The sequence below is a fragment of the Thermobia domestica genome, chromosome 7 (genome assembly GCF_964235325.1).
Source record: "Thermobia domestica chromosome 7, izTheDome1.hap1.1, whole genome shotgun sequence".
Taxonomy (NCBI): Eukaryota; Metazoa; Arthropoda; class Insecta; order Zygentoma; family Lepismatidae; genus Thermobia; species Thermobia domestica.
Window position 1 is genome coordinate 113,222,622 of NC_137460.1, and position 288,358 is coordinate 113,510,979.

At 36.0% G+C, this 288,358-nt stretch overlaps 2 protein-coding genes across 2 annotated transcripts in view; both read left to right on the plus strand.

Moving 5' to 3' along the window:
- Positions 1-30,440: 30,440 nt before the first annotated feature.
- LOC145688923 (venom carboxylesterase-6-like) lies at positions 30,441-148,122 on the plus strand. The gene is made up of 6 exons (XM_081763091.1): positions 30,441-30,728; positions 46,211-46,376; positions 126,067-126,251; positions 136,824-136,977; positions 138,610-138,742; positions 147,681-148,122. The coding sequence occupies exons 1-6, from the start codon at positions 30,504-30,506 to the stop codon at positions 147,835-147,837; spliced, it is 1,020 nt and encodes a 339-aa protein (XP_081619217.1). The 5' UTR covers positions 30,441-30,503; the 3' UTR covers positions 147,838-148,122.
- A 135,273-nt stretch (positions 148,123-283,395) lies between these two features.
- fusl (transmembrane protein fuseless) overlaps positions 283,396-288,358 on the plus strand; it is a 152,566-nt gene continuing 147,603 nt past the window's right edge. Inside the window, exon 1 of the mRNA XM_081765178.1 lies at positions 283,396-283,989. Coding sequence (XP_081621304.1) covers positions 283,489-283,989 — 501 coding nt within the window. The 5' untranslated portion in view covers positions 283,396-283,488. The remainder of the gene's footprint in view (positions 283,990-288,358) is intronic.

Sequence of the window (288,358 nt, forward strand, 5' to 3'; positions counted from 1 at the left end):
TCTGAAAAAAAAAAGGTATAATGTATTTTTCATCCTAGTTTTAATCATTAAAATTGTTATACACAGAGACAATCCAACAATACTTTGATTATTAACAGAAATCACTCCCGTGCCTAGCTTTCTTCGTCGCCGAGGAGCTGGAGCACGTATCACCATCGGACTAAATAAAGTCTTCGCTCCCATCGCTGACATTGGAAATGCAGCATTTTTTAAAGCTGCGGACGACAAGATCCTCTGGAATTGAATTCCATGCTTCTATAATCCATTCGCACAAAAGGCGAAGTGCAGGTTTCTTAATTCGGCCAGTTGGCGTAGTTTCGTGCACTGCAGTTGCCATCCATTCAGTGTACAGTCGCCGCAAGTAGTTCTTGAAAGGCTGGTTGATACAAAGAGGAAATATGAGCTGTAATTTTATATTAAAACTTTTCTACTCTTGTAAAATTACTCACAATATTCCAGTATTAGGTTAATAAAAACTCCCCGTGATTTTAAATGCTTGGTGGCTCAGTCAATTCTATATTTCCTCGTGTATGCCGCGCACTCTGTTTTTTGACTTCGTTTTTGTGCAGAAAAGGTGCACGGCATACACGGATAAATACGGTATCTTTCCATCTCTCTCTCTCTCCCTCTCTCATATATATATATATATATATATATATATATATATATATATATATATATATATATATATACAGACACTATAAAGCAAGTGGGTTGATAGTATACGGTAGTGTCGGGGATGGTGACACCTTTACATCGAACTTTGCTTGTCGTGTAAACATTATTTGACATTAGTGTCTTCATCTTCGACGTACCTATGAGCATTTTACTGTATATTCGTGTATTGAAACTGGTGAAACAAATTTCAGTTTCAGAATGTAAAAAAAAAAAAAAAAAAAAAAGCCAGGGTCGAGAAGCCTCACACAACTAACAGCAGAGATATATTATCTTGTAAACTATTTGTCATTGCCTCATGAGCTTATTTGAATTTACTTTTAAGACCTTTAGGCAACTTTGGCCGAATGGATGATGATGGGGAAATTAGTGGAATGAAGAAAGTAGTAGGATACTAGACAACTTCGAGAAAACACACACATTCGAAAAATGAAATGAAATGAAATGAAATCTTTGAGTTTTACGCCCCACGGCTATGCCGGTTAGGCTAAAGGAGACAGTGATAATGAGTAATGAATGAAATGGTGGAATGAAGAAAGTGGGAGGAAACGGGAAAACCCCGAGAAAACCCACGCACACGGTGTTTGTCCACCACAAAGTTCACTTGGCGGGGCTGGGATCGAACCCGAGACCCCAAGCACAAGAGGTGAACGCTCTACCACTGAGCCACCGCGGTCCCCACACAAATTCAATGTTTGTCCACCACAAAGCTCACATGGCACTAACCGAAATCGAACCGACTACCACATACACCAGAGGTGAAGCCTTCACGGTGTAGCTACCGTGACATTTCTTGTCTTGTGTGTTGTGGGTAATTCTTGTAACTTAGTTGTATCTTGATTAGTATTGTGCAGCCTGCTACATTTTACTTTCGTTCCCATGGTATGTTGCTATATTTTTACGAGACAAGACGAGAGAAAACGAGACAAACGAGACGAGACGGGACGGGATGGGACAGAACCTCTCGAGACGAGACACGAGACGGGACGAGCACATTTTTTCGAGACGATACACGAGCCGAGACATGCTTTGCACGAGACGAGACGAGACAGCCTGATGTCTCGTCTCGTGGCAACACTAAACATAACAGGGCTTATAGTATTGAAGTTTACCTTTGTAGCTGGTCCGTATATTTGTTTATAAGATTATTAATATTCAGAGAACACATTGGGCACAGAGCCTTGTTTCAGCTTTCGAATTTTACATTTAAAAAAATCTCCTTTTACAGAGTGTTGACAACAAATAGCGGATCTGTCTGGAGAAATTCAGTTACCTTCCTTCCTATCACCATGTTTTGATATTTTACTTAACCATTTTTCTGTAGTTGAATAGTCGATAGTATTTCGTGAAACAATACTTCAACGTGTTCTCAAATGCCTATTCATGCCTTAAAAAAGGGCTTACAACAATAATGCATTTTAATTTGCGAAAACACTGAACCGCACAATGTATTTTCCGCTATGAGATTTATGCAAAATAGACTCGCTTAGTGCTGCACCCATGCGGTGGAATTCGGAAAAAATATTAGTACGGTGATCTCTTTGTTATTTTTGGTGATTCGACAGGCAGTATAGAGGATGAAGCGGGCGATGACTGTGACTCATATGTTGGTGACTACTGCCTTAGGGTATTATTTTCTGTTGTGCGACCGAACAAAAACAGTCGCCCACGTGCATATGTTTCGCACAGTCTGTCACACATACAAATGGTAATTTGTCCCAACAATGCCATTAGCAAAGAAGTTATCCAAATGAAAACAACACTTCAAGCCACTTGAAAATAAAAAAACGTCTGTATTTCAAGTGTTCCTCTGCTGGCGCTGCTGTTGGATGTGTGTTTTATCCCTCGAAAGAGGAGGGACAAGTTGCTGTGGTCGAGATCTTGCAATTGTTGGATACGGAATCGTTACCACAATTAATTATTTCACGGACTTCGCTGTGCTCTGTCTTGTCAGCCACTCTAAGTAACATACGATCTTCACTCGTCGAGACCAAACGACTGAATGACAAATTGGCGCTACAGCTGAGGTCATTTACTTTTTTTTTTTTTTTTTTTTTTTTTTACCTAAGCAAAGGTAGAGTTTCCTCCTTCAGTGGAGCAGAGTGGGGCCGAAGTAAATTTCGTATATTTTTCGAGGTCACCTGAGATAGACAGGCTCTAACACAACAATTTGCCATGTGAGAAGAGAAAGAATATATGAGGAAGAGCAGGGGTAAAAGTGGATTTGAAAAGGTAGGGGGACGCTTGACGTCACGCCGTAGCTCGTATCTATCTTTGCCTATTGTCATTTTTTAAAAAATTGGGACTCCATAGATATTTTTGGAAGTGGGGTAACGACGTCCGCCTGCGTTCCCCCTCATTTTTACCCCCTGAGGAAGAGTATCAGCAAAAGCTACAAGGAAGAAAAAGAGAAAGAAAAAATGAAAAATCAAAGAAAAAAGGTGGAAAATCATCCTCCCCTCTTTTAATGTTTGAGTTAGCTGGACCTAAGTATTTGAGCCTCAGCTCTTTTTCGTTCTTCACGGTGATATCAGAAGCCATTCGATCTCTCTGCGAGTGATCTACAACAGGATTGCCTGTTGTACAAAGGTTATTGGGGCCGTACTTCGAAAACGAAATATCCGTATTTAGATCAAAGATGGCTATATTCCGCTAACGAATATTCATGATTTTAAGCGTAATCAAGCTTTTAGTATGACGCTAATCATACATCAAAATGACTCTACATAAAACCCTTAATGTTTCAGATGGTGGCGCAATCAAAATTTTATTTCGGAAGGGGCCAAGACTACCTAGTACAGTAGTCAGCTAACGACATACTGCACCATCTAATATCGATAAAATTGAAAGTTTGAATTCTCCGCCACTACAAGAAATTTAGTTATCCCTATTATTAGCATGCTAAAAGCCCTTAAAATGAAAATTCAAAATCAGAAATTCTCTATTATTGATTGTTACAATTTATAAACTTGCACTGTACTTATTATTTTGGGCATCTTTATTTCCAACGAACTTAAAAAATTCGTTACTGAATTCTCTATGCCTGTGTGTCTGTCCGTCTGTCTGTTATTTGCGATTTTTTCAATTTTGAACCCTGTATTCGATAGAGCATCAAAAATTATCAGAGAAAGTGATTAAATATTTCGCGTCACTCTTACCATTCCCGAGATATTGGCCAAAAAATGGCTGACTTCCAGAGATTTAAGGAGCCATATCTCGGGAACCGTAAGTCATAGAGAGATGATATTGGTGTTGATCAATATCTGAAAGGATGGTAAATAGTTTGGCACCAACTAGTAATTGGTGGCCACTGTCCAACTGGCCACTGGTTTGGCCAATGGCTAATTGGCCAGTGGCCACCAATTAATATCGCTCCAAAATGTTTACCATCCTCTTAGGTATTGATTAACACCAATATCATCTCTCTATGACTTACCGTTTCCGTGATATTGGCCAAAAATGGCCAATTTCTAGATATTTAAGGAGCCATATCTCGGAAACCATAAGTTGTAGAGAGATGACACTGATGTTGACCAAGACCTAAGAGAATGGTAAATAATTTGGTACCAAATAGTAACCGGTAGATACTGTCCAACTGGCCACTGGTTTGGCCAGTGACCACCAATTATTATCGTTACCAAAATGTTTATCATATTCTTAGGGATTGATCAACACCAATATCATCTCTCTATGATCAACACCAATACCATCTATGACACCAATATCATTACGGGAACTCCCGTGATATTGGCCAAAAAATGGCCAATTTCTAGATATTTAAGGAGCCGTATCGCGCGAGAACCATAAGTTGTAGAGAGTTGATGTTGATCAATACCTAAGAGGAGGGTAAATATTTTGGTACCAAATATTAACTGGTGACCATTGTCTAACTGGCCATTGGTTTTGCCAGTGGCCTGTTGGATAGTGGTATTCAATTATTATCGTTACCAAAATGTTTACCATACTCTTAGGGATGGATTAACACCAATATTATCTCTCTATTACTTACCGTTACCGTGATATTGGCCAAAAATGGCCAATTTCTAGATATTTAAGGAACCTAGCTCGGGAACCATAAGTTGTAGAGAGATGATATTGATGTTGATCAATATCTAAGAGGATGGTAAATATTTTGGTTCCAAATATTAACTGGTGGCCATTGGTTTGACCAGTGGCTAGTTGGATAGTGGCCATCAGTTAATATCGGTACGAAAATGTTTAACATACTGTTAGGGATTGATTGACACCAATATCATCTCTGTATGACTTACAGTTCCCGTGATATCATCTCTCTATGATTGGCCAAAAGATAGTTCCGATTTCAGGAGATTTAAGGAACCAAATCTGGGGAACCGTAAGTCACACAGAGATCATATTGCAATTGATCAATATCTAAGAGAATGGTGAACATTTTGATACCAAATAGTAACCGGTGGCCACTGATTTGCAACCTGATCAACTGGTCTATTATCCAACTGGTCACCGTTCCCCAGATATTGGCGAAACTTTTCGAATTTCTAGATATTTAAGCAACAATATCTCGAGAACTGTAAGTCATAGAGAGATGATATTTTGTTAATTTTTTCGGGAAAGAGAAGGTGCGGATAAAAAAATTACTTCTACATCTAGGAACAATGACAGTTATCCTTCCAGCTTCATCTCTCCATTCTTTTTAAGTTCGTTCTGACAATGCTCTTGGAGCATTCTCAACTGGTTGTACATGATTACTCACTCTTTACTAACATTTATTACTCTAAGAAATTAATTTAGTTGTTTTACGGGGTTTTTCCTTTTGTACAGTGCTTTTACTTAATTCAATATTCATTTATACATTGATCTATTTTAGGTTTATTGATACATTATATTCTTTGCAATACTACTGAATAAAATTACAAAAAATATTTATAACGACGGACTTTTAAATGTAGTCGTGAACTAATTTGAAATTTTGAAATCCTATGATACAGGTGCAGGTGCTTTCCAAGAGCAAACACTTTAATAGCTATGAAAATACAGTTAAATGCTACAATATTATGAACAACATATAAGCTGTCAATTTCAATTATTGTTCAAGTACATAACTTCAGAAAATTATGTAACAAATGTGTTATCATTTGGCACATAAACTTCGATAGATTAACAATTTCATACATAGCACATTCCTGTTAATCAATGAAATATACCCTATTACGAGGGTCACTACGAAAGTTTTGAGATGTGAAATAACTTACATACGTAAAATCAATTTAACATTTACATTTTCTCAAAATATTCACCATTACACTGTACCAAGGATCTATTTTATAGACGATCTGCCCTTACAACAAAATCTTGAAACCATATGTAACAGTTTCGCCACCCCTACTATGCCCACTCAGCCCAATAGGATTGCAATGTTTTGAGCCAACAATCATGGCGGAAACGAAAGTAGCCAATCAGACGATGGCAGAAACGAGAGTAGCCAATCAGACGTGACGATGCACGGTTGATTTTTGGCTTCATCGATTTAATAGGATGAAGATACATATGGGCAGATCCTCTATTTATAACATCCTTGCACTGTACACACTTTTGTATCCTCGAAAACCACTTTTGGAAGCAGTGTTGCCAGTCTTTTTCTTCAAGTGTTGAAAGCTCATTCTTGTAAGCCACTACAGCTTCTTCAGAGCTGCAAAATCTCTTCCCACGCATGTGATCTTTGATCCTGGGGAACAGAAAAAATCACGCGGGGCCAGGTCAGGGCTATACTGCGGATGAGTCATAAGTTTGACCTCCGTTGATTCTAAAAACTGAATTGTGATGTTGGCCGTGTGCGCGGACGCGTTGTCATGATGAAGCAGGATAGCACGCAACCCAGTTCTTGGACGCCGTTCCCGAAGCTTCTGGAACACTTTTGTTAGGAAAACAGTGGTATACCACTTAGCTGTAACAGTCCTTTGTTCTTCAAGTGGAACAGTTGCAACATGGCCAGATTTGGAGAAGAAAGTTGCGACCATCTTCTTCCCCACACTTCGCGGTCGCTTCACTTTCGTGGGTGGATTTTCGTGTGGAAAGATCCAAACTGTAGACTGGCGTTTATTTTCAGGGTCAGGGGATCCAAGTCTCATCACCAGTAACAATGTCAGAGACGCGTCGAGAATTGCCTCCATCAAATCTTGCAAGCATTTCTTCACACCATTACACACGCATGCGCTTCTGCTTTTCAGTCAAAGTGTGAGGCACCCAACGAGATGAAGCCTTCCTGAGCCGAAGATGATTATGAAGAATTTTTGTTACTGCTGGCGATCCAATGTTCACTGTAGATTCAATGTTCTTGAAAGTTGTTCGAGGATTTTCTAGAATCATTTGTTCCACAGTGGCAATGTTTTCATCTGACACAGCTGTTGCCGGACGTCCAGCTCTCTCTTCATCTTTAAGCGATGTCCGACCTCTTCTGAATTCACCAAACCACCGAAAAATTGTAGCACGGGAAGGAGCAAGATTCCCAAATGCCCCCTGCAAACGGTCAAGGCTTTGTGTCTCGTTCAAACCACTTTTGAAATCATAAAGCATCATTGTCCGAAAATGTTCCCTTCCGAGCTCCATTCCAGACAACCGAATACTGCTCACATTAACAAACAAGTGAAAGTGATACGGCCACGCTGATAAGCGAGGCGAGTTGAAACTTGCTTCGCTTCTTCGCTCTGGATACCAGTACCGAACGCAATTGTTGGAATTCAAATACTGTGCCACAACAATGCGTATCTCAAAACTTTCGTAGTGATCCTCGTAAATGATCACTTAAGCTATTCAGTACAATAATTTACAATTAATTCACAATTTGAGAAATTACCCATATTTACAGTTTGATGGCCGTTGTAAATCTATCTAAAATATCATCATGGCTCAATGAAATGTCTTTGTTTATTGTAAGTTGAGCAAGTACATTTCACTTGTCCTGACCCATTTTAGTTCGAAAATAAGACTTCAACCTCTTTAAACAGCTAAAGCATCAGCACCGTTCAGGAGTACATGAACTCACAAAAAGTGCAGCAAAAATCTGTATCAGCACATAGTTATTCGGAAAATTTTCTTTTGGACATTCAGGAAGGCTTGAAAGGACACGACATGGGAAGCATTTGTTTTAGCGTGTCGGCCCAATGACATTTCCAGCGGTCAAACATATCTTGAAAACACTCTCGCTTAGATCAACATCGCTTTCATAAAATTTCAACACTGGTTTTACATTGGTACATGACTTTTCTGCACAGTCTTGAAGTGTTCAGGTGCATTTGTGGGTCTAGATTTCAGTATATTTATTACACTATTAATACATAACAGCTCCTTTTGCAAATCCAATTCTGCAAACTGAAACTGACAAGACAAGGGAAGCAAAAGAGATGCCACATATTCTAAGATAACCACAGACACAAAAACTCACAGTTCAGAATGGCAAAGAGTAAGGAATTTGCTATTACATAAGAGGTGTTTTTGGCATTTTCCGAAATATGTTCCAGTGACTTCACTATAGGGGATAGAAGCTCTGCAAGGATACAAATTCCTTCATGATTTTCATTAAAATGTGTTGCACAGTATGGCTCTAGTCTGTCGGGTTTCTCTCTGAATTCTGACATATAATGTGTCAAAATTCGTTGTCTTACAGGAGAAATTGTCTAAAAGTCAGAAATACAATTGTACCAATAGCATTTTTAACAATGGGATTATCACAAGCATGAACAATGGCAAGATTTGTAGCATGACTAGAACAAGGCATAAAAGCAGCTGTTGAAGAAGTTTACTTAATAATTGTTTGTACAGCCTTAACTGATCCACTCATTGTATTGCAGTTGTCATATTCCTGATCTCTCATAAACTTTACATCATTCCCCAAATCTGTTAAAGTTTTCAAACTTATATTTACAAGACCCTTTCCAGTACGGCCTGTAACACTTACAAAACTTAAAAATCTATCAAAAACATAACAATCCCTTACATATCGAACAACAATAACAAACTGATGTTGTTTAGTTAAATCTGAAGTCTCGTTTGTTAAACTGTGAAGTACTTTGCATCGTTCACCTCATGAGAAATTATTTTCTCTATTTGTTTCCCAAATTTTTGTGTAATTTCATTTTGAATTTTCTAACTAAGTTACGTGGCATGGGCGGGAGCACTTTGCAAATGTTCAGTGAACGCAACATCATCTGCATCCATGCGAAATCGCAGAAGAGCGCGAAATTTCCCATCACTCTTTCTTGGTTTATCGATTGTCAGTTTTCCATACTCTTAATGTTCACAAAGTAGTATTTCTTCCTGACCACAAAATTCCACTGTTTTGATCATTGACAGCAGCTGTTGTTCATTCTTTATTTTCTGCATCTTGACAGATGAATTCAAGAGTTCCTGAGTGTCCTCTTCTCTTCCGCTAAACCTTCTGACAAAAGAAATTGCTTTCTCGGGTGCAGCTTTATAATAGGCCTAGTCAGTGTTTCCATATTCGTGAAAATCTTTAAAAACATGGCAATACTTTGGAGTGATTCAGTCACAAGCTTGACAGGCTTCTGATGGCTCCCTTTCCCTACAACAACAGAGCCAAATGTTACGCAGTACTTGAAAAATGGCCCACCTGGTTTAGATCTGTAAGCCAAGCAAGGATGGGAACCTAACCACTGGAGCTGAAACGATCTTTTCTTTCCTTCTTGTACGAGAGGAAATTTAGTTATGTGGAGCCACCCAGCAATTGGACAGACAATTATATTTATCAATATCAGAAAGAGTACTTACAGTAATGAAGTTCCCAGTATCATGCTTCGAACTTACGTAGTATATGTTCATGCAACACTTGCGCTGGAGGTGTCAGGCAGTCTACGGTCGTCCCATTTGCAGGGTTAACTTGTTTATGGTGAATAACGCTATCTTCAGCTCGAAGACCCCGGACCCTTGCTGTTCTGGTCCAGTATCTATTCGATATTTTTTTTTTCAGAAAATAATTCGTTAAAGTCCCTTGCTTTTTAAATTTTTCTCTCAAGCACTATGAACTTCAGCAGAAGTTTTGTCTGTTTTTTTTTTTTTTTTTTTATCGAGTAAACAACAGGGCTCAATACTTCCACAAATCACACTGACACACACTCACATACCAAACGTACAAAATTCTCGCTGCCAGTTGCTGATACTTCCCCACACGAACAATGTATAGAAATCTGAATATATAAGTTTATGTGTAATGAGTAGGAACCGGATTTTAAGGTGCAAAAATGTGGTAGGAAAAAGGGAATAAAAGGTGCTGAAAAATCATTTTAAAAAGTGCTAGTAGGATATCTTTATTAAGTGCTATGGTATACAGTTACGTGAACATTCTTTATTCATTACACCAGCAAATATTGTTAAAAATTTCGCTTTAAACATTTGACATAAATTGCAAAATTGTTTTATTTATTCTGATAAACTTGTACAACATTCAACATTCTTGTAATAAAATTGTGGTTAAAACCAACTCGGTATTTTAAAAAAGAAAACACTGATTTAGCAATATTGTGGCTTGAGAAACCTTTCCATACTACTGGGTTTTCAGAAACTGGTTATACTTGATTATGCACAACATTTCTATGGTTTCGAATGTTAATTTCTGTCGTCTGGAGTTAAGGTGATCCTTAAACATTGCTCGACACCAATGGAAACCAGTGGTGCATACCTTGTAAGCACATGGACAGGAAATTCAGTTGGCATTGCAAAGGTTTCTACGTCCGGATTGCTTCGCAAATTCTGTTCAAATTTGTCCCTAGCAAATCCGCCAAGATTGTGTTTAAATTTGTGGAATATTATTGCAAACCAGATTGAAAATAAAATATATTGTTCTGTCCAAATTTAAAAAGAAATAGAAAAAGGGGACAATAAAGGTGCTGAAGGCTAAAAGAAGTTTAAAAAAGGGGAAATTTTATTAATTTAGCAAAAAAAAAAAAAAAAAAGTACAACATTCACGAAAAGGTTGCAACTTCAGTTCGGTTCATTTTATGCCCGGAAATACATATCTTGAACTTTGGTTGTTTAACAACTACATTTTTAGAAAAGGTGCTGCACCTTAAAATCCGTTCTCTAGTAATGAGAAAAATTAAGTCTCCTATTTCTGTCCGACTCACAACAATAGTAGACCACTGAGACGTTCCTGATCTGCTTTTTAAATACCATGCCCTACCCTCCTGTATAACCAAGAGTTGCGAAAATCAATGGCGAAGCGGAAAAGAATGATTATTTGAAACTCACATTCTTACAACTGCTTGTAAACAATTTTTTATCCTACGCTGGATCACAATAATTTTCATCTACCAAGAGATGACAGAAACAAGGTCAAGTTCAGAAATACAAGTAATAGGCTAACCAAGAATAAAGGGAATTTCCGTTCTGACTACAAAGAAAAGTCTCGTTGGTGCACAGATTGATTGTTGCACCGAAGTGGCACAGATGTGGCGGTGTGTATTGTTACTGATTGATAGCTGCAAAGCTGCACACTCGCTATGCCAGCTCACGAGAAACTTTGCTCGCAAACGGTTAACTTGTAATACAACATTAAAATTTTCGCAGTGTTATAAGGATGCCAATGCGACAAAGCGGATACAGTCAGTCGTTTGATGAAATTAGTTTCAGAATGGAAGGAAGGACAATTTGAATACAGATTTCAGTAAATTAAAAAAAAAAAATGTAATTTTCTGTACGTTCCAGGCATACCACCTATATTACTTTTTTTTTTTTTTTTTTTTTTTTACCAAACGAAAATAACTTTTGTCGCTGACTGCTTAGCTACTACTTGCCTGACCGAATTCAGAGTGGAGGGACGGACTATAGCACAAAACCAGTGGCAACTCAGAAAAAATTCAGAAAGCGAGAAACATAACATTGCCTTTTGTCTGTGGAGGGTTGTTGGCTAAAGAGGTAAGGCAGTTGTTCGAATAGGACAGCAGTAAACTATCGCACGCAAGACGATATTTCCCACGTGATGTCTCATGCATCAATGCAGATTAAAGCACTCTTCGTAAGTTTGCATATTTTTAAAGATACCGAAAAAATGACAAGCAATAATGATTTGGGGGGGGGGGGGATTTTACCAAACTTTGTCTGCAGCGCTGCTGTATAAGATAGGCCAGGTTAGTTTCAGAGGGGACCCGGGCCCCCGAGCTCATAGCTGGTTGCGCCACTCTTCGGGTATAAAATAATAAAAAAATATCCTGCTGATATATATCTAAAGTATTTGTAATGATAGAACATTATAGATGATTTCTAGTGTATTTTATACTGGTAGAATAGGACTTATTAACATGTTACTTTTGTATACAGTAAGTATTTTACTTCTTTGTCACTTTCCTTTCACTTTTCAAAAAAATGTGTTTGTAGTTTACGAGTAAGAAACTGCAATATAAAAGCATACCCTGAAGTTTCCAATACGGCTCAGAGAGGGGACCCGATACATGAAGTTACGCCAAACAGCCTGTTTCTGTCGCCGTGACATAAGCAGTGCATTTTTGTGTTGTTTTAAGCGTTGTATCTCCGTAACTAAGAAACATTTTTTTTTCTGAGATTTTTGGTATGTGCTACATTGAAGACTAGTTCTATTCGATGGAATCATCACATTAAAACTTTTGGTCAGAAAGGAAATGCCTATTCTCTGTACAGCTACCAAATGAGCATTCAATGACATTTTTTAAGTAAAACAAAAAATCAATAATGTTAACAGTAATTATTTTGAGAGATTTCGTGAAAAAATATAATGTAAAATTTATGAATAAACCAAACTTTCATTATAACTAGCAGACGTAACATTTATTATAGTCATTAAAATTCGAAAGCAGAAAATTATAAAATGCTATCAACAACTTCTTGATTTCACACACTTTGGTACAATAGTAAACAAAGAAGGACTTCCACGAATAATGAAATTTTACTATTGTTCTCAAAGATAGGTATTTATGACTAATTTTGTAAACTCACAATGTGCCATGACCAGAGACCGAAATATAAGCGAAATTTTATACCAAAACAAACAACAACAACAACAAAAGTTTTGTATTTGGTTCTTGGTTTATGGTACCTTTTTTATATGACATTTTAAAATTTAGCCAGTCAGTAAAACACATAATTATGTATATCAAGGTGCATACCTTGCAAGTTCTTGCCAAGATGGTTACGATACTAACATGACACCTATAACGTCGTGGGTTGCATAACATAGAGTCGCTGGCAGCGATTGCAATACCAGTTGGAAAGCCAATTAAAACAGCTAATGCTGGACGGAACATATGGATCACCAGTACTCAATATTATAAACGCAATATCTTAATTGTAGAATCCGCTACAAGGAAAGTCATAAAAAGAAGAAAGCGGGAACTTCTGACTTTTCTTAGAAAATCCGGCTTTTTACATTAAAATATCCAATTAAAAAAAAAATGTCGCCTTCTTTGCACCTCTAAATGATTGTGTAAAATTGATAAAGGAAATGGAGAAAACAGAAGAACTCCGAAGAAAAACTTACAATTACGATGCTGTTCACCAGAAACTCACATGGTCTGAGATCGAACCAGGAATCCCTTCCACCAGAGGTGAACGCTGAACCACTATTTTCTCTGTCTGAATCTTTTGGTCACTACTAGACTCGACAAATTAGCCTACACAAACATAGAAACATCGAGGACAGGTTAAAAACGTGTATGCTTTTCTGAAGAACTTAAATCGTGAGGCTTCGTCTCACGATTATCATTAGCGTAATGCCTCAGACCACTCGACTACATAACGACGTTACTGAGTCTATGCTTCCCAATCATGGGTAGAAGTTAAAAACTCCCATTCTTTTCAGAGGGATTCGAATTTGCAGTAAGCTTCACCTTGCGATTATCATTAGCGTAATGCCTCAGACCACTCGACTGCACGCCGAGGTTACTCAATCTCTGTGGCCCCTCCTCTCCCACAACAGGGGCGGATCTAGAGAGGGGGTGCGATCAGGGCAATCGCCCCCCCTCTAGAAGAGGAAACTTTCTTATTATATATATGTAAATAAAACCCATCCCAGACTTTGAAGTTCTTAAAAGTAGCTCTAAGTAGCAGTATTACAACCCACCGCTCCCGCCAGAAGTCCGTTGTGGATACGCCCCTGCCCCACATACGAGTAGAGTTAAATAGGTATACTCATGATAGTACTTCCACTATCGGACTGATGATTTTAATTGTTTGGTAATTAATGTCTTAAAGCTGATGATTAAATTTTTTTACCTAGTAACAATTGAAAAACGACTATTAGGAAGACGTAGGCGCAGATGAGAGGACAATATTAAGATGGACCTCGCAGAAATAGGAATACAAAGTAGAAACTGGTTCTAATTGGCTAAGGATAGAAGTCAATGGAGAGCTTTTGTGAACGCGGTATTGAACCTTCGGGTTCCATAGGAAATAGAGTTAGTTAGTTAATGACTATTAGGATAATTTTGACAAATTAAAGATGATATTTCGTGATTGTATTTTACCATCCGTTTTTATTGGGGACATTTCCACCACCAGTGAAATAATTTGAATCTTATTATTCAAACATACTCATTCTGTATTTCAGTTAGTTCAACCGCTCTATCAACCCAATCTTGATGTAATTGTGTTTATCCATGGAGGATCTTACATGATGGGATCTGGTAAAGAAAACGGACCACATTATTTGATGGACAGAAATGTTGTCTTCGTTACATTGAATTATCGTTTGGGGCCATTAGGTAATTACATCACATTTATTTTATTTGTAGTAATAACAAAATTATTAATCTAATATCATTACTACTACAATTTGTAAATCTTTATCTCATTGTTAAGAAATTTATCTGTAAATGAATCATTACATTGGAAAGATAAACACCGAAGTTCTGGACACCTCTGTAAAAATATGAATCTCTTAAAATCAATGCAAAATTAGTAAGTACCCTGCAATTACGAGGGTGAATCAAAAAGTAATGCACCCTTTGACATAAAAATGTATTAATGAACATGTATTACAGATCAGAGCCTGAATTGTCATCTGCAGAAAACTGTCGTTTAACATAGTCTCCATGATTTTGAACATTTTATTTGTGCCATCGTCGAACCCGAGCATCGAAACCATTTTGGAAAAATTCAGATCCATGTTTGTTTCTTGACCCATGATTTTAAAGCTGCCTTAACTTCATCTCAGTCATTGAATCTGTTACTTTGTGATACCCCAAGTCAGCAATTATTCCCTGGTCAGAGCCATACGAGACATTTAATGCATCAACAATATTCTGAACTGGCCCGGGTTCGATTCCTGGCGGGAGCTCATGTGGTTCAGATTCCACGTTAATCAGTAGGTCCACGTCTCATATAGCCTTGCTGCTAAAAGAATAAAATCAAATCAATTTTCTGAACTGTAATGTTCCTCTCTCCTCGAATCAATTCATCAGCACGTTCTTGATTTGTCTGTGGCTGATGTCGGTTTCGCGCTTCTCGATTTATCTGTGATTTCTGTTCCTTCGTTTCTAAACTTCTTTGGCAAACGTCACATATTGTTGATGTCCATTACGGCATCACCAAAAACAGTTTTAAAGATATTATGGATTTCCTTAGGTGGACAACCTTCTTTCTTCAGAAATTCAATCACAACCCTTTCTTTTAGCTTCAGATCCATGGTTCTAATCAGTCAATCTGAAAAAGAAAAGACTACATTAGTAGAGTAAGGTTGCCTCTATAATATCATGCATAGATAGTTTAGTAGCTGTAATAGAAACAAAATTATTGTGAGGCAGGAATTACTTTTTGATCCATTCTCGTATTTTAGGTTGCAAGTAGTATGTGCATAAACAGTACATACGTCAGCTTTAGAAGAAAAAGCAACCATCTGCTGGTTAACAGCTATTGCTAGCCAGTTACTACATATACAGTACATAAATAAGCAACGACTTCCAGCAAAATCAAAATTGTTAATTATTATTACTGACAACAAACGAGCACCACAGAGGTTCGTTTTTTCCATTTTCTCGAAAACTACGTATGAGTTTTTACACTTATGCATATCATTTTGTTCACCTCTGTAAGTTATCGATTAGTATATGTCTCATATGAGGATAGATATTATCTTTTCCGTTAAATGCTAATAATATTGCAGAAATTTAAAGCATGCTAGAAACAGGAGTGGCAGTAATTAATACAGTGAATATCATAATGGAGCTATACTAAAAGCTTAGGGCAGAACCAGGAATTAATAAATAGGTCTAACCAATGACGCTTGATAAGTTCCAGAAGGGGCTCAGAAGTTGTTCCATTAATTGCAGAGAAGGGAAGAAAAAGCTACTTCGTAATTAGCAAGGGCAATCGACTGCATTGTCAACCTTCAATAATGTGTAATAGGCAAATAGTGTAAATGCTATGGGCACTAGAGTTTCCCTTTGTCTCCTTATGTGGACTTCGACAAGTTATCGTTTAGAGAATTGATTTTAGCACATGTTTTTAGATCATCCGCATACAAGTCTAAAGAATATATTGCATCGTCATGAGTTCCTCAGGGTTCAAACTTAGGACCATTGTTATTTCTCTTGTTTATTAATGACTTGCCAGACTGCATTCCTGACCATGAAAAATTACTATTTGCGGATGATCTAAAACTATATGCTAGAATCAATTCTCTAAACGAGCACATAAAACTGCAGCAAGGTCCAGATCATATTAGTAACTGGTGCTCTTCTAATCAACTTGGAGTCAATGCAAGCAAGTGCAAAGTGTAATCGTTTACTAGGAGCAAATCACCTTGTCACTTCGATTACGTAATTAATAAATATGTAGTAAATAGACATGATTTTGTTAAGGATCTTGGTGTTACGTTTGATGCTAAGTTAACGTTTGACAGTCACATTGCAAATATAACAAGTGAAGCATTCAAACTATTAGGATTCGTGATTAGAACAGGAAAAGAATTTAAGAACTCTTCAACATTACAAAAGTTGTACGATGCATATGTTCATTCAAAGTTAGAGTATGCGTCTACTATTTGGAATCCATCTCAATTTAAAAAATCGTAAGCAATTAGACTACATAATACAGGATTTTTTTAAAATTTCTAACTTACAAAGAAACACACATCTATCCCACTTACGACAGCTATAACACCATCCTTGAGAACTTTCGTCTTCCAAAGCTAGAACAAAGACGTCATATGATTGATTTATTATTTAATCAGAAAGTAACTCAAAATATTTTGGACTGCCCCGACTTAGTTTCTTCATTGAACTTTCATGTCCCTTCATTAAAAACAAATAAAAATACGGGCCTCTATCACTGTAAAAAATCAACTACCAATATATTGATGAAATCATCAATCTGGAGAACAAAAGCTTCGTATAATAGAATGAGTACAAATAGTAATTAATTGCTATATGTAATATGTCGCCTAAGAGATTTAGGAGTGCCGTTATGAATATGTAATTTTGTAATTCTCAACACTGTAATTGGGCTATAGCCTGTTATGTTGACAATAAATAAATAAATAGATTTAGCAGTTCGAGGGCACAGATGCAGGGTATATTTATAGTCTCTGCTTTTTTTCTAGGTTTCTTAAGTACGGAAGATGAGGTAATACCAGGTAATAATGGTCTTAAAGATCAATTGGCAGCTCTAAAATGGATAAAATCGAACATTGCTTCATTCGGAGGAAATCCAAACAGCATCACTATCACTGGACAGTCAGCTGGAGGAGACAGCGTACAGTTTCTTATGCTTTCACCGATGACTAAAGGTAAAAGCAAGTTACTTGCCTTTATACTTCTGAATTCAATGTTAATGTCAGAAAAAGGTAAGTCTACAATAAAAGTACTCCTATAAACGTGTGGAATCATTCCTTCTTCTAGAATGCATATAAGTGTAAGACATTAACTTGAATATACCTAAATAATAGAGTAAAAGTTGAAATGGAATGGATACAATCAGAGCCAGACTTAGATTTGATAAGGCCCCAAGCTAATGAAAGTAATGAGATCCTCTATATGTCCAGTTGTCCGTTGTCAATGGGAAATTGTCTACACTGCAGTATGTAGCTGCTTGCTACATATTGCCATGCGACCATTTTATGAAAAACATAGGCACTCTGTGTTCAGAAGTGAACAAGATAGTGATATATATGGGAGCAGGCTAGCAGGAAATGTCTATAAAAATATTGTAGGAATATAATTTGATAACGAATTCGCACGGTATTTCTTATAATGTTAGTATGTGTATAATCAGCAAAGACACGTATGTGACAAATTTCATGTCAAAGGAGCAGTAAATAAGAACAATCAAACGAAAATAAAACTGCCTTGTCCATTTAGCAACATTTTGTTTTACTCATTCTAATCTTAGTATTCATAACTCTTTTTCTATGAAATTTATCACAAATATACATTCCCGATTATACACATACTATCACTATTAAAAGTACCTTGCAAAATTATTATCAAATTATATTCTTACAAGAAGACAGTTATAGATAAACGACAATCATTTTGCACATGAATGTACATCCACTTTTTTCTGTATTTTTGAGAGGGGTTCTAAGCTGTAGTTTGTTTAGCTTATAGGTAAATCCGGCACTGGATACAATGGTACATTCTGGAAGGTGGTTTTCCTAAACTGGGAATAAGATAATAACTTTTCGATTATTATAACTCGCTGGATTTATCTTGCATTACTTAAAGCAGTTGTCCCATCTACTAAGTAGCTTCTTCTAGACATGTTTAGATACAGTACATACCAACCCAATAGCCTTTGTCCTATAGATGTTGTCAGTTGACAAATAACCAATCAAATTAGGCCACTTGCGTTTAATGAAATGTCACAATATTCAGTTGCCATTCATGTGTAGCTGGTTCAAAGTGATTTTCCAGTAGGATCAGGTGTTATGTTGCAATTTGTTAAATTTCTGGTAATTCTGAACTTTCTCTACATTAATAACATAGCAACAGAAAATGATATTAATATTATTCAAACTGTGTGGAAGCTGAAAGAGAAATGTGATAATTGAAGCATTCTGACGGGAGCCTATCAGCTCATGGGGCCCTTTTTCCGGGGATCTGTTTAAATGAAGCACCATACTCAATTGTATAACTTCTGAAAATTTTGTTTTGATATGACAATACTGAACAAAGTTATACATTTGTTTCTTACACCAAACAGTCAGTGTTTTGGGTTGTGACGCAAGTGGAGGGTAGAACAAAATATTCGGATGGTCAAGTTTGGCATATGATTCACTAAAACGTCTAATGCGGATATTTACATTTTCACAGTCAGAGTACATTAATTCATCAAATGCGATCAGAATTTTGGATTGTAAAATCTGTTCTAAAGAAAATGACAATATTTGGTTCTGCCATACCTTTGGTGGTGGTATTGTCTTACTAACTCATAACCTTTCAATGTTTTAATTCATCGGGATATTATAAGAATTGGAGGAAAGTGATAATGACACATTCCAGGTCCAGAAGTTTGTCCCAAAAAAAAGTAGTCAAAGGTTGGTACATTTATGTGATTTTTAATGAATTTACACACCATTCCAAATATGTTCAAGGAAATCCAAATGTAAATTTATCTTTGAATCCGGTCGCACATAATGCCATTAATCCAGAAAAATTGTATGAAATTCAAGACCATCTTGTTTTCATGTCATCGACTGACATGAACTGGACTGAATGCATTATGGAGGAAATTCTAGTAAATTTAAAGTAAATGTGCGTTGCACTCACAGATTTATTTTATTTACATTTATTTCGTTTGTACACACTATATATTGCTTATACACTGAGTGCTGACTAAATTGCGACCACCTATCTAATACTTTGTTTCTCCACCTTTTGCTCAAAGGATGGCCTGGACACGGCGTGGCGTGGATTCTGGTAGGTGCTGATACATTTCCACGAGAATCTGATACCATATATCCCCAATGGTATTCCACAATGAGCCCACAGATGTCGGTGCAGGACTCATGGTGCAAAGACCTCGTTCCACAACTTCCCAAAGATGTTCTATAGGAGTAAGACCCAGTGAGAAAGGGGGCCAATTAATATGCTACAGTTCCATGGAATGTTCCTTAACCCAAGCAAGTACAGTCCTGGCTTGGTGGCAACATGTATATTGTCGTCCTGAAAAATGCCGTCTTCATCTGGGTAGAAATGTTGCATTGTATGGTGTACGTGATCCTCTTATGTATGTAGGTATACAACGAATGTCTCGCTGTGGTCCATACACACCAACGGTCCCAGTCCATACCAACAGAAGCATCACCAAACCATACAGCCGCTTCCACCTGTGTCTACAGTACGCACCATGCACAAGGGGTCATAGCTTCGTGCTGTTGGCGCCACACATGCTCACGCCTGTCCGAGAGGAGTAGTACAAACCGTGATTTATCGGACGGACCAACACACCCTTTTCCAATCATCTACTGTTTCTGTGGCCAAGCGCGATAAAGTCGGCGGTTACGAGTCGTGAGGAGTGGGTGACTAGGGGTTCGTCTGCTGTCGAACTTCATGCATGCCAGTACACGCTTTATAACTGCATGGGATATTGGTGTTGTGCATCCACCATTGTATTGATCACGTAATTCCCGGACACTGATTGTTCGTTTGGCTTTTACGAGCTGTTTGACGCTACGCTCACTCCACGTTTTGAACTTCCGTACGGCCCTGCAGTTCCGTCTCTTGGAGACCGTTGCCTCATTTTCTTCCCATTCCTTGTACACCTTCACTAAACAAGAACGGGCACATCCGACAAGTTTTGCTGTCTGGGTTACTGACGCACTTATTCCTCGGGTACCACAATCATCTCCTATTGGAATGCGGATAAATCCTGCCCATCTCCCATTATAACAGTGTGCTGTCTGTCAACATGTAGCCTCGAGTGTGTTCTTTCTCTGCTATATTACCAGTCGGGAAGGTCATCTAATCAGTTCGGCTGTTGGTGATACTTCCTTGTGTGGAGGAGTTGTAGCAATTCAATGAGCACTCTGTGTACTATTGTTTTTCAGTTTATTTTATGTTTCTTGGAAAAGAGGCACTTTGAACACTATTTCAAAACATGTTGTAATGAGTTGAAATAATACACGTATCTCAATAATTACTAAATAGGTACTTTGTCAAAGTGTTCGTTATATCAGTACCTACTCTGAATGGATGTGGGTCCAAAATTATGTTAAATAAAAGTGCTACCAATTTATGTTAATTCTTCTATACAGTAGTAACAAATTTAGTATTTTACTATCTATTATGTAATACCAAATTCGAATTATTCCAGATTACTCTCAATCTTCAAATATCAGATATTTCACTGAGAGAAACAATAAGTTCGCTACACCAAAACTTCATTTTTCTACCCATCGTCCATAACTAGAAAGATAGCATTCTGCTATCACGACGTCTTCGATATCCAGAAACTTGACACATGCAGTGGGTTGAAATTTCTCATCCCAGTTCTTATGTCATTGAATAGGAATCCAGCAAATGATTTGATAAATCCACGATAACTATTCTCCAAGATACCCAGAGTTCAATGCAGTAATCCAGATACTGACAGAGAGATACAGAAGATTGTGGCTATTTGTAAACTCAAGTCTAATCGAATAACAAGCTTAACCCCAGCCTATTTGTCGATTTCGTGTATTTTCAAGAGCATTAACGGAGTATAGTGAAAGTAGTATGCGGAGGAATATACGAAAGTGCCCTCTGGATCAGGACCCATTGTCCTTGGCACGAGGCCGTAATCCACTGGTACACAGGAACAATCGTCTAAATTTTGGCAGGAGTACGTTGATCCAATATACCATTTTCGGGAGGGGTTCATAGGACAATCCTTTCTTATTTTGGAATTGCACAATAAAAAGGTGGTATGATAGTATATGATCGGGATATGTATTTCTGAAAGTCGAGGCGTCCATCTTGTCCTCTTTCATGGCTAACAAATTGCCAAGAATACAAAATTGGGAGAATCCTGACATAATTTATCTTCTTTGACGAGGTTTATATGGTTAAATATATAAGTATATCTCTTCCATTTTCTTTCATACGAGATACATATGCTGTATGCAACCCTCTTAAATTTCGAGAGTACATGAGACCACTCATTAAATTTGAGAAGTTCCAAATTTAAAGTTAGTAAATGTTATCAACCGCTGTTATTTGTATATATACCTGTATAAGTTTGAGTAGTTCTTCTCCCCGTGTAAATTAATCATCACCAAAAAATATATGTGAATGTATTTCCTAAGTATATCTGTTTGATTGTATCCTAATTCATTCTCTACGATGAGGCATTATAGCATTCAGTGATCCTATGGATGGATACATGGGTCTATTCTCTTTAACAAAACAGTGGTATCATAGTGTACCCCTTCTTTAATTTCGGGACGGGATACATTGGCCTACTTTCTTAAATTTGGGAATTCTAAAACGAATAAAATTTGACAAATGTTTTTTAGATCTAAGATATATATATATATATATATATATATATATATATATATATATATATATATATATATATATATATATATATATATATATTGTCAATCCCCCTGTGTGTGCCTTTAATCTAGGGATATAGTAGCTCAGTTACGCAGGAAGATTGTCCTCTGGACATTATCTGAAATGCCCAGGAAATCTTAAACTCAACATACAAATTAGAATGGGGAAACGCTAATAACAACACTCAACTTAATGTCGCACCGGGATTCGAACCTACAGCTGTTTCCACCATCTCAATCTACTGTAAGTATTCCAGGGAATTATAGAATTAGATTTGTTAGATGAATGATAACAGAAAAACATACTATTAAAATCATGTATTTTCATAAACGGTTTATTCTGTGTAATGTAGTGAATGCGTGAAATTAGTTTGTGAATCACTATCAGATCACACTAATAGACTTTTCCGGCAATTTCCTCAATTGAGAGCAACAGAGATGAAACACCACATACCTGCTGACCTTTATCTGAGAACTGACGATATTGGATTGTCTTCCATTAGGGATGCTGGTTCGACTCTGGACTCTGTGACTTCGCTGATCTAACAGTGGAAAGGACTTCCACTGTTTGTGAACTTCTAGGAACTTCTCATGGACTCCGAACAACTGCTCTTACTCCAACTGATTGGATCCTCCCAACTGATCCTCTCCGACTGATCTAAGTTCTTTCCAACATAACCTTTTTATTTCGTCGTCCAGACAACAATGTTGCGTTCTCATCTCTTTCTTCATTTTCGTGGTGTTTCATCTCTTTGCTGAAACCATTGGTTTCTCCATTGTCTCTCAATGAATTAAATTTCCAAATAGTCTACGTCTGCGATTTCAATAGTTTTGACAAACTCCTAAAATGTGTTCGTGTTAACAAAATTTTACAAGAATTTTACAATTAAGATTTTCTCAATGTTTGTTGTTACAATGACGATACGTGCAGATTCGTGTCTGTATCATTACTTCACATATGTAAACAAAAGCAAAACAAACATAATGAAATCCTCTTTAGAAATTATTCTGTCTGCAGCATTTCTTACTTTTGATACACAACGCCAATTCAAAAGATAGTTTGTTTTTAATATTAACTTCTGATATTTTTAATAAAAATGAATTTGAAAATAGGAAAATAATCTTTAAAATCTACGTTCATTGACAATATAAATATATATAAATTTGGATGGTCAATCATGTACAATTCCATGGATAAAACATTCCCAAAAATATATTCTTTAGCAATTCGTTTTACCACGTGTTCTGCTTTTGTCCAAATTTATGCTCTAAGGTGAGGGGCTCTTACAACATATAATCATATGGTGAATACATGATTTCATTCTCTTTCTAGTACCTTTATGCACTTCCTTAAAATTTGGCAGGAGTACAGTGACTCATCCTTAAATTTGATAATATTCTACAAAATTTAGATATGTTTCTTTGTACATTTGGGAGATGACTCAATATCTTAATATTAACTAACGTACCAAATTGAAAACATAACTTCATATTGTTGTCAACTTAATTACTTTATACCTTTAGATTGAAACCGAATTAAAAACGCATACAAAGCAAAATTTTCAAGACAAAAAATGCCCAAAAGATAATGTTTCAAACAAAAAAATGTGAAATGAAGAGTTATTAAACGCAAAAAAAAGTGAAACAGAGAATTTTGAAACGAAAAAAGTATGTGGGGAAATTGTGAAAGAAATATTTTGAAATCAAAAAGAGTGCAAAAATTAAACGGAAAGAACAATTTTCAAACGAAAAATTGAGCAAAAAATTTTAATGAAAGATCCTGTGCAGAGAAAAAATTTTAAACAAGAAATTTCTGGTTCATCAAACTCATTATGATTTGAGTAATGGGGTATGGTAACTTTCCGAAAATTTAGGAACTGCTGCTGCTGCTGCTTAAATGCTGTTTTATAACTTAATCTATGAGAGTGATAAGAAGATTATTAAGGTTTATCTTTCATAAACATCTGGTCCAGATACGTCTTCCAAAATTTAGGAACCGTAAATGATACATACAAATTTTGAGAGGCACTTTTCTTTATTGCAAATAAGATGATGTTTCATGGCTTAAGTTACAGTTGGTACATGATTTGGGTCCCTCATAGATACCTGGTATATGGTATCCCTTTCAAAATTTAGGAACGAAATTTCAAGACCCTCAAAGTTTGGGAACTTCATATATACTGTCCAGATACTCTTCTCCAGATTTTAGGGACCATATTTGATAAATATGAATTTAAGAGGTATGTTTCTTGATAGAAATCTTCTTAGACTTTGTTTTATGACTTATCTTATGATAGGTACATGATTTTTGTTCTTCATAGACACCTTGTCCGTGGTAACCATTTCAGAATTTAAAAACCAACCTTAATAGATTTTTTTTCGTAGTCGAACCCATCTTAGGTCGTGTTTTGTGGGGTGCACATGGGAGTCTAGAAAGAGCTATTTAAAGAGATGTTGAAATATGTCCTTCCAAGAAGTTGCTCTGATGTCACATTCACATATTTCTTGATTTGTGTAATCTTATACATGTGTAAGCATCATTCACTTATTCATATTTCAAACCTCAACCATGATGAGCAATTCGTAAAACCTACTGATATTTGGCAATGAATGGGCATAAGCGTATATTTTCACTTTTTTCGCTGATGCCTGAAAGTAAAAACAAATTTGAAGTGGAATTCTTCGTCAAAGTTGAGTTTGTTTTAAGGGGTATTCCAGATGCGTCTAGCCAAACAGCCAAATTCACATCGAAGGCCGCATTTTAGAATTTTCAGGATCGAAGCCAGAACGCGAACAATAGAAATGACGGTTTCTTTATAGCCAGGAAAACTATATAATAGTTCGCCCCTAAAGAGAAATTCCCAGTCAGTGGTGCAGCTGAGTAATAGAAGGAAAACGTGCTACATGAAAAGACAAGTTTTTAGAACGCCGGGTAGAAAAGAGTTATAGTTTCTAAAGAGTTGTAGTTTCTAAAGAGTTGTAGTTTCTAAAGAGTTGTAGTTTCAATTAAACAGACATGCATTTTGCAATCAGGTGAGTTCAGCATTATTCATAGTAGAAATAGATGAAATGGTTTTGTGAATTGATGAAAACCTTAATTTGAAGAGGTATAAAATGTGAATCATGCTGACACGAGAAATAACAGGTGGAATTGTTTTACTTTGCCCGCTTCCAATACGCAAACAAACAATGCAAATAGTATTCGAAAGGTGTTTGGTCGTGTAAATAAACGTGCTCCATTGAGGCATATTTTGCTCTTAAAAAATTTATAACAGAAAAAAAGCAAAGAAAGGACACTAATACTTAATATTAATTGATTATATTTTACATTTTTATATTCGATACTGATTTCTTTGTTACACAGGTCTTGCCATTTTAGAGTGTATTATTATTATGTAATTCCATACCGCCAAATTACCATGCAATATTTACATCAAGCGTGGTTTCAATGTATGATTTGTTTTAAGTCGGCTCATGATAATTGTTCGGACAGTCAAGATTCTTGAGTACTAAACTGCCACTTTTATGACTACGTGAATATAATGAGCTGTATTCTGAGTAGATTTTCATATCGTTTGAATAGACATACATGCAAAAATTGCTTGTAGGGTTGTCAACTCTAGAAAATGAAATAACCGGCACCCCCTCAAAATTCCTATGATATAGGTCTAAGTCTGAAGTATCTCTGTTCGGACCCATCCATGGGAAGGAAATGTACTATCGTGAACAAAAGTGTACTATAGTACTCGCGCTGAGTCGTGAAGCTTGACCTAGATCTACCGATTTCATCACCCAATAGAATGCGAGTGTGTGTTCCTGTCGTCAACTTCCACCCATCAAGTTTTGTCACTGTATTCTCTCGCGCTACACGGAAAACATCTCCCGAGAGTACAGTGTTGTCGAATTGGAGTCAAGTTTCGTTTTGTTAATTCTTTTTTGTTGCGTTATGTTTTCGTTGTTACTATTTCTGCTATTGTTACCATTTTAGACTAGTTGTTACAGTAGTTATTGTTGTGCAGTGTTATTATTGGTAATTTTTAAATGCTTTTTTTATATACTCGTTTATTATGTCTTCAAAGTTTGGCAACATAGTTGGTAAATTTCAGCTGTTTGACGTTTCCGCAAGTGTGCGCTCGGGAAGCGGCTCCACGAATTGTACCGAAGTTTTCCGATATGTTGGGGCTCAAGCAAAATATTTCTATGATTGGTTTAGAGCCCAAGCTTCACGACTCGGCGCGAGTACTATAGCACCTGTATTCTACATATCTTTAGTACATTCACTAATAAGTTTAATAGATACATTGTGCTATAAATGAGAAACTGAAATCGACAGTGATCATTTTGTTGTATTTAGTATTAACTGCCACTTGTTAAAATTACCGAAACAGATGAACAAAAGTATATTAATCTTTAAGTGACAATTTTCGATTTGGAATATGAAATTTATTCTTCAACTTCAACAACAGCAAATTGCTTTAAGAATTTCTTTTTCACTCTCAATAAATACAGAATGAAAGTCATTTTTTAAATCTATACTTCGAATTAGATGAAATTGCTTCGAACTAGATGCAAATTTGAAAAAAAAAAAAAAAAACGTCATAAAGGGGTTGGTAAGAAATATGTACCGGTCACCGGATTTAATCAAATTAACAATATTTCCGGCCAGGCCGGTGACAAACCGGCCAGTTGGCAACCTTAGCTGCTTTCATTTTTTTTAACTTTCTATTTCATTTGTTACAAATGTATTGTAAACACAGAATATTACAAATCCCTAACTTCTTAATTTGTTCTCCAAAGGTAATAGTTGCGCAAGTAATTTCTTAACTAAATTCGCATCATTATCTCAACAAACAACAATTTTTACCCTACATATATGTACGTTCCAGTTTGCCCTGCTTATAGGCGGGCAAAGTGGACTTTCGCATATCGACATTAAATCTCATCTATCATCAACATGTCTAATTGCTTTATTTCGTTTTGTTGTATAATATGACAGAAAGTCCAAGCCTTCCATATGAGTATAAAACATTCCCTTCCTGTGTTTTCTTCCGACGATATTACGCCATTTTTAACTTGTGTGCCATTTTGCTCGTCCTTCCCTTACTTTCGGAACACAGTAACAACCTCAATCTGGGATTTTATGATATCTCTTTGATTAAAGGGTGCATTCTAGAGGGTAGGGTGTTCTAAAATTTGTACTGAATGCAGAGTAGTATATATTATGTACTTTTATCATTACGTTTTCATTGATATGCATATCTTAAGAGGGATGGAGGTTCAAATATTTTTGCATAAACCTCTCCTTCCTGTGCAAAGAGCGGGATATATCAGCTAGTGTGATATAAAAGTATCATTTTCTTTACGGGATACTAATAAGGAAAGGACATGAACCTGTCAATGGGATTTCCTAATCAAACCTAGTCCATTCGATAAACATAACAAAGATATGTTCATGCACAAAAAATTAGGTGCCATGAACAACGAAGTACCGTAAGTCCCTGAGTTCCATTGACCCTGTTAGTATAAAGAAAATCGTAGACTCGCAGTGAAATAGTTATTGCACCAACACTGTCCATTAGAAAGTCATGTTTTATAGTTCATTCTCTTCAGCATAAAACAAGATTTCCAGAGGTGCTATTTATTGGGGCCCCTAACGTACTTGAACAGGGGAAACTGGGAGAATGTCGCGAAAATTCCCTCCAGAAATCCCTCCCATCGACTTTGGAACCCTCTGGATTGGTTCCGGGTAAAACACACAATCCAAATGTATCTCAAAAAATAGTATAGGGGATAAGAAATGTGTATACCAAGTTTTGTATTGATAGAAGGAATAGATATGAGGGAAAAGCTTGTATACCCATACACAATTTCCCCTGATACCTATTCTGTCTATCAATAAAAAACTTGGTATACACATTTCTTATCTTCTATATTATTTTTTGAGATACATTTGGATTGTGTGCTTTTATCCGGGCCCACTCCAGACGGATCCAAAGTTGAAGGGAGGGATTTCGGGAGATAATTTTCGCGACAATCTCCCAGTTTTCCCTGTTCAAGTGCGTTAGGGGCCCCAATACATAGCACCTCTGGAAAATTTGTTTTATGCTGAAGAGAATGAACTATAAAACATGACTTTCCAATGAACAGTGTTGATGTAATAGCTATTTCACTGCGAGTCTACGATTTTCTTTATACTAACAGGGTCAATGGAACTCAGGGACTTACTCCGTTGTTCATGGCACCTAATTTTTTGTGCATGAACATATTTTTGTTATGTTTATCGAATGGACTAGGTTTGATTAGGAAGTCCCGTTGACAGGTTCATGTCCTTTCCTTGTAAAATGAAAAAAAGTTGAATATGTTTCTTTTCAGCGTCTCCTATTTCCTTGTGGAACTATGGATGATGGGTCCATATACACTATCATAAAGTATAGCATTTTTGGGTAACGCAACTGGAAGTATGCATATATATACAAATATATATCCATGTATTTACATATATGAAGCATTCACTTTGAGTGTAACGCAAAATGAAGATGAGGAGAAAAATCATCATTATAACACTAGAGATCAAAACAGAAAATATTACTTTACTAGATTATCACTAGTACAACAGAGCCCCATACATATGACAAATACAATATTCAATGCTTTGCCAAGTGACATAAAAAAGAAGAAAAACTCAAATTTAAACAAAACTTTAAAACTTATCTAATAGAGAAAGAATTTTATAGTGTTAAAGAATACCTAGAAATATGTGTAACAATGGAAAATATTTTCCTACATTTGTTATCACTTTTGTAAATCATATTATGCTATCTATATAATCTTTCACAAATACTATGTACATGTGAACTGAATCCTTCAAATACTATATAGTGGTTAGATCAGTGGCGTAACTACAAAGGATCGAGTGGAGCAGTTGCTCCAGGGCGTACAGTAAAAGGGCGCAAGGGAGAATACGGAAAACAGTTTCTTATGCAAAGAACGTTTGAAAACATTTCAAAATGTACGCTATGACTATTAGCAGTTAATTGGCAACAGCCGACACCAAGGGCGGATCTAGGAATTTTTGAGGGGGGAGCAGGTCTGAAAGATAAACTTGAGACATTTTTCGATATTTGGTTCGCTAACTAAAAGTGTGGACTTCATAATATGTATTTATCTCCACCCTTCTGGAGGCGGCATTGAGGAAAGCTATATTGTTCAACACGAGAGAATCCAGGATTACCATGAACTGGAAACGCATACATTATCTGCAACGAGTGGAGAACGCACTCACTGTCAGAATCTTCCTTTTGAGAGAAATTTTAAAACTTCTCTCAAAGAAAATATATATAACGCAGCACCTGAAATGAGTGGAGCAGGAGGCAGGTATGAGTAAATATGTGAGCGATCGTTCCAGGGCACAGTAAAACTAGTTACAACACTAGGTTAGATGAGTAAATAGTGAAATGAAATGGAGAAGAGAACGGAATGAAAGGGGATAAGAATGGAATAGATGTTGACGAAAAAAAAGAGAGAGATTCTCCGTAATACTGATACCTTTCTGTTTGTGGGAAATTGAGTGAAACAACGTAACGAATATACTCTTGCACAGTCTGTCCTAGGTGAATGCAGCATGAGCTGAAGATTTTCTGATTGCTTCTCTGCACAATTTGTCTGGTAGCGTTTGACCCGTTGTACACTGAACACCTCAATTTTTTTTCACACCCCACGGTTATGCACCGCGGCTAAGATGATATGGATGAGAATGATGAAATGCTGAAAGTGGGAGAATCTTGAGAAAACCCACGCACACAGTACTTGTCCCCCACAAAGCCTACTTAGCCAGGGTTGGGATCGAACCAGGAAACCCACGCGTCAGAGATGAGTGTTCTACCCAAGGATGTTATAAATAGAGGATCTGCCCATATGTATCTTCATCCTATTAAATCGATGAAGCCAAAAAACAACCGAGCATCGACATGTCTGATTGGCTACTCTCGTTTCTGCCATCGTCTGATTGGCTACTTTCGTTTCCGCGATGATTATTGGCTCAAAACATTGCAATCCTATTGGGCGGAGTGGGCATAGTAGGGGTGGCGAAACTGTGACGTATGGCTTCAAGATTTTGTTGTAAGGGCAGATTCTCTATTTTATAAGATCCTTGGTTCTACCACTGAGACAAACCACGGCTCCGAACGCCTCAATCGTTTCATTTTTCCTGTATGCTGCAATTTTACAGAATTAAGAATGTTTTGCCTTAAATTTGAAATGGTCCGTACAGAGTGATGTTAGTACTTACAAATAACCCACTAACGGAACCATTACATTACTAACAAAATTCAAAATGAAGTATCTACGGTGTGGTTATCTTTCCTCAGGTCTGTTCCATCGAGCTGTATCCATGAGTGGCAGTGTATATAATCCTGGGCATATTATGAAAGGAGGGAAACAAAAGGCACACAAAATTGCTTCAAGTGTTGGATGCCCAACGGACAATTCACTTAAACTTCTTGAATGTTTAGTTGAACGTCCAGGAACACTTATTATTGAAGCAGTCAAACATTTATATGTAAGTTTAAATTGAATTTGTACAGTAATTATTCCACATTTGAACCATTATAATCATTATTTATTATTAGTGTTAGTTCGTTATAATTAGCACGTATAACCATTGTATAGGATGGTACATTTACCAGCTAGTTCAGTCATTTCTTTGGATGAAACAGCACTTATTAATGTAGACGTCTGTAGCTGAATGATGAGTGGAATGGATCTTTTCGTTAGTTAGGACAGGTAGCGTCAAATAATTTTCTATACAGAGATAATGTGCAGTAATTGTGTATAATGTGAAACGAAAAGTTAGTTCATTTTATTTTAGTCCCTATTATTAGACAAAAAAGTCATGTTATTGTACTTCAAAATCCTAAAATAATTTAATCTTAATTCAAATTTAATCTAACCTACACTCAAACCAAAACTAACATACACGAAAACTTAATATACACTCAATTTAAACCTACCCTAACTTCACTTAATCCAAACTTACCCTAACCTCACTTAATCCAAACCTAACCGAATCTGTACTCAATCTAAGTCTAACACATGCTCAATCCAAAACAAACTAACACTCAAACCTAACTAAAGGTACATATAATCCAATCCTAACCTAACCTACACGCAATCCAAATCTAACATACAATCAAACTTATCCTAACTTAAGTTACTTGAGCTATTAGGAAAATATTTCTGCAGAAAATTGTAGTTGGTTGATTTGGGATATTATCAACGTCAACTTAAACAACATAACTTAGTTTTCCTGTTTAGAAAAGCATTAGTAGATTCGGGGACAATAGTAAAGTAAGTTCCTAATTATATATTCATGACACGTAGCAAGCTGGTTTACTTGTTTGCATGTTAAAATCAAATTTGACATTGATGAATAGCTTTGAATTACATATTCCGTGATGATTTTTTTACATTTAACAGTTTTTAATGCTTTGTTGTAGTTACATTCACGGGCGGTCTTTTTGTACGTAGTATGACAGTTTGACTAATTGATACACCTTTTCCGTATATTAATGATCTTGTAAATCACACAGAAGAAATACGATAATATATGCAGCTGTGTACGGATATTGTATATGGAAAAGAGAACATGACGTATAATAAATGTTTTCAGCTTGAAAAAATGCTAATTGGACAAGCAGAATATAGAAAAGACCTTTAGGAAATAAAATATGCAGAGCACACACGTATAATAAGCTCATATATTGTTTGATTCATTTATATGCATGACATATAACGCGGCAGCGGATGTTGGTCGTCGGAATGGGTGAAATAACAGGCTAGAAGGTTCCAGATTTTTCTCAAACTTATTATCGTTGGAATAGGGGAAAGAATACTTTCGAGGCTTCCAGACGGCTCTTAAGGTTATTAGACCTATATAAATAAAGATTCATTTGCATGATTCGTACAACGTACAAGAGATAAGAAGCGCAAGCATACTGTTCGAAGAAGAAAATTTACACGTAGAAGGCACTGGAAGAGAAAATTATTGGTAGGTATTAACTTTGTAGTATTTTTGTTTTATACTTGTTCATTTTTATATGGAAAGTGACATTGGAAAAATGAAATACATGTAAAACATATTGTAATCGTCGGGAGTATAAGGGGACGGAAGTGTTTTCCTTTTATCGGGAATTGATTGTGGATTTTCCGGCATTGAATACCATATGACTCGGTGTACCTTTACGAAATTATAACTTAACTAAGATATAGTATAATCTAATATGTACGGTACAGGGAATCAACATTATTCATTGCACCGGGACTCGAACTTGGATTCTCCCTGCTGGAGAACCATACGCTAAACCTTTTGCTTGCAGTGCGAACTTGTTACTTATATACAGCTATGAATTGTGTAAGACATAACAGGCATATATAAATTATATTAAACAGGAAGCTAGCGGAATCCGCGCCGGGAATCGAACCAGGGCTCTCCCATGTGGAAAACCGTACGATAAACCTTTTGCTTAGCAGGTGTTGTTACTTGTATGTAGCTATGAATTGTGTAAGACGTGTAACTGGTATTTATAAAGTATATGTTAAGAAGGAAGTTATACTGGATAGGGAGCCATGACACTGCCGGGACTTGAACTAGGTTTGTCCCATGTGGAGAACCGTACGCTAAACCTTTTGCTTGCACTGTAAACTTTTTCAGTTATAAATGGTATATATTTTACTGTGTAAGAACAAACTTATATTGGATAGGTAGTTAGCAGAATTAGCACCGGGAATCGAACCATGGCTCTCTTACATGCAAAGATAATATGATTGGGAACATTAGTGCTACGTTGAATATCATTTTTGAAATTTGAAAAGTCGTAATACAATAAGTAACTATTTGCATTTTTTCTTTTCTAGGTCATGAAGCAAATACCTTTAATAGTACAAATAATTATAGATGTTGTAATTAATAGAAACACTGGAGAATAAAACCTGTTGTCGTAGATTGTTCGTTGTTCAAATATATCCGAGGTTTTTTTAACGTAAATGACTTATAGATTGGTTTTAAAATATGAATTTACTGAAACCTTCGAATCTTATATACTAAAGTATAAAATATGAAATATCAAAATATTGGATAATGTTTGATATGAATATTGAATACTGAAATATCGACATAAAACTTATTATAAGTTTTACATGCAACGAATATAGTGGCTATGCTAAAGGAGTCGGTTAAATAAGGTACGCATTTATAAATTACTGAAATGAAGAAAGTAGGGAAAACGAAAGAACTCCGAGAAAACCCACGCACACCGTGTTTGTGCACCACAAAGCTTACCTGGCGCGCGCTGGGATCGAATCAAGGACCTTATGCACCAGAGGTGAACGCTGTATCGCGTACCCAGCATAGCTCTTCTATGTATTTTAGTTTGGATAAAGGAGAGTGATGAATAAAGTAAACATTGATAATTTGGTGGAACGAGATTGTAGGCGGAAACGGGAGAACTTCACACACAATGCTTAAACTAGAAATATACTTTGAATGAGCGAAAGCATTTCGTTTCAGAAGTGACTTCTTTTTATGATCAGCGCTATTTAATGTTTATGAACGAGGAAAGAAACTTATTGTAGCAGTTAATGGAGAATTATACTTTTTGAAACTCTTTATACAATACTGGATTTTTATTTAACTTCATACATACTAGCAACGAAGATATATCTAATGACAGGTAAAGTACGTTAGGGACAGTTTTGACATTATTTTAACAGTGTAGGTAACGGCACTTTTAAGGCAATACAAGAGACGGGCAATTATCTGACAGCACACATCGTGATAGTAATGGTGTGCTTGGTTTATTAGGATTAGTCCTATAACAGATGGAAACAATTCCTTTAAATAAGAGATACCACTTTGACTTATATTTCGGTTAAATTGATTTACTCTAGAAATCTCTTAATATTAAGTACAAGGTAACCAACAACATTGGCGATAACTATTAGCATGACTGTGAACTGGAGGGGTTACCGTGTCGGGAAGACATAAATTTTACGTATATAATAATGAGTATCAATATCTGACATTGGCACCTGGAAGATTATGCAACCGACAAGTTAAAAATGTTTTGAGGATTACATTATATTCACAGACAGTCTGATACGATTTTGTATTTTACTTGAAGTACAATAAATGTTTGTTTGAACTAAAAGGATATTTTATTTATAGATGTTGTTTGTAAGTTAGAAAAACAATAAAATATTCTTTTAATGGTGTTATGATCGCTAGAAACGCAATAATTTAATAGCTTTTATTACAGTTAATAGCTAACATGTCCTTTTTACACTTGAAATAGATGTCTGTCAATTTTAAACTTTAATAAAAATATTCTGAATTTCGACAATTTTAAACTTTATTATAATTGTTATAAACGCCTAAGAAAATAATATTTTAATGTTGTAGTTGTCTGCATACACAGTGTAGATATATTTGTGAGTGAATACATGACATACAGCTATAACAGATCAGAAGTGTCGTGCTTACGAAATTAGATCTCCCTAAACCTTAAATAGATTATATTGTGCAGTTTGCACTTATTGAATTAAATTTGGTAATTTAAGACGAACTGTCGTTTCGCTCTTTTACCCACTGCTATTGTATTGGATCGAAATACTGAACTTACTACTTTCTGGAAATTTTTTAGTTACTGATTCGGTGGTTCTTTGAGTTATTTGGGAGGGCTGTTGTTTAAAGTGGAATTTGAACTATTACTAATGGTTGTAACGAGAAACTGGATGTTTATTGGGAAGTGTGGACTTCCTTTTACGCAGAGAAGTAGCCTGTGTTCAAGATGAAAACGAACGTTTGCACAACGAATTGAATCACTATTGCTCACACCAAGATTTATTTTGACTGTACCTGGGACTTTTGATTGATAAGTAAATTAGTAAATTATATTTTAAAGCGGTGTTGAGATTTATTTCATATTAGGTTATCGACTACTGTTTATGGTTTATATAACAACAAGGTTATAAAGAACGGTATATTAACAGTAATATGGGTTCCGAACTCCAATTCAATAGGAACAACTCCAATGCAGTTGCTGTGTATATGAATTGTTATGGAACATTAATTCTCATAGTATAGAAAGTATTTCTTTTATATTATCGTAACTGCAAGAGAACTGTATAAGACCACCTAACAGATGTAAATAATAGTAAGAGCTAAAATACTGAAGTACTGGCAACTGAATTGTCAGTGAGAGTAATATATTGTTTATTTTAAAGATATAAATTGATATTAGAAAATATATTCTTAGTTGTTTGTATGCTATATGAAGGAACGGGTGTTTAAGAAGCAGTGCATTAGAAGTAAGATAATTGTTTTCGAAGAATATGTTAGGAAACTGAATGTATTTAATACTTTATTTTAGAATTCTACAGACATTACCAACGTAAGTGAATGATGACCTGTTGTTCATTGAACGGGAGTCACTCAGGTTGATACATTGTGTTTAGTTTATGATATGTAGACTTTAAAACTTCTTTAAAATGATCTACTTTAAATGGAAAACAACATATAACCTCATATGCAAAATGCACTGATTCAAGGGCGCACCCACGCGAAGGATTCTTTGAACCACATTTAAAACTATAATCTAACAAACATTTCAACATTTTCTTAAGATAATTATGGTTTCAGTAGGAGAGAAATGCATAATATACTGTAGAAAACTTGATGTTATACTACACTTGTATTTTTTCTTTTCTTATAAAAAAAGAAGTTAGTGTACTATTTTACTGAGAATATAGGTGACAATATTGTAAAATTACGCATCACTTTATTGAAAGTAGAATAATGCTACTTCAATAATGCTTAAACACAGTGACTGTTAGTGCTGGATCCACCCTTCAAAAATTTTAGGATGTGCAGACCCTTACTTGGTATATGCTTTTTAAAAGGAGTAGTTCTTAGAGCTCAATAATTTTAGGTAAAAGGATAAAATGTCTATGAAATGCATACGAGTATACAGTAAAACACTTTTTCTTATTAAGATGATAACGTAAAATACTTATTCCATTTTATATAGTACAAGGACAAGATTGTACTGTTGTGATTAATTATCTTGGACTTGAAAATCAAACAAAACCCTTTTGTTGGGCAACCAGTAGAAAACCTACGTATAACGAATTGACACACACACTGCAGACGCTTTACTTTTATTGATCCTCACAATAAACGTATGGTAAGCTCTTGAAAACTTGTAGACCCACAGTGAGGCATAGTCGGCTATGGGAAAAAAGATTCATTCTTATAGCAGATTGATGTAGTGTGTGGAAAAAGCAGGAGCGCACGGTGTCTAAGTGGTAGAACGACATTTTTTATGTTAAAACCAACCAAGTGAACTTTGTGGTGGACAACATATTTTTCTCCTGGTACTTCCATTTCGTACAACATTCATTCATTGTCTTAATTAAACTTTCCCTTAACCTAAAAGACATCCTTCAGAGTAAAGAAGCTACCATGTTTCATAATATATAGTATCACAGGTACGATTGTCGTTGTATATATTAAAACCTCAACTTCCTCGATAGAATTTTACAACGACAAAAGATTTTGAATTGGATAATAATACGATTTCTACGCTTTTAGTAAACATTAATTTCTTCCTTAATTTCGGTAGATTTTCTCGAAAGTATGATTTGATATTAATCGTATTTACTTTATCGAAAGTATTATTTGATATTTTAAAGCATTTTATAATTGTAGCATTACGATTTGAAGAACTCTCATGTACTTATTAGTAAACGTGTCCCTGAAACAGATATATTTATTTTTTCAAAAGATTGAATTAGTTTTAGTTGTATATAAAGCATTTTAATTTGATCTTTCTTTCTCTCTTGCAATAGAATCATTACTAGGCTATGACCATACCTTATAATTATTATTAAATAATGTTATTGAAGGTTCAATTTACTTCGCGATTTCTTTGGAAACAAAAATAATTTGCTTGAGATGGATTAATTTTTCAGGGAGGAAATGTCAGAGTCCCGAGAAAAACTTGGTTACATCCTATGTGCCAACCATAATAACCGCTTAGCGTGTTAAGATCCAACCATGGACCCATCACGCGCCAGAGGGGAACGATTTTGAAAGCGATGAGGAATATTTTATAATCCCACAGTAATATCAATAATTGTTTGAGATTCTTAGTATAGTATGTGATACACAGGTTACATGAATTTTATTTTGTTCTTTTAGAACTAATGTTTAAGAGGACCAGAAGGATAGATTTCAAGAACTACCTTTGGTTCACGGACTACAGTTTTAATTTTATAGCTTTGTACACTTACATTCAAAATTATAGGGCCATTATATGGATGTATAAGAACCTTGTTGGAATAAATGTTTTTCGCTGGAACCTTTTTAAAATTTAATGTAAAACTTTAAACATAATGAAGAAAATAAGAACATGCTGAGGTGAAATAAACTTGAAAACTCCTACCGTGCAAAAGAATTAAGGAAAACAGCCTCTGTTTTCAAGCTGAGCTTATCCATGGTTGAGATTGACCACCAAATATAACGACTATTTTTCTCAGAAGATGAGTTCGTATACTTATGCCAGTAGCTAAAACTGGAAAAGTGAACCAGGTTGTGTTTGTAAAATGGTATTACATGGTTCAATCTCAGAACATGTGCAATTGTGATGAACAAAAATTCCATTGGTAGTGGTGGTGGACAACATTTTCACGAAACATAAGATCACATAACTAACTTTGCTGCCTACAACTATCTGTTGGTATCAAAATTAGCGATACATGAACTTTCAAAAGACGAAATGTTTCTTAATCTGGACTGTTAATACGTATTTGAAATTTCATCGGAGCAAGCATTCAATTTAAACTATAATAAACGAACGAAATATCTAGTTGCATTATAGGAGGGTAATACAGGTGTCGATGAAACTTTTATGTGTTGATTCTTTGAACACGATTTGTGTGCGAGTGATTCAATTTTATTTAACTTATTAAATTAGAGATTATCTTATACGACCAATCAATATTTATTATTTCTTATACATAATCACTTTCATCAATTGACCATTGTAATGTTAGTAGAAAAAATGCTTTATTTAACTACATGAGCACGGAAACCTACGAGAAATATGTTAGACAACATTGTTAATTATCACTGTACGGAATATTTATTTGAACGGAAACAGTTTAGTCCATTGGTAGAGTGCACCCATCGTGCATGAGGATCCCTACTTCAATCCCAGACCATGACAATTTGTGATGGACAACACCCTGTGGATTTTCTCGGGTTTTTCCATTTCCTCCCATTTTCTTCATATTAAATATTTTACAATCATTTACCATTCAACGTTGCCTACATGTAAAATGTCTCGAGTAGATGACTATATGACTCATGCCAGAATAAGTGTTCTCGCTTTGCTCTCAAGCCAGAAAAAGAAGAAACTCGTATCCACGAAGTGAAATTTCTCGAGTCGCTACTAGCCAAATTTCACGAGTTTCGCATTTTTTCTACTAACATTACAATGGTCAATTGATGAAAGTGATTATGTATAAGAAATAATAAATATTGAATGGTCGTATAAGATAATCTCTAATATTAATAAGTTAAATAAAATTAAATTACTCGCACACAAATCGTGTTCAAAGAATCAATACATAAACGTTTCATCCACACCTGTATCGCCTCCTATAATGCAACTAGATAGTTCCTTCGTTTATTATAGTTTAAGTTGAATGCTTGTTCCGATGAAATTTCAAATACGTATTAACAGTCCAGATTAAGAAACATTTCGTCTTTTGAAAGTTCATGTATCGCTAACTTTGATACCAACAGATAGTTGTAGGCAGCAAAGTTAGTTATGCGATCTTATGTTTCGTGAAAATGTTGTCCACCACCACTACCAATGAAATTTTTGTTCATCACAATTGCACATGTTCTCAGATTGAACCATGTAATACCATTTTACAAACACAACCTGGTTCTCTTTTCCAGTTTTAGCTACTGGCATAAGTATACGAACTCATCTTCTGAGAAAAAATCGTTATATTTGGTGGTCATCTCAACCACGGGTAATCTCAGCTTGAAAACAGAGGCTGTTTTCCTTAATTCTTTTGCACGGTAGGAGTTTTCAAGTTTATTTCACCACAGTATGTTCTTATTTTCTTCGTTATGTTTAAAGTTTTACATTAAATATTAAAAAGGATCCAGCGAAAAACATTTATTCCAACAAGATTCTTATACACTCATATAATGGCCCTATAATTTTGAATGTAAGTGTATAAAGCTGTAAAATTAAAACTGTAGTCCGTGGACCAAAGGTAGCTCTTGAAATCGATTCTTCTGGTCCTTTTAAACGTTAGTCCTACAAGAACAAAATAAAATTCATGTAACCTGTGTATCACATACTATACTAAGAATCTCAAACAATTATTGATATTACTGTGGGATTATAAAAAATTCTTCATCGACTTCAAAATCGTTCACCTCTGGCGCGCGATGGGTCCATCGTTGGATCGTAAGCCGCCAAGCGGTTATTATGGTTGGCACACAGCATGTAAGCAAGTTTTTCTCGGGATTCTGACATTTCCTCCCTGAAAAATCAATCCATCTCAAGCAAATTTTTTATTGTTTCCAAAGAAATCGCGAAGTAAATTAAACCTTCAATAAACATTATTTAATAATAATTATGAGGTATGTTCAACGATTCTATTGAAAGAGAGAAAGAAAGATAAAATTAAAATGCTTTATATACAACTAAAACTAATTCAATCTTTTGAAAGAATAAATATATCTGTTTCAAAGATAGAATTTTATTTCGACAGTCACATCTTACTAAAACGCTTGCAGACACATGCGTTTACTAATAAGTACATGAGAGTTCTTCAAATTGTAATGCTACAATTATAAAATGCTTTAAAATATCAAATAATACTTTCGATAAAGTAAATACGTTTAATTCAAATAATACTTTCGAGAAAATCTACCGAAATTAAGGAAGAAACTAAATGTTAACTAAAAGCGTAGAAATCGTATTATTATTCAATTGAAAATCTTTTGTCGCTGTAAAATTCTATCGAGGAAGTTGAGGTTTTAACATACACAACGATAATCGTGCCTGTGATACTATATATATTATGAAACATGGTAGCTTTCTTACTCTGAAGAATGTCCTTTAGGTTAAGGGAAAGGCTAATTAAGCCAATGAATGAATGTTGTAGGAAATGGAAGTACCAGGAGAAAAATATGTTGTCCACCACAAAGTTCACTTGGTTGGTTTTAAATCACGAACATAAAAAATGTCGTTCTACCACTTAGTCACCCTGCACACCTGCTTTTTCCACATACATCAATCTGCTATAAGAATGAATCTTTTTTCCCATAGCCGACTATACCTCACTGTGGGTCTACAAGTTTTCTAGAGTTTACTATACGTTCATTGTGAGGATCAATAAAAGTAAGGCGTCTGCAGTGTGTGTGTCAATTCGTTATACGTAGGTTTTCTACTGGTTGCCTAACAAAAGGGTTTTGTTTAATTTTTAAGTCCAAGGTAATTATTCACAACAGTACAATCTTGTCCTTTTACTATATAAAATGGAATAAGTATTTCACGTTATCATCTTAATAAGAAAAAGTGTTTTACTGTATACTCGTATGCATTTCATAGACATTTTATCCTTTTACCTAAAAGTATTGAGCTCTAAGAACTACTCCTTTTAAAAAGCATATACCAAGTAAGGGTCTGCACATCCTAAAATTTTTGAAGGGTGGATCCAGCAAAATAGTACACTAACTTCTTTTTTATAAGAAAAGGAAATGTACAAGTGTAGTATAACATCAACTTTTCTACAGTATATTACGCATTTCTCTCCTACTGAAACCATAATTTTCTTAAGAAAGTGTTGAAATGTTTGTTAGATTATAGTTTTAAATGTGGCCCAAAGGATACCTCGCGTGGGTGCGCCCTTGAATCAGTGCATTTTACATATGAGGTTATATGTTGTTTTCCATTTAAAGTAGATGATTAAAAAATTTTTAAAGCCTACATATCATAAACTAAACACAATGTATCAACCTCAGTGACTCACGTTCAATGGACAACAGGCCATCATTCACTTACGTTGGTAATGTCTGTAGAAATCTAAAATAAAGTATTAAATACTTTCAGTTTCCTACCATATTCTTCGAAAACAAATATTTTACTTCTAATGCACTGCTTCTTAAGCACCAGTTCCTTCATATAGCATACAAACAACTAAGATTATATTTCCTAATATAAATTTATTTCTTTAAAAGAAAACAATATATTACTCTCACTGATAATTCAGTTGCCAGTACTTCAGTATTTTAGCTCTTACTATTATTTACATCTGTTAGGTGGTCATATAATACAGTTCTCTTGCAGTTACGATAACATAAAAGAAATGCTTTCTAAACTATGAGAATTAATCTTCCATAACAGTTCATATACACAGCAACTGCATTGGAGTTGTCCCTATTGCATTGGAGTTCGGAACTCATATTACTGTTAATATACCGTTATTTATAACCTTGTTGTTATCTAAACCATAAAATTAAAAAAGTAATCCAAACAGTAGTCGATAACCTAATATGAAATAAATCTCAACACCGCTTTAAAATATAATTTACTAATTTACTTATCAATCAAAAGTCCCAGGTACAGTCAAAATAAATCTTGGTGTGAGCAATAGTGATTCAATTCGTTGTGCAAACATTCGTTTTCGTCTTGAACACAGGCTACGTCTCTGCGTAAAAGGAAGTCCACACTTCCCAATAAACATGTTTTCTCGTTACAACCATTAGTAATAGTTCAAATTCCACTTTAAACAACAGCCCTCCCAAATAACTCAAAGAACCACCGAATCAGTAACTAAAAAATTTCCAGAAAGTAGTAAGTTCAGTATTTCGATCCAATACAATAGCAGTGGGTAAAAGAGCGAAACGACAGTTCGTCTTAAATTACCAAATTTAATTCAATAAGTGCAAACTGCACAATATAATCTATTTAAGGTTTAGGGAGATCTAATTTCGTAAGCACGACACTTCTGATCTGTTATAACTGTATGTCATGTATTCACTCACAAATATATCTACACTGTGTATGCAGACAACTAAAACATTAAAATATTATTTTCTTAGGCATTTATAACAATTACAATAAAGTTTAAAATTTTCGAAATTCAGAATATTTTTATTAAAGTTTAAAATTGACAGACATCTATTTCAAGTGTAAAAAGGACATGTTAGCTATTAACTGTAATAAACGCTATTAAATTATTGCGTTTCTAGCGATCATAACACCATTAAAAGAATATTTTATTGTTTTTCTAACTTACAAATAACATCTATAAATAAAATATCCTTTTAGTTCAAACAAACATTTATTGCACTTCAAGTAAAATACAAAATCGTATCAGACTGTCTGTGAATATAATGTAATCCTCAAAACATTTTTAACTTGTCGGTTGCATAATCTTCTAGGTGCCAATGTCAAATACTCATACTCATTATTATATACGTAAAATGTATGTCTTCCCGACACGGTAATTGCCCCAGTTCACAGTCATTCTAACAGTTATCGCCAATGGTGTTGGTTACCTTGTACTTAATATTAAGAGAGTTCTAGAGTAAACCAATTTAACCGAAATATATGTTCAAAGTGGTATCTCTTATTTAAAGCAATTGTTTCCATCTGCATATAAAACTAATCCTAATAAACCAAGCACACCATCTATCACGATGTGTGCTGTCAGATAATTGCCCGTCTCTTGTATTGCCTTAAAAGTGCCGTTACCTACACTGTTAAAATAATATCAAAATTGTCCCTAACGTACTTTACCTGTCATTAGATATATCTTCGTTGCTAGTATGTATGAAGTTAAATAAAAATCTAGTTTTGTATAAAGAGTTTCAAAAAGTATAATTCTCCATTAACTGCTACAGTAAGTTTCTTTCCTCGTTCATAAACATTAAATAGCGCTGATCATAAAAAGAAGTCACTTCTGAAACGAAATGCTTTCGCTCATTCAAAGTATATTTCTAGTTTAAGCATTGTGTGTGAAGTTCTCCCGTTTCCGCCTACAATCTCGTTCCACCAAATTATCAATGTTTACTTTATTCATCACTCTCCTTTATCCAAACTAAAATACATAGAAGAGCTATGCTGGGTACGCGATACAGCGCTCACCTCTGGTGCATAAGGTCCTTGATTCGATCCCAGCGCGCGCCAGGTAAGCTTTGTGGTGCACAAACACGGTGTGCGTGGGTTTTCTCGGAGTTCTTTCGTTTTCCCTACTTTCTTCATTTCAGTAATTTATAAATGCGTACCTTATTTAACCGACTCCTTTAGCATAGCCATTATATTCGTTGCATGTAAAACTTATAATAAGTTTAAGTCGATATTTCAGTATTCAATATTCATATCAAACATTATCCAATATTTTGATATTTCATATTTCATACTTTAGTATATAAGATTCGAAGGTTTCAGTAAATTCATATTTTAAAACCAATCTATAAGTCATTTACGTTAAAAAAACCTCGGATATATTTGAACAACGAACAATTCACGACAATAGGTTTTATTCTCCAGTGTTTCTATTAATTACAACATCTATAATTATTTGTACTATTAAAGGTATTTGCTTCATGACCTAGAAAAGAAAAAATGCAAATAGTTACTTATCGTATTACGACATTTCAAATTTCAAAAATGATATTCAACATAGCACTAACGTTCCCAATCATATTGGCTTTGTATGTAAGAGAGCCATGGTTCGATTCCCGGTGCTAATTCTGCTAACTACCTATCCAATATAAGTTTGTTCTTACGCAGTAAAAATATACCATTCATAACTGAAAAAGTTTACAGTGCAAGCAAAAGGCTTAGCGTACGGTTCTCCACATGGGACAAACCTAGTTCAAGTCCCGGCAGTGTCATGGCTCCCTATCCAGTATAACTTCCTTCTTAACATATACTTTATAAATACCAGTTACACGTCTTACACAATTCATAGTTACATACAAGTAACAACACTTGCTAAGCAAAAGGTTTGTCGTACGGTTTTCCACATGGGAGAGCCCTGGTTCGATTCCCGGCGCGGATTCCGCTAGCTTCCTGTTTAATATAATTTATATATGCCTGTTATGTCTTACACAATTCATAGCTGTATATAAGTAACAAGTTCGCACTGCAAGCAAAAGGTTTAGCGTATGGTTCTCCAGCAGGGAGAATCCAAGTTCGAGTCCCGGTGCAATGAATAATGTTGATTCCCTGTACCGTACATATTAGATTATACTATATCTTAGTCAAGTTATAATTTCGTAAAGGTACACCGAGTCATATGGTATTCAATGCCGGAAAATCCACAATCAATTCCCGATAAAAGGAAAACACTTCCGTCCCCTTATACTCCCGACGATTACAATATGTTTTACATGTATTTCATTTTTCCAATGTCACTTTCCATATAAAAATGAACAAGTATAAAACAAAAATACTACAAAGTTAATACCTACCAATAATTTTCTCTTCCAGTGCCTTCTACGTGTAAATTTTCTTCTTCGAACAGTATGCTTGCGCTTCTTATCTCTTGTACGTTGTACGAATCATGCAAATGAATCTTTATTTATATAGGTCTAATAACCTTAAGAGCCGTCTGGAAGCTTCGAAAGTTCTTTCTCCTATTCCAACGATAATAAGTTTGAGAAAAATCTGAAACCTTCTAGCCTGTTATTTCACCCATTCCGACGACCAACATCCGCTGCCGTGTTACATGTCATGCATATAAATGAATCAAATAATATATGAGCTTATTATACGTGTGTGCTCTGCATATTTTATTTCCTAAAGGTCTTTTCTATATTCTGCTTGTCCAATTAGCATTTTTTCAAGCTGAAAACATTTATTATACGTCATGTTCTCTTTTCCATATACAATATCCGTACACAGCTGCATATATTATCGTATTTCTTCTGTGTGATTTACAAGATCATTAATATACGGAAAAGGTGTATCAATTAGTCAAACTGTCATACTACGTACAAAAAGACCGCCCGTGAATGTAACTACAACAAAGCATTAAAAACTGTTAAATGTAAAAAAATCATCACGGAATATGTAATTCAAAGCTATTCATCAATGTCTAGTTTGATTTTAACATGCAAACAAGTAAACCAGCTTGCTACGTGTCATGAATATATAATTAGGAACTTACTTTACTATTGTCTCCGAATCTACTAGCATATTCCTTCAACGAAAAAAATTTAGTGCATGCGTCTTTGGTATACATGGTCCTGCATTCAATTACCAGTAGGAACATATAAAATCCGAGAATGGCACAAAACCGTGATGCAATTTATAAGCTACTTGAATAAAGATGTATGGAATTGTAGTTAAGAGTGACATATGTACAGTCAGAAACAATATTAAGTATGTATAGGTTGGAGATGTCATTTCTTATACCTCCAGCCTATACTTCATATTATTCCTAAGTATACAACATTGTCATAACGCATCATTTTATTACAGGTGTGACTCTGTCCACTCATAGTATTTTGAAACTGTAGAGACTAGAAGTTCTGTTTTTAGTAGACGTTGGTGAACAAATGGCTCTGTTGTACTACTAACACAAGAATCAGGTTAATTTGATTTGATTTTGAGTTTAGAGTCCCTGTCACCAGCGGGGCTATATGAGACGTGGACCTATTGAATAACGTGGAATCCGAAACGCATGAACTCCCGCCGAGAATCGAACTCGGGTCTCGCACGTCAAAGGCGCACTAGGTTAATAATAGCAGCACTTCATACATAAAATTTCATTAGAAAATATTCATTAAAGATACGCACAAATATTATGGAAAACTACAACCGTGTTAGTCGAAACCTAGTATACATTTCGTTAAAGATATCTTTTATTCTGCCAAAAAATAATGGCTCTTGTTAACCTTCTGCTTGGTAGCGTGTCTCTCATTATCAATGAATTATTTTCTAGGTTTGGCAAATTTTTCCCGATGAACAGTTTGCTCCAACCGTTGAGGTAGGTGGAGAGCAACCATTTATCACCAAACATCCTTACGAAATTATTAATAATGGAGAAATACACAATATAAATTGGATTGTTGGTTCTGTTTCTGCAGAGGGACTTTGGCAAACTGCAGGTTTGTATGTGTAATATGGTAGCTATCTTACGGCTCTTACAAAGAAATCAATAAGTACGTGGTTCTAATTGAAGTGTGATAATTATTAATATGCAGAATATATAGAAAGTTATGGTAAAATTAAACTGATGGAAGTGCAATGTTTCATGTTGAATATGTGCAAACCTCTTTACAACTTAATAATTCATAACCCTTTCAGGTTTCTACAACTTTTTCAGGTTGTAGGAATCAATTCCTCAAAATTTTGCTGTGATTTGGAATATATCTTGGGTAATGATTTTTACCATTCCAACACTAGGCTCTGTCAACATTATCTCTTTTGTTGCTTATGTATCTGTTCATTTGGTTTATTATGAATTCCAGAAGCAAAATATCACGTCAGGAATCATGTGACACAGAATTGAAATTGGAAATGACCGGTCTAATTGAATAAATTTGTATCGGAAAATTGGGTTAATGTGTTTTAACTTTTACACCAAAACTTCAAAACCTTTGAATACATCTATCTATATATTAAAATGCTAGGTTTATGTTTGTCTCCAAAGAAAAGTCTATATCTTTGTCTCCAATCTTTCGACAATGAGATCTTCAAAACCAAAAGTGCTAGAAACGTACCGTTTTGGCTGGTTGATTCCAAATTTTGTATAGATTGTCCAGTTCTAATTTAATATTTAAGAAACATGGTTGTTATTTCTTTATTACATTTTCTAGGGGTACCCTGGAAGTGCTGAAATGTAAAAAAAAAAAAAAAAAAAAAAAAAGTAAAGCATCGTATCATACAAGTTATACATTCCAACACTATATATTTGTATACAGAGGTTGCATATCCCTGAGGCGTTTGCTTCACGGCCAAATGATAATAAAAAACGAAGGATGATCAGTCTAAGATGAATCTTTGTTGTTTGGAGTGTTTTGCCCAGTGAACAACATATATCACTGACATTATAATTATACATACTGCATTCAAGAAAGAAGAAAACACTGATCATACATGAATTAGAAACTCCAACCGGAAATAGGCTAAAATCTTGCAAACGGAACGAAATATATATATAAAAAAAATTCTTCCCTTTATGATATCCTTGCCGATTTTTATCAAGATATCCTTCACTTGTGTCTATAAAGGGACATGTACAGATGTTGTGAGGAATGACAAGGAGATTCATGCTCATATGTGAATGATACGCTGTGTAGAGAGCGCAGGTTCAGCTACTAGAAATTGAAAATTTTATAAAAATATTTCCCTTTCACGGTATATCACCGACAAGTGGGAGTTTTTTAATATAAGTTTTTCAAAGTGGGAAGAAAATGGATAATTTTCTATATAGAGGAAAGGGGGGCAAGAGTACGCAAATTTCAATTAAACTTATATATTTCGGTAAAAAGTAGTTACATCGGAAAACTTTTACATGCAACACAAAACTTGAACTCTGCTTTACGAAATATGAATTCAACTTCTATATACCCCTGACCTTGGAGGAACTGGAATTCGTAAAATGAAAATGTTCAAATTCGTACTCTTGCCCCTATATGTGGGGCAAGAGTAGGAAATCAAAAGGGCAAGAAATGAGGTAAAAGGAAATCTTTAAGTTTTACGTCCCACGGTTATGCCGGTTAGGCTAAGGAGACGGTGATGATGAGAGATGAGTGAAATGGTGGAATGAAGAAAGTGGGAGGAAACGGGAGAACCCCGAGAAAACCCACGAGCACGGTTTTTGTCCACCACAAAGTCCACACGGCGCGAGCTGGGATCGAACCAGGGACCCCAAGCACCGGAGGTGAATTCTCTACCACTGAGCCACTTCGTCCCCCATCAAAGGGGCAAGAGTACGCACCCAAAGGAGCATTAACACTTATCACAGATGAAGGTGTCCACTTCTTCATATGATGTGCATTGTTCATGCCACCATTCATTGCATCTTGTGCACTGGATACAGTCTTCTGTTGGGGGATCGCTGTAGATGATGTTGCATAATGGACACTCGTACACTACTTTCTCACTGACCTGAGGAGTTATCTTCGGTTGTAGTATTCTTGGTGCAAGTTGATGTTTGCTTTTGCTCTTTGGAGGAGGCCTTTCAGAAGTAAGTTCTGTTTGAAAGGAAAGGATGTCAGAATCTCTGATTGACCTCGAGAAGATCAAGATTTACGGGTTGAGGGCTTGGTGGCAGATGGAGGAAGACTGACTACCACCAGAGGAGTGTATGATGTGGACGGTCCGCATGGGCTCTTGCTTACCTCTAGTGAAGATCCAGTGTTACTGGTTGAAGGTTTGGTAACAGATGAACGAGAACCGGCATAGGAGTGTTTAAAATGGAGGAGTCCGCATGAGCTCCTGTTTACTTTCAGTGAATCCTCCGGTTAAAGATTTTAAGCTCTATTCAGGTCTTCTGCTTGAGTCGTTGCTTTAGGAATGCTTTCATCTTCAGAGCTGACTTTACATTTAAGTTTACGACGTCCACAGTATAAGGAAGAAAATCTTCAGTGAACACATCTAGATTCAGTGGGACAATTCTACATTCTTAAAAGCTGGATACTGCAATACCAATGGTTGTAGCTTTGAGTAAGCCTCAGTGAACAAATCCGCAACTTGGAGTTGTGTAATTGGGCGGGATGAATGATTCCCATCCATTTATCACACGCTGTTGAATACCATGACTTCAGCTTGCGAAAAAAGGAGCGATCTAATAGTTGCAAATTATGGCTGGTATAGGGTAGTAAACTTAACATCAGAATCCCATTTTGCCTGCAGAAATCAATCGCCTCGATTGAAATATGAGAGGGCTGATTGTCGACAAGTAACAATACCTTTTGCGTGGCCTGATTTGATCGCACATGTTGGTAGTAAATAATGCAGCCATTCTATGAAAAGCTGTGAGTTGATTAAACCAGAATCAGATATCATTCCCGCAGAACCCGGCGGCGATCCATCGAGTAACTCTTGTTTCATTCGTTTTCTGGGAAATATCAACGCAGATGGAGTAAAGGAACAAGATGCACTCACGCAGGAAACAGCTGTGATTTTTAACTCCACAATCACTAGATACAAGTTTATACACAAAACTTTATGAAGAACCGTATTATGTTTATAGGATCCCATACCAAACATTGAACTAGTAGAATTTTATTACTGAAGACTACTGTCATTTAAGATAAAAGAGGACAAAATGTATCATATCTGAAATAGGGATGGCCACATTTTTTCGAAAAATACTTTTTCGAAAAATGGCTTTTTCGAAAACGGAAAACGAAAAACGAAAAACAAAAAACAAAAAACGAAATTTTTTTCGAAAAACAAAAAACGAAAAACGAAAAATTTTTCGAAAAGCGAAAAACGAAAATTTTTTCGTAAAACGAAAAACGAAAAAAATTTTCGGAAAACGAAAAACGAAAAACAATCGAAACAGAAGGACAAAGTTTGGAGATGGAACACGAAGGGACAAAACGAAACTGAAGAGAAATTTGTAGTTGCGAAAGAGCAACATTTCTTTCCCTGCCTGGTTTGATTGCAGTTGTAAACAAAGGAAAATAAACGCATCATTACATACAGATAAGCTTTACTCCTGAACTGAAATTGAATAGTATCTTATTTCGCTGATGAGGCGTGTTCTAATCGTAATAGCTATTTGAGACTGCTTTTATCTCCTACTCGCCTATGCTGATACGGTACGTGGTTTCATATTCGCTGTGACTGCATATTTTGGTAACAATAAAAGATTGTTGTTTGGAGAAAGGACACGTGTCCTACGATATCAACACTTCTGATATGTTTATTGGCCTAGTGGGAGAAGCATTAGTTCGTTATGAGGAATACCCAACCGACGTTCATTATATCAGTTACCAACGCAGAGCTTGTTTCGAACTATATAAGAGAACTGCAAGAAGAGATATTTTCGGGAAGTATTTACAATGGGAAAGTCGAATATATGGGAACATTTCACTCGTGAAAAGGGTGGTGTTTTTTCAAAATGCAATTACTGTCGAAGTATTATCCACAATCGAAATTCAACAACTGGCTTGTGGTACCATTTAAGATCACGACACGTTGGTGTTATACAGGAAACATCAAGACAGCAGTCACTGGAAGAGATTATTGAGGCCGAGGGTGATCCAGAGATGAAGCCACAAAAGAAACAGAGGTAAGTGATTGTATATAGGGTCTACATATCTATTGGTGTCATTTGAAGCTTCTATCTTCCTCCCCGAGTGGGGTAGATAAGATTTATTTAGGGGACACTCGTGTTTAACACTCTTAGGGTAAAAATGAAAAATAACGTGACACGAACACACTTAGTGGACTATTTATCTTTACACTCTTTTAACTTTTAGAATAATATAAAAAAAAGGCTGAAATTTTGTTACAAACTAAGGATGCTACAGTATCACGAACATCCACAAAGATCCAAATGTTTTAGGCTGCTATAACAGTAATTAATAACATGGACGGGGCATGCACATCCACAGTACATTAGTGTTACATACTATGATCATGATATGATTTATTTCAAATAAATAGGTACAAAAAGTTGTCATCATAGGTATTCTGCCATTATTGGCAAGTCACTTACCGCAACTGACAAGGGAACCTTCCGAAAATGATAGTTGCAGTGAAAGATGTGGCCTATGCCAATTGAAAGAACTGTAACAGAGATGAGCATTCCCAAAAAATTAGCTGCCCATAGCAATAGGTTCAGGAAATATAAGGGGTGGAAGTTCGGGAAACAGCAAGATTGGACAAGGGGGAAAAGTGCAAATTCCGCAAAAAAGGGGGGCACGGCAAAATACAGTGGTGACAAGTGATGTATAGAAAGAGACTTGCCACAATAGGGAACAAATGAAGGCCACCAGTGGGGTTAACAGTTTTGCCAACTGCAATGAAAAGTACATATTTTGCAAAGAGCACTATATGAAGTGAGTGCAATATTCAGTGTCAACCTGTCATGTAGAACATAAGATATGGCGTGTATAATCAGTAGGACAATCTAACAAAAGAAAATAGAAAAAACAGACGTACGAAAAATACGGAAAAGACGAAGTTGGCCATAATGCGCCACATTTGATCACGAGCTGTGCGCTGAACAAAACAAGAAGCACCGAATATGCAGGAAACCGACGTACCTAGAGTCGAAAAGAAAAACGAGTTCCGAAGTTGGCAGCACTGGCCATGAACATCCAGACAAGTCTAATATAGTTAGGCCACTCGCTTCACAAAGAGAAAATCCCGGCAACAGGCATCACTCGGAATGCATCAATACTAGAGTGATTGAGGCAATGTCAAGTCGGGGAACATGAAATGGTTGGATTGAGCCAACAACCGATAATAGAAGTAGTGAAAATTATGGCATGGTTGGGTCGTATGTGGGAATATACAAGGTGTCCCACTAAACTTTGAGACCTGAAAGATTTACGAAACGAACAAAAATGTGACGGATCCAGTTGTGCAGGAATGTATCAATGTCAGGGGGTGATAAAAGTCTGTGAGAAGCAAGTGTCCCAGGAGCCAACTTCAAATTTTCAAATGGCAACAGGGATCTCTCTCGATAGATCATGGAATGTGAAACAACATCTATAGGAAACATTTGCTATATGAAGCATGTTTTTGAAAATGGCCGCCACAAATATATGTTGTGTCTTAACATGGCGTCGAGCATTGTGATCTCAAATTGCTGCGAAGCGAAAAGAGATGTTGCAAATCCAATTGCACAGGAATGTACTCATGTCGAGGGCCAAGAAAACTTTGTGAGAAGCAAGTCCCCCAGGGCCCCCAACATAAGGCTCGAGGGGTCAACCGCAACATTTCAAATGGGAACAGGGGGCGGATGATATTTCTCTGGATAGATACAACACCGCCTATAAGAAACATTTGCTATATGAAGCATAGGTTTCAAAATGGTCGCCAAAAATGGACGTTGTTCTTGTCACCGAGCAGATATTTTTGGCGGCCATTTTGAAATCCCATATAGTAAATATTTCTGATATGCATTGTTGCATATTCCAAGATTTATCGAAAGAAATATAACTCGACCGATGGTGCTATTTGAAATTTTGAAGTTGGCCCCTGGGACCCTATGATGGGGGACTTGGGGCACTTGTGTCTCACAGAAGTTTGTCGCCCGCTGACGTGGGTACATTCCTGCACAACTGGATGTGTCACTTTTTTTTTCGCTTTGAAACTATTTCAGTCGCAGAGTTAGGTGGGGTACTCTGGATATATCATATAGGCGGTGATAGTACTGCAGACAGCAACATACAGCAGATCAAGCCTTTGATTATGTTTGCTTTCTACAGGTGTGGATATGTGATAGAAAGACCACCAAAGGTTCCGAAACCTCTAGAGTACTGTTTCGAGACATTCGTAGGAGATCATTGATGAGGGATTGGCAATATTCCGCTGTGCTCACTGCAAATGTATCTTCTGTTTGGACCATTGTCTCATCGAACAATTGCACATACAATGTGGACGAGCATGTACAAATGATGCCAAGGCTAATGCCTGTTGCCAGAATTTTCTTTTTGTGAAGCGAGTGGCCTAACTATATTAGAATTGTCTGGATTTTCATGGCCAGTGCTGCCAACTTCGGAACTCGTTTTTCTTTTCGACTCTAGGTACGTCGGTTTCCTGCATATTCGGTGCTTCTTGTTTTGTTCAGCGCACAGCTCGTGATCAAATGTGGCGCATTATTGCCAACTTCGTCTTTTCCGTATTTTTCGTACGTCTGTTTTTTCTATTTTCTTTTGTTAGATTGTACTACTGATTATACACGCCATATCTTATGTTCTACATGACAGGTTGACACTGAATATTGCACTCACTTCATATAGTACTCTTTGCAAAATATGTACTTTTCATTGCAGTTGGCAAAACTGTTAACCCCACTGGTGGCCTTCATTTGTTCCCTATTGTGGCAAGTCTCTTTCTATACATCACTTGTCACCACTGTATTTTGCCGTGCCCCCCTTTTTTGCGGAATTTGCACTTTTCCCCCTTGTCCAATCTTGCTGTTTCCCGAACTTCCACCCCTTATATTTCCTGAACCTATTGCTATGGGCAGCTAATTTTTTGGGAATGCTCATCTCTGTTACAGTTCTTTCAATTGGCATAGGCCACATCTTTCACTGCAACTATCATTTTCGGAAGGTTCCCTTGTGAGAAGCTTCCATGCTCCTTAGTCTTCACGTAAGGGGTTGCAATTTGACTTTTTTCCTGAAAGATTTTATTTCGATAACTGCTTGGATGAGTATAATATCCAACAACATAGAAGGTTTTCAACAGACGTAAAGATAATAATGCAGTTTACAGCAATTTGATATCTCAAACTGATCTGGAGATATGATACACATTGGTAAAGTTTGCAACACTGGTTAAAATTATGTAATTGCAAGAATTTATTGTAATTACAAGTACCAAAATCTGTTTCTGTAATGTTATAAAAGCAAAGAGGATCAAGATAATTACAAACAATCCCCAAATACGTCATTTTTAGGAGTATCGCTATCAGTATTCACGTTTTTCATACCCCCTGAACGATTTGAGATATCAAATTGCTGTAAAGGCTCTGAGAAGTTTACGTCTTTTGAGAATCACCTACGTGATTAGACGTTCTATTTATGTAAGAAATTTTTCGAAAAAGTCTAATTTTCAATTTCTTGTATTCATTCGAAATAAGCCATGGTCATAGTATTCGACACTAAGGTACTTCGGGTTTGCATTTCACCGTCTGTCTCACTTCTATTCATAGACCGATCAAGGGGGGAAGGTCATTCACCTCCCTGACTTTCACAATCACCAGTGCTGCAAAAGTCGGTGAGAGAGAAAGTAGAATCTTTTACTACCTTCTTTCCTCACCGTTGAGTTCATCCTGAATCCGCCTATGCTTTTATTAATACTATTATCAGGTTTCTGAAGTTTAGATGCTTGTCATATTGCAGCGTCCTTAATATGAAACACTGGATAACAAATTTGTGTTGTAAGTTTTCGTTTAAAATTTAGATTTGAGATATGTAATAACATGGCATAGTGCCGTTAAAAATATAACTTTATATTATGTTGGCAACACTATTAATTTGTTGGTACTGCAGAGTTTATTAGACAGAGTTCCCTTGTCGTTATTTGCATCTTACAAAATTCCAGCCATTTTTATCAATTAGTTTTAAAATTACGCGTAGTGGCGTATTTAGGGGAGTGGCTTCCGGGCTTAAGCCCCCCCGAAATCTTACTTAGTATAGTAAAGTAAATGAAATATCTTGCAGAATTTTCACATTTCCAGGCAAAGCCCCCCCGAAAGTTAGCAAAGCCCTCCCGAAACAAAATCGTAAATACGCCACTGCATGGGCGTATCAAGATCAATGGTCCATCTCAAATTTTTATACTATAAAGTGAAGAAGTTCCATTATATAAGCCTAAGTAATCATTTTTTTCTTTCTTTAAATGTAAAATCTCAAATGATTGTTGCGTTTCCTTCGTTTAAAGAGACCCAAGATATTTTTCAAGTGAAAAGAAAACATATAAATAGAAGAATCGCAATCTAGTTTTTATTTTAAGCTTAACACCTTGCAAATGTGTTCCGATGATGATGAGGATATTGATTCTGGTTTAGCGTCCTACTCAACTATAGAGACGTGAACTCAGCGTAACATGAGATACAAACCACTTGAGCTCCAGCCTGGAATCGAATCCGGTCTCCCGAGCCGAAGACGCATACGCTAAACATATAACCACGAGGGACCTCGAATGGGGTTGCGTAACTAAGGGAGGTGCTAATGAGCAAAAATAATGGAATTAAGAAATTTAAAGGAAAGGGAAGAACCCGGGAAAGCCTACATGCACTGTGTTTATCCAGCAAAAATCTATACAATTAGCGACGACGCCAAAGAGGGGAAGAGGGTAGTTCTTTGATGCAACGCTACGCCCTGACTGCCGCCTACAGACCTATTGTAATGTAGGCTAAACAATATCAGGATTATTTGATAGTCCCAAATTAAATCTTTGCCTGAGTGGTTGATGGAAGATGAAAGACTCCAAAACACAGTTTCAACATAAATAGAAATTGAAAGCTAATTATGAATATTTATTAACGTTTTTTTGTGAATGAGTAAACGTTTAAAACATAACTTTGAACACTTCTGGTGTAAGTTAAAAGCACTTTTTTAATTTTCTACTTTATTTTACAAAGGTAAACAAATATTTTTTCCTAATTCTGTACCGAAGCGCCACTTCTCCCTCAAAACCTGTGCTCCTCAGTCAGTAGAGTAGCCAGGATGTGTGTTTTGGGGGGGGGGGCAAGTGCTGTTATAGGTACATATAGAAACATTACAAACAAAGAAATATATAAACATAAAAATATATAAAAAAAAATTACAAACGTCAAAGTACATTGTCGGACCTCTTTGGGGGGCGGCCCCTCTGGGCCTCCCTTCCCTACGCTACTGCCCTCAGTTGTATAGAACTATCATTTTCGCTGTACAAAACATAGATCCCTCACCATCATCAAAATTTTCTCTGTCCCTCTCTTTGCCCCTTGAAGAAATTAAGCTGACGTCGTCACTGACCTTATACTTAAAATTCATTATAATACACGATTTTTTTTTCTAATAGTCAACTCAAAGGTTGGTACAGAGATTGCCGTAGTTGCGAACAGTAGTTTTGAATATTTGATAGCATGAAGTAATTATCGACTAGTACTACAGGTTTCAATGTTTTAGTTAGTGGCAACATGGCCACATTGAGTAGGGACCACTGGTTGGTCCAAGTTTATGAGCAATGATCCTAGCCCCCAGTCTTCCTGTAACTTACAACTGATATATGACTCGTCAAATTTTCTTCTGATTTAGGCGCTAGTTGTAAAAATGAGGCGCCAACTCAGAAACTGCAAACTGCTGGCAGGTAAAAATTGGGAATACTAATTTTTAAAAAATAGCTTGGCGCCCGGGACTTTTCGTAAAACTACACAGTGGTTTTACGAAACACTGTGGTGGATCCAAGGGGGGCTATAGCCCCCCTTGACGCTCAGGTATACACTGGATAAAATGTGGTTCACTCCTGCTTTACACTGGATAAAAGGGCAAAGTATGGTTATATAGCCCCTCCATTGGATCCTGGATCCGCTACGATGTATATATATATAAATGAAACTACTTGTTTCGGAGAGTCTCGTCTCCTATCTTTCAAAGTAAAATTTAAAATGATGCTACTGGACAAATTTAATAATGGAATTACGTGCATAGTCCATTGGTTATATTTTAAAATTTTGGGGTACTTGTTTCTAAAAGGTTAATTTGTTTTGGTTGATTTATTTTGGTATGAACGTAAAATGTAAGGCAAAGTTTCTGACTATCTATGGGGAATTAAGGTGAAACAAAAGCACAAAATCAGAGTATTATTCCCATACTCAGAAATAAAAACTCATTTACTTATGACGTTCTGTAATAAGAAAAAAAATCTTTGCTGCAATTTTAGTTTATTACTTTGGGTGTCGCGGGATGACTAACTGAAGTAAAAAAAATCTGTGATAAAACAGAACTATAATATGTGAATTATTCTACCACACTTTTTTTTAATTTCTTAATGTCTGAAATTACGTGTTATAGCTATACTAGTTCTTGCGGTGGCCCGTTGTTTGCCACGATTCTATTTTGTTGTTGTGTGGCATGATTTGCCACAGTATTTTAAATGCGGTTTATTAGATCTCGTTATCGAGAAGATTCACATACTTAACGTAAAAAGGTAAGGTTTGGCAAGCACCTCTATTTTTGATCCTCTGTAAATAAGTGGTAAGAGTTCTTGCCTTTGGGACAAGCATTAGCTTTTTCCTGCAAAAGAACATTAAGCTCTAAACAAACAAACGCAAAACATCATTCGGGGCCACGGTGCCTCAGTGGTAGTGCTCACCTCTGGTGCATGGAGTCTTTGGTTAGATTCCAGCTCGCTCCAAGTGAGCTTTGTGGTTGACAAACACCGTGTGCATGGGTTTCCTCGGGGTTCTCCCGTTTCCTCCCACTTTCTTCATTCCACCATTGAATTTATTTCTAATCATCATTGTCTCCTTTAGCTTAGCCGGCACAATCGTGGGACGTGAAACTTAAAGATTTCATTTTTTTCATTTTCTTTTCTTTTTCTTTTTTCTTTTTTCTTTTTTTCTTTTTCTTTTTTTTTACAAAACATCATTAATATCGCAATAGCTTCATAAACTGATGTAATTGCAGTACTGCATTTTCCCATTTAACATAGATCTTAATAATGCTTCTTCTTATATAATGTTCCATTTTTCCGTTATGATATGCGGCTATTGTCAGAAAAATGAAATATTTCAGTTTTGCGCCCCACGATTATGCCATGTCGGCCAAATCAGAGGGTGATGATAAGAATGCATGAAAGATGGTGAAATGAAGGAAGTGGAAGAAAATGAGAGAACCTCGAGAAAACTGACGCACACGGTTTGTCCACCACGAAGTCCACTTGGCATGAGTTGAAATTTAATCAGAACCCATGCACCAGAGGTGAATACTTGGCCAGTGAGGCAAAGTTATGCCCCTATATACATAAGAAATGCATATATAGTACGTTTGGGTGGTCACAAGAGTAGAAAAAAGTTCCAAAATGCCAATTGTAAGAAAAGCACACATATTAACTTACGAAGCTCAAAGCTGATCTCATATATCCCTTCTGATAATTCTAACCCGTTTTTAATATACCGCAGCAACCATTCTACAAAGATAAAATAAAGAAGTAAAATTTATGCGCCCAGAAGCATGAAATACAAGTAGTGACTATAATATCACTTCACATTTAGTTCATAGTTCTAGGTGCCTATTAGAACCCCGTCCTTTATATTCTGTATAAACTGCACGTCGTTCATTGACAAAAATGTAAGTCTGAAATAAAATTCAGCTATCAACTACTGAAATTTATGTATATACAAAGCTCAAGCGACAGACATTTTCTCAGGTCAACATGTTCTTTCAAATTATGAAGTATTGACTGTATCCTATTGTCAATTTTCATATACATGGCTTTTCTGTTCTTTTGAGTAATGCTCAGCATTTCCATTCTTCTGAAAACATGATTACATATAGAATCTTCCCTCAATATCTTCACAAGTCTGGAAATGTGCAGGGGTTCTGGATAATATTTTGTTTAAGCGTTTGTGTCAGTCTTCTACTGCTTTATTTGTTCGATTCCTGTGACTTCTACAATTCGAACTTTCCGGAGAAAAATTTGGATTTTCCAGCCATTGCTCCGTAAAGTAATCATTAAAGACTTCGACTCTTCGTCTAATCGGGCAGCCTCCATGTTGATCATCAAACCCTCAGAAATATACTCTACGGGTACTAGTGCCAGTGTTGCACACATCCGGACGTGACTGCGAATCTCTTTAATCTTGAGATAGTCATCGACTAACCCTAGACTTTTTAGTTTCCGCCAGATGTTCTGGTTGAAATGGTAGTTGTAGCCTGAAATCACTGCATTTGGAAACGTAAAGTGTAATGCACTATTTGCTGCAGTTTAAAAATCCATCTTCACAACTCCAAGTTTTCACAAGTGAAAATAGATGTCTGTAACTGTTCAAAGTTGGAGAAATGTCATGTGTCTTTACAGGCACGCAACCAGAAATTTTTGTTGGGAGGGGTTCAAAGTTTGGGGGGTCCAATATTACAAGACAACGTTTGGGGGTCTATGTAGTATTGAACTGGTGTTGTTCTACACCCGAGAAGAGTATATACGATTGTTAAGTATTACCACCTATATTCTCAGAAAAAAACATACGAAGTAGATTCTCTTATAAGCAAAGAAGGAGTATAGATGAAATGTAAGATCAAATGTTTACCCTACATCTATCATTTCTCTGTCTGAAAATTATAGTTTTATTATATAAAAGCGTACAAATGTATGTTGAGTTACGAAGTTTGGGAGAGTCCGGACCCGGTGGATCCTCCACATGGGTACGCCCCTGTACCGTATCTTTACTTCTGATAGCCAATGCAAACCTGCATTGCCTATTTAGCTTTATATATTTTGCAGTTTTAGTTACTTCTGATGGGTTGTCTGGCTTCATGGGATGGCTATAGGCTTCATTGTCTCAATGTATAATCCACCTTATTTCAGAAAGGCTATGGAAAGATGAAATTCCCCATCAGTGTATTCTATTTTAATAATATTTGTAATAACTATATAAAATAGCCAAATAATAATACAAGTCACTAAATTATTGTATTGTCAACGGACTAACCTTCATTCTTATCACCAAAGGTTTTTAAAAGATTGTTAAAATCATATATTTAGTTTCGTTTAATTTAACCTCTAGGAAAGTAATGAAAAATTAAAAGGAAATAGAATTTTTAAGGAGATAGAATTTTTATCATGTCCCCTCCCGAAGGTCTGAGTCCCTGACATTTACCGGAATTGCCACTCTCTCTCTCTTTTACAGATTGCCCTAGTGATATGCTTAGATTTAATGTTGGGTGCAGGGGTAAAGCGCTTACCTCTGGCGGGGTCCCTAGTTCGATCTACGACGTTTATGGTGGACAACATAGTGTCCGTGGATTTTCTCGAGGTACTCCTGTTTCCTCCCACTTTCTCATTCCACCAATTGTTTCATCATCATTCACTTGCTTTAATCATCGTATTCCTTAGCCTAAGGGACATAATCATGGACGTTAAACTGAAAGATTTCATTACATTTTTCAACATTAAATGCACATTCAAAAGCACACAAGTTGAACGTCATATCAAATTTGAAACGCTTTTGGCAGATTTCTAAGAACAGTAATGATTATCTCAAGAGCTTCAATTTAATTGGCATTAATAGGCGATAGCTCAATAATCTAATAACGTACTTGATACCATTTGCATGCATTCTGTTTATAAACATAATGGGGTTTTCATTGTTATATCTTCACCCTGGCAAGCCTAAACTTACGAGTGGATTTATGTAAATCTTTACGATTGTAATATAAGATAAATCAGCAAAAACAATACTGTGAGAAACGACACCGAAATGGGGTCGTGGAAAACCGCACGTAAGCGTTATTGTGGGGAAGCATTCGGCTAAAATTGAGCTTCATAAAAGTTTCAAATACTGCATATAATAAATTTAGTTCTTATTTGGTTATCTCTTGAGTTTGCCTACCAACCAACATGCGGTTATTCAAATATTAATGCTCAAATCTACGCAAATATGGTTACAGCCAGTGATGAAAATTTTCCGGAAAATTTTGAAACGGAACATTTTCCTGAAAATTTTCCGGAAAATTTTCCGATTCATAAAAACATACTCCACTTATTCCTACATCGTTGTATAGCCGTGATGTGAGATGGAAAATTTTCTTCTATACTTTTCCGGAAACTTTTCCATTCTTAACAAATATCAGTGATCAAGTAACAATTCCTCAGTATTTCATAAATTGATTAAATTCATGTATAGAAATGTTAAAAATTGAAAGATTGTTTAAAGAATCTGAAAATTTTCCTGGCTCAGACAATTTTCAGTACTATGTAGGAACAAGTGAAACAATTTTTCATGAACCGAAGAATTGTCTGTCCTGTACAGTAATGAAAATTTTCCGGAAAATTTTGAAACGGAAAATTTTCCGATTCATAAAAACATACTCCACTTATTCCTACATCGTTGTTTAGCGGTGATGTGAGGTGAAGAATTTTCTTCTATATTTTTTCAGAAAATTTTCCGTTCTTAAATATCAGTGATCAAGTAACAATTCCTCAGTATTCATAAAATTGATTGAATTTATGTGTAGAAATGTTAAAATTTGAAAGATTGTTTAAAGAATCTGAAAATGTTCATAACTCAGACAATTTTCAGTACTATGTAGGAACAAGTGAAACAATTTTTCATGAATCGAAGAATTGTCTGTCCTGTACAGTGATGAAAATTTTTCGGAAAATTTTGAAACGAAAAATTTTTCGATTCATCAAAACATACTCCATTTATTCCTACATCGTTGTTTAGGCTTAATGTGAGGTGGAAAATTTTCTTCTATATTTTTCCGGAAAATTTTCCGTTCTTAAATATCAGTGATCAAGTAACAATTCCTCAGTATTCATAAAATTGATTGAATTTATGTGTAGAAATGTTAAAATTTGAAAGATTGTTTAAAGAATCTGAAAATGTTCATAACTCAGACAATTTTCAGTACTATGTAGGAACAAGTGAAACAATTTTTCATGAATCGAAGAATTGTCTGTCCTGTACAGTGATGAAAATTTTCCGGAAAATTTTGAAACGGAAAATTTTCCGATTCATAAAAGCATACTTTACGTATTCCTATATCGTTGTTTAGCCGTGATGTGAGGTGGAAAATTTTCTTCTATATTTTCCGGAAAACTTTCCGTTCTTAACAAATATTAGTGATCAAGTAACAGTTCTTCAGTATTCATAAAATTGATTGAAATCATATATAAAAATGTTAAAAAGTGAAAGATCGTTTAAAGAATCTGAAAATTTTCATGGCTCTCACAATTTTCAGTACTATGTAGGAACAAGTGAAACAATCTTTCATAAATCGAAATATTTTGTGTCTTGGATGGAAAACTTGAAAAACTTTTTATGAGTCGGAAAATGTTCACCATTTTGAAGCAAAAAGTAAAACAACTTTTTGTGAATCGGGAAGTTTTATTGCTCTGTAGAAACAAATGTAAGGAATTTTCAAGAATCGGAAAATTTTCATCACGATGTAGAAACAAGTGAAAACACTTTTCATAATCCGGACAGTTTTCGATATTATGTATAGTGATGTTAGGTGGAAAATTTTCCACTATATTTAACTGCATATTGAGATATACAATTCATGTAGAGGAAAACTATACAGGAACAAATTATAATTTTCCAATTAGCTTTCGGGAGTCCGATTGTTTTTTAATATTCAAGTTGGGAAGTAAAAATTTACATAGTGTTTCTCTCTCTCTATTATATCTACTTATTTATAAATGTTGCAGAATGTAAATCTATAAAAGTAGTAAAGCTATGAGAAAACCGTCTCATGCGTATTAAACTGACGAAATCTAATATTGTAAGATCAAAGATGGATTCTGAGGGAAGAACAAATTAAAGTTTTTGAAATATTCTTGAAATGAAGAATCGTTAGATTTTCATTTCATGAAACTTTTTAAGACAATATTTATTACCAATAAATTTTACGGCGAAACAACGACGTAGGAATAAGTGTAGTATGTTTTTATGAATAGGAAAACAATAATGACTTTTAATAAGTTGAAATTTCAAATGATAGAATGGGATATTTGTACTCTACGAACTCATGTTCTCTGCACTTTGTATACACACACAGAGAGAGAGAGAGAGAGAGAGAGAGAGAGAGAGAGAGAGAGACAAAGAGAGAGAGGAGTTGCATTGAGTTGATTTTGAGTTTAACGTCTCTTTCAGCAGCGAGACTATATAAGACGGGACGAACTGATTAACGTGAAATCCGAAATACATGAGCTCTCCCGCTGGGAATCGAAGCCAGGTCTTCCATGCCAATGGCGCGTATGCTAACCGCTTAGCAACAGAAGAGGTCGCAGATGAAAAGAGAGATAGAAACACTGTGTAAAAGTTTACTTCCCAACTTGAAATATTAGAAAATTTTCCGGTTCCCGAAAGCTAATTGGAAAATTATAATTTGTTGCTGACTAACTTTCCTCTACAGAAATTCAATTTTGTAGCTGAATGTGCAGTTAAATATAGCGAAAAATTTTCTACCTAACATTACTATACATAATATCCAAAATTGTCCGGCTTATGAAAAGTTTTTTCCACTTGTTTCTACATCGTGATGAAAATTTTCCTATCTATGAAAATTCCTTTCACTTGTTTCTACAGAGCAATAAAACTTTCCGATTCACAAAAAGTTGTTTTACTTTTTGCTTCAAAATGGTGAAAATTTTCTGACTCATAAAAAGTTCTTCAATTTTTCCATATAAGACAGAAAATATTTCGATTCATGACAAATTGTTTCACTTGTTCCCACATACTACTGAAAAATGTCTGAGACATGAAAATTTTCAGGTTCTTTAAATGATCTTTCACTTTTTTACATTTCTGTAGATGAATTCAACCAATTTTATGATTGCTGAGGAATTGTTGCTTGATTACTGATATTTTTTTCAGAACGGAAAATTTTCCGGAAAAATATAGCGGAAAATTTTCCGGAAAATGGAAAATTTTCCACCTCACATCACTAGTTACAGCTCTTGTCTAAAAGTAAATAGCAAAGTACGTTCATGTTCAGTATCATTACTATCTATTTTGAAATATTCAAATACATTAAATACAGCTTAAGTTATAATTAAATCATCACAATATATCACTGTAGAAATACACAGTTGTTAATGCATAAGTGTAAATATGATTACAGTACTGGCAGTCGCCTTATTTTGAAATTAAATTGAAACATTACAGTTCTTGGTTGCAGTTAAATCGTCACAAAAGTTCTAAATCGGCAAACTGCCTCACGCTACCGACATCTGTTAACAAGAAACGATAATGGAAATAAATAGTTATTAGCGTGATTGTTTACTATAGGAATTCGTGTGATGCACTGAGATATTTACTGTTTATGAATAAGATTAAATTGAAAAGAATGACCTCGAATTCTACCTGGGGTACGTACAGCTAAATCATCTGTAAAATATTAAAACTTACAGACCTCTTTCATTATTGATAACTTTACTCTTTCAAAATCACGCGTGCTTTGAAGACATTGTAGACTTCAATTACTTGCAGTGAATCGCATTCAATATTTAGGGAGAAAAAAAATCCACCAACTTCGTAGGTCTCTTAGCCCGGGAAAGCCCGGTGTCCCCTACAGGGGACAGCAGTTTAAATGCCTCCTATTTTCTACCTGAAGGAAATATTTCGGTTATGTTTGGAGTTTTGGAAAGTATCTAGTGTGAAGATCACCTAGCACTACTGTGCGATTTTAGATCCACCTAGCAGCGGAGATATGAAGTACAGAATTACACATTCTGCGACCTGAGTGGCTGTTCGGACACTTCACTGCATGAAAATGACTGCCAAGAAAGGAAACAGGTGACTATATTTTTTAAAACTCTTGATTTATTAGCTTGAAACATTCATGTTCACATATAAAATGTAAGGTTTGGTCACAAATGAATAAAAGTACTTATAATTTTGCAGAAAGAAGAAGGTGTCCCCTGTAGGGGACACTGGGCACTGTACGTACATAATGTGTTTCTTTGCATAACTTCCGATTTTGAGAACATAGTTTGAATATATTATGTCGTAGATTTCTGACACTGTATGCAAAATAGATACGCGACACTTTTCTTATTATACACTAAGTTTGATTTACGTCCAGTTTTCCTCAAAGGCGAAAAAGGCCTTCGAGAACGGTTCTTGTCTACAGAAAGGTTTTCAAGATGAATTTATCTAACTACTACATAACAATGATAATGATTGCTGTAAATAAAAAATTAAAAAAACAACTATAAAAATTGCATTGTATTGTTGAAGTTTACATAACCAAACCAAACCTAATCCAATCTCCCTAGCCCAATCTGTTTGATTACGTTTTCTATGTGTAAGTAGGTTGTGCTTTGTGTGATATTTTTCGTGCAGCTAATTTTTTTTCAGCCTCAAGCCCCATGAAATTGTAGAAATCCACTAAGATTTGACTATAAACTTTGGTCGCTGCCACCCGAACAGGTTATTTGATTGCTTTTGAACCCTATCAGGAAGCATAGCAAGCTACCGTATCAAGAGATCTTGGTCTTGGTCCAGGTGTTGATTTGGATATGGAGTCTAGGTTACCGCAAGGCCTTGGACCTTACAATTTTTATTTTGATAACTTTTTTACAACATTGTCATTTATTGAAACTTTGTCAGCGCATGGAAATTGAGGCACTGGTACAGTACGAGAGAACCGTATCCAGAAATAACCGTTGCAAGAGACAGAGACACTGAGAATAAGAAGAGAAGTTAGATCTCTTTCGCAGCAAAAAGTGATATGGCACGATAATAGTATTGTGAGTAACAAAACTCTTTGTGGACAGCCCATCTCTTATTTAAAAATACAATAAATATATATAGGGGGGTCGACAGATTCGATTAAAATGTACACTCAATGCGAATTGCTTTCCAAGGGAAAAAATGGTGGTTCCCTCTCTTCGCGTTTGGTATGGATGCCATTCTCATAATGCATGGTTAATGCTAAAAGAATGCGGCCAAGATTAAAAACTAACTTATGGTCAATTTCGTAGAATGATTGTTCAAATTTACTGCGGTATTTATGGGAAACCACATGTGAAGGGTGTCACTTGTAGTGCACCATTAGATCAACGAGTTCCGATGGCGTTCGCCTCAACTCTGACCCTAAGAACCATGTACAGTAAGAGACACTTCTGGATGGTACAGCCATATGGAGGTTTACGGCTAAAGTGGTCCACCAGTTGAGTCCGAAGCATTTGCCGGGAAGTATTGCAACCGAATTAACTTTAAAAGAAGGCGGGTGGCATAAACGCCAGGCACTGAAAATTCCCGTACACTTGGGCGAAAATTCCCACTATCGTCTACAGCATCATTTCTCCAAATGAAATGAATCTATTTCTTATGGCAAACATATTACTTGATATTTGTTCTATTTGTGGAGATAAGTTCAAACAAAAAATTGAAGTCCAATCCTGTTGCTGTTGGAATGAACACTCTTTCTGTCGTTTGATCTGAAATGACTTTCCAGAGTCTGAATAAATATCCTGTCACTTCAGGAGGGTAGGAAGAGCGGATACCCCCCCTCCATCAGTGTGAAAACACATACATTTAATCAAATGCTTAGTGAGAGTGAGCCCATTGGTATAGCACTTTTATGATTTCAATATTTGCTCCCAAGCCATCTTATGTCATAGCTGATGACCTTGGAAAACGAGAGATGCAAATATGATGAAAGAGAGATACAGTCACATGCGCAAATTTAGAATTTGAGACAAAATGATCGGATAGCATCCATATTTTGTCGAAAATTTTGATTTTGTAAGTAGACATGTAAAAGCTCACCCGAACCTGAGAGCATCCCACTACCAATTGTTGAATTCAAGTGGAGAACTCAGTTGAGAGTATCAGATGATTACATAGGGGGAGAAACATCATCAGATATGGGAAACAAACAATGAAAAAATTGGACTGGCCTGAGCAGGACTTGCACCACCAAACTCATTATTACGAAGCAACGACTCTACTCACTCATCCACGGAGCCACACAGAAAGGTAGGCAGTCATAAGTCAGACATAGAACGTTTGTTACTTACGAAACGTTTATTTCTAAGGGGGAAAGCTAAGCAAATTCCCCGTGTCTAAAGCGTTTTTCACAGTCCTTTGCACCCTTTAAAAACAAACCGCGTAACTTGACGTTATATCACTGCGGGCAAGACTATGTGCTGATTGGTGAAGAGGAAATTGTTTACTCTGTTTCCCGCAATATTTCTGCTGCAGCACGTGCATGCATATATTTCTGCCACTGTGATGTGCATTACTCGTCTCACTCTCACACAATTGCAGCGATATGGGGCAAAATACTCAATACTATATAATCCTCCCTACTTTAAGAACAACTGAACATTGTTATTTTTGTCCAAATTGTGATTACAGATAAAACTCCAATGAATTGTGTCAAATTATCAACGATAAAGAGATGGCTCTGGTATGTAACAGCAAGCATATTTATCATCATGGGAGATTATTTCTTTTTCATCTATTATCTAAATCATATTTTTAAAAACCTAATAGAATTTTTTAAAATTCTCCTTTATGTGAGGTGGGGGGGCACTTTCTATATATGGAAAATTGTTAGTGAGTTGGTTTGTAAAAATGATCGCAAACGATCGATGTTATTTAAGTAAAAAAAAACAGAAACAAAAAATACAGTGCTTGGCTTCATATATCCGTTGCTTTCTACTATAATAATTGCTGAAGTTTATGTTTATTATATGGAGCGCTTACAGCACAGGGCAATCAACCAAAAAACTTGTGACTAAAATAGACATAAAATTTGTACTGTAAGCTTAATTACACGGAAATTTTAAGTTTGGATTGTACGCATAATTACGAGGGCTAGTCAAGAAAGACTTGGACTGATTTTTTTCTAGGCAATTTATTATTACTCAGCAACAGGCACATGATCCTTTTCAAAGTAGTCCCCGCCCATTTGAATGCACTTTTTCATTCGAATCTTCCAGTCCTCAAACACGTGTCGCAGGCCATTCTTTGAGAGGTCCTTCAAAACCGCCTCTGGTGCCTTCAGAACCTCGGAATTATCGGAGAAGCGGCGTCCACGCAGTCTGGATTTTAGGGCAGGGAATAGAAAAACGTCGCACGGTGCGGTAGGCGTCTCTACCATCTTCAAACCTTTGCAACAGCTCCCTGCAAGTCTCCACTCGAACGGCCTTCTGCTCTGGTGTCAGGAGTCGCGGAATCCATAGCGCACACACTCGGCTCATGTGGAGGTGGTCATGCAAAATTTTGAAGGCACTGCCATGAGATATGTGTAGTGCGGCTGCCAGATCGTCGATACTGATGCGGCGATCTTTTCTAACAATGACTGCTGCCGTGTTAATGTTCACCTCAGTAACAGCTGACGCTGATACACCTGGTCCACCAGCTTTCGTGATTGTCATTCGGCCCTCTTTAAACTCTTTGAACCACCAGAACACGGTACTTCGTGGCAGAGCGTCATCTTTGTAGGCTGCTCTCAACATTCCTAGAGTTTCTGTTGCACTTTTCCCCAGGCGATAGCAGAACCGTATAGCTGCAAATTGTTCATCTCGTAATGACTCCATTTCTTCTACAGGCGACTTCTAGAGGCGGCGCAGAACATCACCTGCAATAAAAAGTCGTGGTTACCAAACATGCAATGATTCCTTAACAATATTTTATATATATGCACAGCAAGACCCACCCTACTTGTATGCCAAACTATGAAGCTCCAGCGTTAACAGAACTGCCGGGAAAAAATCAGTCCAAGTCTTTCTTGACTTGCCCTCGTATATGGAAAATTTTATACTTTTTTCCCTTTACGTTGGTCTACTTACCTTGATTTCGAACTTTCAAATCTCATCCTTTTTTCCACTGAAAAGTATTGATAATTCAACAAGGAAATAATTATACTATGGTAATTTAATTTAAATTCATCGTAATTTGGCACATGGCAAACAACAGTGTAGTAATTGAAGGGGAAGAAAGAGGGAAATTCCCATTCACCTCTGAACACTGCAGGAACCTCGTTCCCTTTCGCTTTCTAGACGGGGGAGGGAACTTGGTAATGGCATCAAACCTTCATGTGTAATTGCAAAAATTAAATTTATAAACAAGTAAGAAATCATCAATTTATCAGGCTTTAATTGATAATTTATTCACAAGATTCCCTATCGAAGGCGTGGTAGATGAAGTTTCTGTTCTCCATGAGTCAACATAGCCAACTGACATGGTCGATATGGAAAAGATGTTGTATGGTGATAGAGAGATTATACTTCTTGCTGAATATTTAAAAACTGACCAAGAAAAATCGTTATCAGACTTAAGTCTAAGAAGCAGATTGTCGATGAGGAGTTGCAGAAATCTGGTAGAAGTATTATCAATTTCCACGACAGAGTGCGAACGGAGATTTCCCCTTATGAATTTACAGTTGACTGATATTAGAAATAGACTAATTGCTCAAACATTGTCTAACTTGTTGTTCATCAATGTTAATGGCCCACCGCTAGACAAGCTCAAAGTACACGGGTAGTTATTTCTTGGCTGAAGGATGGACATCATTCCGCTGCGGATGATTTACCACGAAAAAGTTACCAACAGGAAATAAACCCGATTTCAGGTTTGTTTTAAGGTGGAAAATTACGGTTTATGGAAAATGTATGTTACTAATGGCTTATTTGTGTTATTCAACTTTGTACCTATTTTTTAGGAAGTCTCTTCTATGCTTTAGGTAAACTACTTTGAATAAATATTCATAAAAATTGCAATTATGCATATTTGTAACTTAAATTTAACGTGGTGATTCTATTATCAATATTATAACACAATCTCTTGTAAGTTGTGTCTGTGGTCAAGCGGGTTTAGTACTGCTCAGTGGCGTATTTAGGGGGTGGCTTCCGGGCTTAAGCCCTCCGAAATCTTACTTAGTACAGTAAAGTAAATGAAATATCTTGCAGAATTTTCACATTTCCAGGCAAAGCCCCCCCGAAAGTTAGCAAAGCCCCTCCCGAAGCAAAATCGTAAATACGCCACTGGTACTGCTAGTAACATTTCTGAAACGAAGGGCGACGGTTCGAGCCTCCGTGAGGAAAGTTAAAGTTTCTCTTCCTATTTTTTAAATATATGAGAACTTTTTTATAAATATAAATTTCTACTGTGAAGTGACTGGAAACACATTATCCGACAAACTGTCACTTTTCAAATCCCTGTCCCATTTACTAGTCCGCCATGTCCATAATTAATATACGAAAACGCTAAAAATGAGAATATGAACACAGTTGAATACCTAATACCACACGTCCAAAATGAAAATTATTCATATATATATTTCGGGGGGCTTTGCTAACTTCATTCTTGGAAATGTGAACATTCTACAAGATACTTCATTCACTTTACAATATTTTATTTGAATAAACATAAAAATTCCGTGGGGGGATCAAGCCCGGAAGTCCCCTAAGATACACCTATATATATATATATATATATATATATATATATATATATATATATATATATATATATATATATATATATATAAGCTTGTATTTTTTTGCATTACAAAAACTTAGGGTACCTCATAATCTGGATTCTTATAAAGCAATTTGAACAATTATTTAGAAAATATGTACTGCTTAAAATCGGATTAAATCGCAATGCCAGTAATCTGTAATATCTCACATTTTTATTTATTTACATTGAATGTGTACTTGTTTTATACTGTATAGCATGAATATTAGCTGCTACATAAGAAAATTATCTATAATTGAATTTAAGTAGGAAATCGATATAGTTATTATAAGAAGAAGCTTGTGAAAATGAAGTGTATAATAATGGTTGTATCTGAAATAGATGTTGCGTAATGGTGTAGTTGGTTACCCCGCCAGCTCTGGAATACTGGGCTCTTCAAACTGTCCATCCTTAGGGATGCACAGAGTCGGGTCGAGACAGAATTTTCCTGACAGAATTCGAGTCGAGACACAGCTCTTCCAATAGAAAAATATACATTTTTCGAGTCGAGACTAGGGATGTAAAATACCTGGGTATTTATTTCAGCGGGTAAATACCCTGGGTAAATACCCGGGTATTTACCCAAAATGGGTATTTTAGTGGGTATTTTATGTTTCAATTACCAATAAATGAATTTTATCGTTGTCAATGAAAAATATAATGGTCATTTGTATCACCTGCAACAGGAGCACTAAATAACCACTAAATTAATCATTTTTTCTGTCAATTAAAGAATGAATTTGATATTTATTAAGTAACGCAGTACTGATTTCCTAGCTACTCCCCATTATTTTTCTTTCTACTTACACTAAATTTCCTACTATTATCCTTGGCGGAAAATAATTCTCCATTCTACCCCGTAAATTCTTACCTTAGTGTGCCCCTGAGGCGTCCAATCAGTTGCACGGTATAGAATTCGATAGTGGAACAAATCAACACGAAAATGTAAAATTTATGATAGAACATGACGATGACCAAAGAAAGTGAAGTCAGTTGTCACCAAACTAACCATACACTATTATTAAGTATTCTGTCTGCCAGCAGCTCCTGGTATTAATAACACGAAATTTAAGTTATTCCTTATGTTCGCGTTTGATGAAACTGTTTTCTTCATTTCTCTCGATCTGGCACATCTTTTATTTCCAATACCTTCTCCAGTTTTTCAAATCACCGATGAGCACACTAACTAAACTATTTAAGTAACAATGGGATCTTTATAACTAAAATGAACAACCACTTTTTCTTTAGGTTTACCAAATTCATTAATTGCAGAAAATGAATTATTAATAATTACTTTCCTATTATAAGGGTCTAAAGTTTACATTACCTTAAAAATGTGAATAGTACTGATGAAAAACAACTTCTTTAATAATTAAAAAAAAAACTGAACTGATATTCCAAATACAGCTGCTTACTTTTTTCACACAAAATAATGTTATTTTTGGTATTTTATCTATTAGGCAATGAGATGTACTGAATTGTCAATTATGCAAAAAAAAAAAAAAGGCCCAATAAGTTTCTTATATTTTACTCCTGGTTTACTGAATTAACAAATTAAATCTGATTGAGAACCTATACTGTAACATCTAAGTTGTGGATATAGTTATAAGTACAGAAACTCGACTTTAGTAAGTAATAACCTAGAAAATATTCAGAAACTAAACAAATTACAAATTTACTAAATTGACATTCTGTAGAAGTAGTTATATAATTACGAAAGTTGCAGAATATTCAAAGTAACTGAATTTAGTAAATTGTTCGATCAAATTATTTATTAAATATGGCGTTGAAAGAAAATGATCTATAAAATAAGAAATAACACTTCGTAAAACACTTAAGTAACTCATTCCTGATTTTTAGAAGTGTTCACTAAGTGAAGTTTAACACTAATAATAATGTTTTGTGTAAGTATTTATTGGAATAGCATATTTAAAATACTAATGTGATAAAAAAAAAACGTTAAGTTGGATAGTAACTAAGTGAAGATAATATTGATACCTTAAGTTACTCAATATAGAACAGCAATTAACCCCCATCATATTTAGAGCATTATAAATAAAACGATCACAAGTTTTACTGTTCTACTCAGTATCAAACGTAAGTTCAGAGTCGGAATCATCACACATTTCTTCAGTATCAATTGTTTCTTTATTTTCTTCTATGTCACTCATTTCTTCTGTATCCTTTTCCAATGTCTCTGGTATTTTTTTCTGTTCCATGCCAACAGCTGGTGACTTCTTCCTTCTAGACCATGGTTCCGAGAGTTGCATCCGTGAAACTTTAGGTAATTTCTTATTTAAAAGCTTCCAGTTATATGAAAGATATTTCAGTTCCCCTGCCCTCTCCGATGATAAACAATTTATTGTTTTACTATGGTCCAACTAAATGTAGAGAAAGTTCTTTTTGTGGCAGCAGATGTAACCGGAGCACTAAGGATTCGAATTGTGACATCAGCTAATTCAATGATGCCTCGAAACCCTCTCCACCAAAGTAATGAGTTCATTTGTTCCAGTCCGTCCCACAAAAACTTCCTTGCCCATATTTCTTCCTTGTCCCTGTAGTCAGTCAAATGTGCTCTCAGTAAAACAGAATTCAATCCCATTTGTTTTCCAACTTTACAAATGAAGTTTACTTCATCAAACAATTCTTCAGCGGTCAATTTGCAACCCTGAAAAAGTAGGATTGAGGAGATCTGCAGCCAGATGAATTGGACCCAAGCCGAATTCACTTCATTCTTTATTTTTTTTTCTATTATTGATTGTTTGTCTGTTTTGAAAGGATTGACGATGGTAACTGTTCTGTCCGAGTTTGATGAATTCTCTGGAATTTTGAATACACAATGTCTATATGAGGCTCATTTTACTCGAAGCAATTAATCAAATCCACTATAGGTTTCTAGATGGCTGCAAGTTTTTCAATACAGACCCAGAATACATTAGCAAGAGGTCTTTTCTTGATTTCTAAAGGTAATGACAATTCCTCACTCACAGCGAGCGTATGAAGCCTAGTTTTATTGACAAGAAACTTTGGAGGCTTTTTCCAAGCAACTTTAACGAAATTGTAACTCTTCTTTCCTTTAAGATTTGTGTAAATAGTGCTTGGAAGTGATGTCTATGTTTGTATTAACAACATCAGTTACACTTCCCAGTAACGTCTTTACTGGGACATCCGAGGATATCATCCGATGGACATCCGAGGATGTCAGAACAAAACAAATGGAGATGAGCAAGACAACCCAAAGATACTATATTAGAATACTTCTGTTTTACTAATATAAAAGCTGCTCTCACGCGTTGTCTCCTATGATTACTAATTTTTTTTCAGGATTATATTGTTTACAGAACATTCATGATCTCTTCAGACAAGTACTGTGCATCTTTTGACAACGTGAAATCAACAAAAAACAGGTTCAGACTTTGAAATGACGAAATAACTGATAAATTCATTTCTCAAGTTACTCCACCCGTCACACTGCAAATCTAGATTTGGAGAATTCCTCTAACTTCATTTTAACTTCCCCTTGCATTTCACTGTATTGAGCATCCAAGAAACTCATAACCAGGCGATACGAAGGACGAATTTTCTTTAAAAAATTCAATCCACAAAGGGTGACCAACAAGTGACAGGGGACACTCACTAACGAGATCGCGTTGACAAGGCTTTCGTTCAACACTTCCTGTAATATACTTCCCGTAAGACTTCATTAACGTTCCATACGTCGTTATTAGTTTTAAAAAACGTCTATATTAAGATTCTATCAAAAATCCTAAATAGTAACGTTGAACCTAAGAAGCCATAAAAGTTAAGGAAAACCTGTACATTTGATGGAAATTGATGTAATGGTTTTTATTTCAGCATATTTTCATATAATAAATGCGACTACATCAAATATATCGAACTCATTTTCTCCTTTCATGATAAAATTACTCTAAAATGTCCTTTTAAGTTCGAAACTAGTAGACATAGGGCACACTTTTTTCATGATTAACTTGAAGTCCATAATGTTCTACTCGGAAAGATTTTGATAATTTTGGTTGTCTTTATTCAACTAGTTATATAACCTCTGATGTGTAATGCTTTAGATACATAATCCAGCTTTCGTTTATCTTTTATTTATGTGTCGGGTGTCTGAGTTGTTTCCTGTGAAACATTTCTGAGAATTTTAAAATTTCAAAATTGCACTTTTCAGGAAAAACTGTTGGATTGAAGTACTCTCAAAACATCTGCTCTCAAATGAAAATACACAATAACTTTAAAGGGTTCTTGAAAATTGATGGCGTATTGCAGACTTTACATTTAAAACTGGGCCTGTCCCCCAAAGATTCAACAAAGAGGGCTTATGTACGATTTCTATGTTTGGAGAACCTAAGGCTTGAAGTCATACTAAGATTTTTTTTTTTTTTTTTTTTTAAGTCTTGGTGTAAAACTAATCCAAGTTTAAAAGCCGTTCACACCTTGGTGAGGAAAGGGCATAGACGCATAAGTATAGTAAAATAGCCCCAGATAAATCTTGAGACGGCAAGTGGGTGGTACTGTAGGTACCCCGAGGAGACATTAATCCCTCAAGTTTCAACTCTGATTCTGATTCTCAATCTGATTTCTTCGTGAGCGATGACGTAAAATCGAAAATGTGGTGTTAATTATTTCTCAAGATTGGCTTGATCGACGTTGATCAAACTTTGATGTACGTATAGGTGTACACGAGGGCTTCGTCTGAAAAATGTAACAACTCACCCCCACCATCTCCCCCTTTCAAAACATTCGATTCAATATTGTGATCTCTTTACCTATGAAGTTCTTCGAGAAAAAATATTTTTAAAAAATAGGTTTTAGATATCGCTTTAACCTAGAATAACCTATAATGTCCAAAATTGTACCGCTGGTGCGCCATGGTTAAAATTGCCTTCACCACGCACCGAACCTGAACGGGGTGAATTGGATATTATTTTGCATATTTTATAGTGAATGAATGAGACATCACGCTCGAGAGACCACAAAATACAGAAAAACGTCACCGGTACGGTTAACAATTCTTAAAACTTCATAATAATTGAACTTTCGTAAAATACCCATTTTTTGGGTAGGTAAATACAAAAGGGGTAAATACCCGGGTAAATACCCATTTTTTATTTACCTACCCACTGGGTATTTACCCGACCCACATCTCTAGTCGAGACATCACTTTTACAGCATATTGTCGAGACGAGACGGCCTCAAATCTTGTCTCGTGCGCATCCCTATCCATCCTACCTAGATAAAATCAATTTTGGATACGAATATTCAATTTCTTTTAACGATAATTGTAATCTACGATAGAGATCGAAGTAATATATTGGCTTGAACTGCTTTATTACCCACTTAACCTTCGTATACTGCAATTATATCTAAGTTTGGCATAAATATTTGTTATTATTAGAATGTAAACACTGAAGAATATATATTAACACACAATGAGGAAGAACTCAATGCTCGTAGTAATTAACAAATTGGTTGCATGTTTATTTAAAATTAACTTTCTTGAAATCTAAATTATCACTATTAGAAAGAAAGTAAGAGAACCGTTTTGTTAATTTGGACATATTATAAGGGATTGAGGTATGTGTATGTAATCGAACAGAATATAGCCTATGAAACTAAATGGAATGGTATGTAGAACTGAACTTGAAAGAGGATAGGATGTGTAAATGAAAAATTAAAGAAAGCAATTGTTAACAGCAGTAGTTACTATTTACAGCAGATGAGTGAAATCTACCCCCCCCCCCAAAAAAAACGTACAACAATTCTGAAACATAAAGGCGTCACATTTTCTTTGTTTCCTGACAAAATTGAAAAATGGATTTTGCATATTTTTCGTCTATACCCCTTCAATATAGTTAGCTAACAAACCAAGTACGATCAACTGACTAGACGTCACGTGAGTGAAATTTATATAGGAAGTTTCGATTCGATACAGCTTTCACCGAAGTGACGCAGACGTGGTGTTGAAGCTTCTGGTAGGTCCTATTTCGTAAGGATTTTAGGTCAGTGAGATTTCTTTATACGTATCAGAAAGCTCTTTAACTCCATACTAAAGGCGTGTCGTATGATTTATTCAAATAGTCAGGTATTCGGACAACCGTGAGCCCAATTCGTTTTGGTTCACTGCTCACAAGTTTAACTTGAAGTAAATTCTTACTTTTCCACGGAAACATAAACTGTTTGAATGCTCATTGTATTATGGGTGAAGTGTATAATTGTGCAAGTAATAAAAATTTCATGGCCTTCTTCGAGATTCGATCCCTCGTCCTTTGGTTCAGCAGTTCAACCCGTAGACCACTAGACTAATTTTCGTTTTGTAACAGGTCGCAGGAAAATCGGTTTCAACTGCACGAAGGAAATTGAGGGCATTGGTTATAAAGTTCGTAGTGCCACTTGCTGTATTTGGAAGATGAGGAGAGCCTTAGGGAAATCACGTGTACTGATTGCAAGCACCTGGAAGATTTTGTCGTAGATTTTGACAACTCCAAATCAATACATTCAGTGAGTGAATTAGGAGTGCAATGATACTGGTAGTCTATTTTACTTTGATTGGTGTTGTTTTTATAAAGATGGAGAACGAAAATATTTTACCGTTCGAACATTTGAAAGAATACTTTTTTCTTAAGAGCTGAGGATGATGATGGACAGAATTTAAAAGTAAACAGTCTGAACTGCCCCGGCGGAAAATATTTATCAATTTAGTAACTAGGGTGCCATAATTAACGATTTATAGTAAGGGGTTAATATGAAAAAACTGTGTTCTGATGAGCAGGCCTACTTTATTACTAGAAAATAGTTTGCTGATGGAATGTAATATTGGAGTTCTTTCAGATCAGTTTGCTTATCCTAGAGTTCCGTTGATTATAGAGTTTGAAATTAGCTTTAAAAAGCATGTATCGATTTTAGAGTTACTGGCAAGTTTTGATTCCTTCCCAGTTCATGTGTTCTCATTTTATTAGTTGTAGTGTAATGTTTCTCTATATTCTGTATTTTTAATTTTGCATAACAACATTGTTATTATTATATAATTAGTTTAGCAGAATAATAATAAGCAACCATTTTTTCTAACGCATAGGGATGAGCACGAGTCAAGTTAAAACTCTACTCGACTCGAATTCAAATTGAGTTTCGAGTCAAGTCAAAGGTAATAACCTCGAGTCGAGTTCCGAGCCGATTCAGTTTTTCGCGTCGAGTTTCGGGTTCAGTCGAGTTTGATAAATGGTTCGTTCGTTTTAACTCGTCTTGAAATCATGGCCTGATTACACTGGAAAACGAAAGCCATGAGAAATGAAAGCTAAACACTAATATGGAATACTTTTAGTGTAGCTCACGAGAGGGGACACTGCTCGCATCTCGTCTCGTCTCGATAGCGAAACCACAAGAAATTTTTCATAACAAGCTCAGCGCGACTCGGCTCAACTGAGAAGATGGCTCGAGCCGACTCACTTGGGGTGAACCATCAGCTCGAGCTGGCTTGGTAGGGATGAGCCATCTGCTCGGTTCGGCTCAACTGAGCCGAGGGCTCTAGCCGAGTCGTTGGGTGAGCTGTTGACTCGGCTCACTTCTCGGTTCGGGTAGATAGTGAATGAGCTGTGAGCCGAGCTGGTCGAATCGTTGACAATTCTAAACCCGGACCGAGCAGTTTTGAAGACATTTGACCAGTGCCCTATAACAGGGTTGAATTCAGGGGGTAGCCCGGGGGGAATCTCCCCCCGAAGAAAATTCATTCCGCCCCGGAGATACTCAAAGAATTTCAGTCATAAAATGTACAAATTACTTCACATAATTATTTGCTTTCTTTCCGTGCACGTGCAGACGAAATCCAATCTCTCAATATACACATAAATGACGCAGACCCATTCTATATAAATATTAAACATGTAACATCTAAGATAGAATACCAAATAGCCAATAAAACTTGTATTTCTTAACGCTATGACCGAGTTTGGCAGAACATGAAATTGTGAACTGTTGAAGAAAGGTTTGTATCTTAGTAGGTACTATACTCTCGCCCTATATTGTATATTTGTAGGTAGCACTAGCACAGGTTGAGATAGGAAAGGAAAGATAGGAAGATCTTTCGATCATTCCATATGATCTCTGATGTCAACAGATTTCAGTTCTTGAAAATGTACAGTTCTTGCATTATTTGAAATAGGGCACCTAAATCCCATTTCTTGCATAGGAAGTAACAGACGTAAATGTATTTTACGATTGTTAAAGTAAACACACCTTTCTTTAATTAAAAATAATTAAGTTAAAGGGAGAGATTCAGAGGACGTCATTTAGAGGGATCAGGGAGGAACAGTTATCCCTCCTGGATTAGAGACTTATATAGAATTTATCAATATGATAGTAGTATATAAGTGAAAGATCGCTATTGAAGGTGTTGAAGATCCTGCTCAGAGCCGTGCCATGGGGGAGGGGCAAGCGGGGCGACGGCCCCGGAGGCCGAAGTAAGGATTGCAAAATTCGGGAGGGAAAAAGAAAAGAAAAGAGGGAAAGAAAAACAGAGGAATAAAACACATGTGCACATATTATATAAAATAAAAGAAAAAAGTAATGAAAAGTGCTCAAAATCAAGGAAAAGCACGGTTTACTTTTTAAAATTTTCTCACCTTTGCGGCTGGTCTGTCGACCTCACTCATATATACGGGGGTGCCGTCGTATACTCTCGCGCCAAGCGCTGATTTTCCACGACACGGCACTAATCCTACTGAAGATTTCGTAAACTAAACTATTGATGTGTATGCAGTGAAGAAACCAAGGCTAATATGCTTGATTTAGAATCAGAAGTGTGAGAAAGAATGATAACTTTTTGTTAAGATATTTCTGTGTGTGTTTGTTTTAGGACAAAAGATATTTGAGTTAATTTAAATCTTTTTAAAAACTTCTACATTAGTAACAAACAATAACTACTGAATATAGGAAATAATAACAAAAATAGCTACTGTAAATAGCAGTTAAAGTTTAGTCTAAAATATTTTTGCCAGTCTTTATTTAATGCTTTAGATGAAATCAAACAATTGTTTTTTTTTAAATTATAATTTCACATTGAATATTTATCAGCAATTAGTCTCAATATTAGGTAAGATGTGTATGTGAATGGAATTGTTAAATATGCTGCTGCTTTCTTGCAAAAATACAGAAAAACAACCGTCCCCCCGAGGAGTTGACATTCCCCCCGGGTGAAAATGTCTGAATTCAACACTGCCCTATAACTTTTAACAGTGTTTGGCTCGAGGCCGAATACTCAACTTAGACCTTCAACCCAAATTCAGAAGCTAGTGAACAATGTCCTTGACTCCTAGACTTCACGACTACCGAGGTTCTCATTTAACTAGTTTCTTAGTTTTCAAATACAAACCGCCTATCTTTCATGTTTACATACAGAGTTGTTATAATTAATAATAATAATAGTAATAATAATAATAATAATAATAATAATAATAATAATAATAATAATAATAATAAGTTGTAGTAGTAGTGTCATTGATAATAATTATACTGTGTATGTAATATACTTCAAGAATGTACTCGAAAATACACACCGGATTTGGTTCGACTCGACTCGAAACTCGACTCCAATTCGAATCGAATTGGAGGAAATTTTTCGAGCCTAGTTCTCGGTTCGAGCTCAAAGATGTCTCGAGTCGAGTTTCAAAGAAAATTCGCTCGAACTCACTTGTGTCCATCCCTACGAGTAACAACACAGTATGGCATTTTAACATTGTTACATTATATGAAAATGTTCATATATCGGTAAAATGTTACCGAAGAGACCTCGTGATCGAAGTCGAGGTATAGGTCGTGGTCGCACCCTCGATAGTGGCACAAACACAGTAGATACTGGCACTGTTCACTGGAACAAACACCCATGTGAATTTGAAACACATAGATTCAAATGAGTATGCTCATGCCGAAGATGTACGCTACATCGCGATCTAGAGGTCGACCGCGAAGGTGAATTAGTGGTCACGATGATAAACAACCGAGTATGTTTTTACATCGATGTTCAGGGGAAGCATCGCTGTGCATCATGTTCTCTTTGGTTCTCCCTGAAGCGCTGCACGGAATAAAATCTTCATTTGTTGAAAATTTCGTCTGCAGAGGATTCTGTATGTCTATACTCGAGAGGTCTTGCTGCACTGTTAAATTTGATTATGAAAGACATATGAATAGAACATGTGAGGAATCCAGCAATATTGTATAAGAAACACAAACATCATAATAGACACGTTTTAAATAGAGAATGAAAGAAAATAGCAACTGAAATGTGACTGTGAGATAAGTTATTCATATTTATTTGAGAATTATACTGTAGGTTGTTATTATATATAGCAGTGGCGGTTACAGGAAGGGGGTTTCTGGGCTGAAGTCCGTAAAGTGTGGAATTTTTACCGAAAAAAAATACTGTTAATTATATCTATGTTTAAAAACTCCACTCCTCTCCCCTAATTCCGAGATTATTAAAATAGGGTTTCTTCTAAATTCGTTACTGATATAAGGTAAAGAAATACCAGTAAAGACAGGCACATATTCATAGGGAGAAAATGTCGGATAATGGAATTGCAGTGACGAAACTTCATTTGCTGCAGTTAATACCGCCTCCAAACCGAAACCTGAAGATATACGGTACCTGTTTTTTTTTTGTTTTTTTTTATTATTTTATTTTACTGGGAAATGAATTCCCGCCTGAGTGCTGAATGAGGGCATTTCTTCACAGAAAATTGAAAAATGTAAAAGTCTTTGATTTATTGATGGAGATGGACAAGAGATGAGACTCAAATATTTTTGCGAAACAAGAGAGGAGACTTTAGCATTTCACATGTCTCGTCTCGCGTCCATCCCTATCTATAAACTGCTTCGTCCTTTCAATTTCAAAATGTTGTTTTGAAGTGATTTTTATGCAATAATTTCAGACGTGTTACAGTAATGTTTCTCCTCAAACTGAGGACTTACAGCGGGGATGCGACCTCCTCGTTATGTCCGCCTTACATCCATCTAGACCACTGGTGTCCAATTATAATGAGCCTGAGGGCCATAATCGTCTTTACTAGTAAAGTGGAGGGCCGCAGCTAATAATAATAATAATAATAATAATAATAATAATAATAATAATAATAATAATAATAATAATAATAATAATAATAATAATAATAATAATAATAACGGTATTAAAAGTTTTAAACTAATAATAAACTAACTTGTAGAATATGCAGATGTAATTATAAAAACTTTGCTACAACAATATATACATGGACCGTAATTCGGTTACCTCTGAAATACAAAGTAACAAAATAACGTATAAGATTAAGTCTACAGAACAATTGTTACTGAAAGAGTGGCATACACTATTTCGAGAATCAAGATAAGACGAGAAATATTTACGATACTTTTCGCCTCGTCTCGATTCTCATATCCAAAGCGAGACGATAATTTGAGTTAGCCTTGTCCCGTCTCGAATGTAAAATGTTAAGTCTTATCCAGATTTTGTTTGGTTTGTTTTAGAATCTAGATGAGAAATTCCTCATGCAGATTTCACATGCTTATTCCGCTAGGCCCTTTACTACAATGACGGACTGATCAAATTATTTCAAACTATGTGGGTAATATTGTTTACAGCCAACTATCCAATAACTTTTCTACAAAGAAAACATGGGCAAATAAATGATGTGAAAGTACTGTTTGCCTTCGCTCATTTTATGTCATTTTCACTTTATTGGTGAGGTAACTGGACAGGAGGCCAGTAATAGCTCACTCACAAGGAAAAGGCACATTTTGGTAAGTGAACTTCAGAACTATTTTTTGGAAGGCGGTAGTGCATATTTAAAGAGTTAATATTACAAACTGGCAGAGCGCAATGAGCAAAAATGACGTAGAAAAACCGTCTTAAAGTTTTCTACTCGACGCATATATCGTACGACAGGACTAGCTCAGGAGAGTAATGCTCCCGGAAGTAGGAACGAAAAACGCAGTTCTGATTGGTTGGCGTTATCCATTTCTTGCCACATTGAATGAACATAGCAGAAATAAAACTAAAGTTGCTGTCGGTCTTCGTGGCCGAGTGAGCTGGCGTTATATGCTAGTAATGAAAATATCTTTTGGCGTGAGTTCAAACCCGGCCGGAGATTTTTTTTTACATTTTTATAACACTTTTTAAATTAAATAATATGAAAATAATAGTCAAAAAAGTGATTTACTTACTTTTGTGCAGATAAATAATAGTAGTAATAGGAACGGGTTAGAAGCCCCGCAGGACTAGTTTTGTTCCCCTTGTACTCCATGATATAGGGCTCGTTTTGTGTCCCTTGCACTCCCTGATATAAATATTGTGACCAACTTAAAACAATTGGCTAGTATAGCGCGTAAAACAGCTGGCTATAGTAGCGCGCGAAAAAAACGTACTTCCGGGAGTATTACCCTCCCGAGCGAGTCGTCGTACGACGCGCAAACGTACCAAACGACGGCGTGGCAGAGTGAGAAAAATCAGCGAATCAGATGCAAAGGGTTACGGGTTCCATTCTCTTTCGGGTCAAGGTTTTTTTTTTGCTTCAACCAATAAAGTAGGCATTTGTAACTATAAGTAAAATATTAATTCACCATATGTTTATAATGCATAAATCAATAGAAATTTTCAATTACTTGTAAATTCTTTTGATGTTCCACTTTAACTAGAAACAAAACTTAATCTCTTCCATGAATATTATTGTTACTGCAGTCGTTGTGTAAAAATGTTCTTGAAGCTTCGTGTCTACATCTGTTGACAGTGTGTAGGGATGCACGCGAGACGAGACGAGACGAGAAATGGAAAAGTCTTGTCTCGTCTCGCAGCCTCAAATGTTAGTTTCGTCTCGCATCTCGTCTCATCTCGCAAATGTGAAGTCTCGACTCGCGTCTCGCATAAAATTTTGTGTCTCATCTCGCGTTTCGTGCGAGACTTTCTCGCATGGTCTCGCAATCCCGCATATATTCTGGGTCAAAATTTTGCAATCTGTTATTCTATGGCTGTTAATGAATGATGATGTGATATTCTGTCCGAAGGCAGGTATTTGACCTGAAAGTCCCTTGGCAAGGTAAGTCCATGGTGGTTTCCCATTGCTTTCCATGGGATGAATGTTCATAACATCCTAAGGAGACGGAACCTAGAGTTTAACATGGTATCCGAACTTGCTCCCCTCTGCTCCAAATTAAAAGAAAAGTTGTGCTGGAATTTGATTGCTGGACCAGTAATTTTCGTCAAATTAATAGCATAATTTACAGCAAAACCAGCATAAACTATTGCTGGATCCTTGTTTTCCAGCTTAGAGGTCTCCAGCAATATTTTCCAGTATGTCATGCGGGCGCATTTTTGCCCCGAAAAAAGTCACCAATGTAATTAGGATAGAAAGAATATAACATTTCCGTATATGTTTTTCTGAACTCATTGAACCAAACCCGGATCCTTTTACTATATATATATATATATATATATATATATATATATATATATATATATATATATATATATATATATATATATATATATATATATATATATATGTAAATTTCTTCGTCTTTATTTAACCGGATTTCAACCTTGTCTTTGCCTGCTTCTAGCCCGAGAAATGCTTTAACGTCACAATATCCAAAATTGACATGGATTGTTTCCTTAGAATATGTTTGAACTTTCTTTTCAGAAAGTTTAAACTCTCTAGCATTAAATTTGTGAGAGTAGCAGAGAAAATATAAAAATACGTTACTTGTGTCCAGTGGCGTAGGGAAGGGGGGCAAAGAGGCCGCCCCCAAAGAGGTTCGACAATGTTCTTTGGTACTTTGATGTTTGTATTTTTTTTATATATTTTTATGTTTATATTTTTTGTTTGTAATTTCTCTATATGTATTATCTGTCAGAAAAGTAAATGTACACCTATTTTTCGAGTCTGGCATTCCTGCGCTCCATCCGTGGAGAGTATGAGAATTAAATCAATCAAATGTTTACTGAGAGGCAAAAAGAAAAGTTTAATCTGAATAAGACATTGCAGAGGGGCACAAGCTGTGAATACGAATAGTGAATAATGTAAATAAAGGACGACACCGAAAGAGAAAGCCAGAAACAGCTGTTAAACTTAGAAAAAAGAGTAAAAATTGTCGAAGTTGGAACATAAAACACAAATACAACAAATACGCCGACAACTAACCGTTCACCATTCCATGATCTTTGGTGTAGTGGTTAAGGTGCTGGCTTACAAATGCAGAGGTCTCCAGTTCAAATCCACGGTAAGGACATTTTTAAAATTTTTTGTTAATAATACATACAGCTCATGAGAGATGGTAAAAGAGGTCGTATTTAGTTTTTCGTAGCAATTATTATTGGTAATGTTTAGTACTGATAATACTTTTTGTCTTTAGCGTATTGCTTTTATTCTTTTCTACATTTCAAAAGAGAAGAATAACCGAACAAATGCCACCAAAATTCCTCATATTTTGAATGTAAACGCCATTTGCAATTAGTGAAGAATAAAAATTGAACGTTCAGATGTAACTGCAAAAAGTAGAAAGAAAAACATGGAAGTGGAGTGTTCGACTCCATACTCATGGTTATTAAAAATACAATTTCTACATGTCTTACACCTCCCGACCACGTTTCTACGTTAGCAAGTAAGAGGCTTGTGTTTAGGTTAGGCTGGTCAATACGTTTTGCAAAAGGACCCGGTTTAGCTATGACGCACCACAGGTGCGAGAAGGGAGCAAAACACTTTTTCTCTCTCCCTCTGTGTGTCTATTTATCTATCTAACTGTATATATATATATATATATATATATATATATATATATATATATATATATATATATATATATATATATATATATAACGCTATTTGTGAATGCCATAACCACCCTAATTTTCAGCGGATTGACACGAAACTTGGCACAAACATTAATTGTTGAAATATCTTGATGAGTTCGTTAACCACAATAATCAGATGAAAATGTTCAAAATGGCGGCCCTTCAAACTCTTAAAAAGTTCCAAGGGAACCAAATTTTGCCCATAAATAGGTATTCAGAAAGTTTGAATAACTTTTCCTCTTTTACTGAAATATTTGTGTGCAGGAACTTAATGAAATATTGGACGCGATTAATCGCCTAAAGAAGGTTCACGCCCTTTCGCTACGGTCAGGCTTTTTTTTTTTGCGGAGGGGGTTTTTTTCGTATCGGAACAAGATGATTGTTAGTGATGATATGGAATTACACATTGAAAGTGAAGTAACTTGTGAAACGTGTTATTTGAAAGAATAATATAATAAATGTGCTTTCAGCTAACACAGAGAACTGTAAATCATGTATTTCGAGTTCGGGAGTCTGAATGGCGAGGATATTTGATTTGCTTTTTAGTAACACATTGCATTGCAAATAGGCAACATTAGTGGTAAGTAAAATAATAATAATAATAATAATAATAATAATAATAATAATAATAATAATAATAATAATAATAATAATAATAATAATAATAATAATAATAGTGTTGTTTGTGGCAAGGCAATATCTTCCTTAATTCTTCTTCAAACGTAATGATTGTAACGCCATATCTCCCTTACAAACAAAATATTAGCAATTTATATCGAGAGAACGGGAAGCTGTTGAGTGATGGGAGCAACGTTGGACAGTATGCACTCATAGTACTCAGAAAAATAAGCGATTTCAATGCAAAATGAACGAAGAGTCATTGTCATGGGTAGTCATGGAGCCACGGCAGAGCCCTCTTTAGGCAAAATGTCGATAACTTATATCGAGAGAACAGGAGGTGATAGTGAGAGGGGACCAACGTTGGACACCGTGGGCCCATAAGGCGCATCGTAAAAACTAGTTGGGAGGCGCCAGTCAGCCTAACTTATTTCCACATATAAAATAAAATATGTATTGTCGAAATACACACAACGAGTTAGCAACTAATATTTCATATTATTATTATTATTATTATTATTATTATTATTATTATTATTATTATTATTATTATTATTATACTATTGAACTTGCACGGCGAAATCACTGTATAATACGATATCATTTCTGTAATTTTACTCCATTGTATGTTATTTAGTTTATTAATGGGCACTAAATTGTCTCCAGATTAACGAATAAATTAACTACGGCATGCACTTTGGTGGAAATATCATTACATGAACATGTTTGGAACGAACCAATAATGTTCCTGTAATGATATTTGCACCAAAGTGCATGCCGTAGTTAATTTATTCGTTGATCTGGAGACAATTTAGTGCCCATTAATAAACTAAATAACATACAATGGAGTAAAATTACAGAAATGATATCGTATTATACAGTGATTTTGCCGTGCAAATTCAATAGAATAATAATAATAATAATAATAATAATAAAATTTCATTGGTCCTGCGCGGAAAGTGAGAATTAAATCAATCACATGTGTAGTCAAGGTAAGGAGAAAAGCCTAAACTGAATAAGACATTGAAGCGGGTCACAAGCTGGGAATAAGAATAGTGCATGGTGTAAATAAAGGACGACGCCGAAAGAGAAATCCAGAAACAGCAGGTAAACGGAGAAAAAGAGAGTAGAAATTGTTGAAGTGGAAACATAAAATGCAAATACGAATAGGGATGAGCACGAGTCGAGCCAAAATTCGACTCGACTCGAGTTCAATTCGAGTCGAGTCAAAGGTAATTTTCTTGAGTTGAGTTCCAAGCCAAGTCGCTGTTTTCGAGGTCGAGTTTCGAGTTGAGTTGAGTTTGATAATGGCTCGCTCGCTCGTTCAGCTCGTTTTAACTCGTTTGAAATAATGGCCTATTTAGACTGGAAAGCGAAAGCCATGAGAAATGTAAGCAGTAATGTGGAATACTTTTAGTGTTGCTCACGACAGGGGTGCGTCTCGTCTCGTAATTTTAGTGCATCTCGTGGGGCAATTGTAGTTTATCTCGTTTCGTCTAGATAACGAGAAGACAAGAGTTTTTTATTATTATTATTACGAGACAGCCTCAAATGTCGTAATCACCAATATAAGTATATACTGTAGTTCTTAAAACCAAGGCTGAGACCTGCACGGTCGAATTCTTGAGCCCAAGCAGAAGACCAACTCTGGTAGTGATATCAAACGGCTCGGCTCGTATCAACTGAGCGAAGAGCTCGAGCGGCTCGGGTGGGATGAGCCGTCGGCTCGGCCCAATTGAGCCGATGATCTGAGCCGGCTCAGTTGGAACAAGCCATCGACTCAGCTCAATTCAGCCGATGGCTCGAGCTTTCTCGGTTGGGATCGGTCACCTACTCGGCTCATGTGAACCGGTTCGAGCCAGATAAGTTGAAACTAGTCCATCGGCACGTTTTGACTCATCTCAACTAAGCCGTTGGCTGAAATCGGCTCGGTTGGGTGAGCTGTTGGCTCGGCTCACTTCTCGGTTCGGTTCGATAGTGAATGAGTTGTAAGCCGGGCCGCTCGAGCCGTTGAGAAGCCTAAACCCGGTCCGAGCTGTTCTGAACAAGTTTGGCTGAAGCCTATAACTTTTAACAATTTTTGGCTCGAGCCCAAATACTTGCCCCTTCGGAACTCAAACCCAGAAAGTGACCGATGTCCTTCCCTCCTGAAGACTTCTCGACGACCGAGATCGACAGTCAATTAGCTTTTACTATTAAGATACAAACCGCATATCTTTTAAAGATTATACACGGTGTTGATATAATAATAATAATAATAATAATAATAATAATAATAATAATAATAATAATAAAAATTTTAAACTTGCCCTGAAATTTGGCAAAACTTACTTAAAAGTAGAGATTTCGGGGAAAGGGTTCCATACCTTCAAGACACACTTCTGCAACTACCAACATTTTAAACTAGAGCGTTCCATTGAAGTTTCATGTAGAAAGTATTCTACTGTATGTTTTAAGGAAAATAACCGTAATAAATATAACTGAATATCACGCAACAGTAAGGCATATAATAAACTAATTTTTAGGATATGCAGAGGTAAATATAAAAGCTTTGCTACAAAAATACCTACACAGAGCATAATTCAATGAGCTCTGAAATACAATGTAACGAAATAGCCTATGAGATTCAGTCTACAGAGTAATTGTTACTTAAAGAATGGACATACACTATTTCGAGAATCGAGACAAGACGGGAAATGTTTACGATACTTTTCGTCTCGTCTCGATTCTCATCTCCAAAAAGAGACAAAAAATTTGGAGTTAGCCTTGACATATCTCGAATGTAAAATGTTATTTCTCATGTTATTTTGTTTGTTTTAGAAACAAAATGAGAAATCCCTCTTCTCGTGGGCAACATTAAACTAAACCGAAATATTCTTTCCAAATGTCACGTTTCTGCTTGTAATGGTATGACCTGAGCGATAATTAGCTTCTGGCTTTTAATCTTCTACGAGATAATAATAATTATTATTAGTTTATTATTATTCCTGAAGATTTAATAGTTCAGTATTGAAACATCCGAGTATTCAAATATCTGAATATAATAAAACGTATGTTATCACTGATCAATCTCCATCAAAAATCCTAAAGTAAAAAAGAAATGATTGCAACGTGCATTCTCACAAGCATCTTGACCACTGAACCGCGATCGCTACGCGGTGAACGATTCGTCTTTAGTCTGGTTACGTTAGGTTTCTTTGCCTCCGCTTACAAACTTGTATGTTATATTTCTTCGATTCAAAATGTCTCTCGTATTTCTTTTATGATGTCGGCAAAGTTTACATTAATAACTTGAGTTTTTCTTAAACCGTTGGTTCACAAGTTTGTTTTTTCTTCACACGAAACTACAAATATGACAGATTGAATTCTCATACTCCCCATTTCTTTCAAAGCAGTCGTCATTACCTGGTCAAAGACTTATTTCCGCCACGATTAATATTAACCAAAATAAATTCATTTTTTGGAAGCGGAACTTTCACTTTCCGGATTTCGAAAAATTATGGAATTCAGTTAAACTCCGGAATTCAGAATAATTTCGGAACTCGGAAAGAATCCGAATTTAGAAAATTTCGGAATTGAGAAAAACTCCGGATTTCGAAAAATCCGGATGTTTTCGAATTCCGGAATGTTAACGAAATCAGAAATTTCTAAATTCCGGATTTTTCCGAATTCCGGAATTATTCCAAAATCAGAAATTTCCGAATTCCGGAATTTGTCCGGTTTTATTTTCGGGAGTCCGGAAAGTAATAATTCCGGAATTGGCTATCTCTAGTTTATACACAACCTTTCAGAACCTAAACTAGTAGCTGTCTGCAAACAAACAAGTAATGCAAAGCATTTTGTATCCTGCAATACATCATGTATTAAAATCCGACAGCAGTTTCAGTATCTAACCAGAAATTGCATGTATATAGCTACTGGAAGCTGAGGTATGAAGAATTGTATTGTGTCTTATCTTTTTGTGTCTTATACAACCCTGCAAACCACTGAATATATAAACGGCTTTCGTTAAATCCAAGTTGTAGTACTCACAGTTGCATCCATTTTTGTCTATATGAACGTGTTACTAAAGCTATGTGATAGCGTTAGTAAATCTTCCTCTGCTCTCCCGTAAAGTTGTGATACGATCTACTACAGAATAAAGAACCGATTATCAATTTAACCAAGTTGTTGTATTACTACACATCTGCTTCCGCCTCTGTCAACTCTGGTCGATCTCGTTGACGCGACATATTTGCTGTTTTATACCCCTTTCTTCGTTTTCTGAACTAAACACTAACTATTCTGAAATATACTACTGCGCATGCCTCGTAGATAAATATTTCTGATGCCAATAGTTTCCGTTTTGTCCAAGGAATGTTCTTTTTCTTATTCCCAGCATGACCCTTTTATTACATTTTATGAGTGCCCTTCCCGCTGGTCTAGTGGCTAGCATGTGCGCCTTTGGTGTATGGTGTCCCGGGTTCGATTCCCGATGGGAGAGCATCCATGATTTTTAACTGTTCTCGTGTTTCTGTGTTCGTGTCCCTGACGTTATAAGTTATTAGAAAAATCAAGTTAAACGAGTGAAGCAAGAAAAATTAGCAATAAGTAAGTTACTGAAACACGTTAGGTGTCAGTTACAAAAAAGTGGGCAAAGCACTGTCTTTTCGCGCCGTCCATGCGAGTTCAAATCTATCTCGGCTTGATTTTTTATCCATTTGAGAGAACGTATTCTTTCTTCTCGCTACAGGCAGTCACTCTTTTCGTATTTTACGCTGTCGTTCACAGTTAAAGTAACTGACTATTCTTATTCTTTCTACGAATGATGGATCTTCTCTTTGGCTTCATGTCAAACATGCACACGCAATGAAAAGACGCTGTCGATAATAATAATAATAATATGAAATATTACTAGCTAACTCGTTGTGTGTATTTCGACAATATAATTTTATATTATTATGTGGAAATAAGTAAGGCTGGCTGGCGCCCCCCCTAATTTTTTCGATGCGCCTTATGGGTCCACGGTGTCCAACGTTGGTCCCCTCTCACAATCACCTCCTCTTCTCTCGATATAAGTTATCGACATTTTGCCTCAAGAGGGTTTTGCCGTGGCTCCATGACTACCCATGACGACTCTTCGTTCATTTTGCATTGAAATCGCTTATTTTTCTGAGTACTATGAGTGCATACTGTCCAACGTTGCTCCCATCACTCTACAATTTCCCGTTGTCTCGATATAAATTGCTAATATTTTGTCTGTAAGCGAGATATGGCGTTACAACCACAACGTTTGAAGAAGAATTGAGGAAGATATTGCCTTCCCACAAACAACACCTATTATTATTATTATTATTATTATTATTATTATTATTATTATTATTATTATTATTATTATTATTATTATTATTTTACTTACCACTAATGTTGCCTATTTGTAATGCAATGTGTTACTAAAAAGTAAATCAAATAACATTCCTCGCCATTCAGGCTCTCGAACTCGAAATACATGATTTACAGTTCTCTGTGTTAGTTGAAAGCACATTTATTATATTATTCTTTCAAATAACACGTTTCACAAGTTACTTCACTTTCAATGTGTAATTCCATATCATCACTAATAATCACTTTGTTTCGATAGGAAAATAACCCCCTCCGCAAAAAAAAGCCTGGCCGTAGCGAAAGGGCGTGAACCTTCTTTAGTCGATTAATCGCGTCCAATATTTCAATAAGTCCCTGCACACAAATATTTCAGTAAAAGAGGAAAAGTTATTCAAACTTTCTGAATACCTATTTATGGGCAAAATTTGGTTCCCTTGGAACTTTTTAAGAGTTTGAAGGGCCGCCATTTTGAACATTTTCATCTGATTATTGTGGTTAACGAACTCATCAAGATATTTCAACAATTAATGTTTGTGCCAAGTTTCGTGTCAATCCGCTGAAAATTAGGGTGGTTATGGCATTCACAAATAGCGTTATATATATATATATATATATATATATATATATATATATATATATATATATATATATATATATATACAGTTAGATAGATAAATAGACACACAGAGGGAGAGAGAAAAAGTGTTTTGCTCCCTTCTCGCACCTGTGGTGCGTCATAGCTAAATCGGGCCCTTTTGCAAAACGTATTGACCAGCCTAACCTAAACACAAGCTTCTTACTTGCTAACGTAGAAACGTGGTCGGGAGGTGTAAGACATGTAGAAATTGTATTTTTTATTACCATGAGTATGGAGTCGAACACTCCACTTCCATGTTTTTCTTTCTACTTTTTGCAGCTAGATCGAAACGTTCAATTTTTATTCTTCACTAATTGCAAATGGCGTTTACATTCAAAATATGAGGAATTTTGGTGGCATTTGTTCGGATATTCTTCTATTTGGAAATGAAGACAAGAATAAAAGCAATACGCTAAAGACAAAAATTATCATCAGTACTAAACTTTACCAATAATAATTGCTACGAAAGACTAAATACGACTCATTTTACTATCTCTCATAAGCTGTATGTATTATTAACACAAAATTTTTAAAAACGTCTTTGCCGGGGATTCGAACTCGCGTCCTTTGCATTTGTAATGCCAGCACCTTGACCACTACACCAAGATCAGGGAATGGTGAACGTTTAGTTGACGGCGTATTTCTTTTATTTGTGTTTTATGTTCCAACTTCGACAATTTTTATTCTTTTTTTCTAAGTTTAACAGCTGTTTCTGGCTTTCTCTTTCGGTGTCGTCCTTCATTTACACTATGCACTATTCGCATTCACAGCTCGTGCCCCTCTGCAATGTCTTATTCAGATTAAACTTTTCTTTTTGCCCCTCAGCAAGCATTTGATTGATTTAATTCTCATACTCTCCACGGATGGAGCGCAGGAATGCCAGACTCGAAAAATAGATGTACATTTACTTTTCTGACAGATAATACCTATAACAGCACTTGCCACCCCAAACACACATTCTGGCTACGCTACTGAGGAGAACAGTGCTGCCATCTATTGTCGCCTATCTCCCTTTACACCAACCACCAAGGAATAACATTACTTGTGTCAACGGACTTGTAGATAACGCAATATGTTAACAATTACGAGAATCAAAATATCCAGCAAACTATACTTGATACGAAAAAAGCTTTCTGGAACAATTTCCAGATCATACAGTTGAACTAACTGCAGTGTTGCCAGAATATCAAAACCTGAAAAGTTTTGATTAACCCGACAGCACTGGTGTCAAAGCACACAGACACAGACCACGTGTCCTTCGATCTTGAGCTAAGTAAAATGCTGACCTTACAAGAACGCGGTTTCGTGTAACTTACTACTTCAACATCTCAGTTGTAGACCGCATTCTATCGCTTGCTGAGACGCATTCTATCCGGAGGCATCTAACTAAAAATATGTTATTTCTGCTTGTCGGGCCGGGGATAAACTTTGACGAGAAGGAATTTCCCCGCCATCCCCCAACATTAATCGCTAGTAGTAATGTGAAAAAGACAGAAAAAACAGAAATATCACATTTCGCAGCAATAGGGAGTCTTGTTCGATTTTCAGACCAAAAACAGAAGTTCATGTATTCGTGCGCGCCCGCGTGTGTGTGTTTGTGTCGCAAAATAAAGTCCTAAATCGATGCTGTAATAAATTTCCAATTTACAAAGCTTTTTATGATGTTTGGAAACTAAAGAAGGCTTTAATTATGAAAATCAATCTTGCATAATAATAAATCTCATAAAATGTCTATTGCCCCAATCACTTTTTTGTTCCTGGAGGCATTAACGCAAAACTCAATAAATGTAAAATCACTAAATATACAATTAAAAGTAATTCATAAATGTTGCGAGACTGCGAGAAGTCTCGCGAGACTTCTCGTGCGAGACTTAACCGAGTCTCGTCTAGCGTCTCGTTTCGCATGGTTTAGTCTCGTCTCGCATAAAATTTTCACTCTCGTGTCGTGTCTCGTCTCGCAAATGCGAGACGAGACGGGACTTCTCGCGTCTCGCGTGCATCTCTAACAGTGTGAAAATTTCAAGGGGAATGAGGGGGAAATCTGCGTTGGTTATAGCAACACCTAGTATTAGCAAAGGGGATTCCCCCTCAACTTCTTTGTAAATCGCACACTGTCAGCAGATGTAGACACGAAGCGTCAAGAACATTTATTACTCAACGACTGTCGTCACGGGCGCAGATCATGGGGGGCGTCCCCCCAAGCTCATGTGGGCTCCATGTATTTTTATGAATATGTATTTTTATATGTATTTTTTATTGTTACATGTATTGTTGTATGTATTTTTTATAAATGCCCCCTCCCAAATTTACAGAGAAATCGGCGCCGTTGACTGTCGTAACCATAATACAATCGTGATATCGGTATATTTACGGAATAGATTAAATTTTCTTGCTAGTTTACATGGAACATCGAAAGATTTTACAAGTGATTTTAAAATTTCTATTGTTTTATTCATTATAAACATATGGTGGCTTAATATTTTATTTATAGTTACAAACGGTTACTTTATTAGTTGAAGTAAAAAACAAAGAAGGATTGACTCCAACGGGAATGGAACCCGGGTCGCTTTGCATAAAAGTTGCACACTTTACTCACTCTGCCACGCCGTCCGTTAACATACTTGCACGTCGAACAGTATATATGGCGAGTAGAAAACTTTTGAAGACTTTTTTTCCTTATTTTTGCCCATTGCGCTCTCCCAGTTTGTAATATTAACTCTTTAAATGTGCATTACCTTCTTGCCCTGATTCAAATAGAAAGATTGAATTTGAATATTTTCTGCAAGACTATTGTCGAGATATAGAATTTCATATCCAGTATTTCTGTTTACTTGGTAATGGAATTAATAGAATTGGAAGTAATTGTTTTGAGTAAGTATAATTGTGCAGAACAGACATAGATAAATGTTTTGTGCTGCTATATATAAATGTATGAAAATTGTTAGGAAAATTTATGGAGGGGTTGAAAATATTCTTCCCAGGCTGGAACAACAGTAATTAAGTTAGTGTCAGGGAAAGAAATTTGCTTAGCTTTCCCCCTTAGAAATAAACGTTTCGTAAGTAACAAACGTTCTATGTCTGACTTATGACTGCCTACCTTTCTGTGTGGCTCCGTGGATGAGTGAGTAGAGTCGTTGCTTCGTAATAATGAGTTTGGTGGTGCAAGTCCTGCTCAGGCCAGTCCAATTTTTTCATTGTTTGTTTCCCATATCTGATGATGTTTCTCCCCCTATGTAATCATCTGATACTCTCAACTGAGTTCTCCACTTGAATTCAACAATTGGTAGTGGGATGCTCTCAGGTTCGGGTGAGTTTTTACATGTCTACTTACAAAATCAAAATTTTCGACAAAATATGGATGCTATCCGATCATTTTGTCTCAAATTCTAAATTTGCGCATGTGACTGTATCTCTCTTTCATCATATTTGCATCTCTCGTTTTCCAAGGTCATCAGCTATGACATAAGATGGCTTGGGAGCAAATATTGAAATCATAAAAGTGCTATACCAATGGGCTCACTCTCACTAAGCATTTGATTAAATGTATGTGTTTTCACACTGATGGAGGGGGGGGTATCCGCTCTTCCTACCCTCCTGAAGTGACAGGATATTTATTCAGACTCTGGAAAGTCATTTCAGATCAAACGACAGAAAGAGTGTTCATTCCAACAGCAACAGGATTGGACTTCAATTTTTTGTTTGAACTTATCTCCACAAATATAACAAATATCAAGTAATATGTTTGCCATAAGAAGTAGATTCATTTAATTTGGAGAAATGATGCTGTAGACGATAGTGGGAATTTCGCCCAAGTGTACGGGAATTTTCAGTGCCTGGCGTTTATGCCGCCCGCCTTCCTCTACAGCTAATTTGGTTGCATACTCCCCGGCAAATGCTTCGGACTCAACAGGTGGAGCACTCTTGCCGTAAATCTCCATATGACTGTACAGTCAGCGACAGTAGAAACTGGAGGTTGGATACATAAGAAATGATAGCTTTTTCCAGTAGCAGAATAGTTTCTCTCGATGTCTGATAGTTGGACAACCAACATGACAGCAAATACGTGCCCGAAAACATAACATGCCAGGATATTCCTCCATTTGGAGGAAAAAGTATTACTATCTGAGAGCATCACTTAGAGAAACAACCACGAGATAAATCTGCAGAAAATCCATTCACTTTAAGATCAAAGAAATAGGAATTAATGCAAAGGAAACGAAAAGAGTAATACGCATCATACAGAGACCGAAAAAGTATGGAAAGCTAAACAAAATAAGAAAAGGAGGAAAGAGGGAAAGGAAAGAGCAAAAGACATGGGAATAAATTAAATTTTAACACTTAAGGATAAACAGTGTCCGTCTTTCCTCCTGCCCGCTGTATCCGTCCTGGTTTTTCTCCCTTCAGAGGATAAATCTCATTCAGCATCAAACGCGAACATCATTTATAGTGTTTAATTCCTTGAAAAAAGTTAACTCTATCCAGGCCGAGACTCGAACCCCGGACCCTTAGAACGACAGTCAGACGCTCTAACCACTTACCTACACACGCTAGGTCAACTACGTGCGTTTATAAACCAGCCATTACCCGCGCTGTTATCAAACGTCTTAAATCAGCCAATGTCGGGAGTTACCCCAGTTACACTTGAAGTTTGAATTTTATTTACGGCCTTTAGCCATCTACGGCAACAGGCCCCATGTTTTCATTAAACGCATTTGTTCTGTAGATTAAAATCAAGAATAACTTAATCTATACTCTTACTTACTGTTGTCTATATATATATATATATATGTATGTATATATATATATATATATATATAGAGAGAGAGAGAGAGGTATATAAAAGTCGTATTAATGGGGGTTAAAAGACTGATTTCGTAACCTTGAAATGGGTCTTCAAGACGGTGATCGCACCACTACTGACGTCTGGTAGCCGTGTTAGGTAACACACACCTTAGAAATAAAGCTTCGAAACGCTTATTTGCATGTTGTGCCGTGGATAAGTCGGTAAGGTGTCTGCTTGTTGAATAGGCAACTCGAGTTCGAGTCTCGAATACACCAATTACTTTTTCCTTCAAAATACATTTCTATATTTTTATATATGTTATTAATAATTGCTTTCTTGCATTTTTGTAAATTATCTTAAATTAGTGAAGGTTCAGTAAAATCAAGAAGGTTAAAATACATATATATGATTGTTTTATCCGTATGTACAGTCCAGAGATGGAACGGGTCGGGCGGCCACGGGTCAACAGAACGTGACCCACTGCAATCCCCCACCCACCAGGACCCACTCTGTCTTAACAACGTATTACGACCCACAGACTCATTTTGCTCAGTGCATTGTAGACAGCTTCTGAACACTGGTGAATTTGTCTACTTTCAAGGCATCCTTTTTCTTTTCATTTGTTTCTATTGACAAAAGAACTTCAGGCAATTTTAAATATTGATATTTGCAACTGTAATAATAGCAATAGAACTTATTTGAGACGCAGCCTGTGATTTCTTAGAGGAGCTAACTACTGGGAAAAATGTTTGAATCATGTGTAATATTGTCTGCATGATGATCATATCCAAATTGCAAAGTCAAATGAAATGATTTTTGGTATATACTTAGGCCTCAATCTCAACTAGGAAGTTATCATACATGTATCGGTTTCATTATATTACATATTCTAAGAGGGTCCGAATTTTTGCGAAAATTTTAGTATCTCACAAGCCGTTCAAGTTGGAGAGCTGATATTCAGTATATTAATTCTTTATCTAATATAAATAAAATAAAGAGTTTGTTTGTGTGTTTGTCTGTAGGTCTGTCTGTCTGTCTGTGTGCGGCCTGGGAACCAGACGAGTGGACCGAGAGTTACCAAATTTTGGTCAGGGGCACCTTGACCTAATCCCCAGATCAAGACGAAGCCGTTTTCTTTTCAAATTTCGAACCAGAGGGGTCTCAGTGAGGCTTTTACCGGAAACGGCTTGGGAACCAGACAAATAGACCGACAGTTACCAAATTTTAGTCACAAATACCTTGATCCACGCTCCAGATCAGAGTTAAACGTTTTTCTCAAAATTCGAATCAGGGGGTCTCAGGGGAGCGTTTATCGGGACATGTAAAAGTAGTAGAAAATTTCCGATATTAGTGTCGAATTCATAGTTCTCGCGGTCGCTGAAATCAATAATGAAGCTCCTCTCGCAATAAACTTCCAAATTCAAGCTATTCGGCTCCTTGCCAGGGGTCATCGCGGGGGGGGGAATATCGAAACATATAAAAGTAATCCAAAATGACCAATTTTAGCGTCAAATACATAGTTTTCGCGGTCGCTGAAATCAATGGTGACACTTCCATTAGCAATGAATTGCAAATTTAATAACAAATGTATGCGGACCGGGACTCAGCGGCAATGGGGGGGGGGAGAAATACCGAGACATGTAAAAAATAGCCTAAAATGTCCGATATTAGTGACAATTCCATAGTTTTTGCGCTCGCTGAAATCAATGGTGACACTTCCATTAGCGATGACTTGCAAATTCAGGTGAAATTGTATGCGGGCCCGGGTCACATGTGGGGGAGGTTACCGAGACATATAACAATTATCTAAAATGACCGATATAAGTGTCAAATCCATAACTTTCGTGGTCGCTGAGCTCAATGGTGAAACTCCGAGCGCATTCACCCAATTCGGCTAAGGGCCGGAAGTTACGGGGGGGCGACACCGAGACACGTAAAAGTAATCCAAAATGACCGATATTAGTGTGAAATCCATAGTTTTCACGGTCGCTGAAATCAATGGTGACATTTCCATTAGAGATTACTCAAAATCAGCCATCATTATAAGCGGTCCGGAGTCACCGGGTGATACCGAAACATGTAAAAATAATCCAAAATGACCTATATTAGTGTCAAATCCTTAGTTTTCACGGTCGCTGAGATGAATGCTGATTCTTCCAGAGGCGTTGACTTCTAAATACAACTCCCATCAGCTGGGGACCAGAGACGTTCTTTTTAAATTTCAAACAGGGGTGTCTCAGGGTGCGTTTACAGTGATATGTAAAAGTAGTAGAAAATTACCGATATTTTATCGTTTCGTTGTTCAGTATGTTTACATAGATATTTTATTTGACCCTTGCGAAAAGTGGGTATTTCAGCTAGTTATTAATAAATGCAAGATATAAATTATTAATAATATACAGGGATAAAATTTTTAAAGCTGACGCCCGAAAGGCAAGAAGAAGTGAACCGAAGTGATTGAAATTGTGAACAGAGATTGCAGGCGTAAAATGAGGGCACGGGTTTCGTATTTTCATAAAGAAAAACGGTTGGGTGGTGCACGGCCCTTTCCAAACCTTTGACCACGAAATGTGAAAAGTGTTAGTAACACTAGGTCAAATGTGTAAAGGACATGAAGAATTGCAGGGAAACTTTACGTGTTGACAATACGCAAGAAATAAATGAATACTGTTTTTTATTTTCTGCGGAAAAACGGTTTTAGAGGGCAAAACTATCACCGAAAATTTTGAAAGTTTACGCCCGAAAGGCAAGAAGAATTGAACCGAAGTGAATGAAATTATGCACAGATATTTTACACACAAAATAAGGGAATACGAATTTCGTATTTTCCTGGAAAAAAATGGTTGGGTGGGGCACGGAGTCCTCCAAACATTTGATCACGAAAACATTGTAAGCGTTAAAGGTGCCTCCCGAAATATTATAAAATACTATATATACTGTTTGTGCTTACTGTTGATCTTCCAAATTTGAAAAATCAGATGGATACTCTTGTGAAACACGAAAGGTCTTATTTTACATATCCAATATCTACACACAATTCCTTTCGCTTCTGTCCACTCCTTCCGCCACCAGACGCCTTGGTCCACCCAATTTTTTTTTCTTTGCAGGAAAATACGAAACACGTATTCCTTCATCTTACCTCTACAATATTTGAGCACAGTTTCATTCACTTCGGTCCACTTGCTTTTGCCTTTTGGGCGTCAATTTTCCAAATTTTGTGTGAGGTACTTTTCCCCTTTACCGTTTTTCCACAGAAAATAAAAAAACGCATTAGTTTTTATTCGCATATTGTCAATACACAAAATTTCGTTGCAATTCTTCATGTTCTGTAGGCACTTCTGGCATACTATTATTAGCACTTTTGATATTTCGTGATCAAAGATTTGGAGGGTTCTGTGGCCCACCTAACCGTTTTTCCAGGAAAATACGAAACCCGTATTCCCTCATTTTATGTCTACAATATATGTGCACAATTTCATTCACTTCGGTCCACTTGTATTTACCTTTCGGGCGTCAACTCTCAAAATTTTGGGTCTGGTTTATCGCCCCCTGAAACAACTTTACCACAGAAAATAAAAATACACGTATTAGTTTATTTTATGTATAGTATCTACCTACCAAATTTTATCAAAATCGGAGTGTTACACTTGGGAAGTGTTACTTTTCAGTCATTGTAGAATTATTTTCCTTGTTTTTCCATCAATAAGAAATTGCCTGACAAGTAAAGGGTCCAAATGGATGACTCGAGTTGCGGGATGACACTTAGTGCGACTGATAGAGGATATAGAAATATGTATATGTGCAAAGTTATAAGGGTTGAACGCCATAAGAAACGGAGGGGGGTCAAAATTGATGGGAGGAGGGCTATGCTATGTTATTGAAATACATCAAATAAACTATTGAATCATGAAAATAGTGAAAGATAGACAATGCAAACGGTGATAGTTTCTCATATTGACAGAAGAAAAATGGTCAGAGTAGATCGCGAATCTCTGGTGGCACCTTCAAATCCGTCATTTTGAAATCTGTGATAATTTTGGAAATGGAAAGGTAATGATGTGATATATCAGTTAGGGCCAGCATGTTCTCAAAAGTCAATTATGAACTTTAGTGATAGGTATCTGTACTTAGTTGTTAGATTTAGGATAATCATCATAGTTATTTACGAAAATCTAGGAGACTGATACTCATATGTTGAAAGTTTGGACTATCACGAAAACACATGTAAGTTGAACATGTCTAAAGCCAAGAAAACATAACCTCGAAATCTAAGTTGATATCTAAGTTGTATATTATTATATTTCACTGTCGAATATCAAATTTCACTGTTAGTTTTCTTGGTTTGTAGATACGAGTTAGTTTTTTGTCCATAATACGACTAATAATGCTAAAAGACTCACAAATCAAATTTAGTTCGTACCTTTAGCATTTCTTACAATCAACGTTCAATTGTAGTTCTTGGCCTCTCAAAATTATGATCCTCATAGACTCCTTCTTTCTTACAAATATTAGCATCAATAGTATAACCTATTGAAAAATTATCTTAACGGTAACCTACCGACAAACTGTAAGCAACCCCTGTAAAATGAAATGAAGTATTTCATTTTAACGAACCACGATTATGCTCTTTAGGCTAAGGGAGACAATGATTAAGGCAAGTGAATGTTGATGGAAGATATGATGGAATGAGAATGTGGAAGGAAATTAAAGTATCCCGAGAAAACCCACACACGATACGATGGTGTCCACCACAAAGTTTCTTGGCTGAGGATCGAACCAGAGGCCCCACGTACCAGAAACAAGTGTTTACCACTGCTTCACCGTGTCCTCCACCAATCCCTAACAGACGCGGGCATCCAGTTAAGAATAACTGACACAAAAAAACGTACTTACCATTTTCTCACAAAGGAAACTCCACGAATCCCACATCCTGACCGTTTGTACTTCTTGTATGTTGGTTTATCACAAACATTATTTAGCATATCGATACATCTGTCAGAATAATAGTGTTTCCTCCAAAGTAGGAGCAGGTGACTTAGTGATAGAGCGCTTACTTCTGGTGCGGGATGGACCTCGTTCGATCCCAGACTTAAAGTTTGTAGTGGATACCATCGTACCCGTGAGATTTCTCGGAATTATCCTGTTTTCTCCTACATTCTCATTTCACGAATTATTTCCCCAAAATTAGCTTCCATCCATTACCTCTATTATTGGATCGGATTTCAGTTTAGCATCCCTTGGGTAGCAAAATTACATGAAATATGGAGCTACGGATTAACGTGAGATCCGAAATGCTTGCGCTCCCGCCGCGAATCGGAGCCGGGTCTCCTTTTCGAAAGTCGCAGACGCTACCCAATATCCATGCGTGATCTCTCTCTGTCTTCATTAGCCTAGAAGGCATAACATTTAAACTTTATGGACTTCATATAATTTCAGTTCTTCCTCGATAGCCAATTCTCTACTGAGACAAAGTAGATCAATCAAATGAGTCCATCTTCCCTTTTTTATAATTTTAATGATGTTCTTGTAACTTTGACCGTGTTCTAAGATTCCTGTTAGTTGAATATCGTATTTAATTGTAGTTAACTTGCCTCGTTCAATGTTTCATAAAATATCCCCATAATTCTTCAATTTCTTTGAGGTGACCTTTGTGCTGCTCCTGTACCATATCGAGTTGTGCATTAATGGAAGCCATGGCTAAAAATAATATACATTTCTTTTCCCCCGACTTCGATCCGACATTTTGTTCTCGAGTTATCGCTGTTTTCGGCATTTTTCCGACTGGTTTTTGGCTGGTCATAGAGCCAAAAGGAAGCATTTGTGCACCCAGGTTGTCTTATCATGGTGTCAGGAATCAGCTCCCAAACGTTGTCAGTGTTGTTTTGAAACACGCTCTATATTTCTATCCTGTTTCTGATTAGCTTCTCTTTGCCAATCAATTTCCAGTATTCCCAAAACAAACCAAAAGTGAATTAAATTCACTAAATCGCATACCCCCTATGCTTTCTTCTTGTATATTACTTATTATATATTTATATTGTAGTTGACAGAGATTGCCAATATTGATTGAAATATCTGGTTAAAATGCTAGTAGAGGAATTCCCTCTTCAGTACAGAAATTCCCTCCTTTCATCCTACCGCAATTTTAGGCGAGATGGGATTAAGTAAGATGGGAATTCCCATCTCGCCTAAAATGATAGACATTCTTATCTTGGAGAAAAAAGGGCTGATAAATCGTTAGGCTAAGTGGGATTAGGCTAGATGGGATGGAATCATCTGAAAATGTAGGGGGACGGTAGGTAGCGGCACGACGTCACGCCGTATCCCATGCCTATCTGTCCATTGTAAATGCTTAGGAAGTGGGGGGTCGCCATACCCAGTATTTGGAGGTGGGGATAGGATCCCCCGCGTTCCCACGCACTTTTACCCCTGCTGCTAAGTATTAATTGCTGTGAGCACTAACGAAAAATATTATGTGATAATAATAATAATAATAATAATAATAATAATAATAATAATAAAGGATCTGAATGATATATATATTTTTTTCAACTTTTATTACAATTGATGTCTGTTCCGTGAATCTGGTTATATTGTTTTTGTAAGGAATAAAGAGGCTTCAAACAATAATATGATTTGTATAAAAGAAAAAAAGCCTTATCAGTTGTATTACAAACTCACAACTGACCATGTCTGTTTTTTTTAAACACAATGTCACGAGGCACAGAAACCACCACGCCTGCGGCGTGCTTGCTTTTTTGTCTCAGGCAGCTTCAGTACTAAAATTAAGACTTTCGTTCTGTCAATTTATGTGTAGCTATCAGTCAGTCACACAGGTTCTTTGCAACGCTGAATTTTACAAGAAAGGTTTTGTTCATCGGGTAGGAAGCGAAGCCCATCGTACGTTGTAATCCCTTCCCCTCTTTTGCACAGTGTGTGAAATTTAACTTGTATACTGTAGCAAGTTACAGAAAGAGAATACTATTTTTTAATGATATTATCGAATAAGATTGACCACTATTACAATATATTCAAGATGAAAAATATTCATTTAACAGTCGTCGTACTTAGTTGTATGCACTGAAATTCCCATAATGTGCTTTCTTTTTTTCTAGTATGAGCTCCGAGCTTCTTCGTTCTAAGTGGTTAGCGTACGCGCCTTCCGGGTTCGATTTCGGTAAGAGCTCATGTAGTTCGGATTTCACGATTAATCAGGGAATTTTGTCCCTGGAAAACCTGTCAAAATCATCAACGGTACGAAATATGTCTGCAATGCAAGATGTCAATCAATTCCAACTCTATGCTCTGGGACCTAGTTTGCTTTTCATGTTTTCAGTAAACTAGACAGACAAAAGGAAGAATAGAGGCTTTCTTCCAGAAAATTGTGTTCGAGGGTAGGGGGTCACACAGGCCCGTATCCATGGGGAGTCTAGGGGGAAGGGCTCACCCTAATTTTTTACATGAGAATGATTTATGAGCATTAAAGTAGTCAGCCATTAAGATTTTCTTTTTGTTTTAGGATGATACTAGATGCGACTCCTGGTATAAGCTCAACTTTCACTCCTGTGTCATTTGCATGTCTCGTTTCATACAGATTCGTTGATAAACCTCTAAGCATGTGCTATGACGTATGCGAACTATGCGAAGAAAAGTTTTTTTAGCAAAAAAGAGAAATTTCTTGCTTTAGACTCTGCCCTGTAATCCAGTTTTTCTGGAGGCGAGATAGTATGGTTGGGAACGGCCAATCAGATTCAAGTTCCGAATCCACATTGAAAAGACCTTCCTTTATAACTTTGGTGTTGTATAAGGACGAAAAACAAAAATATACTGATAGCTCCAGTAATAGATATTATGGGAAAGGGATTTAAAAAATAGGTGGTTTTGAAATAGAGAAAGGACAATACCTGAGCTTTATTAGTATTACTAGCATATATTACCCGCTTTGCTAAGTTGAAATGAAAATTTAAAAGCACAACTCCGTATTTCATGTGTTTAGTACCCGTGAAATATGCTGTTTTCGTTTTTAATGGCATCGATTTAAACAGTATCGGAAAGATCATTGATCATCTCGGCGATCCCAAAAATCATGGACTCGACACCAACAATGGCCATTTTCGGTCATTTATATGTATATTTCCTCCTCCCCCATGTTGCGGGCCAAGGCATCGAAAGTGTCACTGTTCATTGCAGCGACCCCCACAAATGTGGATTCAGCACTAATTATCGGTCATTTTCCATTATTTTTAAATATCTCTTCCTCCCTCTCCCCCAAGTTGTGGGGTTGAATTTGAATTTAAACGGGATCGAAAGTACCACTGTTCATCTAAGCCACCCAGAAAACTATAAAATTGACACTGATAGTGGCCATTATCGATCATTTTATATATCACCTTCTCCCCTTCCCGCAAGTGGCGGAACTGATTTTGCATTTAAACCGGATCGAAAATGTCACAGTTCATCAGAATGATCCCGAAAACTATGGATTAGGCACTAATATTTGTCATTTTTGATTATTATTATATACAGCTCCCCCTCCCCCGTGCTGTGGCACACAGAATCAGAATTGTCACTGTTAATCTCAGCTACTCCTAAAACTATTGACTCGACACTAATATTACTCAGTTTTGATCATTTTTAAATGTTTATACCCTCTCCTCCATTGTACCCCCCTTCCCAACTATTAGGGCTGAACTTGGATTGAAACAGCATCAGAAGTGTCACTGTTTGTCTCATCGGGCCCGAAAACTATGGATTCAACACTAATATCGGTCATTTTTGATCATTTTAAAATTTCTCTTCCTCTCGCCCTCCCCTTCGTTGCTTTATCAAAGTGAACAGCCTAAAGTAATCCCTGCCCCTACACTCATGTATGTTGAAAATTTGATTTAGATCGGTCGGGTGGTTCAAGAGTGATGAAGTCACAAAGGCAGTCATATTTATTTTTACATATATCTCCCCCCCTCCCCTACATTGGCTCGTCAAAATGAAACGATAAAAAAACACCCAAGGCCCGAGCCTCATATTTGTTGAAAATTAGATGGAGATTGGTTGGGTAATTCAAAAGTTATTAGGTTTTATTAATTTCTATTTATATGTCCTCCTCCCCACTCCCTAGGATGTACCGTTAAAGTGAAATTACAAAAATGTTTCCAGATCCAAACCTCATATATCTTGAAAATTTGATTGCGATCGGGCGGATATTCAAGATATAGTTCAAGAGTTATTAAGTTACAAAAATTGTTACTTTCAGTATTATATAAATTGATTTTTATATATCTCCCCTCCTTCTCCGCCCCCACGTTGCTCCGTTAAATTAAAATTACAAAAACCATCCCAGGACTGAGCCTCATGTATGTTGAAAATTTGATCAAGATCGGTAGAGTGGTTCAGGAGTTATTAAGTTTTAAGTTCTACCTTCAAAGTGAATAGCCTTTAACCAGCCCAGCCGTAAAACTCATCCATGTTACAAATTTGATCAAGATCGGTGGGGCGGTTCGGGCGATTTAGAGTCACAAACAGATTGTTTCTTAATTATATATATATTAGTAGTGTCGAATCTAGATATTTTCAGATGGGGGCAACGTGTGCCATGGCCCGCAACATGGGGCAGGAGGAAATATACATATAAATGACCGAAAATGACCATTATTGGTGTCGAATCCATGATTTTTAGGGTCGCCGAGATGATCAATGATCGTTCCGATGCTGTTTTAATCGATGCCATTAAAAACGAAAACAGCCTATTTCACGGGTACTAAACACATGAAATACGGAGTTGTGCTTTTAAATTTTCATTTCAACTTAGCAAAGCGGTAACATATGCTAGTAATACTAACAAAGCTCAGGTATTGTCCTTTCTCTATTTCAAAACCACCTATGTTTTAAAACTCTTTCCCATAATATCTATTACTGGGGCTATCAGTATATTTTTGTTTTTCGTCCTTATACAACACCAAGGTTATAAAGGAAGGTCTTTTTAATGTGGGTAAGGAACTTGAATCTGATTGGCCGTTCCCAACCATACTATCTCGCCTCCAGAAAAACTGGATTACAGGGCAGAGTCTAAAGCAAGAAATTTCTCTTTTTTGCTAAAAAAAACTTCAGTTCGCATACTAGTCATAGCACATGTTTAGAGGTTTTTCTATGAATCTGTATGAAACGAGACATGCAAATGACACAGGAGTGAAAGTTGAGCTTACACCAGGAGTCGAATCTAGTATCATCCTAAAACAAAAAGAAAAAATCTTAATGGCTGACTACTTTAATGCTCATAAATCATTCTCATGAAAAAATTTAGGGTGAGCCCTTCTCCCTAGACTCCCCATGGATACGGGCCTGTGTGACCCCCTACCCTCGAACACAATTTTCTGGAAGAAAGCCTCTATTCTTCCTTTTGTCTGTCTAGTTTACTGAAAACATGAAAAGCAAACTAGGTCCCAGAGCATAGAGTTGGAATTGATTGACATCTTGCATTGCAGACATATTTCGTACCGTTGATGATTTTGACAGGTTTTCCAGGGACAAAATTCCCCTCGGAGTTATATCTCCTATGGTGCTGAATATGAGTTGAGTTGATTTTGTCGTCCATTTCAGCAGCGAGGCTATATGAGACGGGACCTACTGATTAATCGTGAAATCCGAACTACATGAGCTCTCACCGAAATCGAACCTGGAAGGCGCGTACGCTAACCACTTAGAACGAAGAAGCTCGGAGCTCATATTAGAAAAAAAGAAAGAACATTATGGGAATTTCAGTGCAGACAACTAAGTACGACGACTGTTAAATGAATATTTTTCATCTTGAATATATTGTAATAGTGGTCAATCTTATTCGATAATGTCATTTAAAAAATAGCATTCTCTTTTCTGTAACTTACTACAGTATACAAGTTAAATTTCACACACTGTGCAAAAGAGGGGAAGGGATTACAACGTACGATTTGCTTCGTTCGCTTCCTATCCGACGGACAAAACCTTTCTTGTAAAATTCAGCGTTGCAAAGAACCTGTGTGGTTGACTGATAGCTCCACATAAATTGACAGAATTCTAGTACTGTTTGCCTGAGGCAAAGTCTTAATTTTAGTACTGAAGATGCCTGACGCAAAAAAGCAAGCACACTGCAGGCGTGGTGGTTTCTGTGCCTCGTAGCATTGTGTTTAAAAAAACAGACACAAGGTCACTTGTCAGTGCTTAGTGCTTAGTTTTTGTTTCTTTTATACAAATCATATTGTTGTTTGAAGCCTCTTTATTCCTTACAAAAACAATATAACCAGATTCATGGGAACCCACAGCAATTGTAATAAAAGTTAAAAAAATATATTTATCATTCAGATCCTTTATTATTATTATTATTATTATTATTATTATTATTATTATTATTATTATTATTATTATTATAACAATATTTTTCGTTAGTCCTCACAGCAATTAATACTTAGCAGCAGGGGTAAAAGTGCGTGGGAACGCGGGGGATCCTATCCCCACCTCCAAAAAACTGGGTATGGCGGACCCCCACTTCCTAAGCATTTACAATGGACACAGATAGGCATGGGGTACGGCGTGACGTCGTGCCGCTACCTACCGTCCCCCTACATTTTCAGATGATTCCATCCCATCTAGCCTAATCCCACTTAGCCTAACGATCTATCAGCCACTTATATCTCCAAGATAAGAATGTCTATCATTTTAGGCGAGATGGTAATTCCCATCTTACTTAATCCCATCTCGCCTAAAATTGCGGTAGGATGCAAGGAGGGAATTTCTGTACTGAAGAGGGAATTCCTCTACTAGCATTTTAACCAGATATGTCAATCAATATTGACAATCTCTGTCAACTACAATATAAATATATAATAAGTACTATACAAGAAGAAAGCATAGGGGGTAGGCGATTTAGTGAATTTAGTTCACTTTTGGTTTGTTTTGGGAATACTGGAAATTGATTGGCAAAGAGAAGCTAATCAGAAACAGGATAGAAATATAGAGCGTGTTTCAAAACAACACTGACAACGTTTGGGAGCTGATTCCTGACACCATGATAAGACAACCTGGGTGCACAAATGCTTCCTTTTGGCTCTATGACCAGCCAAAAACCAGTCGGAAAAATGCCGAAAACAGCGATAACTCGAGAACAAAATGTCGGATCGAAGTCGGGGGAAAAGAAATGTATATTATTTTTAGCCATGGCTTCCATTAATGCACAACTCGATATGGTACAGGAGCAGCACAAAGGTCACCTCAAAGAAATTGAAGAATTATGGGGATATTTTATGAAACATTGAACGAGGCAAGTTAACTACAATTAAATACGATATTCAACTAACAGGAATCTTAGAACACGGTCAAAGTTACAAGAACATCATTAAAATTATAAAAAAGGGAAGATGGACTCATTTGATTGATCTACTTTGTCTCAGTAGAGAATTGGCTATCAAGGAAGAACTGAAATTATATGAAGTCCATAAAGTTTAAATGTTATGCCTTCTAGGCTAATGAAGACAGAGAGATCACGCATGGATATTGGGTAGCGTCTGCGACTTTCGAAAAGGAGACCCGGCTCCGATTCGCGGCGGGAGCGCAAGCATTTCGGATCTCACGTTAATCCGTAGCTCCATATTTCATGTAATTTTGCTACCCACGGGATGCTAAACTGAAATCCGATCCAATAATAAAGAGAGGTAATGGATGGAAGCTAATTTTGGGGAAATAATTCGTGAAATGAGAATGTAGGAGAAAACAGGATAATTCCGAGAAATCTCACTTGTACGATGTATCCACTACAAACTTTAAGTCTGGGATCGAACGAGGTCCATCCCGCACCAGAAGTAAGCGCTCTATCACTAAGTCACCTGCTCCTACTTTGGAGGAAACACTATTATTCTGACAGATGTATCGATATGCTAAATAATGTTTGTGATAAACCAACATACAAGAAGTACAAACGGTCAGGATTTGGGATTCGTGGAGTTTCCTTTGTGAGAAAATGGTAAGTACGTTTTTTTGTGTCAGTTATTCTTAACTGGATGCCCGCGTCTGTTAGGGATTGGTGGAGGACACGGTGAAGCAGTGGTAAACACTTGTTTCTGGTACGTGGGGCCTCTGGTTCGATCCTCAGCCAAGAAACTTTGTGGTGGACACCATCGTATCGTGTGTGGGTTTTCTCGGGATACTTTAATTTCCTTCCACATTCTCATTCCATCATATCTTCCATCAACATTCACTTGCCTTAATCATTGTCTCCCTTAGCCTAAAGAGCATAATCGTGGTTCGTTAAAATGAAATACTTCATTTCATTTTACAGGGGTTGCTTACAGTTTGTCGGTATGTTACCGTTAAGATAATTTTTCAATAGGTTATATTATTGATGCTAATATTTGTAAGAAAGAAGGAGTCTATGGGGCTCATAATTTTGAAAGGCCAAGAACTACAATTGAACGTTGATTGTAAGAAATGCTAAAGGTACGAACTAAATTTGATTTGTGAGTCTTTTAGCATTATTAGTCGTATTATGGATAATAATTAACTCATATCTACTACAAACCAAGAAAACTAACAGTGAAATTTGATATTCGACAGTGAAATATAATAATATACAACCTGGATATCAAATTTCGAGGTTAGTTTTCTTGGCTTTAGACATGTTCAACTTACATGTGTTTTCGTGATAGTCCAAACTTTCAACATACGAGTATCAGTCTCCTAGATTTTCGTAAATAACTATGATGATTATCCTAAATCTAACAACTAAGTACAGATATCTATCACTCAAGTTCATAATTGACCTTTGAGAACATGCTGGCCCTAACTGATATATCACATCATTACCTTTCCATTTCCAAAATTATCACAGATTTCAAAATGACGCATTTGAAGGTGCCGCCAGAGGTTCGCGATCTACTCTGACCATTTTTCTTCTGTCAATATGAGAAACTATCACCGTTTGCATTGTCTATCTTACTATTTTCATGATTCAATAGTTTATTTGATGTATTTCAATAACATAGCATAGCCCTCCTCCCATCAATTTTGACCCCCCTCCGTTTCTTATGGCGTTCAACCCTTATAACTTTGCACATATACATATTTCTATATCCTCTATCAGTCGCACTAAGTGTCATCCCGCAACTCGAGTCATCCATTTGGACCCTTTACTTGTCAGGCAATTTCTTATTGATGGAAAAACAAGGAAAATAATTCTACAATGACTGAAAAGTAACACTTCCCAAGTGTAACACTCCGATTTTGATAAAATTTGGTAGGTAGATACTATACATAAAATAAACTAATACGTGTATTTTTATTTTCTGTGGTAAAGTTGTTTCAGGGGGCGATAAACCAGACCCAAAATTTTGAGAGTTGACGCCCGAAAGGTAAATACAAGTGGACCGAAGTGAATGAAATTGTGCACATATATTGTAGACATAAAATGAGGGAATACGGGTTTCGTATTTTCCTGGAAAAACGGTTAGGTGGGCCACAGAACCCTCCAAATCTTTGATCACGAAATATCAAAAGTGCTAATAATAGTATGCCAGAAGTGCCTACAGAACATGAAGAATTGCAACGAAATTTTGTGTATTGACAATATGCGAATAAAAACTAATGCGTTTTTTTATTTTCTGTGGAAAAACGGTAAAGGGGAAAAGTACCTCACACAAAATTTGGAAAATTGACGCCCAAAAGGCAAAAGCAAGTGGACCGAAGTGAATGAAACTGTGCTCAAATATTGTAGAGGTAAGATGAAGGAATACGTGTTTCGTATTTTCCTGCAAAGAAAAAAAATGGATGGACCGAGGCGTCTGGTGGCGGAAGGAGTGGACAGAAGCGAAAGGAATTGTGTGTAGATATTGGATATGTAAAATAAGACCTTTCGTGTTTCACAAGTGTATCCATCTGATTTTTCAAATTTGGAAGATCAACAGTAAGCACAAACAGTATATATAGTATTTTATAATATTTCGGGAGGCACCTTTAACGCTTACAATGTTTTCGTGATCAAATGTTTGGAGGACTCCGTGCCCCACCCAACCATCTTTTTTCCAGGAAAATACGAAATTCGTATTCCCTTATTTTGTGTGTAAAATATCTGTGCATAATTTCATTCACTTCGGTTCAATTCTTCTTGCCTTTCGGGCGTAAACTTTCAAAATTTTCGGTGATAGTTTTGCCCTCTAAAACCGTTTTTCCGCAGAAAATAAAAAACAGTATTCATTTATTTCTTGCGTATTGTCAACACGTAAAGTTTCCCTGCAATTCTTCATGTCCTTTACACATTTGACCTAGTGTTACTAACACTTTTCACATTTCGTGGTCAAAGGTTTGGAGGGGTCCGTGCACCACCCAACCGTTTTTCTTTATGAAAATACGAAACCCGTACCCCCATTTTACGTCTGCAATCTCTTCACAATTTCAATCACTTCGGTTCACTTCTTCTTGTCTTTCGGGCGTCAGCTTTAAAAATTTTATCCCTGTATATTATTAATAATTTATATCTTGCATTTATTAATAACTAGCTGAAATACCTACTTTTCGAAAGGGTCAAATAAAATATCTATGTAAACATACTGAACAACGAAACGATAAAATATCGGTAATTTTCTACTACTTTTACATATCACTGTAAACGCGCCCTGAGACACCCCTGTTTGAAATTTAAAAAGAACGTCTCTGGTCCCCAGCTGATGGGAGTTGTATTTAGAAGTCAACGCCTCTGGAAGAATCAGCATTCATCTCAGCGACCGTGAAAACTAAGGATTTGACACTAATATAGGTCATTTTGGATTATTTTTACATGTTTCGGTATCACCCGGTGACTCCGGACCGCATATAATGATAGCTGATTTTGAGTAATCGCTAATGGAAATGTCACCATTGATTTCAGCGACCGTGAAAACTATGGATTTCACACTAATATCGGTCATTTTGGATTACTTTTTCGTGTCTCGGTGTCGACCCCCCCCGTGACTTCCGGCCCTTAGCCGAATTAGGTGAATGCGCTCGGAGTTTCACCATTGAGCTCAGCGACCACGAAAGCTATGGATTTGTCACTTATATCGGTCATTTTAGATAATTGTTACATATCTCGGTAACCTCCCCCACATGTGACCCGGGCCCGCATACAATTTCACCTGAATTTGCAAGTCATCGCTAATGGAAGTGTCACCATTGATTTCAGCGAGCGCAAAAACTATGGAATTGTCACTAATATCGGACATTTTGGGCTATTTTTTACATGTCTCGGTATTTCTCCCCCTCCCCATTGCCGCTGAGTCCCGGTCCGCATACATTTGTTATTAAATTTGCAATTCATTGCTAATGGAAGTGTCACCATTGATTTCAGCGACCGCGAAAACTATGTATTTGACGCTAAAATTGGTCATTTTGGATTACTTTTATATGTTTCGATATTTCCCCCCCCCCCGCGATGACCCCTGGCAAGGAGCCGAATAGCTTGAATTTGGAAGTTTATTGCGAGAGGAGCTTCATTATTGATTTCAGCGACCGCGAGAACTATGAATTCGACACTAATATCGGAAATTTTCTACTACTTTTACATGTCCCGATAAACGCTCCCCTGAGACCCCCTGATTCGAATTTTGAGAAAAACGTTTAACTCTGATCTGGAGCGTGGATCAAGGTATTTGTGACTAAAATTTGGTAACTCGGTCTATTTGTCTGGTTCCCAAGCCGGTTCCGGTAAAAGCCCCACTGAGACCCCTCTGGTTCGAAATTTGAAAAGAAAACGGCTTCGTCTTGATCTGGGGATTAGGTCAAGGTGCCCCTGACCAAAATTTGGTAACTCTCGGTCCACTCGTCTGGTTCCCAGGCCGCACACAGACAGGCAGACAGACATACAGACAAACACACAAACAAACTCTTTATTTTATTTATATTAGATAAAGAATTAATATACTGAATATCAGCTCTCCAACTTGAACGGCTTGTGAGATACTAAAATTTTCGCAAAAATTCGGACCCTCTTAGAATATGTAATATAATGAAACGGATACATGTATGATAACTTCCTAGTTGAGATTGAGGCCTAAGTATATACCAAAAATCATTTCATTTGACTTTGCAATTTGAATATGATGATCATGCAGACATAGTTACATTCAATTTTTTATATAATAATTCATATATTACACATGATTCAAACATTTTTCCCAGTAGTTAGCTCCTCTAAGAAATCACAGGCTGCGTCTCAAATAAGTTCTATTGCTATTATTACAGTTGCAAATATCAATATTTAAAATTGCCTGAAGTTCTTTTGTCAATAGAAACAAATGAAAAGAAAAAGGATGCCTTGAAAGTAGACAAATTCACCAGTGTTCAGAAGCTGTCTACAATGCACTGAGCAGAATGAGTCTGTGGGTCGTAATACGTTGTTAAGACAGAGTGGGTCCTGGTGGGTGAGGGGTTGCAGTGGGTCACGTTCTGTTGACCCGTGGCCTCCCGACCCGCTCCATCTCTGGACTGTACATACGGATAAAACAATCATATATATGTATTTTAACCTTCTTGATTTTACTGAACCTTCAGTAATTTAAGATAATTTACAAAAAATGCAAGAAAGCAATTATTAATAACATATATAAAAATATAGAAATGTATTTTGAAGGAAAAAGTAATTGGTGTATTCGAGACTCGAACTCGAGTTGCCTATTCAACAAGCAGACACCTTACCGACTTATCCACGGCACAACGTGCAAATAAGCGTTTCGAAGCTTTATTTCTAAGATGTCAGTAGTGGTGCGATCACCGTCTTGAAGACCCATTTCAAGGTTACGAAATCAGTCTTTTAACCCCCATTAATACGACTTTTATATACCTCTCTCTCTCTCTCTCTCTCTATATATATATATATATATATATATATATATATATATATATATATAGACAACAATAAGTAAGAGTATAGGTTAAGTTATTCTTGATTTTAATCTACAGAACAAATGCGTGTAATGAAAACATGGGGCCTGTTGCCGTAGATGGCTAAAGGCCGTAAATAAAATTCAAACTTCAAGTGTAACTGGGGTAACTCCCGACATTGGCTGATTTAAGACGTTTGATAACAGCGCGGGTAATGACTGGTTTATAAACGCACGTAGTTGACCTAGCGTGTGTAGGTAAGTGGTTAGAGCGTCTGACTGTCGTTCTAAGGGTCCGGGGTTCGAGTCTCGGCCTGGATGGAGTTAACTTTTTTCAAGGAATTAAACACTATAAATGATGTTCGCGTTTGATGCTGAATGAGATTTATCCTATGAAGGGAGAAAAACCAGGACGGATACAGCGGGCAGGAGGAAAGACGGACACTGTTTATCCTTAAGTGTTAAAATTTAATTTATTCCCATGTCTTTTGCTCTTTCCTTTCCCTCTTTCCTTCTTTTCTCATTTTGTTTAGCTTTCCATACTTTTTCGGTCTCTGTATGATGCGTATTATTCTTTTCGTTTCCTTTGCATTAATTCCTATCTCTTTGATCTTAAAGTGAATGGATTTTCTGCAGATTTATCTCGTGGTTGTTTCTCTAAGTGATGCTCTCAGATAGTAATACTTTTTCCTCCGAATGGAGGAATATCCTGGCATGTTATGTTTTCGGGCACGTATTTGCTGTCATGTTGGTTGTCCGACTATCAGACATCGAGTGAAACTATTCTGCTACTGGAAAAAGCTATCATTTCTTATGTATCCAACCTCCAGTTTCTACTGTCGCTGACTGTACCATCCAGAAGTGTCTCTTACAACAGAAGTGCGCATAAAGAGGTGTGGTTTGTGCGACAAACACACAAGAATCATGTGCGAATACTGTGAGATTGGGTTACATGTTCCTTGTTGGTATGACTTTCACAGCCAAAAGTAAACAATGAAGATCCCTATTGTAATTTGCGTTCTGTAATGCTATTACATTGCTTTGGGCAGCGTATTGAAATGTTATTACCAGAATATCCGTATTTAATGTTTCGCATTTTGTATAGTTATTCTATGTATACGTGATATTTGTGTTCATTTATATTTTATTTACAATAAAACCTCTATCTTTTAAGTCAATAGTCGTTTCACTATATGCCTATTGTATTTCTAATGCCCAGTGTCCCCTACAGGGGAAACCCTGTTTCTCCGCATTGGCTACACGTATGGAAATATTTTTCCCATAATTTCCATTTAGTGTCTATAAAGGACGCAAAAAACAAGAAAATTATTCAATACCCACTTTGTAGTAAGTATGGGCTTTCCCGGGTTAGTAGTGGAGTGCATCACTGAGAGAATTCATGTCCTTCCTGTACTGTTAAACTACATTTCTTTCTATTTATAACCAGGCCTGTAGCCAGCCCAAAAAATGTACGGGGGCCCGGCTGAAGTTAGGGGGGGCCGATGCAACCATATTATAGTTCATTACCATATTATAGTTCATTTGCCAGTCTATCGTGAAAATTTTAGGGGGACAGCCAAAATTTAGGAGGGGCCTAGACCCCCTGGATACGGGCCTGTTTATAACCTTATCATGCCTTTTGAAGTTATAATGACTGAACAAAATTGATATGAAACTCAGAATACAAATGCAGCAAAAATGTAGGTTTTTATTAAGAGGCTGATGAGAACAAATACTGAAGGAACACGAACTATTATTCATAATTTTTGCATGTTAAATATTTTATGAAAAAAATATAACATTTTGTTCTATTTCTCTCAAATGCCCCCACTTACAGTCCTGAATGGATTGTTTGTAATCATTTTTTCTCCTTCATGTTAGAACGTGATCTAACTTTTTTAAAATCTCACATTTAAAGTATTGTATATGGTAGTACTAGTTCCAATTTCGCCTCGAAATTTTACGAGGGCTGACAATAAAGTAATGAGAATTGTTGAAAGAAAAAACAACTTTACTTACATTTTTAACCAACCACAATGTGATCACCATCAAAGTAATCCCCTTGTGCCTCCACACACTTACTCCATCGGCGTTTTCATTATTGGTAGCATCTCTGGAAGTCATCTTTTGGGATGCCTGCCAAAGCCCGTGCTACCGTTGTTTGAATGTCTGTTTCTGCTTCAAAATGGTGTTTTTTAAGAACTGCTTTCACCTTTGGGAACAGAAAAAATCACACGGGGCGATGCCCGGTAAATAAGCAGGGTGTGGTAGTACTGTAATGGATTTTGATGCCAAATACTGCCGAACAGACAATGCAATACGGGCTGGTGCATTATCGTAATGAAGAATCCAGGTGTCAGCAATCTCTGGATGAACACGACAGATGCGTTTTCGAAATCTTACGAGAATATCTGTGTGGAAATGTTGATTTACTGTCTACTCGGGAGGTACCCACTCTTTATGAACAATTTCCCTCGAGTCAAAAAAGCACACAAGTATGCCTTTCACCTTGGACTTCGAAATGCGGGCTTTCTTTGGTCGTGGTGAATCTTTCCAACACCATTGTGCACTTTGACGTTTCGTTTTGGGGTCATATTGAAAAAAACAACTTTTATCAGTAGTGATAATTTTAGTAAATCCGGGTTAGATTCCATTTGGTCCAACAAATCAGCCGCCACAGTCCTCCGGTTATCTTTTTGTTGCTGTGTGAGATTTTTCGGAACCAGTTTGGCACATACTTTTCGCGTTTCCAAATTTTCAGTTAATATCAGAGGCACTGTTTCTCGATTCATATTCAGTTCATTCGCAATCATTTTCACGGTTAATCGTCTATCTGCTCGCACAAGTTCCTCACCCTGTCTGTGTTCTCTTCCGTTCGTGTTGTTGTGGGTCGCACACTGCGGTGTTCATCTTTGATTTTTGTTCTGCGTTCCGCAAACATTTTGTGCCAACGATACACCTGTGCCATTGATAACATTTCATTTCCAAAGGCCTGCTGAAGCTTCCGGTACGTTACCGCGGTAGTCTCACCAAGTTTCACGCAGAAGGAGATTGCGTAGCGCTGCTCAATATTACGTGCTTCTATTGTTGTGACGGGGGTCCAACACACGACTGCACGTTTCAACCTCTAGAGTGTCACGTGCTGTACTACTGGAGCCGGCTCGTCACACGCTGGCGGCATTTCAGTATGCAGGTTGCCAGCATCAGTTAAAAAAAGAGAGACATTCTTACTACTTTATTGTCGTACCTCGTATTATCAACATTTATAGTACCTGCTATGAAAATGCATGAGTTTTGAGATTAAACTTATTACTAAAAACTATGAAACCTATGTGTCAGTTCGAATTTTTAAAAATTAGATTATGTTCCTTTCTACTTTTGAGTTATGAGCGAAGAAAACTTGGTAATTAAAATAATCAACGGCTTTACACGTTTTATGTTCCCTGCATACCACAAAACTGAAATTCGGATGTCTATCCGTTCCGTTCATCTGTCCCGACCTGGTGTATTTAGACTCGCCTAGAACGCATACCGTTAACCGTACCTCAATCAAAAAGATTTTTTTAAAAGATTCTCTAGGGAGATTTTGATCTATCTACTCTCAAAAAAGTAGTATACTTAAGGGTAAGAAAAATGTACAGGGCCGCGGTGGCTCAGTGATAGAGTGCTCACCTCAAGAGTATGGGATCCTTGGTTAGATCCTAGCTCGTGCCAAGTGAGATTTATAGTGTATAAACACCATGTGCATGGATTTTATCAGAATTCTCCTACTTCCCTCAGTTTCTTCATTCTACTGGTTTGTTTATTATCATCACCACAATTTTCCTTACCCTCGGGAAGTAACCGATGGACGTTCAACTTAAAAGTGGCGAATTTCTTAAAAACGGTTCTGACGATTTCGTTTATATTTCGTACATCAATATTTCATTAACAACCTTATAATACAGTAACAATATTTTTTTCTAGAAAAATCCAGAAAAGGTAATTTATTCTTGATGTAAGTTTTTTCTCGATCGATATTCTTGAAACTACTTAAGCGATTCGATTATACTTCATAAGTACACATTTCATTAAGAACCCTACAAAATCTGATTTAATTTGAAAAAGTCCACAATGCTACAATGGTGCCGATTTCTGTGTAACTTATGCGGAGACCCATTCAGGTGTGTCAAATTTCATCTAACAAAACACTGAGGAGAATTTTAATACAAATGCATAGTCCAAAACGAATTTGAGGGAGCTCAGGCTCCTTGTGCCTATCTCACTTGTTAGAGTCAGCGCTCATGAAGAAGTGGTTTACTTTTCTTTTAGGACACCTTTCTCAAAATCGGTTCAGAGGCTTGTGATCATATTTCATTAAACCTTACAATGTGTCGTGATTTTTTATGAAAAAACCGAGGAGTAATTTTCTCATGGGATCAAGTTTTCTTTTCAGAAGACTATTAAGAAATGCTCAAGCGATATTTCTTTTATATTTTATAAATATATATTTTATTAACAACTTACAATATGGTATAGTCATTTCTAATAAAAAGAGGTCGACAGGTGATAATTTTCTCTATGGGGTGAGTGTTGTTTGTACTAAGTTCCCCGTAAACGCCTATTATAATTTTGTCAATATATCATAAATAAACATTTCTATAATAGCTACATGCCACAGTGGTAGCGAGAAACTTCAGTGCAGTGACCCATAGGTATACCCTTTATTTCGATTATTCCTTACTGTCGCTTAATATTCAATGGTATATTTTGCATTGTACTGTATTATGTTATATTTGACTTGTACATTCCGTTTCTATATTCAGAATTGTATTATTATTCCAGATCACATTCAGAGCCAAATGTGGAAAGTGGCATTGCATCGATGTCATCTATGGATGTTACACGAAGCGCTTCTAGTATAAGTGATGCTTCTAATATTACACTCATTGTTTCCACATCCCAACGAAGTACATCGGGAATAAGTGATGTAGTTTCCACTTCTCAGCCAAGTGTTCCGTTATTAGAAAGTGAGAGAATTAAATTGAGAAAAAAACAAAGTAAAATCCCAACATTTTACCCAAGTAACCGGCCCTGTCCGCCATCGCGAAGTGAGTTATTGGACGATAAAATAACGAAAATGATTGTTGATGATCTTTTGCTATTATCTACAGTCGAAGGTAGAGGATTCCGCGAACTCATGGCAAGTGTTGAGCCAAACTATCACGTTCCGTCTCGCCAGACTATCACTCGTCGGGTGGATACAGTAAGTGCAAAAGTAATGTTATGCGGAAACTTGCTAATGCAGATTATATCGCGTTAACAACTGATTGTTGGACCTCTACAGCCACACAGTCTTACATCACAATTACTGCACACACTTTAACAGAAGAAATTAAATTAATAAATTTTGTTCTAGAAACAGTTGAAATGGAAGAAAGACATACAGCAAGAAATCTTGCTGACACGCTACAAGACAGTATATATGATTGGAAAATTCAAGACAAAATCTGTGGTATCGTGCATGACAATGCAAGCAACATAGTAGGAGCGACGGCTTGCTTACCGTATGAAAGCGTACGTTGTTTTGCCCATATATTGCAATTATCCATCAACAAGGGACTATCAATAGTCGAAGTAGATGACATCTTAAAATTGTGTTCTATCATAGTAGCACACTTTAAACACAGTCCTTTAGCCTCCAATGAATTATGTAAAAGACAAGAACTGTTCGAGCTTCCAAAACACAAATTAATACAACATGTTAAAACCAGGTGGAATAGTGCGTACGACATGATTGCTCGACTTACAGAACAACGCCGTGCCGTGGTAGACATTTTAATGGACAGAACTCTTACATCATCAAGTGATGTAAGTAAATTTGAAATTTCTAGTGACAAGTGGAAAGTGTTGGAGGAGCTTGTAAAGTGTTTGCAACCTCTGAAAGCAGCAACTACAGTTATTTGCAGCCAAGAACATGTTACTCTTTCTAGTGTGCTTCCTATAGCGTATAGTCTTGTAACACGTCACCTTACTCTGAAAGACGAAGATTTAGAAATTATTAAAAAGATGAAAGTGGAAATAGCTGAAGATTTAAAGCTACGCTTAGACTTAAGTTGCACAGACATAAAGAAGATGTCTAAGTCCGTTTTGATGATAGCAGCTGTCCTTGATCCGCGATATAAGCACTTACCATTTCTTACTAGTGAACGTAAGAACGCAACTTGCTCTTGAAACATTATTCATTGAAGAAAAGTCGAAGAGTATCAGTGATGATTCGAGGAAAGATGATCAACAAGAAATCCGTAGCGTGGTGGATATGTTGCTTGGAGACCAATACACTACTCTTCAATCTTCAAGTCATACTGATGAAGTAAACTCTTATTTGTCGGACCCACAAATACGACCCTCAGATGACCCATTACAGTGGTGGAAGAAAAATGAACACAGATTTCCCATACTCTCAAAATTGGCCAGAAAGTATTTGGTTCTTCCAGCAACGTCAGTTCCCGCAGAAAGAGTGTTCTCAACAGCTGGAATGATTGCAAGTTCGCGAAGAAGTAGAATCACACCTGAACACGTTAATATGCTGTTGTTTTTTTTAAAACAGGAACATGAAGAATGAGTGAGGTCGAAAAGTAGATTTCATGAAATCTCAAGAGTAGTGCTTGTATGAGGTGTATACTATTGGGCTTATTATTTTCAAATTAAACGGCGTGATAAACATCTTGGCATTTAAAGGCGGAGCTTCAAGTTCCCTTTAAATGCTGCTAGCAAATGAGAGGCCAGCGATATTGCCACATTTACTTTGTACACATTCACGTCTATCTCCTGTCATCTGATCGCGCTGTAGTTTGTCTGCTTAGCCATAGCCACACCCTTTTACCACTTGGCAACTTGGCCCCAGAGCTTGCGTTTTATTCGTTTAGCTGAAATGCCAAGATGTTTGTCACAGGCTTTAGTCCTTGATGAAACATAATATTAATAATTTTAATTAATAGTTTTAATTTTTGATGTATAATTCTTGAAGTTTAATTTTTCCAACCCCGGGGTATAAGAAACGTGGATAAAGTATGTTCCGCACCATTGTAATTCTTTCAATATTCTCTCACTGATGATTGAACCCGGGCCCACGTGCACCAAAGGCGCATATGCTAATCACAAAGCCAGAGGAAAGGGTTGGATTTTAATTGTTATGTGCATCTATATCACAAGTCACTGTTCAGTGAAATCACATTAAAACTATGTGTATATTTTTATAATTGATTTAAATTTGGTTTTAATACTTATTAGTAATTATTTATGAACAAATGTTGGAAACAGCAAAATCAGAGTTATAAACTCCCGAAAATGATAAGCAACTTTGGATTTTATGTAGTTCAAAAACTATGAACCTATAAAAGGTTGTCCGAAGACTTCCTTAGAAAGTAAAGTATGTGCTATCCATTTATCAGAATCCTACGGAACATGTATAACGAATATGGTTGAGGAAGTCTACTTACTGAACACTGTATTCCCATTTCTACATTTCTTGCATAAAATGTGTGCACGTGATTCAAGATTGTAAAACATGTACATTTATATGGAGTCCATATTAATTTTTAAGCTTCTTATTAGTTTGTATCAAAGGCTCTCGAACTACTTCGATAGGTACACTCATGTCCAAAATGATTGTCGCATATCTATAACTGTTCTTCTTGTAAGAATATAATTTGATAATGATTTTGCAGGGTACTTTTAATACTGATACTATGTGTATAATCGGGAAATGTGTATTTATGGTAAATATCACAGGAAAAGAATAATAAATACGAAAATACGAAAATTAAAACAAAATGTTGCTAAATGGACAAGAAAGTTTTATTTTTCGTTTTATTGTTCTTATTTACTGCTCTTTTGACATGAAATTTGCCACATACATGTCTTTGCCGATTATACACATACTAACTTTATAAGAAATACCGGGCGAATTCGTTATCAAATTATACTCCTACAACAACATATTTATAGACATGCGACAATAATTTTGGACATGAGTGTACATAGTTTTAGAGCTACAACAGATCAAATTAACAATAGTGGTATTTATTTAATTTAATTCCAAGTATTTCACTAGTGATTTTTGTACAAAATTAACACCCTATGTATATTAAAATCACTTTATATTTTAGTGCCACGGATAATTTGTATTTTGGTAATTTTTATTTCTATAATGCTGATTCTTGATATTATTTAACAATGAGTTCTATTACGGTTCAAGCAATGTACTTGGACTTTAAATATTGCAAAGAGAATTAAGAATACTGTAATTTTAGAAAATAAACCAAATTAGATCTTACTGTCTATAAAACGTCATGAAATTAGGGATGGCCACATTTTTTCGAAAACGAAAAACGAAAAATTTTCCGAAAAACGAAAATTTTTTCGAAAAAACGAAAAACGAAAAATTTTTCGGAAAACGAAAAACGAAAAATTTTCGGAAAACGAAAACCGAAAACGAAAATTTTGTCGAAAAAACGAAAAACGAAAATTTTTTCGAAAAACGAAAAACGAAAATTTTTTCGAAAAAACGAAAAACGAAAAATGTTTCGAAAAACCGAAAAACGAAAAAACGAAAAATAAAATTTCCGAAAATCGAAAAACAGATTTTTGGAAAAAGGCCATCCCTAATCTGAAACCTGTATAAAATAAGCAAGCCTACTGTTATTGAATAACTGCAGATTTAACTGCCTCAGACTATTATCTGTTTCGAAAACTCAAACACCACCTTAGATATTGTTATGTTAGGAGTGGTACTTAGAATAACAGTTTGTCCCTCGTACATAACAAAATATCAGGAGGATTCTTCAGAATTCTTAACGTTATGGGCTACATATGGGAACCAGTAATCGTAGCGTTTGCCGTCACTGTCTATTACAACAGAATCTACATTATTTTTTGATTGTTAGATTTAAATCAAATTGGATATTTTTTCATTGAAAAGAAGGGGCAAGACTACGCACACGTATCCTTTTCCCGTAGGTATCTGCGTACCCTTACCCCCTAACTACATAATGGATTTTCCCGTGATGTTGCACAGCCAACTGTTGGAAGAAAGTCAATTTACTCCAACGTGTCAAACAATGGATATGTTAGAATCTAACGCTTTACAGTACTTAGAAATCATTAAAAAATTTTGTAAGTTATTCCTTAAGTACTTATGTCCCAATAGCAAACTATTAGAAAAACATAAATATTTACCTGGATAGCTTGTAGTTTTCCACAGCACAGCCAAATTTGTTTAGGTTCTAGACGACATTAATATCAAACTCCACGTGACGCATTATTGCCATACGCGAATATATTACCCTGTTTTTAGGGAATAGTATTCTTGCCCCCTCTACTCTATACCCTTACAGCACACGATGTGCTAGGCATGTACCATTTAGGTGTTACAACTACTTTTTAGGTACCCGACACTTGGCACATATGATATTCATGTGCTAAGTATGCACTTCAGCTACCTACAGTTTTAGGTACTTATTACACCTAATTGATATTTGCAACTATGAACCACAAATATAGCATTTATATACCTGGTTCAGTTTCGCACTCTAACAGTCATTTCTTTTTATGTCGTCACTTGGACATATCTGTCATGTTCTAGGTACGTCCTTTAGGTACATATTGTTCCAGATACCCTAACAGCACAAGATGTGCTAGGCATTCTCCATTTAGGTGTCCTAATTCATCTCCCACATTTGATGCATTTGTTGTTTCTTTTTCTAAGCGATTGTGTACTAGAAGCAATAAACGCATCAACTTTATTAGATGGCAACTATCGCTGATGATTTGAAAGTGAATATGTAAGAACCATAAAATAAAGTAAATAGACACTCGTCAATTCGTTATAAAATTACATGGCGAGCAGATTTTATCTGATCCCAAACGGTTATAGTCGAATATATGCGGTTAAAGGAGCACTCTGATTAGCCGAGGGCCGCGGTGGCTCAGTGGTAGAACGTTCACCTCTGGAGCATATGGTCCCGGGCTCAAACCCTGCTCCCGCCAAGTGATCTTTGTGGTGGACAAACACCATATGCGTGGGTTTTCTCGGGGTTCTCCCGTGTCCTCCCACTTTCTTCATTTCATTCATTACTCATCATCACCGTCTCCTTTACCCTATCCGTGGGACGTAAAACACAAATTTCATTACATTTTTGACCGAATGCAAAAGACCTCAAAAATTTATCCCTCTACAAGCGACGTTCTCTTCATTGCCTCTGTGGCCAAGTCGGAAGAGCACGCGGCTTTTAATCCAAAGGTTGGTGGTTCGTGCCCACTCTAAGATAGCCTTATATATATTACTTGTTTAAAGTGTTGTTTAGACTCACCTTGCTGTAAACATATTACGCTATAGGCGATTTAACATATTTTGGAAGAATAATTTTGTGGTTCATTGACGCTTACAGCATGGGGAACATACTTAGAACATACTAGGCACGTTCCGCAGGTACATGTCAGGCATGTGCCTAGGGGCGGACATAGACTGACTATCACTTGCCATCCATGTGATTTGTTTCTCAGAAGTATATAAGGCACATACTAAACACATTCCCATGTACCTGAGGGAACATGATAGGCATATGCCTGCTATGTAATTGTGCTTTTAGGGTATATATATATAAGACTTCCCACATTTACCATTGTTTCTCTCTGTAATGATTTTCGTTGATATTTGAAGATTATAAAGAAGGGAGACTTACAAAGATATATAGACTGCAAGGGTAAAAGTGGATGTGAAAAAGTAGGAGAACGCATGAACTTACGACGTCCTCCTTGCCTACCTTTGCCCATTGTAACTTTTTTGGAAGTAAAGGGACGCCATAGATATTTACTAGAAGTGGGGAAAGTCGTCATCGCGTTACATTTCACTTTTTCCCTGTGGAAACTGTATATGTAAGATTAATTAGTTCACTTGCTTAACGCTAGAGTAAGTCGTTACTAGCCTGTGCTTACAGAAATATTGACTCAACTGCTACCTGGTGGCAGGCCCGTGAAGGCCCTGAAGTCGGGAATTGCACTTTAGTACTATGCTCTTGTTTCAAGTAACATGTCAAAAATCTCTTGTGTTCTATAACTCGGAACATTCTAAAATGAATTGAAGTAATGGACAGGTAAAATAAAGTAGAATTATTCACTTAAAAATGGATCAAGTACTTTAGAAGAGTTTACTAAATTTGAACATCTTTACTTTTCCCTTTTTAAGAAAAAAGGTAATTCTCTACCTATTATAAATTTAATGTCAAAATTTTAAATGCAAGTTAGTGGTGCATTTGGCGTAGTGTTGAGACATGCTACACCAAATTTAAACTTAAATGGATTTGATTGAAATTATATCTGATATATGGTCCATTGTTCGTCATTTGGTAAATAGTATTATTCTTATTCTAAAACCTCAGGAGCCGACCTATTCTAAATTTAACCTGTTTGACTTACGCTGTTTGCAGTCATTCGCTCCTGTTAATTTTGCTTGTTGTTTTGAATTACGTTACTTTCACACGAAACATTTGATAAGCCTTCTCCTTAACTCTGTTTAACTACTAAGAAAATATACTTTACTTTCCCCCTAGAGACATCTCTCGCAATTCCTTTTCTTACCTTTGTAATTGATCCAAAATACATTTTTATTTGCTATTTATGTGTAATCGTCTTGGTATTTTGCATTAATAAACATATTTACCAGAATTATTTTGATTTTTATTATTATTTTGTATCATACGCTTTTATCCACTACTAGTTTGTTATACATTAACATCATCGAATATACTAAATTATTTTATTATCTTTTTTCTGTTTTTGGCACATACTAATGATTTAGCATCTTGCTATTTTCAGTATTTCTGTTAGATCCAGAAAAACTTCAATATGTCAATGATAATTTTGAGTCACTTGCTCCATATCTGTATATGTACAATGAGACTGCTCCTCGTGATGCATTTCCTGAGATTGCCAGAAAAATCAGGAAGTTTTACATTGGTGATGGTCATATCAATAGTAGAAATTCAAGCGGATTAATTAAGGTATGTAAAACAGTGACGAAGGATTTGTATATTTTTGTTTACTTTGAACATCAATTTTCAACGAACTTAAAAAGTTCGCTACCGAATGCTCTATTTCAGTATGTGTGTGTATGTGTGTGTGTGTGTGTGGTTGGGTGGGTGGGTGTGTATGTGTCTGTCTGTCTGTTATTTGCTTTTTTTTTTTAATTTTGAGCTCTCCATTCGATGGAGCATCAAAAACTATCTAAAACAAGTGATGGAATTTTTCGCTTCCCTCTTACCGTTCCCGAGATATTGGTCAAAAAAGTTCTTATTTCGGGAGATATAAGGAACCATATCTCGGAAACCGTAAGACATAGAGAGATGATATTGGTGTTGATCAATACCAATACTTATTCAATACCAATACCAATACCAGTTATTGAGTCAATAATTATTACGTCATTAGTTATTGACTCAATAATTATTGCTTTATTAGTTATTGATTCAATAATTACTGCGTCATTAGTTATTAATTCAACAATTATTAGTACCCCTGACGTACTTCTATATCATCTAATTCCTGAACAAACTCCAAAAAAGTGCGTCGATGCTGTCCAGTGCGCAAAGTAGCTATTAGTCGAAAATTATTGGACTCCTCTCCTGAGTACAAATATTCCGCAGCACTTTCAATGTATGTATAAGTTGTTTCCAAATGACGTGTAGATTTGTGGCGGTTCATATGCATGTATTCTATAAATTAACATAGCCATACAAATGAGTTTTGGATCACTATACTATGTATCTGAAAACTTTGTCATGTTTATTATGCTGAATTACGCACAATGAGTTCCTGAACCCAGTAACAGTATTTTACACATTTTTTCTTACCTAGTTTCAACAACTATTTCTCGGAAGTAATTCTAAATGTCCTAATCTGGCCTTTCTTTGTAGCTCTCTCACATACTGAATACGAACATTCCCTCTTCTGTGACGTGTTTACGTCTTAATGACTTTCAGGTGATCGCTCCAGCAGAGCCAATAACAGTTGATAGAGAAGATCAACAATATTTGTTGCTTTCATGACAGATTGAGTTGTTTTCAACCACAGCCGTCGCGCGAGTTGTAAGCGCCCGAGGCGAGAATTCCACCCCCCCCCAACCCCAGTGTATTATGAACAAGAACCAGAGTTTATTCTGTACTCCTAGATTTAAATATGGAATGTAAGATCAAAAATGTAAGACAAAAGTAGTTGGTTTTGTGTCATTTTTTTTTAAAGTGAATAGCTTTTGTAGTTAAACCATAAAACATGGTTTTTGAATTATTGAAACTTCAACAGGATCTACAGAGAGTTCAAATATGGTGTGATAAGAATAAATTAGTCGTGAATGTGTCCAAATGTAAATGTGTATTTTTCACGACAAAAGAAAATCCAATTAGTTTTTACCTATATCATAAGTGGCACTTCCTTGTCTACCCCTAATACTATCAAAGATCTAGAAGTTACCTTTTATAGCAAACTAACCTTTGCTCAACACGTTGACGCAATAACGAGTAGTGCATATAGAAACCTAGGTTTAATTTATAGGATAGGATAGGATTTCTACAAAGAATCAACATTCATAAGGTTTTATTTTTCGTATGTGAGGTCAAAATTAGAATACTGTTGTACTGTTTGGACGTCAAATGTCACTAAATATTCTGATGCAATAGAATATATACAGTTTATTTTTTATTTTTTTAATTTATTTATTTATTTATTTTATTTATTTATTTATTTATTTATTTTTACAAAATGTTTGCATACAAGAAAACCGGTTTCTGCCCAAAGTTTGTCCCCTATGAAGACTTACTAACGAATTTTAGTTTTCAAACATTAGAAAAAGGAGGTGGGTGTTTGATCTTAAACGGTAAAATTGACTGTCCAGAATTAATTTCAGAAGTATTATTACGTGTCCCAATAGGTGGGATAGAACAGCAAACACTGGACATTCTATTGTAGAAAAGCAAGAAATAACATATTACTTAAGTCCCCTTTGTGGAGAATGTCTGCTTCATATAATAACATACACTAACGATTTTGTGTAGTGGATGTATTTAGTAATGTCCGAAAACAAGTTCAAAACAATTGTCAGGCAATAACTTCTGCATAATTAAACGACGTATATTTGTGTATATATAATAGTGTATGTTAGATAAGTATGTACACGACACTATAACTGGGCATTAAGCCTATCGTGTTGTCCTTATGAAATAAAAAAATTAATAAATTTTACTTAGCCGTGGCGTGATCATTATTAAAATATCTGAATTAACATTCATTTAAAAAAATAATTTACCAACATAATCTGAATTCCTTGAATTTTGTTGATCTGTTGTCCCGGCGCCCGCCTGGTCGCGGCGCCCGGGGCAATCGCCCCGGAACGCCCCCCGCAAGCGACAGCCTTATATCCAACTTGTACACTAATACCACTTCCGTCTTCCTCTCGGAAGATGTTTGAATTCTCAATTCCCATTGGTTTTTCCCTTTTCGATAGCTGTAATCGTGTAATTAGTAATTATTCGTTACAAGGTCAAGTTGCTGCTGCGAAGTGTACTACATCTTCACAATGTCTAAAGTAACTTGTGGGAACAGCTTCCACAGTTTATGAACGCATGTACCATCTTTTGTCAAGGGAATATCACAGCCATCACTTGATACAATATCAAATTCCCAGCGGTACGGTTAAATATGAAACTTAAAGAAACTAAATCGTGGTGAAGTCTCTATGAATTTTTATTAATAATAATAAAGAAATGCGTAAGTTTTATATGTGTGACTGTAGCTTATCTTGTTTCATATTATGTAATTTTACATTCCATCTGTACTCCGTATTGTACAGGTAAATATTTTGAGGTGACTGAAGTAAAGTTGAAGTGCCATCAAAATACAACTACAATATGTAAAATTTTCTTAAGCAGCCCATGTTGCAATTTTAGTAAATCACAAGGTACAGAGGACATATTTCAAATATAAACTACTATTTTGAACTACGACGTTATTAGTTAACCTTGGTCCTATCTGTATACGCTTTACCACTCTAAGAGATGTGTTAGTGTCAAAATATTAGAAACAAAGTTACTAGTACAAAACCTAGGAAGTAAGTAGTAAACGAAGGTACGCTCCTTTAATAAGAAACAACTCATCTTTATGTTGGAGAAGACCAAAAAGAAAAGACGCGTCTTTTATAGAGAAATTACTTATATTTATTAAGCAACACTACAAAAACGAAAGTATTAGGCTCGTTTTACTAGCACATAAACCACCTTCACATTAGTGAAAGACTTAAATCATATTTTCTACCACTTCTTTACGACTCCATTTCATTTCACCCAATTTATTCTCTAGTTTCTTTTTATTTTGTAATAATCTATGTCGTTATTCTCTATCCTGCTACTCCCAACGCTTTCTCGTTCCTTTTTCGCTTAACTTAGCTAACCTTCTGTTAAGTCTTATGTAGTAATATTTTTAAAGAACTGGAAACACTGTTCTACGAAATTTAGATTTCATTTGTTATTCAAAATGGAAAGTGTTGAAGAGAGTCGGTGCACAAGTCACGAGGCACGAACGTTTCTTCCAGAATTTTCAAGTTGTTGTTTAAATGCAAGGAACACTAGTGCAGTTATTATATGTACTTTGTTTTTTATTTGAAGTATTAGTGATAACCAGCGATTAGTAAGTTACAATAAAAACTAAATACAAGTGTCGGAAGTTGCCATTGTTACAAGACAGTCCATTACCAGTTAAGTTTATCGCGAACATTTAAGAACATAAGCGTAAACAGTTTTTTGGTCCTCCGGGCCGGATGGAAGAAGTGTTGTGCCAAGAAAAGGAATAAGTGAATCATTCAAACATTCATATTGACTATGTGTGTGTAAAGACTGAGTGTTAAGAATCAGAAGCAAAATTGACCTAGTGGACTTATCACGTAAGTGCTTAGGCATTCAGCTGTGCATTGCAATCTGAAGAAAAACAAAGGTGATATATAGCAGTCACGTGGCTAAGTATTTTTTCTCTCTTTTTTACTTGTGTAAAGGTCTATTGTTATAAGGACTTCAGGTAGAAATATCACAAGCAAAGGATTCAAATACAAATTCTCTTATAAAGCAAGAGGCCTAGCTAAAGCTTCCCTTACAAGAATGAAAATATTTGTTGAACAATTTGGATCAAACGGTGATGTAATGCAAATTAAAGTTAGGTGTGCACGTTTACCCAATATTTTCAAGAATATGATGAAGTGCAAAAACAGCTTGAATTAAAGGACGAAAACAATGAATACACACAGGATAGAGAGTTGTTTGAAGCTACTTACTATGATACTCTTGCAAAATGACGTCAATTGTTGAAACAGGTGATAAGACAAGTAGTAGCAATAGAAGTTCATCAGGTGATTCAACCGCGAATACAGGGTGTCTACTGAATGTGTACCGACTGTCAGTAAAGATTCAGTGACGGACTTAAAGACATTATTAAATCAAACTGTAACGTTAAAGTTATATACTCCTTTAGAGGATATATTGTTATCGCAGCTAGTTTTGGAAAAGCTAAATGAGCAAACACGTAAAGACTGCAAATCAAACAAATAGGGAACAACTTGCTAGTTTAGAAGAACTTCATGTGCTTTTAGAAAATAAATGCCAGGCTTTAGAATTGGTAAAGTCTATGCAATCAAAGTCACATCTCAGTAAATCTAATGTTGCGAAGGAAGTATAAAATGCTAGACAATCTTATGTGAGTACTAATATTTTGTGTTCGTTTTGCCAACAAAGTCATGCGTTACAGAAGTGTAATGAATTTCAGAAATTAAGTGTATCCAAAAGATTAAGTTTTGCGAAACAGAACATACTTTGTTTTAATTGTTTGAAAGTTGTCAACCATGTAGCGAAAGAATGTTCGTTAAGTGCATGCAAAATATGTAATCTCAAGCATCACACCTTATTGCATAGTAATTTTAAGAAATCACAGCTTACGCGTATTCATGCTGCAAAAGTTGAAAATGATTCTGTTACGGAACCTGTAGGGGAAAAGTCAGTGTCTCAAGGACAGGAAGTTGTTAATATTAGTACTTATCGCTCTTTGAAGCCTAAAAGTAATGTGCGTGTTTTACTTTCAACTGCAGTTGTTCAAGTTAAAGATTGCAGTGATAAATTACATATGGTTAGAGCTCTGCTTTATAGTTGTTCCCAATCTCATTTTGCAACAGAATCTCTCATTCAAAGATTAAAATTAAAGAAATTTCCTATCAATGTTCCTGTACAAGGTATTAAAAATGTAAGTTGCAACGCTAAATACAGAAGTAAGTTACAAGTATTCTCTACTGTAAGTGATTTTGGTGTAGATGTTGAGTGTTTTGTATTGCCCAAAATAGCGGGAAATTTACCTGATGCTAATATGATCTTAAAGAATAGAACTTTCCACCGAATTTACAGTTAGTGGATTTCAACAAGTCTGGTAAGATTGATTTGTTGTTAGGTGCTGGAGTTTCCTTTAGTCTACTCAAAGCAGGACAACATGTGCGCCCAAGAGCATTTCAAATTCTCCAAAATACAGAGTTAGGATGGATAGTTTCAGGACAATATCAGATGCCCAAGTATAGCAACTTCACGCCAGAACATCGAATTTTCTTTCTGCACAACAACGATGATTTAAGCCATTAGTTGCAGAAGGTTTGGAAAATAGAGGATATTCAAGAAACTCCGCTATCCAAAGAAGAAAGGGAGAACGAAGAACATTTTATCGCAAACACTAGAAGATATTCAACAGGACGCTTTATAGTGAGACTGCCATTCAAACAAGAAGTGACCCAGTTAGGTGATTCTTATCAGACAGCTGTTCAGCGTTTACAACTAGAAGAAAGGTTAAATAGATGTCCCAAGTTACGCACAGATTATGTGGCATTCCTTGAAGAATATGAAGCTTTGGGACATATGAAGAAAATCGAAGGCAACTCTAATATTATTCAAGGATATTACTTGCCTCATCATCCAGTTATTAAGAAAGCTAGAGTAGTATTCCGCATGCTCAACTAGTGACATTTCACTGAACGATAATCTCAAAGTTGGTCCAACTATGCAAGACGATTTGCAGTCAATTATATTAAGATTTCGCATCTACCCTGTAGCTTTTACTGCAGATATAGAGATGTATCGACAGATGATTTTGATTGATGAGCGTGACTGTAAATTCCAAAAGATCTTGTCGAGAAGATAAGAAGAAGAACCCATTAAGGTATATGTATTAAAGACCGTTCTTACGGAACAGCGTCAGCGCCTTTTCTTTCTACTCAGTGTCTCCAGCAATTAAGTACAGAGGAAGCTTGTGAGTATCTGAAGGCAGCACAAGTTCTCAAGAATGACTTCTACATTGACGATTGTATTTCAAAGGCTGATTGTTTGGAGGAAGCTTTAAAGATAAAGGACGAATTAATACAAATGTTATAAAAGGGTTGTTAAGAAAGTGGTGCTCCAACAGTACTGAGTTATTGGAATCCATCTCTGAAGAATTGAGAGTAACACAACTTCCACTACGCTTAGACAATAAGGGTCAAGTCAAAACATTAGGACTACTTTGGCAACAAAATAATGAAACATCCTGAAACAAAGGAATGAAAATAACTTGTAGCGATGTAGCCAACATAAATTTAGAAACATCCATACTGACTAACAAGAATAATGACTTGTATTAAGTACTGTTTGGAAACGTAATACCTCTCTAAATAACTCGAAAGGTGGATAATTGTGTAAATTCAAATGAATACATTAAGAAACAAATGAAATTGAATGTAAGTTCCTTTGATGTTGCAGGTAAATAGCTCCAGGCAAATGGTTATCGATCTGAACCCAGATATTCACATGGTCAAAATCGTGCAATGCTTGTTTTATGTTGAATTTTGAATCGGATCCCATTGAGTGCCCAAAAAGCAACTTTGTGGTGTTTTAGTACACATATGAGACTACAATCTGGACAATTTTGAACAAATTCAGAGGGATATTTCTATGCCAAATTCAAAATTCAAATCTTAATTTGAATTTTTGAAGTGTTATTTTTTATTTTACAGGTTTTTTGAGTATAGTACAACTTGTGCAACAGTCTTTAAGCTTCCCAACGGTGTTTGTTTCACGTCTCTAGTGCACATATTAACCATTTTATGACAATTTTTAATAATCACTGTAACTGAAAAAATGCCGTTTTTTGGCATTTTTGAATACTCTGTATGGGGACACTTTCAGGAGGAGAGAGGTAATATTTGGGATTTTTTAATCTCCTACTGTAATAAATCTGTGCACCAATTTTTACAAAAAATCTAAGATCGTCAGGTCAGATTTTGCCATTTCATTGGTTTATTTCACATGGAATGTCCCTAATACATAATAATTTGTAGTGGAACGGTTCTCAATGGTTACAGCGTTTTTCATTTTATTGACCCAAAAAGAAGCCTGCGCCACTCAAAGAAATTCCTGAACAGAAGAAATTAAAATCAAGTTACTTAGTGACAACTTAAGATAATAGTATGATCGAAAGATTCTCTCTTTGAACAAACTTCAGAGAGTCTTGGCTTATTGCATGCGGTTCTCCAAGAATGCTAAAGTACGTAGAAGCATCAAGAAGAAATGTAGACGCTCTTAATTTGGAAGAAATTGAAAAAGTTTTAATCAGACTAATACGAGAAGTTCAAAACTCAGTCTATGATAAGGAAATGGCTAATCTCAAAGAAAATGGAAGAGTTAGCAATAAGAGCAAACTCTTGTCTCTCAATCCTTTGATATGTGATCAACAATTGCTAACAGTTGGTGGAAGATTAAAGATGTCTGAACTTGAATTTGATGCTAAACATCAAATTATTCTAGCACCAGATCATTATCTAACAAGACTAATTATAGAACATGAACACAGACGATTGCTACATTCTGGATGTCAGTTATTGCTAGCATTACTAAGGCAAAGGTATTGGATACCAAATGGTAAAAATGCCGTTAAGCAAGTTATTAGAAAGTGTATTATATGTTAACGATTAAAGGCGCCTGGACCAGAATAATTGATGGGACAACTACCAAAACATATAGTAGAACTAACCAGACCTTTCACAAATTCTGGTTTTGACTTTGCCGGTCCTATTTATATCAAAACTGGTACCAGGAAGTCGAAAACAAAGGTAAAGTGCTACATTGCAGTGTTTGTGTGTTTCGATTTTGTGAGTGACCTTACTAGTCAGGCATTTTTAGCTGCTTTGAAAAGATTCATATCTCGTCGAGATAGATGCAAGCATATCGATAGCGACAATGGAATTACGTTGGTGCCAACAATGAACTTCTAGAAGTCGCAAAGTTGTTGCATACAGCTGACCATCAAGAAAGGATTAAGATTTTTGCAACTACTGAAGGAATCCAATGGCATTTTATTTGGTGGTCTTTGGGAAGCTGCAGTTAAGTCCTTTAAATACCACTTAAGAAGAGTCATGGGAATGTCATATCTCACTTTGAAGAATTAACAAGATTAATCATACAAATAGAAGCTTGCTTAAATTCGAGACCTCTTGTAGCACTGTCCAATTACCCTAATGATCCTAATGACTCCTGGTCATTTTCTTATTGGTCAATCATTGATAGCACTACCAGAACGTGACTTACATCAGGAGAAGATTAGTACAATTCAAAGATGGCAAAGGTTCCAACAACAATTTCAGTAGTTTTGGAGAAGATGGTATATGGAATATTTGTCACAACTACAAGGAAGAAACAACTGGAAGAGAAGTTGTGCCAACATACACCCATGTCAATTGATGGTTCTCAAAGAAGACAAGCAACCTCCTCTGTCGAGGAAGTTGAGACTCATCACTGAAGTGCATCCAGGATCTGAAGGTTTGGTTTTTAGTGGCTGCTGTTAAAACTTCCAAAGATTTATATAATCGCTCAATTAGAGGACTTTGTGTTTCACCAAGTAACGATGAATCATAATGCCTTTCATGTTAAAGTATATTTATTTCCTGTTTTAGTCTATTTTATTTGTTGTTATATAAAGTTTGTTTTCTTTTATCTTCTTTTTTTTTAAAAAGTGTCACTAACCTTTTTTGGCGGGAGGCATGTTAAGTCCTATTTAGGAATATTTTTTAAGAACTGGAAACACTGTTCTACGAAATTTAGATTTCATTTGTTATTCAAGATGGAAAGTGTTGCAGAGAGACGGCGCATAAGGCACGAGGCACGAACATTTCTTCCAGAATTTTCAAGTTAAGTTTGATGTTTAAGTGCAATGAACACTAGTGCAGTTATTATATGTACTTTGTGGTTTATTTGAAGTATTAGTGATAACCAGCGATTAGTAAGTTACAATAAAAACTAAAAACAAGTGTCGGAAGTTTCCATTTTTACACGACAGTCCAATACCAGTTAAGTTAATCGCGAACATTTAAGAACATAAGCATAAACACCTCCTCTGTTCTTCTACATACATGTATCTATATTTCCAATCCATCTAGCCTTTTCCAGCACATTTTCATTTATTTCTACGTTTCTGTTCCATTGAAATGGAACACTCCATACGAAAATCATGACAAATGTTTTTCATAACTTCTTATTCAACTGCCCACAAAGTAACTTTCCTTTTTTCTAATTGTTTTTCCTGCCATTCCTATTCTTGCTCTTCTTTCCCGTTTACACTATAGAATATATTTATGAACATATATTTGTTTCTTATATAATTTTGCATGAGTTCACTTACTTATGCATGTATTAACACTTTTAGACATTCATACATAAAAGCATGCATAAATAACGTTCTTTGCACTATCTATGAAAACATAGTCAGGGACGTACGCAGGAAGTGGGTCCTGGGGTCCGGACACCCTTCCCACGAAATCTCGACTTTTCTGTAAATTTGCCTAATTTTAGGCTTGGTTTTATAAATTTTAATATAATTTATAATCATATTGAATTTTGACTCTCACCCAGAATAAATACCTGCGTAGGTGCCTGGCTGTAGTAGTACACTTGTTGAACCCTTTCTAAGCTAGTGGTCGGTATGATTGGTAGTTTGAAATTGTAATAATAAAATTGAAAAAAAAAATGCATTTGCCCTACGTAGTTGAAAGCTTATATTTGGACAATTGACAATTCATCCAAATGTTTTACCAGTCCCACCCAATATCAATTTCCTGATTCATCCAACGGTTTTTTTCCTGTCCCTCTCAATATCAATTTCCTCATTCATCCAACGGTTTATACCTGCACCTCCCAATATCAATTTCCTCATTTATCCAACCGTTTTTACCTACCCTCCCAATATTAATTTCCTCATTCATCCAACGGTTTTTGCCTGTTCCTTCCAATATCAAGTTTACTTCTTTCATGAGGACTACGTTGGCAAGTGAGTTGGTTGTCCAATGTTTAGTGATGCGGTCAGCTACAAGGTAGGGTTAACGTTGGCAGTTGGAGTCTACCGTTTCCCACTGGTTGAGGTTTTGTGAGCAATTTATTCTATTATTCTGGTCCATTATATATTTTCAGGTACATTCTAACATTAATTATTGACATATTAAAGCAGTGCAGCTGATGTATTTGAAATTCAATTTATTGCAGAGTGTATCAGACAGACGATACATAATTGGAGCTGAATGTGGAGCTAAGATGCATGCTGTGAAGACTTCAGCTAAGGTTTTCTATTATGAATTTAATTTTAAAGGAGAGCACAGTTACGCGGAAGTTCTAAGCGGGGAATCACTGAAAAACTTTGGTGAGAATATTTATTAGAATTAATTCAACTTTATATTAATTAAGATCTAGAAGTAAAAATTATGGTAACCTTGTAATAAATTTTAAAGGAATTGAATATTCTGGGATAAAAGGTAACCGAACTAAATTGTTAAAAGGTTATTTTCATGACCATGTTAGGAATTTTGAAATGTAATTTAATGTTTTTCTTTGAGATGAAAAAATAAAAAGGTTGCGTTTGGTGAGCGTTTCCTATTTTGTTTTTTGATTGCTGCCCTCACAGTTAAACATGAGCATTTGAACGAAGAACAAGCGAATGATGATTTGAATTATTACAAAAAATCCAAACTTGTTCAAAATCCTTTACGTTTATCATTATTTTTAAGATTTCGTTGGTTGCTGTATGAACGCATTTGTCATTGATCAGCGCCGCCACTGCCGCTAGCACTGTTCATTGTGCGACATTACATTTTCTTGTTCAATTTGTTAGAAGCGGAAGTGACGTTGCATCGGTTACTTATTAGTCTTGGGGCCTCATTTCGTAATGGTTTGGGTCAACAGAACACAAAATATGTGCTACTAGATACAATAATTATAATTCATTATTATATTTTCGTATTGCGTTGCAATCCGCCTGGCTAAAAATATATTGAATTCATCGCTGTTAATGTATTTTTCTAAGATAACAGTACATTAACTAACTGAATAAAACGTGTGGGCCACCACACTATGAAATATTAATGAAATATGAAGGAAATGATCTCACAAGTAAAGGGTCCAAATGGATTAATCGAGTTGCGAGATGAGACATAGTGAGCCTGATAGAGGATGTGAAAATATGTATTTGTGCAAAGTTATAGGGACTGAGCGCCATAAAAAACGGAGGGGAAGGGAGTCAAATTTTGTTGGGGAAGGGCTATGCTATGTTGTTGAAATACACCAAATAAACTGTTGAATCCTAAAAATAGTGAAAGATAGACAATGCAAACGGTAGTAGTTTCGACAGCCCTTCCCCATCAATTTTGACTCCCTCCCCCTCCGTTTCTTATGGCGCTCAGCCGCTATAACTTTGCACATACACATATTTTCACATCCTCTATCAGGTGCACTATGTCTCATCCCGCAACTCGATTCATCCATTTGGACCCTTTACTTGTCAGTCGTTTGTGAAAAATCGTCCAAAAGAATACTCACCCCCATGAATGAACTACCCCTTTTCGATTTTTCTCAGAGAAGTGGCTTATACTACATGATGAGGTTGTTTATGAAAAGTTGATATTAACAAATTCGTTACAGGTATTTTTGAGTAGGTAGCATTTTTTTTATTTACCCTTGAGTAAACTACCCCTATTTTTAGAGGTAGGAAGAAAATAAAAAAAAAAACGCTGGAGGATCATATGAAAACCTTCAGTTTAAAATTTGGTTGAAATATGTTGAACAGTATGTCTCTTGGTAAGTGTACATCAGGACGAACAGACGGACGGGGATATGTCGAATCTTTGTGCCATGAAACGTGTAAATTGTTGAAATCTCGAATTCGATTAATTTTCACGATCATCTTTCTCTCTCTTCTTCTCTTCTCTTGTCTCTCGTAAGTAAAAATGTAAACTAGGTAGAAACTTAATTATTTTAAGATTTATTTAAACTACCTTAGGGGTCGGCCATGGTGATGACTTGCTCTTCATATTAAGGAATCAAAATTCTGATATAAATCGAGGGAGCTCCGAACCAGAGAAGAAAATGACAGAGATATTTCTGGATATGTGGACCACATTTGCCAAAACAGGGTAAATATTGCTTTCTTTCTCTTTCACTTGAGCGGTAGGATTGTCGTGGGTTTTCTTTAAATAATTTCATCAAACGTGCAACTCTGTGGAAAAAAACAAAACCAAAGAAAAACACATATTTAAAATGTTCATTTTCATATCTACGCAATTTATTATACTTCCCAAAAAATATAATACTAGTTCCTTACATTATTTTATTCATCTTGTCTTCTCTGTCTGTCTAATCGGGCATAACTTTCCCATTAACTTTTCACTCAGTCACACAAACTTTTCCACGCATGCATGCGATTTTAAGCATGCGTTTTTCCCAATTTGTATGGTAATACATTTCGTGTAGAGTGTCGAACTCTATGTAGCAGTAAAATGTTTGCTACGCAAAATCGATGCACAGGACTGCATAAGCCACTGCACAGGACTACATGAAACGATAAACTAATGAGGAAGTGCTATGAATTAGAAGGAATAAACCAAAAATATTATTATAATTATAAAAAGAGAAAGTGGGTACGACATCATTTCTGAAGAAAATTATTCTATCTGATAGACACGATGAAAGAAAAATACATATGCCCCGTATACCCTTATTTATTGAGCACTAATTCTGGGACCATGTGGGATAAAGAGCACTAATTAAGCACTAATTACCTATACCGTTTAATTTGAATTTTGAAACAACTTTTAGAAAGCGTGAAGTTGGCCCAACCATCTTAATAATCAATATATCTCGAGAATAAATTGAGCACTAATTCTGGGACCATGCGGGATTGAAAGCACTAATTCGTGACATGAAAATTTTTGATTTCTTTCGAAGTGTTTGGGCCAACTCACATTTACCCCAAAAATACATATACCCCGTATACCTTTATTTATTGAGCACTAATTCTGGGACCATGTGGGATGAAGAGCACTAATTAAGCACTAATTACCTATACCGTTTAATTTGAATTTTGAAACAACTTTTAGAAAGCGTGAAGTTGGCCCAACCATCTTAATAATCAATATATCTCGAAAACCAATTGAGCACTAATTCTGCGGTCTTGAGCACTAATTAGCACTAATTAAGCACTAAATCTTGACATATTTTTTTTTTTTGTTTTTCTACGATGGTTGGGCCAACTTCACGCGACTCGATGAAAGGTGTGGTGAACGGTAAAAGATCTGGGGAAATGAGAACATGTGATTTATTGTATAATAGCAGATGAGTGCTGTGTCGAGACTTAAAGCTTGAATGAGGACTGTAAACCATTGAATCTCCTCAATTTGTTATACTTGATTGTTAGGTATATTGTCAAATTAGCTTGCGATGAAGAATTTTAACAGTATACCTTTAATGTGTCTTGTACGAACTTAATATAATTTAACACTACAGGGCGAAACTGAACTTGCCTTGATCAAATCTAACACAATAAAGAATTTGTTACTCTACTCGTTGGTGGGGCCGCGGTGGCTCAGTGGTAGAGCGTTCACATCTGGTGCTTGGGGTCCCGGGTTTGATCCCAGCCTGCGCCAAGTGTACTTTGTGGTGGACAAACACCGTGTGCGTGGGTTTTCTCGGGGTTCTCCCGTTTCCTCCCACTTTCTTCATTCCACCATTTCATTCATTACTCATCATCACCGTCTCCTTTAGCCTAACCGGCATAATCGTAGGACGTAAAACTAAAAGATTACATTTTTTCTACTCGTTGGTGATCTGCCGAATTAAAAATAATAATAATAATAATAATAATTGATTTAAACAGAGAGTTGCATCAACGTGAAATAACTTGAAGAATTCGGAATTTTAGTTGGAGAGTTTCGTCACACATGACCAAACCTTTGGCTATCAAAGCCAAATTTGTGGCGTGTGACTGAGTGAGATAATCAGACTGCCAGATGGGTGAGATAATCAAACAAAAAAATACACTGAAAAACCTTCAATGAACAAGAATGAAAGGAGAAAATTCATATGGTTATTCATAAAATTCCAAATGATGAAGTTTAATATGCAGTTTCTTCCGATATCGGTAATGGTTAACAAAGGGTTTGGACATCAGTGGAGGTCAGTTTAAGATGTACTGTTAAACAATTGTGTATCCGTCGTCAAAAAATTTGAAATTTAAAGAGGATTTTGATTCAACTCTCAGTTTGAAACCCATGACACTTCCAAATTCTATGTGACTTCTATAATGTTTTTAATTTTAAGAAATTTTACCGTAATATGCTCGGACATGATATCTGCAGATATTGGCAACGCAGACCAGAGATGTCCAAGATCACGAGAATAGTGTTCTCAATTCCGAAATTCGCGTTAAAACTGGATCGGTGTCAGTAATTGAGCGCAAGTCCTGTTAAGGCCAGCTAGTACGAGCCTAATTGAGAGCACGGGCGTCAATCCCACTGGATACGTGTGCCCCCAATATTTGTAAAATGGTTTTCTTCCTCCCCCCCAATATTTCAAGTACCTTAGGTCAATTATGGCCGAAAAGAGGCTCAATGATGTAGCAGTTTGCTACCTTCACAAAACAATGTTAGACAAAGTGGATATGAAAAAAGTGACACAAAAATTTGTTTCCAATTGTGAAAAAAGGCAGGTAATTTTTGGCCTTATGAAGATGAAGGTGAAACAAATTGTAAAATAACAAAGTAGTTTTGTTTAGATAGTGAACAGCAAAAAGTGAGTTTAATTTAGCTATAAAAAAATACCATTTTCAACTATTTTTTAATTATACATTATTGAGCCTCATTTACATTACTTATAAGCTTGTAGGTCGAAAACTTGTTTTCAAAAGTTTATTGTTTCTGAGTATTCAGACTACTTTTTTATCATTATTTTACTGTTTTAGTAAACAAGAAAACTAAAATATGCGTGTTTGTTTTATTAAGTACCGCATTTTCAAAAAAAAGGAAAAAAACTAGACTTTCAAAGGTAAAAATAAAACACAAAAAAATCATTATTTAACTAAATGTTTTTGTTTGGTTTTTAAGTCAAAAATGCTTTAAAATGCAGTGTACAAAGACTAGTTTTTTTATTATTTTCCTTGGAGGACTCCCGGACCCCCACTTTCCATACACCCCAGTCCCCCAAACTTTATGTACTGTTGATGTCAATGATTAAGGTAGAACCCAAATGAAGTTAGTGACGCTAAGCAAAAACCTCAACGATATTAATGGGCACGAGCCCGATTAAGGTTTGTGAATCCGAGCGCAAATCCCATTGAAGATAGTGTGCCCAAGAGAGAGCAGGAGTTAAATTGAGTAAAGTAAGCCCTACCCCGAGCGAGAACCATTCAAGGATGTAACTATGAGAGAGCCCAATAACAATTGGCGATCTATGGCGCAGACCAGAGCTGAAAATTGAAAATATAACCGTTACCAGGTTATGCAAGTAAATTTTGGGAAGCTCTGTACATTTTTGGAAAGATGAAAACTATTCTTCGATTTATATTTTATTTATTTATTTATTTATTTATTTATTGCAACGAAAATCATTTTTTCGATGGGAACTGCTAATAGCTCGATTTCTCTCCCACGAGATCGAACAATACAATCTTTCATCGTTCACCAACACATATGTGAAAAACGTTGTTTCACAGTGAGCAGATTTTAGTGAGTAACAAAGAACAGCCTCATTTTGTAAGCTATAAGCGTGAGAAGCGTACCTCGTCTATTTCGATACTTCAGTGTTTCTTCCTTACTCATTAATACGTAAAGACAGTGTTATATAGTTATTTGGAGCTGAATTAAGTGTTTTCTTTAATTACTTATGGAAATACTAGCATGACAGGTGCAAGGTAGTCAGACTGTCGCCAAGCAATATTGTTCAGCCAGTTTTTATCTTGAAGTTTTCATGTTCGAACTACTGTCGTCTTCTTCTACATTGTGGCCAGTGAACTGCGTATTAAGGCAAATTCTTTCAATATTTAATTTGCATATCCATACAGGTGGTTTAACCTAATTACAGTTTAAAATGAACTACCAACATTGACCAGTTGGTCAGCCCGGCTAGTACCTATAGCACCTCGACTCTAGGAGTTTTCTCCGTGTGTTGATATACTGTATCTAACATGTTTGTTTAATTCGCTGTAGAATTAAGAAAAGGGGCATAAGCTAGTTTGTAGTCGCACAAGAACTTTCCCAGCGACTAGCCCCATTTAGTAAAGTCTCGGGTCCTCTGATCCAGTTCGAATGAGTTAACGGTTCCTAGCAACTTCTCGATTTTTCTACTGTGCTGGTGAACATTCATTCCATGGATACGCCACTTTGAATTTTTGGTGAATTCTCAGCGTAGCAGCAAAGAACTTACCTCGTGGGATTACTTTAAGTGTTACCCAGTGGTGTGAGAAAAGTGCTTGTGGTGATTTCCAAAAGTATAATATTGCATTCATATATACGTATATACGTGATACAATTTTAAAAGACTTCATATTTTGAAATGTGATGTGTGATTTCATGTTTATCGAAGTAAAGTATAATTTTGTGTTTATTGAGGTAGTTAATTGTCTACATCCATACCAGTGTCTAGTGTTGTGATTATTTTTCTTCTACGTAATTTTTTTTATATACATATAGGGCATCAAATAAATAAGCATATCATTATTTTATTCAACGTGTTTTCGTTTCATGTGTGAACAGAGCCGTAGCTAGAGATTTCTGCGCCCGGGGCGAAGTAGAATTCAGCGCCCCTACACTCACTTTAGCAATCATTATATATATATATATATATATATATATATATATATATATATATATATATATATATATATATATATATATATATATATAAGAATAGCAGCTTTTGTTGTTACGCTGAATTTTTATTAATCTTCTTGGAAAGACTATTACAACAACCAAAGCGATCATTATGTATCCTTTTCCAAATAAGAGCCTTTTTCGAGAGTCTTATTTTGGACTTTTTGTTAAACTTGACAAAACTACCTTTGGTTGTATACAAATTCGCTAGGAGAACAGTTATGGAAAGTTACTACTATTTACAACATTTCATACTATTGATAAGAAATGAAATTTTAATACATTAAAAACTATGTGCTTTTAAATTGTTCCAAATGGGTGACAGTATTAATTTCCAGTAATAATTGTAAACCTTTTAATTTTATTCTGTATGTGACCACATCAATAGTATGTTAATTTCGATCTCTTAACGGTAAAAAATATTTTGTGAAATGTAATGGAAATTCAGAAGGATCCTTCTTTGTGAATTTCTAAATATTGATCGATGGAGGTGAAGAATATGTTCAATGTTTGTACTTAAAATCCAAAATATACTTTTTCTACTACATATGTCTGAAATTATAGTAATTACTTACTTTCTTAATGAATGAAAGTTCCGAAATTAAGGTACTTATTATTAATTAACATACTAAAATACACTAACACGTACATATATGAAGAATATGTGTACTTATGTTTTGTATGTATGTAGATAGATAAAAACATCACACAACTAGACACGCACACACAAAATAATATGGTGCCGATATAAAAAGTTGATGAAAAATGACCTCAATAAATTCCTCCAAATTGGAAGCATTTGATATGTCAATGGAATTTTAAAATAAATCATTGGTAGTGATTAGTGTGTGTAAAAAAGTCGAACTTCGTCGGGCTAAGTTCTGATCCCTTAAGCCCTTATTCTACAACTGCTTGAAGTTCGAAAATGTTATTGTTTCCCTCGTTTACTTTTATTTTTAATATTCCCGCGCAAACAGCAGCTTGAATGTGTCTCTTCACTCTTCTCACTTTCATACCTTCATTCTCAACGTCGCACAGTGGGGCCAAACCAGGCAATTCTTAGCAAAAACTCGAAGAATGAAGTAAAAGATTGACTTGATATAATTTGCTATAATGAAACCTTAATAGTGTACACATAAGATAGTGTGCAGGAAAAGAAGTGATAGCTATTTACAATGAATTCATGAGACGTGTAAATTTGGTTATCCACCGAAGCAGGAAAGGTGCTGCTTAGTGACAGAAGATAGGAAATTGACTTTGAATGTGACTATTCCTACATTGCGTGTAGATATTCCGTGACTGCTAAACATGGTGACACGACCGACATGTATGTATCGTTTTGTATTTGGAATGTTGAGGTAATGTGTAATCAATAATCATATTTGGAATGATGTTAATATCATTATCGTATCCCTACGGTAATCCCCTACTTAATATCATATTTGGAAAATGCTGTGGTACTGAAAGCATATAAACTGTAGTCAAACGATAGAATGGCATTTTAGTAGAAAATATGGCATAATAATGTTATGTCTGTGACTTTTTAATATATCGTAGCGGAAACATTGTTCTTACTGTATGCAAAGTGAAAACCTGCACATATTTGCACTTTTGGGAAATATAGCGTATGAAAATGTTTGAGGAAAACCGCATTTTGGATGCAATGCTGCTTTTGAATTGAGGTGGGATGAATGTGAGAGCAAGTGTTAGATTATTAGACGTGTGATCCCCATGCACGCAGTGACAAAGTTGAATATAGATCGATTCTGGGAATTTTGCCGCCAAACCTACTTGGTGCTTCGCCCCCTAGGACCCATTTTGTTACCAACATCCAATCATACTTCTCTGGCATTCGCCAACAGAACTAAACTCTAGTCAAACATGTGTGATTAATGGTGGCGATATTATGAAACGTCAATGTTTGCCAAACAATCTATGGACCATAAGGTAGAACCATATTTAAAATGGTGTTGATCAATTCAGTATTGCGTTTTTTTGTGATGCGATGCGTGCACAGAAGTGGCATTGGAATCAACTGCAATGAGCCCCCGCACGCTCCAGCTCAGAGGGTTCCAATCAAGCCCTGAAATCAGCCCACGTAATGCACGATGCAATATATGAAACAAGCTAAACAGGTTACTGATGCTTGTAAATCATAATATTATTAATACATCTGATAATATATCGAGAACTTGTGATGAGATAATTTTTATGTAATGAAGCGTCCTTGCATCTTCATTGTCATAACGAATCCTCCACAACTTGGAAATAATTTTGAGAAGCAAGAACTTTTCTTCAATTTTATTACTCTTCAGTTGTAAAAAGAATAAGTACACTTTTTCCTTTCATGCGTAAGAATGTAAGTCAATCGTAAGTTGCCAAATCAAAGCATATTGCCCACGCGTTTGTTTATGCTAATCATATAATCTGTTATATTATTTAGGCGCGAATATAAGGAATATTTCCTTTTATGATGTAACACTCTATGTTTTTGATAAAATAATGTCGAAATAACATTATTGTAGCCACTGCACACACCAAACTAATTGGTTTTCTTTCAATTTTCTGCTTCATATTGCGAATTCTTATTTTTGCCAAGAATTCAGTGCCTTGGCTCCACTGTGCGTCGTGATTAATCGGATTGGATAGGGAAAGAAATGAAATGAAATCTTTGATTTTTACGTCCCACGGTTATGCCGGTTAGGCTAAAGGAGACGGTGATGATGAGTAACGAATGAAATGGTGGAATGAAGAAAGTGGGAGGAAACGGGAGAACCCCGAGAAAACACACGCACGCGGTGTTTGTCCACCACAAAGTTCACTTGGCGGGGCTGGGATCGAATCCGGGACCCCAAGTACCAGAGGTGAACGCTCTACCACTGAGCCCCCAGGGGTAGAAAAACGTTTTGAACTAAGCAAACTCATCACTGTCAAAACGCCGAACACGACTTTGCTCGTTTCCGAGTTTTAAATGCTCCTGCGTACACTATGAGTCATTACTCGGCACCTTGTATACCACATGTCATTAAGAAATCATCTATAACTCTTTAAGTAATAAGTAAAAACTTGTTGTGACTTATTTAAACTTTTGTATTGCGAGCGAAGCGAGCAAGAAAATTTTTAAGAAATCTACGTATTTCATTGATAACCGACAGCAATATTGATCTAATAGGGCGCCAATACTTTCTGGGGGCGACTCGTCTTTTATTCATGTCCAACACAAATTTTTCTTTCTCCTTGCTCGTTCGGCGCCCCCTTGTTGTCAGCGCCCGGGGTGGGCGCCCCGCTGGCCCCCCCCTTAGCTACGGCTCTGTGTGTGAATAGTTTTTGTGTGTCACGGTCTAAGCGATTGTCTGGATGTCTACGGGGATTTCGAGACGAGACATCCGAACCTCTCTATACCTTATGCTCATCTCATTGTCGAGACCTGAGAGCGATCCGGAAAAAAGTTCTGTAATCCCTTTTGAAAATGTTCTTTAATGTCTTAACCAGGCAAGTTCAGTTGCTTTGAAAATACACGTTGGTTGGACCAGAGGAGCAGATCTGGAAAACGGTTACAAAAATACATTTCCCCTCTTTTTTTCTTCCTTGAGTCTCGCTCCGTAGGTTACCCATTTTCCACCTAGATATTGTCAGACTATCATTACTTCTGAAAAACTTCCATGTCCCTTTTCGTTTGCCAATTTGTTTTACTTATGCGCTCTCTTTTTCGTTTAACACATTCTTTCTATTAATTCTGTCGATCGATTTCATAACCATCAGGAGAAGAAGAATCACTTATGAAGTTAGAGCATCGTTGTTTAATTGTCTTTGGTTTACTGCTTGCTATTGAGTTTGCAACACCCAAAAAGAGACAGATTTCAGGACGGTAATGATCAGGATAATGATCTTCAGCGCAAGGCATGGAAACATAATAGTTACTTTCGCTAATTTTTACATATATTTAGAATAGGGATATTGTATAATTTTACAAATTTTAAATCTATACTTTTTCTATATTTTTGTAGTCTGATTTCGAGCGTTCACCAAAAATTAATTGGTGACACTAATTGGCAAAAATAAATAAATAAATAAATAAAAAGTAAACGAAAGTTAGTGTGAATGTAATGTAATAAAAACTGTTGCTTCTTGAAAGTTGACTTCTTTTCATTTTAAATGCACTTTTATGTACAACATACAAAGTTCTTATTGTCCGTAATTTGCTTTTCAGGATTCCTTTCGAAGGCAAAGTCAATTGGGAACCTGTTTCATCCACTGGACCCTTAAAATATCTACGCATCGACTCTCCGTCGCAAATTTATATGAAGGCAACAGAAGAAAGTATAGGCAATGATGAATTTTGGAGAAGCTTACCCATATCCGATTAATCTAGTTTATGCTATCACGTATTTGAACCTAGTGGAATACAATTCTTACATTGAGTGCACGTTTACTTTAGCGGAATCAGCACAAATACTTGCGAAGAAATGTCACTAAATATGTATTATCATAAGGGAGGATCTGCTTGGTAGTCTCCGAGGAGCAGCAGAGGCTGACTGAGGCATTTTTCTTTATTTTGTTGGTAACAGTTACTCATGAATAATATTTTGCAAAAGACAAAGAACGTTAACGAAATGTAAAATATTGTAAACAATCTTTTCCAAATTCCAAAATCTAACTACATAAAGTTTTTTAATAAAATAAAATAAAAATGTATGTTTTAATAAAATAAACATATAGATTCATCTACAATTTGCTTTTCAGTACACGAAAGATGGATATGCTGGCCATTAGATCAGCAGGTTCAGATAAAATACAGGGTGGCCCAAAAGTAGGTATACAGTTCCGTACAGTATTTTATATCATTTCTTATTGTTATCAAACAGGTAGACCTAGTTTCTTAATTATTAGTTCTTTACGTCTTTTTACTTATAACTTAAACCCGGAGCAATCGAAGTAAATAAATCCCTAAACTAGAATGTTATATACTTGATCAATGCAGGGGTGTATACCTACTTTTGGGCCACTCTGTATATTATTTGTACATATTTGAGATAAAATATATAGCTATCGCACATATCTAAAGTATTTTTTTATACTGTACAAGCACATAAGATGTTGATTTTTTTTTAACGATCTTCATCAAGAAATTAATATCTAGCATATAAAACAGAGGTAAACACCAGAGAGCAACTCTTGGTCTGCAAACTTTTTTCTGGCAAACTATCAGAGGCACTGAAATGGAAATAATTGAGATTAGGAATATCTCGATACCCTTGACACTGTATTGATAGTCTTGAGTGTCATATTCTTAAATTTTGTCGTTTAGAAAATACATATTGAATGATTTCTTTAACGTGACTAGTGAATAGTAATGAGTCCTTTCTGGAGGCGGGTGACCCAGTAAATATAGTTGGGCAATGATGCTAGGAAGATTAAAGACTAACGTACAGAATTAACATAAATTAAAATTACATAAGTCCTCCTTGTAATATTTCACACTTCGATTAATTAATAATTAAAAAAAAAACAGAATAAATAAAGGGGATACTATACATCACTTGCGCCTTTCAGGAAGATTAAGGAACTCTTTCTGACAGTTAAATTTGGTACCCAGGTAGTTTTTTTTTTTTTTTTTTTAATCAGCTATGAGATGTTGTTATGCAGCAGTACACTGCAGTTGCAGAATCATCTTTGGTGCACGTAGTTCCGTGTTCTATTCCCGGAGGGGGAGTGTAAAAATTTAGTTCCACGATAATTCACTTTCATTATTACTAAAGTAAATAACCGCAGAACTTAAACTTTTTTTTTTTTTTTAAAAAAAAAAAGGTCATTTCATAGTTTGCTTTTAGTTGAGAAATGCTCAAACTTAGGTTTTTAATTTTGAAAGAAAATTACGAAGAGTACTTGTGTTTCATGAACTTAACCGATTGAACAAAAGAGGTATCAATGAGTTCATATTGAAACCTACCGTAAAATTTCACTCAGAGGAAGTCCCACAGAAAGATCACACACAAAAAAATCAGCTACGTTTTTGAAGTGGAACTAGCCAAAATGGCAGATTGAAATGTCGCGTATCCATGTCGACAATTGCACAATACGTTCAGTACCATCCCTTGTAAACGGCCTGTTAATAATAAAAAGTCAATAACAACAATGTGGGTACACTATACCTAAGGGGAAGTCGTACGGTAAGGTGACCTTGACGGCAGCCATCTTGAATTCCGCCATCTTGAATGCAGGTGAAGTTTTGTAAATATTAATAGGGCAATATGATTCATGATCTTGGGCTAGAATTTAAGCAGAAAAACAATGGTAGCAATAGTTTTAAGATACGTGTATTTGGTAAAAATTCTGTATGTTTCCATGTGCACAACTCCCTAGTGACGCAGCTGTCCAAAAATAAGTTGTCGCTATTGAAATGTCTATCTCCGCTCCTATTCAACCGATTTGAATCAAATTTTCAGAGTAGTCTTTCAAAAGTATTTAGTTGTGACCACCATAATTTCAAACAAATCATCAGAAAACATCTACATGGTGTTTAAAATATTTTGTACTTTTCCAATGGAATTTTCGTTTTGTGCGGCTGGTATCTCCTCCCCTATTCAACCAATTTGGACCAAATTTGCTGACTAATCTCCTACAAGTGTGTAGCTTTGCTCAACAAAATTTGGGAAAAATTGAGAAAATATAGAGGGTATTTCCTATATGTTTGTGTTTTACAAATTGTTGGACAGCTGCTTCATTCGAGAGTTGTGCACATAGAAACATACAGAATAAATATGCCTGTAACTTTTACCAAATGCACGTATCTTAAAACTATTGCTACCATTGTTTTTCTGCTTAAATTCTAGCCCAAAAGCATGTATCATATTGCCCTATTAATATTTACAAAAATTTACCTGCATTCAAGATGGCGGATTTCAAGATGGCTGCCGTCAAGGTTCACCTTACCGTACGACTTCCCCTTAGATATAGTATGTACCCACATTGTTGTTATTGACTTTTTGTTATTAGCAGGCAGTTTACAAGGGGTGGTACTGAACGTATTGTGCAATTGTCGACATGGACATTTCAATCAGCCATTTTGGTTAATTCCATTTCAAAAACACAGCTGATTTTTTGTGTGTGGTCTTTCTGTGGGACTTCCTTCCTTTGAGTGAAATTTTACGGTAGGTTTTGATATGAGCTCATTGATATTTCTCTTGTTAGTTAATTTTACACATTAGATCATCCTAGATTCCCTTAGGACATATATGAAATATTATGCATTAGACTGAACCTTTGATTAGCTTTTGAAAAACATTATTGCAATATGATTTTTCCGACTTACTTCATTTATTTCCAGAAGGAAACATTACTAGATGTTGAATATGCCAGAGAACATTTAACTGATCACAGAAATTTAGCATTCACCCATTCAAATTATCATGCCAAGTATTTATCTATTATTTTTAATCAGTACCATATAATCTACTCCCCTAACCTAACCTAACGTACTGTACTAATCTAAAAACCTAATCTACTAATATAACCTAAGCTAAGCTACTAACCTAAACTTAACTACACCATTTAACCTAACGACCTATTTTACTAAGCTAACTTAAGGCCATACTTTATTTTATTTTATTTATTTAACAATCACCAGATACACTTCAAAGGCCATTTTATACATCTAACAACAATAATAAGAAGGGAAAGGATTTGGGAGGGTATCGGCCAAGACGTATTTAGTAGGTACCATCCCAGCATTTGCCTGGTAGGACTGAAGAAAACCCTGAAAAACCCGTCAGAATGGTCTGCAGCAGGAATCGAATCCACAACCTGCCGGATGCGAATCCAACGCTCTACCACTTGAGCTACTTCGCTCAGTTAGTACTACTTCAATACCTAGTATCAATATACGTTAGTGATGAGCAAATGCAAGACCAAGACCAAGACCCGGGTAGTCTTGGTCTTGGTCTTGGTCTTGCACATCCAGTCTTGGTCTTGGTCTTGCACTGGAATCCTTGGTCTTGGTCTTGCATGCGAGAGTCTTGCAAGTCTTGCATTTAAGAAATCTCAGGCTTTTCATCGGTAAATTTTACTATGGTTATAAGGGATAATAAACTCTACAATGCGCCAATAGTAACGGAAATATTTCTAAATACAATATACTAAGTAGTTTAACTTCGTGTAAGTATGATTATAGTGTACAACATAGGTGATGACCTTTATTTTTTTAATGGGTGCCCACGCTTCACTACTTACAAGATATGCCTAAATCACAACGTTTCGTAATCTGTTTATATTTTTTAACAGACCCAACACTCCACTGGTTCCCAAATTGGGGAAGCTACCCCTGAGACGCATGAAAGAAAATCAAGACGGCACAGATTATTGAAATATCATGAACAGCAAAATTGTTTTTACACAGTACAGGCGTGAGATTTTTCTTTTCAACTACGATTAACTAATCCTTGTATTAAACAAACTTCCAATTAATTATTGAGATTTTGTTTTACTGATTCCAATGGGCATAAACATGGACATTACACAAAAGCGATTAAAAAATTGCAGGCTTTCGAAATGTGGGCATGGAGAAAAAAAGGAGAGAATTAGTTGTGTTGAACGTAAAACGAATGAGAAGGTGTTAGAGATATTAGCAGGTGAAAAAAGAAGAATTTTAGATATTGTTAACCCACTAATCCCCGGTGTATCACAGGTGTCACATTGATTTCCTGTTGACATTATAAAGTTAGTTTCAAACGTTTTACACAAATACCCATTGTAATTTATAAGCCACACATAAACCTTTGTAGCAAGGTTTGTTTCGTTCCTTTTCTTCAGGTTTTAGCAATTTTATTCAACTTTTCTTGTCAGTGGCTGCATGTGGCTCATGGAGTTCTCGAGTGCTTTTCAGTTTGCGGATATATTTTATTTATTCCTATGATAAGTAAGTATTTAACTCCCTAATAATTTATTTTTCCTGTATCTAAAAGGGTCAATAATTACTCTTTTAAAATAGTAATTGTTCATGTACTAAATTAAAGTTGTAAACTACGTCTGTTTCTCACTGAGTCACAGGTGTCACATTGGGTTTCCAATTCATTCAAAAACACTTTTTTGGACATTTGTGTTATCTAAGACCCTCATTTAGTGAACCATGAAAGTTTTGTTCAAAAATTCTTTCTTGAACAATTTTTGGGTTTTTGTGGGTTAAGAGGAGGAAGAGGAACTGGTTAGGATATTGACTGAGGAGGAGCTGTATTATAAGGGACATGCTAGAAGGTATTGTGGAAGAAAAGAGAGGGAGGGAGCGAAGGAGACTATAGTTGAAGGAAGGTATTAAAACAGAGAATTGCAACGTCAAGACGAAGAGACTAACTGAGGACCACCGAACGTCGAACCTTCTCAGTTGCAGCAAGTAAGCTGCCAATAATGGCAGGATAGCCATAATGATGATGATGATATGTTTAGCAATATTGACCAAAAAAAGAGAGGACAAATTAAAATAATAATTATTATAAACAAACCTCTTAATATTTTAGAATGATTTGAGTGAAAACTGAAAATGACTCAACTGTTTATGTCTTGTATAAACTCAGTTTATATGAATATTTCTACCTGTATTAGAAATACAAAATAACGGCATCAAACTCCAAGTTATTTGAAGTGTCACTTGTGAATATGAATTACTAGCATCAATTACCCACTTCGTTGGGTTAAACTAAAAACAACAATAATATATTTCGTTAGTCACTTTTTACTATTAGTAAAGCGCTCTCTGAAATCGATCATTTCCGATTATTTTTATATTTCTCTCCCCTCCTCCCCAAGTTGTGGGACTGAATTTGAATTTAAATGGCATCAGAAGTGTCACTGATCATCTCAGAGACCCCGAAAACTACGGATTCGGCACTAATATCGATCATTTTCAATAAACTTATATCTCCTTCTCCCCCATGTTGCGAGGCACGACATCGGAAGAGTCATTATTCATCCCAAGGACCTCGAAAACTATGAGTTCGACATTGATAATAGTCGATAATTTTTATATATGTTGTTCCTCCCCTAAGTTGCGGTGCTGAATTTGCATTTAAACGGGATAAGAAGTATCACTGTTCACCTTAGCGACGCCGAAAACTATGGATTCGACATAAATATTTGATCATTTTTGACTCCCCGAAGTTACGAGGCTGAATTTGGTCGTAAACAGTATCGGAAGGTCAGTATTTAACTCAGGGACCTCGAAAACTACGGATTCGACACTAATATCCGTCATTTTCGATCATTTTTATATATCTTCCCTTCCTTCCGCCAAGCTACGGGCCTGAATTTGAATTTAAACAGCATCGGAAGTGCCACTGATTAGCTCAGCGACCCCCAAAACTACAGATTCCATTTTAATATTGGTCATAGTGATGCGCATGAGACAAAATTTGAGACTGTCTCGTCTCGAAAATGTTCATTAAAAGTGATGTCTCGACTCGAAAAGTGTATATGTCTCTATTGGAAGAGCTGTGTCTCGACTCGAATTTTGTCCGGAAAATTCTGTCTCGACTCGACTCGTGCGCATCCCTAATTGGTCATGTTCGATCATTTTAAAATATTTTTCCCCTCCCCTCCCCTAAACTGCTTTGTCAAAGTAATATGACAGAAACCATCTGAGGTCCGATTCTCATCTATGTTGAAAATGAGATCGAGTTCAGCCGGGTGGGTTCAAGAGTTATTAAATTTTATTTATTTTTGTACATTTTCCATCCCCACCTCCTACCCTAAGTTCTACCGTCAAAGTGATTTGATAAAAAAAAACACCCCAAGTCAGAATCTCATCAATGTTGAAAATTTTATTGAGATCGATCGGCTGCATCAAGAGTGATGAAGTCACAATGACAGACACTTATATTTTTAGTTTTTTTTTACATGTATCTCTCTCCTCCCCCTCCCCTACGTTGCACCATCAAAATAAAATTATAAAAATTGCTCCAGGCCTGACCTTCATCTATGTTGAACATTTGATCAAGATCGGTAGGGTGTTTCAAAAGTTATTAAGTTTTATTTATTATATAATATATATAATATCCCCCTCACCTCCTCCTTTCTTACGTTGCTCCGTCAAAGTGAACTGACAGATAACATTCCAGGCTTGAACTTCGTCTATGTTAAAAAATTGATCGAGATTGGTCGTTTGGTTGAAGAGCTATTAAGTTTTATTTATTATTTTATAACTCCCCTTTCTCCACTCCCCTAAGTTTCACCAACGAAGTGAAATGATGAAAACATTCCCAGGCCCAAACCTTATCTTCGTTGAAAATTTGATCGAGATCGGTCGGATAGTTCAAGAGATTAGGAGTCACAAAAATGGTCACTTTCAATTTTATAATACAAATTTATTGTTGTAGTATAATGTTATATCGCTCAATCCTCGATGTGCCGTATACCTAAGGAGGCTAAAAGTTATATTAATAAACAATTATTCAACGTACAATCATCCGTCTATGAAATCAAACTACGGTCACATGCACTAAGTTTTTGTCAATGTCATGAAAATGTTATTTCGATACTAATTTTATGAGCACACATTAAAAATTTCCAACGGATGCTTGAGTCTTGGACCTAAGACCATACTCATGTAGTCGACACCTATGGTGTACGGTATTACCGATGTTCAGTACTAAATTTATCTTTAGTTTTGGAAGAAGAACATTACTAATATGCTTTGAAATGAAATGAAGTATCTAGTTTAACGTCCCATGTTATGCATCAATGCTAAGGGAGACGGTAATGATGAGAAATGACTGAAATGGTGGGATGAAGAAAGTAGAAGAAAACGGGAAAACGCCGAGAAAATCCACGTACACAGTGTTTGTCCAACAAAAAAACTCACATGGCGCAAGATGATACCTGTGTGGCTTGAAAACGAGCAATATCTACAGAAAACGCGAACATCCAATTCAGAAAACGGCATACTGTAGCTATATGCTAACGGGGCAGATCCACTCATACGGATTGCATAAACTATTGGAAAACATTCACTCCAGCAGCATTTTTACTGAAGCCAAGAAATCCCTCTCCTTCTTTCTTACATTCTATCTATAAAAAAAATTCAAGTAGTGTCGGTACTTGTGCAAGACTCTTGCGCAAGAGTCTTGGTCTTGGTCTTGGTCTTGCAGGTATGGTCTTGGTCTTGGTCTTGCACCCCTTGGTCTTGGTCTTGCATCGGGATTCCTGGTCTTGGTCTTGGTCTTGCATGCAAGACTCTTGCAAAAACTGCAATACCAAGACTCTTGCTCTCATCACTAATCTGCATGAAGAGAGTGGACATCCAGGAGATCTGAAGCTTTCAGTACTTAAAGATAGTGGTATGTTTTAAGATTTTTTTTCTGGGGTGCGTGTTAAGCTCTTAGGATTTCATTATGGAAGCAGTTTTTATCTCAATTTTTTGTATCTACATGTTAAATACTTCATTTTTGTTGTGAGCCTTGATTTCCCTCTGAGTAAGGAAAATTGATCAATGAACTAAGTATAAACAAGGAAGGGAGATTCGAGATAGGAAAATTGAAAAGGAAAAAATGGAAAAGAAAATTACGAGAATCGAACCCGGTCTCCTATGCCGGAAACGCATACGCTTATAAATAACAATAATAAGCGTAACAGTTGTTACAGGCATGAACATTCTTTTTGCATTTCTGTAGAGTCCCGAGTCCTCTTCTCATCTTGGTATTTATATTAAACTACAAATAAGAGAATAAAAGTTTTTGGTGTAACTTTATTACACTGTTACGATAGTATTTGAAAGTTAAAGAACATATTAATGTCGATTCATGGTCGGAAACAAGAAATATTAAATCAGAAATAATTATGTAATTATAACGTCAAAAGAAAAACCATTGTCCAGGAACTATTATATATAAAACAATTCTTCTCAGAGTATAAACACCTCATCCAGTTCCTTGCCAGGTGGTCAAGTGCCAAGGAACGACGAGACGTTACCACGTTGGATAGAAACGGATATGCGCTGTATTAGATAAGATGTGGAGCGAACTTCTCCGGAAACACAAGAAATGCGTCTTCCTACCTCCCTAATGAATTCAAGACTTCTTGCACCCCAAGCACCACTGGTTTCAATAGCGATTGGAGTGAAAACAAACTTTTCGAGAAGGTTGTTGTATTTTTTTTTGCTTTTCAGCTTCTCTGCGATTAGCAACAGCTCCAGCATTCATTACTGACAGAGGGAGACTTGAATGAGCGTATGTATCAGCGCATGTGAAGTCTCATAATAAACATTTACCTCTCATCCATGGAACCAGTGTCATCCCATCCGGTCGCTTTCCATCCGAACGACAGCAACCAGAAGGTTCCCGTATTGAAGGAAATCCAGATGTGTTGAGGGCTCGTAGTATTATATCATTTACAGAGGAATGTCGGGCGAATCTACCAGCACTCTTCATGCATGAAAGGCCATGCAGGCCACGTTGGTTAACCTCATCCCCACAAGCTGGACAGCGATGAGGCTCACAAACTGCTAAGCCTAAACGTAAGGCTGCAGCAATTCGAAAGCTTTCATTTGACAAATGAAGGCCTAAAGGCGGAGAAGGTATCGCTATCAACCATGCACCCGCTTCGGGAGACGAGGCAGCAAGAAGCCTGGCTTTATTTTCCGGAACAACAACAAGATGACTGATAACACTTTTTGTTAATCTCCGGAATGCTTGTATCTGCTACGTTTGCCCACTTATTAGAGCCTTCTTGAACTGAACCATCTGGGTCCAAACAATAACCCTGTGGAAGGAGAGCTTCGATTAAACGCAGAGATCCGTGGTATGACGCTAAGAATGTAGGAATCGCCATATCTACAGCTCGTCGAATACCAAGACCGCCCAAACCAACAGGTAAACATGCTTGTGTCCAAGAGTTGTCATTTAAGGAGCAGTTCAGAATTGATTCAAGGCCAGTTTTCAGGACAGTATCATATTTTTCCAGCAAAGAACTCTCATGCCAAGATGGAAAGCATCGTAAAAAATAGGTTAAGCGAGGGATTGATAAAGATGCTCGTAAAAGGAAAAAGGCTGAATGGGCTGAAATTGAGGGAAGTCGAGACAAGAATAAATATACAACAAGAAAGAAGAGAAAAGAGAATAAAACAAATGGTTAAGAATGACGATTTTATTATCGTAAGGGCAATGAATGACATAAGAAGTTACAAAATGATCTGACTTAAGCAGATCAAACAAGATGAATGGTACGAAATAGATATCAGAGGAAAGCAGTTTCTCTCCTTTTTCCAAAATTATTATTATTAATAATAATAATAATAATAATAATAATAATAATAATAATAATAATAATAATAATAATAATAATAATAATAATAATCTCGTAAAAAAGGAAAAGGTTACATAATGTAATGGTTGAATATAAAATTTAAACAGCAAAAACAAACATCCACACGAAACGAAAAGAGAGACAAACACAGAATAAGGAACATCAGTGGTGTAGCAGGCTTGCAGGTCTCTCATGCAAGATAAGGAGAGAATTATTATTATTATCATTATTATTATTATTATTATTATTATTATTATTATTATTATTATTATTATTATTATTATTATTATTATTATTATTATTATTATTAAAAACTCGTTTTCTTTTCAGTCTCTGATAGTGTATATCGTTTTAATTTTTAAAATCGCCGCTGTAGCCTATTTGTCAGAACATTCATCTCCAGACATGATGTAGAGAGAAGAGAAAGAAAGAGATACGACATCTGTAATATCTATGTAAGTCACTAACGAACTATATTAATTAGAATACCCAAGTTAAAACACACGTAAAAGAGCGAAAGGAAGATTTGCAAATCTAAACTTTTAGAAACGTCATAGAAACGTGAAAATGTAGTTAAAAATTACAAAGGGAATCATGTATTTTATCTTTCTTTTCTTATATTCTAGTATATTTATTTCAGCATGCAAATATCTCTATCTAGGAATAAAAGATAAAGTGAAGAGAGAAATATTTCCATTTCAAGAATTAAATCAGAAAATGAGGCTCTACTTGACATAGACTTGAACTCGCTACGATTCAAGTAGAAAGCCAGCACTCCACCGGCTGAGCTAATAACTGCATTGATAGTAGAAGGTCTAACAGAGTTTTCTACAGTTCAGGAATTTATGATGATCTGTTTGGAGGGCACTCTTCCAAATCTTAAATGTGCGGGTGAATTATTACATTCGCCTAACTGTCTTTATGATGAATATGATGAACGTGAATACGGTTTACCGTCATAAAGCAAGAGCCGTAATAAATGTAAAAGTGATTCTAAGTATTACATAAAATACACAAGTATTTATTCTGTGTAAAACACGACATAATTCACTGAGTAAACATGATGACGACCATTAACACCGACAGGATTCTTTTTGAAAAGAGAAACAATAGACCGATATACAGCTTTCCAATTTGTTGTCTTATATGTGTCCTCTTGTGTCCAAAATTTGTCTCATGTCGTTAGAAATTACATAAATAAGCCACGTGCAACATTTGGCCCTCGGATCGGCACCGGGAAATTGATTCCTTTCATCTGGCCCGTTATTTAAACTGTATGTCCTACCTAATATTTAAAAGTCAATTGAAACTGCAACCCTTGAACGAGCAGTTAGACTTACAACATGAGAAAACAACCCAGAAGCTAGTATTTCTCTTCAGCACTACCCCTTCCCACTCAACTTTGTGCTTCAAAACTCGTCATAAGTAAGATTTTTATATTTTTCTTTAGTAAGTAAATATTTTTGGTAACCAACAAAACAGTTTTAACGTTTGTGCGATGTTAGTGTACGAGAATGAGATTCTTCATTGAATATAGCTAATCAATTCTTGTGAAATTTTTATACATTGTCTCATATGTCCCTCGACGTTAGTAACAGTCTTCTGTGGTTGGCTACCATATACTTGATTTTTTGGAGATATTTAAACATTGCAAATTTTCGAAAATCGTGTATTTTCACCTTGAAATATCTCAGGTAAGACAGAAGTGAAAAATCTCAAATTTGCGCAAAGCAGACGATAGTTGTTCAGTAACAAATGAGTAAAATTGCATCACTGAGACTTGAGTAGTTTCTGAGTTATAAGTTGTTGCAATGGTGTGAAATTCGCGATTTTGTGTTGATAGTATCTCAGGCATAAAATTTATCTATGTTTCATCAGAAGAAGTGCAGTCAAACAGCAAGAAATTCAAGATTTGCTACTTGTAAAAGAATTATCAATGCCAGATCATATCATATAGATTCATACCTCTGACGCAAACACAAATCAGATGTTACGAATACTCACAATAAGATGAATTTACTGATCGCAGTACTTCAGTACTTCCATAACATAGCATGTTGTCATTTGCACCTAATGATACCGTAGCCTGTATATACGACTAGAAATGGTGGATTGGGAGAATTAAAGACATTAGTCAGGAAAATAACGATCCTTTTGTTCACTTTCTCCATCCCCATGCCCCAAGAACCTCTTTGAAAGTATCTACGAATGACAGAGTGTGAGTGCCAATCACTAAGGTTCTCCGGAAACTCACCCACAGAGTTCACAATTCCTACAGGTCGTACTTTCAATATCAGCGCCAAACTCTGTACGCAAATTGATCAACTCACTTATGTCTTACAGCAGCGCTATAGGCAGAAAAGGAATAACAGAGGCGCTTCGTTTTTTGTACAAGATATGATTCAAAAATTATGCATACTTTACCCATTACACATTATTATCGTTTTATTGTTACTTTTGTTATAAAGTTCATATCCACGCCTCATGGTGTTTCGTGATATTAAGTCGCAGAAAAGAAAAACCTTATAACTCAGAAACTAATGAAGTCTCAGTGATGCAATTTTTCTACTTGTTACTGAACAACTATCGTCTATCTTGTGCAAATTTGAGAGTTTTCACATCTGTCCTTCCTGAGATATTTTAAGGTGAAAATACACGATTTTTGAAAATTCACAATGTTTAAAAATTCCCAAAAAATCAAGTATATGGTTCTCAAATATGAAACTTGTTTGGGACGTTGTCTATGTTTAGTCTCTATGTAGACACAAAATGCTGTCCATTCCATTAACTTTCATATGAACTCATTATCTTTAAAACCTAAAAAGTTAGAGCGTTTAACGGAATCCTCTGGAAAGTTCAAAATACGCTCAGGCGCCTATACAAAATGGCTGCTAAAAACAAACCTGCGCGGCAAAGAAATAAATGAATACCCGTTTTCAACTCCCTGAATGTCTTACAAACTTAGGTAAAAAAATTAATTAAAAAAACTAAATTTTTTCAGCAACCATCATTGGTCGATTTCATTTGAATTGCCCCAAAACATATCGCAATAGGAAAGTAAGAAATAAGCAAATTATAATTAAAAAAGAAATCTCTGAAAGTTTTATCGAAAAATCCTAAGTTTCATTTTTGTAACCGTGCAAACGCGCAGTGAAATTTACAAAGTGAGGGGAATTTTATGTTTTATTATTAATGCTACGTAAATCTCTCATAATCTTAGTTACTATACATACGGTACAGCTCTAATAATAATAGGTATTATCCATTTTACAAATAAACTAACGACTGAATAGAAATAAGACACGAAATATGTGAAGCGATCAGGCATTTAGTGTTAGTGAATTTCCTTATATACGTCTACGAAGTAAACGAATCTTAACTTCCCTGCGTAGACTAGATGGTTAGCGCGTTCTCTCTTGCTATTGTGACAATCACCTAGAAGCAATTATTATTACATATGTAAATTATGTACAATCAACTCGATATTAAAATTTAAGTTAACCAGAACACCATTTCTTTTTTTTTTTTTTTTTTTCCCTAAATGAACATCTTTACTTCGCGATTCAACCAGCTTCGATCGCAGGTAACGGAAGGCCAACTTTTCTAGACAATAGATCCCGTTTCTTTCTGTCCTCGTGGCCCACACACAGGCTGAGCAATTAACAGTTAAAATTCTCGGAGGAACTGCTAAAACATCCTTTTCACATTGGAAACATTCAGAAACCCTTTAGCTTTGTAAGCATGTCATAAACTCAACCTGAAACGTTACAACGAACTTTTTTTAAAGAGAACAACGAAAACCGCCACCACAACAAACCAAGTTGCGAATTTTAAATTTTTTGAAAGAAAAGAAAGATCTTTTTGTTTATAGATAGGTACGCGCCCCAACACCGAAAGAAGCTACGGCAGTTGCAATACATTCGTCGAACATTACACACGGCCGCTCTACGCACACACACACACACACTAACAAATATGGACGAACTTATTTTTTTAAGTGATTCTTAATTAAAAACTATGTGCTAGTACAGCGCCGTCGTGGTGCTTTGTGAGGGGCCGACCAGTTAACATTTCCTATTGATTAATATCGTTCAAACGCTGTAGACTACATTGATAAATATTTTTCAAATTATTTTACTTTAAGAAAAAGTGTTATCAAAAGCAGAAGTGGTTTGTTGATAGTGGCGGTGATCAAACTTAATGATAGTAACAGTGATCGAACTAGTTGGTAATCGGTTAATGAATGGCTGTGCTTCTAGTAACAATAAAAAAGGCTGCACATGTTTTAAATAAACAACATAGTAGAAAGTGTCAGCCAACTCCATAGGAGAACAAAAGCAAACATCTACATTCCATGGAAGCCCTAGCATATGCTCTGTAGAGAGGCAAATAAGCAACCAGCAAGTATCCCACCAGGAGATGCACACGTCGGGATCCGAAGTAAAAACTTCAAGCATAAAACTGTAACAAAAGCATGGCCCAAATGGAAAAGAGCAAAAGCTAAGTGCAAGCAAACATTTTAACAAGTTTAACTTAAGGAAAAAAGTACGTGCCTGGTAAAGAGCAGTCTAAAAAGAAATGGCGAGCAGTTGCAGTGAGAAGGTAGGAAATATAGCTATTTTATTTCTTCCCCATTATGACTCAAGGCCGGACTATTTTGGCAGGTGTCATCCGTCGATTTCTTTACATCATTCCCCAATCGGGTCGAGACTGTTGGTGTTGTTTGATTCTCCGTTCCCATACGGAATGAACAATTAACGTGCCTTAATTTTCATCCAATAACCACAAATCCAGTTGCATGTCAGTGATCCATTTTATTTTATCAATTTATTTTATTTTATTGAAAAAATATTACATCTTATTGCATAACCTTTTGAGTTCTTAACTCCTCATCATAAATTAAGACTTTCTGTTATATAATTAATGAAGAAAGGGTCAAAATAAGAACCATATTTGTATCGAGTCCTAATATTTAGAATAATATTAATGTCTGTGAAAATGCAAATTTGAGAGTTGCACTTTAAATAAAACATAAATTCAATGTTATTAGTTATTTGATAATAATTGTTTGGATAGGCACTTTGTTAACAGAAACGAATTGTAGTTGCACATCTGTAAAGGTTTTTGTAAAAGCAAGAGTTTCGGCTTATCGGTTGATTAAATAATATACACAAAAGTTAGGATAATTCATAGATAAGTATCTAATTAAGCAACCCGTTGAACAGACGGACTCTGATTACTGAAGACAAAAAGTCAACTGATTCAAAGTAATGTCCAATTGATATCCCAACTAATTTGTATCAATATTATATGTGTATTTTATGGCTTGTTTATATAGTAATTAACATTAATTTTTCTTTGGTAATTTGTTTAGATAAAATTGAATAATGATTTGAATGTTTATATGTATGAATATTTAGTTATATATTTAGTCTTTTCATTTTTTTCTATTTTTTTTATTTCATTCTTCCTTAATAATGATATCTGGAGGTGATAAATAAACTTAAATTCAAGCAATAACAATCTGTTTGCCACTGTTTAGTAATAAGCAGATAAATTAAAAATATCATTTACTGTTAAGAATTATTCAAAGCATATAGGATAGCAATTCAGATTAATTGTATTTTTTGAGCCTTAATTAAAAATTAATAAAAAAAAGAACTGCTAATCAAAAGTATAAAATGATTCAGGAAATCACATAATTATATGCTGAGGTAACAGACTAAATTCTCTATTTAACGTTCTCAGGTGGAATACCTCTGATTCCATAAAAATAATTCAGGTATTGTCATTAACATTTTCAAAAATCAAACAATGGTATTGATTCCTGTTGCAAAGATTTGTTTTTCTTCTGTTATTTAACTTTTTTTTATTGTTGACTACTATAAATTGTTATTCCATTCACTAGTAACTACTTTTATTTTTAATTAATTAAAATTTTATTGCTGTTACCAAATTTCTGTGTACATTTTGTTATTTAAACAAAGTAGATTTAAATTCCTCACCCCTGCTAGACATGGTAAAAGTATCTTTTTTGTTTGTCTTAACATTACCAGTAATTTGGAAGATGCCTGAACTGACCACCACAGTCATAATTAATTTGAGTTATTTTAAATTATTTCGATTTGATTTATTTCCATTATATCTTTTATTTCAATAGATCAAAATTCTATTGCAGCATTCAGGAATTGAATTTTTATTCAAAAATTCACTTGCTTCTCCAAGTGGTAGTCAGCACAGTATGTCCCATAAAAACTGCATTAGCAAAAAAAATTTTCTTTCATCTTTGCAGCGTGTGACCGTTATGTGGAGGTTGCGTAAAACATGTTTATTTTGTTTTATTTAAATTCTAATTAGCTGCGCAAGTACTTTTTCCTAACGCCCTGGTAATACCGTTTTGGGGAAAAAGTAGGACTTCAAGTTCTGTATATCATTAAAAATATAAACTTTAAATTTCTCTACGTTTTGTTTATCGCTAATTAAACATTAAACTTGGAAACCTGAGGTTCAAGCCCCGCGGCGTTAACTTCAGCTTTCCATGATTTAGTTTATTATCGCACCGGTGCAATCTTCGAAAACAAACCATCTAAAGCCCAGCCTTGGTAGGCAAATATAAATTTACATGTTAATTTATTCAAATCTGGCAAACCCGAGCATAATGCATGTCATTATAATAATTATCACATGTTCATATTCAAAAATCAAGGTCAAATTTACATATCTAATAAATTTGACCAAAACCAACCTTTACAAAACTTGGCGCAACCAAACTAGGACCAAAGTACCCGTTACACTATTTTACTTTTTCCACAATTGCTTGGGAACTATATTGCTCGAGAATAACGGTTTGGGCGTTTTGAAGAGCAACTCAAACAGTTATTTTATGTTTATATGAAATTCTATATATGCGCCCCGTTAGTAGCTCTCAGAATATCCCGTCGATATTCAATCTGCCGCAGTGTGTTGTGTAGCATGTCCAGTGTGATCGAGTTGATGGCTTCTTCAATTTTGTGACGAAGAGCAGGAATATCACGTACTGGTGTGTCGTAGACTAGTTCCATAGGAAAGAATTCATAGGGTTACGTCGGGAGATCGTGGTAGCAAAGGAGTGGATCCATCGCTGTAGAAACGTTCGACCTAAATCGTTACGAACATTTAAACACCAGTGCGTTGGGCACCATCCTGTTGGAATATCACGTTTGGTTACAAAGGGAGTAGCTGTAGAAGAGTAAAGTGTTCGAGCATGTCCAGATAAACGGAACCATTAGTGTGTGCTCCATGAAGAAAAATGGTCCCAAAGCACACCACATATTCCCGTGTCCCAAAGCACACCACACATTCATTTTCTCGCTATCTCTGACATATTCAAGAACAACATATGGGGGTTAGGAACCCCAAATTCACACATTATGACGATTCACCTTGCCTGATGTGTGGAAGGTTACCTCATCACTGAAAACCATCCTCCCCATGTAATTGGGATCATCTTCGATCCGTTCCAGAATCTCCATTGCAAAACTGGTTCTTTTTGATGGGTCATCGGGCTGTAGTGCCTGAACGATTTGCACCTTATATGCATACAAACTCAGTCTTTTATGGAGCATTTATGGATTGTTGAATGTGGGATTTTCAGCTCGCGTGATGTTCTACGAATTGACTTTGTTGGGCCTCTAGGGAAGGCCTCCCTGACCTCATCCACTTTCCTCAGACTTTCGTCATTTTGCCCAAACCAGACTGCCGGTTGACACTCCCCGTGGCTAAAAACTTCTCAAACCATGTTTTAATGGTCTTGATGTCTGGTGGGTCCAGTTGGTACTTTCGTCTAAAGATCCTTTGCACGGCAATTGGTGATTTAGTCTCAGCCAAACACACCACACACACTGCGCTCTCACTTGTTGTTGTCATCGTTGTTCTTGAAGACCTGTAACAAATAACAAAAATTCATGTAAACTTTGTTACTGAACACCTGCAGCAAATAATAAGAAAAATTCATATAAAGTTTGTTACTGAACACCTGCAACAAATAACAACAATTAACCATCAACTAAAAACTGTTTGAGCTGCTCTTCAAGATGCCGCAAACCATTATTCTCTAGGTAGTAATAGTTTCCATGCCATTAATGTTTATAATCAGGGAGGTTTCATGTGGACACCCTTACATAACGACAAATGCTTCTCTGCAATCGATACAGGATGTCAAGAGAACATACCATCACAACCCGCAATACTCAAAAAAAAAAAAAAAAAACGAAGTGGTTGTAATTTACGACTACTTCCGGATTCAATATTGATCTCTGTAGAGCAAAAACGGTAAGAGATATCGAGATGTAGTTTTATCCATTAGATTCAGCTTTCCATGAGTAAATTCTATTTTCTCTTTAACCATCTACTCAAACCGGAAGTGATTCAAATTAACGATATGCAGTTTCAATCTTTATCTCCATAGAACAAAAACAGTAAAGGCTAGTGAGTGATGGGATTCCAATATGGATTCAGCGCCCGGAGAACAGATTCTATCTTTGATCTTAATAATCTTTTTTGCAGCCAGTAGTATAGCATATTGAAATTCAAATTTGAGTATTAAATTCCGATACTTTGGAAATCTACCGTAGTTTCAAACTGCGAAACGAAACTCATTTATTTTGGATATATTTCACCTTTAAAATCTCTATTTGAATCTCCTTTCAGAGCTTGTAAGATTCAAAGTTTCATGTCAAGATCAGCGGTGAGCACAAAAACCAGTTTTTCGGTTTTCGGTTTTTAGAAAAACCGAAACCGGTTATCGGAAACCGGTTTTCTTCGCAACCGGTTATCGGTTTTCTCCAAAACCGGTTCGTTTTTTCACCTGATCCGGTTTCGGTTTTCTTCAAAACCGATTCCGTTTTTTTTTTTTTTTTTCAAAATTTGTTCTATTTCTGACCAGAATGGTGTTCCGTTGTTCTCCGGAAACCGAATCCATTTCCACAGAAATAGTTTTAAGTGTTTTCCAAAAGTTTTCACCGAAGCGGTTTTGGAGAAAACCGAAATGTCGGTTTTTCGGCTTTTGGTTTTTGTAGAAACAAGTTTTCAGTTTTTATAAAAACCGGTTTTGCCCATCCTTAGTCAAGACATTGTAAATAACTCTTATAAGGTGAAAGAAATGTGTAAACGTTTCCTGGGTAATTAAGCGTTTTTTGTAAGCGGTATGTCTAGTTTATTCAGAACTTATGTAATATTACTTGATACCCTTGTGCTCTAAGCGTTCCAAATGCCTTACTGAATATCGTGTCCGAAAAAGAATCCCAGAGGCACGTTTTCTTTCCATTTTACACTGGAATGTGCATGAACTGTATTTTCTGCGGTTGATACAACAACTAGGCACTATTTATGTACTAGTAAAAGCACCTAATGTTTTATTACCTTAGTCTAATGCAATATCATCTAGCGTACTTATGAATTAGTTGTTGAAAGTTTGTCTCCTTGCAACACCGAAGCTTTATAAGACCTAGACCTACAGCTTATAGTGGAATCTGCAACAAATCTACTTCTACTGAGAATCGAATCCGAGGTCACGTAGTATACAAGTAATTTAACAAAAAAAACATTTAATCCACTTATATTTGAACCATTCTGAATTTACTTTGTAGCAATAACGTGGAATTCAATATACGTACACAATTTAAGACCGGTAAAGTAAATACAACTATGACGAATAGTATACTATATATATATCAAGGGCGCACTTCATATTGGTATTTTACCTTCGACTAACTACTTGAAGGGGATTCTGTAAGTATCTACATTTATTTATTTATTTATTTATTTATTTATTTAAAGACATATCCGTTCTTTGAATGGAAAGAATAGGTTTATTTGAGAAATATTTGGAAGTTTTTTTTAAACTTCCTTTTTTTCCCTTTAAGATGCTTATTTCAATCAAAGTAAACTGATGAAAACTAAGCTTGACTCAAGTGGTATGTTCAAAACTTGTTTCAAATGGTCTCGCCTTTTTCCGCAATGAGACTGGCCACGTTGATGTCAGTTTTATATCTTGAGAAAACAATTGTGGAAATTGACCCCATTCCCCGTCAAAGTGGAATTTTAGAAAACGTTGTAGCATGTGTCTACATATTTTGAAGTAGGAGTCCATATACAAAACTTAATTGTCCTAACGTTAGATATATTCAATTTGTTGACATAAATTTTGACTCCACTATCCCTTTAGATACACATTTTGCTGAAAGTATCACGAAAAAAGCTCGATTCGAGCTATGCTAATTATGTTCTAGAAATCATTTCAAATGGTTAAGAAGTTTTTCCATGACAATTGAACGGTATTCTATTCGAATGTGAAGAAAATCATCGTAGGAATTGTCCCTAGGGCACCCATATTGTGGTTTCCAAGGGGGCAAGTATAAGCGACGTTTCAAAAATAGTTTCAAATTTTGCTGTAGCTAATGTAAAAGTTCTATTGGGTTTTCGATATTCTGAAGTACAATTTCCTCTAGGGGGCAAGCGCCCCACCTTGACCCCCCTGATGGGCGCCCTTGCTTCCCCTCCTTACGAGCGGAACTCCAGAACACTACAATTTATATCTACTAACTTTAAATTAGAAATATATGATCGAGTTTCATATTCTTAATTTTAAGGTCTCCTGAGATACTTTATTTTTTGCATAAATTTTGAACTTTCTTTCCTTATGCATTTTCGACAAAGAAACATGATAAAATCACTGCTAAAGGACAATGTTTAATTATGTTCAACAATTAATTTCGAACGGTTCAAAGTTTTCCATGATGATAAGACAGATAACGCTGATTTCAATATGAATAAAATAATTGTTCAAATGCTCCTTTCCCTTCCTTAAAAGCGAAATATTGAAAAACCATTGTAGGATATAGGCCCACTTATTTTTAATGAGAAATATGCATACAGAATTTCATGTCGCTAGTTTCAAAGCATGTGACGTACTCTATTTTTAGCATAAATTTTGAATCTCTTTCGCCATTTAGTATACCCGTCTTCATGAAAGCAAAAAAATCCAGGTAAAGAACAGTGCTCAAAAGTTCTTTTCACGTGGCTCAGCCGTTTTTTCTTTATGATTATGCAGGGAAGATCGATTTCGTTCTTGTAATACACTAGTTGAAATGCCCGTTCTTGGTACAGGAAGATTAGATCTGTGGGAAATATTTGAAAGGCATATTTGAGCACTCTTCTTCCGCTTACGATACGCCTATGAATCAAAGTGAAATTAGAAAAAACAAAAGTCGACCCAAGTCATAAATTAATTATAAATGGTTTAACTATTTTCTCACTTCGGCTATTTTATAAATAGAAAATGGGAAACTAAAATGCTGTAGAATTTGATATTTCTCCTCTCAAAATCGAAATTCTCGAAGATGCTGGGACTAGTATTAACTTGCTCATATACCGAGTTTGATCTGTCTATCTTAAGTATTCTAAGATATATTTTTACTTATATTTTGATATTGCGGTCAGTGTTGTGATTAGTGTTGCCACGAGACGAGACATTTCTCGTGTCTCGTCTCGTCTCGTCTCGCAAACGAGACGAGACACGAGACGAGACAGAACCCTTTTCAACGAGACACGAGACGAGACAGACTACTTGTCCCGTCTCGAAAACGAGACGAGACACGAGACGAGACGGGACGTCTCGTGAAATGTCTCGTCTCGTCTCGTGTCTCGAGAATGAAAACGCATTACTCAATAAAATTATTTGGTTCCGAGCATTTTTTTTTAAAAAAAAATAATAATTGCAACAAATCTAAACATGCTAAAATGGAAAGTAGTTTTTGGATTGGTATGGGTTAACACTGTGAAACCTAAAGGCTGGAATATATGAAATCAAAGTGTACACACATATCTATCTCTCTATTTATCTATACATCTTTCCATCCCTCTCTCTCTCTCTCTCTCTCTCTCTCTCTATATATATATATATATATATATATATATATATATATATATATATATATATATATATATATATATATATATATATATATATATACAAGGGCGGATCCAAGGGGGGCTAAGGGGCTATAGCCCCCCCCTTGACGCTCAGGTTTACACTGGATAAAATGGGCTTCAATTCTGCTTTACTCTGGATAAAACGGCAAATTATGGTTTAGCCCCTCCCTTGATCATATCCTGGATCCGCCATGTATATATATATATATATATATATATATATATATATATATATATATATATATATATACACTATAAAGCAAGTGGGCTGATAGTATACGATAGTGTCGGGGATGGTATCGTATACTATAGCATCAAAATCGTATAGCATCAAAATTTGCTTGTCGTGCAAACATTATTTGACATTAGTGTCTTCATCTTTGACGTACCTATGAGCAATTTACTGTATATTCGTGTATTGAAACTGGTGAAACAAATTTCAATGTTTCAGAATCTTTAAAAAAAAAAAAAAAAAAAAAAAAAAAAGCCAGGGCCGAGAAGTCTCAGACAACTAACAGCAGAGATATAAATATTATCTTTTAAACTATTTGTCCTCGTCTTGTGAGCTTATTTGAATATATTTTTAAGACATTTAGGCAACTTTGACCGAATGGATGATGATGGGAAAATTAGTGGAATGAAGAAAGTGGTAGGATACTAGACAACTTCGAGAAAACACACACATTCGAAAAATGAAATGAAATCTTTGAGTTTTACGTCCCACGCTTATGCCGGTTAGACTAAAGGAGACAGTGATGATGAGTAATGAATGAAATGGTGGAATGAAGAAAGTGGGAGGAAACAGGAAAACCCCGAGAAAACCCACGCACACGGTGTTTGTCCACCACAAAGTTCACTTGGCGGGCTGGAATCGAACCCGAGACCCCAAGAACCAGAGGTGAACGCTCTACCACTGAGCCACCGCGGTCCGTACACATATTCAATATTTATCCACCACAAAGCTGACATGGCCCTAACCGAGATCGAACCGACTACCACATTCACCAGAGGTGAAGGCTTCACGATGTAGCTACCGTGACATTTCTTGTCTTGTGTGTTCTGGGTAATACTTGTAACTAGAGTTCTGCGCGGATGCGGATATATATCTCTTTTCTGTGCGGATAGCGGATAAAGTTGCGGATAATGTTTCCTACATTTTTTCCACCTAAAAAAATGCTGTGAATTTTCTGATAATGGTGGAAAGAGTACTAGAAACGTTCGTTTTGTGTTAAAAGTTTTAAAACCAGTTGGAAAATACTAAAATCGAAATACAAGTGTGTTTGAAGCTTGTTACTCAGTGACAGCAAAAGGACAAAAAATGACACGAGAAAGTTATTCTTTTATTGCTGTTTTCAATATTTTTAGCAGCCGTTTTGTAGGTGAATGACATCTCTGACCTAAACAGAAAGAAACGACAGGCCCCATCGCTACTCCTCAAGTACCGCTATTTGCTGTAAAAAAAAAAAAAAAAAAAAAAAAAAAAAAAAAAAAAAAAAAAAAAAGACAAATAATTGCCGCCAAAGCCCCTCTGATAAAGCTGAAAATTTTCAGACCATTCGCTTTGAAGAGGAAGAAATATCTTCAAATAAAGTTTTTCTAGCCCGAGAGAACAGGAACCAAAACCCTAATTTAAAACACCGCATCCCCTTCCATAAACTGAAAACTGGTCAGCAGAATTATCTTTGCCTTTTGTGACAAACTGGAGAAGCACGTAGGTCCTCGAAATAGTAAACAAATTACATCATACGCTCATCTTTCTCTCTCCCTCTCTCTTAAAAAAAAATCTTCACTGTTTCCTTTGAAGTACAGCAGATACTGAATGCACATTTGCGACCCCATAGATTTCTCTCTTCGGAGAGGTGCCACGGACCTCAATGAACATTCTGAGGGATTGGAGTTTTATAACAGCAATTGTTTCTCTCTCTCTCTCTTTCTTCATGTGTGTATGTGTATATGTATGTATGTTCTGGGCCTCAGGTAAAGAAAGAAAGAACAACCAATGCATTGTTTCTCCTATCCTAAATGTGTCCAACAATGAGTGGGGCCTGCAAAGGAAAACGTAAATTCTAAACTTCCTCTATTGCCTCTTCCCGAAATTAACGGTATAGACTTCCTAATTGTATTCGAAGTTATTTTCACTTCTAGTTTCAGTAAAAGCGTGGTCGTGAAAGCTTGAGTTGATTTTGAGTCTAACGTCCCGTTCAGCAGCGAGGCTATATGAGACGTGGGCCTACTGATTAACGTGGAATCCGAACCATATGGGGCTCCCGTCGAGTATTGAACCCTGATCTCCCACGCCAAAGGCGCGTAAGCTAACCGCTTAGCCAGGAAGGAGCTTGGTCGTGAAAGCATGCATTGTATTGCGTTGTTAGTTTCGTCACTTATTTTTTAAATTTAGTGCAATTACTGGTGCTAATAAAGTTCGGGATATGTGGATGTGTTTGCGGTCCTGTGATTAATTTTTATTTCTTAATAACGATGATTTCTATTTCGCCTTTGTGTTTAGAACAAATGCCCCTTTTTTTATGAGTATGATGAAGTTTAAAAACTTAGTGACGTGATCTAAAATTAGTTGATTGAGGGGATATTACCTACGTGGCATTATTTTGGTCCGATATCTACATTTGAAGATCTTGGGTAAGTACATAAATCTTTCATTAATTTCTAATTTGTATCTGCACGGTTTATATTGCATTTTATTTATCGTAGTTGGTATTTGATCACGAGGAAACTGATATAATAGGCTATATTGTTTCGTTTAATTCAGAAAAGTACGTGTATTATAGAATATGTAAGTTATATATATCTGCTACCTCATTATCTGCGGATGCGGGTGCGGACAGAGGTGTTGCGGATGTGGGTGCGGATAGAGATGCTGCGGATGCGGTACGGATGCGGATGCGATATTTTGTATCCGCGCAGACCTCTACTTATCATCATCACGGATTTATATCTGCACGGTTTATATTGCATTTTATTTATCGTAGTTGGTATTTGATCACGAGGAAACTGATATAATATATTGTTTCGTTTAATTCAGAAAAGTACCTGTATTATAGAATATGTAAGTTGTATATATTTGCTACCTCATTATCTGCGGATGCGGATTCGGGTGCGGATAGAGATGCTGCGGATGCGGTACGGATGCGGATGCGGTACGGATGCGGATGCGATATTTTGTATCCGCGCAGACCTCTACTTGTAACTTAGTTGTATCTTGATTAGCATGGTGCAGTCTGCTACATTTTCGTTTCCATGGTATGCTGCTATATTCTTTACGAGACAAGACGAGACAAAACGAGACAAACGAGACGAGACGAGACGGGACGGGACAGAACCTCTCGAGACGAGACACGAGACGGGACGAGCACATTTTTTTCGAGACGAGACGCGAGACGAGACATGCTTTGCACGAGACGAGACGAGACAGCCTGAAGTCTCGTCTCGTCTCGTCTCGTGGCAACACTAGTTGTGATTGATATTTCGCAAACTTTCGATTCGCGTACACGGATAAAAGTTGAAATGAAAGGATGAGATTAGGGAGGATGATACTTTCATAGAACATATTCATAAGAAGCTGAATCTATTGGATAAAACTGCATCTCGATATTTCTAACTGCTCTTGCTCTTTGGAAATCAATAATGAATCCGGAAGTAGTCCTAAATTACAACCACTTCCGGTTTTGGTAAAAGTATTGTAGGTTGTGACGGCGTGTTCTCTTGACATCCTGAATCCATTGCAGAAGACAACTTGTTGTTATATATTACTTTTTTTTGTTTATGGTGATAAATGTCGAAACCAGACTTTGATAATTTGTTCCACTTCCGGCTTGAATAGAGTGTTAATGGAAATGGCGGAACATATTCTTGGAAAGCTAAATCAATTGCAAAAGATACGTCTTGATATCTCTTTATCATTTTTGTTCTACGGAAATCAGTTTTGAAACCGGAAGTAATAGAAAATTCGGTATTGTCATGATACGTTGGTTAGAGATGCTGAATCCTTTGCAGAAAACCGTTTCTCGTAATCTAGTTACCATTTTTGTTGTATGGCAATAAATGTTGAAACTGAAAATGATAAATCTGAACCAGTTGTAATTAGAATAAAGAGTTAACACAGGAAATGGAACCTATTCTTGGGATGTTGAAACGATTGTAATAAACCTACCTCGATATCTTTTACCATTTTTCTATGTTACCTATCAAAACACGGACAAACGGACGGACGAACGGACAAAGATCTTCTACAAGAATTTTGATAGTTATGCATAGCATAGTTTGGAAGTCTAATACGAAAAGTGAACTTGATTCCCTTGTGCAATGAATGTGTAAATTTTCAGTATAAAACACCAGCTTCTGCAACCAATCAAAAGTGGATAACAGAAGTTTGTCTGTAGTGCATGGCATATGAAAATAGTGTCTTTCCTAAAGGCATTCACCTATACTTGATTAGTATGATAGATTTCATGTAGAAAGGAGAATTTGCTTTGTTAAGATCGCAAAGCTAAGCAAACTGCAGAGCACATAGACAGGGGCTACAACCTAGTGGTCAGTTGGTGTCACAAACAGCTTGTAGTGGTAGTAGTAATGGAAGATTGATTACCACAAACAAGGGTTGATTCTCTGAACAACTAGAAAAATGACGCATTCTGATTCGCGCCAACTGCAAGCTACTTATATACATATAATAATATATAGCACAATCGCAACAACTGACGGGTGAGACGATGAAATCACCGGAAAGTATCGAAATGCGATTATTTAGTTTATCGTCCTACGTGTGTTCTCTTAAAGGTAAATATGACTGATAATTAATGAGAGTAAACAAAGAGGAAATTGAATCTTTGTTTCCCTACCGAGAATAGAACCCGGAACCACAAGTACCAAAGTCGCACGTGCTACTCGCTAGACCAACATGAATACCTTGAAACCTAATATTTGGTCTGAGGGTAGAATATTATATTCACATTTATTTGCAACAGCTTACAGAAAATAATTTAGCTACTTTCTTCATTTACTTTTGTAACAGCTTATAATAGTACGTATTCAATAACTTCAGTATAGCACACAATCCGCTATCGAGTTACAGTGATTGAATTATAGATACTACGTATTTTGTATGTATTTACAAAAAGATTTCCGATACAGAAAAAAATACCATAATTTTCTGTAAAATGTTTATTTTCCTGAAGCAAAGATTCGAATATTCTACTTGTGTTGAGAACCATCCTGTTATACTTTTAATAGACAACTAATAGACGTTTCTATTATTTCTGTCCAATTTGTTTATATTACTTGTAGAGACAGTATTTTTTTTTATTTTAGTATTATTTCATTTAAGTTTAGTCATATATTAACATTTCAAATATTTATTATCCCATTTCGGTCATGATAATGGATAGAAATGAAGTTTCCTCTCTTTACAAAATTGTTTACAATTTTAACACGTTTAAAATACAAATTCTGAATTATCTGGAAACATTCAAATAAATAAGAATGAAGAGGAAAATAATAAAGAATATTATTAGAACAAAACAATGATTTTTAACGAATTTACAGAATCAAGCTTTCCTTTAAAAAGGTTAATGTAGGGTATGGAATTTGAATTAATGATTGTGGAAAAAGTAAAATAGCAATTGAGGATATGCTAACCATCTAGTCTACGCAGGAAAGTTAAGATTCTTTAACTTCGTAGACGTATATAAGGAAATTCACTAACACTAAATGCCTGATCGCTTCACATTTTTTGTGCCTCGTTTCTATTTAGTCGTTTGTTACTTGTAAAATGCTAATTTCCTATGATTATTAGAGCTGTACCGTATGTATAATAACTAACATTTTGAGAGATTTACGTAGCATTTGTAATAAAACATAAAAATACCCTCTTTTTACAAAATTCACAGCGCGTTTGGCACGGTTACGAAAATGAAACTTAGGATTTCGCGATGAATCTTTCGGAGATTTCTTTTGTCAATTATAATTTGCTTATTTCTTACTTTCCTACTGAAATATGTTTGGTAAATATGTTTTTTTAATTTTTCTGCATATTTCGAAGAAGACATGTGACATTTTCCATCATAAGGAAGAAAGTTATTTCTATTTCTGTCAGGCATGGGCAAGTTGCAACACGTGGTGGGTCAATCACAGAAGACTTACTGACGCCAAGGGTCGTATGAGACAATGTAAAAAATTTTCACAAGAATTGATTAGCTATATTCAATGCAGAATCTCATTCTCGTACACTAACATCACATGAACGTTAAAATTGTTTTGTCGGTTACCAAAAATATTTACTTACTAAAGAAAAATATAAAAATCTTACCTATGACGAGTGTTGAAGCACAAAGCTGAGTGGGAAGGGGTAGTGCTGAAGAGAAATACTAGCTTCTGGGTTGTTTTCTCATGTTGTAAGTCTAACTGCGCGTTCAAGGGTTGCAGTTTCAATTGACTTTTAAACATTAGTAGGACATACAGTTTAAATAATGTGAGAGACGGGCCAGATGAAAGGAATCAATTTCCCGGAGCCGATCCGAGGGCCAAATGTTGCACGTGGCTTATTTATTTAATTTCTAAAGACAAATTTTAAACACAAAAGTACATATGTAAGACAACAAATTGAAAACTGGATATATGTCTTTTGCCGCCCCCTCGCAAAAACTCCTGCCGGAATTACTGGTCTTCATTATGTTGTTTACTTTCTGAATTATATTGTGTTTTACACGGAATAAATACTTGTTTATTTTATGTAATGCTTAGAACTTCTTTTACATTTATTACGGCTCTTGCTTTACGACGGCAGACCATATTCATGTTCATCATAATCAGTTTCCATTGTCAAATAAAGACAGTCAGGCGAATGTAATAATTCACCCGCACACTTAAGATTTGGAAAAGTGTCCTCCAAACAGGTCATCATAAATTCCTGAACTGTAGAAAGCTCTGTTAGACCTTCTACTACAGAGGTTGTTCAGCCTACGTTTGGCCGATTTCGTTCCTTCCCCTTCCCGGGCAGAGTGGACTCAACCGACCTGGATCGTGGCGTCCTGCAGTGTTGTGCAGTAGCTTCCTGGGAACGGAGTTGCTTTTCCGCGTGGACGACAATAACGCACAAAACAGGACTATTGTTGTGAGTATTGTGCTAAATTTGTTTCCAAGTGTGTGGGTTTCCGCTCTGTGACCAAAATGCCGCCCAAATTAAGCCGGTTTTGGGAAGGCTATGTTGCGGCTCTTTATGACGCGCCCACTTTAGTGTTTCTGTCATTAGAAAACAGTGCAAGAAGAATGGTTGCAACATCAGTTTAATTGGAATAAAAATGTTATTAAAAGTACAAGAGCAACGAAGCTCCACCATTTGGTTCACCAACGAAGTTGCCTAGGAAGCGATGCAGAGGAAACTTCGAAAAATGGCAATGCAAGAAAATCCGCCAACACAAAGGTGTATGGCTAATCGTCTTGACGTGTCTTTGGGGACTGTGAGCCGGACATTACACCATCAACTCAAGCTGGAAAAAGTCATGAAAGCTCGCGGCCATCTTCTCACGGATGCCCACCAAAAGGAACGAAAAGCTGCACGAGCGGCATCTTGCAAAACAAAGGTGGATGTACGTCGTAACGCTCGATGAAGAATGGATTTACCTTTCCGACTGCGGCAAACCGAGAGCCATCATGTACCGAGAGAAAGGCGCCAAGAACTTCAGAAGGTGGGTCCGTGTCTGTAAAGAATTCTTCCCAAAAGGGTTCATGGTCGTTAGTGGCTACTGTTACCGAGGTAAACTGAAGATTCGTAGGGTGGGAAGAACTATAAATTGCAGTATTTTCAGGAGCAGATCATGCGGCCGATCTACGAGCATGAGATTCCAACAATATACGGAAATGACGCCAATTTGGTGCGCATTCACATGGACAAGGCCTCATCACATACCTCACGATCGTCCTTCACATTCTACAAGGAGATGGAGGGGGCAAGTGGTATACAGATGATAACTTTCAATGAGGTACATGCTAATTCTCCAGATGCAAGTCCATAGGATTTGGATTTGGATTGCTGAAGTGGGCTTACGGAAAATGGAGTGTGGCAACTGTGGAAGGACTTTGGAAAGCTGTGCAAAGGGAATGGGACAAGATTCCCCTCCTAGTTCCTCAGAGAAGCCTATTACAGTGTCGCTGTCGGGCTACTGTTAGGAACCAAGGGAAACACATCGAGCACTTATGGACATGGTGCCATGGATTCTTCTAAATTTTTAGGTAAGTCGAAATTGGCCAAATGTAAACCGAACAACCTCTGTATCAAGGCAGTTATTAGCTCAGCCGGTAGAGTGCTGGCTTTCTACTTGAATCATAGCAAGTTCGAGTCTATGTTAGGTATAGAGTGTTTTTTCTGATTTAATTCTTGAAATGGAAATATTTCTCTCTTCACTTTATCTCGTAATCCTGGATAGAGATGTTTTCATGCTGAAGTAAATATACTAAAATATAAGAAAACAAAGAAAAAAATACATGATTCCTTTTGTATTTTTTAAGTATATTTTCATGTTTCTATGATGTTCCTAAAAGTTTAGATTTGTAGAGATATTCCTTTCCCTCTTTTACGTGTATTTTAACTTGGGTATTCTAATTCCTATAGTTCGTTAGTGAATCATATAGATATTACAGATGTCGTATCTCTTTCTTTCTCTTCTCTCTACATCATGTCTGATGTAGATGTACAGAGATGAATGTTCTGACAAATAGGCTACAGCGGCGATTTTAAAAAGTAAGACGATATACACTATCAGAGTTTGAAAAGGAAACGAGTTTTTAATAATAATAATAATAATAATAATAATAATAATAATAATAATAATAATAATAATAATAATAATAATAATAATAATAATAATAATAATAATAGTCTCTCCTTATCTTGCATGGGAGAGCTGCAAGTCAGCTACGCCACTGATGTCCCTAATTCTGTGTTTGCCTCTGTTTCCGTTTCGTGTGGATGTTTGTTTTTGCTGTTTAACTTTTATATTTAACCTTTAGATTATGTAACCTTTTTACGAGATTATTATTATTATCTTTATGACGCCAACCTTTCAAAGATTACGTTAATGTCAACCTGGGGTCCGTGAGGACCCAACCAATAACGTGGTTAGTATGCACTTTTTATTGGGTTTTATTTTTATTATAATGTTAAATACGTTTGCTTAGTTTCATTTACTATAATACATTAAAAATAAACACAGTATATATATATATATATATATATATATATATATATATATATATATATATATATATATATATATATATATATATATATATATACTTACTAGAAGAATATATTAAACACAAATCATTTTTTATTCTTCTGTTTAGAGCTCTGTGGTTTCCTACCACACACACACACACACACACTTATCTATCTATCTATCTATCTATCTATCTATCTATCTATCTATCTATCTATCTATCTATCTATATATATATATATATATATATATATATATATATATATGTATATATACAAGGGCGGATCCAAGGGGGGCTAAGGGGCTATAGTTCCCCTCCTTGACGCTCAGGTTTACACTGGATAAAATGGGCTTCAATTCAGCTTTACACTGGATAAAACGGAAAATTATGGTTTAGCCCCTCCCTTGATCATATGCTGGATCCGCCACTGTATATATATATACGTGTGAAGAAAAAGTGTTAACATTATTATAAAGTGATATTTTCCAGTGCGTGCAGTTTTACTATACGGATCCATAGTATAAGAAGTAGTAATAGCAGGAGAAGAAGGAGTAGCAATAGTAGTAGGAACGGGTTAGAAGCCCTGCAGGGGTTCGTTGGGTTCTGTTCTCGACATAAAATGGCAAATTAAAGATTTCCCAACATTTTTCTGTGCATTTTACAATCTGTGGATGCGTATAGTAAAATTGCACCTTCCAGTGTTTCCAGTGTACAATTATAAATCGAAAACTTAGTTAAATCATTCACAAATCTACCATATTACTGTTGTAGGGAAAAGGCTACAGGACTATAGGTCGAGCCTATGAAGAAGGCGTCCAAGGGAGGCCGAAATGGAAATGGTTGTGCACATCGAAATCGTAATCTAAATTAGTGCTAATTCAGTTCACATTTGCGCACATATTACACTAAATTATAGATACACACCATTTTATAATTAAATTTACAGTATTAATTATATATATCCTGTTTTTGTTACTTGAATATTATCTACATAAATAGTAATGCTTATGTACTAATCTTATAAAACATCTTTGGATTTTAAAACAATTTAACAGCAAACTTCTGCTTGAGTTCCGCGGTGATAGTGATAGAGTGAACATCGCAGAAAGTGAGCTGCCGAAGAGGAAGTGGATGAAGTGAAAGACATTCATTAGATATCATTTACACTCATTACATCTAAACACGAAAACATCTATACACACTTTCAAACATTTTACACACAATCATTTCATCTATATTTCACTTTTTCCAATATTTTCACCCCGAACAACTGGGTAACTGGCCCTCTTTCTCCCGTTGGAACTCCTTCCCGATTATGACATTATATACCTAACTAAGACTATACAATTACTACCTGGATTTGACATATTGCTTCTATATATATCATAACGTAACTGACGAACATTTTATACTTAAAAACATTTTAATACTATATATAACAGGAAAAACGACTTTGAAGTCGACCAGAAAAAATGCAAATGGCGGCTTACGCCATTTGCAAAAATAGTTACAATTTCAAGAAAGACATTTCAATTTTCATACATTTTTAGCATACTAGGCAAATAATGCTGATGCTTATATTTAAAACACCGATAGTTGGTGATTGAAGACAAGACAACTTCTGCTTTCTCTCGGAATCAATAACTACAGAAGTGAACATGACTTTCATAGTTGAAGAATTTTTACGATCCATTACGTACTTTTGGAAAGAATATTCCGAAGAGAATTGTTTCCAAACGAATACATCAAATTCTATCAAAATATTAAAAGCGTACAAATCATGCAGGGTGCGGCAGCGTTCATAGCGTAATTTGACTTGCGTAGTACAATGACGTACTGCATGAATGCGCCCCAGCTCGTGCCGCATTCGTGTACTAATTCGTGTCGCTGCCATTTCGAGTGTGACAGTGATATGGAGCGGTGGAGTGCACAGCATCGTGCCTTTGGTGTTGAAAGGTTATTTCAAGAATAACGACTCTGTTATTGCTACCCAGTGTCTATTTCGGCAACATTTCAACTTGGGAAAGTTCCAGATGGACAGACCATTGTAAGATGGGTACGTGCATTTCGAACAACAGGTTCTGTTTGCAATGGCAAACCGGGAAGAAGTGAAAGAACTGTGCATACACCAGAAGCCGTGGAAAATGTTCGTGCTGCAATATTGCGTAGCCCAAAAAGATCTGCTCGTCGTCATTTGCAAACTGTGCATATGTCCGATCGCTCATTCAGGAGAATATTGCACGAAGATCTCCATTTTCACCCATATAAGCTGCAGATTGTTCATGAAATTAGGCCTCGCGATTGGGTTTCACGAGAAACATTCTGCTTAACCATGCGTGATCTTCGCCAAAATCCACAAATGTTGAACACCATCCTGATGTCAGATGAAGCTCATTTCGAGTTATGTGGTTCAGTGAATAAGCAGACTATGTGTTATTGGGGTGATGTAAACCCGCATGAGCTGCACATCAAGCCCTTGCACAGTTCTCGTGTCATAGTGTGGTGTGGAGTTGTTTCCTTTGGGATTATTAGCCCTTACTTCTTTGAGGATGACAGCGGTGTGGTTGTAACTGTCACCAGTGAACGCTACCTAAAGATACTGCAAGACTTCGTTCTTCCCCAATTAGGTATGGTCGGTATGGATGTGGAACAATTATGGTTTCAACAAGACGGAGCGACTTCGCATACAACCAGAATTTGTATGGATTTCTTGCGACAAGCATTTCCAGGTAGAGTAATTTCCCGTTTTGGTGACATTTCCTGGCCGCCTCGCTCATCTGATCTTTCATGTGCAGCCGTTTTTTCTTTGGGGCTACCTGAAGCAAGTTCCAACGCCGCCTAGATGAATGTGTTGTGCAGAGGGGCCATCATTTGACAAGAGTCATATTCGAAAAGTAATCCACGCAATGGACAATGGCTTACACATTAGTAAATGGCATACCTTTAACTATTAATTGACATAAGAGGTAATAAATAAATTACAGTTACTGTCTGATGGTATGTTTTTAATATCCTACTATGAACGCTGCCACACCCTGTAGAATATCACAGTGAATTAAGCTAATCATTAAAGAACCAGGTCAGGAAGAGAGAGTGACGTGAAAAACGCTAAAGTTAACAAACTAATTAACGTGGTCTTGTGATTAGCATTATGGATTCCTACGCGGAAAATTAAGGTTGGAATCTTACTCACTCCAGTTGTTTTTATTTTTACTTTCTTCCTTTCATTTTAATTTTGATTTTACTATTCAGAAAAAAAAAACATTAGAAAACTTCATACGATGCGAGATATTGTCAAATGCTAACATCAAACAAATAGTGTCAAACACCTGGACAAATGCAATCCAACTTACACGAAACATTTCCCCACAGATTCAGGTCCTTACGCAAGTAAAATTGGGAGTAGATGACGCACGAAACAGTTCTCCATTCTGAGATGAATCTCTAATGGAGAAGTGTTCTGAGATGGAATCTCTGGAGCATATTGTCTAATGAGTACCACATATTAATCTCAGTATTGCTATGTATGTAATGTATTATTTCATATATACTGTATGTTCAAAGAAAAAAAAACATTGACTACGCATGAATCAGAAAATGTTTGAAAGCTTGAAAGTAGACGAAAATATCAAATCTAGAACAACTGCAGGAAACAAGTTGGTAAATGATTGCATCCATTGTCAGACCTTGTCCAATTCTCCTCATTCCAACATCTTTTTCTTTCTGGAGCCTCTGGTCCTCGAGTTATTAACCAGCAAATTTGGGATTTGAAGTTGAACAATTCAAGTAAACGTCTACTATCATGCCAAATTTGCAAGTGCAAATCTGGTCGATATCGAATGAGCTCTATCAATAGCGTTTAGTGATTTTTTTCTTTCTTCGAAAATTTGATTATGTCCAAATCTCAAATTTGATAGTCAATAACTCGAGAATGAAAGGTTTCCACTTGCCCATATCTGAGATGGTAGTAGAAGCATATGTAAGTATATTATGCTGTGCAAGCTTTTGGTTCCAGATTTAATGGCAATCAAAGTTGAAGTTTGTATAAGTCCAACTAAACTCCAACTCTAATATGTCTAAACTCCAACTTTGATGAACAATATCCAAGAGTGTATACACAATATCTTACATGTTTTATAACCTCGTAAAGCTCTACCACCATGCCAATCTGTGTGAAAATAGGATGAGTTGCAATCAATCACTCTTTAATGATTTTTTAAAAAGTTTCACCGAGTACATTACCAATGTTGAGGCCAATAACTCGGTAATCAAGGATCGGCACAGCTTAATGCGTCATATACTTGCCTTCATACCAAAGAACTAAAGGTTATGCCACAAGTAAAACGTGCCTATGTTTGGATACATTTCTAATTGCGCTTTTTATATTAATTTGAGGGTCCTGAATCCAATTGAACTATTTTTAAACATAGGCGAACAGTTTTCAGCACCTAGGTTGTGAATTAAAAAAAAAGATACGAAATGTGAACGGTAAGTATAAAACAACGGGGAAAATGGTGAAAGATGTTTAAGATGATTGTGACTATAATGATGAGATGCATACTCTATGAGTACTAAATGAAGAGGTACAAAAATACCCATATTAATATCAACATACACGAAGCAAAAATGTGGACATTACGAAAACAAAATGTGTTTGAGTTTTCGGAAATTTGTACGTTGAGGAGGATGGAAAACCTAGCTGACTGGAATGATAAATCAATAGGGGCACTGGACAATAGAATGGTTCAATAATAGTATTTTAAATACAGTGTGTCCGTAAAGTTGCGCAACCCAAAGTTTGATTGCGTATTTCTTTTGACCTAAGAATGATAAAGACCTCAGACTTGCAACAAATCTAAACATGATCTATGTATTTAATAGATATTTTCGAAATTATGACCAATGCTGGAACTTGTAAAGTTTTTGCGTAATAACGAAAGAAATTATCGTAAGTGTAAAATAAAAAATGTGCAAAATGAAGAAAATCATTCAGTTGCAGAAAACTGATTTCCTCCGGGTGAATTCCTGTGTATATGTACAGTATACATAAACATTTATCCATTTGATGTGTTTTTGACAGAAACGCGGCCCCTGGCAACACTGTTGTCGTAAAATTACTACAACACGTGTGTTTTAGGTTAGCTAATGATAAACAATGAGCATTTATACATAATTGATAACATGAATTTTTATTAAAAATTTGCGATCTTTCGTTACTACACAAAAACATTACAAGTTCCAGCATTGGTCATAATTTCGAAAATATCTACATAGAACATGCTTACATTTGTTTTAAGTCTCAGGTCTTTATCATTCTTAGATCAAAAGATATACGCAATCAACTGCTCAACTTTACAGACACACTGTAGTTAAGAGGTTAGGGCTTGTTGGGAAATAAATTATAGTGTTGTCCATGAGAGGAGTCTCATATACTTTGTAGAATTCTCATTTCATCTAGATTGTCGAAATTCTTTCTCGTTTTGTTCCGTTTCGATCTCCGGAACCCTTTTTCTCATCTCGAAATATTTCGTCTCGTTTCGTAAATTTATATAGAAAATTTGTCCTGATTTTATTCTTAATTTCATCTAGAAGTTACCAGATTTCTTAAATGTCACGAGAGGTCCATGAATGATGTGACTTAACAATATTTAGTTTATACTTATTATTGGAGTATATTATATAATGACTTGCGTACCTTTAAACATTGATAAATGCTCATCATTATGTTTATATAATTACTGTATTAATTTACTAGCAGCGTTCACCCCGCTTCGCTGCGGTCACCCCGGAACGCAATAAACTTTGTTACTTAGATAATTTTTACTTTTTCGCTTTCAAGTGATATGATAAAAACCATAGAAGATTGCAGTAAATGTTAACATTATATCGCCTGTCATTTATGTTAACCCGCCCCGCTTCGCTGCGGTCACCCCCGAACGCAATAAACTTTGTTACTTAGATAATTTTTACTTTTTCGCTTTCAAGTGATATGATAAAAACCATTATAACGCCTGTCATTTATGTTAACCCGCCGAGTGACACGGTCATGCGGGTTGCATATACATACGTTTATTTTTATACCTATGATGAACTAATAACAAAGGATTTGTACGTATGGACACCTGAATGGTCAATTATCTCAAGACACTGGTAATTGAAAATTAAAGTGATATGATAAAAACCATCTAGGGTCCAAATCCTAATAACCCCCCAAAAATAAAAGAAATTGGTTCAGCCGTATTAGCGTGATGAGCGGACAAAGGATTTGTACGTTCTCTTTTATATATATAGATAGTATAAGATTGTGAATCAGTGTTCGAGATGTAAAACTTGTGTGCTCTAATATTGCCCACTAGACTCGAGAGATTTTTTGTCTCGTCTCGAAAACTAGATGAGAATTATCATGTTTCTCGTCTCGTCTATAATTTGAAAATTCTATTTCTATCTCGTTTCCGAGACGAGATATTTTTTGTCTCTTGAGTAATAAATACTAATTCTGTGTGACTTATCAGAAGCTAGTTGAGTAGTCAGAGGGGCCAAACCTGCTCAAGCCCACCTCCCCATTAGTACAGTGATATTGAAATTGGATTTTGCTTATATTCAGTACGTTCCATTTGTCATCCCCAAATGGAACGTACTGAGTATAAGCAAAATATATATATCAATGTAATATATATATATAACGTTAATGATTTCGTTACATTTTACGCAACCTATACACATACAAAGTAAAACTACTTTCTCTTAAGTTTACATGTTCTGTTTCTCTTCGGAATGCAGTTCTCCCCTCCTTTATTTCATTCGCTTTTATAATCTATCCAAAAATCAAATACTGTACAGTTATATTTATCACTATGTAAGTATTATACATACTTTCCAGAAACTTAATCTTTAACCCTTCACAAAATTCCAGCAAATTTGTTATATACTGTATTGCTTATCTTTGTGAACTCTGTCGCCAGCATATCCACAAAATTTTAACATCTACGAATGCAAATACTGAACATTGGAAAATAAAGTTATTTTTTTTAAAAAAATGTATTCACACCTCTTATACTTAGCCGAATTGTTAGTACGTGTGATTTCGATATGTGTAGTCTCTGGTTTTATTCCCGGCGGGAGAGCTAATTTGATCAAGCATCATCACGTAATCGAGGAGCTATATGAATTAAGAGGCAGCAAACTCCGTTCCAGAAAGCCAGAAATAATGGCGCCTGGAAGTAAGTCGATGCTCTGAACAAGCATCACCCAGTGAACTTACGCCATTTGGATTGCCAGAGCTCTTCATAATCTGTAGCACTAGGAAGTTGGTTTAATACTTCTATCTGTTAGCTAAATTCATCAGTACTTCAATGTCGTGAAATTAAAGAAAACTGAAAATAATATAATAGCTCTGAAGGTGTTATCGGTGTATGGTAACGAAAGCTCAGCACAGCATTCACTCTGGCAGCAATCCCGAGAACATTGGATTAATAATTTCTTTATTATCTGTCTATCTTGCAATTCGCCTTACCTCTGTATACTGAAATAAAATACTAAAGTTCGTGTCATAATAGCCTCTGGCTGGACACACGCCTAACATTTCAACTTATAACGCGTGATCATTGCATTTACTTCGAATGCCATTTTTCTAATATTGTCAGACCAGGGTAGTTTCCCAATTAATACAAAGTGCTGCTGAAAAGTTCGTAAGCCAACCCAGAAGGAATGTACGTGAAATGATTAAATTTTACAGTTATTCTACATACTCCTTCTGAAGTTCCGTAGCCCACATTTTCTTGCAGGGTGCTCCAATTTTTGTAGACCAGTTAAACAATTCTGAAAATTGTTCTTCGCACAACTATACCGTACCATTAATCACTTCCTTCTTAGATCCAAAATACGTCCTTTCAAACGTTATTTGAGTTTGGGAATAAGTAATGTTTTGACGGAGTTAGATCTGGGGAATAAGACACTAAAACCCTAGATCATGCAATATCATTTGTTTGTATTTCTCGATGGTCAGTGGCGTTGTCTGAAGGAGCGATTTCTTTTTCTTTTCTTTCTTTTTTTTTTTTTTAAAAAAAGACCCATGGCGTTACACTTTAAATTTATCTTTTGGTTTTGTGAGTACAGTAATGCAGAATAATGCTCTGGATTAAATGTCTGACCCTTGGTTACGTAGTTTATGAGTACGACTCCATCCTTATCTCAGAAGAATGTTGCAAACACTTTTCCAGCCAACTTCTGTCTCTGGAACTTTTTGGGTCGAGGGGAACCTGAGTGCCACCACTCCATTGAATGTGGTTTAAGGATCATAGTGGTACAACCATATTTTGTCCAAGGTTATTACCATTCGTAATGCAGAAATTTGTCGGTATTGCCGTCGAAATGGGAAATGACTTCCCTTGATGCTCTTACTCATTCACGCTTTTGATTTGCTGACAGATTTTTGGGAATCTATTTTACCAAGAGTTTGTTTATGCCCAAATCATTATCAATTATGCTACCGACGCGTTCCAAGAAATGTCCACAATCTCTGCTGCACGTTTTGCTGAGACTCTGCTATTTTCAAGAATAATGTCATGAATTTCATCCACAATTTTGGGAACAGTCACTGTTTTTGGTCTTTCTGTATGTGGAGTGTCATCTGTTGAGAAATCGCCATATCTAACTGTACATGCACCCGAATTTGTTTCGGTGACTTTCCTTGGTGGAACAAAGAAATAATGACAGCTCTGATCTTGATGTTCGTGAATTTCACTGCTTGGACATAGACTACACGATCACTTGAGACCTGAAAAACAGAATAAGAATTTCGTTATTAATATAAAAATTTGTATTTGTATATACATACAGAGTAATGTTCTTTAAAACTGTCCAATTTCATAATTCTACTTGCACTCTTTCTGGGTTGAGCTACGAACTTTTCAGCTGTTCCTCGTCTTCATGTTTATTTTTCCATAATGTCTTGCTCTCAAGAGGGTTTAAATCCCCTTGAGAAAGATGTTATGAAGAAATAAACATTTACCATATATATATATATATATATATATATATATATATATATATATATATATATATATATATATATACATCACATTTCTGAAAGGATATAGGATTGAGTGCTTGAAGTCCCCGTGATAAAATTCTGTGTACGCTACTATTAACTGTAATATCACTGAAAGCCTCATGTTCTGAATATACAGTAAGGTCCCAAAGTCTTGTCACCTTTCGTGTTCCTGCTTGGTTATAGCAGAACCGGCAAGAGAAGGTCTCTGACAGCTCGCAATGACGCTGCCTCTACTCACGTGTCAAGGCTTTTTCGGTGCATCTATAGTAGCAATGTAATTAATGGCGTAAGACAGGGTGACCGTGGTTATTAGCACAAGTCCCAAAGTAGGGACTGCAGTGTCCCTCTGTATGTGGCAAGAAGCGTCAGAGATCCTCTCTTGCTGACCCTGCTATAGTTATCTAGAACATCAGTATGGGTACCATCATTGTCAAGGCACAATATGAGGCGGCGCCATGTCGTGTGTGATCTTTTTGAATACCTCCCTAAAAGCTTGCTTTAAAACTTCAGTTGTCTGATATTGTTGTTTTGAGACATGTGGTTTAACTATTTCCCACAAGGAATTGCCACACGACTTATCGCCTGGGAGGCCGCTCAATCGGTGCTGGCTATTCACTGACCCCTTTACCCTATCTACCCTCCCTCCCTATCTATCTCTAGGGTAACAAGGGTAGATCCAAGAATGGCCAAACAAGGGGAGTGTAGTGAGCTGGAGCTCCATCCTGTCTTTACAGGTTTTTCTTGCTCCGAAAAAGAACTCCTGTATTCCTACAAAGTCAATAAATTGCACCTTCGTCTGAGAAGAGAACTTTGCCCGTGGAATTGTCACGAACACATTGAGTATTTTTTTTGTTTTGTTTTTTTAAGCAAGGTTCATGTCTTCGTCGCACGTTCTTCTATCATCACTCAACTCAGTTACGAATGATGGCCTAAAAGATTTAAATTCAGGACCTTTTTCATGTGTTTCAACATAGTCGTTTTTCGAACTCTAAGCTCATAGGATCTTTTCCGCAATGATTTTTTTTTGAGGGGGAGATCTCACTACAGAGCCCGCCACTGCTGCATATGTTTCTTGTCATGTTGATTGTCGACCTGTCCTCTTCTTATTCAAAGAAGTGTCGTTCGCTTCGGCGGAGCTTCTTTATTGAATCGTGCTGCAAAGTAACGTTGCACATCTTTCATGGTTTTCAAAGTGTGTGGACGTTTATAAGCCCATACACTTGCCAGAACACGTTCTTCCGCATTTTAGGTACTTGTGTTAGCTATGTGAAGGAGACTTGGAGAATATATACGCAGGCACGTATAAAGAAAAACGGAGGTGTCATCATCTGAAAAGAAAATGGAATAAACACACACATACATACAAACAAAAAAGGAGGGGCAGGACTTTTTGATCATACTGTACATTTAATAATAAGTATTTGTAAAAGTTCTTCCCCATTCTGTTTCACAACTAGCATTTTGGGGATAACACTATATTCTTAACATAAGAAGTACTGGGTTGCGGTGGGTCAGTGGTAGTGCATTCACTTCTGGTTCGTGGGGTCTCTGGTTTGGTCCCAGTTCTCGCCGAGTGAAATTTGTGGTTCTATCGTTTCCTTCCACTTTCTTTATTCCACCATTATAATCATCTATGTCTTTATAACCGTCTCCCTTAGCCTTGGTGGATAATAATTTGACGTTAAACTAACATAAAATAAAAATTAAAAACTGCTCAGAGTCAACAATAGAAAGAAACAATAGAAACTCGCTTTTAATTATAAAATTTTGAATTTACTTTATTTGTTGCAATAATTTAAATATCTATTACCATGAAAAAACTAATTTTTATGTTAAGAATATAATGTTATCTCCAAAATATGGACGTAAGGTGAGTTGATAATAATTTCTTTCAATCTTTCTTTTTAATTCATATATTTTGACTAATTCATTTGCAAAATTTACGATGAAGTATGCAGAATTTGGATTCTTAAAGGAAAAGAAATATGCGGGATTTTCAATAGTTAATATCTATATATATAAAAGAGAACGCACAAAATCCTTTGTCCGCTCATCACGCTAATACGGCTGAACCGATTTCTTTCATTTTTGGGGGGTTGTTAGGATTTGGACCCTAGATGGTTTTTATCATATCACTTTAATTTTCAATTACCAGTGTCTTGAGATAATTGACCAATCAGGTGTCAATACGTACAAAAAATCCTTTGTCCGCTCATCACGCTAATACGGCTGAACCGATTTCTTTCATTTTTGGGGGGTTGTTAGGATGTGGACCCTAGATGTTTTTTTATCATATCACTTTAATTTTCAATTACCAGTGTCTTGAGATAATTGACCATTCAGGTGTCCATACGTACAAATCCTTTGTTATTAGTTCATCATAGGTATAAAAATAAACGTATTTATATGCAACCCGCATGACCCTGTGACTCGGCGGGTTAACATAACTGACAGGCGCTATAAATCACTTGAAAGCGAAAAAGTAAAAATTATCTAAGTAACAAAGTTTATTGCGTTCCGGGATGACCGCAGCGAAGCGGGGCGGGTTGGGATGACCGCAGCGAAGCGGGGCGGGTTAACATAAATGACAGGCGATATAATGTTAACATTAGTGCAATCTTCTATGGTTTTTATCATATCACTTGAAAGCGAAAAAGTAAAAATTATCTAAGTAACAAAGTTTATTGCGTTCCGGGGTGACCGCAGCGAAGCGGGGTGAACGCTGCTAGTATATATATAAAAGAGAACGTACAAAATCCTTTGTCCGCTCATCACGCTAATACGGCTGAACCAATTTCTTTCATTTTTGGGGGGTTATTAGGATTTGGACCCTAGATGGTTTTTATCATATCACTTTAATTTTTAATTACCAGTGTCTTGAGATAATTGACCATTCAAGTGTCCATAACGTACAAATCCTTTGTTATTAGTTCATCATAGGTAAAAATAAACGTATTTATATGCAACCCGCATGACCGTGTCACTCGGCGGGTTAACATAAATGACAGGCGATATACAGCGGAAAATAGCTTGAATCTTCTGTTTAAAATTTTTTAATTGATTTGCTTATTTTTACAGACACTTTTACAATATGCCAGCACCGGGATGACCGCAGCGAAGCGGGGCGGGTTAACATAAATGACAGGCGATATAATGTTAAGATTTACTGCAATCTTCTATGGTTTTTATCATATGACTTGAAAGCGAAAAAGTAAAAATTATCTAAGTAACAAAGTTTATTGCGTTCCGGGGTGACCGCAGCGAAGCGGGGTGAACGCTGCTAGTTTTTCATAAATAATAATGTAAGTGCAGCCTACGTACCTACGACGAGATTTCAATTTAATCTTACTATAAACCAATAGCCCTATGGAACAATGAAAGTTTACATATATTGGCGTAGACTTTTGATGAAAATTTGTATTCATGGACATATCATTGGATATAGTAAAATTTGGCGGTAATTCTCATTTGAAACTGGATATGATTGTCCTAATCTAACAGTTGGAAAGATGAACATAAATGCAGCTATCGTAGAGATTAGGTATAACATCTATTATGGTAATTATTGAAAAATTACATATTTCAGTGGTAGGACAGAATTTTAACAAAAGGGATTCAAGCACAATCTCATATCCTTTCCATACAAACGTGACCAATTTTATTTTGCCACAATACTTTTCTCAATGTGGGATTTAAATCCGGAAAATTCCCCTTGCGTACGCCACTGACAGATTTACCTGTAGGCCTACTTCATAATAAATGATATAGTTCGTCTTCACGGGCCACCGAAAAGTAGGACTCGTTTACAAGTGTTTTGCAACAGATTGTATTGATGGAGCTTTCGGGTCTTCGTTATGTCAAAGGTATCATGGTTAAGATTGAATATTTTTCGCGACAGATGGTGCAACTATCGGTATAGCTATGTAGCATGTCTTTCAAATTTGATATGAATTTATATTACTTATCGCCTCTGCGACAGATGACATTGATTCAAAAGTGTATCAACTGTTCACGATACATGGTGTTCATGCAGATGTGGTTTATCTGTGTAGGCGTGTTATGCTGTTCGATGAATTTTCTTTGAAAATTAAATTGAGTATGCAGCAAGTTGCGAAGTTTACAATTCTGTGGTGTTTTTGTTTAACCCTTAAGTATTTGCGCGGGATGTACACAGACCCCTAAACAGAATAGGTAAATTTTGTGTTGCTAGCCAGAAGTCCTGATGAAAAAATATAACAATATCTTAAAACGAGTACAAAAAATCTAATTGCAGAAAATACTTTTAAAAACATGTCTAGAGCTATGCTACATTTTAAAAATATTTTTATTGTAAAAAAAAAGTAATATCAATTTGGGGCTCTATTGGACCCCTGCGCGAGTACCGCTGTCACCAAAAAGGGCGCGAGTACTTACGGGTTAAGAGCAGGGGCGGATTTCCAAATAGGCCCAGTAGGCCCGGGCCTATGGGCGCAAGCCCCCAGGGGGCGCACGGCCGAGAGAAAAAAATCTAGTTTTACTTTAAAAGACAGTTTTTGTGTCACGTTATCAAAATACTTCATGTAAGCTGTGTTTCTGATATTAAAACTATTTTATAATGTATTACAGTTTTTTTTTTATTATTTATTTGCTCAAATGGCTAAATTGAACAAAACCAGTTATTCACCAATCCTTTGTTAATACATTAACGGTATTTTGTTAAGCCCAGAACCAAGTAAATTCCTCAAAAAAACTTGCAATGATAAAATTGCATTGTGGAGTGGTGTTTAAGCAATTAACATATAGGCCTGACATAATTTTTAATAAAGGTTTTAAGGAAAGTAACTTTAACCAGACTAGGGGGCGGAAAAAATTATTGGGCCTAGGGGCGCCAAAATGCTAAATCCGGCCCTGGTTAAGAGGGTAGAGGGCTAGACATAGTTTTATTGAGCATGAGCTTGGCTATCAGCTCAGACGATTGTTGATCTATTCCATAAAATGCTTATATTGTTTGGGGGTTAGGGAGCGCCCTTTCAAGTATGGAAGCGAAAATAAACACCTGAAAAAAAAATCTTTCCGTCCTGCATGGGCGGAGTTAGGAATTGTCTGCTGGTGGTTAGGCAGTGGGAGGCAGACCTTTTGGTCGATCTCGGAGGTTTTTAAAATGGAAATATCTGTTTCTTGCACCAAACTCTACGTATATTACAGAATCATTTGTATAAGAAAAGTGGACTTGTAGTTCGCCTAGGAACATAACCAATTTTTATCAGCAGTAAAACTGTCAAAAGGGCATTACCAGCCACGAGTGGTCCGTCGATGAGTCGGATGTTGCCACCCTATTATACAGTTAGCCGCTATCTACAATCACAAGGAGGAACAAGTAAGACTGGCCTATTCTTTCTAAGACTGGCCTTTTCTACAAACGAACACAAAAATCAAAGTAGGAATAAAATACAACTCATTTAACGAAGTAAATTCCTCTCATATTATTATTATTATTATTATTATTATTATTATTATTATTATTATTATTATTATTATTATTATTATTATTATTATTATTATTATTATTTCTTGTTGATGTTTTCTTGTGCAACTCAGAATCAATCTCACATAAAGCACTAGACCAGGAATCTCCAAACTACGGCTCATGGGCCAACACTGGCTCGCGAGCACCATTCAATCCGGTCCACCACAGTTTATTTTGATTAAATTTTAAAATTTACTAAGTAAATTATAGAAAATAAGGCAGATATTTTATTCGACCAAATAAGAGACAAATTAACTGACATACATAATGAAATTCGACATTTTAACAGCAATTAAAGATATGAAATTTATCCTAAAACTTCAATAAATAACATACATAAGTAATTTACATAATGAAATTCAACATTATAATTACGATTAATGAGATTTGTGTATGTAGTTCTAATTTTCCGTTGGAATTGTCCAGTTGTAGTTCAAATTTACTAGTGGGTATTATCAAGAATGACTTCAAATGCTCATCAGTTAATTTGAATCTGTGATTTATATATATATATATATATATATATATATATATATATATATATATATATATATATATATATATATATATGTGTGTGTGTGTGTGTGTGTGTGTGTATGTGTGTGTGTGTATTTCATTTGGAGAAGGTTTTTTCACATATATAAGCAGTTCCAAAAATATAAATAATTGAAAGAACAAATTTATGCAACTGATCAATGTGTGTGAGTGGAAGACTCTTGGAGAATTTCACCAGTGATGATTTAATATATATATTTGAGTTCTGGGTCAAACGCTTTTATGTCGGCGTTAAAAGGATTTTGAAAAATCTTAATGTCGTTTGCAATTGCATCAAAATTTAAAAAACGAGACTCAAAATTTATTTTTAAAGCGCTCAAACCTTCAATCGCAAAGTCTACCGGAAATGAAGACTCAGTTTGCTGACTAAATGTTTGTCATGTTTTCAATTGGGATTAGGCGATTAGGGGGGGAAAAGAGGGGACAGTTGTCCCCAACTTTTTTGAAGTGACTCCTTAATATATATAGTTTCATTTGAAAATGTAAAGTTTTTGTATATATTACTGGTTTATAGAAAAAATGGTGCCATATATTATTTGCCGTTGCGTCAGTACGTATTGGTTACTTGTCTTCCCGTGGATTTAAGAAAGATATAGGAATAGTATTTAAATTGCAATTCAAAGCAATTACTGGGGGGCGCGGTTGCTCGGTGGTAAAGCCTTCACCTCCGGTACTTGGGGCCCCTGGTTCGATCCCAGCTCGCGCCGTGTGGACTTTGTGGTGAACAAACACCGTGCTCGTTGATTTTCTCGGGGCTCTCCCGTTTCCTCCCACTTTCTTCATTCCACCATTTCATTCATCTCTTATCATCACCGTCTCCTTTAGCCTTGCCGGCATAACTGTGGGTTCTAAAATTCAAAGATTTCATTTTTTTCAAAGCAATTACTATTGCAATTGCGTATTTCTTTAAATGTCGTAGCATATGCTTGTAGTATTTACTATCTTTCATTTTCTAAGAATAATAATACACATTTAATGGCATGTGTGGAAGTTGTTCATTAATTCCCAATTTCAATATAATTTCTACAAAACAAGCCTCATTATTCACCAGTATACTTAATATTATCCTTTCTATTTATTTGTTTTGCATTTTTTTTAATTAAATAATCTGAATGAAATCTCTTCTTACAGTTTCGTTGTTTAAGAGTACAAAGGGCTAGTACCTACTTGCGTTGCTCTTGTCAATTTACTTAATAAAATATGAAAAAAGATATACGGTATTTTAACTGAAAAAGATAGTATCCTATTAAAAACAACAGTAAAGCAAATATTCAAATCATGTCTTGCCTCCCTCCCCCCCACTTTTAACGTCCAATCGCCCTCACTGATTAAAACAAAACATTTTTGTCGAAAGAATTTAACGTAAGAGTATAAATGAGGCAGAAGCTGGTTTTCTCATAGTAATTTTAAATTAGTCATTCATAGGTTTAGTTGTCTGTATAAATTGCTAACTTTCCTAACCACTCGTTGAACAACTCAGCAAAAGGACGATTCTTCTCTTTCAAGAAAATTTCGATGATTCTTCGGAGTTCAAAAAATTGCGTCAGAACTTTTTCCCAACTTTGCCAACGTACTGCAACGTAGGATGATATATGACAAAGAATCCTTGTAAAACACACGGCGAAATTTCCATTGTATTTATATAACACTTCATACTATACATAGATTGTATTTTTCCTTCAATCAAAATCATTTTTGTTTAAGCTACACCCAGCACCAAATTTACAAATTCACAAATTTACTATTACTTTCGCAAGTTTAGTTAACCAGAAAGTCTGTTTGTTGAAATGTATAATAAATATGGTAAGGACGGGGCAGATGGACTGTGGGGGCAGACCAACAGGAGTTAAGAAATATAGTAATAGGAAATATGCTAACCTGGCAACAGTGAGTTGAGTCGTGGGTGGTGTTTGGCTACAGTTCGGGCTTCACATGGCAGGAGTAGAATTCACTGAATATCATATGTGTAAAGCACTATTGCCAAGGAATTGGCAACAATTACACAGAGGCAAGTGTCCCAAAACGTGATTTCTAAAAACTCGACTTCAGAAATTAAATATTTGACAAGGAAGGAAAGTTGCTGAACATTCGCGGGAGGAGCAGCAGACAATAAATGGATAGTCACACGCACCACTAAAATAAATTAGTGTTGCGTGCCATCTATTGAGTAGGGTCAGACATATTTGAAACCAATATGTGTGCGGGGCAGACGGACACGCAATTAGCGGGGCAAATGGACAGTGACCTAAATGTTTAGAATGAAGTAGAAAAACAATATTTCTGTGTATGTATATTACTTAAGAGGCAGGTTTCTTATTAGTACTACCATTTCTTCCAAAGATGGTACGTTATCGATCTCGCACAACACACAGATGCAAATAGGAAAATGAGTCCATAACCGCTGCTGTTAGAGCCGTACGTGAAGACAAGATGCCTGTCAACTGCAGCGACAACTTTCAATGTCCCTCGTAATACACTACGACGACGCTTTATGTCATCGCACATAATCCGAAAGTTTGGAAATCATACATTTTCAGCACAGCAGAAAATGAATTGGAAAAGCATCTACTTGCTTTGGACGAATTGGAATTTGGGTTAACTCTACGCGAATTACGAAAGTTGGCGTACAACTTTGCTGTTGAGAACAAATACAAACACATATTCAATAATGATGCAAAAATGGCTGGTAAAGATTGGGAGCATGGTTTCGTACAACGTCACAAAACACTTAGTGCGCGTGTAGCGCAATCATTGTCCTATGATACAGCTAGAAGTTTAACTCGAGGAAACGATATCTCGAGGGAGAAGACTGGGTAATGTGTGCAGGTTGTTTTTTTTCTTGTTCCATGTAGAATGTGATCCAAATGGTCGTGATGCATACCTTGTACGCATTCATTGTAACAGTGTTAGTGGTTTGTAAACTGTAACTGTAACTGTCCGTTTGCCCCACTATTTTTGTCCTTCTGCCTCACCCCATGGGGCATATGGACATCTTGCACCCTTGTATACTAATTGTTCAATATACCCTTGACTAATTGACAAACTGATTTCTTTGTTATACTTTTACCTTGTACAAAGCTTACTGGTTTGTAAGAAATATCTTGAATTCTCTTCAGTCATTCGTATTCATACTAGCAACAGAAAACTGCTTAGCATGTCCGTTTGCTCCGTCTTTACCATATTTAAAAGCTGTCAATTACAATTTGGATATCCTGTATTATTCGGACTTTTTAAACATTAAATAAATTACTTTAAGCTGCATGCTAATTATTATTTTTTAAATTTTATTTCCAGATTGTGCCTCATTTAAGGAATGTTATTCCTTCCGCTGGCGAAAGAATCTGTCTTGACCCGAGTGGGTCACGTGCGCTGCTTAGGCAGCTTTGGTAAGTTTCTTATCAAGTAGAACAAAAAAGTGTGTTTCTTCTATTGACCTTTATTTGCAGGTTAGCAGTGATGACGACAAAAATATTAAAGGCATCATGTTCACATTAGCATATCGACAACATGAATACAAAATTTCAGTTAACATAATTGTCCATAGTAGAATTAATTTTTAGTGCTTCTTTTCAGCATTGAGTCCATATGAGACGTACCGACAGTTTGATGAGATTCGAATCAGTTTAGAGTTTCATGACTAAGGTTAGCGTACGCGCTTTCAGTCCACGCAATTCGATTTAGATTGACTGTCCGTGAAACTACAGGGGGTTAAATATTTCAATCGGCTCCAAATTTTACCAAATCATGCATGAAAACCTAGGCGTGTATTGGCGAAATTCCTGTAGAGGATTCTCATATAGTTCCAGAAGGGCACTCATGGTACCATCAGCAGAGAATTGAAGAAAACGGAAGCCAATGATCTGAAAATTCTGGGCAGTATTGACACACAGAATGAATCATGGGTTTACGGATACAGAAATCCGAGCTAATGTTGTCCAATTGGAATCACCGAGACCCAAAAAAGCTAGGCAAACCCGATACTGGTGAAAGTACTACTGTGTTGTATTTTATTGACATGTTTGGGATCGTACGTTGCAAATTTCTTCCATGTGGCCAAATTGTCAATAAGATCTACGCAGCTGTGTTACAAGGATTACGCGATTACGTTCGACGTAAACATCCGGACAAATGAGCATCTGGAATTCTGGAAAGCGGCATTTGCATTAAGACACACTTAAGGAATAGTGTCCGGCTTCTTGCTCAAAGACATCTCCGTCGAACACCGTTGCTCCTAATCATCGGATCTAGTTCGATGTGACTTTTTCCTTTTCCCTATTGTTGATGATTGTGTTCGAAGGATCAATGGGTTCGATCCCCGTTTATGTCAATTTTAGGAATCATCGTTAATTTTAGTTATTTTTATGTAAGCACATTATTGATGTAGTCTCAAACTCTGAGTGCTTTTGTAACCTTTTTTTTTAATTTTCTCTGTACCATAAAATCAGGTACATTATGTAGACTTGCTTCTTAGCCGACTTCCACTACTATTGTCTTTTATAGCACTTCCTCATTCTCTTCCGTCAATGCACCCTTCTCCCTGTATTTTGCTTCCCTGTGTCAGGTTGTGAGAAGTACAATGAAATTACGATTGAAGAGAGTTTAAAAAAAGCAGTTCGTAGACTCCTCTGTAATTTTTTATCACCGTCAAGAGTTTCATTCCGGCTTTTAGCTACATCAAGATTTCACCTGGTTCGATGGCATCAAGTGAGGTTTCAAGAGACACATATAACTGAAGTTCACAACCTTCGTTGATAACACCCGAGATTACGTCTATTTTCGTCATAATTGTAGGATGTGTTACACCAAGTACAAGTTTCCATATTTGGAGTTGGAAGAAATCGAGGGCGGAATCCGGAAAAAGAACCGAGAACAAAATTATCAACCAGTAAAAGGAAAAGGAGATTGGTGAATCAGATTTCGACCGATTCACATCAGCTCATCAACCAGCGAGATAATGGATCTTCACCTGTAAAGCAAGATGATGTGCCAAACTGAGATTTGGGAACTCTTACGTCAAACACTTTAAAAGCACATCCTCAAAGTAATTCACATCTCTATACCTTAACTCTTAGTCTGCCGTGCCTTTTCAAAAAGTCAATGTGTTCATGTTTTATTTAAAATACTAAAACATCAAATCAGATTCCCTAGTAAATTATGTGTTACTTTTGGCATACGGCTCTCAAGTCTGTTAAATCTTTAAGTAAATGGTATTTTATGACATACTAATTTTCTGTATAATAGCTTTAGATATAAATTTATAACATATCATTTAGGTTACGTTTCACTATACTGAATCGTATTTAAAAGGAAAGTATTGACACTATTAAGGACATTTAGGGTAATACGACAAGGAAACACCGGCCTATTTCAGTTTTAGCAGATGATTTGCTGAAAGAATATGCAATGACTATGCAATTAGACATCTTGGTTTTAAAACTAGCTATATTGACAATATCATTACAAAAAATAGTGACCATTATATTCACAAAATCTTCAACAACTTATAGCATCCTATCTTTACCAACGGAAACATCGCGTTCGATACAAGAATATTTTAACTAAGGAATATGTCGTAGACTCTGGTGTGCCTCAAGGATCGAACTTAGGACCTCTGTTATTTATACTATTTGTTAACGATTTACCACCTGTAATAACATCTTCCCACAAACTTTTGTTTGCTGACGATCTAAAAATCTATCGCAGTATCTCCACGGAATTAGACGCAATTTCTTTGCAAAATGACATTAATGCTATTTCCCAATGGTGTGAATCAAATAAGTTGCTACTAAATATTAGAAAATGTAAAGTAGTATCATACACCAGGAAAATAAACTATGTATGCAATGCGTATACTATTAATCAAACGCCAATTGAGAGAGTGGATTATGTTACTGATCTTGGAGTCACTCTGCAGTCAAACCTATCATTCGATATTCATGTCAACAGAGTAATTGGTGAGGCCTTTAGGAATCTTGGCTTCGTGATTAGATTAGGAGGTGAGTTTTCTAATACTAATGCTCTCAAAACATTATACACTGCCTATGTGCGGTCTAAGGTGGAATATGCAGCGATAATATGGGGTTCTAATAGTAAGAAATATATAAATAAAATCGAAAACATTCAAAATAAATTTGTACGCTTTTTGACATATAAAGAAACAGGTATATATCCCGAATTTGAGAACTACGAAGGTCTTCGAAACAAATATTTATTACAATCTCTTGAAAGCAGAAGAAGTCATTTCATATTATCTTTCTTACATAAAATAATTCATGGTGCAATAGATTCAGAATATTTGCTATCAGAAATCAAAATTCGCGTCCCACATAGAGCAACGAGACCCCATAATGACATATTCCATCTTTCAGCGCAAAGGACTAATGCATTAGATGTATCGCCTATCAGAAAAATGTGTATGTTGTATAATAAGACGTCACAAGAACACCCAGATATAGATGTTTTTAGTTACAAACAAAATTTTCAAAATTTTCACTCTACATAAATTTGTTGTATCCTGTATATCGTGCTATTTGTATTTCAACGTATATTTTACTTTCATATTATTATTTTATTATATGTGTATCTTAGAGTGTATTATAATAGAATTGAGGTCATATTAGTATGTTATTATATATGTATTTTAAAGTGTATTAAATACACTTTACAATAAGGGAAAACTGTAATTAGGCATTTGCCTGTTGTTTTTCCGAAATAAATAAAATAAAATTTAAAAAAAAAGTATTGTCCCTTAATACATCAAGACGCATGACAATAGGTGCAACCATCGACCTATTCATAAACAAAATCCAATTCTAGAAAAGAAAAATAATAAATTAAAATTATTTGAGTGTAGAAAGAGTAGATGGAAGTCATAAATATATTGGAGTATTTACTTGCCACCTTCATTTATATGCAGCAAGGTAAATAGTTTCAAATATTGGACACAAAAATTACTCTTATACATGAAAAACATAAATGACGTTCCCGCTAACTTGTTTGGTTCCTGTACACAGTTATTTCATGGTATGCAAATCCTTTTAGAAAAATTACTGCACTGGAAGAAGAAAAAGTTGCCAAAGAAATTCATTAGGACTGCAGGTGCAGTGTTCCTAGTACGTGCTATCCCTGCGATAAGCAGCTACCCCTACACATTTATTCATCTGACTCTCATCTGGGAATTGTAGTAATGTTTTCACTGCATTATTATTATTATTATTATTATTATTATTATTATTATTATTATTATTATTATTATTATTTTGTTGTTGTTGTTGTTTCCTTCTATGGGTGTCTTACATTCCAATAACTTCATCAAACTCATTTTGGAAAGCAAAAACAAAAAGGCAAATCATAAACAAGAAGATCTATTGCAATTTCACATCACACATAACAACCTTGTCTAATCGATTTTTCTGCTCAGATTTCGATTGCACTAAAGGGTCATTCTGCTACTATAGAGTCTCAAACAGTTACTAGTTGCTATTAAAGTACCTTTGCTAAAGTTCTAATATGAATTTGTTTACATGACTCACACGCAGATGGAAGGATCTATCTGCATATAGTACCAAGTAACTAGGAAACGACTACGTACATTGATGGAAGGAACAATTATTTTATCGGCACGATTAGTTTTTCTACTTTTTCCGTACTGTGTACTGGCCTAACTACAACTCTGGATGGCGTAGCTAAAAGAAACTTTTACCCAATAAACAGAGGTTTAAACTTAATATATATATATATATATATATATATATATATATATATATATATATATATATATGTGTGTGTGTGCGTGTGTGTGAAACTAATGTTTTATTTGTTTACAATTAATTACTGTACTTGGGTCATTCAGAGTTTATTTCTATCATACTTGAATGCAAAAGGTGGTTTAGAAAATACAGTATTTAAGAACATATAAGACTTTGATATATTGGGCGATTAGTGCGTTCTATCTTCCTGTCAGAGATTTCGCACAATATTAACTACTAAAAGTAATTATTGCTATTGTTTGTTTTCATTAGATTTTTAGCCTAAAAATATGAATAATTTATTCAGATATTAATAATTTTTAAGAACTTGAATTCATGAAGGCTTGCTCAAACATTAGTAATAAATATTTTTCTCGTTCACTGTCTTGCATACTCATCGACAAAATCACTTTGATGTTTTATACTTACTGATGAGTTATGTAATTTTAAGTACCATAAAGCAAAGAACAATTCTCAGCTAGTAATCAATTTCTTCCAAAATGTGATGATGATACTGCTGATTGACAGATAATGTAATTGAAATATCTAATGTTTTAAGATGTGTAGATTCTTTAAAGCGTTCTGTATTTACAGGCAGATTCTTATTCGTCAGATCTACCAACCAAAGGTCTTTGCTTGGATCCAAAAATAAATGCAAATTCCTTGAGGAATCAAGAAGAATGGAAGAAGAAGTTACACGTGTTTTTAAGGAGTAATGAATCTAAACTTACTCTGGTCACATCCTTGATATTATGGAATTGGAAAAAAAGAACTGATATTCTTTGTGGCATGAGTACAAAACCTACAGAGATAACTTGTGATGCAGAGGGAAATGGTGTACATATAGTCCTTAAATTACGTCTTCAAGAAATGCTTGGACTGGATGATTAAGAGGATAATATACCGCCTAACTTCAAATTATAGGAAGAAATTAGTAAAATATATTGAAAAATATAGTTCGATAAAGCAGATAGCTTCGACATGATCATGAGTAACACAATGAACAGATACGATAACTCCTTGCTTTGAATGCAGTGATCTTATGTACTTCTAATATATTTAAAAAAAACTGTTAATTTTAAGACAAGTTCCATAACTCTTGTGATTCATTTATCAGAAGATTGTAAGGGAACTAAATTTTGAGAAGAAACATTCAATATGAAACAAATGCATTTGCAAAAACAATTTTCTTCTAATTTCAAAGGAACTTACCAGCTTTTAAATATAAAAGAAACTAAAACTGTGTAAATTGATACTATATATCACACATCAAGCCTAACCGGCATAACCGTGGGACGTAAAACTCAAAAATTTCATTTTTTGTGTGTGTGTAAAAGCGGAATTGTCAATAAACGTCAATGCAAAGTGAAAAACAAGTCAACTGAAATAAGCGATCAGAAGAATCTAGAAAAGATGAACTCGAAAGAATATACAACTGTATACAACCTTCGTTAGCACAATATTTTTCTTGGTTTTTCCATGGACATACGTTGTTAAAGATTGAAAAATATATACTCAATCAATTGTAAACTACATGGAGAGGAAGTTCCCATATGCGATGAAATACTTCGAAAACTTCATAACACACTTTCTACAAGTAAAAACAACATTTTCTACAAAATATTTTATGACTAGTTGCATGTGAACAGTATACACAAAAACTATATAAAAAAAATATTGAGATTTAGATTCAGAAGACAGTGTTCACCCAAAGAAGAATCTATAGTACAAAGTTGCTTCTCAACACTTAGTAAATGATTGTAGAGACATGGAACAACTCCTAGCAATTATTTTAAGGAAGATGCTGTAATGTTTCACCGCTTATGATTGATTGTTCAACACTCTTTAACCACTTCAAGACTTTGCTATTCACTCTTTATAGTGCATCTGAGATCATTACACTCAATATTACATGCAATTAGCAGAAGGTTATAACATAACATCTTCAAAGAGCTGAAACATCCAACACCTGCAATGAATTGTTGCTGTTACTGATGGTGGATTTTGAACCCAGTTTCTACGTTAGAACTGCAGTTCGTGCTTGCTTTAAGTGTTATGGATGTTAGTAAGTATAATGTTAGGTCTAAACATTAATTTACGGTAGCATCATTCTCTTTATTTTCAGAATAAGAAACAAGTCGGTTGAAGAGGCAAATATTATATATATAAATATATAACCATTTGAATTGTGTTTCAGGAAAGTCGCGGAGCAAGTTCAAATTTATTGCAGTTCCAGACCAAATTCCTACGAAATGACTTTCCCAAAGTCAAGAGTTAGTTAAATGGCTTTCACGCTTACCCGAAAGATGTGAATTCATCTTATTTGGTGGAAATTGTTAGGCATGCAAAAGAAAGAATTTAGAAGACAAGAGTTAAAAGTTGTTAGTCAATTTTACACACACACTTTGCTTTCACCAGTAAAAGTTTCCTTAAAATTGTCCAGTAGCGCAGCCCAACGTCCTAATCTCTCTGATCTATCGATTTCTGTGTAATCATTGCTGAATTTGGCCAATACTTGGATAAGATGGGTGGGAAAGCAGATGGTGTTGGCATTGTTGTTTTTACTTAGCGTTTACCCCTCACCTGCCGGAAGCCATGGCCCTGGTGCAGTGCCATATAATGGATGTCATCGCCATACAATGTCATATTCCATCTGTATAAATTGGGGCTGGAACATGTTGGGAATAAGCAACATTAATTTTCACTTGTGTTTTGGCCTTTCCTCTATAGCAGAAGAAAGTAGAAATCATAAAACCTTTCGAGAAACCTTGAATTGGTGTATCAAGTTACATCGGTCTTTTTGACGAACAGCCATAGTCCCTTAGATAAGGGACTAGATCCCTTAGATTTAAGCTTCCCACAGTCATAAAAAATTTCTAACGGTTCCAGTTAGGTAGAGCTCGTACAGCCTTCTGCATACTATTTGTCTCCATAATGTTAACGCATGCAGCTGTCCTTGCGGACAGTTAGCAGCCTTAATTTGTGAAGGATTGCATGACTCTCTGTAATTGGGCCACATGTAACTGATCGACTGTAACATGGCGTGGCAGTAAATCCTCATAGACAGCTATATCTGGGATCTTTATTATCACAGATCTTGTAAGTTCCACTGATGTCCTCTTTGGATGCAATTCCTTTGGTAATAAGAGTTGTAGAGAAGGATGCTGTGCATAACGTTTAATTAAATGACTAACGGTGGCCCGTCTCATGACAAAGCCATTATTTTGACACTGTTCTATTATGAAGGATATGCTAAAGTTTCCATGGGTTAGAGCCATGACGTATCTTCTTATTGGCATTTTGCCTACTACAAGACCTTCACTCTGCTACACAAATGAGAGATTGATTTACGTTGCGTACAGTTTTATTGCTCTGTAAAACCCAATTTGACAGGTATCACTGTCTTCAAGTTGTTCGGATCAGCCTCTGTACTGGAGTGGAAGGAGGAGCGAACTCAGTGCTTTGAGCTAACTACACAGGTTGTGTTTGTTGGAGAAGGTCTTTTAACTATTAATAGTTAACTTCTGTTGTTATTTTTATTAGTTATTCATTTATTGAATTCTATGATCCATGATTTTGACAGACAAGATAAAAAGATCACGTAAAACAACTGCAATGATAAAAGTGATATAAAGGGAGTTTTCCGTTGATTTCTAAATTATTGGTATTGAGAATGTTGAATCTCAACTTAAATCTAATACAGTGAAACCTTTCTTTAGCGGAATCGAGCGGGACTCGCAAAAATTTCTGTTAGTTTCCGCTTAATGGAGGTAGAATTTTTCTTTTAAAAAAAGTATATGCTTATAACAAACATACTGGGAAAACATATTGCTGTGCGTACGTTGTTCAATTACAGTACTTCTTTCTTGTACAAATTATACACAAAATCTTCAAATGAACATAAAATATGCTTGGCTTTTATTTTTTCCAATAGTCAATAGGGATTTCTGTATATATTGCTGCTTTGCTGCTAGATTTTCCACACACACTTTAGCATCAGATACTACATTTACTAAATCAGCGACATTTTTCCGCAAGGAAAATCGTCCAGAAATATTTAACAAAGGAACGAAGAATTTATTGCAGATAGTGTAATAATATATATTTGCCCCTCACAGGATGTCTAAAAATTTTCTAAACGCTGCAATCCGGAGTTCAGAATTATCCTTTAAAGGTTTATTTTGTCTTCCGTTATCCACATAAAACGTTTCCATTTAATGAAGGAATTTTTACACGTTTTTTACTCCAAAATTCATGAGACCTTGAAATGTTTCCGTTTACGACAATTTTCGGTCTAATAAAAAGTCTGTTGAAGGCAGGTTTTACTGTAGTAAACAAGTTAAGAAAACTCTTACAGAGAACGTAAAACTTCTTAAATATCATTGAATAAAGTGAATAAAACTTTAAAATATTTTATTCCTTTTAGGTTTTAGGTATCTTCAAAGAAACTATGGTTATATGATCTTAATCTTGGCAATTACTTTGAAATTCTACATAAAGAAGAGTAAGATGTATCTCTTCCCTCTCAAGAAAGTAAGTTTTCTCTTTATCTTTGTTTAATTATAGACATTCCTTCTACTCCCACTAAACGTGAAATCTTGGTTTCGATTACAAAAGGTGTAATTTTTATGTATATTTTTAAAATGTTACTTATATTCTCGAGAATCTCAACGTCTTATGTTTATTTCTATTAACAATTGTAACGTGGAGGTTGGGTTTCACGTTACTTCCTGGGGTCTGTCTCATGCTCGGGCGATATTTTGTAATAGTAATAATAGGTATTTTTAGTTTTACATATGGAACGAACAAATACAATTTAGTAATTTGTCATGCTTCCATCTAACCAAAGGGCCTTCTTGAAGATCTTTCATGAAATATGGTACCGAGCTCGATTCATGACGAATGTATAGAATTCTTTTGTTGTCTCACCATTGTGAAGCAATCGGGACCATTGGATTAAAAGATAACAAACACCAATCTGTACAGAATGAGACAACAACAAAATAATGTGAAGGGCTGACCACACACCAATCAACTGAAACCCGTCTAATCGGCCATAATACTTCATGGGTTGAAACGATAAAAAAGAAAAAAATAGTAGTGGTTATTATCCATTTAGCTATATTATTAGTTGGTTGGGTTGAGATTTAGCTTCCCTCTCAGCATCAAAGCTATATGAGACGTGAACCTAGAATGTGTGCTCCAGACCGCATGATCTCCAGTCGGGAATCGAACCCAGGACTTGAGCATCGAAGATGCGTATAGCCATGAGGGAGCTTAGCGATATCACTAATTCTACATAGTATAGGGGTTTGGAATGAATTTAATCACTAAAGAATTTAATCACTAAAGAATTTAATCACTTACCAAGAAAAACAGAAAACACTTGAAAAAAAAAGAGAGAGAGAATAAATGAAATACAATATTTTTTCGCTTGGTACGATCAAAATGTCTGCTCTTATGTCTGCAGGGAAACCACTCCCTATATTGCAGCCAATGGATGAGCCGCAGTCACGCGTATGACGTCACAAACTCAGTAGATGTTTACGAAACAAACTGAGGTGCCCAGTCAATCAAGATGAAGTGTATTGTTGAACAGAGTCGTTTAAAAACGCATCATGGAGAGCACACAGTTGTGAGTGCTTACTCTTTACGAGTTTAAACTAAGGCTTTTAACACACAATTATGAGTAGTTATCCTTTATGAGCTTAAACTGAGACATTCTACTATCTAGTCGCGAAAAACATCAACAGTGCATTTTATTGCCTGTGACTAGAAACTGATAAATGAGAACTACAGCAATCAACAAAAGGGATTTCTGATGATCCCCTCAGCAATATCGTGGAAGCGGGCCCAGGAAAAAGTGTTCGTGCCATTGCAGACGAGTTGGACATAGACTCTACCACTGTCGTTCGGTGACTTCCTGTGATAGGTAAGGTGAAAAAGTTGGAGTGGGTATCACATGAGTTGACACCAGCTGACAAGGATCCTCATCTGGAGGTGTGCAGTTCTCTGAGTGTACTTAATAACCGGGAAGGTTTCCTACATCAAAGTGTCAATTGGATGAAAAATGGCTGTGCTGCGACAACCACAGTCCGTCAGGACTGGATGGATCATGATCAACGTCCAAACTTACCTCTCCACTCGCACCATGCTTTTCTCCATCGATGTGAAGCTGTCACTGTTAAACATTATAGTGGAGAATTCAATCAAATCACCGAAAACGTGTCCACAACCATCCAGCAATGAGTGACAGACATGATAGCTTTCTGCTAAACTTTCATATTACGCTCGAAGGACGGTGCAGACTCTCCATAAGTTGCTGGTTGCTCCTCACCAACCATATTCTACTGTTCTACTGACGTTTCTCCCACCGACTATCGTCTCTTCTGGCATCTTGATCACTTTTTGGCAGAGAATCCATGACAATCGGGCAGTGAAATGTGCAGTTGAGAGCTTCGCATCGCAGACTCTAGCCTTGTTTCGTCATGAATATGCTGCTATAGCTGGAGACTGTTCTAACCAGGTATTTCTTCAGCCTTTGAAAGTTACACGTCAGTCGGAGATTTCAAGAGCCACCAATCCTATCTCTGTCTTTCTTTTCTTTTCTCTCTCTCTCTCTCTGTGTGTGTGTGTTGTGTCATGACGTCTGTTAGCAGCGAAGTACTTGTATGTTGTTTTTTTCCACCATCCATCTTGGAAACAGTTATATTGCTGTCGTTTCCATATTTGGGTAGGTAGTAAATATTACTTATAACAAAAATAATCCAAAGAACTAATCTCGTTTGGAATTTTTGGATTGATCAAAAACTCTAGTGTCATATTTTAAATTGGATTAGCTATAAGGAAACAAAAGAAACATTATGGGTTTTATGGTTTTAGTCATAAAATTTTGCTTTATATGTTTAGTTCCAGTGTTCTTCCACATAATTGTGAGAATAGCATCTCGGTGGTATAATATTCTCTTCTGGCTTAAAATATCGTACTTTAATCTTGGGTCATATGTGTGCAAATTAATGGCATTATTCCCGCAGATTCTCCTATTTTCTTCCACATCCTAACTCCCCCCCCCCAAACTTATTCACTTGCATCTATCTACTAAAAATTTTTATTCCATTTTCTTTCTACAGCACAACTCGTCCCATGGAAAATATCTTGGGTAGTATATTAAACGAAATCTCCTTCTTTCTATTTAGTCATACGATTGGTGTGAACCAGTCCATAATGCACGTTCATCTGCAAGCCCTTGTCAGTGTCAGTGTTTCGTAGCTTTTGCAACAGGTATCTTCTATTATCTGATGTATGCAAGGGCGCCCATCAGGGAGAGAAAGGTGGGGCGCTCGCCCCCCCTTCCCCCTCTTTAGAGGAAATTGTGCTTCGGAAGATTGAAAACGCAATAGATATTTTAGAATAGTTACCGCAAAATTTGAGACTACATTTGAACTGTCACTTATAACTGCCCCCCCCCTTCCTTGGAAACCACATCATGGGCGCCCTTGGATGTATGTACTATAGTCTAGGTCTTACCCTAGGATTCTATCCCACTCTAAATCCTTCTCCTAACTTTTTAACTAGTCATCATGTCATAAGATGTGTTCACACCATATATTCCTATTATCTAATATCGAATCCCTTTTCATATTATCTGATTTGTTACTTTGTCTACCCTTGGAATTTTGAAAACAAGTCTACAAGTCTGTGGCACCACACTTCAAAGGCTGTTATGCGTTTCTTACCTATTTGGCCGAGCATCCAGGTCTCGCTACCATATAAATATAAAGGTATTAGTAAGCTCTTGCGAATTCTCGTATCAATATTACAGAAAGTAAATATATTCTCTTTACTGTTAAAGGTGGCTTTAGCTTGATTTATTCTAACAACTTTTACCTTGAATCTTCCATTTAGTGTTATCTTACAACCAAGATACGTGAAATCTGACACATTCTTCAACTTCTGTCCATCAACATAACATCTTAATTTTGTTTTGTTCTTTCTTGCTACCATTACCTTTGTCTTAGCTGTCTTAGAGTGATTGATCTTCATATTATAATTTTTGAGTACTTGACCAATCATATTAAGCACGGCTTTCTACTCTTGCTCATCTTCTGCTAACACAACTATGTCATCGGCAAATCCAAAGAAGTCCACTTTCTCATCGTGTATCCCCACTCCTTTATTTATTTTATTTTCTCTTGTAATTCGTCCGTTCGGTTGAATATAGTATCCATTAAATACAATAGGTGATAAAGAACAACTTTGCCTTACAGTTGCTTGATAGCATCTTCCTCAATATATTCGCCACATCTTATCACAGTGGTTTTATTTCTATGCAACCGTTGTATTAACTCCCTATTTCTATAATTTACGCTCAACCGTTTCAGCATTCTAAACATTATTTTCCAATCAGCTCTTCCAACCGACTTTTCCACATCGACAAAAGCAATATACGTACTTTTATCTTTCGTATCCTTTTCTTCAAGACTAAATGCAATCCTAATATTGCTTTTCATTTCCTCTTACTCTTCTGAATCCAAATTGATCATCTCAATGATAGATTCCAGCTTTCCTTCAATTATTCATAGAACGGTGGCCGTTGGTATTTTCAACTCACGAATTTATTAAGCTCATAGTTCTCTATTGTTCACATTTGATGGCAGACTCTGTTTTGCGTAATAGTACAGTAACACACTTTCTAAGCCTTCCAGAAGTTGTCCTATCTCATATATTCTTTTGCACCAAGCGAAACAGCTCGTTAGTATTTGACAATCTGTGGCCTTGATAAGTTCTGTCAGAACGATATAAATAACCCCTTTCTTCTGTTTCTTTATGGTCTTTCAAATTCAGCGCCCAGTACACAATCTTCTTTCTCATCCTGAGCAGCCTTATCTTCCTCTTTCAATTCATTCCACCGTAGAACTTTTCCATGTAATAAACATACAATACAGAGTACAGTCTGTGAAGCACTTCAGCCACAAATAAGTATTCTTTGAATACTATATATACATTCAGTACTAAATTTTGATAAAGAAAATAATAGAATAAAATATTTTATTGTCGTTAAACTTTACAATCTATAGACAACGTCCATTTAGTATATAAATATAACTAATGTTATTCATCAGTAATAATAATCAACCATAATATAGAAAATTCTGTGAATGGTTGATGTAATAACAAAATAAGCAAACTTCGTAATACTACAGAGATGAACAACCTTACCCCGAATTGACACCCATTCTTTTTCTTTTATATATATATATATATATATATATATATATATATATATATATATATAGTTTAGTATATGAGTCCATATGTTAACTAAGTGTTCTGTGATAAAAGGCTAAGAAATCATGGGCTCAATTTTATAAAGTGGTAATATTGATTTCATTATCATAATCATAATTTCTCACTATCATCTTTGTTCTAAAGGTTGTAGATGTAAAATGTAAATTTCAAACAAATAAAATTAGTTAACACTTTTTTAAAAAAATAATTTAAGCGAAAGAGGTATTGAGAGTACAAAAGAGGTTTGAAGTGACAAAGAAGGAAATAATCTACATACATAATTTTATTTATTTATTTATTTATTTATTTATTTTAAAGTTCATTTTAAAGTTCAACATACTTTGCACATTATTGTTTAAAAACTTTTTCAAGAAGAATTACTTGATCTGACCTGCAGAGAACTGCTCTTTGCTCTTATAATGTCTAAACCTATTAAAATTTCAGTCTATGTTACTACATAGTTTATAATTATAGGGAAAAAATATGAAATCTTTGAGTTTTACGTTCCACGGTTATGCCGGTGAGGCTAAAGGAGACGGTGATGATGAGTAATGAATGAAATGGTGGAATGAATAAAGTGGGAGGAAACGGGAGAACTCCGAAAAAACCCACACACACGGTGTTTGTCCACCACAAAGTTCACTTGGTGGGGGCTGGGATCGAATCCGAAACCCCAAGCACCAGAGGTGAACGCTCTACCACTGAGCCACCGCGGCCCCAATATAATCATAGGGAGCAAGATCTAGTGAATACAGTGGATTGGCCTTTCACTGAACCTACAAATCCTTTAAATATCCAGTGATTTACTATCCTAGTATGAAAACGATTTGTTGTTCGTTAAAAAGTAAACTTACATTTCATTCTCGCTTTCCTTTCAACACTTCTGAATTTTCTCCAGGACGTTTCAATTATAATCTTCATTAGTTCTTTGGCTTTTCTGACGATACTTTGTATTTGGTAACCTTACTTCGCAGTTATAAAATAAGAACTATTATAATATAATAAGTAAAAAACAATTGTTGAATCTTGTGTTTACATTTACATTATATTATAAATTATTAATATATACTAAACAAATATGTACTTTGAATTAAGAATAGATTTCTATTGTTTCATGTTGTTAATTACAAAAGCAATTAGCATTCTCAATATTTGGAGCGCTAAATATATTTTTGTCAATTTTTAGATCACTCAGGGTATGCAGCGTTGATTTTATGGTATGTAGCTTTAATTAAATGGGGTGGTTGGATCAATGGGTGGGTGGGGATACTGTACCATCGATCTTCAGACACTTCAAAGGGTCAAAGGTGAAGATTGATGGTGGCTGGATTGACAGACAGGGGAACAGGCAGTGGAAGGAGGGCGTTTGGGCCGCTGGGCAGACGGTTGGATGTAGTTACGACTTTTTTTTTTTTTAAATCTGCGTTTAACATATTGATCTTTTTTTTTCTTGGGTGGTGTCGGATTGGGTGCGTGGGATGTCTTACAGAGGTAATGCCAGTCAAGTCTAGAGATATCCCAATTAAGAGGCAGAAAGGTTTTACTCTGAACACACACACATCTATACGTAGACATATACACGTACGACACTACTTCCATGCACGCATACACAAGTACATACGTATAAATATATTAAATTACACACACACACACACATACTGACATAGATAGATAGATAGATAGATAGATAGATAGATAGATAGATAGATAGATAGATAGATAGATAGATAGATAGATAGATAGATAGATAGATATGACACATACACATTTTGGCGCGGGAGATCCGGATCCGATTCTCGACGGGAGCTCAAGTGGTTTAGATATAATGTTAAACTGTAGTCCACGTCTCACATAGTCTCGTTGCTCAAAGCAATGTTAAACTCAAAAAACTAACGCACACACATTTGACACTGCAACACCCACATCCATTACGTCATTTCTAGAAGATACTTGTTAACTGAATCCTGAGGATACCCAAGTAATCCTAACTTTTTCGATGACTGTGCCTTACAGTTTCTTGCCAACAATCATCAAACATTAATATCATTCCAATCGCATCTACAAATAGTTATGAATTTATTTCTTTAAAAAAAAAAATCTACTTCTTACAGTGTTTTCTCTCCATTCCTAAAACTGTACAAGGACATTGTTCAATTCACATAATATAGAGAAATGGTGTAAATTAGTCTTCGTTTCCACCCACCAAATTCCATAAATCACGATATAAATCGTAACCTGCTTTGATTTTAATTTGAACTTCGGAAACATAGTGACAACATAGTAAATCCATTCTTTACCAAACATTCAGTGTTATCCCTTTTATTATGTTTTTAATATGCATTTTTGTCCTTTTTTATTATGTTTTTTTTATAATACATATAATTGTTTTCTTCGTTCTTCTCTTTCTACAACTTTTACTCAAAATGAATTTGCTGTTTAGTGTTATCTCCTCTTGTTTCAATTTCTTCGATATAATCGCTTTTCTATCATTTATTTTCCAATTCTTTTACTTCCTCAAGCTTCCATCATATTTTCCTTTTAATAATACTCATTGATTTCTACAGCTTTTTATCAAAATTTTATCCCTCTCTTTTTTCATTCCCATTATTCCGTTCTTTTCTAACCTTTCGTTTTCTTTACTCCGACATTCACCATAATTCAATAGTTATGTTGGAAATAAAATACTACCAGTGTGGTTATATCCATAGATATATCTTCAATATATTTTAATATTATAAAGCTTATTTTTAATATTTTACAGCTGGCATGATCTTTATTTTTTTTCCTAATTTACTAACAGTGTGCCATACCGACTCATATCGGCTTAATTTCATCACTGCCTTTATCATCTCATATTGTAATCTCGACTTTAAATGTTTCTACACATCTACATGTGTACTGCACATAATGATACTTCTTTAATAAACAAACGTACATATTATATACCAAAAAGCATTTTATTGTTTTCAACTTTTTCTTTTCTTTCTTAATGACTGATATTGAGACATGGATCTATAGTATAACATGTAATCAAAACCACATGATCTCTCACCGATAGTGGAACCGGAGACACCTGCAATTTGTAGAGTTTTTTTTCTTTTTCTTTTTTAAAAGTTTAACATCCCACAATTATGCACTGAGGCTAAGGAAGACGGTGATGATGAGATGGATGATAGTGGGAGGAAACGGAAAACACCGAGAAAATCCATGCACACTGTGTTTGTCCATCATATAGCTTACTTGGCTGGAGCTGGGGTTGACCCAGGGACTTGTGCATCAGAAGTAAGCGCTCTAGCACTGAACCACAGTGACCCTTTTCCGCATACTTTTACATAAATACACTACACTACACTGATACTTCCAAATACGCGCACTTTAGTTCGTAAGTAAGAGGGAATACCCAAACCAACCAGAATTGCAACACAACATGCACGCATTTTGTGGTTACGGAAAGTATGTCACTAGCCAAGTGATGTCATCTCTGTGTGGAGTTAGAATTGTTTATCATTGATATTGCATTGTATATGTTCCTGCTCATAGCGTCCAGTGTAATGTATAACCACAAGGACTGAAGAGTGAGCCTGAAATTTCGTTGTTACTCGACAAGTTCTTAAAGATAATTATTTGAATAAATCACAAGTTTACATCACAAGTTTTCCCAGTTCAAGTATCTTCTCAGTTGACTAAAAATTTGTCAAGACTTGACCCCCTTCGTGTCTGAATGAGCAAGGAAGTCTTACTGATGCACAAATGTCGTCTGCTGTTACACTTCCTTGATGAGTTCATCCACTTTAGCAACATACTGGTCTGTAATACGCTTCGGTGCACCACTCTACTTGTTATCCTCGAGCGACATCCATTCTTCGCGAAAGTGCTTGTTCAACTCATGAACTTCGGATAGTGATATACTGTCTTCTTTTTTCTTTTACTCTTTCTTTTTCTGCTTATGTAGGATCGATATTTTTGAGGATTTGCTTCCACCTTCCTCACTCTCAAACACCAGTCTTTATTAACCTCTTTTCTTCTAAGTCAGCAGTTGTGCAATCTATCCACCTTGCTCTTCCTATTTTGGCTTCTTCCAAATTCCCACTTTCTTGTCGACATAATAATCATTTCCTCTCATAGTATGACCATACCACTGAAATCTTCTCTCTCGTACTTTCTTAGACATCTTGGTCATTTTCACGCTATCTGTTATTCTTTTCTTTCTGAACTCTTTCAACATAGATCTTTCTGTTAACACATTTCTTCTGAGCACTTTTGTGTTGGCCAAGTCTAGTTTATTCTCTTACACCTTTCTTTATTTCCCTTTTTTACCGTACAAAATTGCAGGTCTTACTATGGTCTTGTAGGCTCTTCCTTTCATCTTGAAACTTACGCTTTAATTACAAAGAGTACCTGCGATCTTCTTCTATTTCATATCCCATCTTGATTGTGTGCTCTATTTCTCCCATTCTTATTCACCATGGAACATAGGCATTCAAATCTATTTACTTTCTTTATATCTTGTCCTTCCATCTGTACGGTTTCGTCTCCATCTCCTCCAAAGTTCATATATTCAGTTTTCTTCCCACTGGTTTCTGATCCTCTATCCTCCGAAACTTTTTCCACTCTTCCAGCTCTTTTATGTTGGTATTATATTAAACAGTGTCATCTGCAAACAGCACATCCCAAAGGTGATTGATCTTTTATATTTTCCTTATACATATTTTGGATGAGACGAACACACCTTTCTGTTATACCTATACTTCTTATGAATCTTCAGAGCTCTTGAAGCGATATACAGTCATAAGCTTTCTCCAGGTCGAGAAACACTGCATATAGTTCTTTCTTTTTTTCTTGGTATTTTTCCATCATTTGTCAAATTGCAAAAATCGCATCTGTTCTTCGACATGCATAAATCCAAATTATTCATCACCTATTGATGTCTCCTCCCGAAGCCATCTCTCAAGGATTCCTTCCCAAATCTTCATTTTATGGGACATTAGCTTAGTCCGTCTTAAACTATCGCTACCTTGAATATCATCCTTCTCCTTAAAAATTGGTATTTTCATACTCTTCATTCTTTGGGTATTCTTTCTTCAGCAAATACCCTGCATCAAATTTAACAATAGATTGTCTCTTTCTTCGTCGAAGCATATCCATATTTCCACAGATATTTCCTTATGGCCGATTGTGTCCTTATTGTTTGTTTCGAGTACCGCTAATATTACTTCTTCTTTCCTTATGTTGTCTACAACTCCTTGGTTTGGTACATTGTTCTTCAAGATTAGTCACAAGTTTTCTTCATTTAACAGCTTTCTATAGTAGTCTCATATGTTCTTGTGACTTTATTCTTTCTGTGGTACTTCCCCTTTTTCGTTCTTTATTTGTATAGTATGAGAGAAATCTTTTGTCGCTTTGTCTCGCGCCTTAGCTATCCACAGGAGTTAGCTCTCAGTTATGTTAGTTTCAAGTTCTTTGTACACTTCTCGCTAGGCTTCTGACTTTACTTTTTCCACTTCTCTTTTAGCTACTGTGTTCAGTTTCCACAATCATTCTCGAACCTCGTCAATTCCTAATTTATCCCATTTTACTTTAGTACCTCTTTTCTCTTTATTGCTATCTGAACATCTTTATCTCACCACCAAATGTCTTTATCTACTGGAGCACTTTACCTGAAGTCATACCTATTACTTCTTCCCCTATCTTTCTAATGTAGGCAGTATTCATCTCCCACCATTTCTTTGCTCCTTTCATGGGTTGTACTCTTTGTAATACGTTTCCCTTGGACTCGCATCTTAGATTTTGGTCTTTGAATTGACACCACTTAATGTTAACTGTAGTTCTCTTAGCGATTCTTTTCCTTTTGCAGGTGAATCACGATCAAGTATTACGACTCTTGTTCCAACTGCTTCTTTGTTGATTATTATACAATTCTTTGCAAGTTGTCTTCTGCATAAGAGAGAAGCTATTTTGGCTCTCCCTTGTTCCACCTTTATATGTAACAAACTGCTTTGTATTCTCTTGGATTAATGTGTTACATATAGTATAATCACATGCCAGTGCAAAATTTAATATTCTCACCCCTTACCCATTCTTTTCTCTGGAATTTCAACCTTCGTGGGGTTTTGATGATATAAGTCCTCCTCTAGTACCAACATAGCCGTTTAGATCGCCAATTATTCTTCCTTCCTTTGGTATATTCACTCCAAATCATTCCACAAAGTGTCATTTTCTGCGGATTCGCATCCAACTTGCGGGTTCTGCACGCTCATAATACTAAACATTTCTTCAAGACACGATTTGATACTCATTGTTCTATAAGTCCTATTTGCACCAACTACCCATTCAGTTAGTTCACTAGTCAGGACAATTTCTGCCCTTATTTCTACCTTGTTGAATTGCTTCACCATACAGTAGTTCATATCTATTCTTAGGTTCTTCGCTGTATTTCCTCTCCACCTTGTTCCCTGCACTCATAGTGCTTCTATTCTTTCTCTTGCCATTAGCTCTACCATTTTTTTCTTTGGTTCTGCTCATTGACCCCACATTTATGATTCCTAATCGTATATGTAGTAGCTTCTTTAAGGCAGGCTCTTAAGCATCGCTTCCGAAGAACACTATCATTTTCCTAGGCATTATGTTGGTTTGACAGGATGATGTTACATCCGGATGCATTTCCTGACGCTAATCCTTACCATTTATACGGGCTTTGAATCAGCACTAAATTGTACTGGCGTGTACCTCCAGTAGTTCGTTTGAGAGTATTCCATAAATCCTTTCCATCCCCTTTATTCCTTGTGATGCATCACAATAATCACAGAACATTACGCTCGGGTAGGAGAATACACAATGTAGTATCAAGAAGGAACCACTTCACAAAGATTGACACTACTTATGACATTGATGCGGGAACTCCAAGCTAACAATGTCTAGTGGCACATTCCGTAACTACAAAACGTATCCATACTGTGTTGTAATTCCGATTACTTTTGTGTACCCTCTCCTATGGTTGATAGTTATATGAACAATTACACTTACACGACACATACCTTACCTGGCTCTCCATATGTTATGTATATTTCTACATAGCTTATGGCATTTTCAGCAGCGCCCTAACACTTGGTCTGATGCCTACATTTTCATCTGACCCGATGTCCTATGGCCCAGATGTCTCTCCTGAAGTTTTCGTGCTCCTTTGTCTGTCTTCCCCCTATCCAGCCATTCTTTCAGCCACCCCATTGAAGCTGAAGGAGGAAAGCTGTTCTAAAGTTGGCCTAATAAAAAGGAATACTGAAGAAAAAAGCAATGTAAGAAAGGAAGATCAACGCCCAAGACAGGAAATACCCTTCCATTAAGGAGATAAATCATGCTAGAAGAGATTCGTAATTTAAAGCCAAGTTGAAATCATAATCCAAGGAGAGGGAAGGATATCAGCGAAGTACTAGTGAATGGAAAGCTGGATCATCAATAGAATGAAAAGAACATTACAGTCAACATTGGATAGATTTTCTGTCAAGATCAATTATGTTCACAATACTTGTTTTATAAATAAATATAAGAATTTGCTTTCAACTCAATACGTTTCTTTTAATTTCTTCAGTTTGTTTCTTAAAATATATTTTTTGAGACATGTTTTAACGATGTTGAATACCTGCGCTGTCTTTATTTTTTTTAGCCTATTGATTTTTACGGGGAATTATTTTTCTTTCTTTGAAGTGAAAGGGAATTTTACTAGTTTTATTTTAAATGTAACTTTGTAAAAATTAAGTTTTTGTAATACAATAATTTGATTATTTAATGATCAAATTTAATTTCAGTAATATTGTAATGCAAATTCGTTCCGAAAAAGTAGCAGACCAAGAAGAAATCAGTAAACTAAGATCTTTAAAATTCCAGTTTATTTCCAAGAAAACAGAAAAATAATTCCATATACACAATAAATCAATGGGCTATGGAATAAAGATGTAGGTCTCAGCACGAGTTAATAAGGACGTATTCAGTGGCTTTTAAAAGGGATGAAAAGAGACATTTACGTGAGACCACGCATCTACATAACTTGTTAACAATGACGTTATCCATGAATTTCTTAAGAATCCAAAAACATACATTATCCATTGTCACTACTACTTATGTTCACTATCTTACCTCTCCTCTGCAAAGAGGGGAGGGGAGAGGACTAAACTGCTATTTTTATGTCTTACCTTCAACTGGAGTGACTGACCAGTGTTCATCTGAAAAGTTATTGTATTCTATGACTAAACAAAGTATAAAAATAAAATGATCATATCCAGGGAAAATGATTTTTTATTGTCATATTCTTTATATAAGACCCTTTCTAAACAATCGAAATGTAAGCGGATAAAATTCTGGTAATTAGTTATGGTTGTACCCATCCTCTGTTTTTCAATGTGAACAAACATGAAATTTATTAGCTTGCAATATATATATCTATTGTATAGAGAAATGAGCAAGTTCTCATTATTATTATTATTATTATTATTATTATTATTATTATTATTATTATTATTATTATTATTATTATATTTGCAAATCTTAAAATAAATAAATAAAACAGTAAAAAAATTTGCTATTCACAAGGTAAATTACTAATTCAAAGAGAGAAAAAAACACGTATCACTGAACTGTAAAGAATAATAAAAGAAATAATATTGACAAATTTGATTTAATATTTATTTGGTAGAATGCATTTGAAAATTACCATGTTGGAAGTAGGCTTGTTTCATTAGATCCATAAGGAAATTAAAATGTTTATTTTAAACGATGCTTGTGGAGACATTGAGCATAATTCAGCTGACGGTACCGTAGTTTATCCTGATAACTGCTGAACATTATGGCAGGTTTCTAAAGAAACACAAAATTCCCACGAAGTTACGAGTCTACTAATACAGTAAAACAAACATCTCGATTAATAACATCTCCCAAAAAATTGACTTCCAGTTGAGTGGTCAGGACTTTTCTTTTCTTGTTTCTTTAGGGAGAGTGTACGGTCTAAATACAGGAAATGTCACTGCATGAAAAAAAAAAAAAAAAAAAACATATCGTTGATGCTTTATAGAAATAAATTAAGAAACATCGCCATAAGGCAAAACTTACTCAAAATACATGGCACGTGACAGCAAATAATTGGATCGACAATTTTTCAAAAGTGAACAAAGAAAGGAAGATGTTCAGTGACCTTGAAATTTATGAAATCACTAAACTTCTTGAGGTAATACTTGCTTAATACTCATTTTAAATTCGACGATAATTGTTATGAACAAAAACATGGGCTAGCTATGGGAAGTCCACTATCTGTACTATTAGCAATCAATAACTTTGGGTCAGGCATTCTTGAGAACTCCGAATTAAGATTCACAAAATATTTTCATTATGCTGATGACACGCTTATAATCTACAAGTCTGACCAATTAAAATTTCTAATGGCCTAATTGGAACCAATAATAACCTCTAAAATTAAGTTTACTCTTGATTTGGAAGAACTCCATCAGGTTCTTGGAGGTTACTTTTTATAGACTGTACAATAAATTTGGGGCAAGAATGCATAGGAAACCTACTGCTAGTAGCTGCTAAATACACACATAAAATTAAGACATGCTTGGATTAAAGCGAATACCTGGATTAATATGTTCATCAGAGCTTATAAATTAGTGACTTCAAGGGCTGACTTAAACGACGAAACTGAATACCAAAGAACTAAGAACTGATTTAGGTCTTAGGAATGGGTACAATAGACTCAGGCACGTAGTCAAGGGGGGAAGAGGGTCCGGGGGGTCCGGACCCCCCTCTTCGAGACCAGAAATGAAAAAATTAGGGAAGGATGAAACAAAATGAAATGAGAAAAAAAAAAGGATCAGAGTTAAAAATAAACTACAGGAAGCTTTTAGTTACTCTTTTTATGATAAGATTTGTATTACTTGCAATACATTGTGGCGAAGTGAGCGAGATATCCTGGAAGAGTCAGAAAATTTGAAATTTCTACAAAAGTTACCGATTTTTCAGAATTTCTAGTCAGGGTTATTTCAAGCTTCGGAAAGCATAGTGCCGTTCTGTAATAGCGTGGACATTTTTTATCATAATTTTTAGTCATCGCATCCTTGCAGTATCAAACATGTTATTTCAAAATCAATTTTCTACTGCTCCTTTAACCTGTCATTTGGAATAGACAGTAGTTGACGGAATAATAAAAACAAAACTTTATGTGGAAAGAAATTTCTGTTAACATTTGATTCAACAGAGAAAGGAGCGCAGATATTGTAAAATATTTTACAAGACATTATTGAATATGTACTTTTTATAATAGTGAATATGTACTTTTTATAATAGTGGATGTGTACTTTTTATAATAGTTGAGGTTATAATGAAAGGAAAATTGTTATAATGGAATAAACAGATGAAGGACGTAAATATTGTATAATCTTTTTCAATATATATATATATATATATATATATATATTATTTTACTCGAGATTTTTTCATAGTTTGTTGTTGAAATACTTACCAACATATCCTCATTTTATTGTCCTAACAAACCAATGCTGATAGTAAAGTAGTTTAGATTAATCGAGCTCCTGGGCATTCAGAATTTCATGTCACCGTTCCCTTTACGAAATCCTGGATAAACGAACCAATATATGAGTGAATATTTGATTAGGGGTAAAATCGTGTCCCATTAAGCTTTCATTGTATTTTGAACAAATACATGTTATATTTGTCTTCCTGATATTCCTCATGAACATTTACGAACGTTACAATATGGTTTTTGCATTAGCATCTATTCTTTGTATTGTTTTAAATGTCATTACTATTCTTTGTTTTTTACTTAAATGTCATTACCGCAACGTGTCCTCACTAACAGTGTGTCACTTTCCAATATATTATTTTTTTTTTAAATAATCGACACATTCAACAGAATATATAATACATTGCTCCTCATTACTCCGATGAATAAAATATTCCACCTTTAATTCTATTTATGTTATTGTTTGTAAAATCTCAGTCTCCAGCTTAGTATGTCATTATCGCAGAAACTTGATAATTCAATTATTTAGCAACTTGGAACTGGCAACATTGAAGAAGTAACAATTGAGGAACGATTTGACACCCTAGTTGTGTGTGATGTACGCGACAGTTCACGTGTAATGTATATTACTGAAGATTTATCGTACTTCAAACTTTTGTTTGGGTGAGTATTTTTATTCAACGTCATTACCACAACGTGTGTTTTGTTTTAAGGATTTTTGTAATCATAAACCTTTTTACGAAGTTATATTATGCTGTAATGCATTATATTTGCCCAACTTACCTCATGGCCGTCATTTAACAATGAACAATGACAATAGGGATTTATTATGGTTTTATCATTACCGTAACTGTCATCACCGCAATATACATTTCTGTTGCGGTAATGTCATAGAAGGATGATAATGGCTATTGAAGTACATAAACGTGTTTGTACTGTATAGCATAATTATTTATGGTATGCTTTTTCTTAATAAAATATACAAATTATGCAGATCATATCTTTATTCTAGAGGGAAGCAAACTTCTATGATTTATGCTATTTAAACTGCCAATTACGGTGTTTATGAATTAACTAGGAATTTGACAACAAGTCCTAGATTCAGTGACGGGACCAAAATTAAATAGGCGATGGGGAAGCTTAAAAATTTCTTTCGAAAGTAGGGAGCCTAACATCTGTAATATATCAACCAGAAAACATTAAAAATATTGTCTTATTTATTTTATCTTTAGGGCAACTTCTGTCTTAACACCTTCTTAGGGGCTTAAGCCCCACGTAGCTCCATCTTGTGCTATCACAGTGTACAGACATTTGAAACGTTTCATTCATATTAGGTGGTAGATTAAATAAGTTTTTTAAATTAGAATTTTGCTGTTTAGTTTTAATTAATATTCTTATGTAAGGTTATTCACTAATTTCGTAATAATTTCTTAAAGTGTATTAATGGTTTCTCACAGACTTGCTGTACTATGCCAGGTCAAGCATTGGCTGTTAAAAGGCGAGCTGCTCGTTACAGAACAAAATTAAAGGAATATTCAATAAAATGGCAAAAGTACTTGAAGATGGAAAGAGAAAGATACAAAGAAAGGATCAGTAAGAAGAAACTGAAACCTGTAAATGAGAGAAGCCCAAGAGAAGAAAGCAGACAATGAATACAGTCGAGAGAGAACGAAAGAAGGAAAAGAAGCAAAGACAAATGTTTATCAAATATTATCAAAGAAACTCCACCAGCATCTCCTCAGTCATCAGAATGAACGTAAGTTATATAGCCTATGATAGAAAAACTATAGGTAATAACTTAGCATATGTCTACTGTCGTTTAGCTTTCCTTGTTCTGTTGCCGTTTAGTGTTTTTGGTCGTTTTCTTTTGGAAGGGCAGAAAGAAAAAGACATGGGGACCAACACCGAGTTTATATGCGTCTTTAGGTAAGGTAACGAATGGAAATGGCATTTTATCTGGCGTCAAGGAATGGAAAACCATTAACCTTCTCCTGAGAACAAGTTCCAGGGTGGTGAGTACCCGAACAATTATGACTTCACCGCTACCCATCACGAAAATAAAGTAGATGTTTAGAATACGCCTGATAAGATAACGACCATTAAAAATTATTATATTTGAGTTGTTCAATATATTCATAGACCATAACTCAGGATTTACAATAATTGAAGACTCGCTGTAGAAAACAATGTAAGTACCTTGAAATTGTTTCACTTATTTTTTTAATACGTTTATGCCTTAGTTAGATTTTCATGCACAGTTTCACTTTCTTATATGCTAGGTTGTATTTCTAAGAAATAGTATTTTCTACTTTGTGACGCTTGGGCACAATTTACCGTCTCTTGCCTCTACTGCTACAACAAATACTGTTTTTGGCACTTACATTTTTATCTACAGCGAGTCTTCAATTATGTAACAGCCACAGGAAGACATGCAATATTCTTATAGTTCACTAATTCTCATTTTTGAAAAAGAAAAACCGATGACAGGAAAGTATATTTTGAGTCAAAATAAGTCAGAAATTAAATTTGTTCTATGTGCATTATTTAGATTATAACTGCAATTTCGTTTCTTTTTTTTCCAGGGTCGAGTGTTCGCAGGGAACACGAGGAAGACAACATGTGAGGAGAGAAAGATCCACTGCATATAAAAGAATTAAAGAATTGGGGGAAAATAGAAGGCACAGAAGAGAAAAGTTGAAAGGTACAAGAACGATATGAACGAACAATATTATTATTATTATTATTATTATTATTATTATTATTATTATTATTATTATTAATAATAATAATAATAATAATAATAATAATAATAATAATAATAATAATAATAATAATAATAATAATAATAATAAAGTGAAAACTTATCAGAGCTTAAACCTCGGAAAGAAACTAGAACATCATGTCTTCAGATCACCGTGAGAGGGAACTAACACCGATAATGGAAGAGACGACATCCTTGAGAACAATTGAAACTCAACAGTTAATGGTTCTTTGTGTATAGTCATGTACACTCATGTCCAAAATTATTGTCGCATGTCTATAAATAGTTGTTTTAGGAATATAATTTGATAACGAATTCCGCCCGGTATTTCTTACAATGTTAGTATGTCTATAATCGGCAAAGACATATATGTGGCAAATTTCATGTCAAAAGAGCAGTAAATAAGAACAATAAAATGAAAATAAAACTTTCTTGTCCATTTACCAACATTTTGTTTTACTCATTCTAATTTTCGTATTTATAATTCTTTTCCTATAAAATTTATCACAAGTATACATTTCCCGATTACACACATAGTATCAGTATTAAAAGGATCCTGCAAAATCATTATCAAATTAGGTTTATATTCTTACAAGAAGACAGTTATAGATATACGACAATCATTTGGGCCATGAGTGTACATGGACAAATAATATTTAAGTACAGTAAAAAATCATGAAGAATATAATTACGAAGTTCAGTGCATGAAGTCTGTTGGCAAAAGTAGATTCTTTTGACCTCCAAAGTCTGATATTTTGTGGTATGAAAGAGATGTTCAGGTTTCAATATGTCTGAACCTCAGCATGTAAGCAGGATAAGAGGAAATGTTCAAATTGATCCAATTCTGCGGAAAGACTTTTGTGACTATTACAATTTGTAGTGTACATCAACTGTTGGGTTGTTGTTTATTTATGTTTGTCATCACCATATAGCATTATGTCATTACCAAAACACTGATGTCATCCCAACAACGGACCAATAATTTGTAGTTAATATGTAAAGTAAACAGGTATCAGCTACAGCAAGGTTCTAAATGTACACAACTAACGCATATTTTTGGTATTACGCAATAATTATACTAAATTGTTACTTAATTGTATGATATATAGATATTTTGGGTTACTTTTGTGTTCGATTACCGTACTTGCACAGTTATCAGTATTAAATTAGTATTTTTAGTTTATTTTTCACTAAAATTGTTTATATTGCTGTTCAATATATTACAATAGATCTAGCAAGTATGAGAAATAAAAGAAAATTGCAATACATCAATTATGGTGAAGAAAAATGTAAATGTGACGGTAATGACAAAAATTTACAAGTACTTCTGAAAAATGAATAATTTCTCTGAAATAGGTCGTGTTCCAGTACTGTCCTATACTGTCAGGTATCGTAAAACTATGTACTATTATCTGATGTATCTTTGCTTGAAGAAATATTTTTTTTTGAAAACATGACTTCCCCTAATCTAATATCAGCTCATATATTCCAGTAAAATAGTTTAGAATGATGGAGCCCCTGGTATGATATACACAGTATTTTATGTCACGGACCCCCCCCCCTTCCCCCTTCACGAAATCCTGGCTACGTGCCTGAATAGACTCACTATGGAAGGTTAACAACAAAAGGGCAATTCAATATTGTAGAAAGTTCAAAAATTGGTAAAACTAAAATAAAGTATAAACAGGTAGATAAACGTGTTTCTTTTCCGTTATTTCCTAGTTTGTTGTATAGACTAAGAAAAATTGCAATAAAAGTTGTGCTTGAAACCACTTAAATAATTGTAAAGATCTTTGAGTCAATTTAAAGGCTATTTCGATGATAAAAGTTCTGTTAACAACCAACAGCGCCGACTTTTCAAAATTTGTGTGGGTGTATATCAATGGCCTGACGTGTTTGATTGATTTATTTTTAGTTAAAATATTTCATGAAAGGGCTGTGCTGTGATAAAGTAAAATATACCGGTACTATAAGGATAAGTTGGGGCTGCTCTAGTTGAGTCGGTAACAGTGCTGACTTAAATATAACAGAAACGGGTTCAAACCTGGGTCCAAACTAAAAATCTTGTGGCGCACCCACAAGATTGTGGGTGCTGGATCCCCGGAGCACCCATGTAGTCAGCGCGCATGTTAGCAACATTTACGTGGTATCTTGTTCGTGCTTAGACACTTATATTGGTATGATCAAAAGAAATGATTTAGATTTTATTTCGGAGTTGTCCAAGCATTTACATAAAACCAACATTATGTGTAGGATCTTCAGGTTTTATATCAACGATTGGACGAAAAGTTTTTGAGGCTTATTGCATTAGAAAAAAAGTCCTAAAGTAATATTACAAAAGGAAATTTGGATAGAGAATGAGATACCATTTTCACCAATCATATTAACAAAAATTGAACTCTTACGCTTGTATCGTATATTTTATTTTATTGTACATACATTAATAACAATTTACTACTACATATGTCTATACTGCACCAAAACATTCATTTATAAATTTTGTCCATGATGAGGAAAAAAGAGTTACTGTAGTTTGATTTGACAAAAATGATTCTCGCATGGGCTACATATTGACTTTATATATTTATGCATATGGCTTAAGATACATCAAGATTATCGCCTAGGGGATTTTATCATTTATCTGGAATAGTAATTATGCATAATTTGTTTAGAACAGGTACTTCTGTTGTAAGTGCAGTTACATAAATTTGAATTTAATTGGGTAATAATATAATCGTGTTTTTCCCCCACATAAAGTTTAGCACACTAAAATGAGATTACTTCGAAAAATACTTACAAAAAATTTAAAGGGTCCCACTGATATTGATAGAAGAAACATGTGAGAAAACCTTTTGCATAACACATATTAAGACCCGTAAAAGAATATCGTGTAGAGAAATATTTACGAATAGGTCAACATGGGGCGGCAAATTTTGTCGGATCAGTTTCTTTTTTGTATTCTAATTAAAGAAATTTCAGAAATTTATTATGTATGCGCATATGCATATGAAATTGCATTTTAACATTTACAAATAACCAAGTAACATGAGCTTGTTCGGCAAGGAAGAAGTATTTAGCATTTTATATTTATTACTAGCTGAAATGTCTCGTCTTCACAGAGAAAGGGAGAATTGGTTTATGAAAAGTATATGCACCCTTTCTTCCTTACGATACGCACTTCATTGAAAGTGTAATGTCGCCCACTTCCTAACCTTACGCCTCATTCCCCATGCCTTGAATGTTGCCGTCCGTACGCCTTGGGCAGCTGACATACACGGAACGAATAAAGTTAAGAACAACGACTTCAGCGCTTCCGTCCTCACACCTTCGTCGAAATGAGTGAAATAACGAACAGCAACGCCTCTGTTCGTTCCCGCATGCATATTTGCGGATCCCAAACGTTTCAGCATATCCTCTGATCTGATTGGTCGATACAGATGCGATATCACAAGACATGATCTACATATAGCAGAAAGCAAATGAAAATTGTTTCCGGTAGCCGAGTGGTCTAGCGTAACATGCTAGTAACGAAAATGTTTTTGGCGAGGGTTCGAATCCTGCCTACGGACAGTTTTCTTTACTACTTTTAAAAATGTTTATAACACTTCTTTCGTTAAAATAAGATTAAAAATAATATTCAAAAAGTGATTTAACGATCATTGTTTTAAAATTTTCATTAAACTTCTTTCATTAAATAAGTTTGCCCTTGTACTATATAGATCCACAGCAAATGTAGTAGTAGTAGTATTACGTTTGCCCTTGTACTATATAGATCCACAGCTAATGTAGTAGTAGTTGTAGTAGTAGTAGTAGTAGTAGGAACGGGTTAGAAGCCCCGCAGGGGTTGTTTGGATTATGTTCTCGACATCAAATTGGCAAGAATGCTGAAACGTTTGGGATCGGCAAAAATGCTTCCCGCATATCGCCAAGTAAAATTAATTATGAAGAGTAACGCCTTCGGTGTTAGCCCTTTGGATATAGAAATGTGTGAGATAAATAACGAAGAACAACGCCTTTTGTATTGCCATCCTCACGTCTTTTTACAAATGGAGAAATGAGTTAAATAAAAAATAATAAAGAGCAATACAATCGGCGTTTCCCGATTCCCTTGTCTATTCCCCAGGCAACACCGAGTAAAATAAATAAAGAAGTGCAACACCGTTAATGTTTTCTCTTAAAAATAAAGAAAGGGGTGAGATAAACAACAATGATCAAATACTTTTTCATTGTTCTGTCGATACACAGGCTACTTGACATGCCCAATCTTGTCTAAATCTCAGCTTAAATGTTATCAGAATTGCTACCAATGATCTCAGTGATTGTGAAAAGTACTGTAAAATTACTTTGATAACGTAGTAGGTAGAGAAATTTAGCACATGGGGATTCGGTTTTCTTTGACAACCTTTTATTATAAAAGTCACTAATATAACATACAAAGTCACTTTAATTGTCGTCCAAAGACCAATACAGTTCTCTATGTAGTTTCCCCAAGATCCAGACAGCCAAGAGAAGGATACCACGGAGCCCCAAGCAAGCAAAGAAAGGTTGAGGCCTCGCAAAGCCCTAGGCAATCTAAGCGGACAGGGAAAACACAGAGATCCACGCAAGATAGGTGGTTGCGGTTTAGAATCTTCCAGTGCTACAGGCAAGCTAAAGGAGAGGAATTCAGTTCCCAAATTCCAGGGAATCTAGGTGGGCAGGAGACCTCAGAGCTTCAGGCAAGTTAAGAGAGAGGGGTTCAGTTCTCAAATTCCAGGGAATCTAGAGGGCAGGAGACCGCAGAACTTCAGGCAAGCTAAGAGAGAGGGGTTCGGTTCTCAAATTCCAGGAAATCTAGGTGGGCAGGAGACCTCAGAGCTTCAGGTAAGCTAAGAGAGAGGGGTTCAGTTCCCAAATTCAAGGAAATCTAGGTGGGCAGGAGACCTCAGAGCTCCAGGCAAGCTAAGAGAGAGGGGTTCAGTTCCCAAATTCCAGGGAATCTAGGTGGGCAGGAGACCTCAGAGTTCCAGGCAAGCTAAGAGAGAGGGGTTGAGTTCCCAAATTCCAGGGAATCTAGGTGGGCAGGAGACTGCAGAACTTCAGGCAAGCTAAGAGACAGGGGTTGAGTTCCCAAATTCCAGGGAATCTAGGTGGGCAGGAGACCGCAGAACTTAAGACAAGCTAAGAGAGAGGAGTTGAGTTCCCAAATTTCATGGAATCTAGATGGGCAGGAAACCTTAGAACTTAAGGCAAGCTGAGAGAGAGGGGTTCAGTTCCCAAATTCCAGGGAATCTAGGTGGCCAAGAGACCGCAGAGCTTCAGGCAAGCTAAGAGAGAGAGGTTCAGTTCCCAAATTCCAGGGAATCTAGGTGGGCAGGATACTTCAGAGCTCCAGGCAAGCTAAGAGAGAGGGGTTCAGTTCCCAAATTCCAAGGAATCTAGGTGGCCAGGAGACCTCAGAGTTCCAGGCAAGCTAAGAGAGAGGGATTCAGTTCCCAAATTCCAGGGAATCTAGGTGGGCAGGAGACTGCAGAACTTCAGGCAAGCTAAGAGAGAGGGGTTCAGTTCCCAAATTCCAGGGAATCTAGGTGGGCAGGAGACCGCAGAACTTAAGACAAGCTAAGAGAGAGGAGTTCAGTTCTCAAATTTCATGGAATCTAGGTGGGCAGGAAACCTCAGAGCTTCAGGCAAGCTAAGAGAGAGGGGTTCAGTTCCCAAATTCCAGGGAATCTAGGTGGACAGGAGACCTCAGAGCTCCAGACAAGCTAAGAGAGCAGGACTGTCCAGCCGAAACTGATGTCTATGAAGGTCTAACAGCTTGTTTTATATCTTCTTCTGCATAGTGCTGACGCTAGTGTTCCTCTTCTGTCACATGGCTTGAAGATGATGACGGTGCCTGTCGTCTGCTTGCTCATAGTAGTTGTAGTAAGAGAGCTCGTTGTTCTGTTTACAAATAAGAAGCATATGCTGTTGTTTACAAATAAAGACCACATGTAGAATATTACCGAACGGATTCGACACTAATAAATAACGGATTTGCTTTTTAAAATTATTTTCCCAATTGTACCCCTCCCCACTCACTAAGAGTGCTAGATGTATCTTACTCCCTCAGTAATTTTTCCAGATTGTAAGTTATATGTATACGAAGTTTAGTTGAAATTTCTCCAAGTGTTCCAGATATTTTTTCTGTAACATATACACAAAAGTACACTCATTTTTATGTAGATAAATGACTCCCCCTCCCTCCTTAAAACGGAAATTTTAATAAATGTTTGAAGATGGGTTCATTTATTTCTAATGAGGAGTTTATATACCAAATCTCATCCTCCTAATTTTACGTGCTCGTCAGGTACTCAATTTTTTCATAAATCGCTACCTCCTCCCCCTCTCCCTTAGAATGTATATTAGTCAATTTAATGTCATATGATTCTTGAAGGGGGCACAGTGGGTTAGTGGCAGAGCGTTTATCTCTAGCGCGTTGGATTCCTGACTCGATCCCCGGCCAAATAAGATTATGGTGGACAACATATTCTCTTTCCAGCCATAGAAAAAAGTAGATGTAAACAAACCCACCTGATTACAAGTCGGTCGATGACCAGTGATTGGTTCTTGGTCTCACTGCACTAGTATCCTACCACAATATAATCCCTACTAAAATAATAATTTCGAATAAACATATCTGAATTTATCCTGCATTTTGTGATAATAAACGCAATATATATAATATTTAACAACAGATGTAGCTTTATTTCAATCTCACCCGTACCTGGACATATAGTATTTACTGTGCATGTGTATGCGTTCGCGCGCCGACCCCGCTCAAAGAAAATACATATTTCCAACATAGCAGTAGTCAGTGTCAGTGCGTTAATTATTTACCGACCAACTGTAGCCTTACACTTTGGAAATTATGCGACGACAATAAGCTAGCAGACGATCTTGCTGTTCACGTCTCTCGCTGCTGAAGCACGTGTGAACCGCGGAACAATACATTTCGCTTTGTTTACGTCTACTTTGTTCTAAGGCTGGAAAGACTTTAGTGTCCATGGGTTTTCTCGGGGTATTCCATTTCCTACCTTATGCTCATTCCGTCGATTCTTTCATCATCATTCACTTACTTTGACCATCCGTCTCCCTTGGCCTAAAGGGCATAATCATGGGACGTTAAACTGAAAGATTTCAAAGAAATATTATATTTGGAGGGGAAGAGGATAAGGTTGATAATCATGCCCAATAAAATTTTGATTGGTTCAGTAGTTATTGTGTGGTGCTACCAGACAGAAACTCACATACGCTGTCAGAATATTTCAATTTTTCCATTGTCGAAACGGACATTTACTTTGATCTATTTTCAAAACATTTCCATTGTTGATTAACTTCCAGGAATATCAATAGTTTTCAGAGCTTATCACCAAGTAACCAGCACAAGAAATTTGTAATTTATCGTTGTGACAAAATTATATTATTTTTGAGCTTGGTTGATTCGGCACCTTGGTGTGATGATCAGTCACTATCTCAAATTTTCTACATCGATATTTATTGATTTTGGGGGCGGCATTTTTATAATGGCCCGGAGCGGCAAAATTGTTAAATATAGTCCTATACTCTTGTAAGTATCCAAAATGTTGAACAGTCTTCTGCAGTTTTCAGGAATACAATTAGATGGATTCTTTTCTAGTTTTAAGCCAGAATTCTTACCTCAAAATTTTCAGTTTGTGTAGACAAAACTATCTGAAAATTCAGGATGACCTATGAAAGAGAATGTTGGATGAAAAAAATATTTATAAAAGTTCAAGAACAGTTACTTTGAACAGAACAATAGGCTCATTATATTTTTCACATTCCCTATTAACAGTATATTTACAATAGTAAGCTTAAAATAATTTCCTAGTAAAATTTCCATTTTCATTCGTTAATTTATTTTTCAAGTATAAAATCGTTTTGCGAATACATTGTGCTGATGGTTGAATATTAGTTCCTTTTACGAAGGTTAAAGACATGGAAAACACTGATGAATAGTCCTGTGTTCGTAATTTCCCTGGGGTTCTTTTGTTTCCTCCCTCTCATCATTTCATAAACTCTTTCATTATTCTGCCTTTCGTACACGTGATCCTGGATTCGATTCCCGGATGGAAGAACACAAAAATTTAATTTCATAATTATTCACTTTCATTATTCATCCGTCTCCTTTGACCTAAAAGGTATAACTGTGGGACGTAAAACTAAAATTTTATTTCATTTCATTCATTCTCCCATGATTAATTTTAATTTATTATTAGTTTCCTTCAGTGGTGGCTTACCTCTAACGCTTGGTATTCCGGGTTCGATTCCACCTCTCGCCAAGTGGGCTTCATGGTAGACAAACACCATGTGCATGAGTTTTCTCGGGTGTACTCCCGTTTCTTTCCACCTTCATCATTCCACCATTATCATCCACCTTGTCTTCACTGTCTTCCTTAGCCTCGATGGGACATTAAAATAATAATAATAATAATAATAATAATAATAATAATAATAATTCATAAATAAATAAATCGAGTTATGTAAATACTGAAATCTTTAGATTTTTGCGAAAAGCATGAAAGAAGATAAACTTTTCTGGTTGTTGATTTATCTTAATGCAAATAAATAATGCAATTTCCTATTAAGTATAAATTCCCATACATATTAAACATCTAAAAGTACAAAATCCTGTAGAATAAAGTGATCAGTAGCGTAGTCAAAATTTTTTGTTTGGGGAGCTTAATATTGACAAACACACACACACACACACACACACACACATATATATATATATATATATATATATATATATATATATACTAGCAGCGTTCACCCCGCTTCGCTGGGGTCACCCCGGAACGCAATAAACTTTGTTACTTAGATAATTTTTACTTTTTCGCTTTCAAGTGATATGATAGTAGATTGCAGTAAATGTTAACATTATATCGCCTGTCATTTATGTTAACCCGCCGAGTGACACGGTCATGCGGGTTGCATATAAATACGTTTATTTTTATACCTATGATGAACTAACAAAGGATTTGTACGTTATGGACACTTGAATGGTCAATTATCTCAAGACACTGGTAATTAAAAATTAAAGTGATATGATAAAAACCATCTAGGGTCCAAATCCTAATAACCCCCCAAAAATGAAAGAAATTGGTTCAGCCGTATTAGCGTGATGAGCTAACAAAGGATTTGTGCGTTCTCTTTTATATAATAGAATATATATATATATATATATATATATATATATATATATATATATATATATATATATATATATATATATATATATATATATATATATATATACCGGGTGTGTCACCTAACTTTGCGACCTCAAATATTTCAGAAATAACAAAAAAATTTACAAATTTGGTTAGGCAAAAATGTACTCATGTCAGGGTCCTATAAAATTCTGTAAACAACAAGTGCCTCCAGGGGTACCATTATAGGGCTATAACCAATCGGGTGTCGGGTCGCTGTTTGGGCTACCATTTATTTGTAACCAACTTGAGTTTGGTGTTCGTGGTTCGTTGTCCTACCAATAAGTATTCTCCTGAGACCTGAACTTACCTGGATAGGACGATGAAGGACCTCTCCAAGAAAGGGTTACAAATTGATTCCAAATCGCTCGTCGGTCTCAACGATGAGATGAGCTTTAGGCGCTGAGAGGTTCGGATGACTCGTCCTTGAAAACCTCACGGACGATCAGACGGTCATTCAGACCATAACGCACACAAACACCATTCACACAAACAACGAAAACACACTGGATTAAATAACACTATACTTATTTATTAGAATACTATTATATAAAAAAATAACGAAGAGGAATGAACACAATACTTAACACAGAATATGTATAATAATTTTCATCACTAAAATCACACTTTACCTTTTTAATGCACTGTATATAGGAGATTATGACTGAGATTACACTATAAAAATACTTTTCTCACACCATTGACCCACTTGAGGGATTAGCACTGGGGGAAGGATCGCCGGGGTAATCCCACGTAGTATCTTGGTTGCTACTCCAAACAGTCCTGAAGAGTCGACGTGAGTCTTCAGCAAAATAATTTCCGAAGTGGAATGCTGATTTTGGAGGGCGCGTTTATAACTTTTTGGCGCACAAGGATTATGGACCTGGGCTTCACTAGTTGGGGCTAGCCGTAATAAAACGTCCTTCACCGGCTAATAGCTTATGCCCCTTAACACAAAATCATACTTGATTCCCGACGCAACGTGCGTGGTTACGGCTTCTAAACCTGGAGTCAAACTCTCCGAGCTCAAAAGTTCTAGATACGAGCTGCAATTGTTGACTGAAGAGTGTTGGCAGTTCATTCCAAAAAAACAATCATTTAAAGCACCTGTATGCACATGCAAACAGAATACAAAAAAATAATTTATGTTAATTTTAGTCAACTGGCCACGATGCACGAGACTGCGATAACTGGGGCGTGAGAAAGTACAGATAAGAAACTACAAAAGCAATGTGACTGGCGTCACTCCGGTCACTTGAAAATCTGGTCAGCTAGTATCTCCATAAATGATTAAAGAAAGCACTTAATTCAGTTCCAAATAACTGCAGAATATATACTGTGCATAATAATAAGTCAGGGAGAAACTCTGAAAGGGTTCGTAGCTCACTGAAATGTTCTCACCAAAAAGGAATGTTTTAAATATATATTTGAAAAAAACAATGAGAGATTCTTTGTCCAGTTGCGTGAGAAGAAAGCAATTCCCACCGAAGAAAGAACTTATTTGCGTCGCAAAATATAGTATGAATTGAAAAAATATTCACTGTCTTTACGAAATATACAGAGCGTCCACAAAAATTCTTCTATAACCTGGTAGCGGTTATAGATGGTGCTCGGCAACTGGAACGACCTGTCAAGTACACACGTAGACAGGTTGAGAATCCTCGCCGTATAATAGGATTCAAATAAAACGAGGTTTTTCACCAAAAATTTAAAATAAGTTAGTTGGGACCCCGTGATATGGTGTGAGACTTACGTGCATAAACGATGAATGGTTTTTCACCTGAAAAAGGGCTATTTGAAATAGTTAAATAACTTGTTGTTCACTCACTACGACATGATGAGGTTCCTGCATGAGCAGTATCCAGTCCAAGTGTTCTCTAGAAGTAATAAGATCCTTTTGAACGATCGACACAGTTGGGTTTCCTTATCTTTCGTTTCTTCACATGTTGAAACCATGCTGTCTTCCTGTGTTGAATATCCTCCACGTTTCTCCAACGATGAGTTGATGAGGGGAGAGGGGGATTTTTTAAACACTGCTGTGAGAAACGAGGTATGGTTATACACCTGTATGATAACTTCACTGAAAATGCGCAGAAAGCGTTTTTAGGGCTATTTATTTCTTACTTTTTTAAAAATACTTTTCGTAAAATGTTTTAAGTGTTCCGTTTCGATCACTTTGTTTTGTGTAGTATGAAGTAAATATATACACTCAATAACTATTCATAAAATTATTGACTTCAATAAGTATGAAACATCTCAATAAAAGTTAGTAAATGTTTTTTAAATATACTGATATCTGTATTTAAAATATTAGAATATGAATGAATATGCAAATAGCAAACATGTTAAAGGTATTAAAATATTAAAATTATTGTCAAAGTTTCAACATTACTATAATATATTTGAAAAATATGAAAATCATTGAAAAAGTAAAATAAATGAAAATGTAAATACATGATAAACTGACAATATACAAACAAAATAAGGTTTTCACTTGTATGTTCCTTTTTTTAGTAGTGCCTGTGTTGTTTAGCGAAAAAGAACGAAAAATCGTTTTTCAAAAATAAAAAAGCTTAAGTGTCACAAATGACGTTCATAGTGATTCCGCAAACAAGCATGATTCTGTATATCAAGAAAAGATCGTGATTTCGTTGACATGTATGAAGAAAATTCGGTATGCCATAAGATCAAAATGACATCTGCCCACCATGTGAAAATCAATACTAATTCGATAATGCTCAATACAACAAATGGTTTCATTCTGAAACAAAGTTATTATTAGCTTAGGCCTAGAAAAAGAGTTGTTATTCGCTTCCTAAAACGTAAACATTGTAGGGTTACCAGAATAGGTGGTTACTATCTGTAAAATAACTTATTAATAAAGCGTTGAAAACTATACGGTGTTGACCCAAGTTTCTCAAAGGTCTGAATCAAGGAAGTTGACTCACCAGTCCAAACATCCCTGAAAATAAACGGTCATTACGTTATGAATTGACCAAAACCATAGGTGGGAAAAATGTGTAATACTATACGTACTTACACACAAAATATGCGATCGTTTCCTACGATGCAAAACTAGAAACATGAAAAGGCCTGCAACCATAGGCACTTACAAAAATGTTTGTATACGTAACTGAAATATAAATAGTTTAATATTCAGTAAAATACACGTATGTTCCCTGGAACATAATGTACATCATGCACCTAGGAAAAGATGTGTAAACACACAAGAATGCTCTCGTAGCATCGTAAAATATGTCTTTATAAGATAAAATACATGAGACCAATTAAAAGAAAAACATGAGATACAAACACGAAAATATAGTCATCGACATTACAACATTCTGGTCGGCCTGAAACATCAAGATTAAATTCAATACAAAACAGTTACGTCATTCCACGACAGTTAAATTTTCTTAGGCATCTTCGCTAAAAAATATTTAAAATGGTCTTATTAATAGATTAAAATTCAGCCATCGAGCATATGAAATAATTGACAAAGTAATTTTCATAAATCGTTATGGCTTCATGCTGTTGGAAAGAAAGAAAATAGGTTTATTTTTCGGGATCTATATCGAATTCAAATAGTTTCTAGGACATACTGTAACTAAAATACAATTTTCTCAAAATAAATATGAAAACATTACGACATATTATCATATAAATGCACATAATATAATTACGGTTCATAAACATTAAAATATTCATAGAGATGTTACTAGACAATAACATACACTGAAAAAATCTAACCTAAGAATACACATGCTTAGTTATGGATTACTGAAAAATAGAAAATATATATTAAAGTTCTTTATTCTACGCATTAGATTACATACTATGTTTCAATTACAAATATACAAATGTATATATAATTAACAACTAAAAATTTTCTTATCCTGGGCAACTCCATACATTTTCCTTTTCTAAAAAAATTCTGAAAAGAAAATCAAACATTAATTGTGAGTTATACGTATGATAACGTGTTTAAGAATTTGGAAAGTGGGAAGGGATCCTAAAAGAAGAATTAAAAATTTAAAACACTTAGTAAAATATATTATGAGGCCAAAATGTCTTCCCACTGGCTGAGGTACGGAAATTTCGCCAAAATTTCAAACCGTTTTTAGATGAATACGGTTCCCCTACGTATGTAGAATGCGTTTTTAATGATAATCCTAAATTCAAACATCTAAAAAAAATAATGACATTAACCTAAAAGTAAATTATTAATAAGGTTTACAATATTGATAGATAGTTGGATGTATGGGATACGACACTGAGCAAAGACAGAAAAAAGAAAAAGAATCAATCAGCTGTGTGTCGCCCGTTATTCGTCGACATAAACAGGTGGTCGAGAATCCATCGGCTATCTTATCAAAATAAAAAGAAAGGAAAACGTGTTATCTGCTCTTTGCTGAACAGTTAAAAGCTAGAAGTAAAAAAGTTTAAAACAATGCGTAGTTCTCTGTCCATTTTTTCCATGAGTCATCGAAACCAAAAGCAAAACAAAAATTAAAAGTAATACGTCGCTTTCCTGGAAGAGATATTTGTATCAACATACAAAGTCTTGGTTATTTTTTCTGTGATTACTATTTCTATTTTGATAACTGCAGGTTGTTAGTCCATTTTCACGACGGTTACCTCTCCGTACAAATCTATGCTTAATGTTGTCACACTAGTGGCAATTCCTGTCTCGTTTATGGTAACTCAGATTACGTGACCGTGATTTACGACTCTTTTTGTATCTGTTATTCTTTCGTGTGCGATATTGGTTCTGATTCCCTTTAAATCTTATATTGTTTAACATCTGGCCTTGGTATCTTTGCTGATTGCAATAACTATAACCTCGTTTGGACCTTTTCTCTCTTTGGTTTGTGACAGCTGTTTTAGTGCGTTTGCGACCTCTGTCGTCTACAACCGTAAATTCGTGATTTTTACTACTACTACAAACGGTGTCACTAGATTCTGAATAAATAAAACCATTGTGAGATTTGTTACGAGGTTGGTCTAGAATACCTGTCTCTGGTTGAAACTCAGATTTCTGCGTTTCCTTTTCATTAGGAGTGTTAGTCTCTAGCTCAGGTTCCAATTCCAATGTTTTGTTTACACTAGGAATATCAGTCATTAATTGAGGCTCAAATTCCGGTGTTTTATATCCAGTAGGAACATCTGACTGTAACTGGGGTTCACATTCCGGTGTTTTGTTTTTGGCGCTTTCTGTTCCTAGGTTATTTTCACGAAATACATCCCGTAAAGCGTCTATCTTTGGCCCTAATTCGCTCTTTACCTCAGCAAAACTCTCTTTAAAATCAGCACGGAGCTCTTTACTTTGCTTTAATAATTTAGCAAAGTCAGCACGACTTTGTTGAAAAAGTAAATCTAATTTCTCATTAAGTAAAGCAAGTTCTGCTTGGGTGCATGGTATCTTAGACAGAATAAAATAAACTATAACACATGATTAGAATCACCTGAAAGAAAGTGTTTTTCAGATTACAGGTTAAGCTGAAAAAGAAATGATATATTAAAATATTGATCTTATAAGTATTCGAGCTCCAAAGGTCTCGATTCGGGTCGGTAGTTCGCGCGTCATTTATTTATAACCAACCGGGTGTCGGGTCGCTGTTTGGGCTGCCATTTATTTGTAACCAGCTTGAGTTCGGACGTTCGTGGTTCGTTGTCCTACCAATAAGTATTCTCCTGAGACCTGAACTTACCTGGATAGGACGATGAAGGACCTCTCCAAGAAAGGGTTAAAAATTGATTCCAAATCGATCGTCGGTCTCAACGATGAGATGAGCATTAGGCGCCGAGAGGTTTGGATGTCTCGTCCTTGAAAACCTCACGGACGATCAGACGGTCATTCAGACCATAACGCACACAAACACCATTCACTCAAACAACGAAAACACACTGGATTAAATAACACTATACTTATTTATTAGAACACTATTATATAAAAATAACGAAGAGGAATGAACACAACACTTAACACAGAATATGTATAATAATTTTCATCACTAAAATCACACTTTGCCTTTTTAATGCACTGTAGCGATTTATATATATAGGAGATTATGACTGAGATTACACTATAAAAATACTTTTCTCACACCATTGACGCACTTGGGAGATTAGCACTAGGGAAAGATCGCTGGGGTAATCTCACGTAGTATCCTGGTTGCTACTCCAAACAGTCCTGAAGATTCGGCGTGAGTCTTCAGCAAAATAATTTCCGAAGTGAAATTCTGATGTTGGAAGGCGCGTTTATAACTTTTTGGCGCACAAGGTTTATGGACCTGGGACTTCACTAGTTGGGGCTAGCCGTAATAAAACGTCCTTTACCGGCTAATAGCTTATGCCCCTTAACACAAAATCATACTTGATTCCCGACGCAACGTGCGTGGTTACGGCTTCTAAACCTGGAGTCAAACTCCCCGAGCTCAAAAGTTCTAGATACGAGCTGCAATTGTTGACTGAAGAGTGTTGGCAGTTCATTCCAAAAACCAATCATTTAAAGCACTTGTATGCACATGCAAACAGAATACAAAAAATAATTTATGTTAATTTTGGTCAACTGGCCACGATGCACAAGACTGCGATAACTGGAGCGTGAGAAAGTACAGATAAGAAACTGCAAAAGCAATGTGACTGGCGTCACTCTGGTCACTTGAAAATCTGGTCAGCTAGTATCTCCATAAATGATTAAAGAAAGCACTTAATTCAGTTCCAAATAACTGCAGAATATATACTGTGCATAATAATAAGTCAGGGAGAAACACTGAAAAGGTACGTAGCTCACTGAAATGTTCTCACCAAAAAGGAATGTTTTAAATATATATTTGAAACAACAATGAGAGACTTCTTTGTCCAGTGGCGTGGGAAGAAAGCAATTCCCACCGAAGAAAGAACTTATTTGCGTCGCAGAATATAGTATAAATCGAAAAAAAATAATCACTCTCTTTACGAAATATACAGAGAGTCCACAAAAATTCTTTTATAACCGGGTAGCAGTTATAGGGCCCCAAGAGCCAACTAGAAAATTTCAAATGGAAACCTCCCTATTTTTATTGCAGAGTTTGTTTCTAAGATCAACTAAGCAACTGTTACTTGAAGCACTTTTTCGTTATTCTAATAGATGCCGCTGTAATCGTAAAAAAATTAATATCATCGTACATACGTCCCCTAACTTTGCGACCTCATATATTTCTGAAATAACAAAAAATGTAACAAATCTAGTTACGTAAGAATGTACACATGTTAAGGGTGTATAAAATTCTGTAAACAACAAGTTCCTCCAGGGGTCCCATCATAGGTCCCCAGGGGCAACTTGAGAATTTCAAATAGAAATTCCTATTTTGTATTGCAGATTCTGATTCTACGATCAAAACTAAGCAACTCTTACTTAAAGCACTTTTTCGTTGTTCTAATAGATGGCGCTGTAATCGCATAAAATGAATATCATCGTACGTACGTCCCCTAACATTGCGACCTGAAATACTTCTGAAATAAAAAATGTGACGAATCTATTTAGGTAAGAATGTACACATGTCAGGGGCCTATAAAATTCTGTAAACAACAAGTGCCCTCATGGGTCTCATCGTAGGGCCCCAGGGGACAATTTGAAGATTTTAAATGGAAACTCCCTATTTTTGTTGCAGACTCAAATTTGGGATCGAAAATACTAAAATTTTACTTGAAGTACTTTTCGTTAGCCGCTATATGGCGCTGTAATCACAAAAATATTATTGTTCGCTACTTGGGATTGATAATAAACTAAGTAACTCGAGAAATACACGTGTAATTAAAAAGCACGAAATATGTGACCAATATTTTAAAAAGGCTTAGCATAAAACAAAATTTCTTTCATTTACATTTCAATGCGACCATGGTAGACAATTACGATATGGAAAAGAAATATTTTGTGTTTTGCAACAAGAAACATCTTCCCTAGAATTATAAAGGTCAAGTAGACCAATATGTTTATTAAATATCACGTGATATGGACAGATTAAATAAAATGATTACTTCACATTAGTACGTAAAAGCACAAATAACAAAGGAGATTTCACTGGAGAACAAATTTACAAAACCTGGATAAAGCGCAAAGAAACTTAATTGATATACAGGGCTATTTAAATGATCTTCACGATTTCAAAGGTTAGTAACTCAACTTTGTTTAGTCACAATGACATGCAGCTTATTTTAAATTAGAGAAAACTCAAAATTATTTTTTGTTAATAAACACATGCGTGTTATGTTCCTTGTCAAAGCTGCTCAAGATGAATGCAGTTTGTAATTCAACATACATCAGTTTGATAGTATAATTCTTGGCACACTCTTTTTTACATTCTAGAGGCAGGAAATCCATCTGCTTCTTAAATACGTTCTCAAAGTTCAGTTAAATTGTTAGGGAGGGGTGGCTGATACACTTGGATTTAACATAACTCTAACTTCGTTGGAAATTCCGTTTCACATGAAAGTAGAGAATAAAAAAACGTCGTCCTGTCTTCGTTTCCTGCTATCTAAAATTACTGTTACCCTCGTTACGGAATGCGTAACTACGCATCAGATTTACCAGCCACGTGTAGTGTCTTCCCGTTTTTCTTTTCTTCGAAGAACTTGATTATCATGAGTCCCCTTGCTTCTCTCGACTTGGTTGTCTAAAATTGGCAGACGAACAAAGTGTAACTGATGTTTCACAACATACGCTCAAACTGCACACTTTCTTGATCTGCCAGTGAGCAATTCGATGGTAAAACACAAATACTGCATTCCTGGTGACGTTCAGCTCAATAAGTGCAACTTCATCAACAACCCTTTGACGAAGATTATCCAAAGTGATTGGTTTTGTTTGATATAGAAAAAATACTCGGAGTTTTAGATAAACGTAGTATAGTGGCAATAAACGAGGGGAACAGAATGAGCGGGCCACCCAATCTCTACTCTTTTGCAAATCCGTTATTTAGGAAATTCCGTGTTAAGAAATTGCTGCATATTTACACCGTTGTGCGGTCTTGTATATCTTGCTGAACCCATCTGTGGGCAAAATTGTCTTCTGCAGTATCTCTCATTGCTGGAACTATTTGATTTGGAAGCATCTCCTCACAGAGTTCATAAGTCAAATTGTTATTAATAATAAAGGGCCCAATTATTGTATATGTAGCACTGCCGTCCAGATATTCAACTTTTCAGGATGTAAAGAGTGTTTGTAAGGACCAATGAGATTGCTGTCAAATCAAACCCTGCTATTACGTCTGTTAATGTAACCGCTTAGGTGGAACGTGCCTTCTTCAGAGAATATAATGCTGGTAAGAAACGTATGATCATCATTGGTTTGTTTCATCATATCTTTACAAAATTCTACATTACGATCAGAGACATCTTCATTCAGTTGGTGTATCACATGAAGTTTGTATGGGTAGAACTTCACTTTCTTTAAGATTCTTCTCGCAGACATGGAGTAATGTCATATTGTCCCGCAGCTTTATGAATGCTAAGTTGAGTATTTTCAAAAATGACTGCAACAACAAGCTGTTTGTTGCCGGTTTCGGTCGACCACGAATGTTACAATCCTTTATAGTTACCGTTTTCTCGACGCGTCTTACGATACACTCGACAGTAGGTCTAGAAATGGGATTGTGTGGAACGCAATTTTTTACGTTAAATATTACCCTTGCTTCAGCACATGATCTTCGGTTATTGCCCATCCTCGTATCATCAGGAGCGTTAGAACTTTACTTTGAGAGCAGTTGAAATGCAGTAGAAATACAAGCTTGAGTGTTGAGAGGTTCTCAGTAATAATGTCAACTGCTACTAATATCTAATCATGGCTTCTACGTTGCTGGACCGTAATTTACAATCAACCATACGTATTTGCATAACATGACATAGGGGTGGCACATATGTGTCTTTTGGTCAAATGTTATTTGTTCCACTAAATTTATAAGAGCCCATTTGCTCTCTTAGATCTACCGATCAATTTTACATATTCATATTTACTTCCAATTCTCAAATGGAATTATACGCAGTTTCAAATCAAATCGTAATTATGCACATCTACATAACCATAACAACAAAATAATGATGTCCTTTTAAACTTTAATAGATCCACCGATCAACCTTACGTGTTCACTTTCAATTTTATCTCTCAGGTAAAATCACATGGTCTATATTCAACTCAAATCGCATTATACATATCTACATAAACATGGCAAAAATTAATAACTTAATTTTCTTTTGACACTATGCCCGATTATTAATTGAAACTTCATGACCCAACGGAGAGCTAAAGTAAATCAATTTTCATAGTATCCACAAGCTCACAGTAAAAATATCAGTTCTTGAAGAATATTAATATCACAAAATTCTGTTCTAACTTTTTTGCAAGTCTTAGCAACAACATCAGACAGCATGTACAGTTTTGAACCAGTTTTTCATTTATAAACCTCAGGTACAACGATATTATTATTATTATTGCGATTTATGTTATCTAGGAGGACAGTAGCATAGAACGCAAACGTTACCAAAAGTGCTGCCAACCCCTAAAATTAAATTATCCGTTTTTGTACTATTTTATTAAATTTTTACTAATTTTATCCTATTTTATGGTACAATTTATGGTGATTTTATACAATTTATGATGATTTTATGATAATTTTTTACTGTTTTTGGTGCTTTTATGAGATTTTTGCTATTTTTATACTGATTGTTAGTGTTGCCATCCAACAAAAATTATTGCAAAGCATTTTTTGATAATATACTTTGATATCTAAGTTGGTAATACTTGATGGAAACATACAAATGGTTGAGAATACAAGTTTAACTTATCATCCTTCCTAGGCCTCTAAAGAAACTTGTTCCTTCCCTTTTTGTCCTTCCCTCAAGCGGCGAAGAGCAGGTGAATGAACTTGAAGAAACTACCTGAAAAGGGTGGGAAGAATTAGACACGGGTGCGTGAAAGAATGCTAGGAATGCCTTTGTTAAAGGAGTAGAAGTAATTCAAACACCTCGTAGTGGGTTTTCCAGTTTTTGAGAAGGGGAGGGGTGAGTGTGGGGTGAGAGAAGGTTACTGTTTACAATAGGTCTTTGTTTATAGGAATGTTGTTTATACTTGAGTACACATGTACACGTGTGCGAACAATGGTTAACGCAGATGTTTGTATATGTAATAAATTAGGGCCATTGACATGTCGGTTTTCTTTACTTGTACTCAAGAAGATATTTGAAGAATGTGGTGGGTGGGAGTGAGAGAAGTGTACACTGTTTATATTATTTTTATTGTTGATAGAGAAGTAGCTGGAGTGACTACGTGACTGGATGCACGTACACAGGAGACACTTGTTTAGGGTGCGCAGATGCATGTTTTTTTTCTATTCATGGCAGGAAAGTGGTTGGAATGATTACGTGACTGGATGCATGCACGCAGGGGGTTGAATGTTTGATTATATTCAAGAAAGTAGCTCAAATTTCTAATAATAGGGTGATAAGGTAAAATACTTAAATAATTGTAGGCAATGCAATTATGTGGAGTTAGTGAGGGATTGCCTCTTAACTGGTAGTTGGAAGAACAACGTGTCCTTGTTGTGCTGTAATATTGGTTATTGCTATTTTTATTGATAGGCAGATAAAATATTCATATTATGTCTAGAGAACGTATTGATAGAATAGAGGAAGAAAATCTAATCAATTATGTTAATTTGTATTAATTTATGTTTAAATTTGCATGAATTATAAGCAGCTTTTTTCTTAGGAGATAGGAAAATATACCATGGTAAGAGGAAGTTGTTTTGTTCTGACTTGTTTGAGCTTCGAGGCAGGAGGCGGAGCTTGTTAACTTGTATAGAAAGACTCCAGCAAATGAAAAACCAGAATTGGAGAATGGTTTCACAACTTTTTATTGAAGCAGAGAAACTTGTAGGAACCAATAATAAAAGGATAGAAGAGGGACTAGGCAAGAACGAGGAACGAATGATAATTTGTTTTCCATTGCTTAAAAGAGGTCCTTTACGGCTTAAAGAACCCTATTCAATTGGCCTGTCTCCTGTCAACCAGCTTGTTTTATGATCTTGCCAGCCAAGGTTAGGGAAGGTTGACCCTTCTCTACCTGAATTTATTTTTATTGCAGGGGGCAAATAAACTCGTTACCTGCCTTTAAGTGTATGAGGGGTGCAATAAAGTCTTTACCTGAGCCAGTGGCGTAGGGAAGGGGGGCGGTGGGGCCGGCCCCCCAAAGAGGTCCGACAATGTACTTTGGTGCTTTGATGTTTGTAATTTTTAATATATTTTTATGTTTATATATTTTTTTGTTTGTAATTTTTCTATATGTACCTATAACAGCACTTGCCCCCCCCAAACACACATCCTGGCTACGCTACTGACCTGAGCAGAGTATTCCTTCTTTCTTTTGCAGTTAGACTTAAACAAGATTTCTTTAACATATTTTTGCATAAATTAGATTAATGAATTAATTATTCATGAATATTAACTAACTGGTAATGAAAGGGTTAGAAAAAATGATTTTTTTTTGTATTTAGCGTCTATTTAGTGGTATGATATGTACAGTATAGACTTGTATATATTGTACATCCATATTGCAAATATTGTGAGAGGAAACGGACACAACTCTAAGAAAAGTATTTTATGCGTTTATACGGTCTTTTCACTGGATGATACGGGATTTTAACGTAGAGTATAATCTTTTCATTTATGTTTGGGTATAGCCGTGTACGAAACACAGTTGAGTCTCAAATTACATATGTATACAAGTACATTTTCTCAATGGACGTATGTATAGGTGTCCTTGTTGATATGTGGATAGGAATATATGTGCATGTATATTATGTTCTGTATGCATGTAAGTGTTCTATCAGCACCTTAAATGCAATGTGGGGTTGCATAACCTCTTGTTAGAGTTATAATATTGGGTTGCATAACTTCCACCTTTGGTTTGTATTGTAGACTTATATATTATGACTCTTTATGCATGTAAGTGTTTTAACCTTATCTTCAACGTAATGTAGGGTTGCATAACTTCTTTGGTGGTATATTGGGTTGCATACCTTGCACCTTTTGATTTGTATTGCAGACATATATAGTGACTCTTTACGTATGTAAGTGTTTTCATCTTGCCTTTAACGTAATGTTGGGTTCCATAACGTCTCCTTTTGGTATAATGTTGGATGCATAACTTCTACCTTATGGTTTGTATTGTAAACTTATATATTGCGACTCTTTATACATGTAAGGGTTGTAACCTTGCTTTGACTCGATTGTTAGGGCTGCATAACCTCTTGTTATGATTGTAATTAATGCTGGGTTGCATAACCTTAACTTTTGTTTGTATTGTATGATTATATATTATGATTCTTTACCTACGTAACTGATTTAACCATGTCTTAAATGTATTGTTGAGATATATATTGTGGCTTTTAGGTATGTAAGTGCTTGTTAGTTATGTTCTAGTTGTATTTTAAGCACATATGATATCAACTTTTAATTCAAGTTTTAACTGAAGTCTAATTTGCAAATAATTTATTTGTACGTCCCTGTAGAAGACATTATGACGTCATTGATTTCAACAGGGTTTGCAGCACATGATGATTTATCGTAGGGTGTCACATAAATAACCTTATAGGAACCATATATATTCTTTATCTTATATAAAATACAATACTTATTTATAAGATAATAATATTTTGTATAAAGATTTGAACGTCACATAAAGTATTATTAAAGCATGTAAAAGTGTATGTATGTATGATCGGTAAATACTTGATATGACGCAGTATATGTATTCTTCCTTTATCTTATATAGAATACACATACTTATTGATATGATACCAATTATTGAATATATATAGTCATTTAAAATAAAACATGTAATTGAAATTTGTGTTGTTTATTAGCATTAATTCTTGTTCTTCAGTGATATACATGTTACGGTATGTTATTGATTAGAGATATTATTTACATATATTTAGATGATTGATATATTTATAAGTATTCAATATAATAAATAATTATATATTTACAGTATTGTTTAAATAAGGCATTCATAATATTTACATACTTACAATATTTACAATATACTATTTACATATTTATAATATTTACATTTACAATATAATTATTAGAATATACTATTTACATATTTATAATATTTGCATATTTATAATATTTACATATTTATAATATTTACAATAACAATATACAATATACTATTTACATATTCACATATATACATGTAGGGAAGTGCCAATTAACGAGTGGTGTGAAAATATTTATGAAATTTGTCTGTCCGAGAATATCGTGACTATGTCACTATGTTAGGACACATTTAACATAAGATATATACAAATATTTATCGAACACTCATACAAATAATGTCAATCATTCGACACGCCTAATACTTTAATACCCGTACGGTAATGTCCGAAAGTCGGTCAAACTGTAAGCATCAAGTCGTCGTCTTTTATTTTCAACATTTTAATGTGTCTTAGTTTCAGACCTGGATACAATGACAAACTCCGGTTTTCGAACAATCTGGATTGTTTAACTTGTTCTTGTCAACTTTATCGAGAACTAGATTATAAAAATTACCAAAATTAATTTCTTGTCGCATACGATGATTTAAAGTTATTCCCTTAATTTTAAATACATAATCTACTTTCCCCATCCCAACCTCTTTTAAACGGTACGCGTATTCTATAAATGCATTAATCATATAAATGTATTAATCCTAATTCTATAAATGCATTAATTTCCCACCCTTCGGGAACTTCGTTAGTTCACCCAGGTAAGAACCCAAAGAAAGCGGAGATTTCTCATTACGTGGTTGTACAAACATAATACTATCGGTGTCGCAGTACAGCACACGGTCAGCCCCTACTATATATATTTTATTGTTCAGGTTACTCGCTAGTTATTATTGATTTCGTCAAACCTTCTTGTATAAGGACGTTTCGTAGGCCTCTTTCATCCCGTGGTATCCAGTTTAGAGTTGTTTTCGTCCATCAATCATAATTTCCTGCAGTATGCCCAGCACATTTTCCAGCCCATGTTAAAATTATTTCATTAGTACCAGCACATTCATTAGTGGCAGCACTGCTTAAAATAATGGAACTGCGACTTGTAATTAAAACAACTAAAAACTATTGTTGTAATGTTATAGAAACAAACGAAAGCAACAATCATTATAAACATTTAAATACAAGTACGTTATTTTAAGCAGTATAACAATCACTATTCATGTGTTTTTTTATCCCTAAAACGGTTTGAAATAACAATTGTTGTAAATGGCATTATGGTCATTTGTCTTTTAGAAGCATCTACATGATGGAACGTGATATGTCAGCAGGGGCGGACTGGCCCACCCTGCTACCCTGCAAATGCAGGGTAGGCCCCCCAAACAGGTGGGCCCCCTCCACCAATTTTAAAAAGATGTGCTCAATTAAACCTACCAGCATCAAAAATATGCCAGGGTAACTCCCGCAAACTTGTGTTTTGCATAAAAAAGACGTAAAGTTAAACTTTCATGAACAGACCTTATTCTTCTTCACGTTTATCGACTTGAAAAGGTTCCGTCTATGAGACAATCAGGCCCTAAAACATTGCGGGGTTTGCGATACAGCAGCTGTTAAAAACGAGCACGTTAACTACTATGTTTTTAAATATAAGAAACACAGTAGATTTCAGGCTGTTATTGGATTTGGATACCATTGCCTATCCGGTCCTTTTACAAGCCGGCGAGTGGCGATGTTTTAAAGAAACAATAGTTTCGTAGATATTGTTATTGTGGGAAGTGGAGGTGGAGCCGGAACGCTTTTGAACTGCATTGTTCTCAGATCAAGCTTCGAAGAAAAAAAAATCGGATCAGGCTTCGTTTTTTTTTCAGTACGGTGAAGCGAAAAGAAAATAGTCGCCACTGTCAACGATTGTTTTATACAAACCTCAAACAATTACTATGAAATTGCTGCCCTCGGCCCGTGTTTTATTTGTATATTACATCGAAGAACAAATCCGAACACAGCAATTCAATTATTGGAACACCAGTTACGTGTCGTTTGTCGTGGAAGACAGATGTGGTTGTGTCAGTATGGATGATAGGAGTGATTGTAAGATTACTGTAAAGAAAAAAATATAAAAGTGGTGCTAAAAAGCAAGAACACAAACGAAGATGTGATTTACAAAAAGCTGCATCTGACCCAAAACAACGTAGGCTATTTGAATCTGTGTAGTCCCAAGAAACAAATGAACGTGATGTGACTCATTCGAGTACTGTAGGACAGTTGCCAGGTTTTTTTTGTTTGTTTGTTTTGTTTTTTGTTTTTCTGTCTAAGGTGTTTATAAATTATAATGTATACACCACATCTTTGGATGATTTCAGTCAATTGTAGCTTATCTTTTATGGCTATTTTTACTTGAAATTACACAACTTTAACAGGCGAACACGAAATTAATTGAACTGTTTGCTGTCGCGTAGTGCTTTCAAACGGATCAGATCACGCTTTCATGGGTCAGGGGTCGAGTCAAACCTGTTTGAGACACGGGTCGGGTCGGGTCACCTACGCTAGGGTCAGGGCTGCTCTAGCCACGGGTCGGCTCGGGTCAACTTTCTTATGCGCCGTTTCGGTTAAATCCTTCTCGGGTCGAGTTGAACGTCGACCCGACCCGACTCATGACCCGAATAATGACTCGGGTCAGGTTTTCTAAAACATGACACTCATTTGTTTAAATAAATGGTTTAAATTCATTACATAAAAAAACAATAGCACTATATAAATAACTGAAAGCACCAATTCCGGTATTGTGTGTGTTTATAATAAAAAATGATAATGCCAATTACACACTGTATGACTTACTATTAAAATGTTCCTACTTCAGATTTTTTGTAATTAATGTTTTGCTTTTGTATGAATATATGGGATACTATTTATGGGTTGGAAGATGGACTTTTATATGTAATACATATGAAAAATACCAAGTACATTTTTTTTAAACATTTTTATACAGTGGGCTCTCATTTCAGTTTAGCAGGGTGGGCCCTATGGTTGCCAGTCCGCCCCTGTATGTCAGCACGTTTTCGAAGTAAAGACTTTAAAAACTGTTAAATTTTCAATTTCTTTTAACTTTGTTCCTTCATTTACTCGAAATGTATTACACCACGATCAGAGTATTTGACGCCAAGATACAAATTATCCGCATTGCACCGTCTATGCCATTTGAATTATTAGAGACTTCCAAAATGTTGATGTTTGTGATACTATATTGTCCTTCGTTACACTGAATAATGTATGTGGTATTGCGGTTTTATTTAATATCTAAATTATAAATAGGTAATACCTTTCATAGTGCAATTTGAGAAAATACCACTTTATGGCTGGCAACACTGCTTGTTGATCTAGTGGTATTGCAGAGTATTAGAAGAATTTTCCCTTCAATATTTCACATAACATGATATAAAATTTCAGCATTTTAATATACCGGGTGAGGCATTTAAAACTGCTTTTGTGAATATCTGGAAAACTACAAATCGGATTTTGAAAAAGTTGTAATAAAAGTTGTTCGTCTGCCTGGGAGGGAGGTCAACTTTGAAATCTTAATTAGAACCACCATTTTTTATTGTATATTCTGATTCTCCGTGAAAAAACATGTAACTTTTGTATTGAACATTTTTTCGTTGCGTGATAGATGGCGCTGTAATCGACAAAAATCAAAATGGCTTAAAACGAAAAATGAGGCGTTTAAAACTGTTTCTGGGAATATCTGGAAAACTACAAATCGGATTTTAAAAAAGTTGTAATAAAAGTTGTTCGTCTCGAAGGGGGACATCCAATGATACCATACGCGAACACCTATCCCCACCCCCGGGGGCGGGAGGGTGGTCAACTTTGAAATCTTAAATAGAAAGCACCATTTTTATTGCATATTCTGATTCTCCGTGAAAATATACATAACTTTTGTATTAAACATTTTTTCGTTGCGTGATAGATGGCGCTGTAATGGACAAAATAAAGATGGGTTACAGACAGTCGCCAAGCTAAAGTAAGTTACAAAATACACATCAGATTAGAAAAGTTAATACTTGTGATATTTTCGCAAATGCCAAAAAAGTAACATCATAGTTAATTCCCCCTCTACAATTTCATATTAGAAAGGCAGTTATTCTACAATCTGTAATGATAAACCGGTGTTTTATAGCAAAAACACTTGATTCTCCAGAACTTAATACATTACCATGTCCACATTAGTGTAATTTCTGTCACAGAGGTTACTTAAAGATACAGCATTTGGAAACACTCAAGGTTTGTTTTTATCAATGTATTAAAATCTAGTTTTAGCGTTTTTCAGGAACAACGACGTGGATGTAGTAATAATTTGTTCCCTTCGGGATGCTTTTTTAGTGTGAGTTCCCTTGCCTCTCATCATCCGGAGCAGGACGTTTGGGCGCAAGGCCGTTTCGGCACGAGATGTTTGAGCGCAAAGCCGTATATCTAAATAGGTTAATCTACTTAAATGGATTATAATTATAATGTATTTCATAACGAGAACCCGGATGTTTTCGCACTAAAAGCCTTGAAAATAGGCACTAATATCACAAATACTCTGTCATAAAAATAACTGTACAACTTAAGAAATTCAGAGAAAGATGAAATTTCACATCAATTATCTAAAAGCAAATCTTCAAAAACTAAATTTTCGTTACGTTATTACAGTATGCCCTATGGTAAACAGTCACTGAAAGTCTCAGTTGCAGTTGCCTAGTTTTGTACTAGTAAATTTTTGTATATGCCTAATGCAGAAGGAAAAAAATCTTATGTTACATTTACCATGACCTTATCATTACAAGACGGAATTATGGCCCAAACGCAGCAAGTATCGTAAGACGGGGTTACTTTGCACAAGATTTAAGCCATTTTAAAGAAAACCGCATGTAACTTACAAACGTAATGATTTAGAACACTGTATTTTAACCCTTTCCAGCCCAATGATGCCATTTGGAATCACGAACTTTTTATAATCATAAATCTAATATTAATTCGTGCAGTTTCCCCATGTAATCATAACACTCTTCTTTCGGGTCAATCTTATAATTTGGTATCCCTACTTACTCGCGTTGAAGCAAAACAGAGGATCTATGATGTGGCATCATTGCAACAGGAAATACTGTGTACATATGTTTTTCCAACACACAAAAAAAATTCGGGCTGGAAAGGGTTAAACGTATAATACCTATAAGGAAAACATTAGTGCAAGTTCATTAGTAAACATTCAGTATAACCATAGTTATTGAAATATAATCTTTACACAACATACAAAAAAGTATGTTCGACATACGAACATAACGTTTTTGTGCAATGTTTTCCCTTCAGTATTTATACATTTTACTTTCTACACAAACCTGCATGCAGTCTATAAATATTGATATTAGAATGATGGTACTGGTATCAGCACTTAGTTTGAATTATCGATATTTGTAAAGAAATTATGTATTTTCTGCTACCGGCACAGGAACCACATTCTAATAGTTTAACATATGTCCCACAAAAATGCCAACTCAGGAACAGAAAAAATCCCCGTGAACTGATTTGCCTTGGTTATTCGTTATGTCCAAGAATATCATCCCAACCGTAAAAAGTGGAAGATTTACGGGATTTGGGACTTTCAGGCTGAAACCCACCCAAATTGCACGATTTCTTATTTTAAAAATCTAATGTTAGTCATTCCTATGCGTATAAGCTGAAATGCTCCCCAAGTCTAGTCATTTCTAAAAAAAGAAGTCTTTGTGAGTGAGGCCTCTCTCAAACTACTTTTCTGGATCCGCCATTGTTCATAATTTATTTTTCAACAAGAAATTCATTCCAGCATCTTCCTAAATTGGAAATGTACCTAAATTTAGAATGTAGGAGGTTCCAGTAGTAATAATATCCTATCTAAGCGGTATTTTGGACCGGTGCAAAGTAACTCCGAGTACAGACTGAAACTGCCTTTTCCCAGTTTTACTTTTTTATGACTTTAAAACGTTTCACATTTCAATTCAACTATTGCATCAAAGTCACAGAGTGGTATTCTACGAAACTGACTTAACTTTGACGGAAAATCTTGTACGTGATATCTTTCAAATTTTGCCAGCCTTGACAGTGACTGCTTTCCATACCTCTACAACAATGAACCCTCAGGGTAATTAGAGCTGATGTTAACCGCCAACTTTATAACCAAAATACAGTTAGATGTTCTAGCTTACGGTACCAGTTGAAACTTCCTGTTTTCTGTTCATGGTTTTGCCAACATAGAACTGTAAAACTCTTCATATTTTGTGCAAAGTAGCCCCGTCTCACGGCATTCTACAATATCAACAGTTTCAAAATTTCTGTACAACAGTACGAATTTTTCATCTGCCCGAGTATATTTTCTTCTTTCCATGGGAGGGTTTCATCTCGAAGCATTGCCTCATACACTAAGTTCTGCTTTTTTTCTGTCCTTCGAAGTGCATCAATAAACTGTCAAGTCGATTAATATCGTTCCTTTATGTTAGATATATTATAAAGGGCAGAAGTTTAGTTTTGTCTGTCACAGGCTGCCTACAGTAAATTTTATTTTGACCACTCCTCCTATTTCAATGAATAGCTAGTGCCTATTTTTATGAAATCTGAAATAACTTTCCGTTAATACAATAGTCTCAACTATCCGGCCTAATGGGCAGATCGAATAACAAAAAGCATTCAATAAATACTCACTTCCTGAAACACCCACCCATAGCATTAAAAACTCAATTTTTATTCCAAAAACAGCCCTTATTCATTTTTCTGACCTCTTGGTGCAGACCAGTACTTAATTAACATTTCTATGTTTTGTAACATTCGATTTAATAATTTATTATAGAAAAAGGAAATGCAAAAATGAAAATATGTGCAGTATTGTACACATTTTAAGTCACATTTTAAAAATAACTAAACGTTAAGAAAAAAACGTTTGTTTTTTTAAAACAAATTACATGTCTTTATTACATATGCATATCTTAATTTATTAAAAAGAAATATTCTTCCAAAATTAAGTCGCATAGTACGGAGCAGGCCAAAAGCCAGCCCAAAAATGGAGCGGGGCCCGGCTAAATTTAGGAGGGACCCAATCCAACCATATTATAGTTCATTTGCAAGCCCACCGTGAAAATTTTAGGGGGCAGGAAAAATTTAGGGGGGAACCACCCCCTAGACCCCCTGAATACTGGCCTGGTACGGAAATATGATACTAGAGATGCGGATAGTCGAAAATCTGCTGCATTTTTATTTATTTTTTTACAGGTACAGATAAGTTGTGCATGACGTGCAGGAACTTTGTTGTGTTCAAGATGTTATTTTTAGTTTTTGCAAAATTGTTGTGGAAGTTTTTTTTTTTGAAATTTCCAGTGCCTATTTTCATATTTTAGTGCCTAAACATCCGGATTCTAGTTATGAAATACAGTATATGTAGGTAGGAAACCTATTTGTATAAAAGGTTTTGTGTCCAAACATTTAAACGTCTCGCGCCCAAATGGCATGGACCCTGACCATCGAGATGCTTGTTTCAAGGCGAGTCCTCTTGCCTCTCACCATCTTGGTGCTTGTTTTAGGAGAATCTCACACATCTCCATTGTTTACTGAAACAAATGTTCGAAATGGTGCCCGTTTTCTGCAACACACATTGCAAGTGTTACATGTAAAGCGAGAGTCTGACCATGGATTGCGATACATGATCGCAGTCCTTGTTTCATAGACTGTAGTTTGAGTAATAAAGAATGTATCGCAAAAAATAGTCACCATTTCGAACATTTTCTTATCACTTGTCAACGGCGTTTAGGGATGGGCACGAGCAAGTTCGAGCGAGTTTTCTGTGACACTCGACTCGACTAGAAATAGATTTCTTTGAGCTCGACTCGAAACAAACATATTTGAGCTCGGCTCGAAAAATTCCCTCCAATTCGGCTCGAATTTGGGTCGAGTTTCGAGTCGAGTCGACACAAAACGAGCCAAATCCTACTCTCTTCAAGTATCCTACATGGACAATATAATTATTATCAATGATACTACTGCATATTATTATTATTATTGGAAAAGGAGAGAAACTGCTTTGCTCTGATAGGTAATTCTTACCATTTATCTTGTTTGAACTGCTTAAGTAAGGTCATTTTGTAACTTTTTATGTAGTCCAATTGTTGCCCTCACGATAATAAAATAGTAATTCTTAAGAATTTATTTTATTCTCTTATTTGCAGTTTGCCACACTGATATGTTTGTAACAAAATTGAGGTTTGGTCTAACACCTATCTAATTCTCAACCACCCCAATGACCCTGTGTTTTAGGTTGCCTATTAATTGCAGGGAAGGGAGAATTACATGTGGGAATGCACTTTTGGAGTCGTATATACATAGGACAACGAGTGAAGTTGCACTTTAATGAAGGAGAAACCAGTAGTGTGGAGATTGGAAGAGGAGTCAGACAAAGTTGTAGTATGTCGTCACAGTAATTCAATATTTACAGTGAATGTTTAATGAAGGAAGCATTAGTGGAAATTGGGAATTTTGAAATTGGAGGGAGATCATTAACAAGATCAGGTATGTAGATGATACGGTTATTATAGCAGGGACCGAAGAAGGTCTACAGGAGATGATTATGAAAATAAAGTTGATACTGTGAAACTAAATGGAATGGATATCAATATTGAAAAGTCAAAAGTCATGAGAATATCCCGAGGAAACACGCCCTTCCGAATCAGAGTAGAACGAAGAGGTCAATAATTTCAGGTATCTGGGAAGTATTTTGACGAGAGACGCTTACTGTACCAAAGGTACCAGGCCAAGAATTGCCATAGCCAAAGAAGCATTTAACAAGAAAAGATCACTCTTAACTAGCAGGCTCAATATTGGACTTAGGAAGAAGTTGGTCAAATGCTATAGAAAATATATGGAGCATTGGATTGTATGGTTCAGAGACTTGGACATTAAGGAAGTTAGAGAAGAAATATTTAGAGATCTTCGAAATGTGGTACTGGAGGAAGATTAAGAAGATAAAATGGAAAGAGAGAGTTGAAAACGAAGATGTTTTAAAACGGATAGGAGAAAAAGAGGACAATTCTAGTCAAGATGCTTCGTAGAAAGGCCAATTGGATTGGATACATTTTGCGAAGAAATTGTTTTTCTCATACCGCCGTAGTAGGAAAGATGGAAGAAAGCGAGGAATAGGAAGAAGAAGAACACAATTGATCGATGATTTGACAAACGGAAGAAAAATTGGGAGTTAAAAGAGGAAGCTGCAGATCGACAAACGTGGACGAAACATTTCCAGGCCTAAATCTAAATTTGAAAGAAAAACACCTCATTAGTCCCAGGACCTGCCAAAACGCTGAATACATAATAATAATAATAATAATAATAATAATAATAATAATAATAATAATAATAATAATAATAATAATAATAATAAAGTCAAATACGTAAACATCAAGGTGAGACATGTACTAAGTTCTAAATTGTAGTTTCCCTCTAAAACTAACTGCAATTTTAAAAGAAAAACTATACACTCCGGTAGTTTAACTAAAAAAATTTTCAATGCAATGTTTTACTAAAACAAATATTCCAATTCTGTTAATAACAAGGAACAATCCTGTTATCCCCTTCAATATACTCCCCTCCCCTATCTATTCACAGCTGCATACGTGACTTACATTGTTCAAAGGAATGCTGTAGATCATCAGATGTCACCGTGTTCAGCCACTCTGCTGTTTTTCGTTTCACTTCTTCCACAGACTGAAAATGTGTTCACTTGAATGCACTTTTCACTTTTGGGAATAGATAAAAGTCACAGGGAGCAAGGTCTGGGGAATACGAAGGATGGTCGAACACAGGAATACGCTTTGCTGCTAAAAACTGCTTCACAGAAAGGGCATTATGTGCAGGCGCATTGTCTTGGTGGAAGACCCATGCATCGTTCTTCCACAAATCCGGCTTTTTCTTCCTTATTTTTTCCCTCAGCTTGATTAGGACATCTTTTAGTAGATCCGATTCACCGTTTGACCCTGACGCACCCATTCAGTCATGATGATATCGAAAAAAACGATGAGCATTGCCTTCACTTTTGACTTGCTCATTCGCGCTTTTTTTTTTTTATTCTTGGCGATGTGGAAGTCTTCCAGTGCATGGATTCACACTTAGTCTCGGTGTCATACTGAAAAATCCATGTTTCATCATATGTGATGACACGTGTTCATGGGCGGCGATTAGGGGGGCAAAGGGGGCAGTTGCCCCCCCCCCACTTTTCTGAAATGGCCTATTAATGTATATAGTTTCAACCAAGTAAATTCGTATATTAACATTGATATACAAATATTCAGATCATGTCTTGCCCCCCCCACTTTTAACGTCCAATCGCCGCCACTGCACGTGTTAGTATGTCTGGTTCTGCTTTGAGTCGTTCCATGACGTCACAGCAACTGATCTTTTGAATGTCTTTTTGTTCCTGAAAGAGGATTTTCGGGACAATTTTTGTATAACTTTTCTCATGTTTAAATTGTCATGCAAAATTTGTCTTACTGTCTCTTTGTTAATGTTCGTCATGTCTGCGATCATCCGAATGCTCAGACGTCTGTCTTTCCTCACAAGTTCATTCATTTTTTGAACATTTTCGTCCGTTCTTGAACTCAAAGGGCGGTCGGATCGTTCATCATCTTCAACCTCCTCCCTGCCTTCTGAAAATCGTTTGTGCCGTTCGAAAACTCGCGCGGGTGACATAGCATTATCACCATACACCTCTTTTAACATTGCACAACTTTCCGGTGGTGTTTTTTTCTTTAATTTCACCAGAAATTTGTCACTGCTCAACTTTATTCTTCACCATGATACCGGCACCACTGCAGAATACTGTCCTCTTCATGCAAGGCTGCAAAGAAAAGAAAAGCTTTCAGAATCATGAAACAAACAGTGGCTGCTCACGAAGGTTCAAGATCAACAACACGTCATTAGTAGTGTTGTAAATAGAAAAAAAACGGTTCGTATTTTTTCAGAAATGTACGCGTTTTTTAGAAAAAAAAACATTGCCTCTCGTTTTTTTTCTAAATTTCGTTTTTTTTCAAATAGTCATTTGTAATGCATCTTACGTCTATTTAAGTATAAAATATTTTTATGTAGGTGTAATCACCGTAAAATGCAACATAAATTAAACGCTAGATACAGATACGCTACAAATATTTTACAAGTTACATGAATACCATACCTATTAACAATTCGGGTTTCAGCAGTTTTCATCAATATCAACTAAGAAATAAAAGTAGAAATGAAATTTTGTTTTTCGTGAATGCAGGCCTTTAATAAGTACGAAAATAATGTCACGAACAGTATAAAATTCCAATACCTTGTCTAAAGGTAAAAACTAATACTAATTTGCCTAATAGTATTTTTCTAAATGTCATATATAAATAATTTGTCGACTAGATATATATGATATGCAGAGGCGTATTTACGATTTTGTTTCGAGAGGGGCTTTGTTAACTTTCGGGGGGATTTGCCTGAAAATGTGAAAATTCTGCAAGATATTTCATATACTCTACTATAGTAAGATTTCGGGGGGGAGGGCTTAAGCCCGGAAGCCCCCCTAAATACGCCACTGTATATATGCAACACGTGCATTTGCGTGGAACGGCAAGCTTAGATGGTCCGGCAAAATCTGTCATAAGTATATTATTTAAATTAAATATTTCTTGTTGGAAACAGACTTCATGATTATGGTAGTTACATTTATTAAGCTGACCTTCTATTTTAATACAACATTCATAAATTATGTTTAGGTTGCATTAGTTTAAGGCCACATGGACAATGCTAAAGCAAATGGTCGAACAAATCCGAGCACAAATTGCTTGATTGTTGTCAAATGCAAGAATTCAATTCTCGAATAGTAGTGAATATTTGTTCCATTTAGTAAGTTATCACAGTTTTGATATGAAAGTAGTCTTGTTTTTGTCAGAAGCAAGTTCCTTATCATTGAAGATAGAAACAAGTTTTTTTTTAAAAAAAAAATGTTAGAAGATGTAGAAGAAAAATCAAGAAATAAAGATAAAAGAGCTAGTTGCACTGGAATTGGAAACTGATACATTGAGATTGAAGCTCGATAGTGAATTCTATAAAAAGGATTACCATCTTTCCTCTGCAGGTGTGTTTGCTTTATCTTTCACTATCATAATAGATTAACATTTAAAAAAACAGACACAACGGAATTGCATTTGAGTAAGTATTTAAGCCTTTCTGAGTGCGACTGCACTTACCCTCACCTCCATTGTTCATGCTGGAGTAGCATACTTAAAATCATGACTTCTAAGATTTGTTCTTTCTGGAGAAAGGGGGAGGCGGCAAATTATGTCATTGCACGAGGCGACAAATTGACTAGGACCTGAATATAGGATGACTCAATTTGAAGTAATGCAGGGTGTTTCAAAATTAATATTAGAGTCTTGAAACTTTGTAGTATCTATTAAAATTAACTTACAATTATAAATATTATATCAAATGAAAGAGCAACTCAAACAGTTTTGTACGCAAGCATGTACATGCATTGTTTCTTCTGTCTGCCGTTAGAAAGAGCAAGTATCAAAGATGGAGACTAGAGAGCAGAAAGCTTTTTGTGTTTTAACAAAGACTGAATCTGTACAGTGCAACCGTCTGTGTGAAGAATATTAAGGAGGCGCTTGCAACTACGCTCTTATCGTTTTCAGTTGCTACAGGTCTAAAGCCTACAGACTACGGTTTACGTGCCAATTTCGCAAGTGAAATATTGCTGCATAACAATGAAGATTTTCTGGATCGTGTCCTCGTCAGTGATAAATCGACATTTCACCTAAGAGCTAACGTGAACACTCATAATGTTTGCATCTGGCCGTCAGCAAATCCTCAGGAGATGGTACAGTTGAAACGAGACTCCCCTAAATTGAATGTGTTTTGTGCCATATGGCAGAAAGTTTATGGGCCTTTCTCGCCTATCGACTAGATGTGTGCCGTGTGACGAATGAATCTCACATTGAACACTTGTAGCAAAGACTGTTTGAGGTGCTCTTTTACTTGATGCATTGCTTATAATTGTACGTAAAATGTAATAAGTACTACGAAGACTTAAAACCCCAAAATTTATTTTGAAACACCCCACATTTCTCACCAACAGTGTTGGAACTAAGATGTAAAAAGGAGAGAAAATTTTCCTTATAAAGTTATTGTTTACAACGATATTATTATTAGTCGAGACTATAACTACAACAACAACACGAGTTAGTAGTCAAAAAAATGTAATCAAATTTATACTCGGTGGCCCAGGTGGCCAAAGTTGCACACACGGGTGTGTCACTTGTTTAATCCGCTCCAATGTGAACACTAATTAAGATATCGGGATATTATTCTTCCAAAATGTGGTTGGACTATAGTTTATCATATTAATTTCTTTTTCTTCTGGTGTCGAATTTCCTTCTCAAATTTCACCCCAGTCAAAAATTCGAGAATTTTCTAATTTCGAATTTCCTTTACTTTTTTTCCTGTAGCTTCCTTCGTTGTAGAAAGACATCCTTAAGACTTGCAAGGTAGATACCTCGGATGGATACCTAACTGTTGACATCAATTGGACGGGCCTGCGCACACTGTTGCCAATTAGGGAAATAAAAATTCTCCTATATTTGGGCAAAAAATTAGAAATTTTTGTTTATAAATCCGTACCTATACGTCCGAGCGCAAGTCAACTTACGCCAATCGAATATTTGTTCTTACTTAACAAACGAAAGTACAGATCGTTACAATGGGGTAATTAGGGGACGCACGTAAAATTCGTATTTAGGTTCTAGCCCTTGATTTTTCTAGTTTTCCCTTACTTTTCTGTTTACCGTAATATATTTTTGGTAATTAGAAGCTTTGTTCCTTAAATATCGCCACAATACTTGTAGGATATATTAGTGGTGTACCAGTGTTTAACTTAAGATAGTTTGCGTCTGTTTGGTAGCAGTGTTGCCAGCTACAGAATATTTTAATTCCAGATTTTAGGGGGAAATTTTGGAAAAATTATATGTTTTGTCTCTATCATTTCCCTCTTGTTGGCTATATCGGAACAAACGTACCAGTATCTGGAAGTCTCGTCTTTGCTCTACACAACGCACTATAGAAAGTTTCAATAGGATAATTAGGGGAAGTACAGTTGCGGTTTACAGTGGATCTTGTTCTCTAATTGAAAAGATAATTGTGATTTTTTTAAAGGTAGAATGATATATTTTTTATTGACATGCTTACTTTATTAGATATCGTCACAATACTTGTAGGATATATTAGAGGGATACCAAAGCTTATTTTAAGATAGTTTGTGTGTGTCTGATAGTAGTGTTGCTAGCTACAAAAAAAATTTAATTTCCAGATTTTAGGGGCAAATTTTGGGAAAAATTACCTTTTTTATTTCTGTTATTTCCTTCTTGTTGGCTACATTCGAACAAATGTACCAGTGTCTAACAGCCTCATCCTTAACCTACACAGCGCACTATAAAAAGTTTTACTAGAATAATTAGGGGAAGTACAGTTGAGGTTTATAATAAACCATGTTCTGGAAATGGTAAGAATATGGTGAATTTCTGAGGTAGAATGAGATTTTTTAAAAAATTTCATGCTTACTTTGTTATATATCGCCATGATACTTGTAGGATATATTCTTGGAGCACTACGGTTTATTTTCAGATAGTTTTCGTCTGTCTGATGGCGGCGTTTCCAGCCAAAACAATTAATTCCCGCTATTAGGTGAAAAATTAGGAAAATTTCCCTTTTCCTCTCCATTATTAACCTCTTACTGGCTACATTGAAACAAACGTACCACTACCTGAAAGCTTCCTCTTTGCCCTACAGAACGCACCATAAAAAGTTTCAATAGGATAATTAGAGAAGCTGTACCCCGGCATATTTGATTTTTGCTTCTAAGGCTCAAAATTTCATGTGTATGACAGAATTTTTTTCTTTCGCTCTTTGAATGGAAGCCAGCGACTTCAGGATTTCACTGTACCTTGTCAACACACCAAAGATTTGTTTAGGTGACTTGAACCCATATAGCAGCAGTGGTGCTAGATACAAAAATTTTTGAAATTCGGTTAGGAAATTTTTTGTAAATTTTCACCCCTACATTTCCCTCTGTAATTTCCCGCCAGTTGGCAACACTGCAATACAACTTACACCAAAAAACAGCCACATCCATTTTCTTAAAAACAAGGCCTTAACCATATCAATCGAATGAATAGTTTTTGAGCAATAAGTCACTAACTGGAAATGTAGGAAAACGCCAAAAATGACCTGGGGCCGAAAGGAATAATCACACAATTTTGCTCGTATAGGTTGAAAGAAACAAACGATTTGTAAGTTACGAGGGCTTCGACTCAAGTTCTGTTGATTATTTCAATAATCTGCAACATAAATCAATAAATAATAGTTGCCAGAAAAAAAAACAGACTTTTGAAAAAAAAACATGAAAAAGAACGGTGTTTTTTATTGAAAAAAACTTCACAGAAAAAAAACCGTTTTTTTACAACACTAGTCATTAGCTACCTCCCCCCCCCCGCGATCCTGCACGACAGGAGGTGGGCAGTCTCGTTATTTGATTGCCACATCTTTACCCTGTGAACATAATAGAAAAATAAAGTTACCATATAATAACATCATATATGGTTAGCAAAGGCGCCGATCCTGAGGGGCCGGGGGGCCCTGGTCCCCCAAATCTCATGTGGGTCCCCTTGTATTTTTATGAATATTTATTTTTAAATGTATTTTTCTTGTTATGTATTTTTTTTATGAATGCCCCCCCCCCAAAAAAAAATTACAGAGAAATCGGCGCCCTTTATGGTTAGCTAACATACAGTGACAAAACACTATTTTTGTTATTACATTTTTTTTATAAACGATAATAATAATGAGCAGCGGTCCTGAATTTGTTTTCCGCTAACACTATATAATGTTTTACCAGACTGTCAGTCAAATTATTACTAGGACACAGAATTTAACTTTACTGTGAGAAATCAGGATAACGATTATTAACCAGGTGTAGATACATACCATTAATTTTATTAATGGATCATCAGCAAACTATCAGTGATTTCTTTTTATGCGGATTGAAATAGTAATTATGTAATATCCTCTCAATCTGATTAATGCAATAAAAACAAATATACCTACCTAAATAATCCAAATGTTTTCTGAACTATTTTCCAACACACTTTTCCAGCTTCAAACCGAAATGCACATACCACTCAAATGCAGGCTGAAAGATTTAAATTCAAATTTGTTAATTTTATACGAAAAAAACGTGACACCACGTCAAAGTGTTTTTATTGCTCAAAGACCAGTTTTGCTTATTTGTATTGTGTATACGTTTTTAAAATACGGGAAAAGATACTTATAGTCCCCGTCACTCGAATTGGCGTGTGGCATCAGCCAATAAGCTCGCACTACCCTGTTACTAAATCTTCAGGGAGGAATCTAATCATTCATAATTGATTTTGTTCGTATTTGTGGTTAATTATGAATGATTAGATTCACCCACCCCTAGATTTTTAAAAATAAAATCCTTCCCTACACAGAAACCAACGATAAAAAGTTCCGTTCACAATCAAAGAGGGAGAAGAAAAAAGAACTGTCTCTCAACTCCTTTCACAGATCAATTGTTTTCTTACACACAGATCTTCAACATCTCTCAAGGCTTCCTTCTACAACTAGATTCAGGAAGTAGCGAAACTGTCTCTGCATTCTACGACTCTCTTGTAATGATTCCATACAAACTTGTATGAATGAAAGAGTTGTAATCTGAACATGTATGTTTGGATACACAAATAATAATAATAGTAATAATAATAATAATAATAATAATAATAATAATAATAATAATAATAATAATAATAATAATAATAATAATAAGAAGAAGAAGAAGAAGAAGAAGAAGAATGAATGAATATCAAGTATGTGAAATATCAAATACTATTTTTCTTTCTTTCTTTTCTCTATGCAAGTAGACACTACGCGAATGTAGTATATACGAGTCGCATCCACAAAGAAACTTTCCCACGCGTCCCATAGTTAGGAAACCGTATGTTGCGCGAAGCGGTTGCGTGCACGTGAAAGAGTAAGGTTCTAGCATGGCGCATGCGCCAGCGGAACTTTCCTATGCTCTCAGTAGCCATAGCGTCGTGACAGTGGTTGAAAAAGACGTTCCTATTCCAGCCTCCACCGCGTGTGAAGTGCGACCAGGGATATACAGGGTATCGGAATTGGACTGACGGTTTTAAAGTGTATAGTTTTGATATGGTCAGAGATGCAGAAGAAAAAAACACATTTTAAAGGAGAACAAAAAGTTTATTTGGTCTTACTTACAAGTCATTCTAACTCATGTAATTGTAACAATTCCATTGTAACTCTTACAGCATCTAGCCTGAACTCAATCTCTCTCCACATATTCTGTAACATCTGAGGTGTTACTGAAGCAATCGCATTCCTAATACTGTTCTTCAGTTCATCAAGGTTACGCACCTTTTCACCAGAATACACAAGGTCTTTCACTTACCCCCACAGGAAGAAATCCAGGGGGTAACATCAGGAGAGCGTGGAGACCACCTAATTAGCCCATCACAGCCTCTCCAATGGCCAGGAAATTCAGTATCAAGGTACTCCCTCACTTGCAGGCTCCAATATGGCGGGGCACCATCCAATTGGAATATCACTTGAGGTTGCAAGTGTTGTAACAGGGGAACAGCAAAGTTTTGAAGCATGTCTAAGAACACATTTCCTGTTATGGTTTGCTCTGTGAAAAAGAGGGGAGCCTGTAACTGCATTATGTGCTAAAGCGCACCAAACATTCAATATGGGACTGTCTGTAGAATGTTCTATATACGCATGCGGATTCTCAGATCCCTATATCCTAACATTGTGTCTGTTAACACAGCCAGACAAGTGAAAAGTTGCCTCATCAGAGAAAAACAACCTTCAATAGGAAATTATGATCATAATTAATCCTGTCCAGACTTTCCGTAGCAAATGCTGCTCTCTGTGGCTTATCGTTGGGCTTAATATCTTGCAACAATTGCACCCGTAAACGTAATCGTTTGTGTACCACATCGTGCACTGTTGACTTTGGGATTGCCTGCTCGCTACTTCCTCGGGCTACGTGAGAGACACTCTCTTATTGCTTCCACATTTTCTTCTGACACAAGCGATTTACCTATGCTATGTTGTTTCACTTCACTCCCCGTTGATAAAAGTTGATCCTTCCACGTCTGGATACCTTTGCTTGATGGAGGATCCTTGTGGTAAACACGTCGAAAGTTTCGTTGAACTTGAACAATTTTTGTCTCTGCAAACCACCACACGCATTGCGCCTTTTCGACTGCCGACGCCATTTCTGTTTATCGGCAATACTAGCGCCGCCAACGATAAGCCACAGAGAGAAGCATTTGCTACTGAAAGTCTGGACAGGATTAATTATGATCATAATTTCCTATTGAAGGTTGTTTTTCTCTGATGAGGCAACTTTTCACTTGTCTGGCTGTGTTAACAGACACAATGTTAGGATATAGGGATCTGAGAATCCGCATGCGTATATAGAACATTCTACAGACAGTCCCATATTGAATGTTTGGTGCGGTTCTTAGACATGCTTCAACACTTTGCTGTTCCCCTGTTACAACACTTGCAACCTCAAGTGATATTCCAAGTATGAAAATTTGCTGAATAACACTTTTTGAGTTTTCTTTGAATATGAATGTTTTGTTTTTCTTCAGTATTTCTGACCATATTAAAACTATACACTTTTAAAAACCGTCAGTCCTATTCCTGACACTCTGTAGTTTTTGAATGCACAGGACATAGCGCCGATTGAAATCCATCGTCAGCTGTATCGTTGCAAAAAAGTCAATGCTGATCCGATACGCCTTGTTTTGTGTTCTGGACCCAGTTGCTTCGGCACCCACCTGGCACACAACTTCTTGAACAACAGGCACTCTGTGACAATTGTGTGCAATAAGAAATGGCAAATTTGCGGGAACTGACCGCTAAGTTCCAATATTGTGAAGCGGTGGATTCTGCATGACACGTTCCACAAGCTCATCTGTGATGACGGTTGCCCTCCCACTGCACTCCTCATCATGCACATTTTGGCGTCCTGCTGGAAATTGTCTACACCAGCAACGCACCATCTGTTTGCCCATGACGTTAGGCCCATAAACCTGGCACAGCTGACGATCGATTTCAATCAGCGCTATGCCCAGTGTATTCAAAAATTTTATCACTGCTCACACTTCACACGTGGTGGGAGCTGGAATAAGAACTTCCATCTTCAACCACTGTCACGGCGCTACTCAGAACACTAGCGAAGTTCCACTATCGCATGCGCCGTGCTAGAGCCTGTCTATTTCAACTGTTCCCTCGGAAAATATGCAAAACATACTTCGGCCCCACCCCGCAACTCTCTGACAGAGGAAACCCTCCCTTTGCTTAGGGAAAAGAAGTGAATGACCTCAGCTGTGTTCAGTTATTTGGTCTTGACGAGTAAAGATCGTAGGCTACTTAGGAAGGCTAACAAAACAGAACACAGGAATTTCTTGGAATAATTCATTGTGGCAACGCTTTCGCATCCAATACTTGAAAGACCTCGACCGCAGCAACTTGTCCCTCCTCTTTCGAAGGAGGTACGGGAAAACACACATGGATAGCAGCGCCAGAAGGGGGCACACTCCAAATAGAAAGGCTCTTGGACCTCACTCTCTCACATGCACACAGTCGCTTCGAGCAACATACGGTTTCCTACCTATGGGACGTGGGAAAGTTACTTTCTGGATGTGTCTCGTAGTTCAGTGCTCAATTTGCTGTCAGGGCAAACATACTTTTTTTTTTAAAAAAATGTTTAATACTAAAACACAGATGCTATCCCCAGTGGTCTAGTGGATGGCGTATGCTTTAGGGCCCGTATGCGATTCCCGGTAGGAGGACACAAAAATTTAATTTCACAATCATTCACTTCCATTAATCATCCGTCTGCTTTGGCCTAAAGGGTACCGGTATGTTCCAATGTTTTTCTTAGTGTCACTTCTGAGTTCAGTAAAACTGTTCGGCACAGTAAAGATACGTTTTTCCTGCAATCCTTTACCCGGTAAACATGACCCGGTAAAGCCATGTTCTTTCAATTATTAATCTCCTTCGTGACTCAATGATACAACGTTCATATCTGGTGCGAATAGGCTATAATGCAATACCAGCTCATGCCAGGCGGTTTCTCTCCAATATTGTATATACAAATGTAATATTATTTGGTTAACGACGAATTAGTCAGTAGAGTGCGCGTCTGTGGTTTAGTAAGACATTTTTTTTTTTTTCCACAGTAAAGGTTATTACTCGCACAGGAATATTATTCGCCGCTACCAGTATTCCAATAATGTGCACAATTTTCCTTACATCATCTCACTGATAAAATTCATACATTACCGTTCTCTTATTAATACTACTTGTTTCAATGTTATAAACAGAATTGTGTGCACTATCGCGCTATTTCTTCCCGTCAGAGATCATTTTTTATATTTACACCTAAGGAGCAAAATTTACATATCTTCTGTTACTTACGGTCTGACAAAGTCGTCTGAGCATTTTCCATTCTACCTGACGTCCTTCAAAATACATTATCCCACCTCTCTCAACACTAACAACGAGAATTCTCCAGACGCACCGCATTACGTAAAAGGGTTGTGAGATACAAGGCTCTGTAAAAGTTTCGCAAAAGAGTCAAACGTAAAAGAAAACCATTTATATTTTCTTCTCTCTTCCTCTCCTAACCTTTACAACTCTTAACAAATGTTCAATGTTCAATCTATCAGGAATGAAAGCTAGGCTCCAACAAATTACGTTAAAAGAAAGGAAAGCCATCACATAAATATTCAATGTTCTTCGAAACAACAATATTTCTTCTAAGAACAAAGTTCAGAGGATTTAAAGAAGAGAAATGCAAAATGTGTGAGGTCTAAATGCACAAGAAGATCAAGGTTTTCAAACCAGATTTTACAATACTGATAAAAAAAAAAAAACTAAAAATTTTAAGCAAAACTATTCAAAGCTTTTCCAAAAATTTTTAACTTGGCTTATTTGAAAGTAATCAACCAATCAGCTTGCCCCAAGAATAACTTTCCTCCAGTGAAAAACTAAGACTTGCAAATAAAATTCAAAGTGTGAAATTGTTATGATTGTGTATTAACTGGTTCTAACAATTACACATCAGGTTTTAAGTCCTAAATGTTTCCAACTATGATCTTAGATTATGACTAGTTAAGTGTAAAATTGTTAATGTATATCAATAGGCTACAATAACTACCAATCAGGTTTCAACCTCAAAATTTTGAGTTAAAGGCAGAGATCAACCCAAAAGATTTCTCCAGATATCTTTTCACCAACGACCTTAGACTATGTTCTGTATTCATCTATATGGATCATATGATATAATAAATCTCTCATCTTAGATGAGGTCAAATTTGAATTTTTGGTAATATTTTTACTCATGTAGGGAATGAACGTATACCATTCGAATTTACAAAAGTTTATACCCAAGCTCTAGAGACCAGTTGGAAAATTTAATTTTTGACAATTCCCAAATTTAAGAATATCTCACGATACTCATGTCTGATGAAGCAAAATGAGACCCTACATTCATCCATATAATCATATGTTACAATAAAACATTTGTAGGATAAATGAGGTTACACAGATTCTAAATTTGATTATTTTGCCAATTTTTTATCTATAGAATGAAACGACTTGAAACATCCAAATTTACGGAAGTATATACCATAGTCCTAGAGGCCATTTAAGAATGTACTTCTCCCAACAATTCAAGACGAAAGGTACAGACATATTTTTCATATTCAATTGACAACACTATACTACCAACTCCGGAAAGACCTAGGGACTTACGTATCTTATATGACTCCAAAATAACATTCGATTGTCATATTGACAATATCATTAATGAAACTCATAGACATCTTGGACCGATACTTAGAACTGGGCGAGAATTCAAAAAAAAAAAAAAAACACTTCAGGGTCAATCCATGCTATGTGATCGAGAAAAAATGAAAATTTCCGCTCGACATTTTCAAAAAATCTAATTTGATCAGACATGTTGAGTCGATATAAGAGTACTTCAAAACCACAATTAATTATTTTTTTAGAACATCACATGGTGACGCAGCGGCTGCCGCCATTTTGCGTTTTCTCGATTTCAGGCGTTTACGTAGTTTTGAATATCTCCGCATGTATTTTGAAAATTGCTGGACGTTTCCAACTTTTGAAGAGCTAAAACTTTGATCTCTTAACATTTTTGCATAAAATCACTTGAAAGTAGTGGTCAGGGCCTCGTAGCAACATTTTTGGACTTCGAAGACATGTTTCGGAAAAGGAAGCAATTGATGTAGAGGTCTGAATTTTTTTGTGCATGTAGTCCGGGGTCATAAGTTTATATTAAAAAATTTGCAGAACTGTAGCTACTCCTAAAGGTCAGAAAAAATCATAAAGTTGGGGAATTATGCCAATTTGGCATATTTCACTATCCAATATATCCAATGGGCCTGGATAAAAAAAAAATCTGAAACTTAGGGAATAGTTACTCCTTTAGTATACCATTACACACAACAAAGCACGTTTTGTGTTTTTGAGCAGAAGGGGGTCAAAGTATTAAGGAATGATATCATACTCTAGGAGGTGTTTTATTCGCAAATTCAACTGGAAATTCGTTGTTGTGACGTAAAATAAAGTAGGATGAATGGTTAGTTCAGTCAAGGTTCTCAAGCTCGTTTCTTTTCTTTAGTTGTGACTCATTGTCTTATCATACCCACAGCAGCACTAGTGAAGAATATCGCTATCAGCAGAAGGCGAGAAAAGTCAAAAATTCACACTTGACTAAAAGTCCGTAAGTACTCATTCCTCTCGCTGCTTGCTATATCAATCATGTTTTTTTCTTGTTTTAACTGCCAACTCATGCAGTAGACTGTTGTCCTTTTGTTTGATCTACATTCCCCAGCAGGGGCGGACTGGCAACCATAGGGCCCACCCTGCTAAACTGAAATGAGGGCCCACTATGTAAAAATGTAAAAAATGTACTTGGCATTCCACTTACTTCAGTCGGGAGTCTGCTCGCGAATGTGCCGCAATCTCTCCCTGTACATGTCTTTTTGGCGAGAAGAAAATGTAATCCACATACACAAACTCGTCTAAATATTGCTGTATAATCTCGAGGAAGTACGCCCCGCTCTTAGCAGACAACTCACCCCCCCCCCAAGCGTGTCAGGTGAGACAACAGACATGACGTCAGTGTTGGAAACTTGAAAAAGCTGTAACTTTGTGGTCTCAATGCGATTGAAGGTAAATTTGCGATAGATTTCGAAACGCAAGATTTTCCTTGACATAAGTAAGTCATAATATCATATCTTCATGTCGCAGAAAGATTAGATATCGTCTATCGTCTAGTGTAGTCCGCCCATTCCTCGGCTGGCCCCAACTTCTCTTTTCATATGAATACCTACTTGGCACATCACAAATAATTTTTACATTTTACTACACTTTTATTTTAAATTAACTTTAAATAACTAAAGGGATTTACACGATATACACACTGATTTGATTGACAGCATAAGTGTTCAGCACTTTTAGAAGTTACACCAACGCTTACTGAGCCCAGTGCCGGCAGCTAGTGCTCGCAAACGGGTCAGGTCAGGCTTCATCGGATCAGGGCTCAAGTCGAACCTCCTTGGGTTACAGGTCGGGTCAGGGCTGCTCTAGCCACGGGTCGGCTCGGGTCAACTTTCTTATGCGTCGTTTCGGTTAAAACCTATTCGGGTCATGAGTCGGGTCGGGTCGAAGTTCAACTCGACCCGAGAAGGATTTAGCCGGAACGGCGCATAAGAAAGTTGACCCGAACCGACCCGTGGCTAGAGCAGCCCTGACCCTAGCATAGGTGACCTGACAAGACCCATGTCTCAAGCAGGCTTGACTCGACCCCTAACCCATGAAAGCCTGATCTGACCCATTTGAAAGCACTACGCGGCAGCAAACAGTTCAGTTAATTTCGTGTTCGCCTGTTAAAGTTGTGTAATTTCAAGTAAAAATAGCCATAAAAGATAAGCTACAATTGACTGAAATCATCCAAAGACGTGGTGTATACATTATAATTTATAAACACCTTAGACAGAAAAACAAAAAAATACCTGGCAACTGTCCTGCAGTATTCGAATGAATCACATCACGCTCATTTGTTTCTTGGGGTTTCACAGATTCAAATAGCCTACGTTGTTTTGGGTCAGATGCAGCTTTTTGTAAATCACATCTTCGTTTGTGTTCTCGCTTTTCAGCACCACTTTTATATTTTTTCTTTACAGTAACCTTACAACCACTCCTACCATCCATACTGACACAACTACATGTCTTCCACGACAAACGACACGTAACTGGTTTTCCAATAATTGAATTGCTGCTATCGGATTTGCTCTTCGATGTAATATACAAATAAAACAAGCCGAGGGTAGCAACTTCATAGTAATTGTTTGAGGTTTGTATAAAACAATCGTTGATAGTGGCGACTAATTTCTTTTCGCTTTACCGCACTGAAAAGGAAAAAAAAAAAAAAAACACCGAAGCCTGATCCGATTTCTTTCTTCGAAGCTTGGTCTGATGACAATGCAGTTCAAAAGCGTTCCGACTCCACCTCCACTTTCCACAACAACAATATCTACGAAACTATAGTTTCTTTAAAACATTGCCACTCGCCGGCTTGTAAAAGGACCGGAGTAGGCAATGGTATCCAAATCCAATAACAGCCTGAAATCTAATGTGTTTCTTATTAACGTGCTCGTTTTTAACAGCTGCTGTATCACAAACCCCGCAGTTTCAGGACCTGATTGTCTCATAGACGGAACCTTTTCAAGTCGATAAACGTGAAGAAGAATAAGGTCTGTTCATGAAACTTTAACTTTACGTCTTTTTTATGCAAAACACAAGTTTGCGAGAGTTACCCTGCCATATTTTTGATGCTGGTAGGTTTAACTGAGCACATCTTTTTAAAATTGGTGAAGGGGCCCACCTGTTTGGGGGCCCACCCTGCATTTGCAGGGTAGCAGGGTGGGCCAGTCCGCCCCTGTTCCCCAGTCAGTGTTTACAGCGATGGCAGCCGCTGTGTTGCTATCGATGTTGTAAAAAAAAAAATAATTAATTGTGGTTTTGAAGTACCCTGATATCGTATAAACATTCATGAAAAAATTATATTTTTTTGGAGATGGTCGAGCGGCACATGCTTGATCACTTAGAATGGATTGACTCTTCAAAGACTTTATGAAGTATATATTCATTCCAAGCTGGAATATGCAAGTACTATTTGGAATCCTCTCTTCAAAAGTATATTGCCAAACTGGAAAAAAATTCAATGAAAATTTTAAGACATCTACCGTACACTGCAACACACATTTATCCACAGACATAGCAGTGACTCTTTAAATATTAATTTTGGTTTCATGAGTATACAACAAAGAAGAACTCTATTTGACATGGTATTCCTTTATAAAATATTTAATGGTAAAAGTGACTGTTATGAGCTTATTTCGTCCTTTCTTCTTCATATTCCACCTTGAAACACACGATCATATAACTTTGACATATTTTACTCCAGAAAACTAAAGACTAATGTACTCCAGAAGTCGCCAACATGGAGAATGAGTGCAATTTATAATAGTATAAATAATGATAATAGTATAAATAATAATAATAATAATAATAATAATAATAATAATAATAATAATAATAATAATAATAAAAAGGAATTGATTAAAGTTGTAAGATAGAAACTTTTAAGAAAAATATAATAAAAGGATTTTGTAATAATGTATAGTATCTGTAAAAACAGTGTAAACAATGTACGAACACCTTAAATGGGTACTAACCTGTTGCGTTCAAAATCTAATAAAATAAAAATAAAAGAATCGACCATGTTATTTACGTCCTATTCAAAAGAAGAAACCAATGTACTTATCCGTATGACTATATATTTTTTGCATTAAAATCTCATCTTAGTGGACTTTGGGATCCTACATTCAAAATCCTGCCTTATATTAATTCAAATTTCCCGTTAAAATTCAAAATTAACGCCAAAATACAATGCTAAGATAGTTATGACAATTTTTATTATAGAAGAATACAAAGTGAACTATCTAAATTTACAGACGTATGTATATGAGTCCTAGAGAATATTTTGACCCAAATTTCAGCGGGGGGGGGATCAACACATCGCTCACCAAATTCGGGAAAAGTGCATCAATGTATCCATGTCATATGAAAGATATAACATGATAAAACATGATAATATCATGATATCATAATATGATATGATGATATATATATGATATCATGATATACTGTATATCATATCGTGATAACACTCATCGAAGCAGATAAATTAGATAAATAACCGACCAAGTGGTAAGCACATGGCAATACGATTAATTTGGCACTTTATTACCCACCGAAGGGGATAACCAGGATCGCCCAAATATACAGATATCTATTCCAGTCCTGGAGAACATTAATATTTTTTGGACAATTTCTAAATTTAAGGAGTGGGTCATCACATTCCTCTCAAATTTTGAGAAAGGGGCATCAGTATATTCATATCCTATGAAAGAGAATAGATTCCTGTACTCAACCATATAATAATACAACGTGATAAAGACTCATCAAAGATGATAAATTACAAGGGTCGTTCAAGGTTGTCCGGGACTTTTATTTCTTCAGAGGAAACTGATAGCACAAGAAGCACCAAACTATGTCAGCTTTTCAAAGTATTCTCCGTGCGTGTCGAGGAACCGTTGTCATCGTTGTGGAAGCTCTCTGATTCCTTTGGCGTAGAAAAAACTTGGTTGTTGTCGTAGCCACTGGAGGAGATCGTTCCGCAGTACTTCATCTGTTGTGGATTTCTTCCCTCCCAGAGGATCTTTAAAGGGTGCAAACAAATGATAATCACTGGGGGCTAAATCTGGATTGTAGAGGGGTGGGGCAGAACTTCACAGTGCATTTCGGCCGGAGTTGTTATCACACTGGCCGTGTGAGGGCGGGCATTGTCATGGAGAAGAATGAAATTTCCAGACAACATCCCAGGTCTTTTCTTGCGAATGGACTTTCGTACAGCACCACTCAACAATGTAGAGTAATAGTGGACATTAATTGTGCTCCCTTCGTCCAGAAAATCCACATGGATAACACCTTTCATGTCCCAGAAGACACTTGCCATGATATTTCCAGCTCCCGTCCTTCGCGAAACTGTTCACACCATTCGCACACTCTTGTCTGTAACATCGTTTGCTCACCATACTGTGCTAGCAATCTTCTGAAAATCTCAGCTGGTTTAACTTTCTCCTTCACAAGAAATTTGATTACAAACCGCTGCTCCACAGCAACAGACACACTGCTTGCCGCCATGTTCTCTGCCACTGCTGCGCATACGCCAAATACGTCATGCCGAACGCTAGTTACTCGAGAAGGAATACATTACGTCACCCGCAAGTTTCATCATGATCCGGCTATTCATCGATTATTTACGTACGAAAATCCCGGTCAATCTTGAACGACTTTTGTAGGTCAATAACCGACAACGTGGGGAGCACATAGCAATACAAATATTTAGACATTTTTTTACCCATGAAAGGGGATATGCAGGACTACCCAAATTTACAGAGTTATACAGGGTAAGTCAAAATGATGGATCCGATTTCAGAAATTCTGCGAGGGTCGTTCAAATCAATCAGGGACTTTTTTCTTTCCAGGTTTAAATGGACGCCTAGACTGGAGATTTTTTGTGCAGTAGAAACTGGCACCTGTGTCCTGTTAATGGTAGACAGCGCTCATTTCCCGCGCTTCTGGATAGACCGTTATTCAAGATGGCAGACAACAGTGTGAACGTCTACGTGGAACAGCGTGTTGTGATGAAGTTTTTTAGTGAACGAGGACATAAAACCTGCTGAAATTTACAGAAGACTTCAGGTTCAGTACGATCATGAGACACTCAATCGCGATAAGACATTTGAATGATGTAAGCGCTTCAAAGATGGTCGTATCTCTATTACTGACTATCGTGGTCGTGGTGGATTACAGCTCACAGCACTCATTCCTGAGAACATTCAGCGCTTAGAGCAGCTTAGTTAAACGCTGGGATAGGTGTATAACTGTAGCTGAAACTGGGACTGTATGTGGGAAAATAAATTCACTTTCCATGCTTTGAAATTTGTTCTTTTATCTGTTTCTTAAAAGTCCCGGATTAACTTGAACGATCCTCGTAATAATTATATGTTATTGTGAGACATGCGCTTCGAAAAGTTAACTTGCAAAATTTAGTTTCCGCTCAGTGTTTCTACTTTCTATTGCTAAGAGTCAGCAGGGAGGAGACAAGGAAAATGGAATTGTGAATGGAAAACACGCCACAAAAGATTTGACAGGAGAGAGATTATCGGCTTGACGCGCGTCGTGTTACGCGAGGTGCTTACATAGAACACTTATGATATGTTTGAAGAAAACTATGACCATTTACCCTTCTTAACACATGTCTCACAATAACATGTTTATTAGATTTTACAGAATGAATTTTTGAATTTGGATCCGTCATTTTGACTTGGCCTGTATATTCAAGTCCTAGTAAACATACACCGGATTTTGATTTTGACAATTCCCAAATCTAAGAAGTGGTTCTATATAAATTAAAGAGGGATGCGTCAATGTACCCATGAAATATGAACGAGAATGGAACCCTTTACTCATCCATATAACCATTTAAAATGATAAAGCCTCATACAGGGTAAGATACGTAGGTCAAATACATCCCAAATTTGAAATTTTGGCCATTTTTTAACATGAAAGGGAACGAGTGGACAACTCAAACTTACAGAGTACATACTATCGTCCTATACTACCAAACCAAATTTTTAGTTACTGCAATTTCTGAAATTTAAGTTGATTGTCCTATGTACCTATGTACCGCTATCAAAATTTAGGTGATGGGTCAAAGTACCCCTGCAAAAATTTAGAACGATTCCTCTATGTATTCCCAGGCCAATGACCCAGGACCAGGAACCATTAAACCATCAATCCATCCATACTACTGCAGGATGCTCATTGGCCTAATTAGGTTTTCTTAAGGACAAATGGGCTCTTCTCCTCAGAATTGTGCCTAATTTTTAGAAGATCTAATTATAATAATGTTTATTCTTGTTTTTCGATACATTCTAAATGATGTAGCCTAGGAGATGAAATTTAAGACTGTCTAGTTTCAAAAAGTTTGACTTTCTATTGAAAGAAGCGTGTGTCGTTTTGTCACAAAGAGTCGTCTCGTATCGTCTATTAGACAACGTTAATTCTGAATTAACCCACCGCCTCCATTACCCTTATAGAATGCTTGGTAACTTAATAGTAGTCCCTTTTTCCTCTATTTTAGGTTTCACCTGTGAATTTGACATGCGTAATTTGAACGCTCTCGCTCACTATTACTATGTGGCAGTGACTTTATAATATCTAGTAGATTTCATAGCCATTTGCAGGAAACGAAAAAGCCAAAGGTCGAATAAGTTAAAATCACTATTAAATATACAAAATGCAAAAGCAGCACGAAATTAAACTACGATAAACATTACATTATAGTCATTCAAGGAGCAACGATGTTCCTGGCCCTCCACCTCGGAAATGCTTGACACAATATAGTACATTGTTTTATGGCGTTAATCTTTTGAGTTCCTTAAGCCATATAATCTCTATTCTAAATGTAATATAGCAATATTGTTCCTAACAATTGCTCCACTGGATTAAAGTATTTGTTAATTGCTGTCAAGGGCTCCCATAAGGGGGGGCAAGGTTTGGCGTTCGCCCCCCTAGAGGAAATTCGAATATCGAAAATCCAATAGAATTTTTACATTAGATACAGCAAAATCTGAAACTATTTTTGAAACGTAGCTTATACTTGCTCCCCCTTGGAAACCACAACATGAGCGCCCTTGATTGCTGTTGAACCATCACCTAGAAAACGAGTAATCTGCGATCAGATTCCAAACAACAGAACTTGATAAACAGCTTCGATAGCTTCTTGACTGTCGCCTTTAAAAGTCGCGGAGTTCCTCTCAACTATGAGGTACAAATGAAATATCAATCTCACCCTACTTTCCTAACTTAACTGATCTAATGCAATTTCCACATTTTGCCTCACAATAACTTCACTGCGAGCATAGAAATATGAAAAGAATACTACATAATATCAAGTTTATTTGCTAGTTAATAATCTTTTTAGTTCTTAAGCGAAGTCTGGACTCAAGTCTATGTCTCATCTCTTTAGAAGTCACAAAGAAGAAACACTAGGACAAACTAGTAAGGGCGACAGTACTGATACCTGACCTAACCACAGAGAAAACATTCAAACTCCGAAGGCAACTCGATCTTTGAAGGTGAGGCATTTGCAATAAGGTAAGCTTCACACATAGAACATCTCAAACGCATGTATATGCATATGATCGGATAAAATTTTGTGCAATTGTTATTCGTGTTGCATAACCAAATCACTATCAAAATTTCAAGGTCGATGCGAGCCACCTAAACGACCTCCCGAAAATCTTAAGAAAATCAAACGTTTTTTTGGTCACAAATGGACACTTTTCCGCATTACCCACCTTAACATTTCGATTTTTTTTTCGATCCACCCTAATGTACAGATTACGGGATAGGTTCATTACCTTCAGTGGGGCTCGCGTTTCTATTCTCGTTGAGACTGACACTTACTCGGACTCAGATTCGTCAATGAGGATCGCATTTACTAGCCTCTTTGGAGCTTGCGCTCAGTAATATGGTTGGAGTATGTGTTTATTTGGGATCGGGCGCACTAATCTCAACTGGACTCGGGCTTACTACCATCAATGGGCTCGACATCAATGACGTCAATGGGGCTCCGTTTCATTACATTTAGTTGGGCAAGATTTCTCTATTCTCTTTGAGGCTCGCGCATACTTGGGTTCGGCCTCATATTTTTCAATGAGGCTTGCACTTGCTAGATCCAATGAACTAGCGCCTATTTCGGACACGCGCTAGCAGGGCTTGTACTTAATTGTACCGGGATTCATTACCTTGGGTCTCGCGTTTACTATTATCGTTGAAGCTCGCACTTACTATTCTCATTGAGGCTTTCATTTACTTTGGGCTCGGACTCATATCCTTCAATGATGCTCGCACTTACTCGGATTTGGACTCATATCCTTTAATGAGGCTCGCGCTTACTCGGGCTCGAACTCACATCCTTCAATGAGGCTCACGCTCACTATTCTCTTTCGGGCACCACTTATTTGGCTTCAGGCCCACTAACCTCAATTAGATTTACGTTCAATCGCGCGGGATCACTTTCCCCAACTGACTAGAGCTCACTGACGTCAGGTGGGCTTGCAATTATGTGAGCTCTGGTTTATTATCTTCAATGAGGTTCGTGTTCACTATTATCGTTGAAGCTTGGGCTCATACGCTTCAATAAGGCACTCGTTTACTCAAGTTTGTACTCATTCTTTAAAGAGGCTTACACTCAATAATCTACTCAATAATTTCCTTGGTGGTCGCATTCACTAACCTCTTTAAGGCACGCACGTACTTGGGCTCGAACTTACTACATTCAGTGAGACTCGGGCTTCAGTTAGACCCGTGGTCACTCGCACTCGACCTCACTTCCCTCAACTGGGATCAAACTCACAACCATCAATGGGGTTTGAACCTGCTAATATCAGTAGGGCATGCACTTATTTAGGTTCGAGTTCGTTACTATCAATGAGGCTTGCGGTCAGTATTCCCAGCGAGGCTCGGGTTTGCTCGGGCTTGGGCTCACATCACTCAATGAGGGCTTACACTCACTAGTCTTCTGGAACTCGTGCTCATTAATTTCGTTCGGGAACGTGCTCACTTGGACTCGGACTTACTCCCCTCAGTGGGACTCGCGCTCTAGCTTACTAACGTTAGTGGAAGTTGCATTCACTTGGGCTTACACTCAATTTCGTTCGGGTTTCTGGTTATTACCTTCAATGGAGCTTGGATTCATTACGTTCAGTGGTGTTCATTGGTCTTACTGCCCACAGTTGGACTTGATCTCATTTGAGATCACGCGCAATGGTTTCGTTATGGGTTGAAATCATTACATTCAATGGAAGTCAAACTCATTACTTCCAGTGGAACTCGCGTTCACTTGTGGTCGGACTTACTCAATTGGCTTAGGGATCAGGCTCACTTCTGAATTTTGCTTAAGAAATAGCGTGTAAGATATTGCAACTTTTAACTTTAACTTACGGAACATCAGTTATAAGTCGAACTGACAAGGGTGGTAGAGTAGGCGTAGCGAAACTGTGACATATGACTTCATGATTTTGCAGTACGGGTACATCTTCTATTGTATAACATAATTAGTTTCATCGATATTACAAACCATGTTAATTTCCATGTTTAACAACAAAATATATTACTAGCCTATTTATATCAAACTTCTTACTCTAAGTTTCATGTAATAACCTGTAAGTTTCATGTATGTAGTTGAAATGGTTTGTTAAACAACACATACTTATCTTTTCAAGGAATATTAAGATAGACATACAGGGATGAGGGGAAAGCATGTATTTGTATACAAGCTTTTCCCTTATATATATATTCCGTCTATCAATACAAAACTTGGTACACACATATCTTATAACCTATAGTATTTTTCGCGATACATTTAGATTGTGGGCTTTTACCCAGGGCAACTCCAGAGGGGGACAAAGTTGATGTGAGGGATTTCTGGAGGGAATTTTCCTGACATTCACCCAATTTTCCCTGTTCAAGTACATTATGAGCCCCAATACATATTACCTCTAGAAAGCTTGTTTCATACTGAAGAGAATGAACTATAAACCATAACTTTCCAATGAACAGTGTTGATGCAATAGCTTTTTCACTGCGAGTCTACGATTTTCTCTATAGAATATACTAACAGGATTAATGGGCCCCAGGGACTTACTCCGTTGTCCATGGCATCTAATTTTCTGTGCATGAACATATCTTTGTTATGTTTATCGGATGGATTAATGGTTTCATTCGAATGTCCGGATGACACGTTCATGTCAGTTCCTCGTCACTTTAAGAGAGACAAAAAAATGTGTTATTTTAATGGCTGGAACTGAGTATTCCTATTACGTTGAAGGAAATGACATAAAAGGGGCTATCTGTGACAATCTTCATAGGTAACAAATTGAGTTCACTTTGTGTTTTTCTAGATACATTTGTAAACAAAAGCTAACATCACCCCTTCTTTGTATAGTGGGAATATGAACACCAATGTAGTGTGAAACATTTTTTTTTCGTATCAATATCGTAATTTTAAGTCCAATTATTATATTGCACTTACTTGTAATATATGTCGTAATTAACGTGTCAAACCTTCGTAAGCTTGGAAGCAATCATCCAATGAGGTATTTAGACCTACTTTATCATTTCAATACTACTGTATAGTTAATTTTTAACATAGGACCGCTTCAAGAATTTGAGAAACACAGTACTAAATCACATTATATTTTAAGAAATGCTCCATTTATCTCAAATTCGTTTTCTTCCAGCAAATCTACTTCACTAGCATGAGAAACATATTCCTCTTCACAAGTACGAAGTAAATTATCAGTTTCACTTTCTTTGACTATATAACACATTCTTTTCTTGTACACTTTCTGACATGACTGACAAGGATTAGATGTTGGAACAGCTTGACTACATCTCGCCTGCTTTAATTAAAGTATTTGAATTTGAATTGAAATAAGTAAACAGATTATAAGAAAAGATTTCTATGTCAAATAATGGGGCCAACTCTGTGTTGAAGACTGGACCCCTCTAATATTGGGTATCGCAGATATTGAAGGCCCAGGGTACTCTCGAAGTGATAGAAAAAAGTGCGTTCTTTGGTGCGACATAAGAACCCACTGCCTTAAAAAGCAATAATCAGCAAGGGAAGTACAACGTTCCACTGCGCCCGTAAATCGCATAATTGTCCAAGATTTGCATTAGTAAAGAAGCACAATGCTCGAATTCATATACAGTGTTCCCCACACATGGAAAGGCAGACGAACAGTCGAAAGTGTACAAACGCCCTTTGCATTGGCAGATGGAAATTTCTAGTGACCTTAGACGAGTCATAAGTGTATCTGTCAGGTTATGAAAAAACAAAACAAAAACAAAGGGATTATTGCCTATCATTCTCGTGATACCAAAAGTCGCTCTGATTGGGCACGTGAACGTGCATACAGTTTCTCACGGCCTTTATGGTACTTGGTTGTTACTGCTATAATAACATACTTACGCTACCAGAGTGGGCAAAATGTGTAAATTCAATGTAACATATTATACAAGAACAGTTTGGATGCACTCTACCGCCATAATATTCAATACTTACATGACAGCGACGTATGTCGCGTTGTCTTTCGCCAGGACGAGGCGTCCAGTCGTATGGAGAATTCAACGGTGATTCACATTAAGTAGATGACACATGAAACAAGAATTCTTGCAATCTCTTTTACAGATATTCTTGTGAATCCCCTGATTCGTCCGCCATAGATTTTTGTGGATTCTCGTTATTGCTAGGCTATCAACAGCTACGCACACTCAAGAGTTTTTGGAAAGTTTGTCAAGTGGAATGAAACAGACTTGATCAAAGTTGCTTCACTGCAGTCTCCAATGAAAACTGAGATGCGGAGCGATACTCACAGACAAAACTTGCTCATCTAGCAAAACCGCTAATAACTTTGCGATATTTCTTAAACTGGTGAGGATTTTAGCCAAATTGTTACCATAAACCTGAAACAATCTTCTATCGGCTTATAATAAGCCCTAAACGCCATATTTTTAAAGCCTAATATGAAAGTGACAGCAAAGGATTTGCTTGGGTTACTGAAAGAAATAGCTGAATAAGAAGATTCTAAAAATACTTTATATGTTTTATCTGTGTTTTATTACAAATAGAAAACAATCATAACACAATATTTCTTGAGTGTGTATGGAAAATGTAATAACATTTATTTAGTTCTGACACAATTTTTATATTTTGTGGGGTTCTTAATATGTTGCGAATTACAAAATAATAATAATAATAATAATAGTAATAATAATAATAATAATAATAATAATAATAATAATAATAATAATAATAATAATAATAATAATAATAATAATAGAGAATTTTCCGTAAAGATCAAACATGCTGTGACCACTAGGTAATCAACCAATCATCTGGACACACTTAAATTAAAAGATAAAGAGAACCAGTGAAAAAAAAAAAGAATGATTGACACAGTAATTGGGGAGAAGAGATTTGCCAATGAAGATTGGTCTGTGCTGAAGTACGCGGGACTATAAAACTAAGAGGGGGATAGCATAATAGGAGGAGGTTGTTGGTCCCCAGGGGAGGGGATGGTGATTGAGGAGAACAATCTACGGGAGTGAGTATAGGAGCTGTCTCTATCTGAGTATGGGAGTTCGAGTGTGATTATGTCAGAGTGCAGTACGCATTTCGACACATAAAGCTTGGGAGACAACAATGAGTGTGTGAACTTTTTTGTCGTGTAAAGCGCGCAGCACTGTTTATCATCTTAGGTACAGCCTCGGTCGAACTATTTGGATTGTGGATATCTATAAGTGATTATACAGTATTCCGGTTTCTCTCCAAATAGAAGTTAGTATAAATACTTGACAATGTGAGTTTTAGACGAAAGAAATATCTTTTTCAAAAATAGACAGCATGAAAAATCTAAGAAGTTCGTATGTTTGTTTGTCCGTCCTAGACACTTTGATATCCTTATTGGTTGTCTCGCCCCTTGTTGTAGGCTACTGGAGAGGCACATGGTCTGTTCTGGATTTATATCTTTATCCAGATCACCCAGACTACAGTAGTTTTGTCTCCATTGGTATAGGGATCGTATTACCTACAATTTTCGCTCTGGTACAAAATCAATTGCAGAAATGTATCAATGCTAGGAAGCACCGAGTGATATTTTATATCATGTCCAGACTGTATACGGCCGTGTTCTCATTTGCGTGTGTCAACAACTGGAGAGGAATCTGGAAAGCTTTGGATGTTTACACGGGAACAAGTATTTATTCGTCCTTAGGGACTTTGGTCATTGGTGTGCTAGCACTCTCGGCCATGAGGAGTTTGAGGAATTTAGCAGCTCCGCCTGTAACCATCGCCATGGATACCGAGGAAAATTACTTCACATTTCCAACAAGATTTCGCATTTCCGTAAGTTGACCTTTTTTTCTATAGTAGAGACAGATGTTATAAATTTAGTTGTTGTATTTACTTGAATCTAACTCGCTCTTAAGCTCCCTCGTGGCTAACGGGTTATCATACGCGCCTTTGGCGTAGGAGACCCAGATTCGATTCCCAGCGGGAGCTTATGTAGTTCGGATTCCACTTTAAGCTGTACTCGAATCTACTAATGTGCTGATACCATTAATTCTAACGAACACTATAATTTTCGAGACAAAATTTAATCAAACTTAGTGCGCTTTGCATTCAAGCAAAATATGGATGTATTCTAATGCTAGCTTTAACAAAGAGTATTGATAAAATAACACCACTTTTTTCTCCTTCTTCTATAAGTTCTTTGTATGGAGTCATTACTCTTAACAATTTTCCTCCAGATTATTCTTTCTTTCACCCATTCCACATCCAAATTCTTGTTTCTGGTGTCACCATCAATTACCTTCATCCAGTGGCGGCAGGTGGATTGTGGTTTCGGGTGTTGCAGTACGAACGATAAGAGACAGAAGATATAAAGTTGACTCATTGACTAATCAGCATAACTTTATATGCAAATGCTATGTGACACGTTAAATTAAATAAAATTCTGTTTTTAAAAAATAAAAAATGCAGAACATTTTATCCGATTAATCACCTCAATTAATTAGTAAGTTCATTCTCCTCTCTTTGATTGGAGCAAATCTGTCTAATACATGCTGGTTGAACTCTGGTATTCTTATTGTCAGGTCTTTTTCGATGGAAAGCATAACCAATGGTGATAGCCTTTCTTGAGACATTCAATTCCTTGAAAGTGTCAGTTCTTTCTCATGTGGAAAAAAAAAAACTTTTCGTCTTTTGCTGACGCCATAGGTACTGTTAATATTAATTTCAAAGCTTACTAAATATTTACTAAATATTTTTTCTAGATTATTGTGAACGATTCATTCTAGCAAACTCAGTCCTTGACAGTAATCCGAATTCCTCTTCAGCGTAGACTGAAGAGAGTTCGTAGCAGAGATTAGTGTTATAAAAAATGTACATTGAACACACTTTATTCACAGTTTATCCAGGAAAATTTAAAATAAATTGAGGAAATATATCTGGTGCAAACAACACTACTGCGTAAGATATCCTGTAAATTTAAACTGGATTTTTTTTTCGAACACTCTCCTGATCTGCCCTTTGCTTATTTTGTCTAAGCCTTAATTGCAAATTTTTCCTCAGTTGAAAGCTGGTCAATGTTTTTTGTAAGTTATTTACAGAAGTCATGGTATACAATTCATTCAGAATTTGTAGGTTATTTACAGAATTAAAGCACACACAATAAAATTAAACCTAATAATTAAAAACCAAACCAGCTGATACAAAACAGGTACTGGTATATGAATTCCGAATGTCACATATTCATACATCAACACACACACACAGGTGCGTAAAAGAAAAAACTACATTCCAAATCATCCGTCTTGCTTGTTACGCAATGCACGATGAACACAATATACTTCCACATGAGGCGAAACAATGCTTACCAATGTGATATGTTCTGGAAAGGAAACCTCGAAACCCGCTAGACGAAGGATCAGCATGTAACAGAAGCCAAAAAAATCAAAGAACATCAAAACAAACAGCACTGCCAATTCTACACCCAGAAATGTTAACTGGGAGGGGTCCAAAGTATTTGAGGGAGATCCAATACGTCTATATAATATGGAACCAGTCTTATATTGCACCCGAAAAGACGATAAGTAATTCTTGCTTACTGTCATCTATATTTTTAGAAAAAATGATAGAACGGTTATTTTTATAAGAGAAGAAGAGTACATGATGAGGCGTAATATAAAATATTTAGCACACATCAATCGTTTCTGTGTTAAAAAAGTATAGTTTATTAAGAAAGTCTACAAATGTTAGTCAAGTTTCGAAATTTTTGGGAGGTCCGGACCCGGTGGACCCCCTCGTGGCTACGCCCCTGAGCATTGCTAACTAGTCCCAAATTCAATGTGGCGTTCCCCATCATACAGTTTTATGTGGAAATTATCAAGAGTATAAAACATACTTATTTTATAAAAGAAATATGTTTATACTAAAATACTATCCACAGAGGGGGGAGGGGAGCGATTCTACATACAGACTTATTAATATTTGATTCACAAATTACTGTAGAAGAAATTTTCATTATCATATAAGCTAAGAATTAACTTGTAAATGCGGGTCTATTTTCATTTGTTTTCTTCTCTACTAGATATTTTCTTTCTTATTTTGTAATTTTGCAATCACTTTTTTTAATTGTCATTATATTGATTTGCTTCAGTATGGTCCCGTAATTTAAAAATATGAATGTATAAAAACAAATTCCATTTGTTAATTGCTAGTGAAAAAAAAAATCAGAAATCTTATTTAGCGTGAAAAACCTTCTCGTTCACTGAAAACCGTGCTGTGTTGCAGGAGCACTGCAACGACCAGTCCCTTTAACTTCTGAGATAGGGGAAAGGAGACTTAACATTTGCTCCAATTGCCGCGCTGAAGGAATCTGGTCGTTGCATGCTCGCTGCAACACAATGTAAATTAGAGACTCTGTGACGGATTATTTTTCGCTTTTTAAAACGGATTAACGGAACGGACAGTTACAGAAGTAAAAATGTATGTTATTTAAAGTGTATATATGCAAGTATTAAAAAGTCTTTTTTTCTGTTTTTTAGTACTATTGATAATAATATTTTTTCTTGAAATACTTTGGTCGTTGCGCAACGCTGCAACACTAACATTAGCCGCCACTGCCTTCATCTCTTCGTCTTAAGCTTTCTTGTGCTTTCCCTTGATTTCGATTTCTATCATCATTACTTATCTTCCACGTAATTTTCGTTTCTTCTCATTATACTCTCAAACTAGCCCAGTTTTGTCTCTTCCATCTTTTCCTTCAAGTCCGTCATTTTTATTATAACCATTATTCCTTTATTTCTTATAATAGTGGAATCACAAGCTAAACCAACTTTTATTATCAGCAATAGAACTGCTAAGAAAAAAGACATTAGAAACCATGCGCGGAGCAGTGGCGTACGCAGAATTTCGTCAAGAGGGAGTTCAAGCTCTCAAGGTCATATTATTTCAGGTGTCTGTATATATATCTTATGATATATGTTTATTGCTACATAATACCTTGCTTATGGAGGGGGATAAGTCCGTATGTCACTGGCGCAGACTCTCATTGTCACAAATGGAGAGATAGACGCCTGGCATTGTAATTAGGCGTGACCGGCTTTTCACTTGTATAATGTCCTTTCAGATCTTGACATTTGAGGAAAAAGCTGGTTTTGTTAGTTGGCGAACTAAATTTTCATTTTTTAGACACTTCATACATCCAAGTTAGCATTATATTTTCCATGAACTTCATCCTTCTGAGTTTATCGTATTCAATGGTATTGTTTCTATGTTAATATTGTATTGCGCTTCATTGTTAATTTGACTACTATCTAATACGCTCTTCCCTTCAGTTAGTTTTGGACCTTCTTCCTACAAAAAAAAAAAAAAAAAAGAAAGAAAGAAAGAAAGAAAAAAGAAAAGAAAAGAAAGAAATCCTGTCAATTGCTTCTTATTTTTCCATCCTAATTGAACTAACGGATCTCCTGTTTTTCCTTCTTCATTAACTATCGAAGACCAGACGCAACGTTTTGTTCAGTATTACAGCAACATATTCTGCCTTAATCTTATCAACGAACATAACAGCCCATCAAAGGACATCAATCCCGAATATCGGGAAATCCAATGTTCACTTATATCCAGGAAACGGGACTTCCAGCGGGATTCCTGTGGGATATTTATGTTTTTTTTTTTCGCAGGATAAACATAAGATGATGTTTAGACATCCAGATATTGTTCCGTGTCAGGCATATCCAATTGAAATTGAAGAGAAATTCCATGGATATTTCTTATTATACTTTAAGTTTCTGCTATAGGAATCTGAATGCTCCGGGATATTTGTTGGCCTTCCAAACAAAGTCCCGTGCATACTTTGTGCTATGTGGAAAATATTCTACGAAATTACGTTAAATATAAGATTCTCTTGAAAAAAGATGGACATCTATCGCGTTTACCTATTTGAAACCACTTGTATACTGTTATTTACCAATGCATGGTCATCCACATCGGTATTTGCCGCCTTATGCAGCCTTATTCTCTCGCAATGAGTGCGCTTACTGCATGCTGGTTGTTAGAAGGAACAAGATTCGGTGTTAACACTACAACGATAAGATGTATGACCGCCTTTAAATTGTTAATGCTATAATGTTATAATGCTTAAATTGTTAATGCTATAATTGTTAATGCTATATATTATTTTTTTTTAACCTAAACAAATAGTACCACAGTG

Bases quoted from the DNA above. Each gene is read 5' to 3' on its own strand.
- LOC145688923 (XM_081763091.1), top strand. From the start codon at position 30,504: ATGAAGTATCTACGGTGTGGTTATCTTTCCTCAGGTCTGTTCCATCGA. The intron at 30,729-46,210 runs GTAAGTTTAAAT...ATTATTTTCTAG, and splicing joins AAGCAGTCAAACATTTATAT to GTTTGGCAAATTTTTCCCGA. The intron at 138,743-147,680 runs GTAAATATTGCT...TTTGCTTTTCAG, and splicing joins ACCACATTTGCCAAAACAGG to GATTCCTTTCGAAGGCAAAG.